Here is a 256,165-nt window from a genome sequence, read left to right on the forward strand (position 1 = left end):
GTACCTCATAGAAATTTGTTGTTTTGTTTTGTTTTGTTTTGTTTTTTGGGTCCGGTCATGGGGCCTGAACTCTGGGCCTGGGCACTGTCCCTCAGCTCTTCACTTCAAGGCTAGCATTCTACCACTTGAGCCACAGCGCCATTTCCGGCTTTTTTCTTTTTGCTTATGTGGTGCTGAGGATCGAACCCAGGGCCTCATGCATGCAAGGCAAGCGCTCTATCACTGAGCCACCTTCCCAGCCCTAGAAATTTCTTATTACTAATTTCTTAAATTTTTATATAAGAACACACTTGATACATTAATATTAGAATGTTCCATATAGTTATTTAGATTGTCTTAGGTTTTGGTTGTTCTGTTTCTTGAGACAGTTTGGCTATGTAGCCTAGGCAGGCCTCAACTGTGTGGTTCTCCTACCATAGTCTCCTGAGTACTGGGATTACAGGTGTGAAACACCACAACTGGCTTGCCTTAGGGTTTATCTAATGTTTTTTCTGTTCCAGGATCTTATCTAGGATACTACCTTAATTGTCATGTTCCCTTAGCCTTTTTTTTTTTTTGGCTATACAAGTTTTTTGGACTTTGCTAGTCTGAATATTGTGTACAATTTCCTTCTAAGGTTTTTCTCATGATCTGACTGGAATTCTGTTTGAGGAAGAAAGACCAGAAATGTTAGGTGTTATTTTCTTCCTTCTTTTTTTTTTTCATGCTGAGACTGGGACTTGAACTGGGGGCCTCACTTTCTCCCTTAACTTTTTCACTCGAGACTGGCATTCACACTTCCACTTTCTAGCATTTTACTGGTTAATTAGAGATGAGTCTGCTTGGGCTGGCTTTGAACTGCAATCCTCACAGATCTCAGCAGGATTATAGTTATAAACCAACAGCATATGCCATTTTCATCACATATTACCAAATGGCTTCTGATTATTGATTGAACTTGATTACCTGACTGAAATAGTATATCAGGTTTCTCCACTATTCCCCTACCCCACCTCCCCTGTTTCTACGTTGTTTTCTCTGGGATAATTCACTTTGTGGAATGGAAAGTACTATGGTTCAAATGTCCCTGAAAATGGTAGTTGTAAGTAATGGGACATTTAAGAAATCGTTAACTCAAGAAGGAAGAGCCAACCCAAATGGTGTTTAGGACCTTTATAAAGAAAGCTACACAAGCAATGGGCTCATTTGTCCTTCCTCCTTCTACCATGTGAGAACACACAAGTAAAGTGACATAAAACAGAGGGCAACCTTCACCAACTAATAGTACCAGTGCCCTGATCTTTACCTCCATGCCTCTACTACTGTAAGAAATAAGCTTATTCTTTATAAATTCCCCAATCTGTGATATTATGTTGTTTTTTTTTCTTTTGGTGGGTCGTGGGGTTTGAACGCTGGGCTTGGGCGCTGTCCTTGCGCTCTTCAGCTCAAGGCAAGTGCTCTACCACTGAGCCACAGCGCCACTTCCAATTTTCTAGTGGTTTATTGGAGATAAGAGTCTCACGGAATAGGGATACAGGTAGACCCATTGCAACAATGAGATGTACAAGTTATTATGTCGAAAACGAACTTCACAACTTTTGTGGGGGGGGGGGGCCGGGGACGAGGAGGATTGGAGGGGGCGGGGGAGGATGGGAAGGGGTGGGAAGGGGAAACAAAGAAGGAGGCTACAATGCTTGATAAGAAATGTACTCATTATCTTGCCCATATAATTGTAACCCCTCTGTACAGTATTTTCGCAATAATTAAAAAAAAAAAAGAGTCTCATGGACTTTCCTGCCCGGGCTGGCTTTGAACCGCGATCCTCAGATCTCAGCCTCCTGAGTAGCTAGGATTACAGGCCTGAACCACCGGCACCCGGCGGCATTTTTTATATTATGTTATAATCACAGGAGCAGACTGAAGCAGAGTTATGTTCTATTACCTTTATGGTGGAATATTGGAGAGGAAACAATATTTCTTCTACCCTTCTGGTTCTTGACTGGGTCTCTGGAATGAAAGAAAAGGATAAAGTCTATTCAATATTAGTTAAAAAGACCTAAAAAGGGGGCTGGGAATATGGCTTAGTGGTAGAGTGCTTGCCTAGCATGCATGAAGCCCTGGGTTCCATGCCTCAGTGTCACATAAACGGAAAAAGCCAGAAGTGGCTCTGTGGCTCAAGTGGTAGAGTACTAACCTTGAGCAAAAAAGAAGCTTGGGGACAGTGCCCAGGCCTTGACTTCAAGCCTCAGGACTGGAAAAAAAAAATAAAGACCTAAAAAACTAATTGCACCTGAGTGTTTTAATACTAGGCCTGATAAAGAGTGAAGAGTTGTGGGAAAATTAGCAAAGCCTGTTCATTTGACTCCCCCCTGCCTCTCTCCATATCCAGAGTTAAGTATGCTCCTTTCCTCCAGTTTTAAGAATGATACTTCTGACATGACAATCTTGTGACCAGTTCAGGAGAACTGGTATCTTCCTGTATCTGCTGTTTTTCTAATTCTTTCATCTTAAAACATGCAGTTTGCCAGGATAGTGCCATGTCCACCTCACAATGCAAAATGCAGACCTCTAAGAGCTTTGGAAACCTTAACAGAATACCAATACCTACAATTCCAGCCCAACACTAAAGTATGCTTGGTTGCCTTCCCTTTACCCATTTGTTTCTGCCTGATTATTCAGTGGGAACTCATTTCCCAAGAGCAACACTGTAGATACTCATTTGCTAGATTCTTTATTGACTATTCTATGAATTAGTTACAGAATTGTTACACTCACATCATCACAAAAAACAAATCCAGCAGAAACTTACAGTTCAAGCTTTGTTTGCTGTTCTTTACCCTCTTCCCTTTAGAGTTTAAATTCAAAGTGCTGGGTACAAAAATCACAAAGTTCTGTGTACAAAAAATTCATTCTCTTTCTTTGCTCTATCCTACTTAACTGTTTCTATTTCTGAGTTAATTTTTTACTTTCATTGCTCGTGATTTCATTTTATTTGAAATATGTAGAATTACTTTTTCAAGACTTGGAAAAAATTATATTAAGTGAAGTAAGCCAGGCCCAAAGAAACATAGGTCCCATGGTTTCCCTTATTTGCAATATCTAGTATATGTATGAGTCAAGCGGAAAAGGTCAGATAATGTGATGTTAGGAAAATGAACCCTTAGATATGTATTTTAATGTTTTTTTCATGCATTTATTTCTAACGCATTTATAAGATTATTTCTTTGTTGCTTTGTATGTCCCTCCCCCACAGTATAACCCCTGCTTTCACTATATTTGATGTCGGTATAACTTGTGGAGGAGATGGGGAAAAACAAGTCATTTAAGGATACAGGTAGACCTGTTGCAACAATGAGAAGTACAAGTTGTCATGTTGAAAACCAGCTTTACAATGTTGGTGTGGGGGGGGGGAGAAACGGGGGGGGGGGGGGAGTCTGGGAAGGGATGTGAAGGGTAAACAAAGGAGGAGGCTGCAATGCTTGATAAGAAATGTACGCATTATCCTGCCCATGTAATTGTAACCCCTCTGTACAGTATGTTCACAAAAAAAATAAAATAAAATGAAATGAAAAAAAGACTTTTTCAAAAGTAAGAAAAGTGAACAAAAGTTACATTCATAGAAATAGCTTATCACTTGAATTCTTTCCTATCTTTAAGTATGTACATACAATTGCATATGTTATTTCTCTGGTTCTGGTTATTTCTTTTAATATGCAGAAATTCTTTAATTTGATATAGTCCCATTTGTCAATTCTTCCCATCTCCAGGCATTGACATCCTATCCAGAAAAAAAAATTACCCAGGCTTATATATTCCAGAGTTTTTTCTGTATTTTCCTGTAATAGATTTAAAGTTTCAGATCTTCTTTTGAGCTCTCTGATCCAAATGAGACTGTAGAAGAATTTGAAGTCTGGCATTGGTGCTCTTTTTATTCAGATTGCTTTTGCTATTTGGTGTCCTTTATCCTCAATATACAAACATTTAAGCCAGCATCTCATAAAGACACCTGCACATCCATGGTTCATGCTGTACTATCCACAATAGACAATTTGTGGAAATAGCCCAGATGCCCTACAATAGGTGAGTGGATCAAGCTGGGCACCGGTGTCTCATGCTTGTAATCCTAGCTACTCAGGAGGCTGAGATCTGAGGGTTTCGGTTCAAAGCCAGCCTGGACAGGAAAGTCTGTGGGACTCATCTCCAATAAACCACCAGAAAACCGCAAGTGGTGCTGTGACTCAAGTGGTAGAGTACTTGCCTTGAGTTGAAGAGATAAGGGACAGTGCCCAGGCCCAGAGTGCAAGCCCCACCACCAACAAAATAAATAAATAGATAGATAGATAAATAAATAAATAATAAGGTAAGTGGATCAAAAATGTGGGAAGCTGGGTACCAGTGGCTCACACCTGTAATCCTAGCTACTTAGGAGGCTGAGATCTGAGGATCAAGGTTCAAAGCCAGCCTGGGCAGGAAGGTTGGTGAGATAATTGTTTAAAAAAAAATGTTGTAGAAGATGGCGACGGGGCAGTAGGGAAACGCCACAGCTCTCTCCAACCAAAAAGAGAGTTCGAGTTCCAACCTTTAATCTCCCCAAGAGACCGACAACAACAAAAAGACGAACACTCAGAGAAAAACCAGAGGTGGAAAATAACAAAAAAAAAAGAAAGAGAGGAAAAGAAGAATTTCAGAACAGAGAGGAGCGAAGACCCCTCCCCCAACCTTTACTGGCCGCGTGGCAGTGCGCCAAGCCGCCGGCCAGCCGGCCCGGCGGGAGCTGCCGGAGCCACAGAGACACAGGGGGCTGCTTGCAGATCACCAGGTACCGGATTGCAGAACAGCGGATCGCCAGGAACAGAGAAACCTACCAGCCGGGAGTCTCCAGGAGGATCCCACCCCACCCATCACTCTCCACCGGAGCGGAGAGGCTCCATCCCGCCAAAGCCGCCCAGCACCAGCAGCGCCACGAAGGGACCTGTCCGCAGACCACCCGCCCAATCGCGATCGCAACGACCCGGCGGGGGGCCGCCCAACCCAGCCCGCAACCACCCCAACTGAACTCGGACTGCAACAACAACTGACGACCTACAGGGTGAGTACCCATCAGGGGACAGGGAATCCATCAAGGGAGACCAGAGCTGGAGGGAATCCCCAGACCCTGACCTAGACTCCCTACCCCAACACCCGGACCACAGGACCCACTAAAACTGGGAACTGTTCGAGAGCTCCACCAGCCGGTAGAGCACACTCTGCTGGCCAGGCCAGAGCAAGAACGCCCCTGGAAGGGAGCTTAAATGCTCAAGCCAGGAACAGTGCCCCTGGGTCAAGACTACCAACAGTAGAAGAAATTTGAACTGTGTCCTCCAGGCTGCATAACCAAGGTGGTATACACATTAGCACAGGCCTAACGAGCGCGCTCCAGGCTGGGGCCGGAACCAGGCCAGGGGACCGGCACCTGAACAAAGCAAAAAGGGTCAGAAGTGGGGCTGTGGCTCAAATGGTAGGGTGCCAGCCCTGAGCTGAAGAGCTGAGGGACAGCACCCAAACCTAGAGTTCAAGCCCACAACCAGCCCAAAACAAACAAACAAAAACACATCAGGAGCCCATAGCAGACTCCAGTATTTGGGAGAGTGCATCCAGAGCATCTGATCTTCCCAAGAGCACCCGCAGGAGCAAACACAAGCAGTCCAGGCTGCTCAACCCTTCCAAAGGCGGGAATTGCTACAGCAGAGAGCTGAGAATCCTAAGTGAATAGCAGCTGGAAATAGGCTCCCAACAGAATCCAGATCAGGCACAGACTCTCTCTACCAATACAGAATCAGCAACCAAGCAAAGACAGACACACCAAAACAAGATTGAAGAGCAGTCTCCTGAACCCCCATGCGAAAATCACAGAGAAAAATCACAAGGTTTACCACTACCCAGGACAGCAAGCTCACCTCAAAAGCCAGCAGCCACGCAGGGGAGAGCCCCAGTGGGAGCAAAGCAGGAATGGAAGACAAAAACTACATCCAAGGGTTGCTGGAGGCAATGACTCAAGAAATAAAACGAGAAATGGATCAGAAATTGAAAAAGCACAAGGATGAACTATCAAAAGATATACAGGATATCAAACAAAAATTGGATGCAAAAATAGAAGCTGCACAAACCTCAGTAAGAAGTGAGATAAACGCCAAATTAGAGGTAATGCATACTGATCTCACCTCATTGAGAGGTGAGATCAGTACTCTGAGAACCAACATTGAATCCATAAAGGGATCCATTTCCACCATGCAAACCACAATAGAAGCCACGGTCAACAGAGTGAATGAAATGGAAGGTAGAGTGTCAGATACAGAAGACAGAATACACCAACTGGACCAAAAAGTGACAGATATGGAAAAATCACTCAAATTAAACCAAAGGGAAATTCAAGAGCAAGCAGATAATGCTAAAAAATTTAACCTTCGCATAATCGGAGTGGACGAAGGTGAGGAATTCCAGAGCAAGGGAATGCAACACCTATTTAACAAGATAGTCAATGAAAATTTTCCCCACCTCAAAAACGACCATCTTAACTACATCACAAAAGCTTATCGAACACCCAACAAGCAAGATCCCAGGAGAAACACTTCTAGGCACATAATAGTAACAATGATGGATCTGAATAATAAGGAAACAATCCTGCATGCAGCAAAAATGAAGAAGGAGCTATACTACAACGGGAAAAAAATTAGAATCACTGCAGATCTCTCCACACAAACAATGAATGCAAGAAAAGCCTGGGAAAGCACCATACGAGCCCTGAGAGCCAATAACTGCCAACCCAGACTGATATACCCGGCAAAGCTAGCATTCACATTCGATGGAGAACTGAAAACTTTTAATAGCAAAGAAAAACTAAATGAATACATAAACATTAAGCCAGCATTACAAAGAATTCTAAGAGGGGGGACACAACCTGAAGAAAGCAACCAGGAACTGGGACCTGCCCCAAACAGGCATTACTCAAAGTCTAACTGAGCAAGCACAGGAGGAAAGGAAAGAAGAAAAACTTAGGAAAACGGAATGGCAGGGACAACAATGCATCTCTCTATACTTTCTCTTAATATAAATGGGCTGAATTCGCCAATTAAAAGAAAACGAACTGAGGACTGGATCAGAAAACAAGACCCATCCATCTGTTGCCTTCAGGAGACCCACCTCTCAGCCAAACATACAAACAAACTCAGAGTGAAGGGGTGGAAAAGGATCTACCAATCAAATGCCCCCAATAAGAAAGCAGGTGTAGCTATCCTGATATCTGACAAAATAAACTTTTCATTAAAATCAGTACAGAAAGACAAGGACGGACACTACATATTAATAAAGGGAACAATCCAAGAGGAGGATATAACCATCATCAACTTATATGCCCCAAATATCGGTGCACCCAGATATGTTAAACAAATGCTCTCAAACTTACAGAATAAAATAGATCCCAATACGATAATACTAGGAGACTTTAACACGCCACTCTCACCAAAGGACAGGTCTACCAACCAGAGGATTGGCAAAGAAGCTACCGAATTAAGTGAGGCCATACTTCAAGCGGAATTAACTGACATCTACCGAGTATTTCACCCTAAAACAACACAGTACACATTCTTCTCAGCAGCTCATGGAACTTTCTCCAAAATAGACCATATCATAGTTCATTCAAGGAACTTAAGCAAATACAAAGGGATCGACATAATCCCCTGTATCCTATCTGACCACAGTGGAATCAAGCTAGCTCTCAATAACAAAGCATACCGCAGAAATTTCTCTAATACATGGAAATTGAACAGCACACTCCTTAACAAGGCCTGGGTAACAGAAGAGATCAGAGAAGAAATAAAGCATTTCCTAGAACTCAATGAAAATGAAAACACCTCACAAAGAAACTTGTGGGACACAGCAAAAGCAGTCCTGAGGGGCAAATTTATTGCCCTCAGTGCCCACATCAAGAGAATGGAGACAGACCAAGTAAATAATCTCATGTTGCAACTAAAACAGCTAGAAAAACAAGAAAAAATGGGACCTAAAGCTACTAGACGAAGCCAGATAACCAAATTGAGAGCAGAGATTAACCAATTAGAAAATCAGAAAACCATAACCAAAATAAACCAAACAAAAAGCTGGTTCTTTGAAAAAATAAACAAAATTGATGGCCCGTTGGCAAGATTAATTAAAAAAAGAAGAGAGGAAACCCATATTAATAGGATTAGGGATGCCATGGGAAACATCACAACACGTACCCAAGATATCCAAACAATTCTAACAGACTACTTTCAAAAGCTATACTCTCTAAAGGAAGAAAATCTGGCGGAAATGGATGCATTTTTAGAGAAATACAAGTTACCCAAACTGAGCAAAGAAGAAGTTAACCAATTAAATAAGCCAATATCCTATAATGAGATACAGGAAGCTATCAAAAGTCTTCCAACAAAAAAAAGCCCAGGACCAGATGGATTCACAGCAGAATTCTATAAGACCTTTAAAGAAGAACTAATACCCATACTCCTCAAGCTCTTCAGAGAAACAGAGAAGGAGGGAGCTATCCCAAACTCATTCTACGAAGCCAATATCACACTCATCCCCAAACCAGGCAAAGACCCAACCAAAAAGGAGAATTACAGGCCAATCTCCTTGATGAACACAGATGCAAAGATCCTTAACAAGATTCTAGCTAACAGAATCCAGAAACACATAAAAAAAATAATACACTATGATCAGGTAGGCTTCATCCCAGAGACACAGGGATGGTTTAACATACGTAAGTCAATAAATGTAATCCAGCATATCAACAGAGCCAAGGTCAAGAATCACATGATTATCGCCACAGATGCAGAAAAGGCCTTTGATAAAATTCAACATTCATTCATGCTAAAAGCTCTGGAGAAAATAGGAATAGAAGGAACATTTCTAAAAACAATAAAAGCCATTTATGACAGACCAATAGCCAATATTATACTTAATGGGGAAAAGCTACAACCAATCCTCCTAAAAACAGGAACAAGGCAAGGATGTCCACTGTCTCCACTCCTCTTCAACATAGTCCTAGAACCCTTAGCCAGGGCAATAAGGCAAGAAAAAGACATTAAAGGGATCCGCATAGGGAAAGAAGAAGTGAAACTATCCCTTTTTGCAGACGACATGATACTATACCTCCACGATCCCAAAAACTCCATCCCCAAACTTTTAGAAATCATAAGTCACTTCGGCAAAATAGCAGGATACAAAATAAACCCACAAAAATCAGTTGCCTTCCTATACACTGATAACGCACAGGAAGAGAGGGAAATAAAGGGAGCAACCCCATTCACAATAACCTCCCAAAAAATAAAATATTTAGGAATTAACCTAACCAAAGATGTAAAAGAACTATTTAATGAGAACTATAAAAAGTTAAAGAAAGAAATTGCAGAAGACACTAGGAAATGGAAAGACCTCCCATGCTCCTGGATAGGCCGACTTAATATAGTAAAGATGGTGATACTTCCAAAACTAATATACAAATTCAATGCAATTCCTATTAAAATCCCAATGACGTACATCACTGAAATACAGAAAACAGTCCAAAAATTTATATGGAACAACAAAAGACCTAGAATAGCCAAAACAATTCTAGGGGATAAAGACAATATGGGAGGGCTATCCATGCCGAACTTCAAACTCTACTACAGAGCTATAATCACAAAGACAGCATGGTACTGGCACAAAAACAGACCCGAAGACCAATGGAACAGAATAGAAGATCCAGATATAAATCCACAGGCCTACAGCCAGCTGATATTCGACAAAGGAGCCAAAGACATACAATGGAAGAAACACAGCCTCTTCAACCGCTGGTGCTGGGAAAACTGGGCAGCCACATGCAGAAAACTAAAAGTGGACCCCAGCCTATCACCATGCACCAACATCAACTCAAAATGGATTAAAGACCTTAACATTAAACCTGAATCTCTGAAACTACTGCAGGACAGAGTAGGAGAGACCCTTGAACTAATAGGCACAGGAAGGAACTTCCTGAACAGAGTCCCAGGGTCACAACAAGTTGGAGAGAGACTCGACAAATGGGACTACCTTAAAATAAAAAGCTTCTGCACAGCTAAATCTATCGCAACTAAGCTAGAAAGACAACCAACTAATTGGGAAAAAATATTTACCAGCAATATATCAGACAAGGGGTTAACATCCTGTATATACAGGGAACTCAAGAAACTAATCCCTCCCAAACCTAACAAACCAATTACTAAATGGGCAAGGGAACTAAAGAGGGACTTCTCAAATGAAGAAATAAAAATGGCAAAGAAACACATGAGGAAATGTTCATCATCCCTGGTGGTGAAGGAAATGCAAATAAAGACAACCCTGAGATACCACCTTACCCCAGTCAGAATGTCCCACATCCACAAATCAGCCAACGACAAATGCTGGAGGGGATGTGGAGAAAGAGGAACCCTATTACACTGCTGGTGGGAATGTACACTTATACAACCACTTTTGAAAGCAGTCTGGAGGGTCCTTAGAAAGCTAAAGATTGACCTCCCTTACGACCCAGTCATACCACTTCTAGGCATCTACCCTGAACAACAGGAACCAATATACAAGGACACGTGCACCTCCATGTTTATTGCAGCACTGTTCGCAATAGCTAGGATATGGAAACAACCTAGGTGCCCCACCACAGATGAATGGATCCAAAAATTGTGGTATCTATACACAATGGAATATTATGCAGCCATTAGAAATGACAAAATAATGGCATTTGCAGGGAAATGGATGGAGCTAGAAGGAATCATGTTGAGCGAGGTAAGCCAAGAACGAAGAGACAAACGGTACATGGTCTCCCTCATAAGTGGATGCTAAATCCAAAAGGTTAGGTGATACGACAAAACTAACAGGACTTAAGAAACAAAGAACTCCCGCTCATCTGGTTGAACCACTACTAAATATCCTCATGCTGCTGATCACAAATATGGTATATAACATGTGAACACTGTTATATATTACAGACTGTGGTAGACAATTTGCTCCAGGGAAGTTAGAATGAACTTGTGACTTTGAAATTATGTAATCATTTAATCACAATCAAAAAAAAAAAAAAAAAAAAAAAAGAACCTCGGGGAAGGGAGGGAGGGAGGGGATGGTAGGGGGAAAACAATGGAGGGGGTAACAATGTTCAAGAGGAAGTGTACTCATAACCTCACTCATGTAACTGTAACCCTCTGTATAGTAGCTTTACAATAAAAATTAAAAAAAAAAAAAAAAAAAAAAAAAAAAAAAAAAAAAACAGAACTAAAAAAAAAAAAAAAAAAATGTTGTAAACATGCTATACAGAGAGGTTACAATTACATCAGTAAGGTAATGCGTACATTTCTTATCAAGCATTCTTACCCTCTCCTTTGTTTTTCTCCTACTATCCCTTACCTCCCCCACCTTCTCCACCCCTCCCCCCCAAAAAGTTGTAAAGTTCATTTCCAACATAGTGACTTGTGAGTATCATTGTCTCCAATTAATCACCAGAAAACAACAACAACAACAACAAAATGTGGCCAGGTGCTGGTGGTTCACCCCTGTAATCCTAGCTACTCAGGAGGCTGAGATCTGAGGATCTCGGTTCAAAGCCAGCCTGGGCAGGAAAGTCCATGAGACTCTTATCTCCAATTAACCAGCAGAAAACTGGAAGTAGCGCTGTGGCTCAAGTGCTAGAGTGCTTGCCTTGAGCTGAATGAGGGACACTACACAGGGTTCCAGAACCATAACAGACAAAAAAAAGAAAGAAAAGAAGAGAAAAGAAAAGAAAATGGAGCTGGGAAGGTGGCTCAGTGGTAGACTACTTGCCTTGCATGCATGAAGCCCTGGGTTTGATTCCTCAGCACTACAAAAACAGAAAAAGCCTGAAGTGGCACTGTGGCTCAAGTGGTAGAGTGCTGCCTTGAGTTGAAGAGCTGAGGGACAGCGTTCAGGCCCAGAGTTCAGGCCCCATGACTGACCAAAAAAAAAAAAAAAAAAGGTACCTATACACAATGGAATTTTACACAATCATTAAAAAAAAGTTATGTCATTTGTAGGGAAAAGGATGAATTTAGAATAAATCATGTTAAGTGAGGTAAGCTAAGCTCAGAAGACAAATGGCACATGTTTTCTCTCATATGTCGAAGCTAGATCCAAAATATACTGGAAGTTGGTGCCAGTAGCTCATACCTGTAATACTAGCTACTCAGGAGGCTGAGATACGAGGACTGTGGTTCTAAACAAGTCCAGGCAGGAAAGTCCATGAGACTCTTACCTCCGATTAATCACTTGAAAACTGGAAGTGGTGCTGTGCCTCAAAATGGTAGGCATAAGCCTTGAGTGAAAAGGCTCAGGAACAGTGGCCAAGTCCCATAACCAACTAACTAGCTAACCAACTAAATAAAAAAATGTGCTAGGACATAATAAATTATATAGGTCTCTAGGCATTCACACACAATCAGACCAAAGGAGGATACTTTGAGGAGAGGAACACAAATGCCCAATGCCTATGTACATCTAATCATACAAAACAATATCAAAATGAATTCCAGGAAATGAAAATGAGGTGTTTTTTTCTGTTTTTCTTTTTTTCTGTTTTCCTTTTGTTCCATCTGCTCATTTGCATGTCTTTGGAAGTATACAGGGAGGCTTAGAAATAGAGGGGCAAAGGATGAACAATTACAGCAATGGTGTTCGCTGGACATTATGTTGAAAATGAACTAATATACAACTTGTGGCCGGAAATGGAAGGGAAAAACTGGGAGAGAGCGAGGAAAGGGATGACATGGTACAAAAAGAAATGTACTCTTTACTGGACTTATGTAACTATAACCCTTCAGTACATCATTTTTATAATAACAAAAAATTACAAAAAAGAATGTGTAGATTGATTTTTCTAATTCTGTGAGAAATTAGGATTTTGTTGGTTATTGCATTGACTCTGTAGGTTGTTTTGGGCTATGACCATTTTCATGATACGACCATTTTCTTTGAACTGCACTCGTCAGACCTCAGCCTTCTGAGTAGCTAGGATTTCACATGCGTGAGCCACCGGCGCCCAGCTTGTTTACATGTTTTTAGCAACTAGGCATCTTAATATGATGTTTAATATGATTTTCTAGTTTTGAGTGATCATTTCATTCTAGGCATAAATCCTACTTTGTCATACTATTTAGTTAATTAGTATGGGAGATCATTCATTATATTTAGGATTTTTATGTACATATTGTATATATAAATGTAAATATGTATTGTTTACTTTTTAACGGTATCTTTTTTATGGGGTACTGAGGACTGAATTCATCTTTTGTGTGTGTGAGTACCAGTCCTGGGGCTTGAAATCAGAACGTGAGCATTGTCCTTGGGCTTTTTGCTCAGGGCTGGTTCTCTACCAGTTGAGACACAACTGCTAGTTTTTTGGTGGTTAATTGGAGATAGTCTCATAGACTTTGCTGCCTGGGCTGGGTTTGAACAAAAATGCTCAGAACTCAGCCTCCTGAGTAGTTAGGATATGAGCCCTGTTGCAAGTATGAGCCCTGTTGAATTCATCTTTTATTGTATCTTTAAAAAAAAAAAAAAAAGTAGCATACAGACAGGCACCAGTGGCTCAAGCCTGTAATCCTAGCTACTCTGGAGGCTGAGATCTGAAGATTACATTTCAAAGCCAGCCCAGACAGGAAAGGCCATGAGACTCTCATCTCCAATAAACCACCAGAAAACCAGAAGTGCTTGCCTTGAGCTGAAGAGCTCAGGGACAGCACTTAAGAGAGTTCAAGCCCTATAACCAACCAACCAAAAAAAAAAAAAGCATACATTATTTGTACAAGGAAGGTTTCATCGTGAGGCTTCCACACATACATACAATATATCCCAATAAATCTCACACCCTTTGCCTCTCTCTCCCAGCCTCCAGCAGTCTCGTTCTTCTTTTTAATTTTGGGGTTTTCTTTTTTTATTACAAAATTATTAGTATTATTTTTAACATTTTCGTTTGTGAGACTGATACTTTCTTTGTGATTTAACATATGATGAATTTTGTGAATGTTTCACATGACCTTGTGAAATAGTTATAGCCCCTATTAACAGGGAAAAATGTTCAACATATTTATAAAGACAATCTTTTGTGGCAGTACTTGGATTTGAACTCAGAGCCTTACGTTTGCTAGGCAGGTACTCTATCTTTGAGCCATTCAAATATCCTTTTGTGAGCTGGTTAACTGAAGTGGAAAAATAAGATAGTACACTAACTAAAGATAAAATAACGATTGCTTTATGCACCAGCCAACCTGCAGTCCTTCTATTTGTGCTCCACATGCTAGAATGTGCTAGAATGACAGGTTTGCACCCCTGTGCCAACCATTGCTAGAGGTAGTCTTAAAAACAACAACAACAACAACAACAAAAAAAAAACAACTCTTTTTTTCTTTTTTGCTTTTTGTTTTATTAGTTTTGGCTTGAGCTGCCCTCAACCAAGGTCTTCCTTCTCTACTTCCGAGGTATTCCACATTTGAGCCACTTAAGAAGCTTTAAAATAATCTTGTTAATTACATTGCTTAAATCTTTATCTTTTCCCCCTAGGTACGAAAAATCTAACAGAAGGCATCGCATATGTTAGGCCATTGCCCTACCGCTTGAGCCTTGCATCCAGTTCTTTTGTTTTTGAGAAATGATCTCACTACTTGTGGGGGTGGATTGGGGAGAAAAGGCTGGACTGACCTTGATCTCACTGTACTCCTGTCTCTCCGCCTCCTAAGTCTCTAGGACTATAGGCAGGCACCATGATGCCCAAAAGACTTTCTAAGTCTTTACTTTTGTCCACTTAATCTACATTGTTCTTAGAAGAGTGTGCTAATATATGCTATTTTTTGGATTTTTATTTAGTTTATTTACTATTGTTTTAAATATTATTGAATTTTTATCTTTGTACATATATTTGTTCTACATCTTTATCAGTGCAAAAATGCATTCCAAAACAGTGAATCAAGAAGAGTCAAGTCCAGATCTCTAGGTGGGGAGGGAAGGGATGGTAGGGGAAAAATAAAGGAGGAGGTAACAATGCTGGGGCTGGAGGGATTGGGGCAGCCCAGATCTCTGAGAATCCTCCTACTATAAGAACTGATACTTTGTGTGAAATGTATCCAGTTATTGAAATATGTTCAGTTTCTCATCTTAGTTCTCAAAGTAAAATGTCTTCTGCTGACAAGCAAGGTTATCCATGATTTGTATGAGTAGTTCTTAACCAGGCCTCAGAGTCAACTACTGAACATTGGAAAAATATGTGTACCCTGGCTCCCAAATTTTTAAAAATATTATTGACTCAATAATTCTGAGTAGAAATGTACCATGTATGTGTGTATGTATGTATATATATAATATATGTGTATATATACTTTTTTTTTTTTGGTGTCATGGGCCTTGAACTCTGGGCCTAGGTGCTGTCCCTCAGCTCTTCAACTCAAGTCGAGCGCTCTATCACTTGAGCCACAGTGCCACTTCTGATTTTCTGGTGGTTTATTGGAGACAAGAGTCTCATGGACTTTCCTGCCCAGGCTGGCTTTGAACTGCGATCCTCAGATCTCAGTCTCCTGAGTAGCTAGGATTACAAGAGTGAGCCACTGGTGCCCAGCTTTGTGCCATGTATATTCTGAAACAATTACCAAGATAGATGATTCTGATGTGCAACTCAAGTAGTAAGGAGGAAAAAAAAAGGTAAAAATGCTAATTAAACCCATGATTAATCTCCCAATTTTTTCTCTCACCACACCCCTTCGTGATTTCATATTAGTTACCAGAAAAATTCACTGCACACGTATTTGAAAAATCACCAGAAGTAATTTTAAAACATTTACATCTACTGTAGCCCCTTCCCTTCCCTCCCCTGTCCTTTCCTCCCCACCTACCCCCTTTCCTTTTTATTGCTGAGTTATAGCCTCAGTTCCTGATTTTGGTTATTAGTAATAAAATACATCTTGTAACATTTTAGCGTGCATCTTAAACTGCTTAAGAAAGCTAAGTTATTTTTAAATATTCCTTTATAATTTAATGCTGTAGGTTAATGTATAGGCCACCTGAACTATGAAATATATGCTCTACGTTAGTGATTCTTTTATGGGCTTTCTCACTCTCTTTTTGCTGCTTTGAGTGATTTTTGTCTCTCAATATCCAATTTTGCTTTAGACTACTCCCAATTAAGTACACCCAAATGCTTTTAGTTAAAAACCCAAAGTCAGTAAATCCTATGTAATTGAATTGTTTTGGCTAATTTTGATTACAGATGTCACATTGATAATGGGTTTTGTTGTTGTTGTTGTTTGGGCTTTTTTTGTACCAATTACTGGTGCTTGAACTCCATGCCTGGGCACTGTCCTTTAACTTTTTGCTAGTTAATTGGAGACAAGAATCTCATGGGCTTTTCTGCTCTGGAATGTTTTGAACAGTGATCTTGAGGTTTAAGCCTCTGAGTAGCTAGGCTTACAAGTGTGAGCCACCAGCACCAGGCTTACATTGATAAGTTTTTAATGTCATTTTACATTATATTTAATTTTAAATTTTATATTATATGCAGCATTTATTTTATATTGAAAAAATAATAGCTTTATATTTTGGTAAAATATGATGTTTCAATGTTTGTATGCATTATAGAATAATCAAACCATGCTAATTTACATATCCATTGACAAACTTAACCTTTCTTTGTGGTGAGACCATTTGAAATTCATCCTAAGCAATTTTGAAAAAAATACAATTTAAACTATTCCCGGCTTATTATGGCTAAATTTCCAGGATTGTTTTTAACTTGATAGTGATCTAAAAGCAATACATACACAGTAGAAACTATACTTACACTTTTGAGTTTTGATATTTCCTTGGGCTGCAAAAGTCCTCTTTTGTGATTTGTGACAGTGATCTTGAGCCACAGTTTCAGTGAGGTGTGCAATCACAAAGGCAAACAACTAGTCATCAACTGTCTACTCCGTAATCTGTTATTAAGCCATGGTGTTGGTCCTTAAGGTGTATCAAGTGTAGCATATTTTCAACTTAAGATCAGTTTATCAGGTCATAACCCCATCATTAAATGGAGGGACATTTGTGCCTTTTTATTAACTACAGTCACCGTGCTGTGGAATAGGTTACCAGAACACATACCCTTTCCCCCTCTCTAACTGGAACCTTGACTAATATTAAATTATGTTGTAATCAAAGTTGTAAGTATGAGAAATATGAAGTGCCAATGTACCACTGGATAAAAATGGCTTGAATTTGAAAAAAATATTCATGTCTTATTAGCTAACATTATAATATTAATTTTATTCAGAAAGCATCCAAATATGTAAAAAGTATTCAAAATAAAAAATGTTCAAGGGCTGAGAAGGTGGCTCAGTGGTAGAGCGCTTGTCTTGCATGCATGAGGCCCTGGGTTCAATTCCTCAGCACCACATAAGCAAAAAGAAAAAAGCCGGAAGCGGCAATGTGGCTCAAGTGGTAGAGTGCTAGCCTTGAGCTGAAGAGCTGAGGGACAGCACCCGGGCCCAGAGTTCAGGCCCCACGACCAGACCCCCCCCCCAAAAAAAAAGTTTGTTTTACTTTTTTTGTGTGGTATTGGGGGTTGAACTCAGGTCCTCACAAATACTAGGCAATTGGGCTTTGTTTGTTTGTTTCAGTCCTGAGGTTTGAACTCAGGGCCTAGACATGTCCTTGAGCTTCTTTTTGTTCAAGGCTAGCACTCTACCACTTGAACCACAGCACCATTTCTGGCTTTTTCTGTTAATGTGATATTGAGGAATCAAAACCAAGGCTTCATGCATGCTAGGCAAGCATTCTACCACTAAGCTACATTACCAGCACCTAGGCAATTGTTTTACCATTCAACTATCTACTCCCAGAAATACTGATATTTTATTGAAAATACAGCGCAGCAATATTTAAATATATACTGATTTCCATAACATTTGCATAAAAACATTTCTTTTGAAACTTTTTTTTGGTTGGTTGTTTCTTGGGTCTCTTTGTTCATTTGTTTGAAACAAGTACTCTGGCCTGGAACTTGAGATTCAACTTCCTCAGCCTCCCAAGCATTGGAATTATAGGTATGTTCCACTGTGCCTGGTTAAAATTGTTAAATATTTTTATTTAAACTGTTGAAGTCACAAATTGATATGTTAGGTCTTAGGAATTGATCAGTATAGCAGAATGTCTCCACTATGCTGGCTGGTAACCTTGCATGTATTCACAGAGGCCATGATGACAAAGGCTTAAGACACAGCCCAGAGTGTAGAAACCTGACAATATGGGAAGAAAGGCTGGGAGGAATGGCTCTGAGATCACCTCCCACTTACCCCCTTCCTGTCTCCTCTGGGAGGCAGTCATGGTTCTAGGGAAGTTTGAGGCTCTCTGCTTGCCCTCTTTCCTTGGAAGGGAGCTATAGAATATAAAATAACTCTTTGGGGTGTGTGTGTGTATGTGTGTGTGTGTGTGTGTGTTGAATAAGGACCATAGGTATATGTATATAGTGGAATATATGTTCATCCATTAAAAGAAAGAGAATATATATGGATGACCTTTAAAGACATTCTACTAAGGGAGATAAGACAGTCACTAAAAGAGGAATATTGTCTGATTCCACATATATGAGATATCTACAGTAGTAAATTCATAGGGATAGTAGAATGGACATTGCCAAGAACTAGAGGGGGAAGGAGTAGGAAATTATTGAATGTATATAAAGTTCTAGAGGATAGTGATGTGAGTTCTAGTGATTTAAAAGCAATGCATAATCAGTAGAAACTATACTTCCAGTTTTGAGTTTTGATCTTTCCTTGGGCTAAGGATATGCTGCAAAAGTCCTCTTTTGTGATTTATGCCATAGTCCCATGAGGTTTGCAATCACAAAGGCAAATAACCAGCCATCTACTGTTAATATAATACTGACTACACAGTAATATCATTATACTACTTAAACTTCTAAACACTACTAAACTATACACTTAAAAACAATGAACATAGCCAGACACTGGTAATCCTAGGTACTCAGGAGGCTGAGATCTAAGGATCACAGTTCAAAGCCAGTCTGGGCAGGAAACTCCATGAGACTCTTCTCTCCACTAAACTACTCAAAAAAAACTGGAAATGGTGCTGTGGCATCAAGTAGTAGAGTGCTGGCCTTGAGCAAAAGAAGCTCAGGGACAGTGCTCAGGCCTAGAATTCAAGCCTCAGGACCAAAACAAATAAATATAGGAGTTAGGACATTGCTCAAGAGGTAATGCACCTGCCTAGAAAACATGAAGCTCTAAGTTCAAACCCCAGAATTGCTACCAAAAAAAAAAAAGTTTAAAGCTGGATGCAGGTGGCTCATGCCTGTAGTCTTAGCTACTTAGAAGGCTAAGATCTGAAGATTTGTTGTTCAAAGTCAGCCTAGGCAGGAAAGTCTGTGAGACTCATATCTCTAATTAAGTATCAAAAAAGCCAGAAGTGGAGCTGTGGCTCAAGTGCTAGAGTTCTAGCCTTGAGCACAAAAGGTCAGGAAGAAGGAGTTCAAGCCCTAGGATAGGCATAAAAAGAAAAAAGCTTATATTATGCATTTTAGCACTATTAAAATTAAAGGAGTTTATATTTATCAAGATGCATTTTACTCACAATCCAACTTGTGGAAGTGAAACCCTTTGTACAGCTACTTAAAATAAAAATTAAATAAATAAAACACTTTTTCAAGATAGATCTCAGCATTGGAGGTGTGACTCAGTTGGTATAGTGCTAGTCAGTGAGCAAATCTTCAGGTACTGAGTTTGATTCCTTATCTACCAAAAAAAAAAAAAAAAAAAATAGAGGACAGACCAGACACTGGTGTCTCATGCCCTAATCCTAGGTACTTACAAAGCTGAGATCTGAGGATCATGGTTTAAAGCCAGCCTGAGGAGGAAAGTCTAAGAAAGTTTCCTCAAATTAAACCACCAGAAAATCAGAAGTGGCCCTGTGGTAGAGATCTAAACTTGAGTAAAAATGCTTAGGGACACTACCCAGGCCCCAAGTTCAAACCCATGACCAAAAAACAAAAACAAAAACAAAACACACACACATAAACCTTAAACAAACAAAAAACAAAAACAAAACAGAAATAAAGACAGAATAGAGCCCAAGTTAGGCTTAAACTCATAATCCTCTTATGTCTCAATCTCTCTAGTGATAGGAGTACAGACATGTATTACCACATCCAGAAAAAATATACTTTAAATAAAGAAATGTGATTTCCCCACCAAAAGTAGCTTGTATCATTACAGGTTGAATCAAATAGGTGTTAGTCTTGGGCTTACATTATTTTGTGTGAGTGCTTGGCAATTAGAAAGTAAATTGATCCTTTGTGGAATTTGCCATGTGGTGAGTTGAATTCAGTGAATTGGTTTTCAGTAGGCGGGCTAGACTGTTTCTGATGCCATAAACTAAATGTATTATACACTCAATATTTTCAGAATTCTGTATAGCAAGGGATCTATACTGAAAAAATGCTAAGGCCAGAGAAAGGAACATGACTGAGCAAAGGCTTAACGTGTAAAAGCACTGGGGACCTTGTCTGAGCTGGAGGAGGTACCACCACTCAGTTTAACACAACCGCAAACCAAATCTTTTGTTTTTCAAGAGAAAGCTCTGTGTGTGTGTGTGTGTGTGTGTGTGTGTAGTTTCTTTTTTTTATTGTGAAAATACAGAGGGGTTACAATTACATGGGCAAGATAATGAGTACATTTCTTATCAAGCATTGTAGCCTCCTTTGTTTCCCTTTCCCATCCCTTTCCACCCTCCCCCCCACCCCCCACCCAGTCCTCCCCGCTCTCTCCCCCCTCCCCCCCCAGTGAAGTTTCTTAAGTAGAAAAAATATTGTCAATAAATTTAAATGCTTTTAACACATTGTGCATGTATCCTAAAGGAGTAATGTCACAAATAAAACTACTTTTGAGGCCATGTCAAGCCACTGGTTTGCAGGTACTTGGGCCATTCTATGTGATTTTTCTCTTACATACTGACCCTATGCCCTCCTTCTGCTGAGTGACATCTTAGTCATCTTTTAAGACTTGGCTACAGGGCTGGGAAGATAGCTCAGTGATAGAGTGCTTGCCTTGCATACTTGAGGCCCTGGGTTCAATTCCTCAGCACCACATAAGCAGGAAAAAAAAAAAAAGCTGGAGGTGGTGCTGTGGCTCAAGAGCTAGAATGCTAGCCTTGAGCTGAAGAGCTCAGAGACTGTGTCTAGTCCCACAGTTGAGGCCGCACAACCGGACCCTCCCCTCCCCCCAAAAAAGACTTGTCTACAATGTCACTCTTTAGAAAATTCTTCTGATCTTTTTTGTTTTTTACATCTCTTAAGTTGAGATGCCATTCTCTCCCTCTTCCTTTTAAAATACCCAATGATATTTATTTGTATAGCCTTCACCACAGAATATCTGTTTTGTGTCTCTTCTTACAAGAGGCATATTTGGTTCATGCATTTCTATGTCTTCAACAGCTAGCTCATTGTGACACACTAATAGATGAATGATCACATGTCTTTCTGAGGTCCAGATTCTTATGATTACAGCAGGCTCTTAACCAAGTTCTCAGTGAAGCCACATTGACTACTTCATTGTTTTCTACATATTTGTAAATGACTCCTTTAATAATTCAGTGCATCTTATTTGATTTTGTCAGATGCACTAGCCATTACTTTAAAAAATATACCTTCTTCTCCTTTTAATTTCTCTTCATTTTTTTGTTTCCATTTATTAGATAAGTTCTTACTATGTAGCCCAGTTGACCTTGAACCCTCATTTTTTCTGCCTTAGCCTTATGAGTGCTGCTATTATAGATATGTACCACCATCCCACGCTCTCTTCTTCCTTTTTTATTTACAATCAGAAGTAGTGTTGGGCAAATCATGGTAGCACATGTCTGTAATCCCAGTTACTCATGAAGCAGAGGTTGGGAGGATCAGAGTTTGAAGCCAGCTCAAGCAAACAGTCACCTAATGCTGGGCATGGTGATAAGAGCCTATATTCCCAGCAACATGGTAGGTATAGGATAGGTAGGAGGACCCAAGCAAGCTCTGGACAAAATTTGAGATTCCATACAAAAATAACTAAAGCAATCGCTTCTCGGCCTTTTGGCTAAGATCAAGTGTAAAATATCTAAAGCAAAAGAAGGGTCAGGGCATGGTTCAAGCGGTAGAGCATCTGTCTAATATTCATGAGGCCCTAGGTTCAAACTCCAGCATCACTACCAAGAAGAAGAAGGAGCCTAGCATTCATGGTTCACACCTGTAATCCTAGTTACTTAGAAAGCTGAAATCTGAGGACTGAGGAAGCCAGCCCAGGCAGGACAGAGAGACTCCAATTAACCACCAATTAATCACCAAAAAGCCAGAAGTAGAGCTCTGGGTCAAGTGGTAGAGTGTTGCAAAAAGCACAGGGACAGCAGCCAGGAAAAACAAGGAGGAGGAAGAAGAAGAGGAGAAAGAGGAGGAGAATTGTTGCCTGAATTTAATTTAATCATTGGGCATATCTTACTATACATGGTTTTTGTTTTGCTTTTGTTTTTGCCAGCCATGGGGTTTGAACTCTGGGCCTGGGTGCTGTCCCTGATCTCTTCAGCTCAAGGCTAGCACTCTACCACTTGAGCCACAGCACCACTTCCAGCCTTTTCTGTGTATGTGGTACTGAGGAATCGAACCCAGGGCTTCCTGCATGCTAAACAAGCACTCTATCACTGAGCTACATTTCCAGTCCTAGATGTTTTGTTGTTGTTTTTAATCAACGATAGTAATTTGGCAAGTTCATTCATAAATTCTCTCAGAATTCCCAAGTATTTTATGTCTACATCAAGAAACTTGAACTCAGCCAGATGATGTAAAATGTATTCATTCATCTTGAGCATCATTTCCTCCAAATTAAAGTTTTAAATTAACATATCTTTAGATTCTGGCCAAAGATTTCTCATTTGGTGAACTAATTAGAAATAAAATGGTTCAGGAGCTCTGCTTTCCCAGTCTTTTTTCTTTCAATCTTTTTCAAGCAACTTTTAATAAGCCATATTTCATATTCCTTGCATTTTTTCCTATAATTGAACTTTACTTTTTCCACTAATATTCATATGGGTCAAGATTTTATACTATCTTTGTGGGTAGCGATAAAAAACCTTAGAATATTTGCTATTTATATAAATTTGTTTATTAAAAAATACATAAACATATCCATATGGTTTCTTTAGGACCCTCTTGTTTTCTCCTTCCTTTGGCTTACTCATGTTTACAAAATCCAAGTTACACCTTTGAGAGTTTACCAGTACTTTGGATTTATACCATAAAAACTGTGCTTATTGTTAGCCTTTATATTGCTGGTGTTTAAACACTGATAATTAATAGGATCATTTTTCTCCTGGATTCTCATCACTTTCTTGTGATGGCTGCACTGGTTGATGATGTGTTTGTCTCTTTTGAGCTCTATCCTTGATTGTAGCTTATCTCATTTCTTCCAGTCCCTGTTCATTCTAATTGACAAGTGTTAAGAATGGATCCACTAGTGATACTGAGTTCTATTGCCATAAATATTTATTTTAGAGATACAGGCAGATTTTGTAAGGCTATAGCTTAACTACTCTTTGTTAAATTATAAAGGAAGAAAAACTCAGATTAAATTCTGCTACATAATGTAGACATATGTCACAAAACAGTAAAAGTTATAAATTTGTAACACTGCTGAAATATCAACCATATCTTTTTGAATGTGTGAGTGCCAGGGTCTCCTGCTTTTAGTTGGCTTTTTTCACTCTAGGCTAATGCTTTTACTGCTTGATCCACGCCTCCACTTCCAGCTTTTTGCTGATTAATTGGAGATACGATTCTCATTGATTTGTCTGCTTGGGCTGGCTTCAAACAGTGATCCTCAGATCTCCTAGATGTGAACCACCAGTACCCACATCCAACCTTGTCTTTGTACTACATGAACTTGAACTTTGAGCTACATGAACTACATGAAGCACTCATGAGAGGTGAACTCAGATGCTTTTTTACAAAGCAGTTGATAAGAATCTTCAAAATGAGTACCTGAACATAGACTTTTTCAGAATAAAACTTCATACGATAAATTTTAAATCCTTTAATAAAGGATATGCTGCCAATACAAGGGTGAAGATTATTTCTTTCATTTTATATATCTATACACATTGTTACTTGTAAACAGACATTTTTATGAAAAGTTATGCAACATGGCATTATAGGATACATATAGATAGTAAAAAGATACTATAATGACAAAAAATATATCTATCATATCACATAGTTACTTTTTTTTTGGTGATTTTGGAGATTGAACCCACAGCCTTATGCATGCTAGGGAAGTACACTTCCACTGAGCTATACCCTCAACAATTAATTAATTGCATCAACAAAACATACATTTCTAACATCTTATACTTGACCCAACAAAACTATGATGCTGCTCAGAAGTGACCAGAGGTAAAGCAAACATAGTAGGCATTTCTGGAATGTAAATTAAATATTAGTAAATCATTTCTGAAATACATATTGCTAATTAGGTATAGATTTAAACTGACACATTGATTGCAAATGGCTTCTGTTAGCATGTGTTAGCATGTCCTCCCCGACTGTGGTTTGACAGCCTCCATCCTAGGTCCTCTGCCCTTTCCCCTCAATCAGGTGACCAGGCCAGGCCTGGCCACAATTCCCCTCCCCCCTAAACTGCACTATCTCTAGCCCCCAGCTTCATCAGTGGAATGCTGCCTAACTATAACTATTGCAATCAGAAAACCCAGCCCTGGCTATGTGCTATCTTTAGCATTCACCTCTAGTCCCTAGAGAATAAAAATGCTCCTAAACAAAGGACAGGTACCATCTCTTCCCCTCCCATGAGAGAATTGGCCTTGTCAGCCCCTGCTGACAAGAAACTCCTTTTGCTGTATGTGACTGTCCATCTGGTCTTCTGGGATGGTTTCAGCTTCTGCTGAAGTGTTAGGGGAAAAAACAGTCAACAGAACAAGTCATAAACTAAGCTTTAATCCATTGTCCTTCCTGCCTAACTTGTATTTGTCCTAGAAGGCTCTATGTAAATGATAAATCAATTTATTTAATTTCTTTTTTGTGTTTAGTGCCTTGTCTCTGAAAGTAACAGTGTGAACAAAGCAGAGAAATAAGGGAGAAGGTAGGCGAAAGCTTAAACTGTAGTAACACCAAGGAAGTAGATGAGGACACAAGTGAATTGGACACAAGGTAGAGGTCAGTTTCTAGTCAGTCCAGACCTTGATGTATCTACCAAATACATCTGCTGCACACCTGTGGCTAATGCCTGTAATTGTTGCTACTCAGAAAACTAAGATCAGAGGATTGCTGTTTAAAGCCAGCTGGGGCAGAAAAGTTCATGACACTCATTTCCAATTAACCAGCTGGAAGTGGAGGTGTGGCTCAAGCGGTAGACCACCAGCCTTGAGTGATAAAAGCTAGGCTCTGAGTTCAGATTCTAGTATAGAGATTCTCTCTCTCTCTCTTTAGAGAATTTTTTTAACATAAACTATCTTGCTAAAAATGTCATAGAAGTTTTTATTCTATTAATAAAGACAATCTCCCTCTGGAAATTTCTATACCTAAATAGGACATTGTAGGGGGGTAGAGTGAAAAAAATTAACTTGTATAGTAAAATATTTTATAGTCCTATTTCATGAAATGGAATTACTTCCCACAAGTTTTTATTGATTTTGTAGCTAAAGCCATTTAAGTTTATAATCAGAAGTTGGAGAAATAGCACCATTTTTTGAATGTTTATCACCAAGGTCATTTGAAATTATACTTAGTGGGCAATCTTTTAGAAGAACTAGTTAATATACTTGGAATTTTTAGATGTACAGCTTCAAGAAGAATTCATATATGACTTTTACGGTTTCAATAATTTTCCATCATTGATGTGATCTATGGATTTTTCTATTATAAACACTTGTACTTACTATGCTCTAAAATTTATTTTAAGTATAATGACATTTCATTATATGACAAGGCACTTATTTTTTTAGAACCTAAAAATGCAGAAGCAGAATTTATTTTATTTTATTTTTTTGGGGGGGGGGTTCCAGTCATGGGGCCTGAACTCTGGGCCTGGGTGCTGTCCCTCAGCTCTTCAGCTCAAGGCTAGCACTACCACTTGAGCCACAGCGCCACTTCTGACTTTTTTCTTTTTGCTTATGTGGTGCTGAGGAATCGAACCCAGGGCCTCATGCATGCAAGGCAAGCGCTCTACCACTGAGCCACCTTCCCAGCCCAGAATTTATTATTTTTAACAATTGTTTTTGAAGGCTGCTGAGGACAAGGTGATAGAGTGACTTCCCTTTTAAAAACTTATCAGCCAGGTGCTGGTAGCTCACACCTGTAATCCTAGCTACAGAGCTGAGATCTGAGGATCGTGGTTCAAAGCTAGCCTAGGCAGGAAAGTCTGTGAGACTCTTGTCTCCAATAAACCACCAGAAAACCGGAAGTGGTACTTTGGCTCAAGTGGTGGAGCACTTGCCCTGAGCTGAAGATCTAAGGGACAGTGCCCAGGCACAGAGTTCAAGACCCACGACCGACCAAAAAATTACCAAAGTGATGTGTTGTTATCACAGAACATGTGGAAATACAGAAAGGATAAATAAGTTGTAATACTTGGAAGTAGCCATAAATGCTAACTCTAGCTAAGCTAAGCAGAAAGGAATTTATGGATCAGTTATTAAGGGGCATAGAATCCAGAATTAGGTGAGGACTCAGAATGAAAATAAAATTCAGACTGCACTGATGTCAGGTTTGATTGAAAATGTCTGCCTACAGCAAGAGAAGCATATCATCAGTTTAGTGAACATGACTTGGAGTGAATATCTTTGACTACTACAAATTTTACTTATAAGTATTAGTTAACAGTACTCCCTCACACCATTTTTTAACTTTTGTTTTGTCTTTGTCAGTCATGGGGCTTGATCTCTGGGCCTGGGTGCTTTCCCTGAGCTCTTCAGCTCAAGGCTAGTGCTCTACTACTTGAGCCACAGCACCACTTCCAGTTTTCTGGAAAAAGATTGTGTGTGTGCTAGTTGCCTTATTTATTTATTTATTGGCCTCACACCACTTTTACAAGATCCCAAATCAAGGACTGTCTGCAGGTAGCTCAGTGCTAGCCTAGTACATGCAAGACCTGGTGATGATGATGATGATGATGATGATGAAGAGGAGGAAGAGGAGGATTAGAGTAAGAATGACAATAATAAAGTCACAGTGTTCATGTCTTGAATACCTTGATTACCATGATCTATACTGTCATGGTGGTGATTAAGTTTCAACATATGAATTTGGTATGCACATTCAAACCATAGTACTTTGCTCAGAAATGAGAGAATCCCAAGATCCACCATCCAGAGTAAGGAGCAGGGAGATGAGTAAAATGGGCTGCTTCAGGAGAAAATGTTGGAGAGAGTGGAAGGTGACAGAAGATACTATTGTTGAGACAGATAAATGCTACAGAAATGGTGGGGAAAGTCAATGATGGAGAAGTTGGAGGAAAAGATCCCAGTAAAGAAGTGAGGGTGAGGATCTGAGAAAAACTATGTTTCTACTTGTTTAAAAGAGGGGAGAAGTCTTAACTTATTTAAAGAATTTAAAGACCATTTATTTTCATAAAAGAAAGAACTGTCTGTGGGCAATATCATTAACCTGCTTGTGTTCAATCCATTTCCATCTTTCTGTTGTAGAGAGGAACCTGGTTAAGATGTTCTAGAAGGTAACACCAAGTCAATCCAGCATTGTCTATTAGCCCATCTCTGCATCTACCAGCATCCTTATACCTCCACCACCCCCACCCAAAGCTAGTAAAGTACCAAACCATTTACAGTCCTCAGACACTCACTGGTATTTTCTAGTAGCAGATTTAATTTTCTCATAAAAGTGTACTTGTTGCTTTGTTCATTGAATGTCTGCTGTATACCATGTAGTGTAACTTAAGAATATTCTTTTATTATAACTTACATACCCTAGTAAATATTCATATTTTTAGGGTAATTGACAGAGATAGCATGTGACTGGGTCAGTACTGTGGCAAAAATACTTCAGAAGTTTCAGCTTCTATAATCTGTACTCATAAATGGTATGTTCTCAACCCAGAGACCCTGTTGTAAGTGTATTATATATTTGACTCATTAAGTATCTGCAGCTGAAGTAGGATGATAGCATTATCATCCCTATTTTACAAACCAAGAAACTGAAGAATTTCATGTCTCTCTGAAGATTATATATCTAGTAGTATGGACAGCCAGAATTTGAATCCATGCAATCTACCTTCAAGAGGCTACTCAGAACTATGAAGATATAGATTCCAAACTTAAACAGAAGTATGTAGGTGATGCATGAGCAAATCTATCATTAACAGGACATGTTCATCTTAACATTATTCTAATACTCTTGTTTAGTCACTGTCAAATAATGCTTTAAGTGTAATTGGACTTACAAGAATATATATAAACCAATAACAGATAAAAGACACAAAAGTACATAAAGGAAAAGCTAATCAACACACACACACACACACACACACACACACACACACACACACACACACTCCACCAGCCCTCACTATACTTAACTTTCTGGGAACCAATACTAACATCACAGGATATATCTTTCCACATCACTCTTCCTGTTTCTACAAATATACACACACCTATATGTTTTCCCTCCTGCTTATTTTGCTTGAAATTGTGCCATGCACATCCACTTATTACTTCTATTTTTCATTTTTTTGGTGCTAGAATGTACTTCAACATTGTAAACAATTTCTAAGAATTGAGTCTTCCCTTTCTGGGACCACAGTTTGGCAGAAGGTATTTCAAAGAGAAACAAGCCCTGTCTACCTAACAGTGGGGCCTTGAGGCAGAAATCTCTCAGGAGCCCCATGTCTACTACAGCAGAGATTCTGAAACTGCACAGAGCAAGGAATGTCCTTGTGACACGGTGTAACTATGAACACACTGGAATTGTCCCTTAGGTACATTTTGTTTTTTTTTCTACCCATAAATGTTAACCACAAAGTCTATAAAACAAAGACACTTTGTACTTGTCCTTTGAAGCAGAGGCCCCTGTGCTGCCATAATGGGTCTAAACTTATCTTGGGGTGTCAAATAGTAGGATAAGAGAAATATATTCATTTGCTAGCTATTTGGCCAAATTGTAGTACTTCACTTCTAATTTTTTACCGATGATCAATCGTGTGTGTGGGGGGGGGCTTTCAAATTGCTCACTCTAGTGACATTCAAGAAAGGGGTTAGAATTGATTCTTAAGGTAATTTGTAATGTGTGTGGAAAGACAAAGCTTCCTTGAAAGAATTGATCTTCTTTACTGCCAGAGGCTAGAGGGCTGTGATCGGTAACAGAGGAGAGACCTTGTTAGTACCTCATGCACAGGGAATCCCCAAGATTTCTTGGACTGAGTAGCTTCTTATCATATCCAAGAAAGTAAGGGTAGAAAACATTCTCATAGCCACAGCAATTATTTTTCTTGTTGAGTTGTAAGACTTTAAAAAATTGACGAGGGCTGGGAATGTCACTTAGTGGTAGAGTGCTTGCCTAGCATGTATGAAGCCCTGGGTTGGATTTCTCAGTACCATATAAACAGAAAAGGCCAGAAGTGGCACTCTGGCTCAAGTGGAAGAACGCTAGCCTTGAGCATAGAGAAGCTCAGGGACAGAGCCAAGGCCCTGAATTCAAGCCCCAGGACTGCCAAAAAAAAAAAAAAAAGGGCCAGGCACCAATGATTCACATCTGTAATCTTGGGAGAGGGAGATCTGGTGATCATGGTTTGAAGCCAGCCCCTGGAGAAAGGTCCATGATACTCTGATCTCCAATTAACCAGCAAAAAAGCCAGAGTGGCAGCACACCAGCCTAGAGCAAAAGAAAGTTAAAGAAAAACAAGTCCCAATACCATCACATACACAGACACATACGTGCACATATGTGTGTTAAAAACTAAATTTATAGATATTAGCTCCCACAAAAAAGCTCCACGAAGAAACACTTTCGTCTTTTTCTTCCTCTTCTCCTCCTCCTCCTCCTCCTTCTCCTCCATCTCCTTCTTCTTTTTGTCAGTCATGGGTCTTGAACTCTGGGCCTGGGTGCTGTCCCTGAGCTCTCCAGCTCAAGACCAGTGCTCTACCACTTGAGCCCCAGGGCCACTTTCAGTTTTCTGGTAGTTAATTAGAGATAAGAGTCTCATAAGCCTGGCGCCTGGGACTCATGCCTGTAATCCTAGGTATTCTGCAGGCTGAGATCTGAGGATTGTGGTTCAAAGTCAGCCCAGGCAGTAAAGTCCGTGAGACTCTTATCTCCAATAAACCACTCAGAAAACTGGAAGTGGTGCAGTGGCTCAAGTGGTAGAGCGCTAGCCTTGAGCTGAAGAGCTGAGGGACAGTGTTCAAGCCCAGAGTTCAAGCTCTATGACCAACCAAAAAAAAACTCCCAAAAGAGTCCATGAACTTTCCTTGTCCGGGCTAGCTTGAATTGGGATTCTTACATCTCAGCCTCCTGAGTAGCTTAGATGATAGGCGTGAGCCACCAGCACCTGGCATCTTTCAAGACTTTTATTTCTACCAAAGTACCTGAAAACTTCTGTATTTCTGTTATTACATCTTCCTTTCATTAGGGCCTTAACAAATTGTGGTAAGGTACATACATATGTTAAAGCAAAAATGTGCCATCTCAACTGTTTTTTGAGTGTATTGAACATCAATGTTAAGTCCAGTCACATTATTGTGTAGCTGTCCGTCATTAGAATCATTCATTTTGCAAAACTGAAATTGTGGATCAATAAAATAATTTCTAAGCCAGGCTCTGGTGGCTTACGTCTATAATCCTAGCTACTCAGGAGGCTGAGATCTGAGGATCATGGTTCAAAACCAGTTCAGTAAAGTCCATGAGATTCTTATCTCCAATAAACCACCAGAAAACCAGAAGTGGCACTGTGGCTCAAGTGGTAGAGCACTAGCCTTGAGCTGAAGAGCTGAGGAACAGCACCCAGGCCCAGAGTCCAAGCCCCATGACTGACAAAAAAAGAAATTCCATTTCCCTCCCTTTCCTCAGCACCTAGGAAGCAGCATTCTACTTTCATTCTCTCTCTGATTTTGCCTAGAGTTATGACTATTCTAGGTAAGTCATATGAGTAGAATCTTATACTCATTTGTCCTATTGTAATTGGCTTATTTCACTTGGAGTAACACCCTGAAGTTTCATCTGTATTATACTTATATATACTTATTATATTATTATTATATTATATTTCTTTCTAGCTGTAGCTGAAAGACAGTCCATTATATGTGTATACTATATTTTATTTATCTACTCAACCACTGATGAATATGTGGGTAGCTTCAATCTTTTGATTATTGTGAATAACATTATTATGAGTGTGAGGATACAAACATCTTCAAGACCCTGCTTTTGTGCACTTAGAAGTAGAACAAATGAGTTATGCCATAAGTCAACTCGTAATTATTGAGGAAGAATCATACTGTCTTTTATAACTGTCATACCATTTTGCATTCCCAGCCATGTACAATTCTTCATATGCTCCTTTATAGTAGCCATCTAATGGGTCCATGATGGTATTTCATTATAGTTTTCATTTGCATTTTGCTAATGATTAATCTTTGCTACTCAGGAGGATAAGATCTGAGGATTACAGTCCGTGAGAATCTGATCTCCAGTGAACTATTCAGAAAAAGCTGGAAGTGGTGCTGCACTGTGATTCAAGTGGTAGGGTGCTGGCTTTGAGTACAAAGAGGCTTGGGGACAGCTCCCAGGACCTGAGTACAAGCCCAGAACCAAAAAAAATGTTACCTGAGCCAGGCACTGGTGGCTTATTCATGCCTATAATCTCTGTTACTCAGGAGGCTGAGATCTGAGGATCATGGTTCAAAGACAGCCCAAGCAGGAAAATCCATGAGACTCTATCTCCAATTAAGCCTGTATGTGGGTGTGCACACACAGTCACACAAACACACACAGGCCAGAAGTGGCTCAAGTGGTAGAGCACTTGAGCAAAAAAGTTCAGGGACAGCACCCAGGTCCTGTGTTCAAGCCACAAGTCTGGCACACACACACACACACACACACACACACACACACACACACACACACACACACACACACACACACACACACACAGAATATCACCTTAATATATTTTTACAATAGCATATTTGGGACTAGGTATCTTAAAAGGCACATGAATGTGTTCTCTTACATTTCTAGAGACAGAAAGTCCAGGATCAAAGTGTTGGCCTTTTGGTGGGGGTCTTCTTGCTGTGCTCCTATGTAGTAGAAGGGCATAAGGGATTCACTCTATGCTATCACACAGCAGAAGAGAAGAGAGCAAACACAGTCTACAAATCCTTTTTATAACAGCCTTAATCCATACATGAGAGTTGATCCCTCTTGACCTAAATATTATCCAAAGGCCAAGGTCACATGTCATGCCATTGCTGCATTGGGATTAGGTTTCTAGTACAAGAATTATGGAAGGGCTGGGAAGGTGGCTCAGTGGTAGAGAGCTTGCTTCGCATGCATGCGGCCCTGGGTTTGAGTCCTCAGCACCATATAAACAGAAAAAGCTGGAAGTGGTGCTGTGGCTCAAGTGGTAGAGTGCTAGCCTTGAGCTGAAGAGCTGAGGGACAGCACCCAGGCCCAGACTTCAAGCCCCATAACTGATCAAAAAAAAAAAAAAAAAAAAGAATTATGGGAGACATACTAAGATCATGCTGAACACTGAAATACTGAATATCGTTCTATGTGCTTATTGGCCAATTGGCCTCCTTTGAGTGTCCTCCTCCATTTTTCATCAGGTGTTTTTTTTTTGGGTGGTGGTAGTGGTGGTGGTGTTTGTTTTCTTGTTCTAATATATGTGCTGCCAAACTGAGTACAGTTTTTTTTCTCTTGTTGAGATTTAAGGGTTCTAAAATATATACATATATTCTGGATATTAACTCCTTTCAGATACATGATTTACAAACATTTTCTCCTATTCCGTGGTTGCCTTTCATTCTCTTGGTTGTATTTAAATAGTGCTTTAAAGCTTCTCTTGTGGAAAAACACTACTTATTTGAACCTACAAATTAATTAAGAGCAGAAGAAAGCTTGTCATCTCAAGTTGTATTTGGATGTATATCCTTTGCCCTCAGCCATTCTGCAGTCAATTTGCATCAATCATGGAAGTTGGGAAGAAATGGACAAGAGACCAAAACCAGCAGCTGGGCATCAAGAACCTTTTTTTCTTTTTTGTTTTTGCCAGTCCTGGGGCTTGAACTCAGGGCCTAGGCACTGTCCCTGAACTTCTTTTGCTCAAGGCTAGAACTCTACCACTTGAGTCACAGCACCACTTCTGGCTTTTTCTATTTATGTGGTAATAAGGAATCGAACTCAGGGTTTCAGGCATGCTAGGCAAGTACCCTCCCACTGAGCCACATTCCCAGCCCATCAATAATATTTAATGTAACAATGCTCCATCTGACCAATCCTGAGAAAATGGGCTGTCAGGCCACCGCTGGCCACCTCTGAAAGGACTTTTTTTGTTATTGTTATCGTCAGTCGTGGGGCTTGAACTCTGGGCCTGGGCGCTGTCCCTGCACTCTTCAGCTCAAGGCGAGTGCTCTACCACTTGAGCCACAGCACCACTTCCAGTTTTCTAGTGTTTTTTTTGAGATAAGAGTCTCATGGACTTTCATGCCTGGGCTGGCTTTGAACCTCGATCCTCAGATCTCAGCCTCCTCAGAAGCTAGGATTACAGGCGTGAGCCACTGGTGCCCGGCTACTTTTTTTTTTTTTTTTTTCAAACTATGTATCTTTTCCCTCTACCTTTAATTCTTCGTTTATTCAATTTATAATTGATGGGCTGAAGTGCTGTCCTGCTGTGGTTGCCTGTGCCATGAACTAAATGTCCTTCTCTATACTTGACCATATCTCTTTATTTGATAAATAGAGAGAGTTAAGTGGTCAGCTCTGATACATGGAACTCCTGGAGTTTGGGTCTAGGGTCTAACACTGAGGTTTCAGTTTTTAATGTGGATGGAGCCCAGTTTATCTTTTTTTTTTCAATTTTTTTATTGTGAAAATACTGTACAGAGGGGTTACAATTACATGAGCAAGATAATGAGTACATTTCTTATCGAGCATTGTAGCCTCCTCCTTTGTTTTCCCTTCCCATCCCTTCCCATCCTCCCCCCCGCCCCCCACCTAATCCTCCCACCTGTATCCCTATTTAAATGATTTGTTTTTCCCCTTCTCCTCCACAAATTATACCGACATCAAATACAGTGAAAGCAGGGGTTATACTGTGGGGGAGGGACATACAAAGCAACAAAGAAATAATCTTATAAAAGTGTTAGAAACAATCGCATGAAAGAAAAAAAAGACATTTGAATACATATCTTAGGGTTCATTTCCCTAACATCAACTTATCTGACCTTTTCTGCTTGACTCAGACATATACTAGATATTGCAAATAAGGGAAACCATGGGACCTATGTTTCTTTGGGCCTGGCTTACTTCACTTAATATAATTGTTTCCAAGTCTTTCCATTTCCTAACAAATGGGGCAATGTCATTCTTTCTGATGGAGGCATAGAATTCCATTGTGTATATATACCACATTTTCTTGATCCATTCATCTACTGAGAGGCATCTGGGTTGGTTCCATATTTTAGCTATGGTAAATAATGCTGCAATAAACATAGTCGTGCTGGTAGCTTTAGTGTGGTTTTGTTTGTGAACATTTGGGTAAATGCCCAAAAGTGGGATTGCTGGGTCATAGGGGAGCAATATGTGGAGTCTTTTGAGGAATCTCCATACTGCTTTAGAATGGAAATTTTCTATCATTTTGATAAACTGTATTTTAAATGTTCAGAGAACTTACACTTTTGGGTTCCTCCCCTAAGGGTATACTCCTTTAGTTTGACTGTGTGTGAATGCCTGGAGTTCTGTATAAGTTATCACATCAAGTTAAATTTTAGATCTAGCTTCCTATGCAGCTTTCATTCAAGTGACAATGGATCCTTTGTTAGGAAAATATTCCCCATCCCACTGTATGAAGAGCGGAATTATAAAGCCAGAACCAATGCAATTACATCTAATTCTGGTTTGCCCTACAATTTTCAGGAAATAGCCTGTTTTATATTTATTCTAACAGACACCCAGTTTATCTTTTTAAAAATTTTTATTAATCATGCTTTTGGTTTTAGATCTGAAAGCCATTGCTCAAACCAATGTGAAGCTTTTCTTCCATGTTTTTGATATATAAGAGCTGGATTTTTGTTCTCTGGAGCATTATAGAAACAAAGCCAAGAACCCCCAAAACTCAAACTACAGAAAATGTTCTTGAAAATGGTAGGAAGCCATCAAAGAAAGTGGCAGAAACTAGCCGAGTGACATTGGCTCATGCCTGTAATCCTAGGTATTCAGGAGGCTGAGATCTGAGGATTGCAGTTCAAAGCCAGCCTGGGCAGAAATATCTGTGAGACTCTTATCTCCAATTAACCCCTAGAAAACCAGAAGTGGCATTGTGGCTTAAGTGGTAGAGCACTGGCCTTGAGCTGAAGAGCTCAGGGACAATCCCCAGGCCCAGAGTTCAAGCCTGTTGACTGACTACCTCCCCAAAAAAGAAAGTTGCAGAAACTATCTTGAGAGGGGTCTAAAGAGGAGGCCAATGGAGTTCTCTCCAAAGGTATTTTTATAGTGCAGGTCCCTACATTATCTCCTCTTCTCTGCTTTGTGCTGATTGCTTGATGGTTTGTACATGTACTACTTTGGCTCTTCATTGATTGAGTGGGGCACCCAGGGTACTGTGGGAAGAGGAAGCATTTGAGCAGGAAGAAGTATTTCAGCAGGACACCAAGGCCGTATGAGAACATAAAGGCTGTGATAGGACACATACTATCATTCATGTGCCATATCCACCACTTTCTATCTCTACCTACCAAACAGCGCTCTCTCTTCCCCAGCCCCTCATTTTCTCTTGAGAATCTACTAAATTTAGGTCTTACACTTAGATCTTTGTGATATAAACATAGAATAATATTTAGCATTTTAACTGTTTCTATAAAATGCCACTATCATATTACTTTTTAACTTTGAAGATCTCATCCTTGGGAGGTTGAATCACAGAGTTTTGATTAAGTCTACTATCTAAGCAGTAATGAAAGTCAATCATTTCTCAAATTTGGAATAGTCTATGCTCTTTAGGGTGGTAAGACATGGAGAGATAGCCCTGAGATTTTCCCCTGCCAGGGTCTCACCTATCTTCTTCATTTCCATTGTGAACTGACCTAAACAAGTTTATAAGTATCAAATTCTGGGCTGGGAAGGTGGCTCAGTGGTAGAGCGCTTGCCTTGCATGCATGAGGCCCTGGGTTCAATTCCTCAGCACCACATAAGCAAAAAGAAAAAAGCTGGAAGTGGCACTGTGGCTCAAGTGGTAGTGCTAGCCTTGAGCTGAAGAGCTGAGGGACAGCGCCCAGGCCCAGAGTTCAGGCCCACGACCAGACCACCCCCCCCCCAAAAAAAAAAAAAACTTAAATACCAAATTCTTAAATTTTCTTTTGATATGTAGCAGAGCAGTTGAGTTCAATAATTAGGATGCAATAAAAGTTCTTTCTCACTCATACCTTTAAGAGCAAATTTGTGTCTCATTGAGAGGTCAACACATAAGCAATTATTTTGTTTAGTAGGTTGTTACAGCAAAGTTTAGAAAGTCTGCTCAGTAAGCTCAATTACCAGTTGTTTTTTCTTTTTGGTTCTTTAACCACTACTTTGCATGCTAAGTACTGCAGAATTAGAAGCGGAATTCCACCTAACCTTATATTGGGCATTTGACACCTAGAATTCTTCTGAACCATGAGTTCCATCCCAAATGGTGTAGGCTATGGGGTATAACACTTATTCTATTTTTGTCACTTTTACATGTAAAGGTGGGAGATACTTCTAGAATATTTTAGTTTAAATACTTTTTGCCATTGAGAACACATCTTGTCTCAGCCTCCTGAGTATTAGGATTACAAGTGTGTGTGTCAAACCCACCTCATTTGTAAAATTTAAAAAAAAAGATATTTATGAGTCACTAATTGTTGAAAAGTTATTTCCAACACTAATGATCATGGTAGGGTTAATGGAGATACGAATAGCCAATGGAGTAGGCTAGAGTTATGTGGTGACTAACAAGTCCACTTGGGTTTTTTGGAGAAGGGGATAAAGAATATCTAGAAGTTTTTCTGGAGAAGTGTAAGGTTTGCCCTGGGCCATGCAAACACCTCTCTACCCCTTGGCTAAGTTTCTGCCCAGTATCTGTGTTACCTAGGTAACTGGCACACCTGGAAGCAGTCACCTCCCCGCCCTGCTAGTTTACATCTGGTCCAGCCTCCCGTCTGACTGCAGTAGGGTCCCAGGCCCTGAGGTCACATCCGGATCCAATGTGGCCACACCTTTCCCCCACCTGGCCACACCTCTTCCTGTCTCTGGCCTACATAAGTCCTGGCCTGGGGGTGAGTCTCCACTTTTCAGCCATACCCATCCACCACGCATGGCTGGGGTAGCATTTAGGTAAATAAACTTCTTTTCCTGCTTGATTACTACGTGCTGTTCTCCTCATCAGCTACCTAATGAAACTTACCTATTTAATATACCTTACAAGAAGAAAGTCACAAAGTGAAAGTCAAAGAAGAAAGTTACATATTGATAGACCAAAGAAACAACCTTTGCCTCAGGCCTCACTGCCTTAGGTACAGCAGAACCTAATTTTCAGTCTCTAGCAACCTGCTGCTCCCAGAAGGCTTTCTCTAGCAACCTAGTCTCCAATTCATTCCCTGAAAACCCCTGCAGTCTGTGCCATCTCTCCTTCTTCCCTCCCTCTCTCTTCTCCCCTATATCCCCTCCAGTTAGGAGCCCTAGACATGAGCTCTTAGGGCATCAGTCCTGAGCTTTGTCACCCCAGCCCACGGCCTGAAGCCACAACAGCTGATCAGCCCAGAGGCATAGAAAGAGGATGTTTCTTTCATCTTAACTTTTAAGCTAGACATTGAATTCAGCTATCTCTAACCACAGGTCTTCTGTTTCCTGTATTGCTAAAGTTGTTGGCACATTCAGAATACAACTTGTCACACACTTCTTGATCTATCCCTTCCTTTCTTTGTGAAAAAAAAAATCCTGTATAAATAAATACTCTGGGCTGAGTGCTGGTGGCTCACTCTTGTAATCTATGCTACTCCAGAGGCTGAGATCTGAGGATCTTGGCTCAAAGACAGCCTGGGCAGGTAAGTCTGTGAGAGTCTTATCTCCAATTAACAACCAGAAAGCCAGAAAGTGGTGATGTGGCTTAAAGTGATAGAAAGTTAGCCTTGGGTGAAAGCTTAGGGACAGTACCCAGGCCCTGAGTTCAAGCCCCACAACCATTAAAAATAAATAAATAAACAAGCAAACATGTTGGGCTACTTCAGTCCCTCAGATTTCTGGGTCTAACAGTACACCTAATCCCAGCTTTCTCTAAGGTGTACATGTGTGTGTTTTCCTCAATCTCCAACCGTCTTCCCTCAGAGATACCTTGACACTGGTTTATGCATCCTCCCTCCTGCTTTCCTTCCTTCCCTCAGCCAGGATGCAAAGAGGCCCTCTCTAATAAAGTCTGCCTGTACTAAGGTCACTGGTTTCTGACTCATCGTTTGCTCTAACCTCAATCACTTTCCTTATATTTTCTGGTTCCAAACCCCAGGAAGAACTCCCTCAAACCTTTAACTCTTCCTTCACACATATGACCTGTCCATATATTATATAGAAAGACAAATTGAAGTAAGAGTCAGAAAACCTTGTTGTTAGCTGGGTGCCAGTGACTCACACCTATAATTCTAGGTACTCAGGAGGTGGAGAGCTGAAGATTCTCATTGGAAGCCAGTTAGGAAAGTTCATGAGATTCCAATTAGTCACCCCAAATCCAGAAGTGGACCTGTGACTCAAGTGGTAGAGCTCTACCTATTAGTGATAAAACAAAGGGGCAGGCCCAGAGTTCAAGCCCCAGTACCACCGCAAACACACACACACACACACACAAACAGAGTGAGAGATAATTACATATAATGTAATAATGATCTATAAAATGTATTATGGAGTTGGGCTTTGACCTGAAAAAAAGGGAAGCAAGGAAATATGAAATTAAAATTACCTTTTAGAATTTTATGAGCAATTGGCTAATAACCAGAAAGAGGCTGTAAAGAGGAGGCTATTGCAATGAGGAGGGAGGATAGTAAGAAAAAAATCTTAGAAATGAGGATCTTGGGCAAAGTCACCCCTGTATTTGATTCTTCCCTGTGTCCAGCTCTGGCTCTTGTCTCCTTTGAATTGACAAACAATTCACACACACACACACACACACACACACACACACACACACACACCACATACACATCCTCTCAGCTAAGTAAGCTGTTTACTAGAGACACACAGCATGGACTTCACTATATCCCCCTTTGCTTTGTATTTCAAAAGAAATGCTTTTGAAATGCTGGTAGGGCTGTCAGATGACTCCATGTCACGAAAAAAAAGAGAAGTAACTTCCCAGTTAAGTAATTCAATGAATGAAGACTTGCCACACCTTCTTTAAAAGGTATCTACTTCCTTTCGTTACCACCTGCACAAAAGTAACGGTAAATGGTGAATAATAGTAAGAATATGCCCAACTTACTTAGAGATGTTTCACAGAAGATAAAGGTACTTACTAATGGAAGCCGATAATCATTTCCATTTAATAAATGATGACACTATGCCAAGAATGGTATTTAGAGGAACACGTACAATATTTTGAATTATCACATCTCTGAAAGGTGGCTAATATTTTTTGTTTTATGGATGATTAAACTAAGTATTTGTAAGGTTAAATCACTTGCCCAAGGTTTACAGTGTTGAGATTGGGATCTAATATAGGTTCACAGAATAAAACAAAACAAAGAAACACTCTGCAGACATATACTGGTATCTTACAGCCTGACCCATGTAATCCAGGCTACTTAAAAGGCTGAAATGTAAGGCTCTTTGTTCAAAGCCATCTCAGGCAGAAAAGTCCATGAGACTTTTATTTCCAATTAACCACCAAAAAACCAGAAGTGTAGCTTTGGCTCAAGTGATAGAGTGCCAGCCTAGCGTGAAAAAGTTAAGGGACAGTGCCCAGACCCTGAGTACAAGCCCCAATACCAGCATACAATACAAGACAAGACAAAACAAAAACAATACATCTGGATGTGCATGCATGCACATCTCTGTGTGTTACTTTTCTCCAAAAAATTCATTTTATAGGTTATTTATTATTTACATTTACATTCTCAATTTTATGTTGAAGTATAGTATACATACAGAAAATGTGGTACACACTAAATTTTCATAAACTAAACATAGTGTCTAGTAAATATCTATAAAAAGAAACAGAATGCTTTGGCCAGGCACAGAGGCTTACACTGTATTCACAGCTACATGGGAGGTAAGAGCAGGAGAACTGAGCCCTGAGTTCAAGCCAGCCCATGTAAAAACATCAGTGAGAGGCTACAGGCTGGAAAGGTGGCTCAGTGGTAGAGTGCTTGCCTTGCATGCATGAGGCCCTGGGTTCGATTCCTCAGTACCACATAAACAGAGAAAGCTGGAAGTGGCACTGTGGCCCAAGTGGTAGAGCATGAGCCTTCAGCTGAAGAGCTGAGGGACAGCACCCAGGCCCCGAGTTCAAGCCTCACGATAGACAAAAAAAAAAAAAAAAAACTCCTGTTGCAACAATGAGAAGTACAAATTGTCATGTCAAAAACGAGCTTTACAATGTCGGTGGGGGGGGTAGGGGGGGAAGGATTGGGGGGGAGGGAGGAGGCTGGGAAGGGAGGTGAAGGGTAAACAAAGGAGGAGGCTGCAATGCTTGGTAAGAAATGTATGCATTATCCTGCCCATGTAATTGTAACCCCTCTGTACAGTGTGTTCACAAATAAAATAAAAAAATAAAAAAAAAATCAGTGAAACTTCCCCCCATCTCAATTAATAAACTTGGTGTAGTGGTACATTCCTGTGAGCCCACCTATGTAGAAGGTCATAGGTAGGAGGATTATGGGCCTGCAGAGTTGACAAATAACTGAAAAATAACTAAAAGCAATTATATTAAGTGAAGTAAGCCAGGCCCAAAGAAACATAGGTCCCATGGTTTCCCTTATTTGCAATAGCTAGTATATGTCTGAGTCAGGCAGAAAAGGTCAGATAAGTTGATGTTAGGGAAATGAACCCTAAGATATGTATTCAAATGTTTTTTTTTTCTTTCATGCGATTGTTTCTAACACATTTATAAGATTATTTCTTTGTTGCTTTGTATGTCCCTCTCCCACAGTATAACCCCTTTTTTCACTATATTTGATGTCGGTATAATTTGTGGAGGGGAAGGGGAAAAACAAATCGTTTAAATAGGGATACAGGTGAACCCATTGCAACAATGAGATGTACAAGTCGTTATGTCGAAAGCGAACTTTACAACTTTGGTGGGGGGAGCGGGGGGAGCGGGGAGGATTGGGGGGTCGGGGGGAGGCTGGGAAGGGATGGGAAGGGGAAACAAAGGAGGAGGCTACAATGCTTGATAAGAAATGTACTCATTATCTTGCCCATGTAATTGTAACCCCTCTGTACAGTATTTTCACAATAAAAAAAAAATGTAGAGTAAAAAAGAAAAAAGCAAAGAAGGACTGGGGCTATGACTAAAGTGGTAGAACACCTGCTTAGTAAGGGTAAGAAGAATAAGGTGCTAAGTTCAAAACCTCAGTACAGCTAGAGAAAGAGAGAGAGAAAATGAGAGGGAGAGAATGTGGAGGGGAAGGGGGAGAGAATATTGCAGAATGTTGGTGTTTTACTCTGTAATCCTAGCTACTCAGGAGGCTGAAATCTGAGGATCATGGTTCAAAGCCAGCCCGGGCAGGAATATCTGTGAGACTCTTATTTCCAATTAACCACCAAAAAGCCAGAAATGGAAGTATGACTCAAGTGGTAGAGTGCTAGCCTTGAACACAAAAGCTCAGGGATTGTACCTAGTCAGATTGGCATGAGAGAGACAGACACAGATACAGATACACACAGAGACGAAGACACACATACAGAAATAAAATACTTTTTAAATATATATAATATAAATTATGCTAGGGCTGGGAAGGTGGCCCAGAGTTCAGGCCCCACAACTGACAAAAAACAAACAAACATATAAATTATGCTAAACTTGTAACAAATACTATACCATCATTGCACCAAGAAAATTAAACTAACAACAACATTCCCTCTCTCTCTCTTCTTTTCTTTCTTTCTTTTTTTTTTTTTGTTGTTGTTGGTCCTGGGGCTTGAACTCTGGGCCTGAGCCCTGTCCCTCAGCTCTTCAGCTCAAGGCGAGCACTCTACTACTTGGAGCTACAAGGCCACTTCCGGTTTTCTGGTGGTTTATTAGAGATAAGGGTCTCATGGACTTTCCTGTCCGGGCTGGCTTTGAATCATGATCCTCAGATCTCAGCCTCCTGAGTAGCTAGGATTACAGGCGTGAGCCACTGGTGCTCGGCTTCTCTCCCCTTTTTCTTCTCTCTCTCTTTCTCCCACTCCTGGTGCTTGATCTCAGGGCTGTGTCTTTCCCAGGCAGATGCTTTACTACAAGAGCCATGTCTCCAGTCTTGTTTGCCATTATTATTATTATTATTTTTGCCGGTTGGGGGCCTGAACTCTGGGCCTGAGCACTTGTCCCTGGGCTCTTCAGCTCAAGGCTAGTGCTCTACCACTTGAGCCACAGTGCCACTTCTGGCTTTTTCTGCTTATGTGGTGCTGAGGAATTGAACCCAGGATCTCATACATGCAAGGCAAGCACTTTAGCACTGAGTTACCTTCCCAGCCCTATGATCATTTTTTTGAACTACTGTAGAATCTTGCTTTTCCCTCCATACTGGGAACCACAATCCTCCTATTCACACTTCCTGCTGAAGCTGAGACAACTGGCACATGCCACCTTGCTCAGCGATTGGATAAGATGGAATCGTGTGAACCCTTTTTACCTAGAGCTGTCCTCAAGCTTTCTTCTTCCTAATCTCTACCTCCTGAGTTGCTAGGATCCTGGTCAAAGTTGCTTTTCCAGCACCAGATGCTCCAGAAGCTTGGTTTTAATCCAGCTGTAATTGAGAATTTCTGAAGAAAAAGGAGACGGAAATATTTTGAGCTGGAATGAAGACAGTTACAGAACAAAGACTGAAAGATTTCTCCAAAGCAAATAACACAAAAGCTAAGGGACAGCACCAGGCCCTGAATTCAAGTCCTAGACCAACTTCCAAAAAAAGTTAAAATAGTATATATATATATATAAAATTAGTTAATATTATATTTCAGTCAATAATTAATACTATATATATTTTACATCCCTTAGTTCTTTTGCTCAAGCCTAGCGTGCTTTTCCACTTGAGCTACAGCTTCCGGCTTTTTGGTGCTTAATTGGAGATTAGTCTCACAAACTTTCCTGCCCAGGCTGGCTTTGAACCATGTTCCTCAGATCTCATCTTCCTAAGTAGTTAGGATTATAGAAGTAAGGTCTTAGGGGCTAGGAAAGTGGCTCAGTGGTAGAGTGCTTGCCTTGCATGCATGAAGCCCTGGGTTTGATACCTCAGCATCACATAAGCAGAAAAAGCTGGAAGTGGCACTGTGGCTCAAGTGGTAGAGCGCTAGCCTTGGACTGAAGAGCTGAGGGACAGTGCCCAGGCCCAGAGTTCAAGCCCCACAACTGACAAAAAAAAAAAAAAAAAAAAAGAAGTAATGTCTTAGAATTTATTATTCAGCTGTCCAACCAAAGGAGTTCATTAAATTATAGCATATCTAGAAAGTACATAGCTACTAAAATAATGGTATAGACATGTATTTATTCATCTGAAAGTTATTCATGTTTTATGTAAAATTTATTTCAAATATTAAATACATGCTCCTGGTACCAAAGGTAACACTGTGATAAGTTTCTTTTCTACTTTTGTTCCCATGCCACCCAGAATCCTTTCTGGAATTCTCCTACTTTTGCATGTCTTTGAATGTTCTACAGATTTCTAGAGTTAATTGTTTACCTATTATTTATTGGTGTGGTATATTCATTGTTAAAATAATAATACTTTTTTTTTTTTGCCAGTCCTGGGGCTTGAACTCATGGCCTCGGCACTGTCACTGAGCTTCTTCTGCTCACGGCTAGCACTCTACCACTTGATTCACAGAGCTACTTCTGGCTTTTTCTGTTTATGTGGTACTGAGGAATTGACCCCAGGGCTTCATGCATGCTAGGCAAACACTCTACCACTAAGCCACACTCCCAGCCCTAATAATAGCACTTTTATAAGGTTGTTATATAGTCATTTTCCTGGGCTCTCTCCTTTCTCCTTGGGCACTCAACCCGTTTTTGCTACTTCATAGACCTTGCTAATAATCCGTCAATTAAAGGGTTAAGGCACAGCAGAGGCATACAGGGGCTTGCTTAAGCTATACCCAGTGTTCAGTGGGATTTACTTTGCCTGTTCTGTATAGTTACAGATATTTTAAACATAATTCATGAAGATTTCTATACCTATATAAGCAACTTATTGAGTATAATAGTAGTATAATAGTAGAGTATATTTGGATTGACATAAATGTATGCACTAAAGATAATTTTCTCTGGTAGCATAATTATAAGTGATCACTCCTCTATCTCTGTCTCTCTCTGTCTCTTTCTCTCTCTTGCTGATCCTGGGGCTTTTGCTCTGTCCCTGAGCTTTTTTTGCTCAAGGATAGTCCTATTTTTGAGAAACTTCCATTTCTGGCTATTTTAGTTTTCTGCCTTTTTTTTTTTTTTTTGAGGGGGGTAGTTAATTGGAGGTAAGATTCTCACAGATGTTCCTGTCCAAGCTGGTTTCAAATCTTGATCCTCAGATCTCAGCTTCCTGAGTAGAATTATAGGTGCCACCAAAGCCCAGCTGTTTTTCTCTTTTTAATCTTACCTAAATTTCTCGATTTGTCTTATAGAATAAGCACATTATTTGTACAGCAAAATATTCACTTGACACCCTAGTTGTATTTCAGAAAAAAAAGTAACAATATTTTTCAACAGCTCCACCTGCTGGCTGTTAACTAAAGCCAATTTTTAAATATTACCAAGTTTTGGTTTTACTGAGTGGTATCTATAGCAAGGAGAACAAATAAAATATTTGTGCTGAAACACAGGTGGTTTTTGCATGTCTGTGAAAGAAAGAGTCACAGGAATCAAATCAATGTCCTTTCCCAACACACTGCTTATCTGAGTCACAAGCATGAAACTAAAAGCATGATTTTGGTGGATTTGCCCATCTGATTTTACTTGTGTCAGAACAAATACTATTTATCAATGATTGTGTCTATATATGGGAAATACAGTCCTTTTATTGAAATGCATTGGCCTTTGCACAAATATTCAGAGCTACAGGCTATATTGCACTTCATCATTCCTATTAATTTTCAAGTGAAATTGCTCTTGGTACCATCTATCTCTGCAACTCATGATAAGTACTTCCCCAAATACAAGTCTCTTTGAACAATAATATGGGTTTTCATATTTTGTTTAAAAAGCTGTATCTGCTTTTGGAATTCTTTTTTTTTCAAACAAAGTCTGTCTGAGGAAGAATATAAACAACTTCGAAGGAACACATTGAAATCATCATGCACTTCTCTTATGGTTCTATTTTTTCTGGTATTCTCATATGTCAGTCAATATTTCTTAAACTCAATATTTACTTGTGACTTACATGGCCTTTAATTTAAAAAGAGTTTAACTATAGGTTAACTGGAAGATGGAGGACAGAAAATTCTCTTAGTGCATATTCCTGAATAAATCACTCTGCTTTTGGGGTCTTAATTTCCTTAGATATGCTCTATTAATTTTTTGAAGTTTTTGTTTTATTGTTGTTGTTTGTTTTTGCATGTACCAGAGTTTGAACTTAGGGCTTCCTGTTGACTTGGCTGGTGCTTTACCACGTGAGCCATGCCTCTAATCTGGCTTTTTGCTGAGCTTTATTTTTCTTGTTTGTTTTTGGAGATAGAGTCTCCAGGACTTTTCTGCCCATCCAGACTGGTCCCAAATCCTAATCCTCTGGTTCTCAGCTTCCTAAGTAGCTAGGGGTACAGGTGTGAGCCTGGCGTTTGAAGTCTTTTCATGGATATTTCTGACACCCTTTGCTAATTATCTCTGAAGCAATAATATGTAAACATGATAAATTTGAAGACCTATGATCCTGTAACAGAATATCAGGATCATTTCGGGAAGAAATGACATCAAACTTGATTCTATAAACATGACATGAATTTAAGAATGAATTTATTAAATATTTATTAAATATTATAACAGATTTATTAACTGTCTCATGGAGAGTTAATGTAGCATCCATTTCCCATTTTCAGAGGAGATTAAAATCTTGGAATGGAATGGAGAAAATTCCCTTCTTTTATTCCTTTTTAATATCAGTTAGGAAAACCCGTTCTGCAGTTGTAAATAGCAGTAGGACTAGAAAGAGAGAAGATTGGGATGCATTGTTAAATTTATGGAGAAAGGAATCTATGGACCAAAGGAGCATGGCTTTGCAGGGTTGGAAGAAGTACAGAGAAATGAGAAGTAAATGTAAGTTAAAGGAGTGTTGTTCATAGGCAGATTTAGGATTCTCCATGGCCTCAGAACTTGTTAGCAATGTCAGAAGCTGCCTTGTTGACAATTGATCAGAACAAAAATATAAATAAGTTGTCATGAGAGAATTTTAGGCCCCAGGTCCTGAGTTTGGGATGAGGATGGGAAAGAAGTGGTAGTGAGTGGTGTTATGAAATAGGGATCAGCTTCAGGGGTGCAGAGAAGACGATCACAACACTTCACCTGCAAAGCTACTTCCTGCGGGGTTTAGTCTTCTGGGTTTAGTATCAGCCACTGGGTACTAATGAGTTAGTGTGTTATCTTTTCTAAGTAACACAATCAGAGTCTAACATGTTTTCTGAAAATCCAATGTTTTAACCTAAGGAATCAGTCTAGCAGAAGTTTCAGCACTATTGCAGACTGACAAGGGTCATAGTTTTTGGACTGGCTGGCCTTTAGAAGGTACTGTGAATTATATCAAATAGGTGAAAGTGTTTGTCTTCTTAGTTACTAGTGAGTTACCAAGCACATTTACTAAGTATAATAAATGTTTTTTTGGTATCTATGCTACAGTGTATGGGACAATGGAGGTGATTTTAGGGTTCTTCATATTAACTCTGTGCATTCCTGATGCCAACTTCCCAATCCCTTTAATCTCAAATTTAGACCTTGTCTTTCAAAAGTGTAGATAGCTGGGCATGGGTGGCTTATGCCTGTAATCCTAGCTACTCAGGAATCTGAGATCTGAGGATTGCAGTTTGAAGCCAGCCCAGGGCAGTAAAGTCCTAGAGAATCTTATCTCCAATGAACTACCAAAAAGTAGAAATGGAGCTGTGGCTTAAGTGGTGAAATGCTATCTTTGAGGGGGGAACCCCCCCCCCTAAACAAAACAACAAAAACAGCTGAGGGGATAGTATCCAGGATCCAAGTTTAAGCCCAAGACTGGCACCTTTCCCTACTCTGCCCCTGCTACCACACAGAAAGTATAGATAATTAAAGCATAAGAAAACCCGGGCATGGTGGCTCATGCATGTAATCCTAGCTACTCAGGAGGCTGAGATCTGAGGATCACAGTTCGAAGTCAGCCTGGGTAGGAAAGCTGTGAGATTCTTTTTTTTTTTTTTTTTTTTTTGGGTCCAGTCGTGGGGCCTGAACTCTGGGACTGGACACTATCCCTCAGCTCTTCAGCTCAAGGCTAGCGCTCTACCACTTGAGTCACAGAGCCACTTCCGGCTTTTTTTTTCTTTTTGCTTATGTGGTGCTGAGGAATCGAACCCAGGGCCTCAAGCATGCAAGGCAAGCACTCTACCACTGAGCCACCTTCCTAGCCCAGCTGTGAGATTCTTATCTCCAATAAACCACTCAGAAAACCGGGAGTGGCGCAGTGGCTCAAGTAGCAGAGTGCTAGCCTTGAGCTGAAGAGCTGAGGGACAGCGCCCAGGCCGAGTTCAAGCCCCATGACCAAAAAAAAAAAAAAAAAAGCTAATAAATTTATATTGTAATGTTGAGTTGTAATGTATGTGGTCATGTTTTCAGTATACACTATATGGAAAATGAACTATGTAACTTGTAGGCAGGGATGGGAGAGGGAAATGGTGGGACAGCAAAGTAAGGGGTGACACTGTCCAAAAAGAATTGTACCCATTATTTAACTTTGTACAGCACCTTAATAATAACAATAAAATTATGTTTAAGAACAAAAAATAAAATTGTATTAAGTTACAAGTATTATGAACATTTGTTACAGCACCAACAGAAAACTGAGAAAGGGGACTGGGAAGGTGGCTCAGTGGTAGAGCGCTTGCCTTGCATGCCTGAGGCCTTGGGTTCAATTCCTCAGCACCACATAAGCAAAAAGAAAAAAGCTGGAAGTGGCGCTGTGGCTCAAGTGGTAGAGCGCTAGCCTCAAGCTGAAGAGCTGAGGGACAGCGCGCAGGCCCAGAGTTCAAGCCCCACGACCAGACCCCTTCCTCCCCCCCAAAAAACTGAGAAAGGAACTGAATAGGTACTTTTCATAATCAAAGACAATTCTATGTCTGTATAATACTAGCACCATTACACATTATCCCCACATCATCTCATTCCAGGTAGAAAGCAATCTCAACTGAGATTTGAATGGTTCATATTCTTTTTTCTTCTTCTTTTTGCTTTTTTGGGTCAGTTGTAAGCCTTGAACTCATGGGCTAGGTGCTGTCCCTGAGATTTTTTGTGCAAGGCTAGTACACTACCACTGTGAGCCTTTGCATCGCTTCTGGTTTTTCTAGTAGTTAATTGGAGATAAGAGGACTTACAGACTTTTCTGCCTGGGCTGCTTGGAACTGGGATCCTAAGATCTCAGCTTCCTGAGTAGCTAGGATTATAGGTGGGAGCTACTAATACCCAGCTGGTTCATATTCTTCACCGTCTTAGATTATACCATATCCAATTATCCAATTATGTCCATACTGCTGAATTTCTTTTTTCTTTTCTTTTTTCATTTTTCCCCTCCACCCCCACCTACCAGTCCTAGGGTTTGAATTCAAGGCCCAGAAGCTGTCCCTGAGCTTTTTTGCTCAAGGCTGGTGCTCCACTACTTGAGTCACAGATCTACTTCCGGATTCTTTGGTGACTAATTGGTGATAAGAATCTCACAGACTTTAGTGCCTGGGTTGATCCTCAGATCTCAGCCTTCTGAGTAGGTAGGCATACAGGTGTGAGCCACTGGTGACTTTATTTACTTATTGATTGATTTTTTTTGGTACTTGTTCTGGGCCTTGAACTCAGGGTCAGGGTCCTGTCCCAGAGTTTTTTTGCTCAAGGCTAGCATTCTAGGCTTGAGCTACAGCTCCAATTCCAGCTTTCTGGTGATTAATTGGAACTATGAATCTCACAGATTTTTCTGCCCCACCTGGCTTCCAAGCAAATTCTTCAAATTTCAGCTTCTTGAGTAGCTAGGATTACAGCTGTAAACCATGGGATACGCCTTTTAAGATGCTTCTTTCCCACCAAAATAACTTTAGTTTTCAGCATTATTATTGTTATTTTTTGTCGATCATGGGGCTTGAACTCTGGGCCTGGGCACTGTGCCTCAGCTCTTCAGCTCAAGGCTAGCACTAGCACTCTGCCACTTGAGCCACGGCGCCACTTCAGGTTTTCTGAGTGGTTTATTGGAGACAAGAGTCTCACGAACTTTCCTGGCTTTGAACCATGGTCCTTAGATCTCAGCCTCCTGAGTAGCTAGGATTACAGGCGTGAGCCACCGGCGCCCGGCTATTATTATTATTTGTTGTTGTTGTTTCCAGTGGCAAATATAGTCCTGCAATCAATTAACTCACTTTTTGTTTACAAATAATATATGGAACATTTTTGGATGTCAGGGAAAACTTGCTCCCAGCAGGACTGGTATTCATGGAGGTACAGGGAGAATGCAGGATGTTTGTTCTTCCCCTGAGAACTCCCTCCACCATAGGAGATTACAGAGCCCACCCCAGCACCAGAGCTGCAGAGAGAGGGGGAAGGTCGGGGCGAAGGGGGAAGACACCCCCCCCCCCTTTTCCTGGAGCGCATCCTTGGTGTCTCTAGGGATAGTTCTTCCCCTCTGAAGAACAATTCCGACCACATCCTGGAATGTGATGCTTTGTTGACCGTTAGATGACCGTGTCTCCCCCTCCAGATCTGCTTCCTTCTGGAGACTCCTCACATTAGGAAAATGGAGGGCGTTCGTGAACATGTCAACAGACACAGTGTGGGAAAAACTACACACTTTGAGAGCAGCAGGTCACAGCTACCAAGTAAGGATCAAAGTAGTCATCAGTACTGGGCTCATCGACACCGTACAGCATCAGTGCTCAACCTCTACTCCAAGTTGAGAGAGACGTCTACCGCAAACTACGTAGCTTCGGAAGAGCGAAAGCACTCCGCAGCGACCCAACTCCCGGGCCCAGAACCCCGGAGGCGCGCTCGGGAGCCTGCGCGCGCGCGCAGACGCGAAGCGGGACGGAGAAGTGGGGGTGCGTGCGCACACGGGGGCGGGGCGGAAGGGAGACGCGCGCGCTCACGGGGCGGAGCGGAGGAAGGAACGCGAGCGCGCACGGGGCGGGAGCGGTGGGGGGTGGGGGGCGGAGCCCGGCCCGGCTGGCGGGCTCGGCGGGAGGGCGGGAGGGCGTAAGACGCGGGCGTACGGAGCCATGTGGCCGGCAGGGGGCGCTGCTCCCCCACGCCGCGCTCAGCCTGCCCCCCGGGTGCTGTCCGCCGCGGTTCGATTGGAGCAGCCGCCGAGGAGCGCTTGGCGCCATTTTGAAGCGGAGAGGAGGAGGAACGGCCGGGGCTGGCTGCGGAAGGGGAGGGGGGGAGGAGAAGAGGCGATTGGATGCGGCGGCGGCGGCGGATCCCGGAGAGCCGCGGAGTGCGAGGAGTACCGAGTCGGACACCCGGAGGTAAGCCGCCGCTCAGGAAACGCGGCAGGGGAACGTCTGGGCTGTGTGCTCGCCGCGCTCCATTTTCCAGCGCCCGCCGCCGAGGCTCTGTGTGTGTCTGTGGCGGGGCTGGAGCGCCGCCCGCCCGCCGAGTCTCGGGTTCAGCTCCCGCGTCCGGGGGGCTGCAGCGGCGGGCGGCCCGGGCCGGGAGGCGGTGCGGGGGGGGGGTCGCGGGCGCGGGGCGGCGCGGTGGGGGCGGGGAGGCCCGGGCCGGCGCGCTCCTCCACGCCGCGGGCGCCGCCGCCGCCGCTGCAGCCTCGGCGAATTAAACTTGCCGCTCTGCCCCCGGGGCGACCCGCAGCCTTCTCCCCAGCCCCGGGGACTCGGGTGTGTGTGTGTGTGTGGGGGGCGGCCTCCCCGGTGCGCCGGCCCGGCGGTGACCTTGCGCTCGGCGGGGGTCCCGCAGCCCCGCACCCCGCGCCCTCCGCCGGCGCCCCTCCCCCCTCCCCTCCCGCGCCCGCCGGGCGCGTTTCCCGGGCGGCGCGCCGACGGCGGGCGCTCCTGTTGAATCCCCTCCCTGCAGGGCGGGTTCTCTCCCCCCCATCCCTACCCCACCCCCCCGTTTTTCCGGACGCGGGTGCCCTCCCCACCCCGCATCCCCGCCCGCGTCCGCCCAGCCGCGGGGACACCGGCTCCCCCGAGTGACATTTTTACACTGCTCAACTTGGCCGCGGAGCGGGAGAGGGAAGCGCGCACCCCGCGCTCTCGGTGCCTGTTGGGGGCCGTGTGTGTGTGTGTGTGTGTGTGTGTGTGTGTGTGTGTGTGTCTGTCTGTCTGTCTGTCGGTCGGTCGAGGAGGGGGGAGATCCGAGGAAGCCAGCGAGTGTAAGGGGGCCCCCGGGGTGTGTTGGTGACTCCCCCGGACACGCCGGGGCTCGTGCCTCCCCCCCCCCCCCACTTTTTAGGACCGTTCGAAGGGGAAAATGGTGCGCGGCCGTGCGCAGCTCGCCTCTCCGCACCGTTATCTCGGTGACACTTTCAAAGTTTGCGCTCCCGAGAAAAGCTTGGCTTCCTCCTCTCGCCGCTGCGATTGGTGGTGCCGATTTTTCTTTTCTTTCACTGTGTGGGTTCAAGGCTGGCTCCGGGTAGACGGACTGTTTTTATTTCCAGGAGGGAATGTGAACCCTGCCCCCCCCCCCCCCCCCCCCCCCCATGCAACTCCCTTGATCCTGAGGATCTGCTGCTGCTGCTGCCCCGAGAGGGAGCTCGGCCAGGGTTTGAAAGAACAGTTAGTTCCCCACCCTCTGCGCGCGCACGCGCGCGTGCACACACACACCACACACACACACACACACACACACACAGGGACTCAGAGCTGCTCTATCCTCGCCCCTCCCACACTTGTATTGGGGAGTGATGGATGGGCAGTCGTGTCCCATGTGACCTTACTATGTCTAGGAAACACTTTGGGGAGCTTTCATGTTGCCTTTCGTTGCCAGCGTTGGGCTTCGGTCTCCTGAGAGTTGGGGAATGGAGTACCGTTGTACATCTTACTACTAACATTTGAAAACTCCAGTGGGTTCCTAAATAGGAGGCGGGCTGTACGTAGATCATACTTAAATCCCTGTGTGCAGTGTAATCTTTGTGCTCTCTTAACACATCTTGATGAAGTTTCAAGGGAGATCATGATGTGAACTTATGTAGAAGTCAAGCAAACAAAATGTCTATGGTGATGCATTTGTAGGTGAAAGTTACATGGCACTTAAGATAAATGTATTCTTAAAAACTTTTAAGAACACATCCCCTCCCCCCCTCTTATTTTTCCTGTTTTAATTTTGAGACAGGGTCTCCGTATGTAGCCCAGGCTGTTCTCCAACTTGTAAGCCTCCTGCTTCAATCTCTTCAAAGTAACAGTATTACAGCGGGCTGGGACAAGTTTGCCTCATTACACCTGGTTCATAAGTCACGATATTATATATGTGTGCATGCATGTATTGTATACATACATATACGCATAACATAACTACACATATATACATATACACAAAACATTTTATGTAGAATGTGTTTAACCATATCACTGTTTATAGTGTATTTTAAACTTTTTTATTGAAGTACTAGCTCTTCCCACCCTTCTCTTCCTTCCTTTCTTTCCTTCTTCTTAATGCTGGTTCTGGGGCATTAATTGCCTGCACAGAGGCTGTTGCTATCCCTGAGCTTTTGAACTCAAGGCTAGTGTTCTACAACTTGAGCCACAGCTCTATTTCTGTTTTTTTTTTTTTTTAAGTATATATGTATGTATGTATGCGTTTTTGCCAGTCCTGGGGCTTGAACTCAGGCCTTGGACACTGTTCCTGAGCTGCTTTTGCTCCAGGCTAGCACTCTATCACTTTGGTCACAGTGCCACTTCTGGCTTTTTCTGTTTCTGTGGTACTGAGGAATTGAACCCAGGGTTTCATGCATGCTAGGCAAGCACTCTATCACTAAGCCATATTCCCAGCCCTTTTTTGGAGATAAGAGTCCTCGTGGATTTTCTTGCCTGGGCTGGCTTTGAATTTCCAGGCTCAGATCTCAGCCTCCTGACTGACTAGGATTACAGGCATAAGCCATCTGTGGGCTCCTCCTCCACCCTTCTCTCTGATTTAAAACTTTCCTCTTAGCTGGGTTTTACTTGAAGTGTAATTTAAGAGAGGAATTAAATGCTTGTCCTCATTTTTCCTATGGTTCCCCTAGGCCCCCATTTCCTTAAGAATTTGAGAAGATGTGATGATGGTGATTCTTGCCACGAGATGGCTTGTACTGTTAGCTTTGGAGAAAAAAGCTATTTTATTTATTTATTTTTTTGGTCAGTTGTGGGGCTTGAACTCTGGTCCTGGGCATTGTCCCTCAGCTCTTCAGCTCAAGGCTAGTGCTGTACCGCTTGGTCCACAGCACCACGTCTAGTTTTCTATTGGCTTATTGGAGATAAGAGTCTCACGGACTTTCTTGCCCTGGCTGGCTTTGAATCTTGATCTTCAGATCTCAGCCTCCTGAGTAGCTAGGATTACAGGTGTGAGCCACTGGTGCCTGCTATTTAAATTTTTAGTTTTTAAAAAATCATTCTGTAGGGCTGGGAAGGTGGCTCAGTGGTAGAGAGCTTGCCTTGCATGCCTGAGGCCCTGGGTTCAATTCCTCAGCACCACATAAGCAAAAAAGAAAAAAGCCGGAAGTGACACTGTGGCTCAAGCGGTAGAGCGCTAGCCTTGAGCTGAAATGCTGAGGGACAGCGCCCAGGCCCAGAGTTCAAGCCCCACGACTGGACTCAAAAAAAAAAAAAAATCGTTCTGTAGCTTTATCCATTTCACAGCTTGAAATTTTAATGACTAAACCAAAACTATCAATAATTGGTTAAATTAGTACAAATCAAAGTGATACCCTTGACAAAGAACAATTTTTTTTTTTTTTTTTGGTTATAGGGCTTGAACTCTGAGCCTAGGTGTTTTCCATGGGCTCTTCAGCTCAAGGCTAGAGCTATACCACTTGAGCCACAGCCCCACTTCTGGTTTTCTAGTGGTTAATTGGAGATAAGAGTCTCATGGACTTCCTTGCCTGTGCTGGCTTTGAACTGTGATCCTCAGATCTCAGCCTCTGAGTAGCTAAGTTTACAGGGTGAGCTACCGGTGCCCCACTAGAGCAAATATTTTGTTATACTTAAAACTTTCTGTGAGGCAGAGAATATTTTGGGAAGCTATGTTTGTTTTGCCAATTCCCTTGGCAATTTTGGAGTGTCCTTTGGCTCCCACACTGCTATGTCTTTTGATCATGTTTGCTTAGAACTAATAGGAGAGCTTGCTCTCATTTGGCTTATAAACTCACAGATGTTAGAAAATAATATATATTTTTTAGAAAATAATAAATTTGTGTTTTCTTTGTTATTGTTAGAGAGCTACAAGGAACTAAAGGAGGATCTCTAACTCCTATAATTGTCAGTTAGATTTACTTGATTTGAGAACTGTCACTGTTACACTACACATTCTTGTGATGGGATTGGGAACAGTCCTTAATTCAATGGAAGTTTACAGCTTTTTCTCACAGTGTTTAACAATATTTAACAAAATTAATCTAGCAATATTTGAAATCACTTGAAAAGGAACACATTATTCTTCATCCCCTTCTTACCTTTTCTTTTTACTCATTCATTCACAAAGTAAAGCTTCAAGGTTGACCATCTGTTTTGGAATCTGGTTTTAATAATTTCTTTCCAGGATCCAGTTCTTAGGTTGTTTCAGAAGATAACACATGTCTCTGTCTTCTGGAGTTACTTGCTTTTTTGTTGTGTAATACTACTTGACATGGTATTTATTTATCTCCATGAAACTTGTAAGGCAAAGTAATTGGAGAAATTAGTATGGAACTTTATTTTGTTTTGAGACTTACAAGATTTAGCGTGTGTGAATGTATTACTTTCTCCCTCCCTCCCTCTTTCCTCCTTCCTTCCTCCTCCTCCCCCCTCTTTCTTTCCTTTCCTCCCCCTCATTTTCCTTCCTTCTTTCCTTTATTTCTGGGGTTTGAACTTGAATTGTTCTGCCTCTTGAGCCATACCCTCAGCCTTTTGACTTAGTTTTCAGATGGTATCTCATACTTTCTGCTCAGGCTATCCTTGTTGTAATCCTCCAGCCTATGCCTTCGGTGTAGCTGGGATTATAGATGTATATCACCACGTCCCGCTAGTTCTTTGAAAGAGTCTTATTAACTTTTTTTTTTTTGCTAGGACTGTCCTCACACCTTCCTTGTTCCTTTAATCTCTGCCCCCCATGTAGCTGGGATTACAGTCATGAGCCATCTTGCCTGGCTAATTTTATTTTTAAACCCAGTTGGCTATACAAGTCATTTGCTACTTGCATTTACAATAGGCATTTTATTTGGGTTGTATATATTATTGCTTGGAAATGTTAAAAATTCCTGAAATACTTAGTTTAAAAATAAAACTAGCAAGTTAGGCGCTGGTGGCTCACGCTTGTAATCCTAGCTACTCAGGAGGCTGAGATCTGAGGATCACAGTTCAAAGCTAGCCTGAGCAGGAAAGTCCCTGAGACTCTTATCTCCAGTAAACCACTCGAAAACTGGAAGTGGCGCTGTGGCTCAAGCAGTAGAGTGCTCGCCTTGAGCTGAAGAGTGCAGGGACAGCGCCCAGGCCCAGAGTTCAAGCCCCACGACCAACCAAAACAAGCAAACAAAACCACCCTCCCCCCAAAAAACCCAGTAATTTTATGTAGATAGTACTGAGGTTTGAACTCAGGGCTTTGAACTTGATAGGCAGGCATTTTATTGCTTTTGCTATACCTCCAGTCCTTTTTGCTCCCATTATTGATTTTTATTTTTTGGTGTTGGTATTGGGACTTGAATTCAGGGTCTGGGTGTTGTCCTTTAGCTTTTCTGCTCAAGACAGATGCTCTGCCACTTGAGCCACAGCTTCACTTCCAGCTTTTTGGTGGTTAATTAAAAGAGTCTTACAGACTTTCCTGCCCAGGCTGGCATTTAACCAAAATCCTTAGCAATCAGCCTTCTAAGTTGCTAGCATATAAGTGACTGATACTGCTCTGGTTATTTTTGAGATAGTTCTCATCTTTTGCCTGGGCCAGACTGGGTCACAGTCTTACTATTATACTTTCTGCCATAGATGAGCTGACAAGTGTGTTCAACTATACTCAACTTTTTCTGTTAAGGTAGGGGATTGTCTCTTGAACTTTCTGGCCTTGGCTGGCCTGGAACTGCCATGCTTTTGATATCAGCTGCCCTGGTAGCTGTGATAATAGGCACATGTTACCATGCTCAGATGGAGTCTCATGAACTTTTTACTTGGATTGGCCTCAAATAGTAGTCTTTGTGATTTTAGCCTCCTGAGTGGTTAGGATTACAGACATGAGCCAGCAGTGCCTGGCTTTAAAAATTTTTTAATTTGTTTTAGTCTTCAAATGTTATACAAGGGGTAACAGTTTCACAGGTCAGGTGCATCTTGATCAGAGTCAGCCTTTCATTCATCATTCTCTCACATCTTCCCTACTTCTTTCCCTTAGAGTCATGTCACATTTCCTGCTTCCTTTTGCATATATGTATAGACAATATTAGGGCTTTTTGTTTCTTCTACCCATTTCCATTAGTACCCCTTCCCATTTAAACTACCTTTTCTAATATTCATCATACCAGAATTGTGAATTGTCCAAAAGGTTTGCTCTATGCAGTGTCACTCATGCATATACTATAATTTAATCATATACATGCATATTCCCATATGTGTGTGTTTACATGAGAGTTATATTTTTGGTTATGACTCACATATGAGAGAAAATATCTAGCCTTTGTCTTTCTGGGCCTGGCTTTGCTTAATATTCTATGTGTGTGTGTGTGTGTGTGTGTGTGTGTGTGTGTGTTTGTGTCTGTATTTTTCCAGATCCATCAATTTCCCTGCAAATGATATAATTTCATTCTTCCTGATGGCTGCATAGATGTGTTATATATATACACACACATACATATGTATCATTTTCTCCTTCCATTTGTCTGTTTTAGGATATTGGGGTTATTTTCATAACTTGGCTCTTGTGAACAGTGTTGTAGTGAACATGGGTGTTTAGGTGCCTTTGTTGTATTCTGTTATGCAGTCTTTCAGATAAATGCCCAGAAGTGGTATTATTGGCCCACAGGATAGTTCTGTTTTTTTTTTTTTTGAGAAATCTCCATACTTATTTCCATAGTAGTTGGACTAATTTGCATTCCTAGCAACAGTGTATTAAGGTCCCTTCTTCCCTACATCCGTGCCAGCAATTTTTGTATTCTTGATGATGTCTATTGTGACTGGAATGAGATGGAATCTCAATGTTGTTTTGATTCCCATTTCTTTTATGGCCAGAGATATTGAGCATTTCTTCATGTATTTTTTGGCCACTAATTATGAGAAGTGTTTGTTTAGCTTCTTTGCCCATTTAGGAATAAAGAATTATTAAAGAATAATCTTGGTGTTTTTAAAAAGTATTTTGGTTATTAACCGGCCCTTGCCTCCCATTCTGTTGTCTTTTTAGCTTAGAAACTATACCCTTTTTTTTTTTTTTTTTTTTTTGTGAAGAAGCTTTTTAGCTGATGTAGTTCCATTGGTCAATTCTCCAGTTTGCTGAGCCCTTGGAATTCTACTCAGGAAGTTCCTGCCTATACCAATGAGTTCTAGTGTTTCCCCTACTCCATCTTGTGGTAATTTCAAAGTTTCAGGTCTTACATGGAGATCTTTGATCCATTTTGAGCTTAATTAGTACAGGGCTAGGTACAGAGATCCTGTTTCAGTCTTCTGCATATGAATGTCCAGTTTTCCCAATACCATTTGTTGCAGAACTCAGTGGGTTCCTTCTGCCTCTAATCCCTATTGGGATTAGACATGTGCCATCATGCCCATCTTTGTATTTGGTTTCTCTTTTTCTCTCTTTCTTCCATCCCTCCCTTCCTCCCCCCCTTTCTATACTGAGGTTGAAGCATATTTTGTGACATTTCTACAGATATGTACAATGTATTCTGATGAGCATTCCCCTCTGTCACTCTCCCCATCCCACTTTACCTTTCCATATTTCTAAGCTTACTTCAGAAGCTGTCAGCTGTGGTTGGCAATTCTGACTTCTTGGAGAATAGAGACAGGTCTTTCTTCACACTCTTCTGTTATGAAGCACTTGATTCTCAGTACTGGGAAGCTTTATAATCCTTTCTCATTAGCTCAGAATTAAGACTGAGTTTGCTGTGTTGAGACTGATTGTTTTTACTGGCATAAGTGAACAGTAAAAACGTCATGCTGCTAAAAATGCAGATGAATTATAGTATAAATTTTAAAGCAATAATTAGGGATATTTAAAAGTATCATAGTTAACTGACTTATGTAACAGTACCCTTTCTGTACATCAACTTTATAATAACAATAAGAAATTAAAAAGCATAATAGTTACTGTACTCTAATGATTAGACAATAGTAGTATGTAGTTAGACATTCTTAGTTTAGTTGTGTAGTTAGACATTCTTAGCTAAGGAGTTTGTGAGAAAGATTGAGTAAAGCAGGAAGCTATTCTGAGGCTTCTTTTGGTTTGGAAACTACTCTGTGCCCTTCTCTTTTCGACAGAACAAAGGGTATACATATCATACCAGGAATAATACAATAGACATTAAAACATCGTGACCTGTAGATACATAGAGTAAATAGTTGGTGACCCATACTAGAGGAATGAGAGCCGAGCAAACCAGACAGTAGCATCCTGATGTTAACTAATTTTGAAAGGAGCAGGTTTCTTTCCTGTTCCTTGACAGTTGAGGTTACTCTTCATAAAGGCGACTGGAATCATTCAAGAGTACATATTACACTGATAAATAGAAGCAAATTTAACCATGACAATTCTCTCAGCAAGAATGGTTAGAGACCTGAAAGGAAAGCAGAATTGTGGTTCCCTGGGCAGCAGTGTTAGATTTTGTTTTCCTTTTTGTCATAGAGGTGATTTTTAGGAGAGTAAGTGAGGAGATTTTATATATGTCAAAATATATCTGTTACTGAGATTCTTATAGATGATTTCAAGTAGCCTTCAGATCTGAGACTTCCTAGGTAGTGGGTTGATACTGATAGTAATGGGTAGGACTGGGACAATAGATTACTGTATATTTTAAGTTAGAAAGTTGTACATGTTTAGCAGATCATTCTAATGGTATAGGAAACAAAGTAAAAATTACTTTTCCTCTTCCAAATTGTAACACTGCTAACAAAACTCAAGTGTTTACTTAAAAAATTGCACAAATAATATTATTTTTTGTTTATACTGCAATTTACTTTTTTGTTTTTTTTTCTTGTGAAAATACCATACCCCCCCACCCTCCGTCCCCCTACTTTTTTCTTTAATGTTATAAAGGTCCTGTGTGTGTGTGTGTGCACACCAGTCGTAGGGCTTGGACTCAGGGTGTGGGCACTGTTCTTGAGCTTCTTTTGTTCAAGGCTAGCACTCTACCATTTGAGTCACAGTGCCACTTCTGGCTTTTTTTGAGTAGTTTATAGGAAATAAGAAATCTGAAGGACCGGCTGGGAAGGTGGCTCAGTGGTAGAGCACTTGCCTGTGTGCATGAGGCCCTGGGTTCGATTCCTCAGCACCACATAAGCAAAAAGAAAAAAGCCGGAAGTGGCGCTGTGGCTCAAGTGGTAGAGCGCTAGCCTTGAGCTGAAGAGCTGAGAGAGAGTGCCCAGGCCCAGAGTTTAGGCCCCATGACCTGACCCTCCCCCCCCCCCAAAAAAAAGAATCTGAGGGACTTCCTGTTCTGGCTGGCTTTAAACCACAGTCCTTAGAAATCAGCCTCCTGTGTGAGCACCAGTGCCTGGTTTTGTAGAGGTCTTTTCATACTGCACATGTATAGATCAGTGTAACTAGAAATGAAGAGTTATTGTAATTATGTGTCATAATTGAGTGATATGAGGTCATAGCAACTTAACTAGTCTTGTATGGCAGTTACCTGTTTACTAACATTGGACTTCACCAAACTTTATGCTTTTTCCCTATTAGATGGGCTGAAGCTAGTCTTGTTTTGAGTTGCAGTTCTCTGACTATGAGTTAGGGTAAACATTTGTTCATGTGCACATAGTAGTTTAGTTGTTGCAAGCCCAACTCCCCTTTATTTCTTATCTAAGAGGTGTAACTTTGGAGGGGAGTAAGATTTTGGAGCCAGTGTTCCCTTGAGGTGAATTGATTCTCTGAATAGGGAAGCTACCTCGCTTTGTTTTTTGTTCCTTTGTTTTTTGGTCAGTCGTGGGGCTTGAACTCTGGGCCTTGGCACTGTCCCTGAGCTTTTCAGCTCAAGGCCAGTGCTCTACCACTTGGTTTTCTGGTGTTTAATTGGAGATAAGAGTCTCATGGAGTTCCCTGCCTGGTCTGGCTTTGAACTGTGATCCTCAGATCTCAGCCTCATGAGTAGCTAGGATTACAGAGTGAGCCACCAGTGCCGGCCCTGTGCTAGACTTTTAACAACCTAGGGTCAGTATGAGACTATTGACTTGGTATTTACATAAAGTAAAAATCCTTTGACTTAGTATTTACATAGAGTAGAATATAGTCAGAACCAGTTGGAAGGGGAAATTTGAGAGTCAGAGAAGTAATCTTGTAGTGTTAGGTCTGTTTTGTATTATCTGCTTGTCCTGTCCCATCACTTTTTACATCTTCTGGTGCCTGCCTGCCTGCCTTCCCTCTCAGTCTGTCTCCCTCCCTTCCTTTTTGATGGCACCAGGGTTTGAGTTCAGGGCTTCATATTTGCTCTGCTTGCTTTCTTGGCTGATGTTCTACTACTTGAACTATGCCTCCTGTCATGTTAATTGGAGGTGAGGTCACTTTTCAGCCCAAGTTGGCTTTGAACTGTGATCTTCTAGGTCTTAGCTTCTTGAGTAGCTAGATTGCACCACTAATGTCCAGTGGTCACTTTGTTTTTACTCAGATTGTCCTTTAATTTGCTCCTTTTTTGGAGTTTCTTCTGGTTTGAGAGCTTATTTTCTTTTGAAAGAAATAGTTTCTGTCAAACTAGTCAAAGAGACCAATTTACTTATAGCATCCTTTAGCTCTGTTTCCAAAACTTGAGCAGTACTTCCCTGTAAATGATACATTCTTTGAGAATTACTTGCATGCTGAAGTATATAGAAAACTTGCAATGTTGGTGTGACTACAGTGAGCTTTGTTTCTGGTTAATCTTCATGTATTGTATTTACATGCCAGATTGGAATGAATTTTTTCTTAGTAGGCTTTGGAAGTGGTTAGTTTGAAACACTCTTGTCTATCTCTAGTTCTTGGTTGATTAGTTTGAAATACTCTTGGTTATCTCCAGTTCTTGGATGATATACTTGTTATTTCAGTTGGTTTGCCCATTAATTGTATTTACCTCTTGTCTGGGCCATTGGTTTGGAAATTGTGCTTGTAGACAAAACCCTCTTGGTTTATTCCTTCTACCTTTAAGCTCGGCAGTGTCTGATGGCAGTTTAGTTCATATTCAGTGGAAAAAGATGGTGATTGGTTTTTGCATTGGTGTGTAGTAATTAGAGGCCAGGCATAGAGTCTGCTAAGCATTCTACATGTCTCTAAAACAAAAAGTTACCTGACCCAAATTGCCAATTAATGTCAAGGATGATTGAAACCCTTACCTAGGCTGAATTGATTCAGGAGGCTTGCAGTTACCTCTGTTCAACTGACTTAGGCATACCCATCAACTTAGATTGTAGCAATTAAGCTATAATGATGCTTCATGTAATCTTATACGGTAGCTCTTGATTCCCCTGCTCCTTTTTCTTTAATATTTTTATTTTCAGCTTTGACTCCTCACCTAGTCTTGTGACATAACATTAGGTCTGGTTTTTCTAGTCTGTAGTTGAAATTTGCAAGTTTCTAACATTCAAGACTTGAACACATACAAAGTACATTTAAGCATTTGACAAGATACTTGATGAGGCTGGGCACCTGTGCCTCACTTCTGTAATCGTAGCTACTCGGGACGCTGAGATCTGAAAATCAGGGTTCAAAGCTGGCCCAGGTAGGAAAGTCCATGCAACTGACCTCCAGTTAACCACCAAAGAACTGGAAGTAGAGCTTGAATCAAGTGGTAGAGTGCCAGCTTTAAGCGTGTAAAAGAGTTAAGGGACAGATTCTAGGTGCTGAATTCAAGTCCCAGTACTGGCAGACATACATACAAAAGATACTTGATGAGTGTGGTCTTTTTCTAAGGAAGGCAGAAGAACAGCATGAATCTGAAGTATATAGACTTTTAAAAGTACTAGGATTTTTATCCAGTCTCATCACTAATTAGCTGTATCTACTAGGGTAAATTACCCAGTCTTGCTCAGTATCAAGTTCTTAATCTGTAAAGTAAGGTTAATTTTAAATATCTGTTCACCTTCTTTCTTCTCCCATTAGAGAGGTACTGGGGTTTGAACTTGGGACCATGTACTTGCTAGGCAGGCACTCTATCACTTGAGCCATAGCTCTAATCTGGTTTTTTGCCAGTTAATTGGAGATGAACTCTTTTTTTTTTTTGCCTGTCATGGGGCCTGAACTCTGGGTCTGGGTGCTATCCCTCAGCTCTTCAGCTCAAGGCTAGCACTCTACCATTGGAATGACAGCGCCACTTCCTGCCTTTTCTGCTTATGTGGTGCAGAGGAATTGAACCCAGGGCCTCATGCACGCAAGGCAAGCATTCTACCGCTGAGCCACCTTCCCAGCCCAGAGATGAACTGTTGTAGACATTTCTGCCCAGGTCCAGAGTTCAAGGCCCACTACCGACCAAAAAAAAGATTGAAAAGATCTCTCATCCTCCTAATCTGTTTTGCTTCCATATTCCTACAGTACTTCCTGAGTCTTACTGATTTATATAACCTAAGGGGTTTATTAAAGCAGCTAGATAAATGTATCTACCTGTATGTAAATATCCTACCTCACTTCCCCCCTCCTTCATTTTCTACTTGGTAACTTTTTTTCCCACTGAATAATGTATTTTGGACCATCTCTCTGTATTGGTATATAAAGTGCCTGTGTGTGTTTCCCTCTTGACAGCTGAATGTTCATTTTTATTTATATACCAGAATTGTCTATTGATAGATTGTTTCCAGTTTTTAGTAGTATAAAATTGCTGCAATGAATAGACTTACAGGCACATTTTGTATGAGTATAGATGTATTGTAGGGTAAGTTCTTACAAGTGGAATTGCTAGATCAGATTTCATCAAGTATAATTTTGATAAGATAACATTAAGTTGTCCTTCATGTAGGTTGTAGCAGTGTTTTATATGTGAAAATACTTGTGTCTCCATGGCCTTGCCAGTAGTGATCAGGTTAGATCTCTGGTGAAGGTGCTGAATGGCAGTGGTGGAGAGTGTGTGATAGAACAAAACCACTGAATAGAGAGTGAAAGAGAAGGAACTGGAATCCTGACATCAAAACACACTCCTTGCCATGACCTTAATACATTATTCTATGTCCTATTACATAACATTCCATCACCTTCCAGTCATGGCACCCTGCGGTCATTTGTTTAATCTGGGGTTTTGGACAATATTCAAGGTCCAAATTGTGGTAGTGATTTGCGTGTGTGTGTGTGTGTGTGTGTGTGGGTGTGTGTGTGTGTGTGTGCGCGCGCGCGCGCGCGCGCCCGTGCCCGCTGATCCTGGGGCTTGAACTCAGGGCTTGGGTGCTCTGTCCCTGAGCTTTTGTGTTCAAGGGTAGTACTCTACCACTTGAGTCATAGATTCACTTCTGGCTTTTTCGTGGTTAATTGGAGATAAGAGTCTCAAAGACTTATCTGGGGCTGGCTTAGCTGCTTAGCCTTTTGAGCAGCTCAGCCTCCTGAACAGCTAAGATTATAGGCATGAGCCACTGGTGTTTAACCAAAATTCTGTTTTTTTTCTTTTTTCCTTTTGGTCATGGGGTTTGAACTCAGGGCCTGCACACTGTCCCTGAACTTTTTTCTCAAGGCGAGTATTCTACCACTTTGACCCACAGTTCCACTTCCAAGTTTTGAGTGGTTAATTGGAGGTAAGAATCTCACAGGGACTTTTCTGCTTGGGCTGGCTTTAAACCCCCATCTTCAAATCTCAGTCTCTTGAGAAGCTAAGATTACAGGTGTGAGCCACTAGTGCCTGGCTTAAAATTCTGTTTTTTAAACATTCCATTTAAAATACTTTTTGGCTTTTTGTTTTGTGATACTAATGACCAAACCCAGGGCCTTTCTTGCAGGTACTAGTCAGGCATTCTACTACTTAGCTATACTCCTGCCTTTCTGTAGTAGAATAAATAGCCTTTTAGGTTTGTCTATTTTGTAGTGGTTGCTCTGGGAATTACAGAATTCACTGTGAACGTTCACAGTTTATTTAGCATCAATATTGTGCTACTTCCTATAAATTAGAAAGTTATTGCAAAGCATAATTACATTTAGCCTTTGTTATTGTTGTATTATATATGGTTCGATGTAATGTCTTTTATTATAAATAATCTTTGAAGAATTTAAAGAAGAAAGGTCTTGTGCATATTTTAGGTTTTCTTTATACATTTGTATATTTGAACGAAGTTCCATCTAATGTCATTTCTCTCTCTCTCTCTTTTTTTTTTTTTTGGCTGGTCATGGGGCCTGTCCCTCAGCTCTTCAGCTCAAGGCTAACGCTCTACTACCTGAGCCACAGTGCACTTTCGGCTTTTTTCTGTTTAGGTGGTGCTGAGGAATCGAACCCAGGGCCTCATGCATTGCAAGGCAAGCATTATACCACTGAGCCACCTTCCCAGCTCTTAATGCCATTTCTTCTCAGCTTGAAGAACTTTAAATTTTGCACAGCATCCCTAGTCTAGTGATAGTCTTTCAGCTTCATGACTGTGAAATGATCATGTTTTATTTTTACTTTCCAGTGTTATTTTTGCTAGATAAAGAATTCTGGATTGTCTTTTCTTAAAGATACTATTTTTCTCTCTTCTGGTTTTTATTATTTAACCATCAACAGTTTGATGTATAGGTTAAGGCTTCTTAGAAGGCTTCTCAGAAGGCTGAGATCTGAGGATCTTGGTTCAAAGCCAGCCTAGGCAGAAAAGTCCCCATGAGACTTACCTCCAATTAACCACTTAGAAACTGGAAATGGAGCTGTGGTTCAAGTGGTAGAGCACTAGCCTTGAGTACAAAGAGACTCAGGGATAACCCCCCAGCCCTGAGTTCAAGCCCTACAACCAAAAAAACAGATAAGAGTCTTGGATTTTCCTGCTTGGATTAGTTTCAGATTGCTATCCTTGTATCTCAGCCTCCTGAGTAACTAGGATTATAGGCACGAACCACTGGTGCCCAGTTTTTTTATTGATTATTTTTTGGGCATACTGGTTTTGAACTCAAAACTTCCAAGTTTGCTAGGCAGGCACTGTAACACACTCACAGCCTTTTCTTGCTATAGTTATTATTATTATTATGCTGATTTTTTTTATGTCAGTCATGGGGCTTGAAGTCTGGGCTTGAGCGCTGTCCCTCAGATTTTCAGCTCAAGGCGAGCGTTCTACCACTTGAGCTACACGCCACTTGCCATTTTCTAGTGGTTTATTGGAGATAGAAATCTCACGGTCTTTCCTGCCTGGGCTGGCTTTGAACCGAGATCCTCAGATCTCAGCCTCCTGAGTAGCTAGGATTACAGGCGTGAGCCTCCTGGCGGTGCCCAACTGCTGATGTTTTTAATAGGTCTTTTATTTATTTAGTTTTTTTTTTGCCTAGACTAGTCTTGCATTGAGTTTTCCTCTTAATCACTTCCTTTGCTATGGTGTGTGCCACCATGTCCAGCTTTCTTTCCTTTTTTTTTGGCCAATCCTGGGGTGCGAACTTGGCCTGGGCACTGTCCCTGAGCTTCTTTTGCTCAAGGCTAGCACTCTATCACTTGAGCCACAGCACCACTTGTGGCTTTTTTCTGTTTGTGTGGTTACTGAGGAATTGAACCCAGGGCTTCACGCATGTTATGGCAAGCACTCCACCACTAAGCCACATTCCCAGCCCCCCATCTTGTCTTGAGATAAGGCGTCAATAACTTTTTGCTTGGGCTAGTCTCCAACTGTGATCCTTAGATCATTGCCCTTCGGATATTTGGGATTATAGGCATGTACCACCATACTTGGCACTATGCTTTTCTTTTTGTTTTTGATTATATTTGTAACAGCTGCTTTGGGCCAAGGCTCCACTTCCGCCTTTTTGGTGGTTAACTGGAGGTAAGTGTCTCATGGACTTACTGTCCCCTGATGGCTTCAAACTGCAACCCTTAGATCTCAGCCTCCTGAGTAATTAGGATTACAAGCTTGAACTACCAGAGCCTGGTTGTGTGTGTGTGTGTGTGTGTGTGTGTGTGTGTGTGTGTGTCCTTAAGATGGGTCTGTCTTTAGGAAGCCAGAGATGTTTACTAAGCCCTTCACCTTCAGATTCTTACTCCAAACAAGTGTCTCATGGACTTACTGTCCCCTGATGGCTTCAAACTGCAACCCTTAGATCTCAACCTCCTGAGTAATTAGGATTACAGGCTTGAACTACCAGAGCCTGGTTGCGTGTGTGTGTGTGTGTGTGTGTGTGTGTGTGTGTGTGTGTGTGTGTGTGTGTGTGTGTGTGTGTGTGTGTGTGTGTGTGTGTGTCCTTAAAATGGGTCTGTCTTAAGCCGGGCGCTGGTGGCTCACGCCTGTAATCCTAGCTACTCAGGAGGCTGAGATTTGAGGATCGCGGTTCAAAGCCAGCCAGGGCAGGAAAGACCGTGAGACTCCTATCTCCAATAAACCACCAGAAAACCGGAAGTGGCGCTGTAGCTCAAGTGGTAGAGCGCTTGCCTTGAGCTGAAGAGCTGAGGGACAGTGCCCAGGCCCAGAGCTCAAGTCCCACGACCGACAAAAAAAAAAAAAAAGATGGGTCTGTCTTTAGGAAGCCAGAGATGTTTACTAAGCCCTTCACCTTCAGATTCTTACTCCAAGCTCATGGCTCTTCTGCAGTGGGTAAAGATGACATTGATTCTGAGTTCTTTTAAGCTTTTAGTTGTCTTCTTCTGGGCTCCTTGGGATCTTCTTTGAGCATATAAAATTCAGGGATCAGTCAAGATTTTGTAATGCTTTTTTTTTTTTTTTTGAGGCTTCCCTTGCTATATTTTTTACCTTTCCTGAATTCTCCTCTGAATTTCCAGTTAGTTTGTAGTCAAGAACATCAGAAAATCTGTAGTATTATTGAATTCTAATTATTCTGTACTGCTGTAGATCATGGGCGTACTCTCAGGGAATAGCCATATAAATTTGAATTCATAAACTTCTTTCATATGATTGCACAAAAATTTGTTATTGGCTCCTGTATTGTACAGATTGGAAAAAAAAAAGGTTTGCTTAAGAGGGTACTGGGGTTTGAACTCAGGGCCTCAAATTAGGATTACAGGTTTGAGCCACCACACCTGGAAAAATGGGCTGATTTTTAATTTTTATCTTAGATTGGGCATTGATTTTGCTGTTGTAAATTTGCCAAAGTAAATTTAACTGTAAAAAGTTACATTTTAAAATTTGAACTTGCTCTTCAGGAAGTAAATATATTTTAAACTGAGTGTCAGTTAAATCCTTAGCTAGCTTTGCTGATGGAAGGAAATTGAGGAGCATGATAACCATATTGATGGTATATTTAATTTTTTATGTTTAGTTAGGGTTATATGAGATGTGGGTTATATGAGATATATTCATAGTAGCCTAAATATAAGTTAAAAGATTTACTATCAATTAGAGTCTGATTAGAAAAGTAAATTGTTATGGATGTATAGGGGATATAATGATTGATTTTTTTGATGAATGTAGATTTTTTGATAAATGTATACATTTCTGAGTTTGGTGCTAGTATTGAAGTCAATAGAACTGACAGTTGGAAAGGAAGGTACATGTAGAGTCCACTGAAGTAGGAGAGAGAGAGCATGATTAAACAGGAATTGATAATGAAGATTTGGAACTCATAGGAAGGAACTAACTACTGAGCTCAGTAAACAACTTTAACAACTGAGGAGTTGCACAAAACCTGACCTCGTGTTACATGGAGAAGCTAAAAAAACGTGAACACAATTTGGAGCTGTAGGCCCATTTACTATCTATGCTAACAAATATGAGCTAAAGCACCTATATTTGCCACAGTGCTTGACCTTTTTGTTGACCTTTTGTACATCTAAATCTCATGAGAATTCTAACTTACAGCCATGCAGGGAAGAGAATTTGGAGAGATAATAGTCCTGACCTACCTATAACAATAGACTATAGAGCCATCACACAATCTGTCTTGTCACCATGAACACACACTTTTTTTTTTTGTCAGTCGTGGGGCTTGAACTCTGGGCCTGAGCCCTGTCCCTCAGCTCTTCAGCTCAAGGCTAGCACTCTAACACTTGAACTACAGTGCCACTTCCAGTTTTCTGGTGATTTATTGGAGATAAGAGTTTCATGGACTTTCCTGCCTGGGCTGGCTTTGAACCGCCATCCTCAGATCTCAGCCTCATGAGTAGCTAGGATTACAGGCCTGAGCCGCCAGTGCTGGCTCACACATTTCTTTAATTGTATTTAACTTGCAAATAAAACAGTTACAAAATTGTCCTTTTGTTTTTTATAGTGCAGATATGTTGTTCACATAATACAGAAACCTCCTTCTAAAAGAGGATAGAAAATCCCTTTCTCCATTGTTGGATTAGTTTCTCTTTTACCTAATCACATTTTATATTTATGTCTTGTTATTTAAATGCTGTAAAATGAGGTTAGTTCCTCATTAGGTGCATGTAGAGAAGAGGATAAAAAGTAAATCTGTTAATGTATATACACTTTTTATATTAAAACAAAAATATTCATTAGAGTTCCTATTTCTGAGCTAATTATATGTAGTTATAGTTGTTATCTATAATTACCTTCTTACACTGCCATTCCATAATCCCTCTGTCCTTGGCAAGTTCCTCATCTGGTTGTGGTATTTTGTCTGGTGATATGGCCCGAACTTTCATTCTTTATGAGTCTGGGCAATTAGCAGTTTGCCTGAATCGTTTTCATTGACTTTAATCACAGTACATGGATAGAGTAAATGGCATCCCAGAGGTACTGGCATTCCAGGCATACTTTTTTTGTTAGCCTTCTGGTGTAGAAGCAAGTCACTTTTCCCTTTGACAGTCGTAAGACCAGTAACACCCATCAATTCTGTAATAGTCCTTCTTTAGTTTATTCATTGAGATGGGAAACCCAGTGTTTGGTGGCAGCTTAATGGTACATACGGTTTCTGCATCCCTTAGAGAAAACATTTCTTTTATTCCTTCCTTAGGAACTAAGATCTTAGATTACCAGCCTGTGGGTATGGGAAGCAAAAAAAGAAGAAAGATAAAAGAAATAAGAACATATTTATATGCTGTTATAAATAAGCTAATAAGAGTAAAAAACAGATAAAGGCAGGAAGGATGATACAATTGCTGGTACAATATGTGAGGAAAAGATTGATTTTTAATGTAAAGGCTGCCTTTAGGATTGCTGACAAGTTCTTTTTATGAGGAAGACACTAGTTTATGGGCTAGATACATGAGACAGATGATGTGATTATACATATCTATTAATTAATCAAAGTTGGCAGTTAAAGAGAATGAGTTAACATTAGACACTGTGTTGAAAATAAACTATACAGCTTGTGGGGGAAGGGGCTTGGGAGGGAAAAACGGAGAAAATGGAGGAAAAGAGGTGATACTGTTCAAAAAGAAATGTACTCATTATCTCACTATATAACTGTAACCCCACTGTACATCACCTTTACAATAACAATAAAAAAAAGAATGAGTTAATACAAATTAGTATGAGGATATTTCACAATACTTGGTAAGTTAACTGCATTTAAATACACCAATTGTTTCACAATTGAAATTAGTTTTCTGATTATTAATAATCAGTAAAATGCAAAATAAATTATTGAAGATGGTTTTTAGGTGTGATGCCATTTTTTAATTTTATGTTGTTTGCCTAGGGAAGTAAACAATTAGACCATTTGAGCTTTTGTAAATTAATTTTGGGTTTTCATAGGGAAATACTAAAAATCATATGCTGAGATCTTTATTATTAACTTACTGTGCCTAGTTTACATATTACGTTTGTTATATGTGTGTTACAGGAAAACACATAGTATATGTAGGATTTGGTACATTCTGGGTTTTTAGGCATCCATTGGGGGTCTTCAGACTTACATCTTGCCATATAGAGGGACTGTTATTTGGATGTATGCCAATGTGTCTAATAAATGTTAACGGTGATTATTACTCAGTAATAATTACTTTTAGGTATTTTAACTTTATGAGTAAATCCTCATAATAGTCCTATAATACTTTCATCATCTCACAGTGTAAAGAGACAGTACCTAAGTTAGCAATATATTAAAGCTGGTGCTAGACTCAAATTTGAGCCAAAAATTATTTCTCCCATTAAAAATGAAAATCTTTTCCTTGAGAGCAAATAGTGACTAAAAGTGTGGGCTTTGGAACTTGACTGACTGTTGAGTCATAGTCCTTACACAATTTTGGACAAATTACTAATCTCCTTGTGTATATCTCTAAGAAAGAGAATACTTACATCAAAGAGTTGTTGATGAGGTTGAAATGAATTAGTACATATTAAATGCTCAGAATTGAGAACTCTGGGTAGGTAATCTTTATTGTTTTCCTCTTCTTACTATTATACCATGCTAACTTTAACCCTTTTAAAATCTTTCTTATTGAAAATTTTAAGTAAACCTGAAATTAATCACTCTTTCCTTTATAGAATTATCTCAGTTTTCACTATAGTTTAAAAAATGGAGGAAATAAAATGATTAAAAATTATGGTACAAGTCCCTAGTGGATTTTACTAACGTGAGGTCATTTACATAAGAAAGTTTCAATTTGGAGAAAACCTATTCAATAATGTTTTATCGTTTTTTTCCTTCCATCTTCACCACTCTGTTCTTGTGTTTTTCTTATATAATGTTCTTAATTTTCATAGTTCTTGATAATTTACTTTTGCTTCCCCATTTGAATGGAATCTTTAGATACTTTTTTTTTTTTTTTTTTGGTCGGTTGTGGGGCTTGAACTCTGGGCCTGAGCGCTGTCCCTCAGCTCTTCAGCTCAAGGCGAGAGCTCTACCACTTGAGCTACAGTGCCACTTCCGGTTTTCTGGTGGTTTATTGGAGATAGGAGTCTCACGGTCTCTCCTGCCCGGGCTGGCTTTGAACTGCCATCCTCAGATCTCAGCCTCCTGAGTAGCTAGGATTACAGGAGTAAACCACCAGCGCCCGGCTTCTTTAGATACTTCTTTGGCAAAAACTTAGCAAGATCTCATCTTAGTGAATTGGACATACTGATGTATACTTGTCTTCCTGGCTACCTGGGAGGCCATATATGTAGGAGGTTCATGACTTAAGGTTAGGGAACAAAAGAACCCGAGGTGTGTCTCAAGTAGGAAGGTATCTTCTGAGCAAGTACAAAAGTTCTGTGTTCAAACCTCAGTACTGCAGAAGAAAAAAAATTAGTTGGGATTCATATTGGATTTTAATAGATTATGCATCTTTGTCAGATATTTATGTAATCATTTATTTCTCACAATTTGTTAGGTGAACAGAGTAGGTATTATTACCATTATTTTACCCATGCAGAAATATTTAGAATGGCTAAGTGAATTGTCTCATATTACAATAAATGGCTGAAGTTAAAGCTTTTGACCATTAACTCCAAATTTCAAGTTCTTTTCACTGTACTTAGTCATGTGATTCATTTTCTTTTTTCTTTTTTTTTTGGAGGGGGAAGGGCTGTCAGCCTTGAACTCAGAGCCTAGTACTGTTCCTGAGCTCTTTTTGCTCAAGACTAACACTCTGCTACTTTGAGCCACAGCTCCACTTCGGGCTTTTGAGTGGTTAATTGGAGATCAGAGTGTTGTGGGGACTTTTCTGCCTGTTCTGGCTTGGAACTGTGATCCTTAAATCTCAGCCTCCTGAGTAGCTAGTATTACAGGTGTGCACCACTGGTACACACTGTTGGAGGCCTTATAAGTGGTTTTGTAAGAGGTTTTTGTTTTTTTGTTTTGTCTTTGTCAGTTTTGGGGCTTGAACTTTGGACCTGGGCGCTGTCCCTGAGCTCTTCAGCTCAAGCCACAGCACCACTTCCGTTTTCTGGTGGGTGCTGTCCCTTAGCTTTTTCACTCAAGTGTCTCGTAGCTCCACTTCTGGATTTATTTATTTAGGTGTTTAATTGGAGATAATATTGTCTCATTGACTTTCCTGCCTGGTCTAGCTCTGACCTGAGGAACTCAAATCTCAGCCTTCTGAGTAGCTAGGATTACAGGTATATGAGCTACCTGGTGCCTAGCCTTGCTTTGGTTATTTTGACCCAGGGGTCTTGCTTTCTGCCTGGGTCAGCCTGGATTGCAGACTTCCTATTTACATTTTCTGCTGTAAGTGTGATGAAAGATATATGCCACCAGGAATAGCATTCTCTGTTGAGATGGCTGGCCTTGAACTGTGATCTTCCCAATTTTAGTGTCGTAAGTAGCTAGGATTACAATCGTGAGCTACCCTGTCCTACTTAGTTTGTCCCTTTTATTAACTTTTTATTTGTGTGTGTATAAAGTAAGCTCATATTGTAAGTGGACCGGTACATGAATTTTCACATACGTTCCTATGTAACCAATGTTCACATCAGTAAACAGAACATCATCAATCATCAGGAACTCTTCCTTTTACTCTTCTCAGCTATTATTCCCCATAGGGTAACCATTATCCTCACAAGAATATATGTTTTTATTTTTTCCCACGTTTAAAGGGATATTATTGAAAAATCTAAATTATTTCTACATAAATGACATTTTAAACAATTTGGCTTGTACATAATTTATAAATATCAATGAATATTTTTACAGTGTTATCTAATGAATATTTTTACAGTGTTATCTAATGGGAGAAAAAAACTTGTTTTTTAAGCATTTTAAATTTAATAATACAGGTAGACCCATTGCAACAATGAGATGTACAAGTTGTTATGTTGAAAAACGAACTTTACAACTTTGGTGGGGGGTATAGGAAGGGGAAACAAAGGAGGAGGCAACAATGGTTGATAAGAAATGTACTCATTATCTTGCCCATGTAATTGTAACCCCTCTGTATGGTATCTTCACAAAAAAAGGCAATTTATAAGTAAAAAAAAATTATTGTAAAGGTGATGTACAGAGGGGTTGAAGTCAGGCAATGAGTACATTTCCTTTTGAACATTGTCACCCCCCTCCCTCATTCTCTCCAAGTCTTTCCCCTCCTGACTTCCCTACACCGAAAGTTGTATAGTTCATTTCCAGCATAGTGTCTAGTGGTTTTCACCGCTGAATTGGTTCAATCTTTGTCCCACCATTTCTGTGCTTTCCCTTCCCCTCCCCAAATCAGATAAACTTATATACAGATAAAGTGTGCAGAAATAAAAAAACAGTGGCAGAAGGAATAAACCAAAGGGGAAAAACAACCAAACTGCAAACAGTATAATAAAAAAAGCCTCTTGCTTCCGTTTCTTGGAGTTCATTTTGATAAGCATCATTTGATTTCAACAGCAGTCTGTACATTCAACACAGTGAAAACAAAGGAGTATATTCTTAGGAAAGGATTACAAGGGCTCAGAAAGAAAACCTTTTAAAAGTCCACATGAACGGATTCCTTTTTATTCTAACAGGAATCTTCCAGTTGGTGACACTAGGAATCTTAAGAGCTTCCATTCATACTCCTTTCTGTGCCTGTTACAAGTGATGGGAATGTGATAAATCTGTCTTAGCTTTGGGTCTTATTCATTAATTTACTTCTTGTTACTCACTTCTGGCAGGTTTCTACTTAAACCCCATCACCCATTTCTGTAACTCTATCTAGAGTGTCTTTAACTGCAGCCCCAAGGAGGTGAGTGTCCCAAATTGTGGAGGATACCCGATGTTCTAGAAGGCCACCACTAAGGGGATAGGTGCATAATCATTGGGCAAGTGGCGCAGGATGAATTTCTTGGGGGACTTTCATTTCTTCTGGATCTCAAAGTAAGACTGGGACTGCTTGGCAAAGTTAGACTTTTTTTTTTTTTTTGGGTCCGGTCATGGGGCCTGAACTCTGGGCCTGAGCGCTGTCCCTTAGCTCTTCAGCTCAAGGCTAGTGCTCTACCACTTGAGCCACAGTGCCACTTCTGGCTTTTTTTCTTTTTGCTTATGTGGTGCTAAGGAATCGAACCAGGGCCTCATGCATGCAAGGCAAGTGGTCTATCACTGAGCCACCTTCCCAGCCCCAAAGTTAGACTTGTGTCACATCCTGGAAACCAGTGCCTCCATGGAGGTGACTGCTTTACTACCCACTCTGACAGACAAGCCCTCTTCTGAATGATCATGATTATCTTGGCCAGGTAGGGTCAACTTGTGTAGTTGGTAGTACATTTATAAATTCACTGCAGCCGCATTATCAAGGAGGAGTAATGATTGTGGGGGCAGGGACCTACATATCTGTACCATAGCCATATTGTTTTGGATATCCTGACAATGGAAATATGAGACAAGTATGAAGTATAAATACTGGAAAGGAAGAGATCAATATGCAATATGACATATTCTCTCTCTCTCTCTCTCTCTCTCTCTCTCTCTCTGGTCCGTCCTGGGGCCTGAACTCTGGGCCTGGGTGCTGTCCCTCAGCTCTTCAGCTCAAGGGTAGCGCTCTACCACTTGAGCCACAGCACCCACTTTCGGCTTTTTCTGCTTATGTGGTGCTGAGGAATCGAACCCAGGGCTTCATGCATGCAAGGTGAGCACTTTACCACTGAGCCACCTTCCCAGCCCTCTCTCTCTCTTTTCCAGCCATTTCTCATCCCTTTTTTCTTGGGATAGACAGGCTTGTTACATCTATTCATGGGCATGCGCTTCATAAGTGACTGGTCCCTATGAACTCTTAAGGGTTATGTAGGAATAATTTAAACCAACTGGAAGTTTTCCTTTCCCTTGTTAGCCTAATAATGGTATTATTATCTCCCTCCAGTTTTAGTAGGACAGTGGGTATGCAAGCCCTTCTTCACTATGTCATTTTTTTGGAGGTAGGGAGTGGAGAGTTGGTGCTATGTAATATAATGTTAGTTCACAGTTTAATGGTTTGCCATAGCATTATATTTTATAGCTAATTTTAAGTTGTGGGGCTTGAACTCTGGGCCTGGGTGCTGTCCCTCAGCTCTTCAGCTCAATGGTAGTAGTGCTCTACCACTTGAGCCACAGTGCCACTTCCGGTTTTCTGGTGGTTTATTGGCGATAAGAGCGCCATGGACTTTCATGCGTGGGCTGGCTTTGAACTGAGGTCCTCAGATCTCAGCCTCCTAAGTAGCTAAGATTATAGGCGTGAGCCACTAGCGCCTGGCTTATCATGTAATTTTATTCTAATTTTAACTCTCAGTTCAAAAACAGCAAGAATTCTGTTCCAGCACAATTCTACTAATGTATAATTCTAATAATGTTCTAATAGTGTATATTAACATATTAATTATACATAATAGTGGGTTTTTATATGACATTTGCATAATAAAATATGTATTTTGGTCATATTCAGATTCCCACTACCCTTCTTTCTTTACTCCCTTCTCTACTTTTATTGCTATCCTTTCTCTTCTCAGATCATTCCCCCTTTTTTATGTCTTCAAAAATCCAGATTCAGCATGTAGTAGAAAAAAATGTGATGCTTGTCCTTTCTGAGACTGGTTTAATTTCACTGAAGCTGATGATTTCCATCTGTTTTCTTACAAAGGACATATTCTTTGTGGCTGATTCATCTGTTGGACATCTAGCCCAACAGATAATTGTGAATAGTGCTAGAGTGAACATGGGTGTTAGGTATTTCAATTTTACCCTGAGGTATCTATATGGAAGAGGAGTGGTATAGTAGGACCAAATGGTAGTTCCATTTTTAACTTGTGTGTGTGTTTGTGTAAGTGTGCGTGTGCTTGCGGAGGCTTGAATTCAGGTCTTGGGTGTTTTTTCCTGAGCTACTTTGCTCTACCACTTGAGCCACAGCTCAACTTCTGGTTTCTCTGGTAGCTAGCTGGCAATAGGAATTTCATGGGCTTCCTTGTCCAGGCTGGCTTCGAACCTCTGTGGTCAGCTAGGATTACAGGCTTGAGACACCTGTGCCCAGATATTTTTAGCTTTTTGAGGAACTTCCATGTATATATTCCATAGACCTGGACTAATCCACATGTTCATCCATAGAGTATAAGGGATCCACAGTGCACCATCCATATTAGCATTTGCTGTTTTCTTGTTGAGTTGGGATCTCAAAGTAGTTTTGTTTAGATTTTCCTGATGGCTCAAGTTGAAATTTTTTCACATACTGATTGGCAGGTGAAAATGTTCATGGGCTCATTTTTTGGTTGGATTATTCTTTTGGTGTTTGATTTTTTTCTGAGTTTTTCATATATTTTGAATATTAACCATTTGTCTAATGGCTAGTAGGTGAAGATTTTTTTTTTTTTTTTTTTAATCATTCTGTAGGCTCTCTTGTCACTCTGGTAATCGTTTCCTCTTTGTGCAGAAGTTTTTTTTTGGTTGGTCGTGGGACTTGAACTCTGGGCCTAGGTGCTGTCCCTCAGCTCTTCAGCTCAAGGCTAGTGCTCTACCACTTGAGCCACAGTGCCACTTCCTGTTTTCTGAGTGGTTTATTGGAGATAAGAGTCTCACAAAGTTTCTTGCCCGGGCTGGCTTTGAACCTCGATTCTCAGATCTCAGCCTCCTGAGTAGCTTAGGTTTATAGGAGTGAACCACTGGCGCCCGGCATTGTACAGAAGTTTTAAAAATAAATTCAGTGCAGTCCCATCTGTCAATTCTTGCTACATTTCTTAAATTACTAGAGTCCTAATCAGAAAGATATTGTCTGTGCCTGTATCTGGAATTGTTTTTCCCAGTAGTTTCAGTGTTTTGGACCTTACATAAAATCTTTGCTCCATTTTGAGTTAGTTTGAGAGATAGGGATCCAGTTTTACCAGCACCATTTATCCATTTATTGAAGAGGCTATCTTTTTTTTTCCTCCCACCAGGTGTTTTTGCTACTTTTGTTAGGAGTCAGGTTGCTGTATGTTGCTTATTCAGGGGAGTAACACTTTTGGATTCCTTCTCTAAGTATACTGCCTTTATTCAGTTTGTGTGTAATTGCATTGAACTCTGTATATGTTAGCATGCATATACTTAGTTGTAGTTTATTTTTTGCCAGTCCTGGGGCTTGAACTCAGAGCCTGGGCACTGTCCTTGAGCTTCATTTGCTCAAGGCTCGCACTCTACTTCTTGAGCCAAAGCACCATTTCTGGCCTGTTCTGTTTATGTGGTGCTCAGGTGGAATCCAGGGCTTCCTGCATGCTAGGCAAGCACTTTACCACTAACCCACATTCCCTGCTGCCGTGGTTTAGATCTAGCTTCCACAGATGAGAGAAAACATATGCCGTTTGTCTCTCTGAGACTGGCTTACTTCACTTAACATTTGTTCTAGGTCTGTCTGTTTCCCTGTAAATGACACAGTACCATTCCATTGTGTAAAATTCCAGTGTGTTTTGTAACACATTTTCTTGATCCACTCATCTGATGTAGGGCATCTAGGCTGTTTCCATAACTTGGCTATTGTGCATAGTGCAACAATGAAGATGGATATGCAAGTGTCTTTTTTTGGTCAGTGCTGGGGCTTGATCTCAGGGCCTGGGCTCTGTCCCTGACCTTCTTCAAGGCTAGCGTTCTGTCACTTGAGCTATGGCAACACTTTTGGACTTTTCTGTTTATGTGGTACTGAGGAATTGAATCCAGGGCTTCATGTATGCTAGGCAAGCACACTACCACTGAGCCACCTTCCCAGCCCCCCCTCTCCCTTTTTTTTTGCTAGTCCTGGGGGTTGAACTCAGGGCCTGGGCAATGTCCCTTAGCTTCATTTGCTCAAGGCTAGCATTTGAGCTACCGTACCACTTTTGGCTTTTTCTGTTTATGTAGTACTGAAGAATCGACCCAGGGCATGCTAAGCAAGCACTCTACCACTAAGCCACATTCCCAGCCCTTGAATTCTTCATGCTGACCAATCTTACTGTTTTGGAGCTGCTTATATATTTTGGAATGTACACCTTTGTGGGAGGATGTATAACTGATAAAAGATCTTCTCCCAAGCTGTTGGCTGTCTTTTTAGTTCAGTAACTATGTCCTTTTCTGCGTAAACCCTTTTTAGTTTAATGTAATCTTAATTTTCTGTTATTTGCTGTGCTCCTGGGACTCTTTTCAAAAAGTTCCTGCCTATGCCTGTAAGTTTTGTTTCTCCTAATCCATCTTGCAGTAGTTTCTTCAGAAAGTTCCTGCTTATGCCAATAGTTCTAATGTTTCTTCTACTCCATCTTTGGTAGTCTCAAAGTTTCAGGTCTGATGCTGTGAGGTCTTTGATCCATTTTGAGTTTGGTGTGACAGACTGATACAATTTTAGTCTTTTTAGGCATCCAGATTTCCCAACACCAGTTATTGAAGAAGATGCCTTTTTTCAAGCATATATTTTTGGCTTTCTTGTCAAATATCAGATGGCTGTAGGGTCTTCCAATCTCTTCCATTGGTCTTTGGGCTTATTTTTCTACCAGTACCAAGCTGGTTTTTTTTTTTTTTTTTGGGTCCGGTCATGGGGCCTGAACTCTAGGCCTGGGCACTGTCCCTCAGCTCTTCAGCTCAAGGCTAGCACTCTACCACTTGAGCCACAGCGCCACTTCCGGCTTTTTTCTTTTTGCTTATGTGGTGCTGAGGAATCGAACCCAGGGTCTCAGGCATGCAAGGCAAGCGCTCTACCACTGAGCCACCTTCCCAGCCCCCCAAGCTGTTTTTGTTATAGCTCTGTAGTAAAGTTTGAGGTCTGGAATAGTGATACCTCCAGCCTTGGTTTTTTTTTTTTTTCCCCCCCTAAACTTGCCTTGGCTATTTGGGTTCTTTTAGTCCCATATGAATTTTTGGATTGCTTTTCTATCTTGGTGAGGACATTGGGATTTTGATGAGTATTGCATTGAATTTGTAGATTGCCTTTCACGATATTCTACCTGTCCATGAACATGTGAAATCTTTCCATTTCCTTATGTCTTCTTTGATTTCTTTCTTCAGATTTTTATAGCTTTTACTATAGAAGTCATTAATTTCCTTGGTTAGGTTTATTCCTAAATTTTTATTTTTGAGGCTATTGAAAATGGAATTTTCTGATTTCCCTCTCTGTACATTGTTGATATACACAAAAGCTGCTGATTTTTGTGGGTTAATTTTGTGTACTGCTACTTTACCAGAGTTATTATTGAGCTCTAGAAGCTTGGGAATGGAGTTTCTATGGTCCTTTAGACACAGGATATTAACATCTGCAAATGTGGATTGCCTTCTGTCTACTTGAATACTCTTTATATCTTCTTTTGCCTTATTGCCCTGACTAGGAATTCCAGTATTATATTGAAAGAAGTGGAGAGAATGTACAACCTTGACTCATTCCTGATTTTATTTTATTTTGAATCTTATTTGAGGCCCTTGATAAATTAAAAAAAATTTTTTTGTCGGTTATGGGGCCTGAACTCTGGGCCTGTGCGCTATCCCTCAGCATTTCAGCTCAAGGCTAGTTCTCCACTACTTGAGCCACAGCATCACTTCTGGCTTTTTCTGCTTATTTGGTGCTGAGGAATTGAACCCAGGGCCTCATGCACGCGAGGCAAGCATGCTGCCACTGAGCCACCTTCCCAGTGCCGCCCTTGATAATTTTTAAAACTAGACTTTAGAATTATTGATTTAGTTATTTAACTTGATAGGCGTTGTATGGCCTTGCTTTTTCATATGTGTTGTGTTTCTTAGTGTAAGATATCTGTTTTGGTTTTGCTGAGTAGCCTTCTCTTAAGGGCTGAATGCTTAGTACTGCTGAGAGAGAAGGAAACAAACTGCCTTACTAACAACAACACTAAGACAAACCAGATACAAAAATACAGTGAAAACCAATTAAAGCCATTGATTATCCTACCAGTCACCACGGACAAGGAAAGGTTGCAAGTAATGTATAATAAACCATGAAGTTAAAAAATTTTTAATAAATATAAAATAATAGTGATAAAATAATGAAAGAAATACACATGGGGTCAAAGAAAGGGGAAAGAAGCAAGGTTAAATAAAAAAGAAAAAAGTGAAAAGGATGTGAAGCATTAAAGAGAGGAAGAGTTAAAAATTAGTTTACATGCAATGAAAATGAGTGAAAGAGATAAAAACAAAAGGATTTTAAAAATAAAAATTTTAAACAGCACTAAACAGGAAAGGGTTAAGAAAGGATTAGGGGAAGAGGGAGAGGGATAGGACTAGGGATAGGGATGGGGGGGGTATGAATGAATGAGAATGAAACAAGAGAGACAGAGACAGTTGTAGAAGCTTCTATTCCAGTTCCTCTGATAATGGATTTGGGAACATGTGTGATGGATTGTGCCTGAACTCTATTGTAGTTTCTCTGTATTGCTCTAGTTGTACTGTTTAGTGCTGTATGCTGGCTGATGGCTAGGTCAGTCAATGGTATGTTGTTATTGTTGAGGTTGTAATTACTTAGACGATTCCTTTCTTGTTGTACTGATAGTTTTCTGGCTGTGATGAGTTTGGTGGTTTGTGGCTGGGCAGATTTTATTTGTTTCAGTGGCTTTCTAGTCTGTGCACCCAGGGGTGGCAACTGTTTAAGCTGAGGGGTGTCTTTAGAGAATAGGGAGCACTGAGTTAGGCACTGGTGGATAGAACAAAGGGACCCAGGCACTTTGACTTCTGGTCTCTTTGCTTTTAGACTTCACTCACCAGTTAAACCACTCTTCAAGAGAGGAGGTGTAGATATCGAGCAGTTCCTTGTGTTTGGTCTTAGAGCCCCCAGATCTCCCTGGCAGTAAACTACACATTGCGAGGGAGGCAACTGCAAAAGCTGAGCAGTCTACAGGATGTATGTTTAATCCTTTTTACTTCTGTAGTAATCCCTAGTGAAATGGGAATCTCTCCTTACTAGAGTACTCAGGGCTACCAAGTACCTCCACAGTATGAGTTCTCCACAGCTTAAACTTCTCAGTGGGTCTGCATGCATCTCTAACAACTGTTGGTTGTTGGCTTCTTCCACTCAGTGACTTCTGGCTCCCTTCCTGTTCCTTATTTTTAGGTCCCCAGAGTTAGCTGATTCTTATAGAATAGGCCCCTTCTCAAGGTTTCTGGCTATAGCACTCTGATTCATAGGGTGTGACAGTGGATTTCTTCTCCAGTGATATCCTGTCACATAGGAACAGTCAATGTCATACCAAATCCCTTCACTGGATTTAAGGGTTGGAGAAAGTATGGATTTTTGTGGCTTGGACTGCTCGTCTTTTGTCACCAAGGTTGCTTAGACTCTCCAAACTTAACTTGTGGTTGGGGTTTCTAGATCCCTTCTCCCCAGGGGAAGGGGTGTTGTAGACTGGTTCCTACTTTTCTCTGTCTTTTTGTGTTTACTTTTCAGTTTTCCTGTCATACTATGATTCCCAATGCTCTTTGTCTCCTGTAAATGTTTGTCCTATAATGGTCTTCTCTTTTGCTTCTCAGAATATAGCCTGTCCATCATTTCTTTGAGTTCTCCACAGAGTTGCATGGTAGAAACTTTATTTGTGGTACCAAGGTTTGATCTCAAGGTTTCCTGCTCTACCACTGAGCCACCCACCTATTTTTTGTACAAATTTTGAGATTGGGTCTTGCTTCCTGCTTGGGTGTATGCATGTACCACAGACTGCCCATTTTAGTTTTGCTGTTGTAGCTGGGTGACAAATGCAGTTATGGGATTAAAAGAGGATTTGTAGAGTTTTCTAGTTAGACTGGCCACAAACCATGATCCTCTTGCTCTCAGCCTCCCAAAGTAGCTAGGATTACAGGTATGACCCACAAATAACCAGCCTGTATAGAGAAAACTTTTAGTTCTTCATTTTACCCTGAAAGCTACTTGCTCAGGTATTTATTTCATGAGCCAGGGTTGTGAATAGATTTTTTGAAAGAAGATACATAGAAGTGTACATGTGTTAGGATACTCAGGAAAATACAAATCAAAAGCAAAAAACTATTGCAGTTTATATACTAGAATTACTAATAAAAAATTTCATAAAATAAAAACTGTTGGAGAGGATGTAGAAAAGCTGGGACCCTCATTGGTATTGCCAACTGGTGGTGTTTCAAAAAGCTGAACATGAAATTGCTACTCCTAGCTATACACTGAGAAGAAATTGAAAAGCAACTTAAGTAGATATTTTTATACTTCTGTTCAATTGAAATGTTCACAGTACCCAAGAGGAAAAATTAGTTGTGTCGATCAGCAGGTGAATGGAGACCACCAGGTATGATGGTGTCTCTAAATCTCACCTACTGGAGGTGGTGTTAGGATGATTATGGGTGCCATCCAGGAGGAAAAGTTAGTAAAACAAGTCTGGTGCAATATCAAATACCTGTAATGTCAAGTATGCAAGAAACAAAGGATTGCTGTGAAGGCTGGCCCAGAAGAAAATAGGAGGACTTACTTGAAAAATGAAAAACAGCCAAAGGAGTAGAGATATGGCTGAACTGGCAGAGCACTTTCTAAAAGCCCAGAGCTTGAGCTCTAGTACCACCAAACAACAACATAAAACAGATTTATGAATTAAACAAATACATGTAATGTGATATTCAGTTGTAAGAAAATAAATGAAGTTCTGATGTAAACTACAACTACAATGTGGATATACTTTGAAAACATAATAAGTGATTCCACTTATGCAAGGCACTAAGATTAAGCAAATTTGTATGGAAAATAGATGAGGTTTACTAAGGGCCGGAGAGAAGAGGGAATGTGGAATTATTGCTTAATGATTCTAAGTTTCTGTTTGGGGTGGTGAAAAAGTTTTGGAAATAGATGATGGTGATGGATGTAGAATATTGTGAATATAATTAGTGCTACTGAACTAAATTGGTTGTAAAGATGAATTTTATGATATATGTATATCATATAATAAAGAATTATGTATTATGTTTTTTATTTTTATTTTTTTGGTGTGGAATTGGGATTTGAAGTCAAAGCTTCATGCTTGTTAGGTATTCTACCACTTGATCCACTCCCTCAGAGGCAGCATATGTTAATGTTAAAGAATTGTTATCTCAGGGTCTGGGAAGTTGGCTCAGTGGTAGAATGCTTGCCTTGCATGCAAGAGGCCCCGGGTTTGATTCCTCAGCACCACATAAGCAGAAAAGAGCCAGAAGTGGTGCTGTGGCTCAAGTGGTAGGGTGCTAGCCTTGAGCTAAAGAGCTGAGGAACAGCACCCAGGCCCTACAATCGTCAAAAAAAAAAAAAAAGGTTATCTTGCCGGGCGCTGGTGGCTCTCGCCTATAATCCTAGCTACCCAGGAGGCTGAGATCTGAGGATCATGGTTCAAAGCCAGCCGGGGCAGGAAATCTCCAATAAACCAGTAGAAAACTGGAAGTGGCACTATGGCTCAAGCAGTAGATTGTTCACCTTGAGCTGAAGAGCTCAGGGACAGTGCCCGAGCCCAGAGTTCAAGCCCAACCAAAAAAAAAAGAATTGTTCTCTCTCTCTCTCTCTTTCTCTCTGTGTGTGTGTGTCTATGTGCCTATCTATCGATCGATCGTGCTTATACTGGGGTGTGCAGGGCATTATACTCTCTAGTTTTCACTCAAGGCCAAGGCTCTACTCCTTGAGCCAGGCCTTCATTTTCCAGCTTTTGCTGGTTAATTTGAGATGTGAATCTTGTGGGCTTAAATTTGCTTGGGCTAGCTTTGAAGCACAATCTTCAGATCTCAGCCTCTTGAGTGGCTAGTATTACAGACATGAGCCACCATGCTAGAGTATTTTTTTTTTTTTAAAGTTCAGAGCAGAATTCTTGGGAGAGAAATGTGTGAGCAAAAAAGCAGAAAATACAGAGCAAGAGGCAGAATAAATGATCTAGAATTGAGTTACTCATTTAGAGGCTGTTTAGAGGAGAAATAAACAATCGAAGGAGATAGGAATGACGACTATGTTAATATGCCAGAAAAATGTAAAAGATATAAAAGCTAAAGGAAAATAGTGTTTCAAGGAAGAGGCTGTGGCCAGTATATCATACTGCTAACATCCATTAAATAAAATTAAGAGTCTTACTAATTTGATTTGACAGATAGAGGTTAATGTTGACACTTAGCTCTTATTGCATAGGATATTGTCCCTGAATTTTATTTCTATTCCCAGTTTTTCAAGTTTACAGTTTGGGTTTCTTGATTTAACTGATCTCTGCTGGGCCCACTCTGGCCTGTGCATTCATATTCAGGTACGCATCTGTAGTTACCTGCTCATTTGTTTGGGGCTGACTTCTTTAGGATGACTGTGGCTGAGATAACTGTTCTCTTTTCATATTTAACAAAAGTATAGTTTGGATCTCCTCACATGTCCAGAGCAGGGTTCCAAGAGCAGCACGTTAACAAATCTAAAGCACCAAGTACTTATTAAGGTTGTCAATATCCCACTGGGTAAAGAAAATCATAAGAGCATCTCAGATTCAAGTGTAAAACAATTTTATTTGTTGAGAAGAGCAAGAAAATCATACTGTAAGTGTGTAAATACAGGGACAGAAGAAATTGTTAGTTTGAAGTCTGTCACAATGACTTGGCAACAGCATTATTGCTGATTATAATAGGGTGAAATAGTGAAGTTTGAAAGCTAGATTGAATTAGTATGAAGAGTTCATGAAAATTGAACATAGTAAATATAAATTACTCTTTAAGAAGCTTGAGTTTAATTTTATTTAATTTTGGTGTTACTGGGGTTTGAACTCAGGGCCTCAAGCTTGCTAGGCAGATACTCTTATCAGTAGAGCCATACCCTCAGCCTTTTTATGCTTCAGTTATTTTTCAGTTAAAGGTATTTGTGTGTGTGTGTGTGTCTGTCTGTCGTCTGACTGTATTTGTCTCTTTGTCTGTCTGTCTGTCTTGGCAGTACTAAATTTGAACTCAGGGTATTGTGCTTTTTAGGTAGAGGTATGAGCCATACCAGTCTCCTCCCCTCCCCCCATCCCTTTTTTGACATTTAGGAGGTCTCCTTTATTGTTTCTTAGTAGAAATATTCAGAAAAGAATTCCACTCTGACTTTACTGAGATCTTGCTCTCTTACCCTCTTCCCTGCTAGGCTGGCTGGATGGTTTCTTCTAGTTTTTTTTTTTTTAATTTAATTTATTTTTATTGTGAAAATACCATACAGAGAGGCTACAATTACATGGGCAAGATAAGGAGTACATTTCATATCAAGCATTGTTGCCTTCTCCTTTGTTTCCCCTTCCCATCTCTTCCCATTCCCCCCCCCCCCCGGCCGAACCTCCCCCCCTCACCAAAGTTGTAAAGTTTGTTTTTTATACTTCCTGCCTACGCTGGGATGTTCGAAACACCATGCCAATTTTTTTTTCTTTTCTGCTGAGTTAAGATCTTATATGCTTCTTGTCTGGATTGGTTTGGAAGCATGATCTTCTCCATCTCAGACTCCTGTGTAATGCAGATGATAGATGTGTAGCTATTGGTTGAGACTGAGTTTTGCAGACCTTCTTTTTGCTGAGGCTGGCCTTAACTTTAAACTCCTGATCTCCAACCCCTGAGTAGCTACAATTACAGATGTGAAACACCAGTGTATGGCAGGTCTGTGTTTTTGCCTGGCCCATTTTCAGAGAGTAATCTTCCTACCTATGCTTCCCACCCAGCTGGGGCCACAGTATTGATAACTTTTTGCTCCATTTGGTCTCAAATCACCATCCTCCCAGTATCTACCTTCTGAGTACCTGGTTAATTACTTTTTGGTTACCTATGAAGGTACTTTGAGGGTGAAGACAATAGCTGGTGGAGTATTTGTCCTCCAAAAATATACATTTCTTTAGTTCCCTGCTTTCTTTCATTCAGGAGCTCTATTTGAATTCCAAGAGAATAGATCTTGTAGATGTAGGATAGATAAAGCTGTAGAAAGAATGACTTTGAACAAAATGAATGTCTGAGAAACCTGTAGAGGATGGGATTTTGTGTACATATGGAGGGTACTTTGTGTACTTTTGACATGAAGATACAATTTCCTTTCTGGCAACAGGAAAGAAGGAAGGAGTTGGGTGCATGTGTATGTAGGCATGTAAATTTAGTGATGGCAAGCAGAGAAAGGTCCTGTTTGACAGGGCTTGTGTTTTCTTAATGAAGAGATTTGAACAAGAATGCTTGAGATTTGATGTGAATAGAGAAGTACATAATTTCGTTCTTTCACATGAGTGGGACATGGTACTGACCAGAGTAATGTGAAATATTTAATTAAAGATAATATTATCAGTAATGAAGAAAACAGTCTAAGAGGTTTTTTTTGGTTTTATTGCTTTTGTTTTTTTTTGTTTTTTGGGTCCGGTTGTGGGGCCTGAACTCTGGGCCTGGGCGCGGTCCCTCAGCTCTTCAGCTCAAGGCTAGCGCTCTATCACTTGAGCCACAGCGCCACTTCTGGCCAGATGTTTATGTGGTGCTAAGGAATCAAACCGAGGGCTTCAGGCATGCAAGGCAAGCGCTCTAGCACTGAGCCACCTTCCCAGTCCCAGTTAAAGAGATTTTTATGGAACATTTTCCGTTCGCTTGTTAGAAACTGATGCTAAGTCCAGGGGGCTGCAATTATTTTTCTAGTTGAGCCAGTTAAGCTTTACCATTTTTCTTTTTTTAAAATAAAATTAGTAATCTTAAAAAAGGATATGTAAAAGAGAATGACTACATTTGTCTTTCTATATCTAAACATTAGTAAAGATATGAACTCAAAACAGGCAGGCTATATAGAGAGGAAGATGAGCAAATACAATTATAGTCATTGTACATATGGGGAATGGAACCATGTAACTTGACAGTATGAATGGGGCTGGGAAAGATAGAAGGGTGATCAAGAAGCATTGTATTCATAAACTGACTTGTTGAATTGCAACAACTTTGTACAACTACTTAAAAATAATTAAAAACAACAACAAAAACAACAAGCATGCTCTCTAAAAAGACCTATAGCATTTAAAGTCACAGTCACCCTTTGTTACCTGTTGAGGATTGTTTCCAGAACCCTCTTGAGATTCCAAAATGTGTGGTTGTTGCGGTTTCTTATAAAACAGCATAGTATGTACAGAGAAACTTTCTACATTCTCTTGCATACTTTAAATAATCTCTAGCTGAGTCATAATGCCTAATACACCATGCATATTATAAAAATAGGTGATAATCTGTTTAGAGAATAATGATAAGAAAAAAGTCTGTACCTAGTTAAACACAGAATCAATTTTTAAAAATTATTCTTGCTCCTTGGTTGATAAGAAATACAAGTAAGGAACATATACAGAGGGCTGACTTATACTCTGCTTTACTAGAACACATATGGACTAGTGGATAAATACATTTATTTAGAATTAATAAAGATTAATTTAATCCTAATAGTCAGCTAGTGGTTTTTTTTTTTTTTTGTTTTTGGTCAGTCGTGGGCCCTGAACTCTGGGCTTGGGCGCTGTCCCTCAGCTCTTCAGCTCAAGGCTAGCACTCTACCACTTGAGCCACAGCGCCTCTTCCGGCTTTTTTTTTTTCTGCTTATGTGGTGCTGAGGAATCGAACCCAGGGCCTCAAGCATGCAAGGCAAGTGCTCTACCACTGAGCCACATTCCCAGCCCAGCTAGTGGTATTTTATTCCCTCCTTTTCAGTAATAACGCATCAGATTTTGTACTGACCAGAAAAATAAATGAGATGTATTACCACATTATAAAAGTATTAGTTTGACTTAACAGAATAGTTTCTGTGCTGTGAGTAACTGATGCTTGTTGATTTGTTTCATATTGTGCATGGAAAAAGGCAACTTTTTGTGTTAAATAGTTGGAAAATATGTAAGCCTTAAGGTTATATACTTAAGGGAGAATAACATCTTTCTTTTTTGGTCTTTTTGTCCTTTGTTAAGAATAAACCTAACTTCTCTAATTACTATTTAGTAGAAGGGTTGTCTTTATGGAGGGCACCATCTGCTGGTTGTTGGAGGAAGCAGTTATGGGGCAGGCTTCCTTCTGCAGTTACCAGACTCAAAAGATCCTATGTTTCCCATCTAATTTCATCTCAAACCGGGAGTGAAATCCCAGGAAGAAAAAGAGCTTTTACTAAGCTTGATCAAATACAGATCCTAGGAATTAGGTAATTTGATTGAAATTTCTTCCTAGATCTGTTAATATGATTTAAAATGTTTCTTTTAAATAGCTATTTTATTTGAACTTGTGCAATGTTCTGTAGTAATAGAATATTTTTGTTATGTTTGTACTGAACAGAAAATACAAATAAGGCAGTGCTGCACATAATTTTAATTTAATTGCTTTCTGAAAGTTTTAAGTCACCCATTCAAAGAAAAATTCTAGGTAATCATAGTTTTATTTTAAAATGGCAAAATTCAAAGTTAGTATTTTTTAATTTTTTAGCTTTTTGGAGGCAGGGTTACATTACAAACACAAGGTGGCTGTAAACTCATTATGTGACTCAGGTTGACCTAGAACTCCTGTCCTTCTGCTTTAGCCTCCTGAGTGCTGGGATTACAGGCATTCACCACTACCTGTCTAAAAATTTGTACTTTTTAGATGAACAGTGAAATTGACCAATCGGCACATAGTGGGTATGTGTGTGTGCACGTATGTATAGTATAAATTACATATAAAATAGATTCTTGTACAAATAGTTGGTGTGTGCGTCTCTGTGTGTGTGTGTGTACATATACTTTTTTTTTGTTGTTGGTCATGGGGCTTGAACTCTGGGCATGGGCACTGTCCCTGAGCTCTTCAGCTCAAGGCTAGCACTCTACCACTTGAGCCACAGCACCACTTCTGGTTTTCTGGTAATTAATTGGAGATAAGAGTCTCATGGACTTTCCTGCCTGAGCTGGCTTTGAACCATGATCATCAGATCTTGGCCTCCTGAGTAGTTAGGCTTACTGGCGCCTGCCTATGTGTGTATATTTTAAGTAGCTACCATTTTTGCTTTATTTCTCCTACATTCAAGGCAAATAATTAAGATTCCCTAAAGGGGAAAAGAATTTTGTCATAACATTTCTTTGACATTCTGATTTAACTTTATAGGAGCATCTCTGTATGAATACATTTTTCCCAACAAGTAAAGGTCCCCTATTTCCTGTACCCTTTCTTATGCATTGCTTCCTTTTTTGTTACTAGTACTGTTTTTTTTCTTACCATGCTATTATAATCATTCATTCTCTCATCCCCCTTGGCCCCCCCCCTTGTGGAACTAGGGATTCAATTCATGGGCTTCTGCTTGCCAGGTAAATTTTCTACTACTTGAGCTGTGCTTAGCTAGAAACTTTCCTAAAGATCATCCAACAAACTTCAGGGACGTACTTGCTGAGGTCATGTATATTTTCACTGAAGTCGTTGTCACTCTCTTCAAATTTTCTCCCATCTTCAGGTTTTTATAACATTTATATATAACATTTTATAACATTTATTTCTTTTTGTGTGTGCTGAGGAGCTTGAACTCAGGCCCTAGGTGCTATCCCTGAACTTCTTTTACTCAAGGTGAGCACTCTACCACTTGAACAACGGCTCCACTCCTGGCTTTTTTGGTGGTTCATTCTGGCTGGCTTCGAACTGTGATCCTCAAATCTATACTTGACTATTGTCCCTTTTCCTCCATCAGTATGAGTATTTCTTCAAGGTTTAGTCTTAATATCTAACTCATCCTGTATATTTCCTTTATTAACCTTTTAAAACCGTAAGATATAAGCGATAGATTGTATTGAAGTATATTTTGGTTTTGATTTTCTTTAGAACTTTACACCTACACTATATAGTTGCCTTCTAGATGAAGCTTATTTTTTTCCAAGATTTGATCTTTTTTTTTCCCTAACGTGTATAATAATGAGGATAGGTATTTTGCATATTTTCTTATCATTGCATTCCTAACACCTAATACTGCACTCATTATGTTTTTGATAGATATTTAAGTAAATGAGCTTTTGGGAACAAAGGCTTTGAATTTTGCAATGATCTGCTTCTACATTATAACTACTTGTATAAGTCTTTGAACTCATTTTCTTGTTTGTGGTCATTGCTTAAAGCCAGGTCTTCATTATTTCTTACCTTGAATTTTGCGACTATTTTCTAATGGTCTTCCTATTTTGATTTCTGACTAGTTTGTATTGCTTATTACAATTTTTAAAAGTAGTTCTTGTCATTTATTCATCAGACACTTTCTGATTACCCATTACCATACCCTTTAGTGTTAAATAGATGATAGCATAGACAATACTGGCCATCGGGACATACAAGACCCTGTGATGTCCAAGCTAGGACAGACATAAAATACTTTTCATCACTTGCCTGAAGTCTCTTTACCTGTATTGATAATTTCTTATGGACTGTAATAATGCTATAAATATCCAGATGGCTGCTGGCAGAAAAAAGGTTCCTCACTTCTTGGTGGGAGAAACATACATAAATATAAGATGTACTGTGAGTATGATGTGATAAATGCTATTTTTGTAGTAGGTTCAAAATGTGAATATCTGTAGTGGGTCAGGGATTATGGTCAGGGAAGGTGAAAATGAATACTTAAAACTTGGAGATACTTTAAGTTTGCTTAGTAGGTTGGGGCCAGTGAGTATGTCTTACACTGAGGAAACAGCTAATGTATATTCACAAAAGTATTTCCTACCTTTCCTTACAACTGCTACTAAGATAAAGTAAAACTGAGTAACTGGCCACCTGTTGTCTGTTATTTATTTATTTATTTATTTATTTATTTATTTATTTTTTCCAGGTCAAAGTGATTTTATTTTTTTTTATTTTTTTATTTTTTGTTTTTCATTTACTTTTTTTTTTTTTTATTGTAAAGCTACTATACAGAGGGTTACAGTTACATGAGTGAGATTATGAGTACACTTCCTCTTGAACATTGTTACCCCCTCCATTGTTTTCCCCCTACCATCCCCTCCCTCCCTCCCTTCCCCGAGGTTCTTTTTTTTTTTTTTGATTGTGATTAAATGATTACATAATTTCAAAGTCACAAGTTCATTCTAACTTCCCTGGAGCAAATTGTCTACCACAGTCTGTAATATATAACAGTGTTCACATGTTATATACCATATTTGTGATCAGCAGCATGAGGATATTTAGTAGTGGTTCAACCAGATGAGCGGGAGTTCTTTGTTTCTTAAGTCCTGTTAGTTTTGTCGTATCACCTAACCTTTTGGATTTAGCATCCACTTATGAGGGAGACCATGTACCGTTTGTCTCTTCGTTCTTGGCTTACCTCGCTCAACATGATTCCTTCTAGCTCCATCCATTTCCCTGCAAATGCCATTATTTTGTCATTTCTAATGGCTGCATAATATTCCATTGTGTATAGATACCACAATTTTTGGATCCATTCATCTGTGGTGGGGCACCTAGGTTGTTTCCATATCCTAGCTATTGCGAACAGTGCTGCAATAAACATGGAGGTGCACGTGTCCTTGTATATTGGTTCCTGTTGTTCAGGGTAGATGCCTAGAAGTGGTATGACTGGGTCGTAAGGGAGGTCAATCTTTAGCTTTCTAAGGACCCTCCAGACTGCTTTCAAAAGTGGTTGTATAAGTGTACATTCCCACCAGCAGTGTAATAGGGTTCCTCTTTCTCCACATCCCCTCCAGCATTTGTCGTTGGCTGATTTGTGGATGTGGGACATTCTGACTGGGGTAAGGTGGTATCTCAGGGTTGTCTTTATTTGCATTTCCTTCACCACCAGGGATGATGAACATTTCCTCATGTGTTTCTTTGCCATTTTTATTTCTTCATTTGAGAAGTCCCTCTTTAGTTCCCTTGCCCATTTAGTAATTAGTTTGTTAGGTTTGGGAGGGATTAGTTTCTTGAGTTCCCTGTATATACAGGATGTTAACCCCTTGTCTGTGTTATTTATTTTTAATTTTATTTTCATCTACCTTTTTCATCAGTTACACTTTCACTCCAATGACATTTTTATTTTAATTTAAATTTAATTTTATTGGTTGTGGGGCTTAAATTCAGGGTCTAGGCACTGTCCCTGAGCTTTTTCAAAAACCTCAAGGCTTGTGTTCTACCACTTTGAGCCATAGCACCACTTCAGGTTTTCTAGGGGTAATTGTAGATGAGTCTTTCCCTGAGTGGGCTGGCTTTGAGCCACTATCTTCAGATTTCAGCCTCCTGAGTAGCTTCGGTTACAGGGGTGAACTACTGGTGCCCAGCAATAACATATTTTATTTTTCTCCAATTATAGTGTTCTATATATTATTACCACCTTACTTGATTTATTTTAATCTTCTAAGCTTCTTGTTTGTTGTCTCAGTTGAGATAATTACAGAATGTATTGTGACTTAGTTATTTAAGAATGTGTGTTCTTTTGGTAGATTTTGAGACCCATCTTACTTATTCTGTCCTATAGTTACTGCTAAGGTGTTCTGTAAGAAATAAACTCCTCATGTTCTGAATTTTAATTCTGATCTATTTGGCCACTATTTTTTGTGTAAGTTTAATGTTTTTGTGAATCTGTTTCTGGGCTATTTTCTTTTTTTTTCCTGTCGGTCATGGGGCTTGAACTCTGGGCCTGGGCGTTGTCCCTCAGCTCTTCAGCTCAAGGCAAGTGCTCTACCACTTGAGCTACAGTGCCACTTCCGGTTTTCTGGTGGTTTATTGGAGATAGGAGTCTCACGGTCTCTCCTGCCCGGGCTGGCTTTGAACCGCCATCCTCAGATCTCAGCCTCCTGAGTAGCTAGGATTACAGGCATGAGCCACCAGCGCCCGGCTGGGCTATTTCTTATATCCCTTTGATCCTTTTTTTGTACCATGTGTAAATTACTATAATTATATGCATATTTATATATGAACATACTATATACATCTACTGTCTACACCACACATACACACCCTATGTGTACACATATAATCATGTATGCATGTATATACATGTATGCACCTACACATATGCACAATGCATATATACAGATATATGTACACACATATGTATGTGTGTGTGTCTGTGTATGTTGGTACTGGGTTTTGAACTTTGGGTGCTCTCACTTAGCGTTTTGTTCATAATTAGTGCTTTACCACTTGAGCTACCCTCCAGTCTTATTATTTTGTTGGTTGTAAGAGTCTCATAGATTTGTCTGCATGGGCTAGCTTTGAACATTGATTTTCAGATATCTATCTGCTGAGTAGTTAGGATGGCATACGTGATCCTCTAGTACCCAGCTTGTGTGAGGTTTTTTTTTTTTTTTGGTCCATTTGTGGGACCTGAACTCTGGGCCTCTTCAGCTCAAGGCTAGTACTCTACCACTTGAGCTACAGCTACACTTCTGGTTTTCTGGTGGTTAATTGGAGATAAGTGTTTTACGAATCTTCTTGCCTGGGCTGGCTCTGAACTGTGATCCTCAGATCTCAGCCTTCTGAGTAGCTAGGATGACAGGCATGAGTCACCAGTGCCTAGGTGTTACTTTGATTTTAATCCCTGTTGGCTTCTTGAATTTGTGAGTTAGTATTTTGTGATATTTTCTGTAGGTATCTGGACTCTGCCTCTTACTCCCATGAGTCATAGGTTGCAGTTAAATGTTGATAATTTCATCTGACTTCTTCATTTTTCCATTTCTAATAGTTTTTACTGTCTGCTAATAAATTTGTTTATTGATGTTTTAATTACAAACTTTGTGTTTTTCCATTTTATAGTTATTTTTCCTTTTTTTTTTTTTTTAAAGCTAATTATATGTTTGTTTCTTTTTTTTCTGTAGCCATTTGTAAGGATTGTCTCTCAGCTTTGTGCTGGTGGCTCATGCTTGTAATCTGACCCACTCAGGAGGCTCAGATATGAGGATTAAGGTTCAAAGCCAGTCCAGGCAGGAAAGTTTGTGACACTCTTACCTCCATTTAATCACAGAAAACCAAAAGTGGAGCTTTGGATCGAAGTGGTAGAACACTAGCCTTGAGTAAAAGAGCTCAGGGACATCGCTTAGGCCCTGGATTCAAGCCCTATAGCCAACAATTAAAAAAGAAAAAGTTGTCTCTTATTGCTTTAAGATTACAAGTGTAGTAGTTTTTATGATCGCTGATTGCTCTGATTTATGATCTTCAGATTAACATCTGAAGAATTCTGAATCTGTTCTATATATTGTTTCTACTATTTCTTGTTTTGCTTTCTTAGGTGCTTGGACTTGGTGTACTGTTCTTTGTCTTAGAAGCATCATAGGATTTCTAAAGATGCCTTTCTCTAGGAAGGATTTGGGGTTATTTTGTGTGCTTAGAATGGTACCATTTTGAGGAGGAGGATATCACTGGTTTATATTTTGAGTTGTCAGGCTTGGGCAGGTCATGTGAGCATCAGTAACTAATTAGCTCTTATTGCTTGGTGTCCATTATGACTTTGCCCTGTTAACAATCAAAGTAGCCTTCCTTACTAGTCTTTGGGTGTAGGGGAAGGCCAAAAGGTTAATTTCCTATTTTGTCTACTATTTTTTGTGTGTGTATCCTTTGTAGGATTGGGTTATATAATCCTGTATTATTGTCAGGAGAGTATTATTTTACTTTCTTCCTTGATAGGTATACTCTATTCCTTTATGCCATAGGAGATCACCAAAACTCAACTTTATTTTTTATCAGAATTGATAAATGTCCTCAGAGCATAAGTGAATATAATACCCCAATGTGTTATTTGTTTCTTTGGGTTCCTCTTAGATATTGGTTGGTATAACTTGATATTTTAAAAAATTCCCTGATTTGGATATTTTCTCCTCTTTGTGTGTGTGTGTATATGTATGTGCTTGCCTGTGTGCAAGTGTTTATTGATTATTTATTGATTATTCTGTTAAAAATTAATGCAAAGCAGGGCGTGATTCCTAGCTACTCAGGAGATCTGAGGTTTGTGGTTCAAAGCCAGCCCAGGCGGGAAAATCCGTGAGACTCTTATATCCAATAAACTACTCAGAAAACTAGAAATGGCGCTGTGGCTCAAGTGGTAGCGCACTCGCCTTGAGCTGAAGAGCTGAGGAACAGCACCCAGGCCCAGAGTTCAAACCCCATGACCAACCAAAAAAAAAAAAAGTTAGTGCAAGTAACTATTGGAAATAACAAGTTTTTCTAAAACCATGATTTTGGGAACTTTTCAATCAGTGATTTTTTTTATAGATATACAGATTACTGTAAATTAGGTAGTTATAAATTGTTTTGGAGGGCAAGTTACCTATTATGTTTACTTATTTATGTTTATTATAAATGCTGTTTGTACCAATATGTTGTTTGCCTGTAATTCCTTGTAGGGGTAAAAATATTTCCATCATGGCTCATTCAAAGACGAGGACCAATGATGGAAAGATTACTTATCCTCCTGGGGTCAAGGAAATCTCAGATAAAATATCTAAAGAGGAAATGGTGAGACGATTAAAGGTGAGTCACAAGTTGTTTTGGACTTCTGTTTATTGTGTGGGGTTTTGAGGGGAAGGAAACATTTAAGACTTTATTTTCTTAGGGCAACTTAAATAAGGCTAGTGGCTCTCTGAGATTCTAAGGGAGGAGAGTAGGTAAGGAGTAAGAGGGATTGGCTATGCTGCTAATGGGAGTTTAATTAGAAAGCCGAAGCTGGACCTGGGAGTATGGCTTAGTGGTAGAGTGCTTGCCTAGTATGCACAATTTTTTACAGTACCATATAAACAGAAAAAACTGGAAGTAGCACTGTGGCTCAAGTGGTAGAGCGCTAGCCTTGAGCAAATGAAGCTCAAGGAAGTGCCCAGTCTCTTGAGTTCAAGCCCCAGAACTGGCCCCACCCCAAAAAAAAAGAAGAAAGGCAGACCCTTTATATTTTAGGGCCTTCTTATACTTGAGTTGGCTTCTTATACAAGCCAACACTAGTCTGTTTTGTATGTACAAAGTTTTCTTCATTTTCTAAAACAATTTAAATCTGCAAAGGACAGTCTTAAGTCTTTCTACCAGTAGTTATAAAAGTTATAAGAGTAGGTTAGAGTTTTACTGTTAGTTTTTTCCTCTGCTTCTATGTAGTACTAAATCAAAACTGATGATGAATTTTCAAAGATGAAACAGTCACATATATGACATGTATTATGAGGTAATGTTTTGCCTTATCCTCTGTCATTGTTAAAATGGTTAATATCATATAGTAGTTAATATAGCAAGCAATGTGAATGTTAATCTGCTTTATTTTTTGGCATATTTTCCTGGATTTTATCACCTGGACATTTATATTATTATAATTTATTATCATTTTTTAAACTAATACAATAATTATACACATGGATAATGTAATACAAAAGTGCAGTGTGTAATATTTATTAATATGTTATTGAACATCAGTGCTGAAAATGTTATTACTGAAGACCCAGGAACCATAAAATTGATAGTATTTTATATTGCTATATGGTATTTTTTTTATAAGGAAAAAAGGATGTTAATACTAATTTCATGATCTTTAGCCTGTATAAATAAAGTGTCCAGATGCCAGATATAGGGTATTTACTATTTAAAAGAAAGATACCTTTGAGCCAAGTGCTGGTGGCTCATGCCTATAATCCTAGCTAGTCTGGACACTGAGATCTGAGGATTGCATTTCTACGCAGCCTGGACAGGAATGTCTGTGAAATTTATCTCCAAATAACCATGAGAAGCTAGAAGTGGAGCTGTGGCTCAAGTGATAGAATGTTAGTCTTGAGTTTAAAAAAAAAAAACAAAACTCTGGGATAGTGCTCAGGCCTTGAGTTCTTGGTTACAAGGTATCCCCCCCTCCCCGCAAAAAAAAAAAATCTCTGAGCAGAGTACATTATTTAATATTTAGGTATTTTAGTTAGGAACTTGTTTATATGTTATCAAAAATAGTCAAGTTTAAACCCCTTTCTGGGTATAACATGTCATTTTCTGTGTATATCTATTCTGTTGACCCATTCATTTTTTAAAAATAGAAATGAATTATTTTATTTACTCACATTTGTATATAACAAAAATGGTAGGTAGATATCTGTTATTTGCTGAGAAACTAAGTGAATGCAGAGATTTCCTAAGCTGATTAGTATTTAGTGTCTTTAGAGATGTTATTTTTCTCAGACATATTTTTTAATTTAGAGGACTCTCATGAGTCATTATTGTTGAGGGTTTTTTTTTGGGGGGGGTAGATGCAGGGGCTTGAACTCAGGGCCTGGGCACACTATCCCTTAGCTTTTTCACTCAAGGCTAGCACTCGGTCACTTTAGTCACTTTTTGGTAGTTAATTGGAGATAAGAGTCTCATGTACTTTGTTGCCCAGGCTGGCTTTGAACTTTGATTCTCAGATCTCAGCTTCCTGAGTAGTTAGGATTACAGGCATGAGCTACTGGTGCCTACCATTAATGAGTTTGATTCACTTGGAAATAAATTCACTAGTGAAAAATTACTGTTAACTGAACCTTGAGCAAATTTTGTTATTCTTTGTATAATACTTTCTATAGTACTCATATTTAGTATTTTAGTAGTGTGTTATGATTATTTTGCAGACATTTATACCTAGCTGCAATTCTGTTTGATATACTTTGTCATTTTTAAATTTAATTTTTAGTGGACTTCATCACTTATTTTTCCAATTTTTATCCTTCTATTATTCTTAGCATATTTTTTAGAGAAGTATAAAATGAATTTAATATAGGGTGATATTAATTTTTTTTTCTCCTTTTTTGTCAGTTGTGGAGCTTGAACTCAGGGCCTGAGTGTTGTCCCTGAGCTTTTTCATTCAAGGCTAGCACTCTACCACTTTTAGCCATAGTACCACTTCTGATTTTCTGGTGGTTAATTGGAGACAGGGAGTCTCATGAACTTTGCTTACTGGACTGGCTTTGAACTGTGATCCTTGTATCTCAGCCTACTGAGTAGCTAGAACTACAGGAATGAACCACCAGTGCCTGGCTTGGATATTTTTTGATAATACCAGTGTCTTTCAAAATATACAACTGTTTATCAAATATATACAAATATAAAAATATGTCTTATAAATTATAAAATTTGCTAATATATAGGATGACATTGTTTATATAATTTCTAAATTTTCCTGTAATATTTTAGTCAAAATGTTTGTTACCTCCCATTTGTGTGTATAGATTCTTCTTTTTTTTTTTTTTTGGTTCGGTCATGGGGCCTGAACTCTGGGCCTGGGCGCTGTCCCTCAGCTCTTCAGCTCAAGGCTAGTGCTCTACCACTTGAGCCACAGCGCCACTTCCGGCTTTTTTCTTTTTGCTTATGTGGTGCTGAGGAATCAAACCCAGGGCCTCAGGCATGCAAGGCACTACCACTGAGCCACCTTCCCAGCCCCTGTGTGTATAGCTTCTAAGAAAATAGTTGAACATATCTTGCTTTTTCGTTCCTTTCTTTAATAAACACCTATGTATGTCATCAAAGCATAACCTTAAAAGTAATTAAAATTGAAAAGTTAACATAATATTTCTAATGCCATACCCTTTAACCATTGGGCCAAGCTGGAAGGATTGGTTGACTGTTAGTTCTGGTGTCTGGGATAATAGAACTGAGGGGTTGCTCTGTGAGGAACTTTTTTCTCCTCATGGCTGCTCTGAGGATCTACAAAATTGAAACATCCATTCTCTACAAGTGGAAATGCTTCTGCTAAAAAAGACCAAGACATGGACTTGTTACTTTAGTGGCCTTGTTTGTTGCTTAGTATTTGTAGCACCACCTAGTGGGTGCTTTCCATTGAAGCTACATTTACATGTCAGCTCTCAAGCTAGGCAATTTTGAAGTAAGAACAGTACAGGTTGAAGTCATCATTGTTTTTACTAATACTGAAATTAGACAAAGACCTACACAGAATTTATACTACATTGTTCTTAAGCATTTTAGTTTCATCCAACTTCTATCTGAATATCTTTGAGAAAGGTTTTGTTTCTGTTGCTTCCTTCTCAGCACATACATGCCATTGAAATGATGAAATCTTCATATCATCTTTTGTGTTATGGCACAAGAAATACTTGGTTGGGTGCTATACTTGTCAGGGTAACTAAAGGATGTTTCTTTGACATTCATGTGTATGTATTCTCTTTTAGCTGAATGTATACAATCATATGGAGTGGTTTAGTGGCTAGGATGGAAAACTAAGATGTCATACTAGATTTTTACTTTAGATATGATTTTTTTTTTTTTTTTTTGGGTCTGGTCGTGGGGCCTGAACTCTGGGTCTGGGCGCTATCCCTCCGTTCTTCAGCTCAAGGCTAGTGCTCTACCACTTGAGCCACAGCACCATTTCTGGCTTTTTTCTTTTTGCTTATGTGGTGCTGAGGAATCGAACCCAGGGCCTCATGCATGCAAGGCAAGCGCTCTACCACTGTGCCACCTTCCTAGCCCCTGATTTTTTTCTTAATGGAAAGTTTAAAATATTACTTAAAACGTGCTATTTTTGAGAAAGATTTAATCCTTTTAGTTCATTTGTACAAATGAGGCTAGAAGTTCAAGCAATAACCATTGAAATTCTTCCAATACTGACTATGCACAATGTTAACCATAAAAGTTAAAAAAAATAGTAAGCATATATATGGTAAATGAAAATGTTTGTTTTTCAAATTAAGGTTTTTGAGATAAGAGTCTTGTTAGGTAGTCTGGGCTGGCTTTAACTCATGATCCTCCCTCATTCATTCCCAAGGGCTGGGATTATGGGCCTGAGCCACCTTGGGCTTAGCTTGAAAAATAATTTAGTTTCTCCAGGAGAAATTATTTAACTTAAGGGTTTTAGAAAAGTCTTGTTCTCTCAAAGAGACATTTTCTGTGGAAAAGCTAAAATATATTTAGAATGGTTCTTTGTAATTAATGTGATCTTTATTTTAAATGACTGCGTTTTTTACATGAAGCATTTCTCTGTTTGATTATTTTTATTTTGTGTGTAGATGGTTGTGAAAACCTTCATGGACATGGACCAGGACTCTGAAGAAGAAAAAGAGCTTTATCTAAATTTAGCTTTACATCTTGCTTCAGATTTTTTCCTCAAGCATCCTGATAAGGATGTTCGTTTACTAGTAGCCTGCTGCCTTGCTGATATTTTCAGAATTTATGCTCCGGAGGCTCCTTATACATCTCCCGATAAACTAAAGGTAAGTACTGATTTTAAGAACTGCCAAGATTGATACTTTGAGTTCTGAAACTAAAATGGGGTTTAAAAGTTTTAAAATAGTTTCTCTGGATTTTTTTATATTAGTGCTAGCACTGGTGTTAAACTTGTCTTTAGAACTTACTTTTGAGTGGTAATTTGTGATTTTCAGGATAAGTAGCCTTAATACTATGACATCATTACCAGTTCTGTTTCTTTATCAGTTTGAGTCTTTTCCCTTTTGAAAACCTTTACTAAAGACCATGGTTGTCATTAGAAGATATTATGTAGTAAAATCTGAATAGAGCTATACAAAAACATCAAATGACTATAAGACAACTTAGAATTTTTAAACAAAGAAAAGCAACCCCCTTAAAAGATAATTGTGGAAGCCAGGGGTTATAGAATGATTATCCCTAGGAAGAATAAATCACAGAGTAAAAAGGAACAGGCAGTTTGTATTTGCTTAACAAAAGATGATGTTAGTTATGTGCCAGAAACTTTGTTTACAATGTGGGAAAGGGAAAGCACTCTTGGATCTTTAGGAACCTTCCATTTGATCAGGTCTGACAGAATTCAACTATGGAATGCACAGAATGGTTGGGATGCTTGGTTTATATTCATATTGGTTAAAGAATCACAAGACAGGGCTGGGAAGGTGGCTTAGTGGTAGAGTACTTGCCTTGCATGCATGAGGCCCTGGGTTTGATTCCTCAGCACCACATAAGCAAAAAGAAAAAAAGCCGGAAGTGGCGCTGTGGCTCAAGTGGTAGAGTGCTAGCCTTGGCTGAAGAGCTAAGGGACAGCGCCCAGGCCCAGAGTTCAGGCCCCACGACTGGACGCACACACACACACAAAGAATCGCAAGACAGGGGAAGTAGGGACAATATTTGACATTTAGAAGTTGAATTATATCATTTGTGAATGGTCAGAGATTTAAAAGTAGATAACATGAGGTGGTTGTGTATTTTAGGTCAATGGCTTGATTGCTCATTGTTACCCACTAATTTGGAGATGAATCAGGTGGCTTAAAGAATTTGTTTAATGTAGTCTGTGGCCCTTTTTGCTGGCATTCTTGTGAAGAGTATAGACTACTACCATGCAACTTTCAAGGCTTTGGGGTAATGGAAAATCCTTCCAAAAGAATAGGCACAGATCTGTTGTATTTACTTACTTACTTACTTATTTATTTATTTATTAGGTCACGGGGCTTGAACTCAGGGCCTGAGCATTTTCCTCTCAAAGCTAGAGCTCTACCACTTTGAGCCACAGAGTCACCTCTGTTTTTTTGGTGGTTAATTGGAGATAATGAGCCTCACAGACTTTCCTGCTTGGGTTGGCTTCAAACCATTATCCTCAGATCTCAGCCTTCTGAGTAGCTAGGATTACAAGTGTGAGCCACTGGCTCTTGTATGGATAGATGTGTATTTATATCAGGACAATTTATTAAATATTGAAGAGCTAAGATCAAATTACTGTCCTTGATTATTTGCTGGTTAAATGTTTAATGTTTGCTTTTTTTTTTTTTTGGGTTGGTTCTGGGGCTTGAACTCTGGGCCTGGGCACTGTCCCTGAGCTTTTCAGCTCAAGGTGAGCATTCTACCACTTGAGCCACAGTGCCACATCCAGTTTTCTGGTGGTTAATTGGAGATAAGAGCCTTACCATGATCATCAGATCTCAGCCTCCTGAGTAGCAAGGATTATAGGCATGAACCACCGGAACCCTGCTGCTTGGTTATTATTATCATTGTTGTTGTTGTTGTTTGCTTTTTAAAAAATAAAGCCTTTTTTTCCTTTGGCATTTACTTAAAAATATTAATTTTTTTCTTAAAATGCTTTAGAGTTATGGATAATTTTCACTTTTGATTAGCATCAAGTTCTACTATAGTATTATATGTAGTAGAAATGGTCACATCTCTTATCTAATCTTTCTACAATCAGTTTGTTACTGTCATCAACGAACCCACCTGGCTTATTGGAAAGGTTGTAAATGAGTTTACCATTGTCATTCCATCTCTAGATAGAGTCAGTAGGCTATGTATTCTCTTGTACAATCTAGGAAGGCATCATTTGTAGATTATATTACACAGTATTACTATTAGAGCAGATGTTTTCCTTTTTTAATATTAAAATTTTATTATCTTTATAGTTATACAAAGAAGCTTCAATTCACATGTCAATATGAGTACAATGTATCTTGTTTATTGTCACCCTGTCCATTCTCCCCCTATTTATCCCAACCTCACCTATCCCCTGAAGATACCGGTTTCCAGTTTTACACATGTACATTGATTATTACAGTTGTATTCTCCCACCCTTCTTTCCATTTCTGACTCTTGCCTCTTAAGTTCTTCTCTACCCCCAACCCCTTCATGAAAGACATGTTTCAGCTTCCTGGTATTCATTTTGTTAAACCGTCTTTTAATTGTTCAAAGGAGTTATAACATGGGAATCTACCCCTGGGTATACCGTACTTTAGTCAGTTTGATTATGTATAAGTGAATACGGCTTTGTTTGTGTTTTTCCTATGTATTTATAATTTAACAAGCATCCTTTTCTCTCTGAGCCTGACTTAACATAATTTTGCTTACAAGAGAACATTTTTCTCTCATTGATTGCTAACATGCTTTCTTTGTAGAAAGTAGCTTTTATAATTTGTATAAGCCCCCCCCCCCCTTTTTTTTTTAAACCTTTCAAAATAACATCTACATTTCATCTGAAACTCATTTTTCTAGTAATTTGACTCAAAGTGATACTGAGCCTGTCTAGGTACAAAACAGTTAATAAAAAAAATCAAAAGCAAGAGATAGGAATCGATTGAGAAAGGCAGGGGTGGGAGGACAGTAATTAATTACAGTGGTTAGCTAGGAAGGCTGACAAGTTGATTTCTAAAATAAACTTGTATTTTCATTATTTTAAAATTTTTAATTAAAGTATTTAATTTTTTTTTAACATAAGGTCTATTTAAGTTTTTTTTTTTTTTAAACCTCTGAGCTTCTCAGTAAAATTTCTGGTATATTGTCACTGTCAGTTTTATTTGAAATCTTCTTAGCTCTGTTCTTACTATATATATTTACCATACATTTTACTATGTAGGCAGACTTGATTAGCTCTGTTATTACACCATTTTTATTCTAGTAATAGTATATTTAGTTGACTTGGTTTTTTTGGAGGGGGCTGTTTTGTTTAAGATGAAGAGTGTTGTTTTCTAGGATCATGTGAATGATTTAATGTTTTGTATACATTAAATATGTAGTGTTTTTCATATCAGATTGTGCTAGACTATGCTAGATCATGTATGTGTGTGCATGTGTGCATGCATGTGTGCTGTACTGGGGCTTGAACTTAGGGCTGGGTGCTGTCCCTGGGCTTTTTTGTCTGACTAGTGCTCTACCACTTGAGTCACAGCTTCAGTTCTGACTTTTTGATAGTTAATTGTAGATAGGGGATCTTCTGGCCTTTTCTTCCTTGTCTGGTTTGGAATCAAGATCCTCAGATCTCAGCCTTCTGAGTAGCTAGTATTACAGGCAAGAGTCACTGATACCTGGCTTTGTTTTCTTAATATAAACTTTTACTTTGAAAATATTTTACCCAAACCAAGTCCTTTTTCGCTTTTGTTCTTTTTTTTTTTTTTTTTTACAATTTATTATTATATATTCACATATGTACTGAATTAGCCTTAATAGATGTGTGTTTTCATTTGCCATTCGTAATCTAAATGATACTTTTCTTTTGTTTTCTAAAGGATATATTTATGTTTATAACAAGGCAGTTGAAGGGGCTAGAAGATACAAAGAGCCCGCAATTCAATAGGTATTTTTATCTACTTGAGGTAAGCAGTGTATTATATCTTTAGGTGATGTCTTAAACTTTTTCTGTTTGTGTACTTTTATTAATTAAAATATTTACCTTTTCCTTTTTTGACCTCATATTTTTAGAACATTGCTTGGGTCAAGTCATATAACATATGCTTCGAGTTAGAAGATAGCAATGAAATTTTTACCCAACTATACAGAACATTATTTTCAGTTATAAAGTAAGTTTATTTTTTTCAGCAAATAACATTTGAAAAAAACATGAAAGTGATGATTTTATCTTACAGGTTAATCTACATAAACTGATCATTTGTGGTAAATATTTGAGATCTGGGAATTATAATTTAGTCCAAATATTTATTTGTGTAGATCTTTTTATAATGAATAGAACTCAGTTTTGTATTTAAAGAATTACTGATTAGAAGCCTGATTTAGATTTTTGGATTGTATTGTCTTGGATATAAATTATATTGATTTCTTCATATATGTTGTTCAGTTTTTTGTGTAATTAAAATTACTAGAATTTCAAATCAATTAGCATTTTTGAATTTAGAACAAAATTGAAATTACATTTGATTTGAAAATGTATTTGGTTAAAATTTGGTGAGCTAGGGCTGGGAAGGTGGCTCAGTGGTAGAGCGCTTGCCTTGCATGCCTGAGGCCCTGGGTTCGATTCCTCAGCACCACATAAGCAAAAAGAAAAAAGCCGGAAGTGGCGCTATGGCTCAAGTGGTAGAGCATTAGCCTTGAGCTGAAGAGCTGAGGGACAGCACCCAGGCCCAGAGTTCAGGCCCCACGACTGGTCCCCCCCCCCAAAAAAAAAAATTTGGTGAGCTAATTCAGGAATATAGTTTAAATATATTTTGAATATACTATCGTAAGATTTAGGGGAGAGAGAGATGATCTAAATGATTATATATGTTTATCATTTTGCCATCATTTTAAGAAGTATATTTGTTAGCATCATCTTATTAAATCATGTACATCTCAGCTACACTTTGTACCAGATATTTATTTTGAATTTCAGCAATGGCCACAATCAGAAAGTTCATATGCACATGGTAGACCTCATGAGCTCTATTATTTGTGAAGGTGATACAGTATCTCAGGAGCTTTTGGATACAGTTTTAGTAAATCTGGTACCTGCCCATAAGGTATGTAAATATTATGTACTAAAATGTGTCTATACTCACTAATATTTAATACCCTGAATTTGTGCTTATGTTCCAAATACCATTTGTTTTCAATCTTAGTTTAAGATTTATTATTGTTTGCTGTTTTATGTGTATAAAGCACATTGTTTATTAACCACTAATTGAAAAAGAAATAAATGTAATAAAATATTATCTGATAAAATATTTGAAACTGAAGTTTTGTAGGATATACTTCAGAGTGAGTCAGTGGTGACTTTGAAGCTGTTATATTAATTTATAGATGAAAGGAGTTAGTGCCTTAACCAAAAAATGAATGAAATGAAAAGGGATGCCTATTAAGGGAGAGTAGATATGTTGATGATAATATTTCTTACCTGCATGATGGTAATCAAGATGTGTTTGTATATTTGATTTTTTATATGCATTTGTGTTTTGAGTTTTGAAAACTGTTCTCTTAACTAAGCAATTGGAAATATACTGTGATTTTGAAGAGGTCTGCTTTCATGCAAGGGACATGGGAATCACTACTGTAAGAATGTTTTCATTTAACATCTTTCAGGCAAAATACCTTATTCTATATCCATTAAATAAAATAATGTGAAGGAAAATGTCAAGGTTATTGAAATGATCTTACAATACAAAATTTCAAAGCCAAATAAAAATCATTCAGTAATATTGAAAGGAAGTAGATACTACCATACTCATAGTTAAAAAAATTCATATTAATTGAAACATATACACATGTATTAGTGTATATATTAGTATAGGTGTATGTATGTATACTAGTTAGTATATATTTGCATATCAAAATACACATATACATTCACATGTAATATATATTATATACGTGTGTATATGTAACATGTTTTATGTATGTGCATACACATATACTGATATGTATGTATTTTTATATATAAAATACATATGTATGCATTAGTATATATAACCAATTGGTTTTTATTTCTACACATATACATATATAAGCATATATGGCCAATTTTGTGTGTATGTTTTGAAGATATATATGTATATGAAAGGTATTTAGAGAACTATGTACAGTAATCTGAGGAAATCACACAGGCACAGGCAATAGTGAAAACATGAAGAATAAAGCCCAGTGTGTTTGACAGTGATTTCAGAACAGCAAATGGGAAATAGAAGTGATATTTGGATCAAATAGAAATTCACTTAAAATGAGCTTATGGAATAGGCAGTAAAGGTTTCATTATTTAAAAATAAATCTGTGTCTAGGCACATAGAGAAAATGGGCAAGCACCAAATCAAATAATCAAAAACATTCATAATGAAAATAAAAAGCAAAGAAAGCCCTAATTCATACGAGAAGGTAAAATGTTAAGATTTTTTAGATGTTAAGATAATTAGCCTATAGTTGCATATTAAAGACATACTCACTTGTACTCTGAAAAAAGTATAATGTGAGTTCTTTAGAATGAAGTAAATTGAATTTAGGAATAAATAGTGATAAACTAGAAGTGCTCTAAGAATGGATACATAAGAACAGTAGCAGTAATAATTGTAATGATTACTTAAAAGAACATTAGCAAAATAGTTTTAAACCACTAAGATACAAATAATACCTTAAGCTTGAGTGATTTAATGAGTTGTATAATTATAGAAATATAGCCTCTGAGTAACTTTGAACTTTAAATGAAGTACATTCATCCTAAACGTTTTAATGACTTCAAGAAAAGGAAGAATTATACCAAATGTAAATGGCCTAAATTTGCCACATAAGATTGTCATGTTGGTTGAAGATAATCCAGGTGGTTGATGATAATAAGAAAAATAGCTGAAATGTAATTATAAAAGCCTTGTTGTAAAGACTGATGAAAGACTTGCCAGAATATAAAACAAAAGAAAACTGAGGTAGTTTATATTAATTTTAGACATAGTAGTTTTTACTGGATGGAGAAGGGCTTTATATAACAAATAAATTTTTAGTTCTTAGTAAGAATATGTCTAAATGTGTGTGTGTGATTGACAAAGGATTACTTTATAGACCTTTTTTTTTCTCTCCAGTAATGGGGTTGAATTTAGGGCCTTTCCCTTGTTGGGCATGCAATCTATGATTTGAGTTATACTTTTGCTTTTAGTTTGTTTTGCAGGTAGGGTCTCTCACTAACTACTTGGATTCATTTTGAATAGAGATCCTCCTTCTTTTACCTCCTGAGGAACTACTTAGTTTATAGTAAGAAATTACGGATAAAAGGTTCCCCAGAATTATTCTCCATATGTGTAAGGAGTGGTATATGAGACCTACATAATTTAATATTCATAGATTTGGGGCTGAGTTAATGATGCTGTAGCATACCATGTAGCAAAGTAGTAAACATCTCTTAGAAATGACGGAAATAATACAGCAGTATGCCTAAGAATGTTAATTTAAGGATATTTTCACATTGAATTTTCTGATGCTTTGATCTTGGACTTCCAAATACCCAGAACTGTGTGTAATAAATTACTTTATTATTATTATTATTATTATTTTTTAAAAGGGTAGGGTTAAGGCTCATGTGGCAGGGGACTTGCTTTGTGAACTCAAGACCCTGTGTTTAAACCCTAGTTTTTCCAAGGATAGAAAAGGATGCATATTTCCTATCTTGCTTTCTGGTATGTGGTTAATCCCAAGTAGAGGCCTCACTTTAGGTCCTTTATTTTTCTGTTTGTTACCAAACTCTTTTAGAATGACATTTTAAAGCATTTTTTCCCCCTCAAATTAAAAAAACAACAACAAAACTCTTTTAGAATGACATTTTAAAGCATTTTTTCCCCTCAAATTAAAAAAACAACAACAGTGGTTTCACCATTAAATTTCTTGTTGTGTGCTTGAGTTATGCTTTATGTTTGCTTTTCCACGGCTTTCTAAAATGTCTTATGTTCCTTATTGCTTCCACATGAAAACCTAGTTTATTTTCTATGTTTTGCTCCTTCTGGATCTGGTGTGTAGCAGCCTGGGTTTGTACACAAATGAACTGATTTGAATTTGAGATTAGACAGTATTTAGGATGACTAAATGACTACATGTTCCTCCTCTTATCTAATAAACGTTTATAGATCATTTCTGTGGTTTTCATTCTATTACAAACTGTATCTGAAGAGTATATTATTCTTGCTTGGAAGATTGTGAGCTACTAGGCCAGATTTTCCTAAGAAAAGTGGCATTGCTTGCTTTAATAAGTAGTTTCTTCATTCTTTACTCGAGTATCCTTCTTGATTTTATTTATTTATTACTTTTATTTTTGTTGGTTGTGAGGCCTGAACTCTGGGCTTAGGCACTGTCCCTTAGCTCTTCAGCTCAAGGCTAGCCTCCACTACTTGAGCCACAGCCTTTTTTGCTTATCTGGTGCTGAGGAATTGAACCCAGAGGCCTCATGCATATAAAGCAAGCACTCTACCACTTAGCCATCTTCCCAGCCCTTGATTTCTTTTATAGATAGTTTTTCATACCTTTACTTGAGTACAGATAATATTTTACTTTTCTTAGAGATACAGACATATTTATAGTATATAGAATGGAGCTCAGTGTTAGTGTTTGGATCTAGTTAGTGTGTGTGAGACTCTGGGTTTGATTCCCAGCACTGCAAACTAAACAAAGCATCATTCATTAGGTGTGTGTATTTGTGTGTGTGTGTGTGTGTGTGTGTGTGTGTGTGTGTGTGTGTGTGTGTTATAATGTACATATTATGTTTTTCAGAATTTAAACAAGCAAGCATATGATTTGGCAAAGGCTTTACTGAAGAGGACAGCTCAAGCTATTGAGCCATATATTACCAATGTAAGTCTTGTTATTGTTTTTCAAAAAGATCAAGCTAAAAATGTAAAGACTGTTAGAAGCAAAATTTCATCAAGTATTACCTACTTCTTAAATTCTGCATTTGCTTTAACTAGTAATACATTTTTTCTGCTCCTTTTTAAAAATTATTCTCAATTACTTTTCTGGAAGGTTAATTCTCATTTTTTTGTTCATTCACTTTCTTCTTTCAAATTTTCTAGGAAGTACAAGAACTTTTATTTGAGTTGGCAAGACATACCGTTTATATTATTAGAACTAAAGGCAATTAGATAAAACATAGAGCTTTTTATTATCTAGAGAAATTGCTTACTGCCTGTTGGATATTAAATTTGTTACAATAAGAAGATAAGAACCAGTGTCATGGCCTAGAATCTGAAAGCAAGTATATTTGGTAGTAGCAATTTGGTACTAATAAGTTACTTTCCTAACTTTGTAATGCAAGTGTAAAACTTGGTAATGTAGATGCACATGAGGACAGCATGGAAAACTCAGTGAAAGCTGTTGATCAGTGGAAAGATTGTAGGATGGGAAACAAATTGTCTCTGAGTGGGGACTGGAGAGAGTAGGGAGGATGAAGGAGATTGAACACTGTTGAAGCAGATCCTTTGTAACTGTGAAAGTGAAACAAAGAAATCTGGGGAGCAGGGAGAGTGATAGAGGGGGGAAATTGATTGGAACACATTGTGGAGCTAGAACAATGAAAGCTCACCCTGTATAACTAATATAAGCTAACAGAAAAGTTTCTGTCTATTGCAGTCCATGAGAGAGATACCCATTTTGAGTGAAAGGGAGATTTGCAATGAAATGACTCCATTAAGTATTATTCTAGTTCTGCTTGTTTATAGATGACTAGATTCAATGATAGTAGCTTTTGCTAAATTTCATTTTGTCTCCAAAGTTCTGTGGATTTGCACCATTCCAGGTGGACTCACTCCAATGTATTCCATGGGAATGGTGCTCCTTGGAACACAAGTCTAGAAAACAGTGTTAATAGCCCCTGGAATTAACTGTTCTGTCTTTCTGTCTGCCTTCTGTTGTCAGTCACTTCTAAACAAAGAAAGGATCTCTCTTCCTTAAAGAGCAAGGACATTTTTAGAATTGCGTATTCTTCTGGAGTTTATTGAAGGAGAAATTTTCTTGTAGTGTATAAAAATGCAGTCAGCTTATGGGATAACATGAAAAGATGTACTTTGCAAAGCAATATATCACACAGTAGTTGGGTAGATTCTTAATTTTGTTTCTTACTTACAGACCCAAATTTAAACATTCTGGTGAATTAATTGCCCCTGCCTTTACTTTGTTTGGGGTATCTGAATGACCCTTTTTTGGCACAGTAGAGCATACTGAGTGAGCTCCTCCTGGTGGTCATTAATTAAATTGATTCTGCCAAGCCTTATTTTGATGTTCTTTTCTGGTTTAAAAAATAAGGAAAGAACACCATACCTTTTTGATATCTCTTCTAGGATCAGAGAAAATAATTAATTGGTCTGATTAAAGAAAAGTGATTAAAACCATATTTAATTGGAGGTACACAATTCGATTCATTATACTATTCTCTTCAGTTTTGAAGTATTCTTGAAAGTATTTGTAATGTTAAGACAGGAAATACTTTTAATAGTTCCATATTACTAAAAATCAGTATGAAGAATTTCCCTAGTGTTTATAACATGTTCATTTCTTGCTGTTCTTGTCTATAGAGATATACAGTACAATTCTCCCACAGTTTCATGTTTTATTTTGTCAGAATTAAAGAGAATGGGGGAAGGGCAAATGTCTTGTAAAGTGTTCCTAGTACAACACTTTGACTGATGTTCTTACATGTAGTACCCCATCTATTGTTTTCTTCTCCTCTTCCCCCTTTCCTCTCTTCCTTTCCCTGTCTTCTCCCTCTCCTCCTCCTCTCTCTTTCTCCCTTACTCTTTCCTCCTCTTCCTTCCTCCTCTTCCTTCCCCTCCCTCCCTCCTTACCTCCCTCCCTCTCTTCCTCCCTGGGAGGGAGGAAGGGTGTTGAAATAGATTCACACTATGTAGCTAGCTTAGGCTGCTCTAGTCCACCCATCCTGGCTTTAAATTTCAGATCCTTCTGCTTCAGCCTCCAAGTGTTGGGATTACAGGCATGTAACACTATGTTCAGTTCTTCCTGTCTTGTTCTTTGCTTTCTTTGAAGGCTAAGAAGCCATTGAACACAGTTAATTTTTTCTCTTTCAGTCTTTGAGACGTTGAAGCCCATGTAACTATGTATAATATCACTTAAAAAAAATACTGGTTCTGAGGCTTGAACTCAGGACATGGGTACTGTCCCTGAGCTGCTTTTGTTCAAGGATAGTGCTCTATCATTTGAAACACAGTGCCACTTCCAACTTTTTCAGATTAGTTTATTGAGATAAGAGTCTCACAGATTTTTCTGCACGGTTTGGCTTTGAACTGTGATCCTCAGATCTTAGTCTCCTGAGTAGCTAGGATTACAGGCATGAGCTATCAGTGCCCAGCCACTTTTTTTTTTAAGTTTTTTTTAAGTTAAAAAAAATAAGCTTTGCAAGTGATAATTACTGTCTTTAAAGCTGGTTGCTAATATGCTAGATGGTTAAATTTTTTTCTTTTACAATATTTTAACATAGCCTTTTTTAAAAAATTGCAATGGTGTATCCTTACATAGTCTATTTGAAAAGAGTGCTTATTTGAGGTCTCTAGTCATTGTTTGGTACATTTATGGGTTCATATATCCCTTGTAATGTTCCGTTGCACTGAGTGGAAGAATTTCCTGCTGTGGTTGTTATGACAAAATGCCATGGGATTGAGTGACTTAAATAATAGACGTTAATTTTATTTCATGTTCTGGAGGTATGAAGTCCAAGGTAAGGGCACAGTCACATCAGATCAGTCTCTAGTGAACTTAATTGCCTTATAAGATAAATTAGTAACATGGGAGAAATAATTCTAAGCCTTTTTGGACTTATATATTAAATTAGCCATTGTTCATTTATTTATCTTTTTGATATGGAGTAAAATAGTGAGGTAATACTTCTTTTTTCTTATAATTTTCACTCAGATGCATGCATGCTGATACCTTCAATTTTATTCTTTATAAATTATAGTAAATAGCGATTCTACATTAAGATTAAGAACTCAATGCAGTTAACTTGTTTTTTTTTCTTTTGAGATGGGGTTTCATATATTATCTCGGCTAGCCTTAAACTTCCTGGGTTCAGATGATACTCCCACTTTAGTGTCTTGAGTACCTGGGACTACCACTTCACCCATACCCTGCAATAATAATAATAATAATTTTTTTTTAATGCTTGCCTAGAGGCTTAAACTCAGGGCTTAAACATTGTCCCTGAGCTTCGTTCCTGAAAGCTAGCAGTCTACCACTTGGGGAACACTTTCAAATCCAGTTTTTTTCTGTTTCATCGGAGATCAGAATCTCATGGGATTTTCTGCCCAGGGTGGCTTTGAACTCTGATCCTCAGATTGCAGCCTCCTGAATAGTTAGGATTATAGGCATGAGCAGTGGATGCCCAGTTTATTTTTTAAAATATGATTAGTTGTGATGTAGCAATTTGAAAAGTTAAAGTATACACATATTTTAAAAAGTAATACAATATCAAAAAGCATTAAAAAGTTCCTTCATGAATCTGTTTTAGTGCTGTTACTTTTTTTTGGTCCCGTCATGGGGCCTGAACTCAGCCTGAGCGCTGTCCCTCAGCTCTTCAGTTCAAGGCTAGCGCTCTACCACTTGAGCCACAACGCCACTTCTGGCTTTTTTCTTTTTGCTTATGTGGTGCTGAGGAATCGAACCCAGAGCCTCAGGCATGCAAGGCAAGCACTCTACCACTGAGCCACTTTCCCAGCCCACTTTTTTTTTTATATAAGGTTTTTCTTTTACTCTAGGCTTTAGGATACAACCTAAAATTGATTGGTTGAACTCAATAAGTATGCTAGAGTCTTATTGAAATAAGTAAAACTTAAATTGATTAACCTCTGCAAGTCTCAGATCTTGAATGTGTAAATTAGGGTTAGTAATTCTTGGAATAGGTTGTAGAGAATGTTACTTAATGTGAAAGTACTTTTATAATTAAAATTAGGTTAATATGGGGTAGAATTTATGATAGGTGACTTCCTCATCAGGAAGCAAATGTTGGTAAACTTTTATGTTTGTAGTATGTAAATTAACCATTAGCAAATGGTTTTTTTTTCTTTTTTGGCTAAGGATTTTTTTGAAAAACGTTAATTAAGTCTGGAAGGAAGTATTTTTTTCATAGTTACTTTAAAATTTTCACTTTATTAAGTAGGTGTATAAACTACACAACTACTTTAAGTTAGGTTTGAGTACAGTGTTTCTTGACAGTGGTCACTCCTTCCTTTGTTCTCCTTTATTTTTCCCCCCTCCTGTCCCTCACCATAAGTTACATAGTTCATTTTTTGCTCACCCTCCTCCCTGAAAGTGTTTTAACCCAATCTCTATATTTCTCTAAATTTTAAATTCTTAAAGAAGGTTAAGGTTGTTTTACTTACATTTGTTTCAGGATGCTTGATACATATTATTTATTCACATATCAAATAGATATTGAATGTCCACTGTGTGTCAGGCTCTGTGCTAAGCTTTTGTTACACAGTGAAGAAGACCAATTTTTAATCATCTCCTTTTTGGAGACACTAGGTTTCAGTGGATATTTTTGATAGAATTTGTGGAAAGTTAAACCAGGGACTCAATTTTGTGTTTTTTTTTTTGTTTGTTTTTGTTTTTGGTTGGTTGTGTAGCTTGAATTCTGGGCCTGGGTGCTATCCCTGACCTCTTCAGCTCAAAGTGAGGCCTCTACCCTTGAGCCACAGCAACACTTCTGGTTTTCTGGTTAATTGGAGATAAGAGTCTCATGTGGTAGAGTGCTTGCCTTGTACACATGAGGCCCTGGGTTCGATTCCCCAGCACCACATAAGCAAAAAGAAAAAAGCCAGAAGTGGCGCTGTGGCTCAAGTGGTAGAGCGCTAGCCTTGAGCTGAAGAGCTGAGGGACAGTGCCCAGGCCCAGAGTTCAGACCCCACGACTGGACCAAAAAAAAAAGACTTCACTAAAAAACAACTCAATAACTTTTTAAAAAGGAAGCAGAAAAGATACAGAAATGTGAACTCCTTCACTATACTTTGAATATATAGAAAGCAAAAACCTAATAACCCAAGTTGTATGGTATCTGTTGAAGATAAGGAGAGTTTGTGTGGAATAAATAATTCTTAACTCCCTCTCTGTTGTAGACCAGGGAATTGTTAAAATATGTTCAATATGCTCTGGGTTAAATTTATTTTTTATGGTTTTGGATGACTGTGGATAGGAAGAAACGTAGTATAACATAATTAAAGACCTGAGTACAGAAATTAGTCACAGCTGGTTGTACAGGTTCATGTATGTTCATGTATGCTTTTAATTAGTTACATTGTACATATATTCACGGTTTATTGCATTGTAAAAGAAGACCACAAGGATTTGGAAGAAGCCATTTTGTATTAATTAGAAGTAGAACTAGGAGGTTTTGATTTTTCTAGTGCCACTGGAACTTGAACTTGGGGCCTAAGCTTTGGGAGGCAGGTGTTCTACCACTTGAACAATACCCATAATCTTTTTTACTTTAGTTATTTTTCAGATTGGGTCTCATGTTTTTGTCTGAGGCTACCCTCAGATTTGGATCTTTCTATCTGTTACCTCAGGATCACAAGTATGCTCCACCATTACTGGCTTATTGATTGAGATGGAGTTTCACTAACTTTTTTAAATAGTCTGGTGTCAAACTGATTTTTCCAAACTCTACCTTCCCTGCAGCTGGGATTATAGATGTGAACCACAGTTCCTGACCCCGAAAACCGTATTAAAAATAGAATTGTCTTTTACTGTGAAGGTATAAAAAGCTTCTTACATGTGTATTTATATGTGTGTATGTATGTGTATATTTTTGAGAGGCAAGTCTTGAATTCATGATCTTCCTTCCTTATACTTTCAAGTGCTGAGATTACAGTTGTGAACCACAATGCTCAGCTTGAAAGCTTTGTTTTAGAAGCTATTGTCTCCCATTTGCTAAGATGAAGAAAATGTTCTATATTTCCTTAAATCACTTATCTCGTGAGGTGATGAAGGCATTGTGTTGGAATTCTCCAGAGCCAAAGAGGAATGTGAGGAAACTATTAAGGGAATTAGCTCATGTTGTTTTGGAGGCTGAGGATGTTTTATATAGCTAAAGGAACAAGGAAGTGGTAGTTTAACTCTCTGAGAGTCAAGGCTGCAGAGGAGGTTATTGATAAGTCTAGGTTCCTAAAATCTGGAAAAGCTCTTATTTCTAATGCCCAAGGACAGAAGAAGGGTGCTCCAACTCTAGAAAGGAGTGAGTTAACCTTCCTCAGATTTTTTTGTTCTTTGTGGGCCTCCAGTCAATTAGATGGTGCCTGTGCACATGGAGGACAGTGTCCTCTGGAAACATCCTGAAGATAGACTCGGAAATAATACTTTACCAGCAATGCAGGTATTCCTTGGTTCAGTCAAAATTAACTGTCATTGACAGAATATAGCATTATAATGGAAAACAAAATGTATTGTTGATGTATTAATTGATAAGTCAGTACAAATGACTATCTCATGCTGTGTACAAAATGAAGTCCATGTGTTACATAGCCTGCAGTTGTTCCACTTACTTTTAGAAAATATTGTGTATATCTAGCTTGAGTGTGTATAAAATAATAAACTTGGTTAATAATACTTAGGAATATTCTATCTGTGGTGTTTCTACTAATTTTTTTTTCTCCAAAGTTTTTTAATCAGGTTCTGATGCTTGGGAAAACATCTATCAGCGATTTGTCAGAGCATGTTTTTGACTTAATTTTGGAACTCTACAATATTGATAGTCATTTGCTGCTCTCCGTTTTACCCCAGCTTGAATTTAAATTAAAGGTAACTATTTTAAAATAATACAGTTGTTTTAGTCAGGCTAGCAAAGAATATTATTTGTGGCTTTTTAATTCTTTACAATAATTTTACCTGAGTAAAACAGTTGAGGGACTATTACCATTTAGTTGTGTCTTGTCTATCTGTATATTGACAATGTCTGACATGTGCCTTACAAGTAGTAGATATTTACCAAATAATCAGCAGGATAACATTTTCCTTCAAATAGGATTTTCTAGATTAATTCTAGCATTTGGCTGACTTTTTACATTGAGCTTGTATTTTCTTGTGTGTGTGCATGTGTGTATGTATGCATGTATATATACATGCATACATGTACACATATATATTTTCTTTTTTATTGTTATTATAAACGTGATGCACAGAGGGTTTACAGTACATGTCAAGTAATGAATACATTTCTTTTTGGACGGTATCACCTCTTCCCTCATTTTCTCCCAGTTTTTCCTTCCCATTCCTACCCATAAATTTTATAGCTTATTTTCAACATAGTGTCTAGTGAGTAAGCTTGTATTTTCAAGATATAGTTGATATCAGTTCTCTTGATCTCCTGATTGGACTAGAAAAATAGTTTAGATCTCATTATTCACAGTTTTTTTTTTTTTTAACCCAGTACCATGGTTTGAACAGAGTCTTACACTTGTTTGACAAATGTTCTTGAGCCATGTTCCCAGTCCTTTTTATGTTTGTTTATTTATTTATTTATTATTTTTTGATGTGGCATTTCATTTTTGCCTGGAGCTAGACTAACTGCAGTCCTTTCAGAATGCCTACCAAGTAACTGGATTACAAATGTGTGCTACCACACCAGTCCCCCAAATGCTTTCTTTTATCAATATGTTGTTATTTCCTAAGTTTGTTTACTTTTTACATAGTGAAAATTTTTGCACTCTTTAGGGAACATTTCCCTATTGCCTTGACATGAAGCTGTCAAAGTTTCATTGGTTTGATAGAATTAGGGAATATATTTCTCCTTTTGAATCTTCTTCTTTGGTGATACTGGGGTTTAAAGTCATAGTCACCCAGAGTAGTTCTCTAATTATTTCCATGCAGTATTTCTTATTTCTAAAAATTTTGATTTATCTCTTTCAAAGTAAAATAGTTAACGAATAGTTAAGAGATACTCTAAATAACCAGTAAATAATTGTTCTTGTTTTATTTTGGAGGATACTTTTGGTATATACTTTTCCAAGTCAGTCATTTGATTAACTGGCCTCCCTTTCCCCTTTTAATGTGGCTAGCAATTTTGGTGAGGTGAGGCAGTCACCCTTCTAATTACTTTGTTGATTTATCTGATTTTCTCTAGTAAAACTATAAAGTAAGTGCTATGTGCATTTTCCTATGAGAAATATAAAGATAAGGAAGTTATCATCCCTGCTTTCAGCCAACTTAACATCTAGTATGGGAGGAAGAGGAAAAAAAATCCAGATCTAATAAGAGGCCAGATATTATAAGTGTCGTAAGAAATACAAACAGCATACTATTGAAGCAAAGAAAACAGCATGCAGAAGCATATAGAGGTAGGAAGGTGCTGGGTGAATATGTGGAACATATTATAGTAGCTTAAAGTTTAAGGAAGGTAGCATAAAGTTTAAATCACTCCTGGCCATACATTAGGATATTCATTTGTGGAACTTAATAGATTTCCATGTGTTAAATCAGACCAGGCATAAAATTAATGCATCAGGTGTGTTTGTTTTGAAGCTTAAGAAATGATTCTAAATATATAGCCAGTGCTAAGTGCTTATTTAGAGGAATAAACGTTTTTTTTTTTTTTCTCACATACAATAGGGATTCTTGAATGCTAGCTGGAGACATTGCTTAAAAAATGAGAGGGGCTGGGAAGGTGGCTCAGTGTACTTTGCTTGCCTTGCATAAGGCATGAGGCCTTGGGTTCGATTCCTCAGCATCACATAAGCAGAAAAGCTGGAAGTGGTGCTGTGGCTCAAGTGGAAGTGTTAGCCTTGAGCTGAAGAGCTGAGGGACAGCACCCAGGGGCCCAGACTTCAGGCTCCATGACTGACCAAAAAAAAAAAAAAAAAAAAGTAGAGTGCCATCCATAGCACCTTGAATATTAATGCTACTTGATAGACCCAATTGCCACATTTTGTGTTCAAGTCCAACACTATGATTTCCTTATTTGTTTGTAGTACCAAACTCAACAATAAAATTGAATTTTCACCCTCAGATGCCTGCAATTTAGTATATAAAATGGAAATTCTAGCTTTTACATATGTAAGGTATTACAGATATGCTGTTGAACTTCCTTTAGGAATCTGGTGTATATAGATTAACCGACTCTCCTATTGGAAGGTTTCAAGACACATTTATTTCTACAAGAACTAAACTATAATCAGACTGAATTCTCTGTTTATTGTAGGCCTAGCTGCTTATGATGTTTTTTTGTTAGAGCCTCATTTTTAAAGATATTTTAGTAGGTTTTTCAATTTGAGATTGAATACAAATAAGTTGTTGGAGGGCATTTAATTAGACTTCTGAGACATTTCATGTAAGGATACTGCTTTAATGTAATTTGAGCTAATTAGAGCATTATAGTATTTTATTTTGTGAATAATATAGTGAGCATTTTTACATAGTTTTTCAATTGGAGTTCATATAAGGTTTTCTGTGATTGGAGAATAAGGGAACTTGGGATAGGTTATGTTATGAATTTCTGCCTCATAGTTTAAAAGTATTTGTGTTTTGTTTTAGAGCAATGATAATGAGGAACGACTCCAAGTTGTTAAACTGCTGGCAAAAATGTTTGGGGCAAAGGATTCAGAATTGGCTTCTCAAAACAAACCACTTTGGCAGTGCTACTTGGGAAGGTATAAGACTGTGGCTTCTTGTTTAACAGCAATACACATTTATATCTACTTAGATTATTTTTTCTTAGCTTACATTATTATGGGGGGAGTTCTTTGTTACATCTCCACTCATGGTCACAATATATTCCAATCATTTTCACCATCTATATCACTCTACTCCCGCTTTTTTCTCCCTCCCCAAACAATTTCAGCTGGGCTCATTTCTTATGTTCATGTTCTGTTTTCATAGTTGCAAATACCTTTTTTATAGTATTAATCTTTTTCTTTCTCCTTGTTAGCTCTATGTTTTTTTTTTTTTTTAAACACCAGCCACATTTAAGCTATGTTCTCTGAAGTCATAAAAATGAAGGTTTTTGTTGTTGTTGTTGGTGGGGGTTATGGGGCTTGAACTCTGGGCCTGGGCACTGTTGCTGAGCTCTTCAGCTCAAAGCTAGCACTCACCCACTTGAGCCACAGTGCTACTTCCAGATTTCTGGTGGTTAATTGGAGATAAGAGAATCATGGACTTTCCTTCCTGCTCAGGATCTCAGCCTCCTGAGTAGCTAGGATTACAGGTACTGGCAAATGAAGGGTTTTATTTGTGGAATTTTACATATTGATAATGATTGCTGTATTGGGCTGGGAAGGTGGCTCAGTGGTAGAGTGCTTGCCTTGCATGTATGAGGCCCTGGGTTAGATTCCTCAGCACCACATAAGCAGAAAAAGCTGGAAGCGGCCTGTGGCTCAAGTGGTAGAGCACCAGCCTTGAGCTGAAGAGCTGAGGGGCAGCACTCAAGCCCAGAGTTCAGGGCCCACAACTGGGGGGAAAAAAAAAAGATTGCTGTATTTAAAAACTCCTTTTATCTTTTCATCTGTTACCCTATTTTTAAGATAGCTCATTTAAAAACTATCTCATGTATTAACAGATGTAAAGTTAAAATTATTATTTTAAAGCAATGATTAATTCCAGTTAAAAATTCCTTCTGGAGAGACAGTCTATCTATAGAAAGTTATATTTGATTAGGTTATTTAGAGATATTGAAAGATACGGATAATAACAAAACAAAAAAATGATTGTGTATTTCTCTTAATTTTTCTTCTGTATTCTTACTTAAAGGAAGTGATGATCTGGGTTACTTAAATTAGTTGCAGAACTTTCCAGTGTGCTGTGTATGTTATTTTTTCTATAGTAGAGGTTTGTTTCTTTACTATTAATAAGTAGTTACTGAACCTGAAAATATTAAAAGCAGTACAGATGTTCTGACTGAAATCTACATTGATTAATCCTGAGACTAAAGAAGGACATTTATTCCCTCTAATTTATTGTCATAACAGAATGCTGTGAAGTCATTAACAGATGGTTAAAAATTCCTACTGTATTTTCTTTGTGTTGAAATCCTTGTGTTAGTATCACCACTTTTATTTCCAATGTAGCAACTATCAGGTTTTTAATTAATTATTTATTTTGGGGACTGGGAATGTGGCTTAGTGGTAGAGTGCTTGCCTAGCTTGTATAAAGCCTTGGGTTCAATTCCTCAGAACCACATAAACAGAAGAAGCCTGAAGTGGCGCTATGGCTCAAGTAGTAGAGTGCTAGCCTTGAGCAAAAGAAGCTCAGGGACAGTGTCCAGGCCCTGAGTTCAAACACCTGGACTGGCAAAAAATAATAAAAGAAAAATGGAATATTTTGGTGGTACTGGGGTTAGAACTCAGGTCCTTGCCAGATGGTTACTCTACTACTAGCCATACTTCCATTTGTCGTCATCTTCTTCTTCTTCTTCTTTTTTTTTTTTTTTTTTGTCGGTTGTGGGCCTTGAACTCTGGGCCTGAGCACTGTCCCTCAGCTCTTCAGCTCAAGGCTAGCACTCTACCACTTGAGCCACAGCGCCACTTCCGGTTTTCTGGTGGTTTATTGGAGATAAGAGTCTCACGGACTTTCCTGCCCGGGCTGGCTTTGAAACTCGATCCTCAGATCTCAGCCGCCTGAGTAGCTAGGATTACAGGCATGAGCTTGTCTTTTTTTTTTTTTTTAAACCATTTAATTAATAAAATTTTTATGCTGGTACTGAGGTTTGAACTCAGAGCCTGGGCACTGTCACTTTGTTTAGGTAGAACGTTCAAGGCTAATAATGCTTTACCACTTGATGTACAGTTCCACTGTGGCTTTTTGGTGGTTATTTAGAGGTAAGAGACTCATGGAGTTTCCTACTTAAGCTGTCTTTGAACTGCTCCTCTTAGCTCTTAGCCCTCTGAGTAGATAGAATTATAGGTGAAAGCCATCAGTGCCTGGATACCCTGATTATTTTTGTGATAGTGTCTCACTTACTATCCTGGTATGTTCCTAGGTCAAATCCTACCCATGTTAGGCTTTCTGTAGCTAGGAAAACAGACATGTACCAACATTATCCAGCTTTCAGTGAAGTGAGGGCTAGTCTTAGGAGCTTTCCTATCTCAGCTGGCCTTGAACTTCAGTTCTTCCAATCTTCCCAATTAGCTAGAATTACAAACATGAACTGGTACCTAGCTACAACTACCATTTCCTAATAGTAAATCAAATCCTTTCATCTTATTTTTCTAACTTGTTAAGTGATCACACACACACACACACCTTTCATCTTATTTTTCTAACTTGTTAAGTGAACACACACACACACACACACACACACACACTTAGTTGAAGTTCACTGATAATATTTAATGAGGAAGTTAAGCTAATAAAATATTAACACTTTGTGATTTAATTTTTAGACCTCTTTTTGGACAATAGGCACATTATCAAATTATGCAACTGAATTTCAAGACTTTAAATTTTTTGAAATGGAAATGTACTTTTTTTTTTTTTTTGGGTCCAGTCGTGGGGCCTGAACTCTGGGCCTGGGCACTGTCCCTCAGCTCTTCAGCTCAAGGCTAGTGCTCTACCACTTAAGCCACAGCGCCACTTCTGGGTTTTTGCTTATGTGGTGCTGAGGAATCGAACCCAGGGCCTCATGCATGCAATGCAAGCGCTCTACCACTGAGCCACCTTCCCAGCCATGGAAATGTACTTTTTAAATATACTTGTATTGTACAGCCATGCATCATGGAACCATAGGAACATATTGTGAGAAAGGACTTACACAAACTAATATGTCCAAGACATCACTTGGTGATATAATCTTAATGAACTACTGTTGTGTGGGTGACTTGATGACGACTGAAATACTATGTGATACATAGCTGTATAGACATTTGCTGTATTTTTAAATTAAGATTTATATTAGACTTTATTTTACATGTTTCCAAAGGAAAAATAATATGCCACCTATTACAGTGTAATTTTTTCTCTTCTTTTCTTTTTTTTTTTTTTTGTTGGTAGTGGGGCCTGAACTCTGGGCCTGAGTGCTGTCCCTGAGGCTTCAGCTCAAGGCTAGCACTCTACCACTTGAGCCACAGCACCACTTTTGTGGTGCTGAGGAATCAAACCCAGGGCCTCATGCATGCAAAGCAAACACTATTACCACTGAGCCACTTTCCCAGCCCAGTGTATTTTTTCTTTTGATATTAATAACCTGAAACTCAGTATTAAATATTACCAAGTTTTGGGGTAGGAAATGTAGCTTAGTGGTATAATACTTGCCTACTGTGCAAACACTACATAAAATAATACAAAGAAAACAACACCAAAGTGAAACCAGCAGAACATCACCAAATTTAAGGAGTCAAAATATTTCAGATTTTTTGTTATATTTATTTGTAATAACTGTAAGTTACATAATGAGTTAAAAATGATAAAAGTATATGGGATTAAAGATGATTTAATATTTGAATTCAGAATACTCAAACCATGGGCTCTCTAGGCTAGATATTATAATTTTAGGTTTTGGAGACAAAGTCTGTAATGGAAAAATGCTTTTTTTCTAATAAACTAAGAAACTTTATTTTGAGTAATTTGTAAGATTTTTATCATGTAAATGCCAAATTTTGTTTCTTTTTATTTTTCAAAGTTTGTTTCTAAATCATTAGAAACTGGATTGAGAACTTTTTAATTTTGCAGAATTAAGGCAGTACTTTGAAAATACTTTGGTACGTAGAAACCTTTGATTCACTTTCATGTACCTTAACAAATTTAAATATTTAATGAGTTTTTTTTGTTTTGTTTTGTCGGTCGTGGGCCTTGAACTCTGGGCCTGGGCGCTGTCTCCTCAGATCTCAGCTTCCTTAGTAGCTAGGATTATAAGGTGTGAGCCACTGGGGCCCGAGTTTTTTGTTGTTTATGTGGTACTGAGGAATTCAACCCCGGGCCTCATGCATGCTAAGCAAGCACTCTGCCACTAAGCCACAATCCCAGCCACCCTTAAAGAATTTTTTTTAAATTGCTATTTTGCATTCGTTGATGAGCTGTTATAACTTTGAATATCGGTATTTGAGAGATGACTTGATATCATGGGCTTCTTGAGGAATACAACGCTACTTGTGAAATGGTCTTGCCTTTAAAAAAAAAAAAAGGGATTCTACAGGAGTGAGGAAAGGGGTAGGTAGAGGAAAGATGGGTGAGAATATTGAAAGGGGTGACATTGGTCAAAATATATTTATATTAATAAACTGCTTTGTTAAATTGCAACTCCTTTGTACAATTAAAGACAATAAAGTTGAAAACTAAAACATAGGATTCTAATATGATGAAATATCTAAATCTTAATTACTAATTTATAAGTTTTAGGCATAGGGAGTCTTTTAGTGACATCAGAAAAATAGAAAATTAGAGAAATCTAAACTTGGAAAAATCTACACATAGGCATGTGTGCACACATACACTCGAAATGTTCCAATAAAACTACAAGGCAAAAGAGAGTTGGAAAATGTAAGATTAAAGAGATTTAAATAGAATGACCACAAGAGAGTTTTAATTTTTTTTTTTTTTTTGGCTGGTCATGGAGTTTGAACTCTGGACATGGGCGCTGTCCCTGCACTCTTCAGCTCAAGGCGAGTGCTCTACCTCTTGAGCCACAGCACTACTTCCGGTTTTCTGGTGGTTTATTGGAGATACAAATTTCAGTGCTTTTCCTGCTCAGGGTGGTTTTGAACTGTGATCCTCAGATCTCAGCCTCCTGAGTAGCTATGATTACAGACGTAAGCCACCGGTACCCGGCAGAAAAAGTTTTGTAATTCTATTTCTGACAGCTTATACACACATAGATTTTACTTTGGGTTTTCCTACATTGTTTTTTCTTTAATTTGCAAAATAAAATATAAATCTAAGTGCACATGTAATTTTAAATAAGCTTGTGTAAATTAACCATGTTTGTTTCTGTTATTTTAAAAATTGCTCTTTTTATTTTATCAGATTTAATGATATCCATGTACCAATCCGCCTGGAATGTGTGAAATTTGCTAGCCATTGTCTCATGAACCATCCTGACTTAGCAAAGGATTTAACAGGTACTATTTATGTGCAACAAATATTACTAAATGCTCTTTGGTGGAAATATAATCAGCTTTATAGAGAAAGTATTTTTTAGGGGGATTGTTGTGAAAAGTGAAGGCTTGTTTCAATTTATCATCATGGAATTTATTCTCTGAAGCTTGAATATTTATAGTATCATTCCTGTGTAGGTTAGAAACATATATAAGGAGTTAATGCTTTCTTGAGCCAATTAGTTTCTTAGATTACAGACAGTGAGTTTTTTTTTAAGCAGTTGGATTTGAATAGGTCCTGTCTAAATATAGATTATAAGGGGCATTCTTTAATATTTTAAGAACTTAAGTGAAAAGCAATTATTTATAAACTTAGGTGGTTAATGTTAAAAAGTCTAAGGCAATTCAACTTTCAGATTTTTGTATTAATAAGGCTATTTGTTGCCTGTAGTTTTTAAGAACAATGAAATAATTCAGAAAGTACAGATTAAAACACATTTCCTACAAAACTGTTAGCATCTTCTGTGTTTATGGGATTTAAGATAGGAACATACAGTTACAGTCAAAATGCCCCTCAGTAAATGTTCTTCTTACTTTTATATAACTATTTAACTACTATAGTGATTTGGTCTGCAGCCTGTTGATAATGTTTTTATAACTCTACCCTGTGTGTATCTTTCTATAAAAGAAATATATAATTGTACATTTTCTTGAAATATTACCTGAATTTGATAAAGTCAAACTTACTGTCTTATTATGTGGCTTTTCCTGTTATTAATTAATTAATTTAGCTATTTGCTGTTTCTTTTTTTCTTGTCTTCTGTTTCATGTATTATTAAGTGGGTTTACAAGTTAATATTTTCTTTTGTGATTTTTTTGGGGGGAAGGGATACTAGTACTCTGGCTTGAACTCAGGGCCTTGTACTCAGCTGTTTTTCTTTATTATTAAGGTATTGTACAGAAGGGTTACCATTTCATAAGTCAGCTAATAAGTATAATTCTTTTTGGATAATGTCACCCTTTTGTTCCCTTTCCCTCAGTTTCTCCCTCTGTCCTTGTCTACAAGTTGGACAGTTCATTTTCTACTAGTGTATACTGAATGCCATGACTTCATTTGTTCACCCTTCTTCCATTTCTGCACACCCCCCTCCAAAAAAAGAGCCCAAACCAAAAGCACTACTGCTGTTTCCACTACTACCACCACCATCACCACCACTACCACCACACACACACAATAAAACCATGTTTCCATTTGCTGGAATTCGTTTTTTTCCCTTTTTTTTTTTTTTCCTTGGTTGTAGGGCTTGAACCCTGCTTGGGCCTGGATGCTGTCCTTCTGCTCTTCAGCTCTAGGCTAGCACTCTACCACTTGAGCCATGGTGCCACTTCCAGTTTTCTGGTGGTGTTTTTTTTTTTTTTTTAATTGGAGATAAGAGTCACAGACTTTCCTGCCCGGGCTGGTTTTGAACCATGATCCTCAGATTTCAGCATCCTGAGTAGATAGTATTACAGGCACCTGGCTTGGAATTCATTTTGATAAATAGTGTTTTAAATATTAAGAGGAGTTAAGCCTTTCAGTTCCTCCCCTAAGAGTATCCTCCTTTAGTCTTGACTGTGTCTGAATGCCTAGAGGTCTGTATAAGATAATCATGTCCAGTTGTATTTTTGATCTAGCTTGAGAGAAAACATGGACCATTTATCTCTCTGAACTTGGCTTATCTCATACAATTGTGATTTGTTTTACCTCCATCCATTTCCCTTGCATGATGCATTATTATTTATAACAGATGAGTAAAATTCCACTGTATATATGTACCACATTTTTTTGGTAGGGCATCTGGGCTGTTTCCATAGATGGCTATTGTGAACAGTACAGCAATGAACATGGATGTGCAAATATCTTTATTATATCCTGACTTGTAATGATCTAGATAGATAACCAAGAGTGGGATGGCTGTGTCATAGGGAAGTTCTATGTTTAGTTTTTTGAGGAGTCTCTAGACTGCTGTTCAGAGTATTTACACTAATTTACATTCCCACCAGCAGTGCAATAGGATTTTCCCCTATTCCCATTTTCCCCACATTCCTGCCAGTGTATGCTGTAGGTTGAATTCTTTTGTTGGCGATGAAACTGGGGTAAGATGGAATCTGAGTAGTTTTGATTTGTATTTTCTTTATGGCCAGAATGTTGAGCATTTTCTCATGTGTTTATTGGCCATTCTTCTTCTGAAAAGTCTCTGTTTAACTCCTTTGCCTATTTATTGGATGGTTTATTAGTTTCTTGGGGACGTTAATTTTTTTGTACAATAGAATCAGGTTTTAATTATTTTGGAATTTTCTTATTAATATTTATTTATTAATTTTGGTCATGGGGCTTAAACTCTGGGCCTGGGTGCTGCCCCTCAGCTCTTCAGCTCAAGGCTAGCGCTCTACCACTTGAACTACAGTGCCACTTCAGGTTTTCTGAGTGGTTTATTGGAGATAAGAAACTCATACGGACTTTCCTGTCCGGGCTGGCTTTGAACCGAGATCCTCAGATCTCAGCCTCCTGAGTAGCTAGGATTAAAGGCATGAGCCACCAGCGCCCGGCTAAAATTTTTTTTACTATAAAGATACTGTATGGAGGGGTTACAGTTACATAAAAGTAAGGTGTAATGAGTACATTTCCTAATGAGCATTGTTACCCTCTCTTTTGTTTTTCCCCTTCTATCCCTTCCCTCCCATCTCTTCAACTCCTCCCACACCTCAAGTTGTAAAGTTCATTTTCAACATAGTGTCTTGTATATCTCATTGTTATAGTGGGTAAGCTTGTATCCTTGTTTCAGCATTCTGTCATTTCCCTTTCCCTCCCCAAATTAGAAAAATGTGTATACAAGATTCAGGGCACTAGAATCGAATCCAGTGAAAAGAGGGGTTATACCATAGGGGGAAGAACATACAAAAGAAACAACAACAACAACAAAAAATCACATATTACATTAAAAACAACAGCAACAAAGAAAAAAACCCTTGTGCCCTTTGCTTAGCAATCATTGTATATGGTCATATGTATGTACATAGCTTTTGACCTTTTCTGCTTGTCTAGTAAGATAATCCTAGATGTATACTAGTTATTGCAAATAAGGGAAACTATGAGACCTGTGTTTCTTGGGTGGGTCTGGCTTACTTCATGTATTATTTTCTAAGTCTTTCCATTTCCTAACAAATGGGGCAGTGTCATTCTTTCTGATAGAGGCATAGAATGCCACTGTCTCTCTCTCTCTCTCTCTCTCTCTCTCACATTTTCTTGATCCATTCATTTACTGAGGGACATCTTAGCTAGGGTGAATAATGCTGCACTAAACATAGTTGTTCTGGTAGCATTAGTATGGCTTTGTTTGTGATCATTTGTGTAAATGGCCAGAAGTGGTATTGCTGGGTCATAGGGGAGCTCTATGTGGGGGATATTCATTTATTTTAGATATTAGGGCCTTGTCAAGTATACAGCTGGTAAAGATCTTCTCCCAGTCTGTTGGCTGTCTTTCTAGTTTAGTAATTATGCTTTGCTGGGCAGAAACTTCTTATTGTGATATAATCCCATTTGTCAAGTCTCACTTTTTTTTTTTGCTGTGCCCCTGGGACTCTTTTCAAAAAGTTCATACCTATGCCTATAAGTTCTAATGTTTCTCCTACTCCCATCTTGGAGTAGTTTCAGAGTTCAGATTTGAGGCTTAGGTTGAGGTCTTTGAGTTTATATTGATTTGGCTGTTTTTCTTGCTCTCAGTTGGTATTTGAACCATGATTCTAGTTTAGTATGACAGCTCACACTTGAGCCATGACTCCAGTTTATCTTGTTGCTAGTTAATTGTAGATGGAGTCTTAAACTTTTCTGCTTAAGCTGGTCTTTTCTTTTATATAAACATAAAAATTTTGAGTATGTTTTTCCGTAGTCAGACACTAATACCGGATTTACACTGGCTAAATAATAAATGAAAATAATATATGCTGGGTTTTATTTTTCCTAGACATCTAAAATACACTGTAGATATGAATAATTTTACCAGTAACCTTTTTAGTCCTTATCATAGATTTGAATATTTCACTTGGAGGCAGTGTATAGTCTCAGTTTTTATGACATCTTTATGTTATTATTTTGTAGCTTTTGCCTTCTTTGTGGTTGGCTGGAATGAAGTCCAGGAGTCTTCCTACTGTTCATGCAAATTTCCAACTACTTTTTTTTTTAAATTGTGAAAATACTGTACAGAGGGGTTACAATTACATGGGCAAGATAATGAGTACATTTCTTATCAAGCATTGTAGCCTCCTCCTTTGTTTCCCCTTCCCATCCCTTCCCATCCTCCCCCACCACCCCCCCAATCCTCCCCGCTCCTCCCCCACCAAAGTTGTAAAGTTCGTTTTCGACATAACGACTTGTACATCTCGTTGGAATAAACTACTTTTATCTGTAGTCTTCATCTCTCCTTTCTCTTGGTACCTGAAATTTCTAAACATTTTTCTGAGTTCTCTGAAAGTAAGCTTTCCTGTTGTTTTCTTTTTTATTTAGACTTCAGCTTTTCCCTTTGTCCTTAACATGTCCTGTCTCTAACAACTAAAATTTGTTGACACATCTCTTTTGCTATGATTTCTTGTTGTTTTCTTTTTTGGGCAAATTGGGATTTGACTCAAGGCCTGCTCAGCATGTGTTTTACCACCTGAGCCATACCTCAGCTCTTTTTTGGCTTTTATTATTCTTCATCTAGGGTTTCCTGTTTTTACTTGAGGCTGCTCTTGGGTGATGTTCACTGATATTACTGTTGTCTGCCATCCCATCCAGTTTGTTGATTGAAATAGGGTCTGCTAACTCTGCCTGAACTAGCCTTGGCACTGTGATTCTCTCGATCCCCATCTTCTGAGTAGCTGAGATTATAGACATGAGCCTGTAAAACAATATTTTACGTGGGGTATAGTGGTACCCTGCTACTTGGAAGGCATAAATTAGAGCATAGAGTTTGAGTGTCCCAAGAACTAGAAAAGCCTACCATGAGCTGGGCCCTTTATTGAAAACAAAACATAACTCTTCCTCCCCTCCCCCCCTTCAAAACTTAAAAAAAAAATCAGATTTTTCCTGTGTGAGTAGAAATAAATGTGTCTGTCACACACACACACACGCACACACACACACACACACACAAACACACACAGTCTTTTATTATTGACCTTGTTGTTTATGAGATTTATTCTCAGTCTTCCAACCAAATTTTGAAGGACATAGGTTCAACATTTTTGAAGAGTATTGATAAGATGCTTTGTTAAATGAACCATTGAGAAGTTGTTTATTTTCTGTTATCTCTTCCTGTCACGGCTGCTGTTAGTGAACTAATAGCTTTTGTGTATTTGTGTTTAACATGAATGAGTGGTTTATTGTTGGATGTCTCTTTTTTTTTTCTTTTCCTGTGACACATAAAATAATGTGTTGCTTGTGAAATATGAAGTATAGAACTGTATTTATCTTGGAGAGGAGATGAGCTTGATCAAATTAACATGCTTCATTTGAGATGACAGCACTAAAAATTACTTACTGGGTAAGATAACTGATGACATTAGCATTTCTTGAGTAGTTTTGTTGCTGTTTTTCTTTATAAGCACTTTCTCCCTATTAGAATAGCTCATGTTAGTATAAAACACTGAAAGTAGAGAGATTTAAGGTACAGTTACTGGTCTTCTCTGTCTTTGGAATATAGTTGTGTAGTGTTAATTTTTAGAGAATTAACATTCAACATTAGTGGATAAGCATGGCTATTTTTATTAATCTAAATCCAGGCAACCAAAATTTTATTCTTACTGGTCTCCAAATAAAAATAGATGACTAGTATCTTGGTTTTTTTATTAATATTTTTTTATTGTGGAAAAATACCATAGAGGACTTACAATTACATGAGCAAGGTGTAACAAGTACATTTCTTATCAAAGATTGTTGTCTCCCCCTTTGTTTCTCCTTACCATCCCTACCCTCCAAGCTCCCCTACCCCGCACACTAGTATCTTGTTAAATTCATGTTTATTGTAGGCACTTTCTTAAATCTCATTCCTAAAGTGTGTTAGTTTTGCTTCATCTTAGTCATTGCAGGTGTGAATTCCATGCTTTTCATTTTTTTTAAATTTAATTTAATTTTATTTGTGAACATACTGTACAGAGGGATTACAATTACATGGGCAGGATAATGCTTACATTTCTTACCAAGCATTGCAGCCTCCTCCTTTGGTTTACCCTTCACATCCCTTCCCAGCCTCCCCCCTCCCGCCCAATCCCAATCCTTCTCCTTCCCCCCCCCCCCCCCCCCCCCCCCCCCACACACACACATACTGACGTTGTAAAGCTCGTTTTGGACATGACAACTTGTACTTCTCATTGTTGCAACAGGTCCACCTGTATCCTTAAACAACTGGTTTTTCCCCATCTCCTCCACAAGTTATACTGACATCAAATATAGTGAAAGCAGGGGTTATACTGTGGGGGAGGGACATACAAAGCAACAAAGAGATAATCTTATAAATGCGTTAGAAACACATGCATGAAAGAAAAAAACATTAAAATACATATCTAAGGGTTCATTTTCCTGACATCACATTATCTGACCTTTTCCGCTTGACTCATACATCTACTAGATATTGCAAATAAGGGAAACCATGGGACCTATGTTTCTCTGGGCCTGGCTTACTTCACTTAATATAATTTTTTCCAAGTTTTTCCATTTCCTAACAAATGGGGCAATGTCATTCTTTCTGATGGAGGCATAGAATTCCATTGTGTATATATACCACATTTTCTTGATCCATTCATCTACTGAGGGGCATCTGGGTTGGTTCCCATGCTTTTCATTTTAAGAACATGTTCTGCCGATCAATTTTAATTGTCTTTTCTTTCTTCTGTCTTTATTTTGTCCTTTTTTAGTTCACTTAGTAGATTGTCTTACCATCTTCCTTATTCTTTTTCTTGGCAGCTAGTATTCCTTTGATTATTTTGAAATAAGATCTCACTTTGTGACCAAAACACCCTGGGCTGACATCCTCCTCTTGCTTCCCAATAGGGGCTAACAGGTATATTGCTATTGTGCCCAGCTATTGGTTAAGATTGAGTTTTAGGAACTTTTGTGTCTGAGCTGGTATCAAACTGCCATCTCTCAATCTCTACCTCCCAGATACCTAGGATTGCAGATTTGAGCTACTGTAGCCAGCAAAAAATGAAATGTTAAATTGTTGATACAACTCTTTATTTATATGACTCAGTTAATTTGGTTAGAAACTACCTAATTAACTTCTACCCTAATAAGTCCTGAGTTTTTAGTGAAGGACTGGCAGTCCTCTTTTCTCTTTTTCCTGGCTCATAATTTTCTTGAAATGTTGAATATTTTACTGAGGTTTTGAGTTTGCAGTGGTTTATTTTCAAAGATGTGTGTAATCTTTTAAAGCATTTTAATTATTAAAGTTTCCATTTTAATCAAAGAAAAGCTTCTCTTTCAGAGTATCTTAAAGTGAGGTCACATGACCCCGAGGAAGCTATTAGACATGATGTGATTGTGTCCATAGTTACAGCTGCTAAAAAGGATATTCTTCTCGTCAATGATCATTTACTGAATTTTGTGAGAGAACGAACGTTAGACAAACGGGTAAGAAGGAATAAGTAGTTATTAGAATTGCTACTAGGGCTTTAATTTCATACTGGAAGCTCAATGGAATTTCACTTGAAATACTGAATTTTTCTCTATATAGTAATTATATATTGGTATTCAATATCTTAGAATTAAAGAAGATAATATGGTATAAAATGAGGGTAAATGAAAAACTGCATTTATGTAATGAAGTGTTTTTACCTTATAGGGAAGGGTTTTATCTGTTGTATTAAGTGAAATGAAAATCTAGAGTACTAATCTACTGAATTTATGTAATGAAAGCGTATTACATTATAAATGGAACTTTTTGTTTTAAGTGGAGAGTGCGTAAAGAGGCCATGATGGGACTTGCCCAAATATATAAGAAGTATGCTTTACAATCAGCAGCTGGAAAAGATGCTGCAAAACAGATATCATGGATCAAGGACAAATTGCTACACATATATTATCAAAATAGTATTGATGATCGGTAAGTTAAGGAATATATATATATACATATATATATGTATATATTTGAATGATATTTGGTGATTTGGATATAACTTCTTGATCTGTTATTTTGTACAACTATTTTCTTTATAATTTCAGACTACCCCTTAGTTTTTAATACAGAGTAAATGGGACCAGTAATTGTTTTTATCTAAGGACATAAATGAAGCAGTAATGTATATGTAACATTAAGGATGCTACATATACATTTTTTTTTCTTGTCAGTTCTGGGGCTTGAAGTGGTACAGCTTTTATATTAATTTGAACAGAATATATATTTGACAGAATAGTATTTAAAAGTAGAAATTAAATGGTTGTAACTTTAATTTTGTTTCATTACCTTTTTCAAATACAATTAAAATAAACTTTAGATTTTAGATAGCTGAAATGAAAACAGTCCCTTTCAAGGCTAAAAGCAGGTTATAAATTTATATAAAAATACATTATTTAGCTGGGTGCTGATGGCTCACACCTATAATCTCAGCCGCTCAGGAGGCTAAGATCTGAGGAGCACAGTGCAAAACCAGCCTAGGCAGACAAATCTGTGAGACATTTTTTTTCCTCCATCCCCTGTGTGAGACTCTTACCTCATTAATCAGCAGTGTCAGAACTGGAGGTGTGGCTGAAGTAGTAGAGCTCTAGCCTTGAGTAAAAAAGCATTGAATCATGAGGCCCTGAATTTAAGTCTCAATATTGGCACAAAACAAAGAATAACAACAAAAATCCCCTCCCCCACAATATTTAAAGATAAATCTTGTATTGATGATATCCATTTGGTTGTTAATAGAGACCCCAAGCTATTTACAATTGATTTATTTGACAAATTAGTGGGATCTATATGGTTATGTCTGTGGCAGGTCAGAATGAGGAAAGAAGCTGTAGATTGCATTAACATTTTAAAGATGGATAGAAACAATATTTAGGATTAGCATTAAGAAACTTTTAGTTATTTTTTAAAAATCATTTTGTATAACAAGTCTATTGTCAGACTTCTTTCCTTTTTTTTTGGCCATTCTTGGGGCTTGAACTCAGGGCCTAGGCTTGCCCCTGAGCTTCTTTTGCTCAAGGCTAGTGCTCTCACTTGAGGCATAGCACCACTTCCAGCCTTTTCTGTTTATGTGTATTAAGGAATTGAACCTAGTGCTTCATGCATGCTAGGCAAGCCACTTTACCACTAAGCCACATTCCCAGCCCAAGACTTCTTGAATATGTATTCTTGAATATATATATTCATCATCAGTACAGAAAGATTTGACTTAATAATTTCCTAGGACTTTTTATTTTATTTTGGAGATAGTGTCTCCTTCTTCTTCTAGGTCCCTTTGGAAGCAGTACTGGCAATGACAGTGATTTATTGTCCTACCTGGTTTGGGGAAGCAGGTCATGCTTCTAGTGAAGGAAATAAAAGAGGAAGGATTTCTTAGACATTTTAACTATGTCTTTATTCATGTTGGGTAATTATGATAGTTCATAGTGCATCTATTTTTCTTAATAAGAGGTACTAGCTTTTGAACTCAGAGCCTCACATTTGCTAAGCATGTGCTCTACCATGGAACCACACTTGAGCTCACATGTTGATTACTAAAAAAACTGTAAAGAACTTAACTTTTCTTTGTAAACTTTAATGTACAGAAACATAGTATTTTGTGCTTGGAGTGACTTGGTATGTTTTTTTATTAAACAGCTAGGAAATTGAGTCCTTGATGCACAGCTTGACCAAGTTTATGATGCCATAGTTACCGTGCTTAGATATAGGGCTATTACTGTGTCCTTTTCCTGGACTCTTGCACAGAAAGAGTTGATTTGGCAATTCTACCGTCACTCAGGAGGGCTCATAAAGTGTTTTTTTTTAAAACCATATTTTGGAATTTTGTCTGCAAATGTGGTACATTTAATCAATATGTTGCCTTCTCTGTTCTTTCTATAGATTACTTGTTGAACGGATCTTTGCTCAATACATGGTTCCCCACAATTTGGAAACTACAGAACGGATGAAGTGCTTATATTACTTGTATGCCACATTGGATTTAAATGCTGTGAAGTATGTGTCAATTGTCAAATTTTTCTTTTGATCTTTTTCAGTACATTGGATTTTACAGAAAAACCATGGATACCTTTATATTATAAACGTGTAAACTATGTAATGTAAATGCTGTTGAAAGGGCCAAGACACAATAAACAACTTGACTTTATTTATGCTGTCAATAATATTAGGATAAATAAAAACAATCAAAAACTAGATAGAGGTAATTAATGAGAAATTGAAGGATTTGATTTACCAAGTAATTTTTTTTACCAAGTAATATGATATACATTTCATTTAACATGTTAAAAAAAATCTCTTATAAAATACTAAGTTAGTCTCATATGGTCCTGGTTTATATTATGGTGTAGGCAGTAGCATAAAAATTTTTGAGCTACATAGCCTCAGCACAGTGTTACATTTTATCATAAGGGAAAGCTACAAAAATATATTTTTATTGCAATATTTGATTTTTATTTGTTATAAATTCATAAAACGTTATCTAATTTAAATGCATCCTAGAATGATTGGTTTGTCATAATTAGTTGATGGCCTCTTAAGTTGAAAAAATATATATATACATGGTATATTTCTCCTATTTAAAACTCAAGTTTGTTGGAAATCATGGTAAATCTGACCATCTTGACTCATATATATTCATGATTAAAAGTCACATTTAAGCAAAACTTGAGAACTGGCAAAAAATGACTAAGGAATATTTTGGTTAAAAAGGAAATGAAATCCACAAAGAGAGAGTATGGAAGAAGTAGCAAAAATTTTAAACACTTTTGCATATCTAGATAAATAGAGTTTATAAAAACAGTTAATACTAGAAAGTTTTCTTTGCCAACAAAGTGGGTGTGGATTTAAAATTTGGCATCATTTTGGCTGATAACTTTAACCAGTATACTGGGACCGTATGTGAGCTCTGTAAGTGTCCATATCACCTCCATGCTTAGAGTCTGCAAGAGGGACTAAGACCTTTGTCCACTGCCCACTGTTCTAATTGTGTGGTGCCATCCCATTGTGAAAAATTTTTACTACTAGGTGTACTCTCTTAAATAACAACATGTAAGAAAATAGGTAAGTAATAAGCATTAAGTATTCTAAATAATTTTGGTTATATAAAAATCTGGGTAGACTTATCAGCCATTTCAGATATGTATGTTGAAAATTATACTCCTAAAAGAATACAATTAACATATAAAGGTCCAAATCTAGGGGATGAAAAAAGGTCAATGGAAAACTAATTAATTAATTAATTAATTAATTGCCAGTTCTGGGGCTTGAATGTAGGGCGTGGGTGCTTTTCCTGATCTCCCCCCACCTCAACCCTGCCCCCCCCAAGGGTAGTGCTCTACCATTTGAGCAATAGCTCCACTTCCAGGGATTTTGATACTTAATTGGAGATAAAAGTGTCTTCGACTTTCCTGCTCAGGTTGGCTTTGAACTGTGATCCTCGCATCCCAGCCTTCTGAGTAGATAAGATTCCAGGTATGAGCCACTGGTGCCTGGCAAATAAACGAAAACTTGTTTTTGTTTTTGTTTTTTTCCTCTCTCTTTTTGATTGTGGAGCTTGAACTCAGTCTGACCACTGTCCCTGAGCTTTTTAAATCAAGACTAGTGCCCTATTACTTTCATCCACAGCTCAACTTATGGTTTTCTGGTAGTTAATTGGAGGTAAGGGGCTCACAGACTTTTCCTGCCCAGGCTGGCTTTGAACTGTCATTCTCAGGTCTTAGCCTTCTAACTAGCTAGTAATACAGGTGTTGAGCCAGCAGCACTGGGCAAATTAATGGAAACTTTTACTAGAAATAGAAAAGAAAATAAGAAAAATAGTTATAAATTAACTGTAACACTATACATACAACATTAATCCTTATATTGTAAATATATTTGACTGGCTTTAAAAGGAACACACTAATTTACAAGATACATTTTGAAAAATGACACTTATGAATTGAAAGTAAACTTAAGTTTGGACTAATACATACAGATTTTAATTCTATAAAAATGGTTTGTGAAAAAATGGGTTTTTGTCTATTTTAAGATAAACTCTTGGGGCTGGGAAGGTAGTTCAGTGGTAGAGTGCTTGCCTTGCATTCATGATGCCCTGGATTCGATTGCTCAGCACCATGTAAGCAGAAAAAGCCAGAAGTGATGCTGTGGTTCAAGTGGTAGAGTGCTAGCCTTGAGTGCAAAGCTCAGGGACAGCTCTCAGGCCCAGAGTTACAGTCCCACAATGAACCCCCTCTCCCCCCCAAAAAAATGGTAAGATAAACTCAAGTGATTTTTTTTTTTCCCATTGTCACTAGTCACTGCCTTTTTGACAAACTTGTTTTGTTTTTTCCAAAATTTTAATAGAGATGTTTAAACTTTTGGAAAACGGCTTGTCAGTCAAACTTAATAATATGATTTAGATCAAAGTTTTTGTTTGCCTCGGGATAAAAAGGGACTCTGATAGGTTTAATTAATGATATTTCACAGAAATGGGTGAACTCAAAAATAAAAATTACCCTGGTATTTTTGCCATTTTTAATACTTAAGAGATCAAAACAATTTCATATCCATGAACACATGTTGCTCAGTGTGGTCCCTTTCAAACAATTTATAACACTGAAGACTAAGTCTAGAGAAATGTGTATTTTGAAGTACTGAGCCTACAACCTAGTACTTTGACAAACATTTATAATTTCTGAAACTTTACACTGTGATCTGTTTTCTCTAGAAGCCTTTATATTTTTATTATGTAACATTAAATATAACAAAATAATCACATGTGAATTATGAGATATCTGTGGTCTACCACCTAATCTGTGAACTCTTTGCCTTCTTCTGTCTTACTTCAATGACCTTTTAGTATGTTTTTCTTATCTACTATTAAATAATGTTACCATTATGTATATGCACGTGTATGTTTGCTTCCCTTAATAACAACATTTTTGCTTGATTTTCATGTTCATACAAATACTTATTTAGTCTGATTTTTTTCTTGTTATTGATTCATCTATCATTTTACATATAGTTGTAGATCACTCATGTCATTAGTGGTAGGCCATTAATCTATATATTTTATTTTAAACTTCAACGTATTATTTTTACATTTTTTATTTATTTTACTTATATGGTACTGAGGAATTGAACTCAGGGCTTCATGTATGCTAGGCAAGCACTTTCCACTAAGCCACATCTGCTCTCCAATCTATAATTTTCATTATTTATTTATGTTTTTGGCCTGAACTCTGGGCCTGGGCACTGTCCCTCAGCTCTTCAGCTCAAGGCTAATGCCCTACCACTTGAGCCACAGCACCACTTCTGTCTTTTTTCTGCTTATGTGGTGCTGAGGAATCAAACCCAAGGCCTCATGCATGAGAGGCAAGCACTCTACCACTGAGCCACCTTTCCAGCCCTGTTTCATTATTTTGACATTAGAAATTTAAGTCATTGTAGAGAATGGGCATTTATGTTATTTCTATTTCTGTTTTCATTTTAAGTAGTAGTACTATGATTATTTTATGGTTTAGTCCATATGTACAAAAGTTAATCTAAGGTATTAATAAAAATGGTTTCTTATATTGGGCTACATTTGAAAGATTAGAATAGTATTGACAACTAACTCTATTCTTTTTTTCCCCCCATAGGTTGTAGGGCTTGAACTCAGGGCCTGGGTGCTGTCCTTGAGCTTTTTTTTTGCTCACAGCTAGCACTCTACCATTTTGTCACAATGCCACTTCCAGTTTTCTGGTGGTAACTGGAGATAAGAGACTCCTGGACTTTTCTGCCAGGGCTGGCTTCAAACTGTGATCCTCAGATCTTAGTTCCTGAGTAGCCAGAATTACAGGCATGAGCCACTGGGGCCGGGATTAACTATTCTTAAAAGGTTCTCATTTACTTTGTCTGGAAAATATAGCCTGGGCATTAGGATATTTAGAAAAAATATGACCAAAGCCAGTGGTAGCTTTTTTAAAATTCAAATTTGTGGCATGATAAGAGGATTAGTTGTCTGTTTAAACTGTCAGATAACAAAAGATAGTATCCTGATTCTTCCCTAAAGTTTTCACATTTATTTGGTGGTATAACTGGAATTCTGACTATGATTAAGTAGATTTGTGTTTTCTTGTTGCAATTTATTGCTTGTTCTTGTATAATTTTTTTTAAAGAAGAAAAGTTACAAAATCATTAAGTAAGAACAAATGGGCTTGTTATTTAACAGTTGCATTAACATACATTAGATAACCGTCTCCTTAAATATGTTTTAATATAAATTCTTTGTGATGGTTACTTTTTGATTTCAGCTATAGTCATAGTAGGTTCAGTTTTTAATATTGCTTGAGATTTCATATGTAAATTAAGAAACGCCTGAATAATTTCCTCTCTTAAGTGAGGCAAGGCTCAAAATCTGGGTCTTTCAGAAATTTTAAGTAATAAATTATATTGAAGTGAGCATTGACTTTTGAATTCACATTGACTTTTGAATGCATAGATGATGTATGTTGCCTTAAATATGGTTATTTTAATTATAATTCTTGATGTTTCTATAATCATCTAATGAAATTGTAATTTTGCTCCGTATGTTTACATTCATAAGTTTTGCCTGTGAAACCTTTGGAACTTCTAATAGCTTTAAAGTAATAAGATATTGAAAATTTCAGTTGTGAAATGAAAATAACCCAATACTGTTGTTTTACTGGTACTATTTTTTTTTTTTTTTTTTTTTGGGTCTGGTCTTGGAGCCTGAACTCTGGGCTTGGGTGCTGTCCCTCAGCTCTTCAGCTCAAGGCTAGCGCTCTACCACTTGAGCCATAGTGCCACTTCCGTCTTTTTTCTTTTTGCTTATGTGGTGCTGAAGAATCGAACCCAGGGCCTCGAGCATGCAATGCAAGCGCTCTACCACTGAGCCACCTTCCCAGTCCTGGTACTATTTTTGAATGAGTACCGTAAAGACATGTAGGCTTACAAATTTTTTAAGAAGGCAATCTTCTTTAAAAAATTGAAAGGCATTTTTTTTTTTTTTTTGTTTAAGTGGGAATTTTTTTTTTTTTTTGGACATGACAACTTGTACTTCTCATTGTTGCAACAGGTCCACCTGTATCCTTAAACAACTGGTTTTTCCCCATCTCCTCCACAAGTTATACTGACATCAAATATAGTGAAAGTAGGGGTTATACTGTGGGGGAGGGACATACAAAGCAACAAAGAGATAATCTTATAAATGCATTAGAAACACATGCATGAAAGAAAAAAACATTAAATTACACATCTAAGTGAAAGGCATTTTTAAGACATTGTTAAAGGGTAGAATGGAAGTATTAATCCATACTCTTTTTCTCCTAAAAGAAACAAGGTTACTTCATGTTTCTGTATTTTTTTTTTTAATAGTTACCTATCCATGCTTCATAATGGTGTTGTAGTGAAGTTTACTAAAAATGTAGATAATTGAAAGTAAACTTAAGGAAAACATTTTTAAAAGATTTCCTTTAAAAATGAAAAAATGGGTGGTTCTGCCACTCAGTAATTTAATATATCAATATTAACTGTTCTCTGATATACTATATTTCTTGAGTACTTACATAATTTCTTTTTAGATTTAAATTTCTACACAACAGTACTACTAGGAAAAAAATCAGGATTTTTCCCTATGAAAAGAATATGCTATTCAAATAGCATAAATAACTTACTTTTTTTAGTTGTATGAAAGGAGAGGAGGTTAGCACTCCCCTTGACAAGGATGAAAGAGGCCTTTGGGCCTGACAACATGCCATACTTCATGGCATCTAACCTTCATTTTTAAGGGAGCCTTACTGCATTGTTGGTGGGACTGTAAACTTGTTCAACCACTTTGGAAAGCAGTATGGAGGTTCCTCAAAAGACTCCACATAGAGCTCCCCTGTGACCCAGCAATCTCATTTTTGGGCATTTACCCGAATGATCACAAACAAGACCATACTAAAGCTATAAGCAGAACTATGTTTATTGCTGCATTATTTACCATAGCTAAGATATGGAACCAACTCAGATGCCCCTCAGTAGATGGATGGATCAAGAAAATGTGGTGTATATACACAATGGAATTGTATGCCTCCATCAGAAAGAATGGTATTGCCCCATTTGTTAGGAAATGGAAAGACTTGGAAACAATTATATTAAGTGAAGTACACCAGGCCCAAAGAAACATAGGTCCCATGGTTTCCCTTATTTGCAATAACTAGTATATGTGTGAGATAAGCAGAAAAGGTCAGATAAGTTGACATTAGGTGAAATGAACCCCAAGATAAGGATTCAGTTTTTTTTTTCCTTTCTTGCGATTGTTTCTAACACATTTATAAGATGATTTCTTTATTGCTTTGTATGTCCCTCCCCCATGGTATAACCCCTGTTTTCACTGTATTTGATGTTGATATAATATGTGGAGGGGAAGGGAAAAAACAAATCGTTTAAATAGGGATACAGGTGGACCCATTGCAACAATGAGATATTCAAGTCGTTAGGTTGAAAAACGAACTTTACAAGTACGCTACCTATTTGGGAAAGCATTTCCTCCTTCTTTTATGACAATTTTTTAATGTCTTTTGTTGTACTTCATCTACTAACTGTAGGACCTTACTTCATCAGTTCTTTCTTATTTCTCAGGACATGATTTTCAGTTAAATCTTACTTCTTATTTACAAATAGGTTCCAGTTATTAGATACTATTACCTGCTTTCATACAAAACAAAATATAACCACAGTAAATCCCTGTTTGACTCCTGTTTTTTATTATCTGTTACATTGATCCCTTTCTTCCTCTGTACATTATTGGTTGCTTAGTCCCATGAATTTTACTACATCAGTGTAATTTTTATGTTAGAACTTTATTTTACAGGTATGTAGTTGAAAGAATTTATAATCTTTTTTTATGTTATGTTTTTCAGAGCATTGAATGAAATGTGGAAATGTCAAAATCTGCTTCGACATCAAGTAAAGGATTTGCTTGACTTAATTAAGCAACCCAAAGTAAGTTGAATTTCAAAGAAAAATTTTCTTTCTTTTCTTATCTTTTTTTTTTTTTGTCAGTTGTGGGGCTTGAACTCTGGGCCTAGGCACTGGCCCTCAGCTCTTCATCTCAAGGCTAGCGCTCTACCACTTGAGCCACAGCGCCACTTCCGAAGAAAAATTTTCTTTGGATGTTAAATTTTATAAAATACATGGATCTTTGCTTATATATACACAATTTTAACATTGCTGCTTTGAGTTAATTCTGTGGAAAAGTTCTGATGTAGGGTTCCTGACAAAGACACTAGAAAATTGAAGAAATTTTATTGTATAGAACATTTACTATTTACTATAAATATTTACTATAATTGCAAAAAGTACTTCCCAACAGGAAAGAGAATTTGTTTTTTCATGCTCAAAATTAAGGCTTTTGGCAGCTGAAATAAAGAAATAATAATTTAGTATTAATGAAAGCTTAGAAAATAGAATAAATACTGCACTTTATTTTGTAACACTGAGGTGCTCCCAATATCTTTATGTGCTTTTGTGGTTGTAAAAAGTTTGCATACTCATGTAATTATTACTCAGTATATTTATATTTTTACTTATAATTAAAACTATAGTAGTTTTATTTTATTAACCTTATTGTAATTAACATAATTGAATGTATTATTTGTTCAGTAAGTGTATATTTCATTTGTGTACATTTAGATTAATTCTACCTTGTTTTTCTTTTGAGAATGTTGTGTTAGTATATGAGATGTATAATTTATCTGAAAAGCAACATGCCTAGTCATTTAAAATTGTATTTAGGGAAAATGTTTTTATTTCCTTTACAATCCATAAGGGTCTCCCTGACCCTCTTTCATTATATGCACCTTGTATTTTTAAGATAGAGGTCAATAGAACAGAATTGTTTCATTCAGGTGAAAAATTTATAGTTTCTCAGTGATATATTAAGTAGTTGCTCTAAAAAAAAAATCTATAAATTAATAGCACTTGTAGTGATTTTTGTGAACCTCTCAGTATTTTTAAACCTTTATGTGTGTTTTAAAGTTTCTAGAAAATAAGGCATTTTGTGTCACTTGTTTGAACCTTATATCTGAACAGCATTTTTAAGCAAATAGTAGTCTTATTTCTTTGAGCATGATTTAACCTTTTCTCAATCATTGAGTATAATCAGGTTGCTAGAATGTTTTCCTGCATAATAAATGATTTAACTAATTTAGTGATTCTACTGATTACTTCCTCTTAACTAGTGGAAACAGTATTGCATGCAGTAAGTATGTTTCAGTCAGTAATCTCTGAGTAAAAAGCCCTTTCTTTGTTCCCTAGGGCCATCCTAATTTGCTTTCTTCTGGACAAACATGCGACAGTGTTTTAGACACACAAACACACACATACACATATATGTAGGTGTATACAATTATTCTTGATTTTTAGGCATTACTCAAGTTTTAATATTATCCAGATATGGAAAGAATGTAGATCATATGTTGGGCTAACATGCTGTGTGAGATTGTAATCGAATATAACTTTGAGACTTTTACTGTCTCTTTAAATTTTATTTGGTGAGAGGTTTAAAGATAATACTGTAAAATATAATAACTTGTATTGTCAGAGTCTTAGTAGATTTCTCTCCAATATTTACTGTACAATATGAGGCATTATAGAGTTAAAGTTAGGAATAAATTTTTTGTATTTCTTCCTGTTTTACCAAGAATACCTTTAAAGGCTTCAGGTTTTGTTGTTTTGTTTTGGTTTTGGGGTGTTTTTTTTTCTTTTTGCTTACTTCATCATTCAGTCCAATTATTAGTGTAGAATTTTTAGCAGCATGGTCCTTCTACTTTATTTAACTAAATTATCTACTCAGTGTCATTCAGAAGTGACTGCCATTTTCAGTATCAAACTGAAAATGCTGTTCTCATGTGGATCAATTTTCTGAAAGCTTATACCAGCTGGACGCTGGTGGCTCATGCCTGTAACCCTAGCTACTCAGGAGGCTGAGATCTGAGGATCTTGATTTAAAGCTCAGCCCAGTCAGCAAAGTCTGTGAGACTTGTCTCGTGGCATTGTGGCTCAAGTGGGAGAGCCCTTTCCTTGAGCTAAAGAGCTGAAGGTCAGTGCCCAGGCCCAGAGTTCAAGCCCCATGACTGACCAACAAACAAAACTAAACAAAAAACCCACATAACTCAGCACCAAATAAAGCAACAGAAATCTTACATTTTCTCTCTCTTTCTCTCTCTTTTTCCCTTCCCTTCCCCTCCCCCCTTCTCCTTCCCTTCCCCTTCTTCTCCTTCTTCCCCTTCCCTTTCCCCTTCTTCCCCTTCCCTTTTCCCTTCTTCCCCTTCCCCTTCCCCTTTCCTTTCCTTTTCCTTCTTTCGGCCTGGGGCTTAAACTCAGGGCCTGGGCACTGTCCCTAAGCTTCTTTTGCTCAGGGCTAGTACTCTACCATTTGAGCCACAACACTACCACTTAGGGCTTTTTCTGTGTATGTGATACTGAGGAATTGAACCCAGGGCTTCATGTATGCTAGGCAAGCACTCTACCACTAAGCCACATTCCCAGCCTGTCTTATGTTTTCTTATGTCATTGTTTAGTACTCTAAATTCCAGATACTTAAGGGTCCATTCTCTTACTTTACTTGACCTTTAAGTTCCTTTTAGCAAGCTTTCTCAGAGGGATGGTAGATTTATTTCTTTGATTTGTATTCTTGAATCCATCCAGCATTTATTTGGATTAGTATTTTAAACAATATTGGGAATCCTAATTTACATTTTTTGTGTGATTTACAGACAGATGCCAGTGTCAAGGCCATATTTTCAAAAGTGATGGTTATTACAAGTAAGTTATTTTAAATCTATATAAAATTTAAAATTTGAAACATTTCTTACAGTGATAATGGTTTCATTTTAGACTATCACATGGTAAATGAATTTAGTGCTTTTGCTTAATTTATAGCAGTTGACTCAGTTTTTCTTTTTTCACGTTTTCATTTACTTTGCAGGAAGAATTTTAAATGTTCTTCTGTATCTTATATGAACAGTAAGAACTTGAAGGATTTATTCATAAATTCTTTTTTTTTTGGAAAATCTTTTTTTTTATTGTGAAAATACTGTACAGAGGGGTTACAATTACATGGGTAAGATAATGAGTACATTTCTTATCAAGCATTGTAGCCTCCTCCTTTGTTTCCCCTTCCCATCCCATCCTCCCCCCCCCCCCCACCTAACCCTCCTCCTCCCCCCCAACAAAGTTGTAAAGTTCGTTTTTGACATAACGACTTATACGTTGCATTGTTGCAATGGGTCCACTTGTATCCCTATTTAAACGATTTGTTTTTTTCCCTTCCCCTCCATAAATTATAACATCATCAAATACAGTGAAAGCAGGGGTTATACCGTGGGGGAGGGACATATAAAGCAACAAAGAAATAATCTTATAAATATGTTAGAAACAATCACATAAAAGAAAAAAAACATTTGAATACATATCTTAGGGTTCATTTCCCTAACATCAACTTATCTGACCTTTTCTGCTTATCTCAGACATATACTAGTTATTGCAAATAAGGGAAACCATGGGACCTATGTTTCTTTGGGCCTGGCTTACTTCACTTAATATAATTTTTTCTTGAGACCTTATTTAAATCAATATTGTGAAAAGTAAATCTATTCTTTAGTGTATTTTGCTCTGACATGAGTCCTTTTGAAGCTAATTTTACACTGAGGTGAAATTTTGAGTGAAAAAAATAACTACATAACATCTCTTTTTAAAACAAAAAAGTGAATTTAGGGAAACTAATAGTATGATGAGAAAAATAGTTTCCATGGTAATTCATGTTTATAGAATGCTGAATTTGATGTTTAACCTTTTTTTCAGTTTCTCCTTTCTCTTTGTTTCTTAAACAGTAGACTTTAATATTCTGCCTGTCTTATGAAAAGCTTGTAAAATGACATTTTCCAAGTTATTTAAAATATTTTTTTACTGCCTGGTGCTAATGGCTCACATAGTAATCCTGGTTACTTGGGGGCTGAGATCTAAGGATTGTGGTTCAAAACCAACCCAGGCAGAAAAGTCTGAGACGCTTTATTTCCAAATAAATACCAGAAAAGCCAGATGTGGAGCCATGGCTCAAGTGTTGAGCCATGTTGAGCCGTGGCACAAATGTTAGCCTCGAACAAAAAATTGCCCAGGGACAAAATTGCTCAATTTCAAGTCCAAGACCTGGTGTGCACCCCCCACCTCCCACCCCGTTAAAAAGAAAAAAAAGGCTCTACTGTTTCTTGAATACCATTAAATGCTATGAATTGCTGTTTGGAATGTAAAGTGTTAAATTAGTGACTTTTAAAGGTGTTTATTACATGCTTAAACTTACTGCTTAAAAATTATATAAATATTTATCTTCTGTAAAGCAATGGTTTATGATACTATAATGCAATTCTGTTTCTTTACAATAGATTTTTGTATATAGAGACCTGAAAAGGTCATACTGCAAATGACTCAGTGATTTATTTATTCTTAAGAAAACTTACTCATTTTAAGATTTAGTTGAATTTCTACTATTTTGGGGCAGTCCAGAGTTTAAAATGTCTGTTATTAGAGAAATCCTAGTCTAGTTCTTTGTAGCAGTTAAGTAACCTGAATAAAATATACTGAGCAACATGCATAGCTAGTATGACATCTTCTACAAAGACTTTGCTTTCTAATCTAGTAGCAACAAATTTAGCAGTTAAACCAGGAACGGCTTTCTCCGTATATGTTTTATACAGCATGCATGTATATATGATTTATCTCTGGTTTGGTTTAACAATAAACAAAAAAATTATAGGAAAATAATTTATTTCTTCCTTTTTATTTTTTTCTACTTTTTCCGTGTGTGTGTGTGTGTGTGTGTGTGTGTGTTTATACATGCCAGTCCTGGTGCTTGAACCCAGAGCCCGAGTTCTGTCCTTGCACTCTTAGCAAGGATAGTCCTCTATCAGTTATCAGTGAAGCCACATGCTCCATTTCCAGCTTTTTAGTTGTTAATTGGAGATAAATATCCTAGACTCTCCTTTCCTGGCTACCTTTGAGCCATGAGCCTCTGATCTCAGTCTCTTGAGTAGCTAGGATTAAAGATGTGAGCCATCAGCGCTTAGCTGAACAATAATTTCTTAAAAGTAAAATTATGAGTGAGCACTGTATCTAATAGGTGCAAGGGAATAGTAGTAAAATAGGTATTATCCAGGTTGGCAATTAATGTCTTCAAGAAATATTAGACAAATTATCTAGAAATAGCCTGTTTAGTCTTATCTTGCATATTAATGTTTCATAAAAGTGATCCTGTTTTGTATTTCTAACAAGCAAACTTACTTGTAAAAATCCTCTACTTATGGTGCTTCACAATTTATTACTCAAAATTGAATTTGTAGATAAAATTAGTGATTTTTAAAATAATTTAAAAATTAGGGTTGTTTACATTCTGATTTATTTTAAGGAAACTTGCCAGATCCTGGTAAGGCTCAAGATTTCATGAAGAAGTTCACACAGGTGCTAGAAGATGATGAGAAAATAAGGAAACAGCTAGAAGTACTTGTTAGTCCAACATGTTCCTGCAAGCAGGCTGAAGGTTGTGTGGTAAGGAGAGAAATTCAAAGAGATATGGGGTATTATTTGAGCAGTAACTCCAAATGTTTTGTTGTCTACTCTCTCTTAATGAAAGTATTTAAATCTGTATATAAAATTTAGAAATTGTCACATACATAGTAACAAAGTTATAAACCTTTTGTGAGCACAATTAGTAATGCATTATTAAAATGAAATGATTTTGTAAATAATTTTTATATATTTAAAAATTTTGTTTTAGTATTTTTAGTATTATATTTTGTAGCTGCATAGCACACCAAACCAAAGCAAAAGCATTATTGAGTCCATTGTATTACATGTTTAGTTTTCTTTTTTCTTTTTTCTTTTCTTTTCCTTTGAGACTAGATCTTGTCATGTGGCCCAGTCTAGACTTAATCTTTCTTTAGTCTTTCAAGTATAGGATTAATTACACATCATTGTGCCCAGCTGTATTAAAGCTGTATATAATAGTTGTATAATGACCTTTTAAGTAAGTGTTTCCCACAGTGTAGATTCTTCTCTCCTTCCTTTCTTTTTTCTTTCCTTCCTTTCTTTATTCTTTCCTTTCCCTTCCTGCCTGTCCCTGCCCCTTCACTTTCCCCCTTCTTCCCTTCCTCCTTCTCTTTCCCCCCTTCCTCCTCCTTTCTCCCTTTTCCCCCCTCTCCTCTTCTATTCCTTTGTGCCTCACTTGAAACTGCAAGCCTTATACTTTTGCTTGGCTTTTCTTGCTCATGCTGGTTGCTCTACCATTTGAACTATATCATCTTCTGTTTGCCATTTTCCTGGTTAATTGGAGATAGAGTTTTGTAGAGTTTTCTTTCTGCATGACTCCTGGTTTCAGTTTGATTCTATTTTTTTTAAAAAATGAATTCTTAGAAGTACAATCACATGAATTAAAGTTTTATTTATTTATTTATTTTTTTTGTTTTTTTGTTTTTGTTTTTTTTTTGGGTCCGGTCGTGGGGCCTGAACTCTGGGCCTGGGCACTGTCCCTCAGCTCTTCAGCTCAAGGCTAGCCCTCTACCACTTGAGCCACAGCGCCACTTCCGGCTTTTTTTTTCTTTTTGCTTATGTGGTGCTGAGGAATCGAACCCAGGGCCTCAGGCATGCAAGGCAAGCGCTCTACCACTGAGCCACCTTCCCAGCCCGAAGACTAAAGTTTTATTTTTTAAAGCTCTTATATATTGACAAATGCTTCTCAGAATTCAATTAGTTTTTTACTAATCACGAGTAATAAGAATGTCCATTTTCTGATTCCTAATATTGGTAAGTTTCATTGCTAGAGGCTAAGCCCAAATAATAACAAAATATATGTTTTAGGATTTGTACTTACCAGTTGCTAGTTATCTCTCCATCTTTCTTCCTTCTTCCTTAGTTTGATGAGCCATCCAAATGTTTTTGTCACTTTGTATGTTTTTAATCTTTGCCTGTTTTTTTTTTTTTTTTGGGTCCGGTCATGGGGCCTGAACTCAGGGCCAGGGCACTGTCTCTCAGCTCTTCAGCTCAAGGCTAGCGCTCTACCACTTGAGCCACAGCGCCACTTCCGGCTTTTTTCTTTTTGCTTATGTGGTGCTGAGGAGTTGAACCCAGGGCCTCAGGCATGCAAGGCAAACGCTCTACCACTGAGCCACCTTCCCAGCCCCTTTTGCCTGTTTTTATAGATTAGTGTTTGTCTTTATTAATTGGTTGGTAATATGTTAGTGTTTGTGAAATTGCAAGTAATATTTCTGTCAGTTTTGCCCTTTCAGTTTGTGTATGATTTTTTTTAATGCCAGTTCTAGGGCTTGAAATCAGGGACTTGGGACTCTCTGTGTGCTTTTTTTACTCAAGTTTAGAGTTCTGCCACTTGATCCACAGCTCTACTTCTGACTTTGTTTGGCAGTTATAATAAGAGACAAGTGTCTCATGGACTTGCCTGTCCAGGCTGGCTTTGAACAACAGTCCTCAGATCTCAGCCTCTTAAATAGTTAAGACTTTCAGGCATAAGCCACTGGCACCTGTCATTTATGATATTATTTACATATCATGATTTCAGTTTTTATCTAGCTACGTCCTAATATAACCCCTTCCCTTGTCTGTCCTGATTTTGAAATTCCATTCTAATAAAAATATTTCCATATGTAAATATTTCTTAATCTGTTTACGGTATTTCTTCTGAAATGCATTTTAGAGAAAGATGTATTCTTAACTTTACCCTAAGTTGACAGAATGAGATCTAGTAATCTAGTTTTAAGAAGTTTCTCGGACCGGGGGCTGGTGGCTCAAGTCTGTAATCCTAGCTGCCTGGGAGGCTGAGATCTCAGGATGGCGGTTCAAAGCCAGCCTAGTCAAGAAAGTTGGTGAAACTCTTTTTTTTAAAAAAATTATTGTTGTTGTTGTTTATTGTTGTTGTTGGTGGTGGTGGTCATCATGGGGCCTCAACTCTGGGCCTGGGCGCTGTCCCTCAGCTCTTTAGCTGTAGACTGGCATTCTACCACTTGAGCCTCAGCCCCACTTTCAGGTTTTTCTGCTTATGTGGTGCTGAGGAATCAAACCCAGGACCTCATGCATGCAAGGCAAGCACTCTACCCATAGCCACCTTCCCAGTCCCCCCCCCCCCCCCCCCCCCCCCCCGTGAAACTCTTATGTTGAATAAACCACGAGAAAAACTAGAAGTGGTGCTGTGGCTCAAGTGGTAGAGTACTAACCTTGAGCTGAAGAGCTAAGGGACAGCACCCAAACCCAGAGTTCAAGACCCACGACCGACAAAATAAAGAGAAGTTTCTCAGATAGTTTTTCTTGGTAAATTTTGTGTATCCACTGCTCCTTTGTATTTTTATCCATTCTATTTTTGGTATAGTCCATGAGATTGGGACCTAACTTTGTTTTTGATCCCAATGTTTTCCAGTTATTTCTGTGTTATATTGAATAATTGACTTTTTTTCTTGTTTATTTGAAGTGTGACCTTTTTCTATACTCATTTCTTACCTAGCTTTACTATATATTTTAATTATTGGGAATTCTTAATAATATAATTATTTGTCTAATGATTTTTGTAATATTTTTTAAAATCTTCATTACAGCGTGAAATAACTAAGAAGTTGGGCAACCCTAAACAGCCTACAAATCCTTTCCTGGAAATGATCAAGTTTCTCTTGGAGAGGATAGCACCCGTGCACATAGACACTGAATCTATCAGGTATTTGTACATAAAAGTACTAACATTTCATTACTGTTCATTTATTCCTGCATTTAGGCCATCATCAGTCACTCTATTCAAGTTATCAGACTAGCTGCTTGCTGTGCATCATATGATACCTTATCTACACATGCCTATTTGCATGCACATTCATATATGCTCTGATTATCATGTGTGTAATTTTTCTTGCTGTTTAAACATTATTTCAAATTGTGTGAGAAATTATTAATCTAAGCCCAATTTTTGTGTGTGCTCATAGTAACTCCTTTTTTGTTAGCTTGTTATATACTAGCTAGTACTAAAAAATAATTTGTTGCAACACCAAAAAGAGAAAAATAGGTGAATTTGTGACAAAGCAGCATACAATACATTATCAGAAGTGTTTGAGAACTGATACTTTGTTAATTTATTTATTGCTAAACTGGGGCTTGATCTCATTGCTTTATGCTCTTTGCCCAGCTTGGGAGAAAGAATATGTAGGCATCAAGATTAATAGAAGCTAAGATAACTGGATAGAAAAGACAATAGATATTTAGAAAATGATATTCATCTATTTTTATATTATAGTGTGGACGAGTAAAAAATTTTGATTGAGGTCAGATTATGGAAAGTTATTAAGATTAAGCTTTACAGATTTTACTTTATTCTTGGAGCTTTTGGGAACCTCTCCCATGTGTGAGTTAGTGGATTGGAAGAGGGAAGTAGAAGAGATACTGATAAGGAGTTGTTGTGATTACCTATACGTAGTAGTGAGATGGGAAGGAAAGAACATATTTGAGGGAAGATTCAAAACCTAAGATACTGTCATCTTCCTGCAAATAAGGTAAAGATCCCAAAATGTACAGTTTCGAGTACAAATCATATTAATACCTAGCAAATAGTGACAAGACTTGCTTTTGAAGATGAGAAAGAATGTCCTTCCTACTTGGACTTAGCAAACAATTTTTCTGAAATACATTTATATTGAGTTTAGTATGAAACCATATAAGTGGATTGAAATTGAGTAAAAACATTGTGGACAGACCATGGCAGCTTTTTACAATAAATAAATTAGAGATAGTTTTAAATGTAAAATGATGAGAGTTTCCAGAATTAAGATACCATGGGCAAATAATGAGGACTAAAAGCAGGCCTTTGGACTTAACAATCAGAAAATTGGTGATTAGAGAATGTTGTTAAAATATAGCAATGACAAGTAGCAATTTACTACTTATAATTATTATAGAGGGTTCTAAAACTTACTTAGGTTGAAACTCATTTATTTTAAAAAATAGGACCAGATGAGCCCACTCTGGTGTACAGTAACCTCTAGAAAGATTCTACTTTTAGTGCTGGGTAGTACTGATATGGCTTTTCACCTATATATAGCCTTATATTTTGTAGGTAAATGCATGTTGGAAACCTTTAAAAATACTTTATAGCAAATAGGTTGGTAACTAATAAGATGGAATCCCCCCCCCACCCCTTATTTCTTGTTAATTGCTTCGTTGAGGAATGCCTGTTACTTTCCTGTTTTTTTTTTTTTCCCCCTATTAACTACAAGAATACTTTATAAGATAAGGCTACCATCCCATTCTTTGCCTGCTAAAGCTGTACCTGGCAGTATTAAAATATATAATTCTTTTGCTGCATATTTTTTTTTTTTAAGCTTTTGCTATTAGGTAGTTCTCCTCCTCCTCCTCCCTCCCTCCCCCCCCCCCCCCCCCAGAGGTGGGCTGTCAGTCATGGGACTTGAACTCAGGGCTTAGGCTCTGTCCCTGAGCTTTTATGCTCAAGCCTAGCACTCTACCACTTGAGCCACAGCACCACTTCTGGTTTTTTTGGTGGTTAATTGGAGATAAGAATGTCACAGACTTTTCTGCCTGACCTGGCTTTGAACCATAATCCTCAGATCTCAGCCTCCTAAGTAGCTAGGATTACTGGTGTGAGCCATCAGTGCTTGGCTCCTGCTTTTTATCTTTAAGTAGATAATTTGTTCGACTTTCTTTTAGTGCCAGGTGGACAAATGGCTACAACCTTTTTTTTTTTTTTTTAAATACACATGATAGTTGTTTTGACCTTATTGAAACTGATTGATTCCCATTTGAGATGTTCCCTTGACCCTTACTACAGTTTCTCTTTATTTTGTTTTCTGAGGTTTTTCTGTATTCTTATCTCATAGAGGGAGTTCTATTGTCTTTCCTAAGTTTTATTGCTGGTTTATTAATACTTTAGTTCTTCCTGATTTCTTAACAAGTGACCTATAGATTCTGTGCATTTTAACTTTTTATTCCAACTTAATATTTAACCTGTTAATAAATTTTTCCTGTTTTTTGAATAGTTTTGTTGATACAGAAAAGCACTATTGGTTTTTGAATCTTTTACTGGTGTTACCTCACTAAATTCTTAACTATTTCAAAAATAATTATCAGGAGACCTGATATTTCAGGTTGATACTTTTCAGACCTTTTTTAAAAATTATTTTTTTGGTCTGATTTCTCTTCTGCTCAATTGTATTTTAGAATTCCTTTTCCTAGTTATCTCAGCTAAGGAATTCCATATCTTATCATGGACTTCTTCGTTGTCCTTTCTGGGTCTATGATAATAATTTATCCACTTGTTTTTGGCTTTCTTTAACTAGACTGAAAGCTTCATAGTCTTAGTCTTGGAAGAAAATACAAAGGGAACTTTGTATATATGCTATTGAATTTGTTTGCAGTTGCTTGAAAAGATTAACTTACAAGTTTTTATTTGAAATAGTTGAAGCTTTGAAAATAGTGAAAATTAATTTAGGGAAAATGATAAGAAAAGAAGAGGAAAACCCCTTGGAAATACACTTTAAAAGTTATTTTTAGTGGTACCTTGGATTTAAACTCAGGGTCTTGTGCTCTACTATTTGAACCATGCACCCAGCTCCTATTTGCTTTAGTTATTTTTCAGATAAGGTCTCCTATAAGGTCTCTCCAGGTAGTCTGGATTTCACTTCTCCTATTTCCTGTTCATGTATAGTGGATGATGAGTATACCCCACCTTGCCCAGATTTTTATTGGTTAAGATGGGGGTCTCATGAACTTTTTGCTTGAGTTGGCCTTGACCTATAATCTCCCTGATCTCTTGTCTCCCAAGTAGCTAGGTTTAGAGGCCACTGCTCCACAAGGGTCTTGAGGTTTGATCCTCCTACCCACACCTTCCTAGTGCTATGGTTACTGGCATGAGCCACTATGTCTGGCAAAAATAAACGTTTAAAGGGAAGAACATTTTAAGGAAGACAAATGCATTTGATAATTAGCAAAAGAACAAAAAGAATCAATGTGAATGATAATTGTTAGTGCATTACAAATATATACCTTAAGGACACTTGAGCCTGCTTTTAGAAGAAAGCTTGAAAACACCCAGTTTCCCTTTTTGTGTCATGTATATTTGTTTATCTGAATTGGGGAGGGAAAGGGGAACAACAAAATGGTGAGACAAAGGACAAAGGGTGAACCGATGCAATAGCAATACTCACAAGAAAGTATGTTGGAAATGAACTTTACAACTTGGGGGGTGGGAGCGAGGGAAAGTGTGAGAAAATGAGGGAGGGAGTAATGATGTATGTAACAGTAACCCCTCTGTACATCACTTTGACATTAAAATTAAATTAGTAAAAATACCCAGTTTCCTTTTTGTTCTCCCATTCTTTTTTCTAATGTATTTTGTTAAGTTTTATTTGTGATGGTTACCTAGATGTTGTTGTTAGGCTTTTTAGTAGCAGGCTTGTGGTTTCTGGCTTTTAAAGCTGTGCACACAAGCTGTGTCTGACACACAGTAATATTTGGTAAATAATTTGAAAATGCTTTATCTTGTTTTTTTTTCTTTATCTCAGTATATAATCTGTATTAGTGGGAATAATGTTGAATTTTAGTTAATTAAAAATACATTTATTTGTATGGCATTAGGCCCTTTGTGGAAAGGCTTAATATAAATAGTGTCAGTGCAGCACAAAGTAAATAACATTCTGATATTATATGAGTGGGTAAGGGAAAGTAACACTCCTTTGAGAAGAAGTAGCTCAAATTCTTTTACTGTGGTTAGTTGTAAAACAAAAATCTTGGGAAGCAGCTATATGAAATTTGAATGTGATGTGTGTATATAGTATTGAGTAGTGTTTTCTCAGATATTGGTAATAAATGACAGCTTATCATGACAGTTTTATTTTTTGTCATACTTTAGTGCTCTTATTAAGCAAGTGAATAAATCAATAGATGGAACAGCAGATGATGAAGATGAGGGTGTTCCAACTGATCAAGCTATTAGGGCAGGTCTGGAACTGCTTAAGGTAAGTTCCTGTTTAAAATGAAGTCCTGGGCTGGGAAGGTGGCTCAGTGGTAGAGTGCTTGCCTTGCATGCATGAGGCCCTGGGTTCAATTCCTCAGCACCACATAAGCAGAATAAGCCGGAAGTGGCGCTGTGGCTCAAGTGGTAGAGTGGCTTGAGTTGAAGAGCTGAGGGACAGCGTCCAGGCCCAGAGTTCAGGCCCCACAGCCGACCCCCCCCCCCCAAAAAAAAAAAAAAAAAATAAATGAAGTTCTAATTAAGTAACACTGAAATATAGTTTTTATTGTTTGTTCTTAAGTTTCTATAACCTAAGGTAAACTTTCTCAGTTGCTTTAGGTAATTTAAAAATTGTGCATTTATTCAAACTTGTAAGCTGAATGTTTTCAGGGTAATTCAACCATCTAACATTATTAATTCAGACATTAAAGCATTTTCATTGAGCAAATTGGACTGCAAATACTAAAACTGTATTTTAGTATTGGTTTGTTAGATAACATGCTTTTTTCCTGTTCTCATCATAAAAATACTGTTTATTACTGACAAATTATAAACAAACTGTTCATAAGTCCTGTTTTATATAGTTGAAATCAGAAGGGATATTTAATTTTCTGTCCTTAATTTATAAACATCCTTTTTAGTCCATTCTACATTAGTGCTTTAAAAGTTTGATAAAACAGTGGGTTTTAGCTGTCATTTTCACTCACTTTGCTCTTGAATACTTTATCCCTGCTTCATGCATGCTAGAAATTACAATATTCTGGAGAAGACTAAATTCATACATATAAATTCTTAGCACAGTGTCCGGCTTGCAGTAAAAATAACACTTGAAAAATCTGGGTAGTGATAGAAATTAGATGTAGGGCCTCAGTGTTTATTCTCATAGATGCTAGGATGTACTTATTGATTTTCCTTTTCAGTCTCATGAGTTTTCCACATTGTTGCCGCATTGATTTAGTTATTATTACAACCTCTTTTACTACTTGGTACCTCTCCCTGATTTACTTTTTTCTTAAAAAATGTTCTTAGCTACTTTCTTCCAGTTATTTTATTTAGAAAATAACAAGAGTTTGTAAAATACGCTATTAAATTTGTTTTCTCTTACTCCTAATCCCTGCTCCCCAAGGGTGGGCAACCTTAAACAGTAATCAGAATGTAAATTACATTGATTAGAATTATATCAACAGGATTTCTGTTTATATTTTAGGGTAATTTAAATTTTATTTTTTTTGCTGGTAGTTTCTTGTTAGTGTAATCATTTTGATTTTGACTTGTAGTTTTCTTAGTATGTAATATCTAAGTATATTGTAAAGATGAAAGCTTTATATTTTTGTGTACTCCTTTTATAGGTACTCTCATTTACGCATCCTATCTCATTTCATTCTGCTGAAACATTTGAATCACTTCTGGCTTGTCTGAAAATGGATGATGAAAAAGTAGCAGAAGCTGCCCTACAGATTTTCAAGAACACAGGCAGCAAAATTGAAGAAGATTTCCCACACATCAGATCGTAAGTTTACTTTGATAAATATTTCAGTTGAACTGTTTCTTATCTGATGGTAACCTTTGAAGTTTTGAGGAAGTAAGTTATCTTACTTCAGGCGAACAATATCTGTTCACTGTCATGTGAAGAAACTTCGATTGGTGTTTTTGAAAGTTAATGAAAATAGAAGATAAATATGGCAAATCTTCCTACAGCATTAGTTTTGCTTATAGATTTTGATGAAAGCAATTTTATAATGAAACTGTACTTGGATTCTATTTCATAGAATGGATAATTCACATCAGTTCAAGTGTGAGGGATTTTATTGGGACTATTCACAGTAGTCTCTAGTTTCCTCTGCAATTGATTAAGGATTTTGGATGGGACAATTTTTTTTCTTCTAATCAGTCTAGGGTCTTGAACTATGGGCCTGGACGCTGTCCCTGAGCTCTTCAGCTCAAAGCAAGCGCTCTACTACTTGAACCACAGTGCCACTTGTGGTTTTCTGGTGGTTAATTGCAGATAAGAGTCTCACGGACTTTCCTTTCTGGGCTCTGAACCACGATCCTCAGATCGCAGCCTCCTGGGTAGATAGGATAACAGGTGTGAGCCATTGGTGCCCGGTGGGACAAATTTTTTGAGATGCTGAGCTTTAACTGATACAGGGAAATAGAGAAGTGTGGTGTTCAAATATTTCTAATAATTTGAAATCGGGCTGCTACTCCAGAGCTCTATATTACTGGATGATCATTGTTCAAGATTCTATAATAGAATCTCTATAAAGAATAGTCTTTGTTCCTATTACTATTTTTCTATATCTATCTCTGTTTTTGTAGGAAAGATCTGATGGTAGTTATATTGCTATAGTCGTACAGTTTAAACTCATCAGTTCTAGGTTAGCCACTAGTATACTAGTTGTGATCGAGGAAACATGTTTATTATGGAATTGTGACTCACTTCCTCAGAAAGAGACTGGGCTCAGGTAGCTCTAACAGAGGTATGATTTTAGTTACTCCTTTTTGTGCAAGTGACCTTAATCATCTGAAGAAACTGTTGGTAGAACAATAGCAACATTTATACGGTCATCTTAAGGGTAAGAGTCTTTATTGTTTGAGATCAATTTTAATTTTTTACACGAGTTCAGAAAGTTTCCCTATGGAATAGTGCTGTGGCTCTCCTAAATCAGATCAGAGATCAGAGTTTGGTTATGTACAAATAAACTGTGTATAAGTTTACCATTTACTTGATGTTTACCCTAAAATCAGGTTATTTCAAACTTTCTAACAATTTTGTGAAATGTGGCTCTTAAATAACCTCTTAAAATCAGAAATCTGATTTTCAGAGAGCAAATGTTTCTTGATTAAATAGGAAGCAGCAGAGCCATGATCTAGATTTTTTGACTTGAGTACCTATGTAGCTCCCTCCCACCCTTCCTTTTTCAGTTTATTTTTAATTTTTGTAAGTTAAAAAAAATTGTTTTTGAAATAGCATACATTAGCTGGGCGTCTGTGGCTCATGCCTGTAATCCTAGCTTCTCAGGAGGCTGAGATCTGCGGATCATGGTTCAAAGCCAGCCTGGGCAGGAAAGTACATGAGACCCTCATCTCCAGTTAATCACCAGAAAAGTGGTAGTGGCGCTGTGGCTTAAGTGGTAGAGTGCTAGCCTTGAGCTGAAGAACTCAGGGACACCTTGCCCAGGCCCAAAGTTCAAGCCCCACGACCAGCAACAACAAAAAGAAATAGCATACATTTGTTATTTACCTTATTCCCCATTCCTCCTCTCCCCTTCTCCCAGTTTTCAAACATTGTTTGGTGTGTTTTATATTGTTGTTTTCATGTATATATGTAACATAATTCAATCCTCAACACCTGTCAATATCCTCTCCTTTCCTCCTCCTTCCTCATGATGATCCTCACAGATAGTTCCCCTTTTACATTAGTACCCACTACCACTACTGTTATAATTACCATGTTCATTTTAGCTCTATTGTACATAAATGAGTGAGAACATGATATTTGACTTTTTGAGCTTTTTTATAGGTCTTGGGTCAAAGCAAAGATCAGATGGCTATAGTTATGTTATTTCTGGGTCTTCTGTTTCATTTGTCTTCAGGTCTGTTTTTTTTGCCAATAACAGTTTTTGTAACTGATCTGTAGTTATGTTGCTCCTTTGCTTAAGATTGTGTTGGTTATTTGGGATCTTTTGATTGCATATGAATTTTAGGATTTATTTATTTTTGTGAAAAACAGCCTTGGAATTTTTGGTGTGCATTAAATTGAATCTGTAGATTGTTTTCAGTAGAATGGTCATTTAACAGCATTGATTCTGCTAATACATGATCTTGGAGAGGTCTTTTCATCTGATGCACTCACTTTTTTTTATTCGAGGGCTTACAGTTTTTACTGTAAAAACATTTTGCCCACTTAGATAAGTTTATACCTTATGATTTTGTTTTTCTGGTACTTTTGTGAGTAGAATCGTTTTGAGTTCTTTGTCAGATTATTAGTTATTGGCATATAGGAAAGCTACAGGATTTGCTATAATTTTATAGCTTTGCTGCACTGCTAAAAGTATTTATTAGCTCAGTTTTGAGGAGGAAGTAGAGAGTACTAGGATTTGAACTCAGGTCCTCACACATGTTAGGGGGGCACTTTTGCCAGTTAACCATACCTCCTGCCATGTTTTTGCTCATTATTTCTGAGATAGTGTCTTGCTTCCTCCTTAGGTGGTTCATAGGCTGAGATCGGTCTCTGTTAGTCTTTTTGTCATAACATGCCACTGGACTCAGGTCTAGCTTGAGAAGGCATCTTGTGAACTAGAATTGTGATTCTTTGAATCTCAACCTCCCAAGTAACTAACTCCCAAGGAATCAACTGTTCCTGGATCAGTTGGTATAATCTTTATAGAGTCATGAAATTCAAGAGTAGGAGTAATTTGATTTCTTCTTTCCCTATTTGGGTCCTTTTTATTTCTTCCTCCTTTATTGTGCTGGCTAAGAATTCTGGTACTATATAAGAGTGGAGAGAATACTCTTGTCTTGTTCTTAACTTTAGAGGAAATGATTTGTTTTTCTCTTTATAGTATGATTTGGCCACATTGATAGTCTTTATAATGTTAGAATATATTTCTTCTCCAGAATTTTTTCAGAGTTTTTATAAAAGTGTGTGTTGACTTTGTCAAAGGCCTTTTTTATATCATTAACATGATCATGTGATTTTTTTTTGTCCTTGATTCTCTTCATATGCTGTATCACATTTATTGATATATTTACGTTGAATCATCCTTACATCCCTGAAATGAAACCAGTTTGATCATAATATATGATATTTCTAATGTGTTAGTGAATTCAGTTTGTTAGTATTTTATTGGGAGTTTTTATATCTATGTTTTTTTGAAAGGGAATTGTCTAAGAATCTTTTTTTTGTGTGTGTGTGTGGTTTTAGAGTAAGTATAATAGTTTTTTAGAATGAGTTTGGTGTTTCCATTATATTTCTTAGAAAAATTTGAAAAGTACTAGTGTTAATTCATACTAACAGTTTGGTAGAATACTTCAGCCAATCTGGTGGGCTTTTCTTCTTCCTGTGAATTTGAGCTTTTCTTACATGATAGACTATTATTTATTACTGTTCAGTCTCATTACTTGGTTATAAGTCTATTTAAGTGGTTTATATCTTCTTGGTTCAATTTTAGCAGGTCAGTTTCATTGAGAAGTGTATCCCTTTCTTCCAGATTTTCTAGTCAATTATTTGACTATATGTTTTGAAAATAATCTCTTACAATCTTTTTCATGTTGTTGGTATAGTGTGATAGCCTAAATTTTATTAATTTGGACTTGTTTTCTCCTCTCTTAAATTAGATTTTCTAAGGGGTTATCAATATTACCTTCTTGAAGAATTGACTTGATTTTATTGATTTTTTTTTTTTTGTACAGTATTTTTAATCTCAAATTCATTAACTTCTTAATCTATATTATTTCTTTCCGTCTTTTGGGTTTGGCTTGTTCTTATTTTAGTTTACAATATGTGTTTAGGCTATTTACTTGAAATCTGTGGGTTTTTTTTTTTGTCTTAAAAAAAAAACCAAATCCTTATCTCTTAATATTGCCTTTGTTATATCACAAAGATTCTGGTAGTTTAGATTTTCATTTTCATTTTCTTTTTTTTTTTTTTGGGTCTGGTCATGGGCCTGAACTCTGGGCCTGGGCGCTGTCCCTCAGCTCTTCAGCTCAAGGCTAGCGCTCTACCACTTGAGCTACAGCGCCACTTCTGGCTTTTTTTCTTTTTGGTTATGTGGTGCTGAGGAATCGAACCCAGGCCCTCATGCATGCAAGGCAAGCGCTCTACCGCTGAGCCACCTTCCCGGCCCCAAGATGTTCATTTTCTTTAGGTTTTAGAACATTTTGAATTCTCCTTTATTTCTTCATTGATCCTCTGATTGAACAAAATGTTCAGTCTCTATGTGTAGCCTGTGATTTCTTTTGCTGTTTACTCCTAGTTTTATTCTACTTTAGTTAGATAAGATATAGGGCCTTATTTCAGTATTATTTTACTATATTTACTAAGTCTTGCTTTATGTTTTAAAATGTGATTTGTAGAAATTTACAAGGGTTGCTGACTGAATTATTTATATGTATATGCCAGTTTATTCTATTTGGTATGTTTTGTTATTTAATTCTAATGTTGTTGAGAGTGTGTTGACATTTGGAGATGTTATGCTGCTTTTTTTTCTTATTTCTTTTGTTCCTGTGTTCAGATTTATACACCTGAGACCAATTTACTTGTTTTTAATTTGAACCAACTGTAGTTCTCCATTTGACGTGTTAAGGTGCTCTGCAGGTGGGTATAGTTAGTGGGAAAGTTGAGGCGTACTTTCTTCCCACTAGACTGGGCCCAGCCCTCGTTCCTAGTTCCACTTAAAGAAAAACTAGCTGGAGTCTGCGGTATTTCTTTTGTATTTGGTGAGTGTTATATATTGGTGGAGGGTGGAACTGGTCAAGTGTTGTGGTTTTAACCTCTGCCAAGCCTCCTGTCCTCCTCCCTCCTCCCCCCCCTTTTTTTTTGTAACTGGAAGCTTCTGCTAGTTGCTTTAAAATCTAGATGGTTTGCTTCACAGGTATTCCTATTTGTGTCCCTTATGACAACAGAACACTAGCTACCCACAGGGTGTCTCTCTAATGAACCTGATGATGAAGGGAACAAATAGTGCCTTAGTTCAACATAGCTGGTTCAGATTCACTGTCTGTGGGGTTCAGTTCTATGATTTCTTGCCTAGTAGTTCCTTACTCATGGAAAGAGACTTTGGGGTATCATATGAGTTACAAGAACTGTGTTTGGAGCTCTCACTCATGACTGGCAGCAAGCAAGCCCCCAAGCCACCAGACAGTACCCGTCAGCTATAGGCTTTGTGCTGTTTGTGCAGTGATCAGAAACTGTGACTTAATTTAGCGAGGGACTCTTTTAGTGTCACCTACCTCCAGAGCTTTCACTGCCTGAGCTCCTGATGAGTTAATTTCTGTTTTCCTTGGTCTAAGCCCTCACTCTCCATTCTTTTGGATATCTGAATTGTTCTTGGCTTTCCAGCCCCTGTCGTGTAGCTTCTCCAAACCTTCCTAGTTGCTCGTCTCTTGCAAGCAGATAATGTCTGATCACTCTGTATGTAATCTGAGCTGTGGCAAGTAGATGCTCACTTCTTTGTTTTCTGAAAATGCCCAAAGGTGATTGGGTGCTCTCACTGGACAGATTGGATGTGGAGATTCTGTAGCTTTGGAACACTTGGTTGAAACAGTTAAGGCAGTGTGATCCCCAGTGTATCACACTGTGGAACAGGAGGCCCTCTCCAAGATACAGGGAGTGAGCGAGCTGTGGTCTTACTGTGCCCTGTTATACTGGAAAAGTCACTGCCCTGCCATATGCTCATTCTGGGAGGCTTGTGAGAGGTGTGAATTTGTCCCACAGCTAGGACTATCCATCTATGGTTGAGACTGCCAGACTTACATTATGGTAGAAGCTTTGGCCTCCCTTCCCTTCAACACTCTGGGAGAACAGGAGGTAGAACTTTTCCTACTTTTCTCTGTCATCTTTCTATTTTGTCACAGTTTCTACCTATCTTATTCTTCTCTTTTAGATCTTAGTATTTCTCCTTACTTTAGCTCTTCTGCCTATAGTCTCTTTTGTTACCCAGACTGTTCTCATTAACAGAGCCCAATGAAGAAAGCTACTGCTATGCCACGTGAACCCATATTCCAATTGTTTTTTTTAATTAGAGCTTTGAACAAATTTATTTCAGTTTACTTGCTGGTAGCTTGCATTATTTCATCCCTGATTATCACTTCTGGTATCCTTAATATTTTAAAGAAACTATTTCATGTATTTGTTTGAGGAATAAGAGAGCAAGATTGAAATATTAGAATAGTTTAGAATAGTATAGGCAATTTTAAAGCATGTTGCTTTAAAGGGAAAAGTACTTAAAATTATTTGATCTGTATGTTGAGTATATTTCAAATGTCTGTCATGAGGAGAATTAACTGAACTAGTATTGAATACCTACTGTATACACACACTGTTATTAAGCAATTCACAGTATGTACTTCCTATGACTAAAATATAGTCACCAATTTTTGTTTTAAGTTGGGTGAGTTGATTTTGAACAAAAACAACAAAACTGAATATTAAATTATCTCTCCTTGACTTACAAAAAAAAAAGAAAGAAAAATTTACCTAATTAGGAGCTACACAAACTGGTTACAACTGGCATCAGACATGCTGTTTAGACTGAATTAAATACATAAGCAGTTTATTCATATCCCCAAATTAGATGTGTGAGTCAATGTGTAATAGTATCTTATTATTTGCTAATTTACAGAGAGAAGTTAATAGTCCTTGAGAGAAATAAGGAAAATCTGATTTCAGCTGGAATAAGACTACAGGAGAAACTTGGATATTATTAGTTCATTCAGTTCATCATTTGTTGTAGGACAGTGTTTTCCTTAGGAAAGAACAAAGCTTAAAAGTTAGACATAAAAGAGAAAACACTGAAGAATTATTATTATATTCACTTTTTTTGGGGGGTGGGGGGTCCGTTGTGGGGCTTAAACTCTGGGCCTGGGCGCTGTCTTTCAGTTCTTCAGCTCAAGGCTAGTGCTCTACCACTTGAGCCACAGCGCCACTCCAGCCTTTTCAGTTTATGTGATGCTGAGGACTTGAACCCAGGGCCTCATGCATGCGAGGCAAGCACTCTGCCACTGAGCCACCTTCCCAGCCCCTATATTTACTTTTTTGTAGTACTTAGATTTGAACTCAGGGCTTTGAGTTTTCTAGGCTCTGCCACTTGAATGCAGCCCCTGCCCTTTTTTGCTTTAGTTAGTTCTGAAGAAAGATCTCACATTATGCTTTGGCTGGCTTTGATTGTATCCTCCATAGGATCTGGGAGAGCAGATCTACACCACTGTGCCCATATTTATTTTGTTTTAATTGTTGAAAGGAGTTCTTGTAAATTTCTTGCCTGGTTGGCATGTAACAGTGGTCCTGATTGCAGGCCTGAATTACAGGCATGAGCCACCACACCTAGCTGAAGGAAATGCTTTATTTTTGACTTTTTAGGAAGAGAAAAAATTATGTGCTAACCTACTTAACAAAATGATGATGAACCATGGGGTTCCATTGTGATTCATCTTATATATCAGGAGTCTGGCTCATCCTGAAGTAGGCTAAAGTGGGAAAAAACTATGATGTACTCATAGGTAAAGTGGTAACACTTGTAAGGCTTTTTTTACACAGAGGTAAGTTAAGACTACCTTTATTCCTAATTTTCTTCTTAGTTCTTACCTGACTAAGCAATTGTAGCCTGAGTTGGGAACTTCAAAAGAATTGCTGACTATTTATCAATCAAGAGATACTGTACACATTTATAGCAGAGCCAGAGAGAATTTCCAAACTCATACCTCTGGCAAGCCTTAAACTCCTGTTTGAGGCTAGGAAGGAGGAAAAGGGGAAGGGAAGATGACACAGTTCCACTCTTTTTCCTGCATATGAAAGTATTTCATTTTAATTTATGGCTTTGTAACATTCCATGCATGTGCATGAGCACTGCTTCCTCACAACTCCCTTCTCCCTGCTGTGTGTGTGTCCATCACACCTTTTATCAATTCATCTATTTCATACTTTGGCTGATTCTATCACTTGACCATTTTGAACAATGCTTCAATAAGCTTAGGTATTTAGTTATCTCTTTGGTATGTTGATTTACTGATTATGGTAATGTCATAGGAAGGTCTCTCTAATTTTTTAAGGAACCTCCATACCTATTTTCATAGTATTTGCACTAGTTTACATTCTCACCAACAGTATATGAGGGTTCCTTTTCAAGCATTCTCTGCTCCCCTCCCCTCCCCTCCCCTCCCCTCCCCTCCCCTCCCCTCCCCTCCCCTCCCCTCCCCTCCCCTCCCCTCCCCGTGTGTGTGTGTGTGTGTGTGTGTGTGTGTGTGTGTGTGTGTGTGTGTGTGTGTGTGTGTGTGTGTGTGTGTGTGTGTGTGTGTGTGTGTTTTGGTTCTGGGGCTTACACTTGGGCCTTGGCACTGTCTCTGAGCTTCGTTAGCCTAAGGCTAGCACTCTACCACTTGAGCTGCAGCTCTACTTCTGGCTTTTTGTTGTTGTTGTTGTTTTGTTTTGTTATTTTAACTGGAGATAAGAGTCTCACAGACTTTCCTGTCCTGGCTGGCTTTGAACTATGATCTCAGATCTCAGTTTCCTGAATAGCTAGGATTATAGTTGTGAGCCACTTGGCACCTAGCTTTCTTTGTTTTCTTAATGGCTGCCTTTCAGACTGGAATGATACAGAACCACAGTGTGGTTTTGAGTATACATTTCATTTATTGCTAAAGATGTTGAATCTTTCTTTTTGTATTTCTCCTGAGAACTGTGTACAATTTGCTTGCGCATTAATTGCTTGATCATTTATGTTCTTTTCTGTTTAATATTTTGTGCTATTAGTATATTCTGGACATTATCCTTCCTCTGTTTTGATATCTCGCAAAGATTTTTCCCCCCTTCTGTGGTTTGTCTCTTGGTTCTGAGTTTATTCTTTCCTCTGTTTCCTTGTTGTTATTTCCTCTTTCCCCTGTCGTTAGGATTTCTTTAAGTACAATTTGCAGTATACATTTAGTAGTCAAAAATTCCTTTAATCTGTTTCTCATTGAAGGTTTTTATTTCTCAATTACAAGGTATATTTCACAGGATATACTAGTCTAAGTTGGCAGTTGTTTTCTTCCAGGGTTGATTTATGTTCTTTTATTACCTATTTTCATTTAGTTTTTGTTGAGAAATCTGTTATATTAATCAGCTTTGCAATTGTACATTGCTAGTCTGTTTTATAGCTTTTAATATTCTTTATTCTGTAAATTTAGTGTTTAAACTGTAATGTCCTTTCTCTTAGGTTATTGATGGTGTTCTGTAAGTCTCCTTCCCACGGATGTATCAAGATTGGGGAAACTTTCTGCTATTTGTGTGTGTGTGTGTGTGTGTGTGTGCGCGCGCGCGCGCGCGTGCGCGCGCACATGAATAAAAAAATTAAGTAGTTATACATTCTTTTTGTTCTTTTATTCCCATAGTTCATGGTTTTTGTCTTTTAAGAGTCTCTGAGGTCTTTTTTTTTTAAAATAAGGTTTTTATTGTGAAAATACCGTACAGAGGGGTTACAATCACATGAGCAAGGTAATGAGTACATTTCTTATCAAGCATTGTTGCCTCCTTTGTTTTTCCCCTACCATCCCTTCCCTCCCATTTTGGCAGCATGTATAATAAAATCTGAGGTCTTTTAAGGTCCTTTAGTATCTTCAGTGTCTTCGATCTACTTTTAGTTTATTCTTTTCTATTTGCTAGTGTGGTGATTGAGGATCTCTTTTTTTAATTTGGGCTTTTACACTCTTAATTTCCAGGATTTCAAATTGTTTATTTATTTAGTGCCAGCCCTCGATCTTTAACACCCAACTTTTTCTCTCATGCCTAGTACTCCATCGCCCAAGTTCCATTTTCAGTTCATATTTTTACTAGCTGATTGCAGGTAACAGTCTCACAGAGCTGTCTGGGCTTGCTGAGAACCACAGACCCCAGTCTCCTGGGTAAATAGGATGATAGACATGAGCTTCTGGGCACCCACAATTTGATTTTTTTTTTTTAAGATTTCTGTATCATTAGTCAATTCTTCTTTCATACTATTTTCTGCCTACTTTATTTTATTCAATTATTTGAACTCTGTAGTTGTTTTGGCTTTCCTAGTTATTTCTGTTCTCTTGGAATTTGCTCAGGTATTTAAATATCACGTGTTTTTTTTTTAAAATTTTGTGACCATTTTTGTCACTCTTTTATTGAGCTTGTTATTTGGCCTTTCTTCCTCCTCACTATCACTTGTCTCTTATTGTGAAGTTGTTGGATTTTGAGGGAGAAGTGTTGCTCTGGTTGTTTATGAATTTAGTAATTCCTTTCCCCTCCAAGAATTTATATATCTGGAACTAAGTTTTGGTTGAGATTTTAATATCCTGTGCCCTTTTAGTTGGTGATTTCTTACACATTACAGAAGAATTAGTCATGGCTGGGTTCTGGTGTTTTTGGTCAATAGATTGGCTACCATGCCAAATAATTTGAATGCTCAACACACCGTATGCAGAGCTCTTGTCTATGGAGTGTGAAGAAGCTTGTATAAAATAGCTATTGTAGTTGATAAACCATAACCCTATTTTTGTGGCAGCCTTTAATAAAGACGAGTCACCAGTACTGTTCCACTCTCTTCAGGTGAATGTACAAGCAAAGAGAGAGGGACCTACTGGGAGAGATATTGGATGAAAAATACTAGAGAAAAATCCAGTTAATCTAGTTAATGCTGCATTGGAGTAGGGATTGGAAGGTGAATTGAGAATTGAACACACACACACACACACACACACACACACACACACACACATACACACACGTGTGTGCTCACGCGCACTCCCGCAAAGAAGAAAGAATGCAACCAAAACAACTTAAAACAACTGTTAACACTAGACCAAAATACAGATACAGCTAATGGTTTTCAGGCAATGTAGTTATCTAGTAAGTAATGCAGAAGGATAGAAAGAAGCAGAACTAAAAAGTGAATGGCAAGGGGTAAATAGCTTATACTAAAAAGTGAAAGCAAAAAGTACATGACCAATATTAGATACACAGGAAAAATCTATATACTTAAGCTTATAAAATATATGAAAACAAAAAGTGAAACAAATACAGACTTAAATAAAACAAAGTAAGAGTTTTTAGTTGTTAATGCATACACAAATATATACATGCACTCTGAGGTGTGGTTGTAAAAAACTTGTTTAGATCTGGGTGTAAGGGTACTGTCTTCATCAGCTGTCACACAGAGCCAGGCTCTGGACAACAGACTTCTCTTTGAAAAATTGCTTTGCTGAGCCATTCTCAGGCTATGTAGTTTGTTCCTAGCCTCCTTTCCCTCCTGAGAAATCTGCCACAGTCCTGCCTCTGCCTAATGGTGCAGTTAGGATAACAGAAAGCTCAGAGACAGCCCCAGGAACAGCAAAGAAAGAGAGAAGAGAAAGAAAGAGAGAGAGAGAGAGAGACAGACAGAGACAGAGAGAGACAGAGGGGAGGGAAGGAAGGAAGGAAGGAAGAAAGGAAGGAAAGAAAAAGTTATTTCGAAAATGGAAAGGATGTGTCTTTCAAACACTTACAAAAAAAATTAGTAATAGTAATGTATTCTATTCTCAGACAAAGAAAACTCAGAACAAGGAACAAGACTAGAGATTAAAGACAGATTTCACAAATCTATGGGAGTAGGGAATCAAGCAATATCATAATGCTAATGAGAATGTTCAACATATAGCCACTATAGATGGAAATGTAATTTCCTCCACTCTGTGACGTGGCAGAGGGTCCCCTGACTTCTTCATTGCCAGACCCATGCATCTGCTTTGTCCTGGCAGGCAGGAAATCCTTACTGATTGGTACAGCCAGGCCTTTTGAGCTTCTGGTGTTTTAGGTGACAGTGGATCTTTCTATCTACTCTGGATCCTGTCAGCTACTTCCCTCTCCTCAGCAATACTTGATTTTACGGTCAAGTTGCTTCTATTCCCAGGCTCCCCATGTGCTCTCCTGGATCTGGAGAGTCATGTAAAGCTTTTCTTTGCTAGAGGTAGTCTCTTACATTGGGGTTGTTTCTGCCTCACTGGTCTCTGCACTATGATTAAAGCTTGTGTTTTGTGTTGGTTTTTCTTATAGCTGTGTGTGTTTTGTGTTGGTTTTTCCTATAGCTAGAGTTGGTGTTTTGTCAAGAGTGCCTGATTTTACCCTGTATTGCAGTCTTCAATCTCCCCAGTCACAGTGGGGAGCCATAGGGTGGCTCTAGATTCCTTGCTACATTTTTCCCACCAGGATAGTTTCTCTGTCACCTCTTCTGTAGATTTGAACTCCTTCCTCTCTTCAGAATCTAGTCTCGTCTGTAATACCAGATGTTCTCTTTCATGGACCAAAAATAGCAGATGTTTTAGTGTGTCATCTTGGCTTATCCTCTCCTGAGTTTTTTTTTTTTTCTTCTGTCAAGTGTATATACTTGGAATAATTCCATATTTAAATATAGAGGTCATTTATGAATGAGTCATAGCTTATTTAACCTGTTTCTTATTTCCGGTCACTTAAATTGTTTCCAGTTTCACAAGTAATCTTCAGTGAATTACTGTAGCATATGTCTTTTGTTGTGTTTTTGACAAATTAACATTTGGGAGTGAATCCTAGAAACAACACTAGTGCATATGTAATTTTGGAATTACATTTCTACCTATAGTGGCTATATGTTGAACATTCTCATTAGCATTATCATACTGCTTGATTCCATACTCCTATAGACTTGTGAAATCTGTCTTTAATCTCTAGTCTTGTTCCTTGTTCCTGAGAATAGAATACATTACTGTTACTAATTTTTTTTGTATTAGTGTTTTTAAAACATCCTTTCCATTTTCAAAATAACTTTCTTTCTTTCTTTTTTTCTCCTCTGTTCCTGGGTCTTGAACTCTGGGCCTGGGCACTTTCTCTGAGCTTTTGTGCTGAAGACTAGCAGTTTACCACTTGAACCACAGCTCCAGTTCCAGCTTTTTGTGATTAATTGGCTATAAAAGTATCACAGACTTTTCTGCCTTGAGTAGCTAGGATTACAGGTGTGAGCCAACCTGGCTCAAAATAACTTTTAAGCTTACTAGGACAACATTTTTAAATGGGTTTTACTACTTAGATCATTTTATTATGTTTCATGTTTAGCTATTGGTTTTTTAGTATAGCCTAACTGTCAGTTGGATTCTTTTTATAGAGCTGATGTAACCATTGATATGGTAGGTTTTTGTTTTTTTGTTTTTTTTGGTCCAGTCGTGGGGCCTGAACTCTGGGCCTGGGCGCTGTCCCTCAGCTCTTCAGCTCAAGGCTAGTGCTCTACCACTTGAGCCACAGCACCACTTCTGGCTTTTTTCTTTTTGCTTATGTGGTGCTGAGGAATCGAACCCAGGGCCTCAGGCATGCAAGGCAAGCGCTCTACCACTGAGCCACCTTCCCAGCCCAATATGGTAGGTTTTGATTTTATCTAGTCTGTGTTTTTTGCCCCCTGCTATTTCTTTTTTCTTTGGGATTGAATATCATGATTTCATTGTCATGATGTATAAATTCTATAATATACTATTTCTGTTTTTCATTTTTTGAATGTCTATCCATACATTGATGATCTAGTTGTCTAATAAATGATATATAATGTACATTTCTTTTGGTGGTAGGTCGGGTAGGGTTGTTGTTGTTGTTGCTTTGTTTTTGTATATGAAGGTGATGGGAAGTTTACCAAATAAGGAGTTTACTGAAAGAGATCGTTTCTGGAGAAAAACAATGACTTATACTCAGGTATAAATTTTTATTGAAGTGTAAGGGGCTTAAAGTGTTAAGTATATTTTTATTACATCGAATTTTTCCAGTTCTCTTTGTTGTGAAAAGTCTATTTCTTTTCTCTACATTAAAAAAATTAGAATCATTTAGTTGTACCAAGGAGATTTCACTTTGACATCCAAATATGGATACAATGTACCTTGATCAGACTCAGCGCCTTCCATTTTATTTGTTATTAAAAGATAACTTTGCATGGAATAATATTCTCAGCTGACCGTTCTTTGTTCTTTCTGTTGTTGTTATTGCTGTTGTTGTTGTTGTTGTTTTGGTAGGTCGTGGGGCTTGAACTTTGGGCCTGAGCTCTTCAGCTCAAGGCTAACAATCACTGATTTTTAGCAAATGGGTAATGACAGCCTATGGAATCAATTAGTTTTTTTCCTATTAGAGGTTTATTCACATTTTTGGATCTGTAGGCTTATTTTCAGCAGGTTTCAGTTTTTCATTTAACTTTTTATTATACTTTGCTATTGGTGTGTTATCAGATTACTGTTAATGTGATGATTTTTTTTTAACCTCTAGATTTTTAATTTTCTCCATTGGTTATAAGCAGTGAGGAAGATTGTTTTTGCTGAGAGATGTTTGAATAATTTCTTTATTTATTATGCTTTCTTTAAATTTTGGTAATACTGGGGTTTTAACTTAGGAGAGCCTTACCACTTAAGCTATTTTATTCATTCATTCACTGAGCCGGTCCTGGGGCTTGAACTCAGGCCTGGGTGCTGTTCCTGAGCTTTTGTGCTCAAGGCTAGTGTTGTAATCTTTAACCCACACCTCCACTTCTCCCTTTGTTTTATTTTTTGTGTATATTTTTTATAGAAAGTTTATCACAGACGTTGAGTGTTTTTGAATAATCTTGAATTTATGCCTGGACCAACCTGGACCACAATCCCACCAATCTTCCCCTCCTGAGTAGCTAAGAATGCAAAGTGTGAGTCACTGTATAAGCCAATGCACTGAGCTGCAGTATCATTTTAAGGTTTTGAGCAGTAGAATGTTACTATGCTCATATATTTTTTATAGGTAGCTCTATCACTTTTTACCTCCATCAGAAACTTTGCTCAGAGAAAGCTTCTATTTAATTTTATAACAGTATTATACTCCTAATTTTACTCTAATTTTATTATACTCTAATTCTTAACCCCTCCTACTTTTTTCCCTCCAGAGAACTTATCACAAATGGATACATATTTTGCTAATATATGTCGTTATAACAATATTTTTCTTTCCTTAAAATTTTATTTTTATGGAAGCAAGGATTTGGAGTCATGTAATTCTTGTCATGCAATATTGGATAATAAATACTGGTTAATGAATTTTGCTTTATGTTGGTGAGGAGCAGAGACCTGAGGAAGAACAGTTTCACCCCATCACAGTGCTGTGTCAGTGTGTCAGGTGGCAAAGGATTTGCTGGACTGATAGGAATGAGAATAAAATAACTTAAAAAATATAATAATTTTGGGTTGGGATGTAGCTCAGTGGCAAAGCGCTTGCCTAGCAAGTGCAATCTCCTGGGTTCGATCCCCAGTACCAAAAAAGAGAAGACAGAAAAATACAGTTAAAAACAAAACAAACAAAAAAATAAATAATTTTGGGAGGCTGGGAAGGGATGTGAAGGGTAAACAAAGGAGGAGGCTGCAATGCTTGATAAGAAATGTACACATTATCCTGCCCATGTAATTGTAACCCCTCTGTACAGTATGTTCACAAAAAAAAAAATAAAATGAAAAAAAGTAAATAATTTTAAATAATTAAAATAATTTAAAAAAGAATAGAACCACCAGTGTTACTTGTGGTTGTAATTATTGAATCAAATATAAAGAACCTTAGTTATGTTTTAATATAGATATTTACAAAGAAAAATTACTGACTAGTGAAAATAAGTCAGTAGATCTTGGTGTTGTACTTAAAACAAGCAAACAAATGTTAAATTGTCTAGTAGAAGTCATATTGGTTTTTCTGGATCACTATTTTTCTTTTCTTTTTCTTCTTTCTTAGGGCTTTGCTTCCTGTTTTACATCACAAATCTAAAAAAGGACCTCCTCGCCAAGCCAAATATGCTATTCATTGTATCCATGCAATATTTTCAAGTAAAGAGACACAGTTTGCACAGATATTTGAGGTAATGAGATTCTTTAAATGTATTTCATATCATAGTTTAAAAGCAAATATTGTTGATTTTCCACATGTTCACATTTGGAGATGCATTATGTTATGTATAGTTAGAATTTGAATCACTAAAGTCAACATTGATGAATGGGTGCAATATAAAACCACCTGATTATTCTGACGCCTCATGCTAATTCAAATACAGAAATAAATACTGTAATACTTTCTACATTGCTTTATACATTTGCATTTGGACTTTGAGAGGTAATTATATATAAAATCATAGTTATTGGTAGTATGTAACAGACTATACACGTTCATAAAATTTTAATTCTTTTCAGCTGGGCATTGGTGACTTAACGCCTGTAATCCTAGCTACTCAGAAGGCTGAGATCTGAGAATTATGGTTCATGGATAGCCCATGTGACTGGTGACTGAAGGCTGAGATCTGAGGATTATGGTTCAGAGCTAGCCCATGCGACTACCAAAACTGGAAATGGAACTGTGGCTCAAAGTGGTAGAGCATTAGCCTTGAGAGCAAAATCTCAGAGACAGTACCTAGGCCCTGAATTCAAGCCCCAGGACCATTACCACCACCCGTACCCTCACTCCCCCTCCCCCCCAAAATAGTGTACCCTTTCAATATATGTTTCATGTTATTTGTTGTGTACCTTAAATAACTTTTACCTAAGCACTGCAATTTATGGCAACCATATTATGAAGCTCTAGCATTGTCATTGCAGATAACAACTAGAAAGAAAATGTGTAAAATAAAAATTCTAATTTATAATTTAGATTGAGCTTTATATTAAGTCAAAACAATTCGTAACATTTACCTTATACCTTATATATGAGAAACTTATATGATATATGTCTTCTGATTTGCCAATTTTTAAAACAATACATTTTGGATTTCAGTATAGATGAGCATATGAAGAGCATCTTCATTCTTTTCTCATGGCAAAATGCCTATTAGTGGTTGAGTTTCTCACCATAATCATACAGTAATTTAACTTCTTATGGTATTTAATATTTGATGCTGTAATAAAACATACCCAAAATACAATCAACTGGACCTACCAAAAAGCTTTGAGTGTTTGGATAGTGTCTTAATTAGTGGCATAGGGACACAGATTTTTTTAAACTAGTGGATCCTCTTTAAGTCTACTGGATCGTTGGCATTAAGCCAGAGAGTAAGTAAGAGAATTAATAGATGTACTGTTATGATCATTACACCATTATATATCCTTACCTGACTGTACAGGAAGCTACACAATGTAGTCACCTTCATGCTCAGGAAATGGGAACAAAGTGGATATTGGTGAATCCTAAGAGTCTCCAATATATTCAAGTATATAGTCAGTAGATAGTCTATATAATATGATTCTACATGCTTAATGTTTGTTTAGTTCTGAATTGTAACTTGGACAAAATTAAAAATGTTTAAATTTAATGTCTTCTAGACACAGATAACAGAACTCTAAATGTAAGATTGAGTCACTGCTTATATCACATATAGATATTGAAATTTTGGTAGTTATGAAAATTTTAAGATGAAACGTGAAGTTTACCTGCCTGTAGAGAGAGTTGAATATATTTCTTCCTCTCATTTTCAGCCTCTACATAAGAGCCTAGATCCAAGCAACCTGGAACACCTTATAACACCATTGGTTACTATTGGTCATATTGCCCTTCTTGCACCTGATCAGTTTGCTGCTCCTTTGAAGTCTTTGGTGGCTACATTCATTGTGAAAGATCTTCTCATGAATGATCGGGTAATTTATCTTTTTACATTTGTATTCTTTTTGATGTAATGTTATAAAATTTTATATAGTAAGAAAAGAAGGGAAATGACATTATGACACATTATGAAATGATAAAGCACACTTCCGTTTGATTGCTTTTAAGGTTTTTAATTTTTTTAAAGCACACTGTGAATTTTAATTATATGTCTAATGGCATTGAGACGTCTTTTTAGTTGAGCATAGGTATATAACCTGAAATACATCCTTTGATAAATACAAAATGTCACTTGATTGTGTCACAGGAGGTATTTCTGTTACAGGAGGTTAATTTGTATAGGACTCCTTCCTCCCTTTTTTAATGTACAGATTGACCTACCATTTCACAGTATGTTTGTCATGACTATAATAATAATTTTTCTTACATACGTTGAAGAATGAAAAGAGCCTTGGAGAAAGCACTGAGATAGAGATAAAGTTTCTTTTTAAAAAATGCAATTGAAATTCTTAAGATGTGCAGCTATAAAGCCACATATATCATAGCCATTATTGTTCTTCAATTTCAACAAAACATTTTATTTTTATTATGATTATCGGCATATATTCTACATATTAATGGAATTTACTGTCATATTTCCATATGGACAAACATTGTGCATTGATCTGTCCGTCCACTTTTCTCCTTTCTCTGATACAACCTTTCTTCAGTCTGTGTCCTAGCCCCTAGTATTCCTACTTAGAATTCATCTTTCGTCTTCGTCGTCGTTGTTGTTGTTGGTTGTGTGCCAGGTAGAGCGCTCTTACTAGGCAGGCACTTTACCAATGGAGCCTTGCCTCCAGCCCTCTCCCCCTGCCCCTTTTTTTGTTCTGGTTATTTTTGAGATAGGGTCTTGCTTACTGCCAGGGTGTGCACCTGGACTGTACTCCACCTACTTTAGGCTTCTAGTTGTAGTACATCATACCCAGCTTTCAATTGAGAAGGGATCTCATGAGCTTTTGTACCTTTGCTGGCCTCCTAATCTCAAGCCTGTAGCAGGTAATATTAGAGGCATGAACCTCTGGAATCCTCCTTTCCTCCCTTCCCTCTCTCCCTTTTTCATACATATACATATATTATTTTGATTATATTCATCCTCATCTATACATTTTATTTGAGTTCTTTTCTCTCACTAATGTTCCAAATGCAGACAGGACCTGCTGTATATTCTTTCATGTTCTTTTCTTTGTGTTTGCTAATTGTCAAAGAGGTTTCACTTTGGTGTGTTACACATGTACATATAGTATTTACTCATACTCAGTATTACTCATACAGGTTTACTCTTTCCTTTCTCTACTACTTCCCATTATTCAACAAGTTTCAGTGAGTTTGCTACTTTCATTGATAGTTGCAGTGTATTTCAGTACTTTTCATTGTTTGACATTCTTCTCATCTATAATCTTCTCAAATAGTTGTACCATAATTTCTGTATCCATTCATCTGTTGTTGGAAGCCTAGGCTGATTCCATTTCTTAGCTACTGTGAATAGTGCTACCATTAAGCACAGGTATGCAGGTTTTCATTTTGTTCAGATACATACCCAGGTGAGATGTAACGAGAGCCTATAAAAATTTGTTCGTTTTCTTGAGGGCCTTCTATACTGTACATACAGAAGTTGTTGCTAATTTATATTCCTACAACTGTGTGGCTTTCTTTTTTCCCCACATACCAGCTTTTTTTTTTTGTCAGTCATGGGGCTTGAACTCTGGGCCTGGGCGCTGTCCCTGAGCTCTTCAACTCAAAGCAAGCACACTATGACTTGAGCCACAGCACCACTTCTGGTTTTCTTGTGGTTAATTGGAGACAAGAGTCTCATGGACTTTCCTGCCCGGGCTGGATTTGAACTGAGATCCTCATGTCTCAGCCTCCTGAGTAGCTAGGATTATAGGTGTGAGCCACCACCACCTGTCTCATACTAGCATTTTTTGGAGTGGGCGGTAGCTATTCTAGATGGTATGAGATGAAATCTCATTGTAGCATTGATTTCCATTTTCCCTAAGACTAATGATACCAAACATTTTTATATACTTATTGGCCATTTGTATATATTCTTTTGAGAAGTGTCTGTTAAGAACATTTGTTCATCATTATATTTGAATGACTTGTTTCTTTGTTAAGTTCATCATGTATTCTGGACCTCAATCCAATGGCAGAGATTCAGTACGATTGTCAGGTTGTCTCTTTGCTTTTAGTTTTTTCCTTTGCTATGAACTCTTTTTTTTTTTTTTTTGTCGGTTGTGGGGCTTGAACTCTGGGCCTGGGCGCTGTCCCTCAGCTCTTCAGCTCAAGGCGAGCGCTCTACCACTTGAGCTACAGCACCACTTCCGGTTTTCTGGTGGTTTATTGGAGATAGGAGTCTCACGGTCTCTCCTGCCCGGGCTGGCTTTGAACCATGATCCTCAGATCTCAGCCTCCTGAGTAGCTAGGATTACAGGCTTGAGCCACCAGAGCCCGGCCTGCTATGAACTTTTTAAATGGATATAATATCTTTTGTTAATTTCTGTTGTTTTGTTTCTTACGCTTTTGGGTCCTATCTAGGAATGTGTTCCTGTGTGTGTGTGTGTGTGTGTGTGTGTAATAGTGGGATTAAACTCAGGGCTTTATACTTGTGAGGGAGGTGCTTTCAACCACTTGAGCCAAACCTTCACTCTACCCACACTTCCCTTGTATGTTGCTTATTTTGCAGGCAGGATGTCTTGGCTAGCCTGGCTGCCATCTTCCTATTTATGCTTTCCTTTATTGCTGGAGATTGTAGATAAGAACCATTACTGTAATAACAGATTTAAATTCATTTTCCTGGCAGGTCCCAAATCATAGTCCCCCATCCTCTACCTGCCAAGTAACTAGAATTATAGTCTTGATCCACTGAACTCAGCTATATCCAGGAAAACTTTCTCTGTGCCATTATATTTCCTTTCTTTCTCTCTCCTACATATGTACATTAAATATTATAACTGTATTTCGTCACCATTCCTCTGCCCTCTTTCCTTGACCTTCCCTCCAAATAATTTTTTTGGCCAAGAAGTTCCTTTTTGTGTGTATATTTTCTTGGTGTAGTATAATTTCCTTCTTTTCCTTTCTGTTCCATTCCTTTTTGTGCCAGTCCTAGAACTTGAACCAGGGCCTTGGCACTGCCCCTGAGCTTTTTGGCTGAAGTCCAGCATTCTGCCATTTGAGTTATAGCTCCACTTCTGGCTTTTTAAGTGCTTAATTGGAGATTTAAGAGCCTGCCCAGGCTGGCTTTAAACTGCAATCCTCAGATCTCAGCCTCCTGAGTAGCTAGGATTATAGGTGTGAGTCACCAGTGTCTGGCTTCCCCATCTCAGCTTTGGAGTTAACCATTTTTCTGACTTTTACATTTATTTTATCTAGTTTTGAGGTGATTTTTGCCAAATTGTTTTGTCTAGCTTTCTTTACACAATATTATGTTTGTGAGATCAATCCATGTTGTTACAGAACTTAGTTTCCATTTATTACTGCATCATTTGTGTATACCACTATGTGTCTGTTATTTTATAGCTATACATTCAAGTTATTTTGACTGTAACATTCTCTTGTGTATATTTTTGTACTTTTCTGTATGTACTTCTGTTGAGGGTAAGGCTCAGTTTTAATAGTTTTTTTTTCCCAAATTGTTTTTCAAACTGGTCCTACACTTAGAATTTCTACCTGTACTGAACAAGGGTTGTAGTTTTATCCCTTCTATACTAAATATCCCAGTCCTTTATAACCATTTTGTAAGTGAGTAGTGAATAGCATACTCTTGACCATGTTTTCATATACGTGTGGACATTGTGGGTATCCTATTTTCTAAGGTTTCTGTTCAAGAACTCTATACATTTTTCTATTTAATTATGAATGTCTTACTAAGCTTCAGCTTTAAAAATACATTCTATTGATAATGTTTTGCCCTCCACTCACTAGCCCTTCCCATTCAAAATATGTATCAGATTTCTGATAACCATTTTCTTAAACTTTGTTGGCCAGGCACCAGTGGCTCATTCCTGTAATCCTAACTACTCAGGAGGATGAGCTCTGAGGATCATGGTTCTAAGCCAGTCTGGGTAGGAAGGTTCATAAGACTCTTATCTCTTAATTAACCACCAAGTAATCAGAAGTGAAACTGTAGCTAAATTGCTACTCACCTTGAGCAAAAAGCTCAGGGGCAGAGTGTAGGCCCTGAATTTAAACCCCTAGAGCAGGGGCTGGGAAAGTGGCTCAGTGGTAGAGCACTTGCCTTGCATGCCTGAGGCCCTGGATTCGATTCCTCAGCACCACATAAGCAAAAAGAAAAAAGCCGGAAGTGGCGCTGTGGCCCAGGCCCAGACAGAGTTCAGGCTCCACGACCAGACACACACACCCCCCCCCCCCCCCAAAAACAAAACAAAAACCCCTAGAGCAGTACCCCTCTCAAACACCCAAAACAAACCCACATCAGTTGTTTACAGAGAATATGCACCATGGAGTTTCATTCCTGAATGTACTATGCACATGATATGCATGTATATGCACATGACCCTGTATTTGCAAGAAAAATTGTATTTTGAGTCTAACATTGGCCTATGATGAGAAATCATATCTTCTCTCTCCGGGGTCTGGCTTATATCACTCAACATAACTTTTTTCCAGATTCATCAATTTCCGTGCACGTGACATAATTTTATCTTCCATACTGTCTGATGAGATAGCTTTCTACTTTTTTTTCTTTGAAACGTGGAAGGAGATTTATGTAATGTTTCTTTGAAATAAATAAATATATATGTAAATATATGTATGCACTATGAGCATATATTTGAAAGTGTATTTATAGAAAAAGGTTTTTTGTTTTTTGTTTGTTGGTAATGGGGCTTGAACTCTGGGCCTGGGCACTGTCCCCTCAGCTCCTTAGCTCAAGGCTATCACTCTACCACTTGAGCCACAGCTCCACTTCTGGTTTTTTCTGAGTGGTTTATTGGAGATAAGAATCTTATGGACTTTCCAGACCGGGCTGGTTTTGAACCATGATCCTCAGATCTCAGCCTCCTGAGTGGGTAGGGTTACAGGCATGAGCCACCAGCATCCAGCTTCACTTTATTTTTTTTATCCCCAGGACTTCAATTTAATTTTTTTTCTAGATTTCTGACTCCTTGAGATCCTTTTTCATATCTTACACTGAACTTACTGTTTCTTAATGTCTCAAACTCTTTTAGATGTTTAACTCTTTTAGATGTGTAGTCTGAACTCATTTAGCTGTTTGTATTTACTTGATATTCATTTTTTTAAAATATATTCTCACACTCTTTGATTGTGTTCTTTCTGTGTTTATGTAGGTGCTTATAAATGACTCCTTAGAATTTGTGGATTGTTCTTATCATTCCTTTAAGCTCTCTGTGTGGTCTTTTCTCCACTTCATTGTCATTCTGAGCTCATGTTATTAATGATCTCTAGTGGTGTATAGTATGTAATTTTCTCATATCTCTTGCATTTCTATGTTGGGATTTACACATCTGAGGACAACTCATTTTGGTCTTTAGACTCCTGAGGTCTTCTCATTGGGTTAATTTTTGTATTCTTACAGGAATGGGTGTTAATTGGTTGATGTACTATTTTTTGCCTTAGTGTGGAGGTATATCAGAGCTCTAATTAGTTCCAGTTCAAAACACAGATTAATTTTAAGCAATAAAATACTATTATATATGCTAGAGGCTAAAGATTTTGGTACTGTAGGTGTTAGAAAGATAAGGGTACTATGTGCAGGTATTATTACTTAGCTATTGAGAGTAGGGATGGTGAGGGAAGGCTATATAGATTGTAGAAGTTGAGATCCAGAGTTATAGAATGTGAGGTTGTTCATGTAACTGTAACCCCTCTGTACAGCACCTTTACAATAAAATAAAATTAAAAAAAGATAATAATAAAGATAGGGGGAAGTGAGACACATTATCAGTGAGAATTAAGAGGGTTTTTTTTTTAAAGTCATATTTTCTTTCCACCTACTCTTCTCTTGTAATAGGACCTGGACTAATTCAGTTATTCCAGGTATGAGGAGAGAGTACTCAGGTTGCTTTATGTGAGTTCTGGTTAAGGATTATTCCCCCTTCCTCCCCATGTCCCAAGTTGTCTTTGTCTCTTGTGATATAGATAATCACCTCAAATCTCTATGCTTTGAATTTCTACCTCCCTTGTAACTGGAGATCTAACCTTATTGTGGTTTCAGTACTCAGTGACAGCTGACAGACACATATACTATTTCTGATTAAGTAGTAGACTTTTTATATAAAGTTGAAGATTTGTATGTTGTTATCTTGAACCTTATAATCCTAGCTATTTAGGAGGCTGAAATCTAAGGATTCTGGTTCTTTCTGCCCTTGTCTGGGCAGACAAATATGAGAGATTCTTATCTCCAATTAACCAGCAAAAGAACAGGAACTAGAGGTGGGGTTCAAGTGGTAGAGTACCAGGTGTGAGTAATAAAAGCTCAGCAACGCTCAAGTTCACCAAGTTCAAGAGATCTTGAGCCTTGGGACTCGCATGCATGTACACACATGTACTTATTCTTTCTCCCTCCCTCTCCCCCTCCTTCTCTCTGTAATTTGAGAGTTTGAATGAGTATATTCTTCCAGTGAAGAAGTTTTGCTTATTTTTGATTGCTTGCTTTTAAGGATAATTCTTGTTATTAAATTTAGCTATAGTTCTTTGACTCATTAACCTCTTTATGCATTATTCCATGGGAAATTCTCAAATTTATTCTCAGTGGATTTTGGCACATTTCCATTTCCATCCCTTTTTTGAAAAGCTCTGCTATGAATGTGTTCACCTTTGATGATAAGAATTCTTTGTTTCAAATTACTGGCCACATAAATTTTAAAGCATTTTTTTTTAAGTATTTGATTTCTGAAGTGTGTGTCTGGGTGTATTATTGATAGCTTCCTTCATAAAAGCTTTTGTGGGTTCTTTTTGTTTTTGTTTTTTTGTCGGTCATGGGTCTGGGCCTGGGGGCTGTCCTTGAGCTCTTCAGCTCAAGGCTTGAGCCACAGCTCCACTTCTGGTTTTCTGGTGGTTTATTGGAGATAAGAGTTTCGTGGACTTTCCAGTCCAGGCTGGCTTTGAACCATGATCCTCAGATCTCAGCCTACTGGGTAAGCTAGGTTACAGGTGTGAGCCACCGGTGCTCGGCTAGCTTTTGTGTTCTTCATGACATCTTTAGTTCAGAAATTTTACCTGAATGAGCCTAACGTGATTCTGTTCTCATTTTTTTCGTCTTCATACTTTAAAGGCATATCTCAACTAATGAAATGAGCCTAAATCTTTAAGTGTGTATGTTTGGGGAGTTTGCCTTACTAGATTTGGAATTACCTGCTTTGTTGCCATAAGGTTATTTGATATAAACTGAATTCCTTGTTTCCTGGCCTGTGTATGAAAATGGGATGTCAAACTTCAAGTTTGACTCCATTTCCTGGCAGCTCACCTAAATTCCATCTCCCACAATCTTCAGGTTACTTCAGGATTATTTTTTTTGTGTTTCCTTCTCTGGAAATGGTTTAAAAGTTTCTTTCATAGTTCTCCTTTTTAGAAATCAGCTTTTTAATGGAAAGAGACAATGTTGCTTTTCTTTCTGCTATTTAGTAAAGATATTCCAGGTTTTAAGGATGGACTTATTTTGCCCATGGTATTAAAGAAAACTTGTTCTTTAAAAAATATGGCCTATAATTCCTTGAGTAAGGCATTATATATAAAATACTGCTTATAAGTGGTTTATAGATAAACTGTTTTATGATCTATAGTATAGACTTCATTTCAATCTGCCAAGATGTAAAAGGTCAAGGACAAATACACAACATTTTGATGTTTTTCTAGTTGGAAGTTCTGTTCACTCTTCTGGGCTTTGTGTGCTTGTGTTCTATAATATGAGTTACAGTTTCAGATTCTATATCTCTGTGACCTTGTGAAACAACTTTTTGGAAGTGTAACCTTTCCAGTTCTGTTTTTATTTTATTCTACATTTTGTGTTTTCCAAAAGTTTCGTGATTTTGGCAGCCCCCAGGAAAATACTAATGTTTATCTTTTGCTGCTCATCTTGACCTTGAAATATACCTGACTTTTTTTCCCCCTGCTTAAGATTTCTAAAAATAGTTTTTTTCTTACTTAAAAACTATACTGCTAGCTGTCATCGGTGGCTCACACCTGTAATCCTAGCTACTCAGGAGGATGAGATCTGAGAGGATTGCGGTTCTGAGCCAGCCTGACCAGGAAGGTCTGAGAGACTCTTACCTCCAGTAAACTACCTGAAAAAAAGTCAGAAGTGGAGCTCTGGCTCAAGTGGTAGAGTGCTATCCTTGACCAAAGAAGCTCAGGGACAGCACACAGGCCCTGAGTACAAGCTCCAAGCCAGCACCACAAAAACACAGATAAAACCTATGCTCTGAGTCTGCTTGATGCCTTGAATAATTGAATAACCAGGAGGATCTACATATGGAAGTCTGTCCAGGAGGTTTAAATCAGTCCTGGGGTATTCTTACAAAAGATCATCTTGTGTGTTGAGTATTCTGAGTGCTAGTGAGAATATACCTTTCAACCTTTTTTAGTAAATAGATTAGATAAGGTAGTTCAGCTATCACTATAAGAAGGTAAACATTAACAAATGAACAAAAAAATTCATATTTTATGTCCTTTTTCCTTAGCTTCCAGGAAAAAAGACAACTAAACTTTGGGTTCCAGATGAAGAGGTTTCTCCTGAAACAATGGTCAAAGTAAGAAATACATATATTTGTTGAATTTTAATATACTTACTATGTTATAATATTATTAAAGGTATTAGAATTTTTTAAAATAATTTTTTATTGAGATTAAGTGATTACATAAATTTCACAAGTTTCACAATATTGTGGGATAGTGATACTTAAAGTCACAAACACAGTAGAATTTTTAAGTCTGTTGGAAATATATAGCTGCTTAAAGCACTGAGGTATTTATATTTATTGTGTACCATCGTCTATATTGTGAGTGTAGGGCAGTAATGAGCAACTAGGGCCATGTGGGTAGCGGCATATAATCTAATTTGAAGGGAAAAATGGTTTAAAAGTTTTTTCATAGTGCTGCGTTTTAGAAATCAGCTTTTTAATGAGGGGAAAAATGTTTAAAATTTTTTTTTATAGTTTTGCATTTTAGAAATCAGCTTTTTAATGCAAAGAGACAATGTTGCTTTTCTTTCTATTATTTAGTAAAGATTGATAATCCAGATTTTAAAGATGGACTTATCTTTCTCATGGTATTAAAGAAAACTTGTTACTCTTTAAAAAATATAGTCTGTAATTCCTTGAGTAAGGGATTATAACTGGTACATAGATAAATTATTTTATGATCTATAGTGTAGACTTCATTTCAATCTGCCAAGATGTGAAGGTCAAAGACAAATACACAAAATTTTTATGTTTTTCTAGTTGGAAGTTCTATTCACTCTTCTGGGCTTTGTGTATTTGTGTTCCATATTATAAGCTACAGTTTCAGATTCTATATGTCTGTGACCCTGTGAAGCAACCCTTTATCATTGCTAAATGATCTGGGTAACTTTTATTCCTAGTATAAGCCATTTTCTCAGTATTGGTCTCCAGCAGCAAGTTTGACGTAGTTGAGAGCAACACTCCACAAGAAGTCATGCTACTGCACTTAAGTTCATGCTTACCAAATGCCCAGGAAAAAAAATCTTCCTGTCTGCAGTGTGCCAAAGACTGTTTAAGGCCATTTAAAGAGATAGTACATATATTACTTTTTAAGAAAGGTACTACGTACCCCTTCAAGAATGGGGTAAATTTAATACTGTATTGAGAACTAGTTATGTGCTTCCTGATTCTAAAATGTAGTATAAATGTGCTGTGTCTTAGACACAAAAGATTGAATATAACTGCAATTGGGATCTTAGCCTTTTTTCTGGTTAGGGAAATTCATATGCCTTTATTTCTAAGTTCTGAAAAGCAAGATACATGTTAGGGAAACATTACAAACAATAAAGAAAAAACTAGTATTGCAATGAAAAAAATTTTTTCACTCCCTTGGATGAAACATCTTTAAAATATTCAGTTATCTTTATGTATATAGAATTTTTTTTCCCTTAAAAACATTTCTTTTTTGGGCTGGGAAGGTGGCTCAGTGGTAGAGCACTTGCCTTGCATGCCTGAGGCCCTGGGTTCGATTCCCCAGCACCACATAAGCAAAAAGAAAAAAGCCAGAAGTGGCGCTGTGGCTCAAGTGGTAGAGCGCTAGCCTTGAGCTGAAGAGCTGAGGGACAGCACCCAGGCCCAGAGTTCAGGCCCCACGACCGGATTAAAAAAAAACAAAAAAAATTTTTCTTTTTTTTTTTTAGGATGTTTTGGAAATTCTTTTATCTGTAGTAACAGTTTTATTTGTGAATTTGTATTTTAAACAGATTCAAGCTATTAAAATGATGGTTCGATGGCTACTTGGAATGAAAAATAATCACAGTAAATCAGGAACCTCTACCTTAAGATTGCTAACAACAATACTGCATAGTGATGGAGACTTGACAGAACAGGGGAAAATTAGGTATGAAACCATTATCTCAAAGCCTTTGGATTTCAGAGTATTTGAACCCTTGACATAACTGTTAGTTTCTTTTTTAAGATTTTTTTTTAATTGTAACAATACTGTACAACAGGATTACAGTTATATGAGTAAGGTAATGAGTACATTTCCTATTTAGTATTGTTACCCCTCCTTTGTATTGCACTGTTGGTAGGCATCTATATTTTGCTGTAATAACCTTTTTATTCAGTATTCACTGATTTCAAAATGATCTCAGCATGTCTAGTACGAAGTACTGCTATGCTATATATTCCAAATACTTTAAACAGTGGATTCTTGCTTTTTGGAATATCTAATGTGTAGTTTGTTAGTCTACGAATCATTCTTGAAAAGGGAAAAGAATAGACACTGTGGAAGATAACTTTAAATCTATATCTTCAAAAAAGTTAAATGCAAATTTTAAGTTGTTTAATTTTTTATAATGTATGCCCTTTCTTATTTCCATGTTTTTGTTTGAACAATTAAATGTAGTAGGCCATCAGTATACTTGAGTTTTACATCTGTGGGTTCAACTAAATCTACGTGTGTGTTTCCTGATCCCTGGGGCTTAAACTTAGGGCCTGGGTGCTGTCCCTGAGCCTCTTTGTTCCAGGCTAGTGCTCTACCATTTTAGCCCCAGCATTACTTCCAGCTTTGTCTTAGTAATTTATTAGAGATAAGACTCTCATTGACTTTTCTGCCTGGGCTGGTTTCAAATTGCAATCCTTAGATCACAGCCTTCTGAGTAGTTAGGATTGCAGGTGTGAACCACTGGTGCCCAGTTGGAGTTTATATTTTTAAATGTATGAAGATGATGCATTGGTATCTATCACATATTGTTGTGTTAGTTGTGCGCTCAGAAACCTGTTTAAGAACAGTTAGGGGCTACCTGGAGTTAGGAGTAATAGGGATTCCTGATAGCAAAAAAAAACACTTGGGATTCTGTTCTTTGTTTTAATAAAAAGCTTGATGTTAGTTGGGCGCTGGCCTCTCACACCTGTAATCCTAGCTACTCAGGAGGCTGAGATCTCGGATCGCAGTTCAAAGCCATCCCAGGCAGAAAAGTCCATGAGACTCATCTCCAGTTATCCACCAGAAAATGGAAAGTGGCGCTATGGCTCAAGTGGTAGAGTGCTTGCCTTGAGCTAAAGAGTGAGGGACCCAGAGTTCAAGCCCCATGACTATCAAAAAACAAAAACAAAACAAAACTTGATTTCTTTGATGAACAATTTTTACTTTATAAAGTTAAAAACAAAAAAAAACTGCATTAAGTAGAAATCCCAGACTAGATGCAAGTTTTTAAGTACAATATATGGGAAACATTTATTACCCATACCTGTGAGGAATAACTTCCAACCACTGGTTTTTGTATGTTTTGATCTAAGTACTGTGATTTACCTATTAACAGCCTCTTGGTTTATTGCTAATGATTAATTAAAAAGCATCTTTGGGATGTATCCTCCAATACAGCACCATAATGTTGGCATGCATTTAATCAGTATTTTAATTAATTTAAAGATTTAAGATTTAAAGAAGTCTTTAACTAGCTAGCTGGGTGCTGGTGACTCATGCCTGTAATCCTCACTACTCACGAAGCTGAGATATGAGGACTGCGGTTCAGAACCAGCCTGGGCAGGAAAATCTCCAGTTATCCATCAAAAAACTAGAAGTGGCAATGTGGCTCAAAGTGGTAGAGTGCTAGTCTTGAGCAAAAAAGCCCAGGCCCTAAATGTAAGCCCTGCACCGCCAAAAAAAGTCTTTTAGCTAGATTATATGTCAGAAGAGTAAATTGACTTCTTTTAAACTCCCTTAGTGCTTTATATATAATAGATGCATATTTGTTATGTGAATGTTGGATATTCCTTTGCTATAGAGTTATAAGTTGATCTTAATTAGAATTTTTCCTTCCTTAACATTATCTAAGATATCTGTAGTTGAACTAAGGTATCACTATATTAGGGAAGAATTGTTTTTGATGGGGAGTGGTGCTGGGATTTCAACTTGAGGGCTTTACACCTCCAGCTTTAAACTTTTCAGATAGGAATCTCACTTTTTTTTGAGGGGGGGGGGTCCGTCATGGGGCTTGAACTCTAGGCTTGGGCGCTGTTCCTGCACTCTTCAGCTCAAGGAAAACACTTGAGCCACAGCGCCACTTCCGGTTTTCTAGTGGTTTATTGGAGATAAGAGTCTCATGGACTTTCACATTTTTTTGCTGAGATGGGCCTTTGACCACTATCCTCCTACATACATAATGAAGACCTCCTATGTAACTGAGATTACTTTGAGTCTCGCTAACTCTGACCAGACTGAACTTGAACCATGATAATTGGTATGAGCCCCTCCACCCAACTAGGAATGTTTTGGTCTAGAATTTTCTGAAATGTACTCCATTGAGCAATTTCCTTATGCTGAAAAGAGCTTTTCAGTAATATTTGAATAGTGAAGAAAATAGTGGTGTTTATCAACTATACATGCTTTCATTATATCTCTTTTGTGCTTTGTATAGTATTTGGAGTAATATATTGAGGCAGTTGAAGTAATATCAAGTTAGGACTTTACTACTGCTAACCTGGACTTAACATTATAAGGAGAATTTTTTACAGTATGAAATCTCATCTTCCAAAGTTTGGTAAACATAATATGGCACTTTGTACTGAGTCATTGTCTTACTCTATTCAGGCTACTATAACAAGAAACCATAGATTTGTTAGCTTATAAATAACAGAAATTGGAAGGCCAGAGTGCCAGTATTGTACCCCTGTATATTTTCACATGGCAGAGGATAAACTCCTTCAGACTTCTTGTATAAGAGCATTAATTCCGTTTTTGTGGGGAATCTGTCCCCATGGCCTAATTGCCTTCCCTAGACCTCACTTTCTAATGCTCTCAACTTGGCCATTAGGATTTTGACATAACATTTGAGGAAATGAGATACTCAGACCATAGCATTTTTCTACTTACTTTTTTTGCTAGAAGAGTATTTATAAAATTAAATGGAGAACAGAGTAGTGATTTTGTACAAACACTTATCATGTCCTTCCTGCTTATTTTCCAGTAAACCAGATATGTCACGCCTAAGACTCGCTGCTGGGAGTGCTATTGTGAAACTAGCTCAAGAACCCTGTTACCATGAAATCATCACATTGGAGCAATATCAGCTGTGTGCATTAGCTATCAATGTAAGAAAACCACCAGATAAGATAGAACTTTATATGGTCTGTATTAGGAAGAAATGTTCACTATGATACATCAAAATTGTAAATGATTTTCATTTCGTATGTGTGTGTTTTAACGTATGAGAAACATTTCCATTTTTAAATTGTCATTTGAGTTTTGGGCTTCTGATATAGTGTAGTCAGCTTCTTATTCTCAGTTGTTCTAGTTTATGAAGTCACTCCTCTAATATAGTGTAATCAACTTTTTTTTTTTGTCGGTCGTGGGGCTTGAACTCTGGGCTTGGGCACTGTCCCTCAGCTCTTCAGCTCAAGGCAGCGCTCTACTGCTTGAGCTACAGGGCCACTTCTGGTTTTCTCGTGATTTATTGTAGATAAGAGTCTCACGGACTTTCCTGCCCTGGCTGGCTTTGAACCTAGATCCTCAGATCTCAGCCTCCTGAGTAGCTAGGATTACAGGTGTGAGCCACCAGCGCCCAGCTAGTGTAGTCAACTTCTTATTCTCAGTTGTTCTAGTTTATAAAGTCACTCCAAGTGCTTAATTAGCACGTACTAAACCACTGCACCTAGGAAAAGTAAATAATAAGGGTATCTTCAGTGCTCTGTTTACAGATTTTTTTATTTGACTAATCTATTTGTTTAAAGACAACTTCATTTAATATATATGCAAAGCTATTTCTGTAACTCTAAACTAGCTCAGTCCTCACCAAAGCTTAAATAGTACATGAATTTTCTTTGTAAGATACATCATGACCTTCTTATGCCTAGGACCACTAGAAAGCATTTTATTACATGTTTAGAACTTGTTTTAATTTTCAGAATCACAAGCAAGATAAGATAATGTGAAAGGAGTAGCACAGAAGAGGTCACTCACTTTGAGAGCTGAGACCGTGAATTAGTTCATCTTTCATGTTAGCTGGGGACATTCCCATCAGACTACTCATTTTTTCTGCTTTGCACATCTCCTTGCTCCTGACTATAACATTGCTACAAGTATTGATTTTTTGAACTTCAAATAAATGAGACACAGATTTACAGATTTCTTAGAGTAATTTTTATTTTTTAACTATATTGTTTTAGAAGTTTCAGTTTGAGAAAACTAAAACAAAAGGACTTTTATAATAGTTCAGATAATATTCTAATGAATTTTTCAGCCATCATTTGCTCATTTTACCCTGAGTTTTTGTTTTAAGAATTTGACACTGGTTTCAGGTACCATTGTGATTATTATTTCTATCCTTTCTTTCATACATCTTTCTTTATATTGCTTATTTAAAAATAATTATTTGTGTATAATACCTAGACAGGTTTTTTTCCCCCTCCAGTACTGGGGTTTGAACTCAGGAGCTTGTACTTCCTGCTACCTGTTCCTCCTCCTTGCTGTTTGTTGCCCAGGCTAGCCTTGAATCATGATCTTCCCAGTGTTTGCTTGCTGGGTGGTTTAGATTACTGGCATGTGCCTCTATGCTTAGCCAATCACGTAGGCCTTTTTTTTTTTTTTTTTTTCCTCCAGTCTTGGGGCGTGAACTGAGGGCCTGGGTACTCTCCCTGAGCTTCTTTTGCTCAAGGCTTGTACTCTGCCATGTGAACTATAGAGCCACTTGTAGCTTTTTCTGTTTATGTAGTACGGAGGAATTAAACCCAGGGCTTCATGCATGCTAGGCAAGCACTCTAACACTAAGGCACATTCCAGCCCATCATGTAGTTGTTTTGTTTTTTAATTTGAGATACCTGTTTATTTGAACTGGACAAAATTATAGGATCGTACATCTAATTAGGATGAATCAGAAAATATACAATACACCATGGAAAATCTTTCTTGCGTTTTATTAGACTGGCATGATTTAAAGTATGGCTAAACCTTTTAAAAATCCTTTTTATGTAACTATTTTGCAGGGCTGTTTCTACAGATTTTACTTTAATTCTTTGATTAAGTTCCCAGGCATGGACTCTGAAGGCCGGCAGAATTAAGCTCTTCCTCTTACTCATATTTTCCCTTTGTTCTTAAACTCAGTTTACCTATCTCCACAATAGGGAAAAATGCAGAGGTACCATAAGATAGTTTAAAAGAAACTTTTCATTTACTGGACTTAGCATAGCCTACCACAAGATAAGAGCTGAAGAGGGGATCTCAATAACTCAAGTGCTTAGTGCAAAGGACTATATATCATGAAGCATATTAACGTGAACTCCAACTTATGGAACAAGAGGTTTTCATTAGACCCTGTATATAGTTCATTCTTTTCCCTCTATTGTTGTTTTTTCTTCATTTCTCTTAGTTTTTTGTATCTCGTGTTTTGCATAATAGACAATGCAATATGTGAAAGGGCGAGGGAATCACAGAAACAGCAGAACAACTGATGAACCACAACAACATTGATACTTACTTGACACTATGGGATATGAACATTACAACTTGTGGGGAGCGGGGAAGGGGTTGGGTAGGGAGGGAGAAATGGGAGAGAATGAGGGAGATAAAGATTAAAAACAAATGTACTTACTGCCTTTGTGTAGTTTTGAATTGTTATCTTTTGACTAATTTTGGTCTTTAATTGCTGTTCATAATCCTGTTTTGAATATATTTAGTTTTGTTGTTGTTGAAATAAGATTTGGAAGAGCCAATTAACTTCCTGGTTTAATTTTCCCATTTGTATTTTGGAGATCATCTTACTTTGTTAGAAACTGAAAATTGTTTAAACAGTTTATACTACATTTCTTCAAAGAAAATAAAACTGTATTTTTAAATTGGCAAAACTTGAAGTCTACTCATCTTGCAGGTTCTTGGTTTGATGTTAAGAATACTATTGCTAATATTTATTATTGAAGTGGAAATTTCCAAAACTAAGTATGGAAATATATTTTTAAAAGATAGACCTTGTTTTAGAAAAAGATGGGGTTTGTTTAAAACTTAAGTATGTGCAGATAGTTAAATGTTTCTTTGCAATGTTTGTTAAACAGCTCTAATTTAGTCACCATGTATCTAAAATTAAAGTACAAATTGCTTAATTTTCCATATTTTTTAGAATGACTATGAAACACATATTAATGATTAAAAGCTAATTATTAGCATCTTCACACAACTTGTATTCTCATTCTAAACAAAACTTTCTGCTAATTCTGCTATTCCTTTAAACCACAGTGCTGTCTCCTTTATTTTTTAAAAGAAATTAGTATATGTACCTTTGTCTCTCTTAACCTCTTAACCCTTTTCACTGTTCATATTACAGTCTTTGTCTTCATTGCTTTGCCCAATTGTTCAGTGATCTTAGTTTTCCTTGTCTTTTGGAGATATTTAACACGGTGCTGTGCTCTATTATTCTTGAATTTCTTTTCTTTATTTCTGTCTCTTGATTTCTAACAGAATTTTATGGCTTCTCCTCTTTTCCTTTAATTTCATGTTCTTTTTAGTTTTGTTTGTTTCTGTACTAGTACTGGAGTTTGAACCCTTCTGTTGTTTGAACACAAGTACACACTGGAAATTCTTGTTTAGGGCTAGAGGCACGGTTTAAGTGGTAGAGTGCATACTTCATACTTGATAGAGCTTTCTGTTGCTACCATGAGGGTAATGCTTGGAATAATTATATCTTTACAGGATGAATGTTACCAAGTAAGACAGGTGTTTGCTCAGAAACTTCACAAAGGCCTTTCCCGATTACGGCTTCCACTTGAGTATATGGCAATCTGTGCACTTTGTGCAAAAGATCCTGTAAAAGAGAGACGGGCCCATGCTAGACAGTGCCTGGTAAAAAACATTAATGTAAGACGTGAATATCTAAAACAACATGCGGCTGTCAGTGGTAAGTAGAGAGAAAAAGTAAAATTTTCTACCTGCCAGAAAACTTCGATAGAATATTTTGTAGAATACAAATAATACTGTTACTTGTTACATTGTAATTGGCATTTGTTAGGACTTTTTCATTAACTGTTTTTCATTTACTGTAAACTTCATTTTAAAAAATATGAATGCATGAGCATTTAAGTTAAAACATATCTTCCGGTGTATATGACTAAATGGATGGAGAAAGTAAGTAGTGACATTGGAGGTACTTATAAGAGAACATTTATACATGTATATAGATTGTATAAGCATTGCCTTGTAGTTGAGAAACCACAAGTCATCAGTCTTCGTTTTTTGCTTTTATCAGTAGCTAACATTAACAACAGATGCTCATATGCTTGCTTTTCATCACTTTGCCTTACTCTGTCAAAGTTAATATGCCTATTGACTCCTATAACTTGTTTTATATAATAAATAGTGTAGCATTAAAAAAATCTATTCACTTATCCAAGATAGGAATAGAGGCATTGATTATTATAATTTTTTTCTTTGCTCAGCAGTCACCAAATCTTGTTAGTCATTCCTCAAGATGTCTTGAAATCTGTTCCTTGCTCTAGTTCTTTGATAAATTTCACTTGGATTATTGTAGATACTTCAGATTGCCTTCCTGTTGTAAATGTTCCCTGCCTCTGTAACCCTTCCTGCCTTCCACTATGCCATACTGCTACTAAAATTGCCCTTGTAAAAGATCTGAATATCACTTCCTTGCGTTAAATAAATGTAGATTCTACACCTCAGGGTATGAAGTTGAAATATCTTTCGACTCTTCAGAGTTTGTGCTCAGCCTGAGTTTCACATTTTCTCTCTATCACTTCCTGCTTTGAATACTGTTCTGTGTACTCTAGGTCATTTGAAATTTGTGCAGCTGGCTTTTTGCCTTTAGACAACTCTTTTTCAAAATTTTCTTTTCCTCCAGAGAAACAAACAGACAAAGCCAGGGAACATAGTTTGCACCCTTGGAGTCTTTTAAACTAGCATTTTGATGTTAATGCATCACTCTACTGTTTCTTCTACTTCTTCAACTTGTGAACAGTGAGCACTCCATAGTCATATCCCATCTCTGTAATTCACTGGCTGTTTTTAGCAGGTTTATTTCATCTCTACTTTAGTTTGCTTATTTTTAAACTTGATATAATAGTATCTGCTTCTTATAATTGTTATGAAGATTAAAACATGATATGGATAAAACATATGGCATAACAAATGGCCCAACAAAGTTATCAGTAGATAGTAGGTAGGCCACTTTTCACATCAGAATAGCTTCAGCCTCTGTTTTTGCTTTAGTGTGATCTTACTCATCTACTTTTAGCTTCTAACAAACATTAGAAAATTATAAGCAGTCAGTAAATATTTGATAGACTTTAATTTGAGTAGACAATTTGATAGAGCCTGGAATCTGAGCCTGGTTACTTCTCTTCTATGCTTGCTCTTTAATAGTATTACGTAGAAACTGTTCTGTTCAAGTTTAGCAATGGAAATGAACATTTGGTGCATTGTTGACACATAAGACATTATGGCTAAGTTTTTAATTTGAATATAATAAATATAAATAGAATTGTTTGAAATACGAATTACACTCTTTTGCATATTAACTACAATTAGTTAAGATTATCATTCTGACCTGTGTAACATTTGCCAATCTCAGTCAATATGGAAATACATTTGAATTTAGACTTTAAAGTTCTTTGTTATTTCAAATGTCCTAAAAATTCTATACTTTTACATCTGTTCGTTTGCTACAAATGATGGAACATTACTTTTTGTTTTTATGTCATTTTGACTCTGAAGGGTGTACTCTTGCTCACTACCTTATAGGAGAATATTAAACCTAAGGTTGCTTATATGATCAAGGAAAGAGGCTCTTATGTCTCTCAACCTTACTATAGTTTCTATGGTTCACTTTTTCTATATGCATTTGAAAACTGAAACATTTGCTTTTGTAGTATAGCATGTGGTATAAGTAGGCATTTCAACATTGGATTTGACTGATAAGTGAATAAACTATCGTGTTCCTCAGCACAGGTATTTCAGTGTAGGAAATATAGGTGTGAAAGGCAGTGTGTAAGATTTGTTTTTCTAACCTGGATGTTTCGTTTTGTTATTTCTTTTTCTTTTTCCTTTTCTTTTTCAGAAAAATTATTGTCTCTCCTACCAGAGTATGTTGTTCCATACACAATTCACCTTTTGGCACATGACCCTGATTATGTCAAAGTACAGGATATTGAACAACTTAAAGATGTGAAAGAGTAAGATTTTTTTTCCATCCCATTTTCCTATTTTCTAAAAGTTTTTTTTTTCCCTTACTGCTGATAGTGGAACTTCAATGATAATTAGTTAATGGATACATTTCCTTTCTTAGGAGTTTAAGCTTCTATTTACTCTCTTATTTGTCTTTTTCATATAATCTCTTCACATTATATTTCTTATGTAACTTTCTAAAACTTGATTTAACGTAACTACTGTACTTTAATTCTGTTTCTCTGAAGAGAATGTGGTAGCATTCCTTTTCCATTTGAAGTAATTCATTAAAAAGTTTTCATTCCAGTTTTTAATCTTCCTATTGCCTTCTGAAACCAGATTTTCATATGAAGTGAACCAATAATCTCCTTTGCTCACATAGTAAACACATTTTCTTTCCCTTTGCAGTAACTATCTTCCTCCATTAAAAGAATGTTCTAATTTCATGATGAGCCAAATTCATAAACAGGGATGTAATCCACATTTGGTTTCATTGATGAAGTCAAATTAATTCTTTGTTCAAATTAGAACTTGACATTGAAATTCTTTCAAAGATTATTGATGATAGATTGCAAGCACCACACTCTGTATGTAGAAAAAATAGAACCCATATAGTAGTATTTAGAGATAATTTTTTTGAGAATATTCTTTAACTGAGTTCAAAGCCCTGGCCCTCTTTCTGTTAAAAAGAAAGATGACCTTTGTGATTTTGAATCAATTAATTTATTATGCTTTTAATAATTTAGGAAAGGAAAACAAGTCTTGGTTTCTCAATTCATAGCATTTTTCTGAGAAATCTCAGGAGAATAGAATTATATTTACAACTAACTTTGCATAGCAAGGGGAAAAACTTAAACATTTTGCTTTACATATTTGTATTTCTATAAATATAAGCAAACAATTCTCTCAAGACTAGTTCTTTATTAGAGTGGTTATAACTCATGAAAACTTACAGCCACCCTTCTTTGTCTCGCAGACAACTATAAATAGACAACTATACTTAAAAAGACAGCTATATTTTGGATTCACTAGACAGTTTTGGTTGTCTTTGTAAATGGCCCTGATGTAGCTACAAATAACCTCCATTCTACTGAAGAGTTACTCCATAGGAACTTCTGTACCTATTGTCCTAAAGGATGTTTGTTTCTCTTCAAGAATAGTATCTTGCTTCACATTTCTGTGTTCTTTCTCTCATGAGTTTTCTCCTTCTCTATCTCTGTCTGTTTCTATGTAGTATAGAAAGCACTTGTGTTTTTTATTCAGTAGATTTTTTTTTTTTTTTTGGTAATTAAAACTGGATTTCTGAAACTTTCTTTTAATTTTTTCCCTCATTAGGGAAACTGTGTAATTGTCGGCCATGGCTTTTTCCTAATTTATTAATGAAATTTTTAACTAATGAAGTGGAACGTTCTGCTGAAGATTTCATCAAGCCTTGAGTCAGCTTGCATATGTGATGCCTTCTTACTCCATGGCCTAACTATTCCTTGAGGCAGTTTTCCCTCACTGTCATGGTTTGAGATTGACATTCCTTCATTCTTTCCACCTGTTATGTTTCCTTTGTAGCCTTCCTTCCTGGGGACTCTGTAAGACTTTAAAAAGGAGTTTAGGGGGGTTATGAAGTAATGTGTGCTTTCCTCACTTATTGTAACATGGCCAAGTGGCATATACTGTTGTTTCTTATTTGTAGCTAAAATTTCTCTTGGGTTATAATCTAGGTTCATTATATTAATGGTTAGAATTGTTTTGTCTGTATTAAACAAAGAAATTTTCTGTGTATTTCCTTCCTTCTTGTTTCTTTAGGTGTCTTTGGTTTGTTCTGGAAATATTAATGGCCAAAAATGAAAATAACAGTCATGCATTCATTAGAAAGATGGTCGAAAATATTAAACAAACAAAAGATGCCCAAGGACCAGATGATGCAAAAATGAATGAAGTATGTAATTCTTTGTGAATAATGCTAATTCTATGTTACTGTAAACATTTTAGGAATGAAACTAATATAATGTTATTTATAGATAATATCAGACTAATGCTAATTTAGTAGTAATGCTAATACTAGATCTAGTACTAATTAAGTAGCACTGAGGATAACAATAGTCTTAACTAAAATGCTTACACAGATGATTACTTTCATTAGTTTTTTAGACTGGATACATATTCTAGTACTGTAGGAATTACAGAGTATAGGATACCAACTTATGTACCTAATTAAAAATATATCATTGCAGAAACTGTATACCGTGTGTGATGTTGCCATGAATATCATCATGTCAAAGAGCACCACATATAGTTTGGAATCTCCTAAAGACCCAGTACTACCAGCTCGATTTTTCACCCAACCTGACAAGGTAGTTACTTTAGAATTTGTATAAGTTGAAATAAAGTATATTCTTTTTTTTTTTTTTTTTTTTTGTCGGTCGTGGGGCTTGAACTCTGGACCTGGGCGCTGTCCCTCAGCTCAAGGCTAGCGCTCTACCACTTGAGCTACAGCGCCACTTCCGGTTTTTTTCTGATGGTTTATTGGAGATAGGAGTCTCACGGTCTCTCCTGCCCGGGCTAGCTTTGAACCGCGATCCTCAGATCTCAGCCTCCTGAGTAGCTAGGATTACAGGCGTGAGCCACCAGTGCCCGGCAATAAAGTATATTCTTAACACCAGGTTGTAGAAGATCAGGAAGAGAGAATTGGCATCAGGAGCTGGCCCCATGACTAATAACATAGAAAGACTGTTAGGAGTTTAAAAAATGTGATTCTAAAATGGAACACGTTTTTTCAGAGGAGGGGTATCAGATGAAGGGAGAGGGGAGGGTAGGCAAATACAGCTATAATATTCTATATACATATGTGAAAATGGAACCAGGCAAACAAACAGAAATCAAGATGATCTAGTGTTCAATTTTAGGGTTTGAAGCTTTTAGTAAGAGCATGGCAAAAATGTGATCAAAGCCTACAGATTTGTGAATTGATGCTATTGATCCAAAATGGGTAACTAGAATGCTACTAGAGATAATCTGAAATTATAAGCATTTGATTGGAGTTTACCGATTTGAAAATGCAGAGTGAACTCTAGAATAGGCTGGAGATAACTGTGGAACATTTAAAATGTTACCCAAGATTTAAGGATCTCTGCAAGAGTGTACATTTTGTAATGCAGTCTCAGAGCTCCAGCATGTTAGAGCCCACATGTTTTATTAACATTGGAGGCAGTACAAGGTTAAGTTTTAGAAGTAATAAAATAGTAGGATAAGTAGAAATTTTGTGTTTAAATTGATAATTTTAAACACATACTTTAAAATGAAAAGGTGTTCTGGGCTGGGTTGTTTTTTAAGTACCTTATTGAAAGATTGATTCAAGTTTTCACTGATTATTTCTTTTTCCCTTGCTTGTAGAATTTCAGTAACACCAAAAATTATCTGCCTCCAGAAATGAAATCATTTTTCACTCCTGGAAAAGTATGTTTTGAGACTCATTTTGATTTTTATGTGGTAATTTTTTTGTTTTTATTTAAAAATTTTGCACCTCAAGATAGCAACTATGTTTTATTTGCTTGTAAGAACTTGTATTTATAGATACAAACTGAGATATATAAACTTATTTTTATTTAACTTACAATAAGGGCTAGGTCCCTACAGCTTCTTATCCTAATTTCAAAATGATAATCTTAAAAACATATGTTGTTCCGTAGCAAGAGTCTAATCAATTTTTATGATTGACCATATAGTTCGTTTATTCTAACATTCTGTTCTTCTAAATTTTGTGTTTAAATCGATTAGGCCTATTTGTCCAAATAACTTAAAAACCTTAATTATTCATCGCTGCTTTGTAGTTTGTTTGTTTTTAGATAGGGTAACTGTAGGTGATGCTGACTTCAAATTTGACAATCCTGCCTCAGCTTCCTTTGCTGGGATTATAGGTGCACATTTTCATGGACTATGCTAGGCAAATAGTAGATTTGGGTGGGATGAAGAGTAAAGCAGCCTAACATTTGTACTAGCCTTCCAGCCAGCAAATAACCCACATGAGTTTTTAATTTGTTCAAGTTATATTCTATTTATAATGTTCTATTTTTATGGTATGTATGTAAATACTTTAATAGAGCTATTATTAATGTGTAAAATTTTAGTTTTAAACAAATAGAAATAAACATGTATTTCACATTTCAGCCAAAAACAACCAATGTCCTAGGAGCTGTTAATAAGCCACTTTCATCAGCAGGCAAGCAATCACAGACTAAATCATCACGAATGGAAACTGTAAGCAATGCAAGCAGCAGCTCAAACCCAAGCTCTCCTGGAAGAATAAAAGGGAGGCAAGTACATAAGAAATACCACTATTTATGTTTCACTGTCCTAACATGCTGTCAACTCTAAAATCATTTTTAATCTCAGTTCAGTGGAGATTAATGAATAACTTTCCCATTGTAACTTTCAGAAATTCATAGTTAACCGGCTTTTCATTTTGGCCTGTTGAGATCATCCAGTTTCCTACCTCATTATCTAGCATTTATAAAACTGCTAAAATATAGTATATCCACATAGTAGAATGACGTAGTCATTAGAAGCGATGAGATCTGAGTTAGGATGGAACAGATTCCACAGTCCTCAGTGAGTGAGAACTGCAAGTGAGTTAGAGCCGTGTTGGAGGAGAAAGGATATATATTTACATTTTTAAAGTGTAATTTTATTGTCAAGATGATGTACAGTTACACATAAGGTACTAAGTACATTTCTTGTCAAACATTATTCCCTTCCTCATTTTTCTCCCACTTTCCCTCCCCCCCTCCCTACATTTGTTGTTGTTGTTTTTTTATTTGTTTTGTTTGTGTTTGTGTTTTTTGGTCCAACGTGGGGTTTGGGTGCTGTCCTTCAGCTCTTTAGCTCAAGGCTAATGCTCTACCGCTTGACCATAGCACCACTTCCAGCTTTTTCTGTTTGAGGAATTGAACCCAGGACCTCAGGCATACAAGGCAAGCACTCTACCACTGAGCCACCTTCCCAGCCCCCTGCATTTGTTTTTATATGCATAGAAAGTTTTGGGAGGAATATATAAAATCTTAGCAAAGTTTATGATAACCTTGTATAGGAGGGAGATTGTTTTTCCTCCATTTACTACAGTTTGAATTTCCTTTTACTATGTATATCCATAAACTTTTGTTTGTAAAAATAATTTTAAAAATGATTTTTTTCTTTTTCAGAGGAAAATATATTTTACTTACATAATGGCTAGAGATTGAGAATGTATAATAGTTTAAGTAACAGGTCATGGATGTAATAGAAGGCTAGACCTTTCATGAGAGCATGTGCTATTAAATTTGTAACAAGTATTTGTTGAGTGCCTACTCTGTGCCAGGCACTTTAGCTTACATTGTACTTATCCTACATTGGTAAGCAAAATAGTGAGCTTCCATGCTTACCTTCTAACCAAGGAAGCCAGGCAGTGAAAAAATACAGTCATGCTGTGTTACGGTATGGAGTGCAGCAGAGAACAGCATAGGAGAAGAATAAGGGAGTGGCAACTTGCAGTGTAAGGCAGTCTAATGTACTAATAAGCATTCCAATTTTCTTTATATTTCCACCTCAGAATTTAGATTCAAAAAAACTGAGGAAAATGAACTTGTGATTTATTACTTTATTAAATGATTATAATAATAATTATAAATGTTTATATTAAAGGCTTGATAGTTCTGAAATGGATCACAGTGAAAATGAAGATTATACAATGTCTTCACCTTTGCCAGGAAAAAAAAGTGACAAGAGAGACGACTCTGATCTTGTAAGGGTGAGATACTTGGTTTGACTTTAATGATACTTCTAATAATTTGCTATATAAATAGTAATTTTTATACTCTAGTTAACATCACTGCTGTATTTCATATTGTTTTAGTTAAATTTGTGTTGACAGTTTTTCTCTACCATGTAACTTAACTATATTGAATTTGTATGATTTTTATCATTCTGGTAAGTGATTATAATTCTTAGGTCTTTGGAATTAAATAAGCCATTTATAATCCCAGAATCAGTTGATTTTATTTACTTTTTCTTCCCCCTCCTCTTCCCCCTGTTCCCCTTTGTCCCTTCCTCCTTTTTCTCCTTCTTTCCTTTCCCACTGCCTCTTCCTTCTTCCCCTGCCCTCCCCTTCCTTCCCTCTTTCTCTAGCTCTCCTTTCTTTCCTCCCCCCCCCCCCCCAATTTATTTAACACAGTATATTCAGACTTAGCCTTAAACGAGAATAAGGAATGGAATGAGATCCCAAAGGCTGCTCTTTTTACTGTTAAATTTTTGCAATATGTAGTAAATAAGCTGCTAGTAAAGGTACAAAAGAGTATAGTTGTTTTTTTGTTTGTCAGTCCAGTGCTTGAACTCCTTAGGCCTAGGTACTGTCTCTGAGCTTCTGTGCTCAAGGCTAGCATTCAACCATATGAGCCACAACTCCACTTTCTGCTTTGTTGATGTTTAATTGGAGATAAGAGTTACACAGACTCTCTTGCTTGGGGCTGTCTTTGAACCATAATCCTCAAATCTAAGCCTCCTGAGTAGCTTAAATTACAGATGTGAGGCACTGGTACCTGACAAGAAGACTGTTCGGTCTTTAAACTTTAACAGAAATAACTTCTATAATATACAATTTGTATATTTGAAGACAAATTTGGCAATGCTTTGGTACAGGTATAAGCTATATATTCTAGTGTAACTCAGTGGAGTTAATAACTGTTTTTAAATCGAAGTAAGATTTGTATTCAATAGATTCCACATTCCTTAGCCTTTGGAGCAGTATAAAATAAAGTGTTTTTCAGAGAAGAGTTTTGAATATCTAGTTCTTGAGATTTATTTTTATTCTTTTTTCTGGGGTGGGGGGGTTGTTCGTGGGGCCTGAACTCTGAGCCTGGATATTGTCCCTCAGCTCTTCAGCTCAAGGCTAGTGCTCTACCACTTGAGCCACAGCGCCACTCTCAGCTTTTTCTGCTTATGTGGTGCTGAGGAATCAAATCCAGGGCCTCATGCATGCAAGGCAAGCACTCTACCACTGAGCCACCTTCCCAGCCCTTCTTTGTATTCTTATAGGGGACACCTTTCACTGTCTATTGTGGCGTAACATTGGGCCCATTTTTAGAGCTGCCAGAACAAGCTTATTACTATAAGCTAGTTTTTTCCCCCCTACAATGCCATTGAAAGAAGAGAGCGTTATGAGACACAAATTCAATTTAAAGTCCCATAGATTATGAGATAGTACTGTTTACATGCTACCCGTATGAAATTTACATTGAAATTTCAAAGCAAAGGAAGTATTCTTGTCAGATTTATATTTGAAAACCATTAATATTAAATAATGTGTTTTCCCCATTTCTACCTTCTAATCTGATTTATACACCCAGTTTCCTTTTACTTCCTTCCTCCCTTTCTTCTTCCCTCCCTCCCTCCCTTCCTCCCTCCCTCCCTCCCTCCCTCCCTCCCTCCCTTCTTCCTTCCTTCCTTCCTTCCTTCCTTCCTTCCTTCCTTCCTTCCTTCCTTCCTTCCTTCCTTCCTTCCTTCCTTCCTTCCTTCCTTCCTTCCTTCCTTTCTTTCTTTCTTGTTGGTTGTAGAGCTTGAAGGGATTGGGTGCTGTCCTTGAGCCTCTGCTCAACGCCAGCTCTGGCTTTTTCTGTTTATGTGGTACTGAGAAACTGAACCCAGGGCTTAATGCTTGCTAGGGAAGCACTCCACCACTAAGCCACATTCCCAGCCCGCCTCCCTTCATTTTGTGGAAATATGCCTCCCCAAAACAAATGGTGCCCCAAAAGCAGAATAAAAGTTGTGATAATTCCAGCAAGCCCAACGGGGTTTCAGTGATAAAGAAAATGTTGAACCGGAAGCATATCTTTAGAGGAAGTAGGGTGGGCAGCAAATGGCATCTACAGCATCTTTGTACATCTGAGAATTTTCAGTTTTTCCTGTGTGTTCTTGGAAACACATACTAATAACAGAGTCAACTATATTAAGTTTTGTAGTAAACTAATACCAGAAAGATACTTCTTTTAACATTTTTATTTTTTTTGGGGGGGGGGGTCCGGTCATGGGGCCTGGGCGCTGTCCCTCAGCTCAAGGCTAGCACTCTACCACTTGAGCCACAGTGCCACTTCCGGCTTTTTTTTCTGCTTATGTGGTGCTAAGGAATCGAACCCAGGGCCTCATGCATGCAAGGCGAGCGCTCTACCTCTGAGCCACCTTCCTACCCCCAACATTTTGATATTTTTATCTGCTTTAAGTCAGTAATAATTGTTATCCATAAAGTCAAAATACTGAAAAACATTCTTTAGTGGCACACATCCATAATCCTAGCTACTCAAGAGGAGAGTTTGGTGTCAGTTTAAGGAGAGATAACAAAAGACCATATCTAAAGGGCCCCCTCCCCACCCTGCCTGGCCCCCCCCTCCCCTAACAACCTAAAAAAAACCAACTACAAAATGTCTAGGGAGGCTTAATGGTAGGTAATCCTCATTGCTTGGAAGGGGGATAAGGAAATTTAGGAACAAAAGAAGTGACCATTGTTATTTAAATTGTTCTTCCTAGAATGTTGAGCCAACTCAGAAAGACTTGACATAACAGTGAAAAAGAGGAGACATTCATCCCTGTTTTGCTTTTGTTTTTGTAATAGTAGGGGGAAAAAAAAGAAACAAATGACAAAATAAGGACGTAGTATATGGGTACTCATGTGTATGCATGTATCTTGGTTTGGAAATTTTTCCTTTTTAAGATGTTTATATTGATCTATTGATTATTCTAACATTATTTATTGCAGAGGTAATGGTAATGACAAAGATCTCAAATGTGTATCTGATAAAACAATGCAAGTTATTGAGGGAATAGGTGGTGTTAGGATAGAGGGAAAAATGAAGAGTTGACGGATCAATATGTATTGAGCACATAAATTGATATGTATCGAATTAAAATTCCTTTGTACTGCTATTTAAGGTTAAAAATAAATTTAGTGGCACATAGAAGACTTGAAGACATGTGGTGTTCCTGCATGAGAAAAAGGAGTAGAAAAATACGTTAATAAATATATAATTATAAAATTCCGGTGTGATTTTAAGTCCATGTGGGAAAATAAATGGATATAAAAAACTTTTCTTTATATAGTAAAATCTTGTGCTGCTGTTACATTAGCCTAGAATTGTTGTTATTTTGAAAATGTAATTCAAAATAATTGTGTTATAAATCCATAGTTTTCAGATGATTAGATATGTCTTTGAAGGTGAGAATGGGGGAAGAAACTTAGGTTTTGATGAGACCTCTTTTCCTATCTTGGAATACTATCCTTTCATTGGGTCCTCCTGAAAACCCCATTCTCATGATTTCATCTTAATCAAATTACTGCCAAAAGGCCCCATCTCCAAATAGTGGATGGTTAGAACGTTAGCATTTTCAGTCTATAGAAAATCCAAAATAAAACTTAAACATCCACAAAAGGGTAGAAGAAATAAATAAAAAAGACCTACTTTTAGGGCTGGGAAGGTGGCTCAGTGGTATAGTGCTTGCCTGGCATGCATGAGGCCCTGGGTTCCATTCCTTAGAACCACATAAACAGAAAAAGCCGGAAGTGGCTCTGTGGCTCATGTGGTAGAGCACTAGCTTGAGCTGACAAGCTGAGGGACAGTGCCCAGGCCCAGAGTTCAGGCCCCATGACCGACGACCGAAAAAAAAAATCTACTTTTAAATCAGAAGCCAGTAAACAAATAGGAAAGGAGAGTAATAACATAGTCAAGCAGTTTACAAACAGAGGAAGTACAATGAATAATGATGGTTTTTGTTTTTCTTTTATTGGTTTTCTTTTCTCCTCTCCCCCTCCCATTTCCCATCTATCTTCCACTCTCTTACCCATTTCTCTTCCCTTCCCTCCCTGATTTTCTTTTTTTCCTTTATCTTTTCTTTCTCTCCCCTCTGTTTCCTTCATTTTATTTTTATTGGTGGTTTGAACTCAGCACTTCTCACTTGCCAGGCAGGTACTCTACTACTGAGGCATGCCCCCTGCCCTTTGATTGATTTATGTATAAATTGGTACAGACTTTTGGGAAACTAAATTTACATTATACATGTATTTTCATTCTTGGGTCTGGAGAATTTCTGAATCTCCATCTGGTCGAACATGCGTAAGTTTTCTGAATATAGACTTAGTTAATCTTATTTTTTAAGGCCAAGTCAAGGATTTTTAAAAATTGCTTTTGTTGTTAGTTGTTAACGTCATTAACACCATCTAGGGTTCAGAAGTATTTCCAGAATTTCTCTGGGGAAGTTACAGTACTGTGTTTTAACTCAGAGCCTTTCATTTATTAGACAAGTACAGTATCACCAGAATTATCCATACTGTGCTCCAAACTCCATTTTTGCTTTATTTTTCTATGGGGTCTTGTTTTAGTTTGCCTGGGACTAATCTTGAACTGCAGTCCTCCTACCGCTCCTGATATACCTGGCTTGTTGGTTGAGATGAGGTCTAACTTTTTGCCCTGGCTAGCTTTGTACTGAGATCCTCCCAATTGCTATCTTCTGACCATCTGGGATTATAGGCAGGAGCCACCTCATAGTCTAGAATTTTTCATGTGTGATGAATATGTTTAACTTACAAATCTTACGACCTCCATTTAGAAACTAAAAATTTTTCTTTTATTATGTTATAAACATAATAGCTAACTTAGTATTTAGTGTTGTATTATGTACTATATAGTAAAATTAGTCATTTTAAGTTTTATGTACTAAACTAATATTTTAATTCTTTTTTAGGACCAATTGAGTTCCTTTTCATTAAATAGCTCTTCACTAATAAGATGCATAGTTTAATAAAATGCTGATCTTGAGATGTATCCCTTTGAGACTCTTTAGCTTAAAAGTGAGAATGAAAATGGGATTTTTTTTTTTTTTTTTTTAAAGTAAAGAATTGGGGTTGCTCCTACTGCAAGCTTCTAGCCTAGAGGCCGAGGTGGGAGGGAACACTTGAATTTATAACTCGGTAATAGAGTGAGGTTTCAGCTTCAAAACAATAACAAACCAAAATAATGAAGCAGTGAGTAGTTATATCTCTCATCTATTTATATATTTAGGGAATGACAAAGTGCTCTACCCTGGGTAGACAGTTTCATTGTTTAAAAAGAAAACTTAGCTGAGTGCCGTTGGCTCAGGCCTAGTAATCCTTGCTACTCAGGAGGCTTAGATCTGAGCATTGTGGCTCAAAGCCAGCCCAGGCAAGAAAGTCCAGAAGACTCTTCTCCAATTAAGCACCAAAAAAGCCAAAAGCGGAGCTATGGCTCAAGTGATAGGCTAGCCCTGAGCAAAAAAGCTCATTGTTCTTGCTCAGGCCCTAAGTTGAAGCTCCAGGACTGGCATGCACATGCCCTCATGTGTGCACATGTATGTGCACACACACACACACACACACAAGTAAACTTAAGTTTTAAAATTTTGATTTCTTCCTTCTTCAGTCAGAATTGGAGAAGCCTAGAAGCCGGAAAAAAACTCCTGTCACAGACCCAGAAGAGAAATTAGGAATGGATGACCTGTCTAAGTTGGTACAGGAGCAGAAACCTAAAGGCAGTCAGCGAGGGCGGAAAAGAGGACATACAGTTTCAGAATCAGATGAGCAGCAGTGGTCTGAGGAAAAGAGGCTCAAAGAAGATCTGTTAGAAAATGAGGATGAACAGAACAGTCCACCAAAAAAGGGCAAAAGAGGTCGGCCACCAAAACCTCTTGGTGGAGGGACACCAAAAGAAGAGCCAACAATGAAAACATCTAAAAAAGGGAATAAAAAAAAATCTGGGCCACCTGCAGTAGAGGAAGAAGAAGAAGAAGAGAGACAGAGTGGAAATACAGAACAGAAGTCAAAAAGCAAACAGCACCGCACATCAAGGAAAGCACAGCAGAGGTAAGTGTGGGTAACTCTAGACTACCTCTGTTTTCTTACCATATTATAAATCATAATTTGATGCTATCCACATTTGGGTCTTCCCAAAGCAGAGCAGAATCTCCTGAAACTAGTGCAGTTGAATCCACACAGTCCACACCACAGAAAGGACGAGGAAGACCATCAAAAACGCCATCACCATCACAACCAAAAAAAAATGTGTAAGTTGTAAATAATATTAAATTCCAAGCCAATTTTAAATTATCTTGCAAAAAGTTCATAAATTTATAAACATACATATTGCGTATTTAAATTCCAAATACCTAGTCCCGTTATACTAGGTAAAATACATTTTATAACCTTACCTAGGGACTTAATATTATAGTTAGCCCTTAGGTAATATTTGTACATTTTTTATAGGCCTTAGACAAGTCTTTATATAAATGGATACCAAAATAATCTGCAGATTTTCTCTACAGATTTTGTGGTATCTGAAAATATGATAATTTTGAATAATCACAACACACTAACCAGGTTACAGGCTACAAAATTATTAATATAGAGCATCTGTTTTGTATTTAGGACATTTGGCAGTACTTCTTTTAATGATGTAACTCTCCATCAGAAATTGTGCTCATTTTCTGAGAGTAATCCAACATATATCAGTAGCTTGACTTTTTAGAGTTACCAATATATCTTGGTTAAATATTTGGTGTTTATGCCTTTCTCCATGTAATTTTTTTCTCAGATTAAAAATAAAGGTAAGTACATTATTGTAGCAGCTTCATACATACGTGTATGTGGATTTAACCGACCAGAATCACTATTTCTAAACAAAGAATTCTCATGCAGTAATGTGTTCTTGTAATTAATCTTGTAACAAAGAAGTGATACATGTTAAATTTCTCTCAACCTCTTAAATTTTGTTTCTCTGTATGGGTATCATTAAGTGGTCATTATTATTCAATGGTGATTCTTCTAAAATTACATGTTTCCCATGAATGTTTGAAGCCTGAGTATTTCTTTTACAAAGTCAATACAGAAAAAGATTCTGTGTTCTGTCTTGCCTTGTTAGAGTTCTTAATCTGAGGAGCTTTTTTTTCTGAAGCTATAATAGTAGCATATATTACGATTTGTCTTTATTTGTGTTCTGCAGTGGAATTCAAAAAGGTTTTCAGTTTTTCTGTAATTCCTGCATAGTTACTTATAGCAGACATGGTTCATGAGACTTCCTATCTAATAGGCAAGCAGTCTTTAATGAATGACATGTACATATGGAGTAAAGACTTCTGTTCAATTTTTGTTGTTGTTCTGGTATTGGAACATGAACTCAAGACCTTTCACTCTGGCTTTTTCACTCAAGCTCCATGTCTCACTTCTTTGCTTGTTAGAGATAAAGAGTCTCAGAGATTGGTCTGCTGTGATTGGCTTTGAATTGTGATTCTCAGCTCTCAACAGCCTGAGTAGCGAGGATTACAGGCATGAACTTCTAGTACCTCGCTTGGAATTAAGACTTGTGGTATGCCCTGAAGGAAGTATCTATGGTGCACTAACAATTTAGTGGGAGGATTGAGGAGTGGGAGAAGTTTTCTTCTTGGAGAGGAATTGCTTACTTTGAGAGTAGTAGGTATTAGATAGTCATTGAATATATACATAAAAGTATTCTATCTCAGGTTACTGAATTGGGAAAAAATCTTGGCATATTTAGAAAGTGGAAGGAAAGCAAGGCTTGGCTAGTTGATTGTAGTTGCCAGGAGTTGGGGAGGAGAGAGTCAGGAGAATGCAGATAGGTAGGCATTATTACAGGGCTTCATGTAGTACAGTAGAAGGGTCACAACATTATTCTTCGCCCATTGGAGAGCTATCTGTGAGGAGGGACATCATCTGTTCTTAGACTTTTAAAACATTACTATGAAAAGAGAAGAAGCAAAAAGGTGGGAATAGCTTGGATTAGGTAATAGCACTGGAGGTTGAGAGAAGTGAATGGATTTAAGGTTTCTCTAGGTGGAATACATAGGGCTTGATAAAGGCTGGAATGCTGTTCTCTGCTTAAAGAATTTCTGCACTGAGGAACTGGGAATGGGGCTTAGAGTGCTTGCCTAGCATGCATGAAACCCTGGGTTCAATTCCACAGTACCACATAAACAGAAAAGACTAGAAGTGGTGCTGTGGCTCAAGTGGTAGAGTGTTAGCCTTGAGCAAAAAGAAGCTCAGGGGACAGTACCCAGGCCCTGCTCCCCACCTCTCCCCCCCCCCCCCCAAAAAAAAAAAGTCTGCACTAAGCAGCTTACTGCCTATCAGTGCCTTTACTGAGTTGGAAAGATGAAAAATGGAACAGACTTCAAGTGTGTTTTGAAATCTTTTATGATATGGTCTTAGTCATACTCTTCGTTCTTTGCTAGATCACTGTATATGAAAACTGTAAAAATTAATGAGCCCAGATCCCAGTGGCTTATGCCTGTAATCCTAGCTACTCAGAACGCTGAGAGGTAAGAATTGTAGTTTGAAGCCAGCCTTGGCAAGAAAGTCTGAGAGACTCTTACCTCCAATTAACCATCTACCAAAAAGCCAGAAATGGAGTTGTGGCTCAAGTAGTAGACCATTAGTCTTGTGCAAAAATGCTCAGGGACAGTGCCTGGCAGTCCCTGCATTTAATTCAGTCCCTGAATTTGAGGCAGTCCCTCAAAAAAGAGTGGTTCACAGGTCAGAATATAAAAACATCTCGACATAATTGAGGATAAAAATCATACAAGAATTTACAAAATACTTGAAACACTTGTTCTGATGTAATCTACATCTTAAGATCAAAATGTTCATTTTTAAGATCAAAATGTTCATTTTATTTTATGTATGTTTTACTGTAGCCGTGTAGGACGCTCCAAACAAGTAGCTACTAAAGAGAATGATTCAAGTGAAGAAGCAGATGTGTTTCAGGGCAGCTCTCCTGTCCATGATGATGTTACACAAGAAGAAACAGAGGAAGAGGAAGTTTCTGTAATAAATGTATGTGTTAACGTCCTTTGTGAAATATAAAAATAGTAAATATTTTGTTAAGGCCATTTAGCACTTGCTGTAATTCAAAGAATTAACATGCCTTTATTAGTTTATAGTGTCCTTTTTTTACTAGCTTTGATAATGGAGAATATAACTTTGATGGGAGCCTGAAATTAGGCAGAATAATAGGTATAGCCCAGTGAACATGTAATCATCAAGTCTACTTGACTATCATGTTCAAGTAAAGTTTAATATTGGTGCTTAAAACATTTAAGTTATTTCTATCTTGGTTTATTTCTTAAAAAGTTTGTTGGGGATATAAAAGTAAGAGTGAAGAGTCAATAGCAGTTGATGTTTTCAACAGAGAAGAACTACACAGTAAACTAGTTAAATTTAAACTGTTCTTTTTCCATTCCTGATGTTTGAACTAAAGTTTTAAGTTTTCATTAGTGCTTACCACTAAAGGCTGATGTGTTTGAATTTCACATTACTTTATGTAATTGATAGTTGTTGGAAACCAAGTTCAGTTAGGCTTTTCCAAAAAGACAATTGCCAGAGCATCAGACATTTTCTTTATCACAGAAAGAATGAAAATATCTTTTCTTGTTTTTCTTATTGTGGACCTTAGCTTCTGTCAGTTACTCTCTAAACAAATATAGATTATTTGCTGCTTGGGAAAGGCTATTTCATAGCCTTAGACATTGCAAAGGTCTAAAGCCAGGGGCAGAAGGTTTAGGAGAATGGCTTTAAAGAAAGCAAAGTCAGGAACAAGCAAGAATTAGGATTGGTTAAAAAATGATCACTGAAACTTAAGTATATGAAAATGATTTTTAAAAATTAAAAAATGATTATGCATATCCATTTTAATTAACCATCTGGTGACTTTTCTCTTAAGGTACGACGGAGGAGTTCTAAAAGAGAAAGGCGATGAAACAGATGTAATTAACTTTCTTTGTGAAAGCATTGGGGAAATTCTTTTTTTTTTTCTCTCCAAGCGTGAGGTTGGATAAAACCCTTGATACCTAAAGTGGAACTGTGGAAGTAGGACAGTGAGCCTTTCTCAGGACCTCACACGGATGGTCACGTGCTAGCAATGCACACAGCAGTAACGATGGCCGAAGTTTTGTGATGTTTGATGGCTGTGTAGACATAAACTACGAAGAAATTTGTAAATAAACTTTTTTTTTTTTATGTTTCTGACTTCTGAAGTGCTTGTATAGCTTTTATCTACGGCTTTAAACTGACAGTACCCAACTGTATTGGATCTATTGATTCGAAAAGAGCTTGCTAGGAAAGACCTTAAGCAGTAATCTGTCAGTGTTTGTATTTGTATTCTCTGCAATTTTACTGTGAAAAATATTTCTCAACAATTGGTGTCATTTTCTTGATGTCACTGTTGTTTGGAGATCTAAGTGGTTTCTCCCCCTTGTGTATCTTACCTAGTGTCTGCCCTGGCACCTTCATCTTCAGAGGTGCTGACTTGTCTGCCATTACCCTAGAATGATGCCTCAGATGGGAGGGCACCGTACAAATTATGAAATAATCCTGAAGTTGTCTGATTGCTTTACTCTTCAGTATTGGTCCCAGAATTTGTCTGGCCTTTCATGGCAATGACAATTGTAAGAAGAGAGAGAGATTTAAAATATTTTAATTTTAAAGAGTGTGTTATAAAATAATGTACTGAATTCTTTATCCCATTATATCATCCCTTTTCAGTTATTAATCTACTGTATCAATAAAATTCTGTAACTTGAGTTTTTAATAGTCTAGAATGTTATTATGTATAGCTATTTTCTCTTGAACATTATGTTCAGAAAATTCAAATTACTAGACTATAAGATCTGATGTATACACATTAGAAAAGTTCCAGTTCTCCATAACAGTGTAAAGTTAACCAGAAAGAAAAATTTTATTGATGCAGTGTGTCCTTACAGATCTGTTCTTGAAAGCCAAGTGTTTTGTATTTTATAGTGAATTGCATGTTTATGAAAAAAAGTGCTGAAAATGGGATGTACTTTTTTCTGTAAATTTACATTTAGCCATAGTATATGATAGATTGCCCCATAACATAGTTTTTCATCAAGAGTTTATTATTGTACTTTATTTTGGAGCCAAAAAACTTGTTTTGGAGGGAGGGGCAGGGAAGAGGTGATATAGGCAGCTATACCAGTTACTGTGGTTAGCATCTTGCTCTTTCTGATATCAGATCAGAGGGAAGTGGGCTTGCACTTATAGCAGATCTGCAAAGTACAGGAACAAATTACTTATGGCAGTATCCTTTATACAGTTGTATAAACTGTATATTGAACCAAAACATACATTACTTCTTAAGGCTAACATCAGTTCAGTTTAGTGTTTCAGGTGCTGTTCTTTTGTTATTTTCATGGTTATTAACAACAGAAAAGAAAATCGTATTCTAACTTATTAAACCCTATCATGGTGAATAGTGAACCATTTTCATATAATACGCCATTATGTTTAAGGTATATTTCCAAAATTGCTTATAACAGATGGGAACTGTAATAAAGAAGTTACTATTTTAGAAAATGACATTTTACTATTTTCCAGTATGTATCACAGTTGGTGTGATTATTTTTCTTTAATGCTTAGGCAACCTTTTATTTTTACAAAGAGGTTTTAAATTGTGTCTTAATCTGTCAGTGTTGAACTACCTTCACTTACAGAACACCAGTAATGATGGGAGGCTGCTGTATAGTCTGTCAGCTAATGTTGATCAAGATACTCTTGGTTTTGAAATGTTTGATTAGCTCAGTTCCCAAACAGTGCTATTTCTGTTTAGCAGTACCAAGGCATGTTTTAAAATCAACAAAGAATAAAGGATAGCTTTGTATTTTTGTCATTGACTAAATTGCACCGGAAATATTTATGGAAATATATCTTTAAAACCATTTTATAAAGCATACGAAAAAATTTTGTGGAGGATCTTTATTTGCATGATTATAGTAAACCAAATTTCATTGCACATTAATATTTTGTATATCATTTCACAAAATTTGTTGTACATTTTGTTCATGTTTAATGCCAATAAGTTTGTAATTTTACAACCTGTCTGTTCACTTTTGGGGAGGATTATGATGTAAAAAATTTCATTTTTCTGTAGGAAAATAGGTGCAATAATGATCAAAGTTTTGATGTTCTGAATCTCCGTCTTAGGGGCTTATCTTACCATGTTTAAACTTAACATTTCATGTACTAACATTTGGAGAGCCACATACCTGAACTAAAATAAAATTACATATGTATAAAACATTAATTGCTAACAGTTGTTAGCACAATTCTGCAGTGATAATGTTCATTTTTACAATATGTACTGTATAACATTAAGAAAATACTTAACTCACTGAAACAAGTTCCATTATGAAAATGTTCAGATTCATCAGTGAGTTTATCTTGCTGCACTCTGTAGTGGTCTGTCTACATTACCATAAAAGTTCTTGCTGTGGTGCAACAGGAACCTTTTTCAGTGAGCTCCACTATATATGTAAATTACAACTATGGCTGTAAAACTTGTTCCAGGTATTAAAGGTGAAATGAATTTCTGTATCTTCTTACACCTTGAAAGTTTGATTTTTCTTTTCTGTTTTGTTTTGTGGTTGTTATTGTTGTTGGTGGTGGTGTTGTTGGTTGTGGGGCTTGAACTCTCAGGGTCTGGGCACTCTCCCTGAGCTTTTTTCTTAAGGACAGCACTATACAACTTTGAGTCACAGTGCCACTTCTAGTATTCTAGTGGTTGATTGGAGAGAAGATTCTCACAGACTTTTCTTACCTGGACTAGCTTTGAATGGTGATTCTCAGATCTCAGCCTCCTTAGGATTACCGATATGAGCCACCAGCTCCTGGCTATAAGTTTGATTTTTAAGATTTCCTTTTGCCTACTTGCAGGAAAGTCAGGCATCTAAAAGTTTAATGTAGGCATATCTCTCTGATACGTAGTATTATGTCACAATAATGAACAATTGATATTTAGATAACCAGTTTTTCAGACAGTTTTGATTTTCTGTGAAGCTGAATAAACATGAAAGCTCATGATTGTATTTTTATGTGAATCTATCTATATACATATATATTTACTAAATGGAGAAAGCCATGTTTTGATCATTTTTAATTTTGGAGATTTTGTTTCATAAACAAGAAATGTATTTGCCAGTATAGTTTTCAAAACTTTCTGTTCACACGTCTCATGAAAAATCTTGGCTGGCAAAAGTTTACTAAATACCAGTTAATCACCTTATAATTAAGTGTAACATAAACTTTGATAATAAGCACTAAAAATTCATTGGTATTAGCTGGTACTGGGGTTTGCAGTTGCTAATCAGGCTCTCATTTGAATCACATTTCTAGCTCTTCTTTGCCAGTCCTGGGACTTGAACTTAGGGCTTGGGCACTGTCCCTGAGCTGCTTTTGCTTAAGGCTAGGACTCTACCACTTGAGCCACAGCACCACTTGTGGCTTTTTCTGTTTATGTGGTACTGAGGAATCGAACCCAGGGCTTCATGCATGCTAGGCAAGCACTCTACCACTAAGCCACATTCCCAGCTCTCCTAGCTCTTAGTTATGTATTTAGTAGAGTCTGGATCGAGATCCTTCTATAGGTACTGCTCACAAAGCAAAATGACACATGTGCACCACCACCCTCAGCTTTTAATGGTTGACAATGGGGATCTCAGGAACTGTTTTTCACCCAGGCTGGCCATGAACCACAGCCCTCCTGATCTCAACCTCCCTAAGTAGTAGCTAGAATAACATATGGGAGCCACTGTACCTGGTTCAAGCTTGCTAAGAAAGCACTTTACCACTAGTGCTAGAGATCAACTCAGGGCCTTGCACATGGCTAGGCCAGCAGTATGCCACTGTGCTACACCCCTGCACTCAGTTTCATCTTTTTATTCAGCCAGCATTCAGTAAGTAGGGTCGAGTTGATAGAGCTTTTTAGCAAAAGCAGCTTTGAAACACTTCTTACATTGAGATCCTTTAGAGATGTTCTGCTTATATCCTTGAGCTTTTCTATTTTTTTTAAACGAATGTAGTCTCCTTTAGCTTAAGTTCTTTAATTTCCTTGACTCCAAATTGAGCTCACATTCACCCTTGCTCAAATCAAATTTGTTTTCCTAGAGTCACCATAGGTTTTTGAGAAATAGAGTGCTCCTAGAAGCAACAAACAGTATAAGCCTGACAACTCTATAGTGGACCGCTGCTTTTAATGTAATGTCCTCTACACAGCTCTGCATCTCTGGCCATTTCTTTCTGGCTGGTGTTTCCTTCTCCTATGCCTGCTATACTAGTCTCCCTATTTGTTTTACTCAGTCACCAGTGACTAGGTTTGAAGATACAGGCGCGTGAAAATAAAAAGATACATATTTTGTTCTTTGTGTCTGAAGTACCCTTTCTTATTCCACTGTGTCTTATTTCCACCTATTCACCACATAAGGGAGAGTTCTTTTTTTTTTTTTTTTTTCTCTCTTTTTTTATTGTGAAAATACCGTACAGAGGGATTACAATTACATGGGCAAGATAATGAGTACATTTCTTATCAAGCATTGTAGCCTCCTCCTTTGTTTCCCCTTCCCATCCCTTCCTATCTCCCCCCCCACCCCCCCGTGACCCCCCCAATATCCCCACCTCAAGCCAAAGTGGTAAAGTTCGTTTTTCGACATAACAATTTGTACATCTCATTGTTGCAATGGGTCCACCTGTATCCCTATTTAAATGATTTGCTTTTTCCCTTCCGCTACACAAATTATACCAGCATCAAATACAGTTTTACTCCATTTTTATGTAAACTGAGAACACTGGTGAGAAAAAGGCTTTGGTAAGAATGTCTCCAAGACTACTCAATAAGTAAAAGTCATTGAAAGTAAAATATCAAAATGTTAAGTCTTGGGAAAAATGTATTTTATGCTTATCACAAGTAATGAACATTCTTCAACAGTAAATTCTCAGTTTTTTGTATTTAAATCTTGTGCTAAGCTTGCTAAGTTAAAACAAGTTTTTTTTTGTTTTTTTTTTAATTTAATTTTATTTTATTTGAGAACATACTGTACAGAGGGGTTACAATTACATGGGCAGAAAAATGCATACATTTCTTACCAAGCATTGCAGCCTCCTCCTTTGTTTACCCTTCACCTCCCTTCCCAGCCTCCCCCCTCCCCCCCACCCAATCATACCCCCCCTCCCCCCCCACCGACATTGTAAAGCTGGTTTTGACATGACATTTTGTACTTCTCATTGTTGCAACAGGTCCACCTGAATCCTTAAACGACTTGTTTGTCCCCGTCTCCTCCACATGTTATACTGACATCAAATATAGTGAAAGCAGGGGTTACACTGTGGGGGAGGGACATACAAAGCAACAAAGAAATAATATTATAAATGCGTTAGAAACACATGCGTGAAAGAAACAAAAACATTAAAATACATATTTGAGGGTTCGTTTTCCTAACATCACATTCTCTGACTTTTTCCGCTTGACTCATACCTATACTAGATATTGCAAATAAGGGAAACCATGGGACCTATGTTTCTTTGGGCCTGGCTTACTTCACTTAATATAATTTTTTCCAAGCCTTTCCATTTCCTAACAAATGGGGCAATGTCATTCTTTCTGATGGAGGCATAGAATTCCATTGTGTATATATACCACATCTTCTTGATCCATTCATCTACTGAGGGGCATCTGGGTTGGTTCCATATCTTAGCTATGGTAAATAATGCTGCAATAAACATAGTTGTGCTGGTAGCTTTAGTGTGGCCTTGTTTGTGATCATTTGGGTAAATGCCCAAAAGTGGGATTGCTGGGTCATTGGGGAGCTCTATGTGGAGTCTTTTGAGGAACCTCCATACTGCTTTCCAAAGTGGTTGAACAAGTTTACATTCCCACCAACAATGAAGTAAGGTTCCTTTCTGTCCACATCCCCTCCAGCATCTGTTGTTGTTAGAGTTCTTGATTTTTGCTGTTCTAACTGGAGTGAGGTGATATCTCAATGTTGTTTTGATTTGCATTTCTTTTATGGCTAGGGATGTTGAACATTTCTTCATGTGTCTATTGGCCATCCTTCTTTCTTCAGAGAAGCTTCTCTTTAAGTCTTTCGCCCACTTATTGGGCAGTTGTTTCTTTGAGGATTTGTTGTTGGGTGGTTTAATTTTTTGAGTTCCAAGTATATTTTAGATATGAGACCCTTGTCCGTTGTATGGCTAGTAAAGATCTCCCAATCCGTGGGCTTTCTTTTGATCTTGCTAGCTATGTCATTTGCCCTGCAGAAGCTCTGCAACCTTATACAATCCCATTTGTCCAACCTTTCTTTGATTTGTTGTGTTTCCGGGTCTCTATTCAGAAAATTTCGGCCTGAGCCGAGGAGACCCAGGGTTTCTCCTATTCCATCCTGTAATGTTTTCAGAGTGTCTGCTTTGAGTTCAAGGTCTTTGATCCATTTGGAGTTGATTCTGGTGCAGGGTGATATATAAGGATCTAGCTTTAGTTTTCTACATGTAGTTAACCAGTTTTGCCAGCACTATTTACTGAAGAGGCTGTCTGTCTTCCATTCTATTGTTTTAGCTTAAGGGAGAGTTCTTGGTTTGGGCAAACCCACCATTACTTGCTTTGTTATTTCATTCTTGAATAGTGTAGTGCTTGGAAAACTAACATTTGGATTATTTGATTAGTGTGTGTTTCACTGACTACATTACAGTAAATGACATAAAGTCTGTTTTTGTTTCCTGGTTTATCCTTAGCACAGCACAATGTTTAGTATATGAAGGTGAGTGCTCAAAATTTTGTGAATAAGTATAAAATTATGAAAATGTAAAGAACAGACATTAAAATGTTTAAGAACGAAGGAAACCATTACTAAGGGCTGTGTACACACTATTGTGTCTTAATCCTTACTGTAATCGTATATGGCCGTTGATAAGTCATTTGTAGAAGTGGAAACAGGATTAGAGGTTGGTTTACTCAAAACACAACTTTAAAGTGGTAAAGGAAGATCCAACCATAGCTGTTTTACTCCAAAGCCATGGTCTTTCTGTTCTACCTCAAATATTAGTAATAAAGGTTGGCTGAGTAATGCCAGGTATAGTGGCTCATGTTTGTGATTCTAGTTAACTCAGTAGATGAAAATTAAGAAGCAATAAGTAGTCAGGCACCAGTGGCTCACACCTGTAATCCTAGTTACTCAGGAGGCTGAGATCTGAGGATCACGGTTCAAAGCCAGCCTGGGAACTCCAGTAAACCACTCAGAAAAGGCCAGCATGACACTGTGGTTCAAGCAGTTGAGCACTAGACTTGAGTACAACGAGGCTTGGGGATAGTGCCTGGGAGCCGCAGGACTGGCCAAAAAAAAAATGAACAAAAAAACCAAGACTCCTTCCCCCCATCTCAACCAACAAGCAGTATGGTGGTTCATTTCTGTAATTCCAGCTATATGAGAGGCCAGATTTGGGCTGGGGGGGGGGGGGGGGGGGAAGGGCAGTGTTATTGCCTAAGGATTTTCCTGGCAAAAATGTGAGACCTTACATGAGAAAACTATAACCCCAAGGGCCTAGGGCATGCCTTAAAGTGGTAGACAGCAAGGCCCTGAGTTCAAACTTCAGTACCTTCCTCTCACATTGTATAAATATCAGTACATCTGTATGTAGTTTTCAAATTATGCTGGGAAATTATATTCAGGCAAGAAATGGGCACAATACTGGCCATGTTATCTAGAGTTGTTAGTGATGTTCTACTGAATACTACCTGTTTACCTATGTCATCTTTCATGAAGTTAAAATGCCTGGTAATCATTTGTAGTTTGTTTTTCTTTTTTTGTGAAAATACTGTACAGGGGGTTAATTACATGGGCAAGATAATGAGTACATTTCTTTCATTTGTAGTTTATAAGTAGAGTTCAGGTGACCTGCACAAAGGTCATAGAGTAGAGCGAATCTGTTCTCATGATTTTACCCACTATTAAACATTGATTTGGATTAGAATCCAAATGACTTGTTTAAACCAAAGTTTTTGATTTATTAAAAATATATAAAAATGCCTACTGAGATCTTCAAAGTGATGGATAAAAGTTCAATTTTTTGCCGGGCGCCGGTGGCTCATGCCTATAATCCTAGCTACTCAGGAGGCTGAGATCTGAGGATCATGGTTCAAAGCCAGCCTGGGCAAGAAAGACCATGAAACTCTTATCTCCAATAAACTACCAGAAAACTGAAAGTGGTGCTGTAGCTCAAGTGGTAGAGCTCTAGCTTTGAGCTGAAGAGCTGAGGGACAGCGCTCAGGCCCAGAGTTCAAGCCCCATGACCAACCAAAAAAAAAAAGTACAATTTTTTTCATTTAACATAATTTAGCCTTTTTTTTTTTTTTTTTTTGGAGGTACTGGGGATTGAACTCAGAGCCTTTTTTTCATTAGCTATTGTTGAGTTAGGGTTTCATTTTATACCCAGGCCTTCATGTACTTTCCTGTATTCTAGAGGTGACAGGCAGGTACCACTGTGCGCACCTGTTGGTTGAGATAGAGTCTGGTGAACTTTTTAGAGCTGGCCTTGGACTGTGGTACCACAATCTGCCTCCCAAGTAGTTAGGATTACAGGCTTGAGCACTTGTGCCCAGCATAATTTACATTTTGGGGGCATTATGTGCCTATTTTGTTTTCTACATCAAGACCCAATGTAATGTGTTAGATATATCAATTGTGGAAATAACTCTGAACACCATATACATGGCATCTTAATATTAGGATAAAGATAAAATTTGAGAACCAAATAGACCAACTTGGCTGGAGAAGATAGCTTGTTGAGTTGTAGTTGAGAAATGTAGTAATTTTCTTGTAAAAGTAGGTGAGAACATTGTAAAGCTGAGTGCCAAGACTCAAACCAAGAATCCTAGCTACTCAGGAGACAAATCCAAAAGATTGTTAGAAGCCAACCCAGGCAGAAATATCTATATGTTTTCATCTCCAATTTACAAGCAAAAAGCCAGGCTGGAGGCATGGCTCAAGTGGTAGAGTTTCATCTGTGAGGAAGAAAATGAAGTAAGTTGAAGGCCTTGGCTTCAAAACCCCAGTACAGTAGGTCCTCCCCAGCCTCCACCCCTCCATCCCGGTCCCAGCATACACCAGAGCATCCTAAATAAATAAAAGCAAGTAAGGGCAATATGGACTTTCAGAGCAAAATAGGACAGCCATCCTCAACTCATTTGATTGAGATTTCAGTCTTTATATACTTGACCAAATTACTTTTAGGAAAACCCAGTGGTTTAATTTTTGTCAGGTCTGTGGTTAAATAATTATTTCATTTGCAGGTCTTTAGACACAAACAGCATTATTGCATATTTTATTTTGATTTGTATAATCCATATATTTTTGTGTTCATATTCTTTGGCCAAATTTTGTTAACCAGTCTTGCTATCTTGGGGTAAAAAAGGAAGGATGGGTTGTAATTTATTCACACCTTGTGATATTTTACTTTCTATAAAGAAATACTGTATCTTTGGGCCATATATACTTAACATCAAATTTACCATATTTTTTTAATCATTCATATATTCTAGTATTAACTTCTTAAATATGTGGAAAGTTTTGTTTAAAATGCTGGTCCTGGAGCTTGGTGCTGGCCTGGCCTGGGTGCTGTTCCCTTCTCTCCCTGTCCCTCCTCCCCCAGCTTCTTTGTGTTCAAGGCTAGTGCTCTACCACTTTGAGCAGCTGCCCCACTTCCATTTCCCTGCCCCCCCCCCCAAGTAGTTTATTGGAGATAAGAGTCTCATGGACTTTCCTGCCCTGGCTGGCTTTGTATCATCATGATCTTCAGATTTCAGCCTCCTGAGTAGGTAGGTGTGAGTTCTCTTCAAACATTCTTTATAATATCTATTATCACATAATACTGGAGTGTTCACATTTTATGAATTCAACTTATTATTTTTTATAGCTTCTAGGTTTTGTGCTCACAAGATTTTTATAATAATTTCCTCTTCTAATATGTACACACCTCTTATTCTGACTTGAAATACTACAGGTATCATGAACTAAAATTCTTTGTATACCTGGATATGTTTTTGGACTCAGATGATAGATCTTTTTGCACCTTTACTAATTTATAGCATACCATACAAGTGTGCTTTCATATTTGACACAAATTTTGGCCATATTAATGTTTTTGTAATTCTTAGCAGTATTTTCTCTAATCTGCCTATTAACTCTTATTTTGAAGGTCCTTTGACAGATGTGGTGGTATTCACTTGTAATCCCACGTTAATCAAGAGACATAGGTAGGAAGATCATGGTCTAAAGCCAGCCCAGACAAAAATGGGAGACTTATCTAAAAAATAGCAAGAACAAGCAAAAAGGACTGAAAGTATGACTCAAGTGGTCAAGTACCTAGCAAGTATGAGGTCCTGAGTTAAAGCCTAGAACCAATTAATACTCCTGTTGCTAATGTGTGTGTGTGTGTGTGTGTCCATGTACATGTCAATATTGGGGAATAAAGGGCCTGTTGCTCTCCCTTAACTTTTTTCTCTCAATGATGTCTCTCTACCAGCTGAGTCACATCTCTACTTCTGTCTTAATTGGTGATTGGAATCTCTTAGATTCATCTGCCCAGGTTGGCCTCAAACAGATCCTCAGATCTCAACTTCCGGAATAGCTAATATTACAGGTGTGAGCGCCAAGTGTTAGTATTTTGGTAGGGACAACATATAAATGTGTAGACTAGTTTGCAAAAAAAAAAGTCAACATCTTTACAATATTATCTTCCCTCTGAGAAAGATTTTTTTAAAGCCTTCCTTTCCACATATTTTCTTTGCAAGAATAGCTTTTAAAATATTCCATGGGCTTTATTAATGTTGCTAAGATAGTTATTGCTGTATTATTTTCTGGGTAATTATGACTGCTATGCTAATTTGTCTTCAGCTGGTTCACTGGTAGGCCTCTTTCTTAGTTGTAATTCATAGTTGATTTTTTAATTTTTTAAAATTTTCTTATTTTTTATTTTTAGACTTTAGGGCTTAGTTTTGTTTCCTTCTGTTCCTTTCCTTTTCTTTAGTCTATTCTTATTTGCTCCTTTTATTTTTCATTATATCTATTTCTTTTAATTTTACCTGGTTTTCCTTTATTTTTGGTTCTTCTCTCCTTTCTCTTCATTATCTCATTAATCCCTAGTTGTTTGTCTGTGAGTTTGACTATTTGTTTTCATTTTGACTCTGTCTAGTTGGCTCATCCTGCTATCTTTTTGGTTGGGATTGATTTATCCTGACCCTAACAACAGATTTGCTCACTGGCTACAACTATATATAATCTTTACTGCACTACAGTATGCCTCCCCAAACAAAAGTGAAGGAGCAGTTAGATAGGGGGAATACCTATCTTGTGATTTAAAAGTTATGATTTAAAATCTATGTAGTTGTAGGGTTCTGGGTTGGTGTTTTACTTTAAATTGTGTTCTGTTGTGGTTTTGGAGTTGCTCTTACTATAATCTTCTTTTTTTTTTTTTTTGGTGCTTGTCATGGATTTTTTTAGATAATACTGTCTGCAAATCGTTCTGTCAGTATAGTCTTAAATTGTTCTCATATATCATGTTTTTTCTCATCTGATTGTACTGGTTGTCTCCTCTAGGTCACTGTTAAGTAATAGAGTTTTGTCTTCCAATTTCAGGAAGTCTGTATTTCTAATCAAGGTTATTTAAAAAGAGATGAAATTATGTTGAGTTCTGTTTGCATAGAAGTCTGTAGTTTTAAACCATATTATTATAATGAGTTATATTTATAGATTGCATGCTGTTCTGGCATTAACCCTACTTGATCTTGATTCAGCTTGCTTATGTCTTCATATTTTTATGGCCATGTTGATCCCTGAGACTCTTGTTTCCCTGTCCTAATACCAATAATGCTATAAAGGATCCTGCTAGTGCTTTAGAATTAGTTGGAATTTTCTTCTGTGAAACAGTTTTATGTGTATGAGTTGTTTCCTGAGCTCACTCTTTTGTGAGCTCACTCTTAAAACTGTACTTTTTTTTTTCATTTTAGCTTTAGACTTTTTCAAAAAATATTGGCATCCAGGAAATAATGTAGGAGACATTCATCATCTCATGTCCCAAGTTTAAAGACCTGTTAACATTTTACCATATTGGTTTCAGTTTTCAAGAAATTCATTACACACACACACATTTTCCCTTTCTACTTTCTGTGAGTGCACAGTAAAATCAGGGATGTTTAACTATGTTTCTTCTGTTGGAAAAAGCATTCTATAATTGTGTATTTCAAAGGCTGTGGAATACTTGATTTAGCAGGAAGATAAACTTTTTTTTTTTTGCCAGTCCTGGGGCTTGAACTCAAGGCCTGGGCACTGTCCTTGAGCTTCTTTTGCTCAACGCTAACACTTTACCACTTCCAGCTTTTTCTGTATATATGGTTCTGAGGAATTGAACTTGAACCCAGGGCTTCATGCATGCGAGGCAAGCACTCTACCACTAAGCCACATTCCCAGCCCCAAGGATAAACATTTTTAGCATACAAGTCCTGTAAAGTCATGTGAAAGCTGCTGTCCCTGTTTTGTTTAATATTAAAAGGTATAGCTAAAGTTCATAAACCTTTTCCTTTTTTGGCTTTAAAAGAAACCCAGATATTAATTTATGCCATTCCAAGGCCTGTTTTCATCCCCATTTTTCACATGTGTTTTCAACACTTGGAGATATTTTGTTATAAAATTTCACGAGAAGAAATACCTATCACCTGTCTTTTGCCCAATAGTGTGTGTTTGACATTGCCTCCCTCCCCTTTTATTTGTGCCTATCCTGGAGCTTAAACTCAGGCCTGGATACTGTCCCAGAGCTTTTGGGCTCTACCACCTGAGTCACAGCTCCACTTCTAGCTTTTTGGTGGCTAATTGGAAATAAAGAGTGTCGTGAACTTTCCTGCCTAGACTGGCTTTGAACCTTGAACCTCAGATCTCAGCCTCCTGAGTAGGTAGGATTACAGGTGTGAGCTATCAGAGTCTGGCTGGCAGTATTTTCTTCATGGCAAAAGAAGAGGCACCTGATCATTGATACCATCTTAAATTTCATTAAATTATATGTAATTTCATTGCTATAAAGTATTCAATTATTTGAATATACCACAGTTAATCATTTTTTTAATGATGGATAATCAGAATGTATATTTATCACTGTAAATAGTACTGAAGTAAACTTCCTTTGTGTCTCATAAGTAATTATTCTGAATGCAAATTGTGAATTTGGGCAAGTGAGACTGGATGATGCCTGTAATATTGGCTACTAAGGATGATAATCTTAGGATCACTGTTTGCAGCTAGCCTGAAAAAGACAAGTCCCTGAGACTTCTCTCCAATTACCAACAATCCAGGAGTTGGAGATGTGTCTCAAGTGGTAGAGGGCCAGCCTTGAGAGGAAAAAGTTGAGTGTAAAGTCTGGCTCAAAACAAAAAGCGAGTTTAGTGAATATGGGCATTCTACTTTGTAGATATTTCTAAATTTTATTCCAAACTAATTGCCTTTCTTTACATTCCCACTAACCATATCTATCAAAGGTCCAATTTGCCTTTCAAGATTTACAGCCACTTGAAGGCTCCTGTATGTGTATTTAAGTAATAATCTCATATTACCTTTTCCAGATTGCCTCAACACTTTTATATGCTGAGTAGTTTATTCTTTCTTTTTCAATGTGTAAGGCCTTGCTTTTACAGTACTGAATGTCTTTATATGCTGAAGTCTGTTTCTAAGCTCCCCTTTTCTGTCCCATTAGTTCATAACATGTTCGTGAAACCAGAATATTTTCACTACCATAGTTTTATGGTAAGGCATTTCCCTTATTACTACCCTTTAAAATTTTCTTGACTCTTCTAGTTGTTTTATATCTCCATATCAGTTTTTAAACCAAGTTTCCAAATTCTGAGGAATAACCTTAGGATTTTTAGTGAAATTGCAGTGAACTTTCAAAATGTATATAAAGAGATTGGCCATCTTTATGATATTGAGTCTTCTTGCTTATGAATATATGGTTGGTTGGTCAGTCTCTCCGTCTGTCTGACTGTGTCTATCTGTATTGTCTGTCAGTAAAGCTTTACAATTTCCTTCCTAGTTTATCTTTGTTGAAATTTAGTGTCCTAATTACTGAGTGGTGGATTGGAAGATAAGGTTAGTCTACCTATACCATCTTAGTAAGAGTTGGGTACTGCTTTAGGGCAATAGATTTTTTTTTTTTTTTTGGGGGTCCAGTCGTGGGGCCTGAACTCTGGGCCTGGGCGCTGTCCCTCAGCTCTTCAGCTCAAGGCTAGTGCTCTACCACTTGAGCCACAGCGCCACTTCTGGCTTTTTTTTTCTTTTTGATATGTGGTGCTGGGGAATCGGCTTTTTATCTTTATAACTTCTTCTATTAGTGGTTAATATAAGCTTTTCCCTTTTAAAATAACTTACATTCCCCTTGAAATTTATCTTTAAGTTTGAAATTTTATTTAAAAAGTTGGGGGATTTGTGGATGTGGGACATTCTGACTGGGGTAAGGTGGTATCTCAGGGTTGTCTTTATTTGCATTTCCTTCACCACCAGGGATGATGAACATTTCCTCATGTGTTTCTTTGCCATTTTTATTTCTTCATTTGAGAAGTCCCTCTTTAGTTCCCTTGCCCATTTAGTAATTGGTTTGTTAGGTTTGGGAGGGATTAGTTTCTTGAGTTCCCTGTATATACAGGATGTTAACCCCTTGTCTGATATATTGCTGGTAAATATTTTTTCCCAATTCGTTGGTTGTCTTTCTAGCTTAGTTGCGATAGATTTAGCTGTGCAGAAGCTTTTTATTTTAAGGTAGTCCCATTTGTCGAGTCTCTCTCCAACTTGTTGTGACCCTGGGACTCTGTTCAGGAAGTTCCTTCCTGTGCCTATTAGTTCAAGTGTCTCTCCTACTCTGTCCTGTAGTAGTTTCAGAGATTCAGGTTTAATGTTAAGGTCTTTAATCCATTTTGAGTTGATGTTGGTGCATGGTGATAGGCTGGGGTCCACTTTTAGTTTTCTGCATGTGGCTGCCCAGTTTTCCCAGCACCAGCGGTTGAAGAGGCTGTGTTTCTTCCATTGTATGTCTTTGGCTCCTTTGTCGAATATCAGCTGGCTGTAGGCCTGTGGATTTATATCTGGATCTTCTATTCTGTTCCATTGGTCTTCAGGTCTGTTTTTGTGCCAGTACCATGCTGTCTTTGTTATTATAGCTCTGTAGTAGAGTTTGAAGTTCGGCATGGATAGCCCTCCCATATTGTCTTTATCCCCTAGAATTGTTTTGGCTATTCTAGGTCTTTTGTTGTTCCATATAAATTTTTGGACTGTTTTCTGTATTTCAGTGATGTACGTCATTGGGATTTTAATAGGAATTGCATTGAATTTGTATATTAGTTTTGGAAGTATCACCATCTTTACTATATTAAGTCGGCCTATCCAGGAGCATGGGAGGTCTTTCCATTTCCTAGTGTCTTCTGCAATTTCTTTCTTTAACTTTTTATAGTTCTCATTAAATAGTTCTTTTACATCTTTGGTTAGGTTAATTCCTAAATATTTTATTTTTTGGGAGGTTATTGTGAATGGGGTTGCTCCCTTTATTTCCCTCTCTTCCTGTGCGTTATCAGTGTATAGGAAGGCAACTGATTTTTGTGGGTTTATTTTGTATCCTGCTATTTTGCCGAAGTGACTTATGATTTCTAAAAGTTTGGGGATGGAGTTTTTGGGATCGTGGAGGTATAGTATCATGTCGTCTGCAAAAAGGGATAGTTTCACTTCTTCTTTCCCTATGCGGATCCCTTTAATGTCTTTTTCTTGCCTTATTGCCCTGGCTAAGGGTTCTAGGACTATGTTGAAGAGGAGTGGAGACAGTGGACATCCTTGCCTTGTTCCTGTTTTTAGGAGGATTGGTTGTAGCTTTTCCCCATTAAGTATAATATTGGCTATTGGTCTGTCATAAATGGCTTTTATTGTTTTTAGAAATGTTCCTTCTATTCCTATTTTCTCCAGAGCTTTTAGCATGAATGAATGTTGAATTTTATCAAAGGCCTTTTCTGCATCTGTGGCGATAATCATGTGATTCTTGACCTTGGCTCTGTTGATATGCTGGATTACATTTATTGACTTACGTATGTTAAACCATCCCTGTGTCTCTGGGATGAAGCCTACCTGATCATAGTGTATTATTTTTTTTATGTGTTTCTGGATTCTGTTAGCTAAAATCTTGTTAAGGATCTTTGCATCTGTGTTCATCAAGGAGATTGGCCTGTAATTCTCCTTTTTGGTTGGGTCTTTGCCTGGTTTGGGGATGAGTGTGATATTGGCTTCGTAGAATGAGTTTGGGATAGCTCCCTCCTTCTCTGTTTCTCTGAAGAGCTTGAGGAGTATGGGTATTAGTTCTTCTTTAAAGGTCTTATAGAATTCTGCTGTGAATCCATCTGGTCCTGGGCTTTTTTTTGTTGGAAGACTTTTGATAGCTTCCTGTATCTCATTATAGGATATTGGCTTATTTAATTGGTTAACTTCTTCTTTGCTCAGTTTGGGTAACTTGTATTTCTCTAAAAATGCATCCATTTCCGCCAGATTTTCTTCCTTTAGAGAGTATAGCTTTTGAAAGTAGTCTGTTAGAATTGTTTGGATATCTTGGGTACGTTTTGTGATGTTTCCCGTGGCATCCCTAATCCTATTAATATGGGTTTCCTCTCTTCTTTTTTTAATTAATCTTGCCAACGGGCTATCAATTTTGTTTATTTTTTCAAAGAACCAGCTTTTTGTTTGGTTTATTTTGGTTATGGTTTTCTGATTTTCTAATTGGTTAATCTCTGCTCTCAATTTGGTTATCTGGCTTTGTCTAGTAGCTTTAGGTCCCATTTTTTCTTGTTTTTCTAGCTGTTTTAGTTGCAACATGAGATTATTTACTTGGTCTGTCTCCATTCTCTTGATGTGGGCACTGAGGGCAATAAATTTGCCCCTCAGGACTGCTTTTGCTGTGTCCCACAAGTTTCTTTGTGAGGTGTTTTCATTTTCATTGAGTTGTAGGAAATGCTTTATTTCTTCTCTGATCTCTTCTGTTACCCAGGCCTTGTTAAGGAGTGTGCTGTTCAATTTCCATGTATTAGAGAAATTTCTGCGGTATGCTTTGTTATTGAGAGCTAGCTTGATTCCACTGTGGTCAGATAGGATACAGGGGATTATGTCGATCCCTTTGTATTTGCTTAAGTTCCTTGCATGAACTATGATATGGTCTATTTTGGAGAAAGTTCCATGAGCTGCTGAGAAGAATGTGTACTGTGTTGTTTTAGGGTGAAATACTCGGTAGATGTCAGTTAATTCCGCTTGAAGTATGGCCTCACTTAATTCGGTAGCTTCTTTGCCAATCCTCTGGTTGGTAGACCTGTCCTTTGGTGAGAGTGGCGTGTTAAAGTCTCCTAGTATTATCGTATTGGGATCTATTTTATTCTGTAAGTTTGAGAGCATTTGTTTAACATATCTGGGTGCACCGATATTTGGGGCATATAAGTTGATGATGGTTATATCCTCCTCTTGGATTGTTCCCTTTATTAATATGTAGTGTCCATCCTTGTCTTTCTGTACTGATTTTAATGAAAAGTTTATTTTGTCAGATATCAGGATAGCTACACCTGCTTTCTTATTGGGGGCATTTGATTGGTAGATCCTTTTCCACCCCTTCACTCTGAGTTTGTTTGTATGTTTGGCTGAGAGGTGGGTCTCCTGAAGGCAACAGATGGATGGGTCTTGTTTTCTGATCCAGTCCTCAGTTCGTTTTCTTTTAATTGCCGAATTCAGCCCATTTATATTAAGAGAAAGTATAGAGAGATGCATTGTTGTCCCTGCCATTCCGTTTTCCTAAGTTTTTCTTCTTTCCTTTCCTCCTGTGCTTGCTCAGTTAGACTTTGAGTAATGCCTGTTTGGGGCAGGTCCCAGTTCCTGGTTGCTTTCTTCAGGTTGTGTCCCCCCTCTTAGAATTCTTTGTAATGCTGGCTTAATGTTTATGTATTCATTTAGTTTTTTTTTGCTATTAAAAGTTTTCAGTTCTCCATCGAATGTGAATGCTAGCTTTGCAGGGAGGGAGGGAGGGGATGGTAGGGGGAAAACAATGGAGGGGGTAACAATGTTCAAGAGGAAGTGTACTCATAACCTCACTCATGTAACTGTAACCCTCTGTATAGTAGCTTTACAATAAAAAAAAAAAAAAAGTTGGGGGATACTACTGGAAATTTGAACTCAGGTCCTTGTGCTTCCTAGGCAGGCACTGTACCACTTAAGCCATATACCCCACTCTTTTTTGCTTTAGGTTTTTGTTGTTTTGTCTTTCTTTCCCCCCTAGATATGGCTTGATGCTTTTTTCCCAGGGTGGCCTTAGAGTATGATCCTCCTTCCTACACTTCCTGACTAAGCAAGATTACAAAAAAAGTAAAAAAGAAATATGAGTTCATTGAATATAGACATCCTACTTTGTAGATGAAGGTATAACCACCAACTGTTTGTGGAGAATGGGTCCCTATTCCCAGGCTGCCTGGGAACCATAATCCTCCAAATCTCTTAAGTAGCTGAAATTATAGGCTTGAGCCACTACACCTTGCCTTTGTAGGAACATTTTTATATTTACTCTCTTGTTTATAAATCTTTGCAACAACTCTCCTCTTGGTTCTAATTTTTTCATCAGCTATCATTGGAATTCATTTTAAAAATGTCTAAGAATCAGCCTTTGGTTTTATTGATAAACCATTTGCTATTTCAGTAATTTCTGCTGCAATCTTCTTTCTTTTAAACATGATTTGAATTTACTCTTCTATTCACTTGGGTTGTATGCTTAATGCACTTGAGTTATGTCTATTTTATTTCTCTTCTAAGTCCTGCTTGATTACTTCATACAGTTTTTTTTGTATCAATTCATTGGGGCATCTGCATGCAATTCAGCCCAATACATAACAGCCCGTGTACGGCTGCTGTCTCTGGAAGCCTCCAGTGGTGGAGTCTCACCCCTCCTGCCCAGGCTATTGCCCACTTTCTTCTCTACCCCTGTGCCACTGTTCTTGTAGGGCTTTCATCCCATTTTTCTGAATAGCTCTCATTTCCACTGGTGATTTCCCCCCTTTACGCATTCCTACATTGGCACTGTAACTTAATAAAGGAGCAGCAAATGACAAACTATCAAATGGCAAGCCAACCTAACAATTTTGCTGACTTCTGAATAATAGCAATTTGTGGGATTCGTATTGTTTCAGAAATATGTATGTCTATACAGAAAGTCATGTTACTTCAGTACAGCCACATCGTTATTCTCTGCATTTTTGGTTTGTTTTTAGAACTCCTTTTGAAAAGTTTGGTTTCATTCTCTGCAATCGTCACAAGGAGGTATAGCTTTGAACATGGATTATGAATAAAGGTTATGTATGATCATGACAACATGTTTTTGAGCAATCAGAAGTACCTCTAGCAAGGAAGCCATGAAATTTGGGAAGGGTACATTTGACTATTCTGTACGTGTAGGTGGTAGCTGGATGTGCCATAGTTGATACATACTTGTTCCTCCTGATTTTGTTTTCAGTCCTATTTATTATGTCTCAGTCTAGGGTTCTAATCACACCTGGATCAAGGGGGATCTTGTTTCCTCATCTTCTGCTTATGACCTGATTATCAGTAAGTAGCTCATCTTTTAGTGAAGTGGCTCCATTTGATTAGACTGTAGTGAAGACCAAATTTTATTGAACTTTTGATTTTTAAAACATCTCCATTGGTGCTGCAAGGTCTTGACACAGCTTCATCTCTAATATACAATTTCCAGCCTAGTTCTAGTACTGATTTCTAAACACTAATCGTCAGTCTGCAATTGCCAATTATTTGGATTTTGGATGACCTGGTCTTTTCTCTTTCTGCCAAAATCTCTTCTACTAACCATCATGGTACTATTGTCTTCTCAGTCACCCGGACTATAAATGAACATGAAGTCCTAATTTTTTTTTTTACCTAGAAGACTTTTTTTTTTTTTTTAAAGCTAGAAGACTTTCTGCTTTTTCTGCCATTACTACCATTGAAAACAAAACAAAATTGAAATAAGCAGAAAAATATTAAAGAAAGAGCCATAGATTTATATCACAGATGAGGAGGACTGTCTTCCAAGTAGTTTTGGACTAAAAGTGAACCTATAACAATTGCAAAAAGTAATTCCAAAGCAAAGTATGACCATTATGAAAAGTCCAATTATGAGTTTTTCTGGCAGAAGCCAGACAACTTTGCAGTGACTCAGTTCATGCCTATGTGACATGGGGTGTGAACCAAAGAGAAATCTCATTAAATCACTGAATTTGCTGTACTTTCCAAATGGAGGGAGAAATGATCTATCCGGAACTGAGAAATTGCCAAGAGGGAACACATCTGTACACTTGCAGCTGGTGGTTGGATTCAGCCATGGAAACATCAGATGGCTCTCCTGAGAATCTATGTTGGGTTCATCATGGGCCATAATGACCTCTCTTTCTGCAGGAATGACATAGCAGCTGAGCATAGATGTGTCCCACATCCTTGGTGAGAAAGCATTGCACACACACACACACACACACACACACACACACACACACACACACACAAATTGAAACTGCCTGTAACCAGTTCCCCAGACAGTGTTCTGGATATTGTAAACAGAAGGTCTGGACAGATCTTCCATACTTAGAAGATAAGTAATATGCAGAAAGGAACCACTAGAGCAACCAAACAGTCACCACACCCTGACATCGGTGCCCCTCCCTACCCTCATTAACTTCCTTTTCCCCTCAAAAGGAAAAAAGGATCAGATTAAGTAAAGATCAAGAATAGTATCAAAGGAATATCCTGAGTGAGGTTAGAAAGAGGACTTCAATTCTGAAAAAGAATACCAAAAACTCAGAAATGATTGTAAGAACAAATGCTGAGCTTGCAAATAGCAATAAGGATTTTAGGCATTGAAATAAGGCAGATCTAATAGATACAGGTTAAATCATGGTATCCTGGTCTGGGTTTCAATGGGTTAAATGCATGTAAGAAAATACCTGGTATGTAGTGTACCAGATGGAGTTCCTGCTGTTGCTATTTTCTGATATGGCCAGTGTACCTGTAGTGCATTAGAAGAGATGAGAGGTGGGGCATGGATGTGGGAACATATAGTCTGTTACAAGGACTATGTTAGGATCTAGGAGGCCATTTGAGGATTTGAACAGAAGAGTTTACTCTACTGTGATAAGGACAGCCTAGGAGAAGAGAATAGAGGCCAGAAGACTAGCTCAGGAGTGTGCTGGGTTCAGGAGATTGGAATGGTCTTGGAATGGAGAGGTCTTGAGGTCCTGCATGTATGCTAAAGGTAGAGCCAGAAGTGGCCGATAGATAGGTGACTGGGTAGGAACTATGACAGGAAGCACCTGATCTGAGGATGCAGGTACCATTAACTGAGAGGTGCCCATTAACTCCTAAAGAACAAGGCTGATCCATAACGACAGGATGAATGTCTTTTCCTAAGTGGGATTTTGAACTCTGAATTCCCCTCAGGAAGTTATGAGCTGTGCGGAATCCATAGGTCTATGGAAATGAACAGATTGTAGTGGGGGGAGGGTCCAAGCTGACACTTGGAGACCCCTAAGCACCTTGGTCATGGAACTGCAGTAAGGATAGCAGACAATGACACATTTCGCAGAAGGTGCTGGAAGAAGCCAATGGTGACATTTCTTCCATTGGAAGGATGTAAAATGAGATGTCCCTGTCATGAAGCAAGGCTTAGGGACTCACACATGTAATGCCAAGTGGAGTCTGGAATGCAGGTCGTGGCTTGAGACCAGCCCAGGCAAAAAGCAAGACCCTCATCTCAACAACAAATAAGTGGGGCATGGTTGTTTTACATTTGTAATCCCAGCACATGTGGGATGCGTAAAGAGAAGGGCCTTTGCCTGGGCCAGACCCAAGCAGAGACATAAGACCCTCTCTACAAAATAACAAAAGCAGAAAAGACCTTGTGGAGTGGCTCCAGTGGTAGAACACCTGCTTCGCAAGTGCAAAGCCCTGAATCCACACTCCAGTAGCTCTGAAAAAGAGAGTGAGTCTCTGTCAAATAGCCACTTGTATTTGGAAAATGGAGCCTAAAGATTAGGAGTCATCTGGCTCCAAGCCAGGACTCACCTAGTCCTGGGTGAATATGGAGGAACAAAATTAGAGATGGGAGAGTGTCAGGGTGCTGTGTCACTGTCTCACCACCTTGTTAGGATGTACATGATGGAAAAACTGGGTTCCCTGTCCTAATTGACACAGCAAAATCAGAGCCATGAGACAGTTGAAGCATGGGAAAATTCACCTGTAACTTAGAATAGAAGCCAGACTGCAGTGGTCTGTGCAGATGGAAGTCAAGAGAATAGGAATAGTTAAGTACTAGTAGGGGGTAAATGGTTGAGAAGGAAGAAGGAGGTAATATTTCCCCACTAGGCATGCATGTTTTTAAAGTCTTTACCCTGCGGTACCATTTCTTCTGAGACATCTGGTCCCCATGTCTCTCCAGCTCTGACAAGGAGACGGAAGCCTGTTCATAAGTGGATTTTCCTTTGGGAATTTGAATTCTAAGATTTTTAGGCTATAGCATAGCAGTTTGGGGAGAAAGGTGAACATAGCAGTTGTGGCAGGAAGAACAGAGACACTCCAGAGAGTCTGACAAGATAATCATATCTCCAAACCTAGATTGGTGTCTGTACTTTCAGAGCTCTATGGCCTTAAGATAACCATCTTCCCATTTCCTGTCATTCTCACTGGCCAGAAGGGATTTTCAGGTTCTCCCAGAGGAAAGGAGCCTTACTTCAGGGAGGATATTCCTTGGGTCTCCTCATCTTTGGCCTTCCTTACTTATGTGTATAGAACAGAAAAATACTAGCATATTTGGAAGTACTCCACTCCTATTCACAGCCTTCTACAATTGACTGGGTCCTACACAATCAAGTAGCAAAGTAGTAAGCTCTTTGTAGCCTACTTTTCTTTTCTTGTGCTACTTTTTCCCATTCTTTTTTTTTTTTTTTTGTCAGTTGTGTGGCTTGAACTCCAAGTCTGCACTCTGTTCCTGAGCTCTTTTGCTCCAGGTGAGAACTCTATCACATTGAGCTACAGCACCACTTCTGGTTTTCTGGTGGTTAATTGGAGAGGAGAATCTCACAGGCTTTCCTTCCCTGGCTAGCTTTGAACCATGATCCTCAGATCTTAGCCTCCTGAGTAGCTAGAATTACAGGTGTGAGCCACTGGCACCTAGCTTTCCTCATTTTTTTCTAATGCTAACCTTCACTCGGTGAGACTATCTTATCATCCCAACACTCGATGACATTGGCCTAATTCATGCCATTCTTCTAGACTGTGATCTATGCTCTCTATTCAGTGAAGGTCAAGCAGCAGCCTGGACATGGTGCTTGGTTGTATGGCATTTGCATTAGTATTTGAGAAGCATTGGTCCATGCTCGTTATTTGTGTATAAATCTCAATGTAAGTTAGCTTTCTGTTCCTATGACCAAACAAAAGAAATAATATTTGAGAGAATAACATAAAAGGAAGAAAAACTTATTTTTGGCTGACAGTGTGGGAGGTTTCAGCTCCTGGTTGGCTGGTTCATTGGCCTTTTGTGCCTGTGGTGAGTCAGTCCATCATGGTAGGAGCACATGGCACAGTAAACTGCTCACCTGGTGACCAAGAAGCCAAGAGAATACCGAAAGGGGGCAATGAGCTATTTTCCTCTGTGAGGCCTACCACTCAGTAGCAACACTAGCTGCTGAATAAGATTTTTAATATATGAGCCTGTAAGAGACATTCTCAGTCCAAACCATAATACTACCGTAATTCTCTTGCGTTAATTCCCAGGGTAGGGGCTCTCTGCCCTTCTAAGTGTTTCTTGACCAGGTAGTAGTAGCTTACCTCAACTACATTCTTATAACACCATTAGGAACCAGTAAAACAACTTGAGAGGTGCCCTGAACTGATTATAGACTGGACACTATCTATTTATGCTACCTGGGTTCCCTTCACAACTGTTTTATGAAGTATTTCAATCACTGTCTCACCCGTAAAAGAACTAGACTTTACTATGCTCAGTTGTCTGATTGAAGAGATCGTGAAACGTAAGCATCTTTACAGGAAAAAGACTAAAATGACATACTAAAGCATATGAATCTATACACATCTATGGCATATATCATATACGTGAATTCCAAAGAACATTTTAGAGCATCAAGTGTCATGATGTATAATTAGCAGCCCAATGAGAAACTGATCATAGACAAACCATGTCTAGCCTTGGGCACTGCTTAGTTGTGATGTTTTCACCATTTGCAGATTGAACATCTTGAACATTCAGTTTGTAGCCCATGTTTGCACGAACAAACTTGAAGAATTTTTTTGGGGGGGTTCAGTTGTGGGGCCTGAACTCTGGGCCTGGGTGCTGTCCCTCAGCTCTTCAGCTCAAGGCTAGCGCTCTACCACTTGAGCCACAGGACCACTTCCAGCTTTTTTCTTTTTGCTTATGTGGTGCTGAGGAATCTAACCCAGGGCTCAGGCATGCAAGGCAAGTGTTCTACCACTGAGCCACCTTCCCAGCCCTTGAAGAATTTTTAAAACCTGTTTCAGATCTCTGTACACAGTAAGCATTCTGCAAATATGTACTGGGTTGTTCTTGAGTTTCAGTGAATTGTGTTATAATGATCTCCAATTACATAGCCAAAATTCCTAAACTTTTTACCTGTCCCTACCTCCAAACTGACTGCAGCCCAAACTTTCCTTAGCTCAGTCTGTGACAATTCTACCCTTGTATTTATTTAAGTCCAAACCTGAAAGTCAACTTTGACTCCTTTTTCAGGAAATTTTGTTGTTTTCCTTGTAAGATGTTTCTAGAAGCTAGTCACTCCCCCTGCTACTTCATGTATCAATTTGCTAGGGCTGCCTTAACAATGTGGTTAAAAATTGATAGTGTAAGCAGTAGAGATTTATTATCTCATAATTCTAGACAAGTCCAAAGTTAAGGAGTTTGGAAGGATTGGTTCCTCCTGAGAGCCGGAGGAGATGATTCTTCCCTCTCCTTGTTTTGGGGTGTCCATCTCCTCCATGTGTTTCTGTGTCATCCCCCTGTGTACATATTCCTGTCCAAATTTCCCCTCTTCATAAGGACACCAGTCATATTAGGGTGGGTCCCACCTTTATGGTTTCCCCTCAATTTATTGTATAAAGACTCATCTTCAAATAAAATGATATTCTGAAGTAATAGCAGTGAGGATTTCAACACATGAAATTGAGGGGATTCAGTTCCATGACGTCTGGACTACCGTAGAAGCTTCTTAGCTGGTCTCTCTGCCTCTGCCATCATCTTTTAGAGCCTACTCTCTGTACTGTAGCCACTTTTTCTCTGAAAACAGAAATCAGATCAAAATCCCCCAGTGCCTCACTAGTGGAGTAAAAGCCAGAGCCCTTAGAATGCCCTGCTAGACACAGTGATCTGGCCTCTACTATGTCTTTGACTTCCTGTCTTCCTCTTCTCATACATTTACACCCTTGCTTGAGAAGGGACTTGCCCATGGAAACACTAGGAAATTTCTATGTCATAGTATTTGGATGTAGTATTCCCTGAGCCTTCCCCCAAAATGTTGGGAAGTATGTCTCATCTTCTTCTGACTCTGAAGCTTTTTCTGACTGCTTTATTTAAAACTACCCCATCTCACCCCTACCACCCAATACTCCTTAGCAGTCTTGGATGTTTAATCTTCTCCTTGAGTATATACTCCTTTGAGTATATCTTACCATTTTAACATTTTGTTTATTGCAATCTGCCTCTGTGATGTTTGCTCTCTGTTGTATCTTCAGGTACTAGAACAGCCTACTGGCAGGCAGGAAGTATATATATTGAGTGTGTGTAAAAGCATTCTATTTTGTAAATGCTGAAACAGAAGAACACAGAAGCCAGGCATTTTTTTCAAGATCATACAATGAGTGGAGAGTGGAAGAGACGACCCAAGGCAGAGCACTTTGTACTATAATGAGAACATATTTTTTCTTGTTGTAATGATATCAGTATATGTGCTATTCAAAGTTTAAAATATGAATTTTAATTTTAAAGCCTGTTTTTTGCTGTCTTCATAGCCAACTTAGCTTAATGCATTGTCATTCTAATTAGGCTTCCTCTGACTTGTGCAGCAAGTACACCATTAGCAGGGTCCCCAAACACCAACAGCCTCAGCTGCTTCAGTGGTTTCTTATGGTAGCAGTGATAACAGTAGTGGTTGATGTTTTTTATTAGATTCTTTTAATTGTTATTAAGAAATACATAGAGTGGGAAAAAATCAATTTTGGAAGGGCCTATAAGAAAAAGTCCCAAACTCTCAAAGATAGTATATTCTTGAATTCTTTTCCTGGCATCCACCATTCTACAACTTCTCCTTTTCTTGGATAAAATCTACTGATTTCTGGATCTCATGTCTTTCTTTGGGGTATTTTCTTATTTAGCTAAAATGTCAACTGATTTATCAAAGGGTTATAGGAAGTAAACTCATAGATTTGTTGAACAGCTGAAATACAAATTTAGCCATCATTTGGCCAACCATATAGCCCCTAGCCCTAATGGAGAAGCACAGTGCTGTTGGTGTGTTCTTGGAAGCTTCATTCCACAGTATGTGACTTAGGACTAGGTGGCATTGCCTTTAGATTTTGATTTCTCCTTCCTTCCTTGGCCTCTGATCCCTAACAGACTTTAGAATTCTTTTCCCCCACTCCTGGGGCTTGAATGCTGGGCCTGTGTGCTGTCCCTGAGCTTCTTTTGCTCAAGGTTAGCATTCTATCATTTGAGCCACAGCACCACTTCCGGCTTTTTCTGAGTAGTTTATTGGAGATAAAAGTCTCACGAACTTTCCTGCCTGGCCTGGCTTTGAACTGTGATCTTCAGATCTCAACCTCCTGAGTAGTTAGTATTACATGTATGAGCTACTGGCTCCCATCTGAATTTTTTGTGTGTATGCCAGTACTTAGGCTTGAACTAGGGTATTGGCCCTAACCTTTAGATTTTATACCGAAGGCTAGCACCCTACCACTTGAGCCACAGCTCCATTTCCAACTTTTGCTAGTTAGTTTGAAATCAAAGTCTCACAGATTTTTCTGCCTTGGCTGGTTTTGGACCATGATTCTCAGTTCTCAACTTCCTGAGTAACTAGGATTACAGGTATGCGTCACTGACACTTGGCTTTGGAAATTAATTTTCTTTCTGAACTCTTGGCTCTCGGCTCCTGACCCATTCTAGGGCCTGCTTTCTTCCTCTCAGTTGTCTTTTTGTGCTTTGCTGCTACATTCAGTTCATATGTCCTGGACATTTTAGTATACCTGCACATTCTATGAAACATTGCTTTGAATTGAATAATGTAATAAAAGAAAGAAAAGAAAGACAAGCACAACAGATGTAATCCCTTCACTTGTGGGGAGAAAATTATTTTCCCTTCTCCTGCTCCCAGAAATCTAAATCTGGAGAACTTGAACCCAGTGAGTAATTAATCTGAAAGGAAATGGTTTGAGTTTGAAGATTTATTTACTTGGCAGAAGGGTTATTTAAAACGTGGACTTTCTTCAGAGTTTTGTGTTTAGAGATCAGTGGATGAAATGAGAGGCAGAATTGCTTCAAGCTCATGAATGAAGAATCACAGTCAGTAGAAGACTTGGGAGAGCTAGACCACCCTACCCCAGTACCTGGAGCTCATGGCTATAGTCCTAGCTACTCAGGATCATTGTTAGAAGCAAGTTGGAGCAGAAACGTCCATGAGACTCTTATCTCCTATTAACTGGCATAAAGCTGGAAATGGAGGTATGGTTCAAGTGGTGGTGTGTCAACTTTGAGTTAGAAAGCCAAGTGAGAGTGTAAAGCCCTGAGTTCAAGCCTCAATACACACACACACACACACACACACACACACACACACACACATACACACATACACACACACATTTGACTAAAGAAGATATAGGGAATCTTACATATACAATAAGATAGTAGTTAACTGTGGAGGAGAAAATCTCTTGGGAAAGAGTTTTGCAACCATGTTGTGGTAAGGAGCTTGCTCAGTGTTCTCGCCTGGTGATGAGCCCCAGCCAGAAAGAGCTTGAAAGGCCCAAGCAGCTCCAAACAGGCTGCATCTGTGTTTTGCCTTGGAGCCACAGCCTCCCACTGCTCAATCTCTGCTTGCCTGGCTGATCCGCAGCAGGGTCTCCTGGGCACAGATGTGGATCCTGGTTATAGGCGGCTGTGCCTCATTTAACAGAGATCTTGCCTACAGGGGTGAGAAGGCCAGGGCAAGGATCCTAAAGGATTTTGGAGCATCCAGAGAAGGAGGAAGCAACAAAAACAGTGCTCAGCAGGGGAACATGACAACCCAGTGAGGAAAAGAACCTGCTAGGAACATCTACCAGCCTTGGTTGAAATATCTACCTTACCTCCACGTCACTAGTAAGAGCTTTCTTGCCCTGATCTTGAAAGTGGAGCTGTGGCTGAAGTGGTAGAGCACTAGTGTTGAGCAAAAAACCTAAGGGATAGTCCCCAGGCCCTGAGTTCATGTCCAGTAGCAACACAGAGACACAGACACAGACATGGACACAAACACAGACACAGACACACACCATAAATGTTGTTTCCCAACCTCTTCTCCTTCATTACTACATCCTCCAGAATTCTACAAGTTCCAGCCTAAGCAGCAATCAGCATAATGGACAACACAAAGAGCATAGCCTGCTCTAAGCAGGCTCCTACTATGACCATGGGGAAACATGGTGGTCATGAGAGGAGAAAGGAGAGAGGAAACAGGATAATTAAAACCCTAAAGCTCAGGGCTGGGAAGGTGGCTCAGTGGTAGAGCGCTTGCCTTGCATGCCTGAGGTCCTGGGTTCGACTCCTCAGCACCACATAAGCAAAAAGAAAAAAGCCGGAAGTGGCGCTGTGGCTCAAGTGGTAGAGCGCTAGCCTTGAGCTGAAGAGCTGAGGGACAGCACCCAGGCCCAGAGTTCAGGCCCCACAACTGGACCCCCCCCCAAAACAACAAAACCCCTTAAAGCTGCATTTGACTAATTCCACCAGATCAATATCCTGACTACTAGTACTTCATAAGAGGAGGGAGGGATTTGGGAACTAGATTAATAAAGGCTGTGGGGGTTAAAATAAATATCCACCAGCATTTGTGGAAAACTTCCTGGTGTGTGAACTATTACCATAACCCACTTCAATTGTCACCAATTGATTTTTAAATAACATTTGAGTTAGAAACCAATACCAAACAATGAAAAATTAGAAGCAGTCTAGGTATGTTAGAATAGAGAGGCGGCCTGAGTAAATCATTTTATTAACACAATGGAATAATTTGCATTCATTAAAATTGTTTTCAAGGATAACAAGAAAATGCACCTGATATGTACAACATGAAATTTCCATATAACAAGATGTTTACTTATTAAAAACAATATCCAGAGCTGGGGGTGTGACTCAAGTGGCAGAGCACCCGCCTAACAAGTGCAAGGCCCCGGGTTCAAATCATGGTACTGCCAAAAAAGAAAAAAGAAAAGGCCTGGATCCAAACTACTAGTCAATATTCCAATTTTGGGAAAAGGAACTACACAGAAATCCAACTGGGCTGGGAGTTGGTGGCTCACAGCTGTAATCATAGCCACTCTGGAGGCTGAGATCTGAGGATTGGGCTTTGAAGCCATCCCAAGCAGACAAATCTGAGAGACTCTTACCTCCAATTACCCAGCAAAAAGTTGGAAGTTGGGGTGTGGCTCAAGTAGTAGAACATCAGCCTTGAGTGAAAAATCTAAGAGAGAGGCCCAATAGTGGGACAAAACAAAACAAAATAAAGAAATCTATTCAGCCTTCCTTATCTGTAGGTTCAACATCCACAGAATGAACCAAGAACAAATAAAAAATATTTGGAAAAAGAAGTGTATCAATACTGGACATGTACAGCCTTCTTTTCTGGTTGTTATTCCCTGAACAATAGAACAAAATGATAACTATGTACCTAGCATTCACGTTGTATTAGTATAAGCCAACCAGAGATTATTGTGCATCGCATATGCAAATAATGTATGCCGTGTTACATAAGGGAGTAGAGCATCTTTTGAGATTGGAGAATTTACATGGGGTGGGGAGGAGCCAATCCCCCATGGACACTAAGAGATAACTGTACTTCCTGAGAACATTCACATGATCATCTCTGAATCCTTCCTGTGTGGAGGTGAGAGGCTCTGAAAAATGGGGGTGGGAATGGGGACCCTCACCTGTGATAGCTGGCCCTGCAGGACCCACACGCCAAGGGTGACCCTGGGGAGGAAGTCCCTCGAGGGATACCCATGGGACATCCAGAGGAAAGCTGCGAAGAAGGATGATACATTCAGCAGCAAACAGAAGGAGCTACGAGGTTCAGCTGGACGTTGCAGGACGCCTAAACATAAAGGCGGATGGGAGTGATATAAATTTGAAGGTAATCAAACCTTAGATAACAAAACAAGCAGTGGAAAAAGTTGGCTTTAAAGATGCTGTAATGATTGAATCTGTATTCAACCAGGTGGAAGTGAATTTATCGAACTGTGTTTTGAATGGGGTGGGGGGGGGGATGCAAAAGATCTTTGGGAGAACTGCAGGCCTTGCTGTTAAATCTCCATGAAATCATCACCAAGTCTCCTCTGCTTTCTAGGACTGAGAAAACAGAGATGGATTAAACAAGAAAAATAGCCAGGTACTGTTGGCTCACACCTGTAAGCCTAGTTACTCAGGAGGCTGAGATCTGAGGATCACAGTCAAAGCCAGCCTAGGTAGGAAAGTCTATGAGACACTTTTTTTTTTTGTCAGTCGTGGGGCCTGAACTCTGGGCCTGGGCACTGTCCCTCAGCTCTTCAGCTCAAGGCTAGCGCTGTACCACTTGAGCTACAGTGCCACTTCCGGCTTTTTCTGCTTATGTGGTGCTGAGGAATCGAACCCAGGGCCTCATGCATGCAAGGCAAGCGCTCTACCACTGAGCCACCTTCCCAGCCCTCCATCAGACTCTTTTTTCCAATTAACCATGAGAAAACTGGAAGTGGTGATGTATCTGAAGTTGGTAGAGTGCTAGCCTTGAGCAAAAGAGTTCAGGGACAGCACCCAGGTCCTGAGTTCAAGCCCCTTGACCTACAAACAAACAAAGAAAAAAAAACCAAGAAAAATTCATGCCTATGAAAAAGCAAAAAATGATAAAAGATAAGGAAAAGGAAGAAAAAGCAGGAGAATAAAAAGAGAAAGGTCTGGAAGCTTGAGAAAATACATACCTTCTTCAAGAAGAGCATGTTCCCATGAGAGGAGAGAAACTATTCTCCATTATTGTCTAACTCTCCATCATAGAATCAAGAGTGAGAGTTGGTGTTCTGCTCCTGGAAAGCAGAAATATTCTACAAGGTGCACAGATCTTGCAATGGAACTAAAGGAGCCTTCACCACAACCAGCCATTTGTACAGGGGTCAACCTAGATGTTCCCAAGCCTCGACCTGAATTAGCACCTAACAGATCTTCTCTGGAAAGCATTCCTCCAAATAGAAAAGATCCAGCCAAGGTCTTGCTCAAATAGCGATCCTGCATATGCCATGGGCTAGATGGCACCAGGGAGGTAGAATCAAGGTCAGACTCATTTGGAAGGTGGGCAGCCCACCAAGAAGACCATCTGCTCTTTAGCTTGGTCCCCATCTTCTTGGGGGGCAGGATTCTTCAAGAACTCCTCTAAGATAAATGCCTCCTCCCCAAGGTCTTGAAAGGGCTCTGCTGTGGAACAAGGAAAGGGCTCATCGGTGTGTCTGAGCATGGCTCCTTGTCCTTACACCCTAGTCCTCCTTGCTTTGATCCAGCCTCAAGGCTCGCCCACATGCTTAGCGAGGTAAGTTTTTATTTGATGTGGACACAATTCAGTTCCCAAAGTGCTTAAATGTGTTTGAGCTTTAGATTATTAACACTTGCTATAGTAATTGCTAGGTTGGAATAATTGCTAGCTTTTAAGTAAAAATAGAAGAGGGCCTGGACAAGCAGAGAGAAAGGTATTAATGCGGTAGTGATTTTTCTTTCACCAACAGCTGCCATTTAAAGAGGAAGAATTTATGCCAAGAAAATCCCTTTCTTTCCCCTCACTCCCTCCTTCTCTCCCCTCTTTCTTTCTTTCTTTCTTTCTTCCTTCCTTCCTTCCTTCCTTCCTTCTTTCCTTCCTTCCTTCTTTCTTTTCTGGGGCTGGGGTTTTAACTTAAGGCCTCATGCTCTTTCTTGTTTTGTTTTTCTCTAGCTGATGCTCTACCACTTGTGCCATGCTTCTACTTCTAGTCTTTTGCTGATTAATTGCAGATAAGAGTCGTATGAATTTGTCTGTCCCAGCTGGCTTTGACCTGCAATCCTCAGAAATCTGACTCCTACATAGCTACAATTTAAGCATGACCTACCAGAAACCAGCAAAAACTTTCTAATTTTTTAAAAAAAGGGGCATAAATATTATTGGAATTCTTTTGATTTCTGTAAATAATTCTATATATTTACAGATTTCATTATTTTTTTCTTTATTTTTTTTCTCATTTGAAGCTTAGCATCCATTAACTTATAATGCTTCTGAGCTTGAATGGTTTGTAAGAGTTTGCTGTAATAGATCAGGATGGGAGCTCTAGGAGGAGAAAGAAATGAAATTGTCTTGTTTACCAGAACACCATGTGTTTATTTTGATTGGAACAAGGTGATATGGAGTAGTCGAATTTCATTCTGTTTTGCTGTTTTCCTTTTGTATAGACAATTACTAGTCCCAGGAAAGATACTCCAGCTATATCAAATTTTGTTATATGGAATGTTATGGCTCCATTTATAATTTTGTCTTGTTATGTTAATTGACATATGTAACTTTCAGAGCTTTTCTATTTGGAAATTTAGAAGGGCCCAAGTTTTAAAATACCAGCATATTTCACTGGATCCCCCTCCCCACCTCAACTACTATACAAAGCTTTTAGATTAACCATAATAAATGTCTAAACAAACATAACCCTATTTCCTGGATCTCTGTGTTCAAGGATAAAATAAATAAAAGTATCCCCACCATAATATTAAGAGGAAAGAAGAGAAAAACAGGGACTTCAATAAAAAACATTGTTGTTATTTATCAGTATAATAGTAAGTGGCTCATTTTACTAAGGATAGAATTGTACATGAATAAGATAGTCTAAAATATTTGGGAAACAATGAGAGAAATGGGCAAATATGGCCTTATATATGATTTCCTTCTTTTATCAAGTTGATAGAAAAATCATAAAGATGCAGAATACTTGAATAAAACAATTAAATTCATAATTGATATATATATATATATAGTTATGAATGAGGCAGAAGTTGTCCTTAGAGAGATAATATATAGCACTAAACACATTATAGGGAAAAAGAAACTAGTCTAAAAAGGAATAGCTAAGTACCTAATGCACTGGAAAATAAAAAATACAATAATTCTTTTTTCTGACACAATAATTATACCAAGTGGGGGTACATTATATTTCCATATATGTGTAAAATGTATTTGATCATATCTACCCCACCTTTTGCTCTTTCTTATCCCTCTTCTCTTAAAACCTAACTTTTAAACTTTCTTACAAAAAATTTATATGGAAGCCTTGTGCCAGTGGCTCATACCTGTAATCCTAGCTACTCCTAGGCTCAGATCTGAGGATTGTGATTTGAAGCTAGGCAGGAAAGTCCAAGAGACTCTCATATCCATTTAAAAATCAGAAAATACCAGAAGTGGAGCTGTGGCTCAAGTGGTAGAGCACTAGCCATGAACAAAAAGCTCCGTGACAATGCAGAGGCCCTGAGTTCCGGTTTTCTGGTGGAGATAAGAGTCTCACAGACTTTCCTGCCTGGGCTGGCTTTGAACTGTGATCCTCAGATCTCAGCCTCCTGAGTAGCTAGGATTACAGGCGTGAGCCACCGGCACCCGGCATAGTAATTCTTTCTTTCTTTTTTTTTTTTTTAAACAATGAGATACCACCTCAAACCTTTTAGGATGGCTGTTACCAAGAAGTCAAAAGGTATGTGTTGGTGAAGAAATGGCAAAGCAGGAACCTTGTTCACTGTTGGTGGCAATATCAATTGGTTGAGAATTTTACGAAAAGTACTATAGAGCTTCTTAAAAAAATTAAAAATAATATCACCCTGTGGTCCAACAATACCACTTCTGGATACATATCCAAATGAAATCAAGCCAGTATCTTGAAGAAATATCTACCCTTCAGTACTTATTGCAACACTGTTCATGAGTACCAAGATTTAGAAACTATTTAAGTATCTATCCAACAAGAGAGGAATGGTTAAAGAGCATTCATGTACATGAGAATGTTCTTACCAGCATTTTTAAAATAACTGCTATAATGTAGAGACCAACTAAATGTCCTTTAATTAATGGTGGATAACTCAAGTGTGTTTATGATATCCAGGCTCTGATCTCTGATTCTTGAGCTTTTTGCCTTATATGATAAAAAGGAAACTGCTGATTGGCTAATTGTCTTGAGATAGGAGGAATCTGGCAGACCCTCTGTGTCCTTATATAGGGGAAATAGAAGTAAACAGGACTGTGGAGCCAAAGGCAATATGACAACTGAAGTAAGATGCTACACATCTGGCTTGGAAGATGGGGAAATGGGGATATCACACACCAAGGAATTCTAGGAACTAGAAAAGACAAAGAAATTAATTATCCCATCAACAAGTGTGGTCCTACTGATACCTTAACTTCAGCCCAGAGACACTGATTGCTGGCTTCAGAGCTGTAACAGAATGTGTATGGTTTTAAGCCAGCTGTCTTTCTGGTAATTTTGTTACAGCAGCCATATGAAACAAATACAGTGGAATACCAATACGTTGGGATATTATTCAGTCACAGAAAGAAATCAAGAATTCACGCAGTGTGAGTGATAAATACTGGGCTGAGGAAAGCCAAGACAGGAGGCCTTACATGGCATCAAGGATACAGAAAGCATATTCATGATTGCCAAGGACAGAGGAAAAGAGAAGTACAGATGTTCTTTTCAGGATAATAAAAATGTTGTGGAATAAAACGGATTAATGCACCGTGTTGATCTCAACATACTAAAACATACTAAGTATCTAAGTTTGAACCCAGTACCAAATAGATAAATAAATATTTAAAAAGTTCAATGCCCATGGCTCTATCACGGTGTAAAATAATCATATTCTTCTTGCTGATTAAGTCTGTTGTGGGCGGCTTACATCTAGAATCCTAGCTACTTGGGAGACTGGGGATCATGAATTAAGCCTTAGCAGAAAAGTTAGTGAGAAGCTCTCCTCAGCTGATAGCTGGGGACAGCAGCATGCATCTATATGGAATCCTAAGCTATATGTGAGTATGAGAGTAGGAGGATCAGGATTTTAGGCCAGCCCAGAGAGACAAGCCCGAGATACTTCGTTGGGTGAACTTGTCATCCCAGCTGGGATAGGACACCTACAATAGATGAATTTGCAGTCTTAGTGCTTATCCAGGCAGGAAGTAAGATCCTCTCTCAAAATAACTGGAAGAACAAAACGTGCTGGAGGTAAAGTGCCTGCCCAGCAAGCACCGGCCCTGAGTTCAAAAAAGTACAAAAATGATGAATCTGGAATATAGGCCAGTGGTGGAAACTTGTCTAGCAGGTTCAGGTCCTTAGGTTCCACCTGCAGTATCACCAAAAGAAAACAAAAACAAAAACAAAAATATGGATGATTGCATGTCAGTGCCCAATGATAAGAACCTGGATTTGGAGATACACTTGGAGACAGCACACACACACACACACACACACACACACACACACAAAATTGCTCTTTTCATCCATGGAATTGAAGAGTTGAGCATAGTGCAGAGACAAGAGTTCTTTGTGTTTGTTTGTAACCTGTCCTTTCTCATTTTTGTTTAGGAGAAATAATTTTCCCTCTTCAGCAGATGCATTAAGATTATTAGGTCAAGTTAGCTACTTACCCCTAAGGAAACAGGCTGAGAAAGGTCTTGTGACTTTCTCAGGTTCTCAAGCCAGCCCTCAAGCCTGACTGTATCATTTTGTCTTATTTCACAGCTCCTTCCACAGCCTTAAGCTTTCCAGCCCAGATGTGATTTCATTCCTGTAAAAACAGTTTCGTTTGTTCTGCCAACATTCATCCTGTAGATAATATTTTGAAATGAACCCGGTTGAAGCTGATGTGGCCTCCAAGTTTCCCCACTTCCCAACTCCACTTTCTCTTTGTGGCTCTCTAGTGATGGAGAGTCTAAACCCTGACAAGTACCCACAAAGGAGCTAAGCTTAAGAACAGCAACCACTGCCAGGTGCCAGTGGCTCATGTCTGTAAATCCTAGGTACTTAGACAGCTTAGGGAAGAAAGTCCATGAGACTCTTATCTCCAATTAAAGAGCAAAAAGCTGGAAGTGGAGTCAAGTGGTAAAGCATCAGTCATAAATGAAAAAGCACCAAGGCCCTGAGTTCAAGCCCCAGTTCTGGCAAAAGAAAAAGAACACCTGGCTGGGAAGGTGGCTCAGTGGTAGAGCGCTTGCCTTGCATGCATGAAGCCCTGGGTTCAATTCCCCAGCACCACATAAGCAAAAAAGAAAAAAGCCGGAAGTGGCGCTGTGGCTCAAGTGGTAGAGCAGAGCGCTGGCCTTGAGCTGAAGAGCTGAGGGACAGCGCCCAGGTCCAGAGTTCAGCCCCCATGAGTGGACCCCCCCCCCAAAAGAAAGAAAACACCTACAACTATTATAAAATGAATATTCTCTTTGCTTTCCTCTTCTCCTCTCAGGGTCTTAAAAACATACTTAAAAGATTTAAAATCAATTTTAATATTAAAAATATCCACAACAATTATTCCGATTAACATCAGATTGTTCCTACCACACATGTATTATTTATGATCAGAGCATTAATTCTCTAGGTCCTCAGAGATTAGACAGCAATCGATGTTTATTTAATGTTGACAACAAATCTGATCATATTTTAATAAGCAGTCCAGCAGAGCTCATATAATTAATGAAGCTGTTGCTTTCTGCTAAGGATGTCTAGGAACTTGCTTTTGTAAGAAACCTGACCTTTCAAAATGTGACTTTTATACACATAGCTAAAAAGGCAAGGCTGTCATTTCAATATTTCGTTGTATTGATCTGATTTGTTCTAAGAAAAATGAATTCTGAGAGCCACATTTTCTGTATGACATAGTAGTGTGTTCTTACTTTATACAACACTCCCCTAAACAAACAATCCATTGAATATATCTCGGAGACATGTTCCAAGAGCTTGGGATTTACATGGTTGTTTCGAATTGGTGACTATTTTTAATTTTATTTTTATTATTATCCTTAAGTAGTTGTACAAAGAAGTTCCCATTCTACAAAACAGTATATGAATACAAGTGTCTGACAACATTGTCACCCATCGCTCCTAACCCATCTCTTCTCTCATTTTTTTAAAATTGAGATTAGGTGATTTCATAAATTTCACATATTTCACCGTATTGTGGATAGTGATACTTAGTTAAAGTCACCAACACATTTTGACCTTCACAAGGCACATTGTCATTATCATGGTCTATACAGTTTATGAATTCTATGAGCTTTGACAATACAAATTATTTTTTCCACTCAGGTAATGTTTACATTTCTTTCCTTTTGCTTAATGTAGGCTGTTCCCTTGCATTGGTTATTGTTAGGTCCTGACAACCTTAGTTCTGCAGCGATTGACATTGTGGAGTTAGATTGAATCTGCATAATTTGAATAGAATGACACACTTCAGCTTTTGCCATGTGAGTCAAATAATGAGTTGCTCAATATCTCTTGGGCTCCAGTATCAGGCTGTATTCTCTTTATTCTCAAATATATGCCAGAGCAAATAAAATGCCACTTCTCAATTTTCAAATGAATGTGTTCAGTTTTTAATTAAATGTCTCAGAGCAGTTTGTCAACCTTGGCATTTACACATAAAACATAGATAATTATGTAAGGATTCTTAAGAGATTTGTTTGGAATGAGTCTAGGAAAGGAGCACAATACTCAAAAAAGGGCAAAATGGAAGCACCAATGTCAGGGCTCAGCCCAGAAGCCAAGTGGTACAGGAGAGCTCAGCCAATTAAAGGGATTCAGGATCCTTCAGACCAAAGCAGAGGGAGGGAGCGGCCAGGAAGAGAGGGCTGCATGGTATTCCTTCTGGAAGAATGGGAGTGATGGGAAGAGAGGGAAACAGCTAAACAGAGGGGAGTGGGGAGAGGAGAGAGGAGGAAGCCAGGGGACCAATACTGGCACTTGTGTGAGCCAGTACACACTGAAACAGTACTTTATAATTGCCGTTCTCTTGAATGGAAATAGTATCTGTGCTGTGGATATAGAAGGGCCAGAAATTAACTGTTGCCAATTATCAGAATGGGTTTCTAAAGGTCTCTTCTTTGTAATGATTATTTTCCCCTAACTTTCTCAGGTATTAAAGTATATATAATAAATAAAAATGTTAAAAATGTACAACATGCTTTGGTATATATATATATATGTATATATATATATACATGTATATGTACATAGATACGATTACCTGAAAATAATTAGCAATTCACATATCCATCTCCTTACCTACTTACTGTGTGTGTGTGTGTGTGTGTGTGTGTGTGTGTGTGTGTGTGAACACTTGAGATCAACTCTGCAGATTATTTTTGTGCTGGAACAGAGTCTTAAACTCAAAATCTTGAGCTCTTGCTTGGCTTTTTCACTTAAGCCTGGTGCTCTACCACTTGAGCTACACCTCCACTTCTGGCATTTTACTGGTTAGTTGAAAATAAGAGTCTCTTGGATTTTTCTGCCCATGTAGGCTTTGAACTGAGATCCTTAGATATCAGCTTTCTGAATAGCTAGGATTACAAGCCTGAGCCCCTGGTACCCAGCTGATTATACAGCTTAGAATGATTAACTCTACTTGCCATGCTGTACACTAGATCTTCAGATCTGACCCTTTCTACATAATTGAAGTTTGGTCCCTGTGGACCAATACCAGCCCATTTTCTCTACCTGCAGACACACATTCTTCTCTCTGCTTTCATGATCTTCATCCTTTGAGATCCACACGGAAGGAACATCATGAACTAGTTGTCCTTGTGCCTGGCTTATTTTACTTAGCATTATGCCTTCCAGTTCAATCTATGCTGTTAAAAATGGAAAGATTCTTTTCTCTTTTAAGGCCAAGTATTATTATATATTGTGTGTGTATAAATATATTTTTGATTCTCTTGGCTGTTTACTTAGGAGGACTGCTGGATCTTATGGAAACCTTTTTATTGATGAATGGCCAATCTGTTTTCCAAAGTAATTTTTCATTCATATCTACTAATGTACGAGAGTTTAAATGTTCCACATCCTTGCCAATTCTTGTTATTGGGAAGAGGAGATGGGGCAGGGAGAATACAGCAAGAATCCAAACGTATACCCTATAAAAATTAAGAAGGAAAGGGCTAGGTAGGGAGAGATGGGGTAGAATGTTGAAAAGGCAATATTGATCTAGACACATTGCATTCATAAATGGATTGATGAAATGAGAACTCCTTTGTGTAACTACCTAAAGCTAATTAAAAAATAATAAAACCCCTATACATGACAAATATTCTCAGCATAAAAAAAGAAAAAGAATTTTCTAGTTCTCACCTCTCAATTTACTGAAAATATTGAATTCATTATTCAATGTATTTGTTAAATAAATGTTTTCTGCAGTGTGTGTGTGTGTGTGTGTGTGTGTGTGTGTGTGTGTGTGTGTGTGTGTGTGTGTGTGTTTGCTGAGGGATGGTGATATATTTAATGGTACCTTTGGTATCCTGAGCAGACATTTTCTGCTATTGGTTTTGATTTTTTTTATACTTCTAGATACATTCCCAGCAGGATCTTAATGCAGTGAAATTAGCTTATAATGGCTAAAGGGAGAAAATGGACTCCTAGCTAGCATATTAGAATGCCCCTCTGAGAAAAGAATTACAGCAAGAGTTGGACCTAATTGTAAGAGCATTAAACTTATAAAAGCATGAGATTGCATTGCAGGGTACACATGAACGAATAACCCTTTTCATACTGGTGTTTTTCATATAATCTATATGTGTCTCTCTATCTACAGATAGATAGGTGATAGATATTGCTAGCACCTAGTGACACATAGATGTTTTGTGAATTATATCACAAAGTTGTAATGAAGAAAGGAACAAAAAAAAGAAGGAAATATGTGGCATAATTTAAACTAGTGAAGGAATGAAGGATTCTGTAAGGATTGCCTATCTCCTAGATTCCTCCTCCTGTGTTTTTCCTTGAATGAAGGACATTCTGTATGGGCAGATATTTCTCTCTTGGTCTCCTGGTTCTATAAGAAACCCACACCCTTACTTCCAGAGGCTCTGAGTCTAGATGGCTCATTGCACAGACAAGGGCTTGCCCAGCTACAATGTGAATTCTTTTGCAAAGACAAACCCTCCCTGCAAAAGCCACAAAACAAGCATCTGTGAAGAGGGTATTCCGCCTTTGAACTCCCTAGGAAGTTCCTCTGAGACCTGCAGACTTCAGAGCCCATTTCATCGATGGGGTTGAAAAGCAAATTAAAAAGAAAAAGAGAACTAATTCCTGCATATGTAGCAGATTTGTGTTCTTTTGATTTTAAATACAAGTGACTTCTTTTCTTCCAGGCAGAAATTAAAAAATGTCGTTCTGTAGTGAAAGGCTGTCTCATCTATGTCTACGTGGACAGTAACATTTAATTTGTGAGGACCTACAAGAAACTTCATCTTCTGGAACCTCTTCTGGAACATTCCCCTGGCTGTGGAATCAAGACAGGCAGGTAGGTAGGCAAGCTTGTGTGTGTGTGTGTATGTGTGTGTGTGAGTGTGTGTGAGTGAGTGTGTGTGTGTGTGTGAGAGAGAGAGGGGGGGGGTGTGAGAGAGAGAAAGGGGTGAGAGAGAGAGAATGACACACACAGAGACTGAGGGAACAGGAGAGGGAGAGAGAGAGGAGGGGTGGGGGAGGAAGGGGTGGGAGCTGTGAGCTCAGGGATTTCTGCTGAGTTCCAGTGAGGCTGAACATACTTTGCTTATTATTTTGTCCTTATTACCTAGCACATTGACTCAATGAAGAAACCCACTTAGATTTCTCTAAGTATCAGGCTTATAGCTATTTTTTGCTATAGTTACTTTGTGGCCTTCAATAAGGCCTACTTTTCTGCTTTCTTCCATGTGAAAAATGATGTTAGCATTTAAACAAGACGACTTTATTACTGATTTTTAAAAATCCATCCTCACCATCAAGTTCCCCTTGTGGTATTTTGATATTGCTGATATGTTTAGAAATAGCCTTGTGGTTTTCTTTTTTCCTTTGAATCCAGGAGAAATTTTAATAAAGAGGATTCTACATATGCAAAGCAGTTGTATTTTTATTTTAGTTTATCTCCTTCACTCCACGTTAGAGGTTAAGAATATGCCCTTCTGAGAACAAAGAACGTTTACTATCTCTCTTTGATTAATGGAATAGGCAAAGAAAACACATAGTTGTATGAAATGGTCTGATTTAGAAACCAATTATAAGGAACATAATTATCTACTAATGAAATATGCATGTGAGTCTTTGGTTTGCTACATCTAGTGTCACTGTTGACAAGGGGGTAGCCAGCAATAAGCCTACGTAAAATAAGTATAAACCTATTCATTCTTAGATTGTGTTTGAAGACCTCTGACAACCAACATCCCAGAATGAAAAATGATACTTATTTTTTTTTCCTTTTACAGTCTCACCATGGTGGTGGTGGTGGTGGTGGTGGTGGTGGTGGTGGTGTGTGTTTATATGTGTGTGAGTGTGTGTGTTGGAGGAGGGGTGGTGATGGTTTGGAAATGGTTTTGTCTGGTCTCAAATTAAGGTCCACAACTCCCTCTTTCTAGCTAACTGAATCTTGAAAACTCAATCCATAGATTTCTCTATGACTCTAATATGCTTTTCTAATCTTAAGGATGAAAATGAATAAAAGCCCAGTTGATTCTCTTGGCAAATGCATCATTAAGAACAAGCACAAGAATATGGAAAGGGGTGACATGGATCAAAATACATTCATACACCGCTTTGTTACATGTCAACTCCTTTGTACAACCACTCAAAGGTAACAAGAAAAAGAAATAAAGTTTGGGATATTTTTATCATGAAAGAAAGATAAAAAGAACAGCTCACTATTTACATTGTGTATCCTAGGCTGCACACTAGAGAGCGGAGCTGGCCAACACTTGCAGGTTGCTTTAGTTTCTCCTTGTAGAAGACAATGCTCATGAGGCCCTCTCCTCCCACTGCAAAGGTTGTGTGACACTATGTTGTGTTGGCCACAGTCAGGGAAGGTCACACTACACAGCTGGCACAGTGTCTTCTGGCATTGAAGTGCCCAGTTGTGCTAGACTATTAGAGACACAAAAGGGGCTCATTGTATCTACATGTTTACCTTACTCAGAGCCCATGTCTGCAAGTTGAAGGTTGTTTAATTGAAATAATTTTTCCTGCTTCCTTTTCCCCATTGTACTGTTGCAGTCATCTCAATATTTATCATTTGCCCTCGCCTATTTTTTGGATGCTGTAACAAAATACCATAGACAGGCTAGTTTATAAAGAAAAGAGAAGAAAATGGCTTCTGGGCCTGAGAGGCCGATAGTTAAAAGCAGTGTCACACCAGGGCCTGGCTCTTGTATTACTACCACGTGGGAGAAGGTGGAAGGGGCCAGTCTGCATGAGCAAGCAAGAGGAGGCCAACTCCTTTTTAGGACAAATCACTCGCAATAACTAACCCACTCCTGTGACAGCAATATCAATCCATTTAGGATGACAGAGCCCTCCCCCTTCCCCGCGCCAAAAAAATAACCAGCTCTTATGGACCTTGTCTCCAAACTGTTACATTGAGGATTAAGTTGCATATGAACTTTGAGGGACATTTTCCAACCATTTGTGGATTTATTTGAGGAGTGTGTGTGTGTGTGTGTGTGTGTGCACAGCTACTTGAACCCAACACTTGAACTCAGAGCCTGATTGCTGTCCCTTAGCTTTTTCACTCAAGGTTGATACTCTACCATTTGAGCCACAGCTCCACTTCCAGTTTTTTAATGATGAACGGGACCTAAATGTCTCATGGACTTTCCTGCCTGGATTTGTTTTGCACCTCAGTCTTCAGAGCTCCAATTTCTGAGTAGCTTTACAAGTAGGATTACAAGTGTGAACCACTCGTAGCTTGCTCATTTTAGCACCTTTGTGTGGTTTGTTTGTTTTTGTGCCAGTCCTGGGCCTTGACCTCAGGATCTAGGATCTGTCCCTGAACTTTTTTGCTCAAGGCTAGTACTCTACCACTTGAGCCACACCCCTGCGTCTAGATTTGGCAACTAACTTGAGATTAAAGTCTCACTGACTTTCCTGTCTGGGTTGGCTTCGAGCCATAATCCTCAGATCTCAGCCTCCTGAGTAGCTAGGACTACAAGTATGAACCAGCAACATCTAGTTTCATTTGAGAATTTTTAAAACTGGAAGTGTCTTACAGTGAGTGGCCTATCAAATTTTAATCGGCAACACTGAGTCATAAACTCATGATGGGTCTTATGATCAGAGAAAGCTGAGGTTTGATGAAATACTGTCAGTCATAGAAGTTCTGTAGGCTTTGCAAAACTCTCCATTTTCAATCTTGTTATCTGTTATCGCTTCACACAAATCCTGTCTTGACGGCCATCCTGTGAATGAACTGTGTTCCCAGAAAACATGTCAAATTTTCTTGCCTGTTCATCTTCGCTCTGGGTTTTACTGAGCTTTTGATGCTTTCTTGCTCCATCAATGTCTGTGGAAATTGTGCTGTCTTCAGGGGTCAAGTGAACAGTTCGACTCAACCCAAGTGGTCCTTGGGTATCTGCATCCAGAAACTTCTTCCTTAAAATCCATGTTAGGATTTGCTCAGAGACCTTTCCAATGTTGATAACCAAAATAATTTCTGCCTTCTTTTTTTTTTGTTATTTGGAAGCAAAGGCACATTTCCATTTCAAAACACCTACTTTCAGCCAGGGGGTTCATATTTACAATCCTGGCTGAGATCTGAGGATTGTGGTTCTTTGCCAGCCCTGGTAGGAGAGTCTATGAGAGTCTCATCTCCCAATTAACTAGCAAAAACTCAAAAGTGGAGCTGTGGGTCAAGTGATAGAGCACCAGCCTTGAGGAAAAATGATAAGGGACAGTGTCCAGACTCCAAGTTCAAGTCTTAGTACTGGCATACAACTACAATAACAACAATTTAAAAAAGAAAAAAAAAAACAGTTGCTTTCCTACAGATAATTTGGGCAAGGAATGTTGAGCAAACTCAACATTAATTAAACTCAACTCTAATTCTGGTACAATACATTCTATCATTTTTTTTCTTGTTTGTTTCAGATAGGGTCTTACCAGGCTGGCCTCACACTCATGATTAAAAGCCTCTGTCTCCCAACTGATTTGATTACAGGCATGCACTACCTACCATACCTCGCTCTACTATACATTTTGTGTGAAATCTTTTTCTCTCTCTTTTTAGTTTTTTTAATCCATGTTTTTGAGGTATGAGCAACATTCAGAAAACTGTTATACCTCGATGGGTTTGGAGATAAATGTCTACCTTGAAACCATTGTCAAAATCACTGCCATGAAAAAAACCTGTCACTTCCCAAAGTTTCTTCCCTCCCTCTTACATATTATTGTTTTTTTGTGTGTGAAATCTTTCTATTTAAGGTTTGGTTATCAATTTTCCTAAAAATTCATGTGTGTATTTTCATATTAAAATCTTTAAGGAGCTGGGCACTAGGGTGGTTCACACCTGTCATCCTAGCTACTCATGAGGCTGAGATCTGAGGATCACAGGTCAAAGTCAGCCCGGGCAGAAAAGTCCATGCCACTAAAAAACCAGAAGTAGAGTTGTGGCTCAAGTGGTAGAGTACCACTAGCAAATAACCTGAGGGACAACACCCAGATTTTGAGTTAACACTCAGTATTGGCAACCCCAATTTAATTAATTAAATTTATTTTTGGAAAAAAGCCAAGCATAATGGCTCATAATTGTTATCCTAGGGGGCTGGGAAGGTGGCTCAGTGGTAGAGTGCTTGCCTTGAATGCATGAGGCCCAGGGTTCGATTCCTTAGCACCACATAAGCAAAAAAGAAAAAAGCTGGAAGTGGTGCTATGGCTCAAGTGGTAGAGCGCTAGCCTTGAGCTGAAGAGCTGAGGGACAGTGCCCAGGCCCAGAGTTTAGGCCCCACGACTGGACCCCCCCCCCAAAAAAAAATTGTTATCCTAGCAATTCTGGAAGAGGCAATCAGGAGGACTGAAGTTCCAGGCCACCCCAAGTTAATGAAAAAGCTTAAGAGATTCCATCTCCATGAAGAAACTGGGCATGGTGGTAAGCATGTAAAATAAGAGGATCGCAATCCAGGCATGGCCCCATGCAGGAGGTAAGACTCAATCTCAAAGTGTTAAAAAAAAGGGCAAGAGGCATGGGTCAATGGTAAAACACCTGCCTAACAAGCCCGAGATCCTGAATTCAAACCTCAGTGATTACCATCTTCCAATTTTAGGGAAATACAGAACTCTTTCTTTTCTTTCTTCTAAATTTTTCATTTCCTCTTCTCTACCTTGAACCTTTTTGTTTTTTTTTTAGGATTAGTGGAAATACAGTAGGAGAGGTAACTAGTCTACACATGGGGATTTATTTCCCACCCATCCACTCTGCCCCCCAAAAAGCAAAAATAGGGATTTGGCTGTGCTCAGCCACAGAAAGTTTTGAAGCAAGAGAAGTGATCAAAAGAGAGACAGGAACTGGGTGAGGCCACGTCTGTGGGTGGCCTGGAGGATGGGTGTAGGCCCAACGGCCTGCAGCACCCACTCAGCTCCTAGAGCCTGCAGATGTGCAAGGGAAGAGGACCACATGGGTGGTTGGTGTTGGGTTGTCTGTAATGCCAACAAGGACCAGGACATCATTGGCAGTGCCCTAAGTGAGAACTAGGAGAAGCAACATTACATCATGGGCTTAGGCCTGGATGAACAGGAAGACAAGGCCCTAAGTAGACAAGTAGACAGAGGTGCCTTTAAGAGCTTACTGGTGCACTTAATTAAGCTCTGTTGGTATTGTCTTAACTTTACTTGAAAAATAAAACCAACTCCTTAAGCTATTCTGATTATATGCACACTGTGTGATTAAGCTT

The 256,165-nt window shown here is 38.1% G+C and overlaps 1 protein-coding gene and 1 pseudogene across 6 annotated transcripts; both read left to right on the plus strand.

The window, feature by feature from the left end:
• The first annotated feature begins 51,013 nt into the window (after positions 1 to 51,013).
• On the plus strand, positions 51,014 to 232,949 carry Pds5b (PDS5 cohesin associated factor B). 6 transcript variants are annotated; one of them, XM_042685334.1, is made up of 36 exons: positions 51,014 to 51,115; positions 95,954 to 96,080; positions 100,559 to 100,762; positions 104,504 to 104,590; positions 104,697 to 104,794; positions 105,601 to 105,727; positions 109,443 to 109,523; positions 116,331 to 116,471; positions 119,199 to 119,314; positions 124,617 to 124,711; positions 132,187 to 132,332; positions 132,653 to 132,804; positions 134,752 to 134,865; positions 141,759 to 141,840; positions 144,615 to 144,663; positions 147,299 to 147,438; positions 150,489 to 150,604; positions 154,796 to 154,901; positions 156,247 to 156,407; positions 172,341 to 172,464; positions 174,068 to 174,226; positions 182,891 to 182,959; positions 184,633 to 184,769; positions 187,843 to 187,966; positions 191,553 to 191,757; positions 193,930 to 194,044; positions 195,837 to 195,969; positions 196,265 to 196,384; positions 197,424 to 197,486; positions 198,198 to 198,343; positions 199,707 to 199,812; positions 205,484 to 205,923; positions 206,013 to 206,123; positions 208,767 to 208,905; positions 209,792 to 209,874; positions 232,916 to 232,949. In XM_042685334.1, exons 2-35 carry the CDS (start codon positions 95,973 to 95,975, stop codon positions 209,825 to 209,827), a joined length of 4,350 nt encoding a protein of 1,449 aa, XP_042541268.1. In that variant the 5' UTR covers positions 51,014 to 51,115; positions 95,954 to 95,972; the 3' UTR covers positions 209,828 to 209,874; positions 232,916 to 232,949. The 6 variants fall into 6 exon arrangements, with proteins under 6 accessions (XP_042541268.1, XP_042541267.1, XP_042541269.1 ...); XM_042685333.1 differs by lacking the exon at positions 232,916 to 232,949 and having other exon boundaries at positions 209,792 to 212,468; XM_042685335.1 differs by lacking the exon at positions 232,916 to 232,949 and having other exon boundaries at positions 206,016 to 206,123; positions 209,792 to 212,468.
• On the plus strand, positions 140,532 to 140,636 carry LOC122112921 (annotated as a pseudogene).
• Positions 232,950 to 256,165: the final 23,216 nt, after the last annotated feature.

This window comes from Dipodomys spectabilis, unplaced genomic scaffold, assembly GCF_019054845.1.
Source record: "Dipodomys spectabilis isolate Male_0828 unplaced genomic scaffold, ASM1905484v1 ptg000095l, whole genome shotgun sequence".
Lineage (NCBI taxonomy): Eukaryota > Metazoa > Chordata > Mammalia > Rodentia > Heteromyidae > Dipodomys > Dipodomys spectabilis.

Bases quoted from the DNA above. Each gene is read 5' to 3' on its own strand.
- Pds5b (XM_042685334.1), top strand. From the start codon at position 95,973: ATGGCTCATTCAAAGACGAGGACCAATGATGGAAAGATTACTTATCCT. The intron at 132,805-134,751 runs GTAAGTTAAGGA...TTCTTTCTATAG, and splicing joins CAAAATAGTATTGATGATCG to ATTACTTGTTGAACGGATCT. The intron at 195,970-196,264 runs GTATGTAATTCT...ATATCATTGCAG, and splicing joins ATGATGCAAAAATGAATGAA to AAACTGTATACCGTGTGTGA.